Below are 241646 nucleotides of genomic sequence, written 5' to 3'. Positions count from 1 at the left end.
TAAAGAAGTTATCAAGCTGAGCATCCCAGGGAGAACTCTTTTCATGATGAAATGAGTTGCCACATTCTTGTCTGAAACTGTGACCTTTTTGTCCCTTCCGCTGTGACAGATACTTGGCCATGAGAGAGGGCCCCTGAGTAAAGAAAGATGTAGTGTGCCCTTTTTTGCTCATGATGCTCTGTTTGACTACTGTGCAGTGTTTTAGTTGTCAGGTGTGTTCATTTCCTTTTCTCCAGAAAAGTGTTTTAAATAAAAAAATAGCAAGTGTTCACTGCTGGGGAACGAAAGCTGTAGGCTCATGTTGTTTTAGTTGCTGTATTTACATCAGGATTTTTGTTGTGCTTTTGTAGTTGTTCCTAGGCTGAGAACTGGGGTATAGACTCAAGTCAGCTTCCCCTCATCATCTGTGCTTTGAGAAGTACAACAGCATGTAGCAGGAAGGCTCTCCAGGAGAGCAGTCTCACCATGCTGATATGATGTATGTAATTAACTAGCAGACTAAACTAACATGAGGATTAGCCAGATCTGGACACTAGTGACTCATTTTTAACTACTATCTTAATTCCTCCTTTTGAACAGAGATGTAACACTGGCAGCTGACACTGGCTGCTCATATTTGTGTCAAAATCGGTATACACTAGACCTTTCAAGCCTCACATGAGGGAATCACTGAACTGGCTCCCACCTGGGTTTTAATTTCCAAGAAGGGCCGGAAGGAAGACCTTTACGGAGAGGGCAATTTCAGCAGATGGTGGTTGAAAAGCAGAGGTAAGTAAAAAGATAAGCATGTTCTTGACATCCCAGGTCCCAGATTAGTTTTATCCCTCTCACTCCAAAAATGAGTTTAGTGTACTTTGGGATCTGTGTCTAGGATTTCCAAAAGAACCTAGAGGAGAGAGGCACACAGTTCCCCAACTGGTCAGTTTGTTCAAAGAGAATTGCTACTGAAGTAGTGCTCTGGCTGTGTTTCTTTCCTGATTTCAATGTGATTGTCATGCTGTCTAACTCAGTGCAAGTATTAGCCAAACCACTAACTGGCCCTGCCGAGGTAACTGTTCAGAAAGTCATTCATCTGATTGTGTGCTGTTTGCAAGAGAAAAATATTTTCCAAGAGCTTTCAGTCTTATTTTGTCACTTGTATTTATTTGGTTTGTGTTTAGGTGCATCTCAGGTGCACTCATTTCACCCTTAAATCAGGTTGTTTATAACCTGGCATAAATATGTAAAAAAAAAACCCCAGGCTTCCTTATACTACAAACTTCTGCAAAGAGAATTTAATAGTTAGAGTACTTTTTAATTGACTGGTTTTGTTTTGGCAGGTTTCTGCTATACCATTGTGGATAGTTCAGCACAAAATTACCTTTGGTTTTAATACATTAGTTATGTGATGAATCTTCATTACTGTTCATAGAGATTTGAGAAGAAAAATATTACAGATGCAGAAAGAATCATTACCTTAGAACACGCATCACTACTGCTGTGCTTAGGAATAAGGTGGATTGCTGTAAAGTTTGCTATTTAAAAACATGTTCTGAGACCTGAAAGTAGACCAACTCACCCTATTTTTCATTCTGGCACATAGGATGACTTTAAATATCAAAGGCAACTATGACTCAATGGTTAAATTTGCTGCATAGGCATCCTGCTATGGTACACAAGACTTCCTATCTTCTTTTGCATATCTCTTAAATAAAGGGTCAAGATGCTTCCACAATTTTGGACTAAAAAGAACTCATGTTGTGATGGATTGCTGTTCCCAATGGCCTTCAATTGGGTTCTCCTCCGGATTTCTTTTTTTATTGCCCTGGTATTTTGACTTGATGCATAACTTCACATTTTTGTATCTGGTATATATCACAATATGATTTCCATACATTGCATGGTTTCCTTTCTTTGGACATTTAATAAATACTGTATTTAAAATGTAGCACAACACTGTTAAGAGATAAATTATCTGCTCCTCTCTCCAATCAATGGGTAGTAAAAAAACCAGAATAGAATAAAATAGTTCCAGTTCATCAAGTACGACCCAATGTTTTCCTCCTCTTGCTATTAACATACTTTAAAAGCCTTTTCTTGGTGTCTGACACAACACTGGCCAATTTCAACTCCAGCTGAGCTTTGGCCTTTCGTGCTGTGGGGACCTGGGTCTTCCTTTGGGGCCCAGCAGCAGGTCTTGGTGCCAAACCCAGCAGCCACCCTCTGTCCCTCCCCTCACCTTGCATGGCCGGCTTGGCTGCTGAAGGGTCACGGAGCAGTGTGTGAGACGAGGGCGAGGGGCCCTGGGGTGTGTGAGACGAGGGCGAGGGTCCCCGGGGAGCACGGAGAAGTTGCGCTGCCATTTCTGCGGGGCTGACTGGCAGCAGAGAGGAGCTGTGCTGGGGGAAGTGCTGCAAAGAGCAAGCAATGGGGAGGGGTGGTGGGGGTGGTGGGGAGGGGCGCTGGGGAATTGACGGTGCCCGTCTGCCAAAGAGGGTTCCTTTCAGAGCGGAGGAGAAATGCCAGCGACAAGGCTGGATCTGGAAGAGGGGGAAGAAAGCCTGTGCTTCAGGGCAGCAGCATGTCCACCTTTCTTGGGTCACGTCTCTTAGTACTAGAAGAAGGGGAAGAAGGGCCCAGCAACACCAGATAACGGGACTCAATGGCGCTCCGATTAGAGCAAAGGGCCCTTCAGGTCCATAGGGCCAGGCCCCATGGTACTTGAATCAGGGAAAAGGGGCCTGCAAGAGAACAGGGACAGGCACCCTGGCACCTTCCTGAAGGGAAAGGGGCCTTGCAAAAGCAGAGGGCCAAGACCCGAGGCGCTGTGCTCTGGGGAGAGATGCGCTCAGAGAGCACAGGTCCAGCCCCATGGTAGTCAAAGCAGGGCGACGAGGCTGTGCAAGACCAGAGGGAGAAGCCCCATGGCGCTCTGCTAAGGACAACGAGAGGCAACAGTGGGCATAGCCCCAGGAAAAGGGGGAGAAAGCAGCACGGGTGGGGATAGCAATGCCACCTGCACTGTTAGTAACACAGAGACATTTTCTGCAGTTTGCAGACCTTTATTTTATTTGACTTACAAATTATGTCACTTAGAGCACAGGGAGCCATTGAGGGCTGGCGCACACCCCAGCTGCTGGCCCAGCCCTGGTTTCAGCTGCACCTGGGACATTCTTCTAGTGCTGCTGGCGGGGTGGCATCTTCTTGGCTGGAGAAGAGGCCTCGGGGCTACCAGACCTCCTCTTTGGGGCTCGCTGTGGCCCCCCAGGGGAGCATTCCCTGCCCCCACTGGCAGTAGATGGACCTGCCATGGCCTCCTCCGGCTCCTCCTGGGGCGCCTCCTGGGCCTCCTCCTGGGGCTCCTCCTGGGCCTCCTCCTGGAGCTCCTCCTGGGCCTCCTCCTCGGGCTCCTCCTCGGGCTCCTCCTCCTCTGCGATAGGAAAGAGGGCAGGGAAAAGCCTGCTGCGATGCACACGAGGGGCAGCTCGAGTGGTCCTGGGGTGGTCATGCATGTTGGTTCCTTCGGGGCTGTTGGAGGGGGCCGGCCCAGGTGTGGGAGACCCTGGCCGGGATACAGCAGGGCCAGGGGCACCCCCGCGGCTGCCCTCCCGCCCCCCCACAGCATGGCCGACCTCCAGGCCCAGCAGACGGCGGGCCTCCCCGCTGCACCGTTGCACGGCGACGTCAATAAGCTGGTACACAAATATCACCGTGTGATTTTGGAGGGTGGCCCTCAGCATCTCAACCAGTAGGTACCCATCCAGCCCAAAGAGGACCAGGAGGGGCGCAATGAGGCCCTCCACTGTGGCTGCCCGCGAACGTTGGTTCGCAAAGAGCTGACCTAGCTCCTGATGCACCCAGGTCAGGAGGGGCTGGAGGAGAGCTGGGTGGTCCCGGAAAAGGGATGCCCAGGTGTTGGCATGGAGGCCACCTGGAGGACCCGCAAGCAGCTGGATCTCCACCGCCCGTCGTTGTGTTGCTGCAGGGCTGTGGGCAGCTGGACGGCTGAGAGCTCTCTCTGCCTGGTGGCCAATGACTGGTGGTGCTGCAGGTAGTATGACAACATGCTCCTCGAAATCATCGTCTGCCCGCACTGAGTGCCTGATGGAGATGATCAACCCCTTGCAGAGGGGGCACTCAGGCTTGCTCTCAGCCCACCGCACAATGCATGGATAGCAGAATTGGTGGAGGCATGGTATCACAAAGCTGGTCTTTTCCCAGCTGTCCAGGCAGATGGGACAGCGGTTGTCCAGCTCCATGGCCACACTCTCCATGTGCTGCAGTGGGCTGGGGGGAGCTGGGGATGGTGAGCCACTCCCTCTCACTGATACTGCAGCAGCTGGTGTCACACTAGAAAAAGAAGAGCGGCCGGGGTCACTAGCTGGCCCGGGGAGGGATGGAAGAAACACCCAGATCCCTCAAGAAGGAAACCCTCCCAGCTCCCCACCACAGGCAGAATTTCCCCCTCCCAGCTCACCTCTGCTGCTGTGAGCGTCCCTCCTGGGTGCCCCGGCTGCCTGCATCTGGTGGGGCCGGGGAAAATCCTCTAATGGGTCTGGATCTGGACATGGAGAGCTGCAACGAGCAGCTCCCCGACCACCGCAGCAGCACCAGTGGCCTCCCTCAACACTCCAAACCTCGCGAACTCGCTCAGCTGGAGCGTGGGCTGGACCTTGCTGAGATTGGGTGTCTGAATGTAAGCAGTGAAGGCCGCCTGGTCACAATGCAGCACCTGGGGTTGTTTTCTGTTTTTGTAGAGTTAATTTTGACTCTAGTAGCTGGTATAGTGTTATGATTTGGATTCAGCATGAGAATAATACTGATAACACACTGATGTTTTCAGTTCTTGCTAACTGTTTGTACTAATTCAAGGTTTTTTCAGCTTCTCATGCCCAGCCAGCAAGAAGGCTGCAGGGGCACAAGTAGCTGGGAGGGCACACAGCCAGGACAACTGGCCAGAGGAATATTCCATACTATTTAACATAATGTCTAGTATGTAAACAGGGGTGAGTTGGCCAGGGATGGGGACTGGGAATTGCTGCTCAGGAACTAACTGGGCATTGATCAGTAAGTGGTGAGCAATTATATTGTGCATAATTTGTTTTGTATATTCCAATTTCTTTATTACTTTTGTATTATATTATTATATTTATTATTATTAATAATAATAATAATTTTCTACCTTTCTGTCCTATTAAACTGTTCTTGTCTCAATCCACAGGTTTTACTTTTTTTTTCCCCCCCAATTCTTTCTCCCATCCCACTGGAGAAGGGGAGTGAGTGAGTGGCTGCATGATGCTTACCTGCTGGCTGGGGTTAAACCATGACAGGACGTCACAGTCCATTGCTAGATGACATTGCAGTCCACCCGTCGGTGACACCAGAACCCATCACTCAGGGACATCACCGTCCATCACTGGGGGATGTCATGACAGGCCATCCTCAGCCACGGCACTTGCCCCACGTCTGGGGTTACCACGACGATGCTGCCCACTCCATCCTCCCATCTCTCATCTTGTGCTCGGCATCGGTGTCTCATGCCAGTCACTGAGGCCTCGGCCATGTCTTCCCAGGGCCCTGTCAGGTAAGAGGGTGTACTGGATAACACGTCATGCCTCCCCGGGAGGCTGCAGGACAAAGTCCCACAGGCTCTGCCCACACCCCAGCACTTCTGGCCAGCCCTCCGCGCTCCCCTGCTTCCTCCCATGGGGGGCCACAGGCAGCACTTGGCTCACCCTCGTGGGTCATCTCCTGTCTTTATCCCCTAGCCAGAAGGCACAAGGGTGATCTGCCTCTGCTTAGCACCCATCGGCCCTCAACCAGGCCCTATGTCCTCTTTGGGGTCTTGGGCAGGAGGGAGGCTGACAAACCAGAGGGGCTCAGGGCAGGCAAGGAGGGTCTGTGGGGCTGGGACTGGCTCAGCGTGGAGCAGAGAAGGCATCAGGGCACCTCATAGCACACGCCGGTGCCCACGGGGAAGGCATCAAGGGGATGGGGGCAGGCTTTTCCCAGCCCTGCCTGGTGGGAGGGTGAGAGACAGTGGCATCTCCTGAAACTCAAGAGGTTCAGGCTGGAGATAAGGAATCACAACCAAAATCCCCGTGAGGATCATGAAGCCCTGGAGCGGGTTGCCCAGAGAGGAGGTGGGATCCCTGAGCCTGCAGGTCAGCCTGCAAGACCTGAGTGGCCACCACCCAGAGCACAGCTGTCACAAGCCCGTGCAGGGATGCTTGCTGAAGTCCCGCAAGAGAAAGCATTGCCAGTGGGAAAGGTAGCAAAGGATTCCCAAGGTGCAACAGCTTCCATAAGCTGCAATGCCAGAAGACCACTTCCTGGTTCCCTTCAGTTCTGCAGATTTCCCAAGCATTGATTTAGAAGGGAATGGAGTAGAAAGGGGAACGGAACAGAACAACAGAATAGTTCCATTTGGAAGGGACCTAGAGTGACCATCTAGTCTGACTGCCTGATCACTCCAGGGCTGACCCAAAGTTAAAGCCTGTTATCAAGCACATTGTCCAAATGCCTCTTTTTAAGGCACTGACAGGCATGGGGCATCGACCACCTCTCTAGGAAACCTGTTCCAGTGTTTGACCACCCTCTCGGTAAAGAAATGCTTCCTAACGTCAAGTCTGAACCTCCCCAGATGAAGCTTTGAACCATTCCCCACGCGTCCTGTCGCTGGATCCCAGGGAGAAGAGATCAGCAGCTCCCTCTCCACTTCCCCTCCCCAGGAAGCTGTAGAGAGCAATGAGCTCACCCCTCAGCCACCTCCTCTCCTGACTAGACAAGTCAAGAGTCCTTAGCTGTTCCGCACAGGACATTCCTTCCAGCCCTTCTGCCAGCTGTGTTGCACTCCTCTGGACACATTCAAGTTCTTTACCATCCTTAACCTATCGTGGTAGATAAAGCACAGTGAGGGCATTAGCCCTGGCACAGGCACACATACGTTGTGAGGTTATGCAGGGTTAAATTTAGAAGAGCCAAAGCCCAGCTAGAAGTTAGCTTGTCTACCATAGTAAAAGACAATTTAAAATGTTTCTACAAGTACATTAACAGCTAAGGAGAATCTCCACACTTTATTGGATGTGGGGGCAACGTAGTGACAAAAGATGAGGAAAAGGCTGAGGTACTTAATGCCTTCTTTGCCTCCGTCTTTAATTGTAAGACAAATTGTTCTTGGTGTATCCAGTCCGCTGAACTGGAATACAGGGAATGGGAGCAGAACGAAGTCCCCATAATCCAAGGGGGAATGGTTAGCAACCTGCTACACCACTTAGACACACATCAGCCTATGGGGCCCAGATGGGATCCACCCAAAGGTACTGAAAGAGCTGGTGGAAGTGCTCACCAAGCCACTTTGTATCATTTATCAGCAATCCTGGCCAACTGGGGAGGTCACAGTTGACTGGAAGTTAGCAAATGTGATGCTCACCTACAAGAAGAGCCAGAAGGAAGATCTGGGGAACTGCAGGCCTTCAGTCTGACCTCAGTGCCAGGGAAGGTTATGACACAGACCATCCTGAGTGCCATCATGTGGCACATATAGGACAACCAGGTGATCAGGAACAGTCAGAACGGGTTTATGAAAGCCAGGTCCTGTCTGACTAATCTGATTCCCTTCTATGAAGAGATGACCTGCTTAGTGGATGAAGGAAATGTGTGGATGTTGTCTGCCTAGACTTTAGTAAAGCCTTTGATGTGATTTCCCAGAGCATTCATGTGCAGAAACTAGCTGCTCATGGCTTGGATGAGTATACTCTTTGCTAGGTAAAAAACCTGCTGGATGGCCTGGCCTAAAATGTTGTGGTGAATGGAGTTCCATCCAGCTGGCAGCTGGTCACAAGTACTGGGGCTAGTTCTGTTTAATGCCTTTATCAATGATCTGGATGAGGGGACTGAGTGCACCCTCAATAAGTTCGCAGATGACACCAAGTTGGGCAGGATCTTTGATCTGCTTGAGGGTGGGAAGGCTCTACAGAGTGATCTGGACAGGCTGGGTCGATGGGCTGAGGCCAAGTGTATGAGGTTCAACAAGGCAAATTGTTGAGTCCTGCACTTGGGTCACAACAGTCCCCTGAAACACTACAGGCTTGGGGAAGAGTGGCTGGAAAGCTGCCCGGTGGAAAAAGACCTGGGGGTGCTGGCTGACAGCCGGCTGAATATGAGCCAACAGTGTGCCCAGGTGGCCAAAAAGGCCAATAGCATCCTGATTTGTATCAGAAATAGTGTGGCCAGCGGGACTAGGGAATTGTCCCTTTGTACTCGGCATTGGTGGGGGCGCACCTCGAATACTGTGTTCAGTTTTGGACCCCTTACTGCAGGAAAGACATTGAGGTGCTGAAGCACGTCCAAAGAAAAGCAACGAAGCTGGTGAGGTGCCTGGAGCACAAGTCTTATGAGGAGCGGCTGAGGGAACGGGGGTTGCTTAGCCTGGAGAAAAGCAGACTGAGGGCAGACCTTGTTGCTCCCTACAACTACCTGAAAGGAGGTTGTAGCAAGGTGGGTGTCGGTCTCTTTTCCCAGGTAACAAGTGATAAGATGAGAGGTAACATCTTCAAGTTACGCCAGAGAAGGTTTAGACTGGATATTAGGAAAAATTTTTTTCACTGAAAGGCTTATCAAGCACTGGAACGGGCTGCCCAGGGAACAGAATCGGTTTTTATGGGTGAAATGTGAAATCCTGAATGCTCAAGTAATTTAAATATGAAAAAGGTAACAAATTGAAAAAACAATCAGTGTCACAGATTCAATAACTTACATAAGGAGTGGAGGGACATCAGGAAAGTATTTTAGTGAAGTAAATTTGGCCCTAAGACTATAGCAGATTCTTGCAATAAGGTGTAACTGCAAGGAATGGCTCTCGGAGATCTTAGCCCGAGGCAAAGCACCTTGAGGAATATTTTAAAAAACACTGTGTGCTTCTTTAAATGGTAAATGTCAGTTGAAGAGCAATTTAGTTTGCCTAAATGACCTACATAAGTGAAAGTTAGAGGACTGCCTGCCTATGAACTTTCACTGTCTGTTAGCCCAGTGATCATGTGAATATTAGATGTAGTGACACATAAATGATACATTGAGTAATAGTAGCTTGGACAGTATTCTGACTTTATTTTTATATCTAAGAATTTCTATTGGAACATTGCTGTGATGACTGTTATGATATCTGCACTAATATATGTGATATTAGTTTACTGAGCACCAGTAGAGCACTTGGTTGCAGGCTAAGACAGATCCCATTGGAAATCAATGTTAGTCTTTCTCTTCTCTTTAAAAGCTTTGAGTCAGACCATTCCTTTGCATGCAGCACAGAAGATAATTGTAGTATGTTTGTTTTGAGTGCTAAAAAAGAGTTTAATATGGTTGTGTTTAACAGCTTTTTTTAATAGTAACTTTTTCTTTACACAAATTCTAGCTCAGTGGAGAGTATTTGTAGGGAGATGGAAGTTTTTATTAGAGCTAGGATAATCACTAACCTTATATTCAAACAAATGTTAAGGCTACTCTGATAAACAGTGATTATAAATGTCCTACTCCCCTCATCTCCAAGATCATATAGTTGAAAAATAACAGGGCAGTGAAACAATGTATATAATTTTGGTCCATCCATCGTCAGTAAATTATGTCAAGGTCTCAGCAGTCATTTTTCTAACCCAAATTTTCCCATCACATACTATGCCTTTGATTGCACATAAATGGCACGTGAACAAGTAGCAGTTGTTTGGCGTTATAAAGTGAATAACAGACATTTCGTTCTACTCCTGTACATTCACGTCTTTTTCCTAGAAATGTCTTCCTGTATTTTACAAGGCGTGAGAGACTGAAAGAATTAACGTCTCAAACATTATGGTGGGGCAAGTTCTGCTTGGCGACTAACTCTGCATAACAAGGAACTCTGCCTAGCCAGGAACGCCAGGTGAAAAGAAGCCGATCAGAGCCCATCGGCAACAGGAGGGGGAGGGGTGCGCAGCCCCGTGTTCTGATACGCTAAACAGGGCAACTCACGGCGCACGGCCAAAGACCACGTCTGCAGGGAAGGGAAAGCTACTCCCCAAACGACCCCCAAGCCACAAGGCTCACAAACTGATCAGGACACCCAATTAACCTAATGAGTTCGAGTGCCCGCCCAAAGGAGGGGCAAAGGTGCTAAAAGGACATCTTTTTCCGTAATCCCTACACCTCGTCCCTTTAAGACACAAAACCGCTGACCAAGCCTGGGGCTAGGAGCGGATCCAGCCGCCCCCAGGCTCCTCTCTGAGAGGGAGTCTAGAAAGTGGGGGGGTCCGCTCTGAACCTCGTGAGGCAACGGGAGGGATCTCCTTATTTTCCTCCCTGAACTGGTGTATGTGGTTACCACGGGTCACACAGTTTGACTGAGGTAGTTCCGTGGCAGTTCCCGTTGTGAGAAACCCTGCCACCTACTGTTACATCTCCCAAGTTCAGGCTGCTTCTGCCAAGAGTAAAATGTTTAACTGGTCGTTTGGTGTCGTTTCACCTTAATTTAGTCCGAGGGAATTCCGAATTCAACACGACTCCCTGGTCTGTCCAGCCCAGGTCGTGACACACGGAGTCACCTCTTAAGGCAAAAAGAGCCTCTCTTTGTATCATACTGCAATACTTATCCTTTGAAAAAACATTTACGATTTGAAAGAAAATGAGAGAAAAGACTGAATGTGAGGCACTCTCCTGAATCCTTCTCTCAGTATTTGTTTCTCTCTGTTTTGTGTTGATTTATAATTAATTAAAAACTGATCTCAAACTTAAAATTGCAAGGTATAGAGGACCAATGTGGAGTTTAACTCTGATACAGCAAAACGCTCATCCAATGTGTATTACATTTTAATCGTTGGGTGATCCCATTGATTTACATTCACATTTTGTAATAAAAATACTGAGCCATACAAACTGCAGTACTAAGATGCCAAGCAGCTATCATAGGAGCCTCAGGGTCATGATCCTTAGGAGGGAATGGGTATGCTTTCCCTCTTCTATTTAGGCTTGTTGAGACTAAACAAACAAACAAACATCCCCTCCCCATGCCCTTCAACATTTAATTCGCGATTGCATCACTCAGTCTTGCCTGCACCACAGAGCTGTGGCTCAGTGCCAGCCCCACAGATTCTGCCTTCATGTGAGGCTGCTGGGTTGTGGTGATGCCATTAGGCTAAACTGAGCTACTGCAGCAGCTTTAAGTATTTGCACACAACTGTCTATACCATTTTCTTGTTAGCTTACACCCTTCAATTTTTCTGTAGAATGCATCTTCTAGGACTCTTCTGAATAATGCTAGGTATGTGCAGGTGAGCGCATAAGCTAGGGATTGTGCAGGGAGCCACGTTCTCTGGAAAAGAGAACTTGTTCTTTGTTTTCAAATGAAGTAATGGGAACAAACCACATTTATTCATAGCAGATCAACTGCAGAAGGGGATTCCAGGTCTAGGGATGTGACAAACACAATTTTTATGATAAAAGTTTTTCCTTTCAACAGTAAGATGGATAACCAAGAAAGGGAGAGGTGTCCAACTTCAAAATCTCTATAGAGCTTGTGTTCTGTATAGAACTATTCTAAGGCATGAGAATGGTTACATTGTGGATTTACTGTTCTTCTCTTAAGAAGGTACCTAAAAGCATGGAAAAGTGTCTTCATCATTCTCTGCAGGGCCCTTTACCTGGACTTTGCACTGTAAAATCGGGGGGGGTGAGAGGGGGGGTGGGGGGTGGGCAGCAGCTGTTTTAGCGTGCCAGGATCCCAGGGTGATGATACCTGGGCCTTTTCCACAGAAATCTAGGGGACCTTTAATGTATTGTTGTCAGACAGGGGAGGCTAGAAAGGAAGAAACTAGCTTCAAGGTTCATGGAGATGACTGTCTTTTGGGATGTCTGCACAGCAATACTTTCCTTAGCCTGAGGATGCCCAGACAAGCCTTAAACATGCTGTTTGGCTCTTCTAGCAGTTTCCTGTAGCAGACCTAGCATGAGTTCAGCCCATTCCAGTTTACTCTGTTTCTTGACTTTGGTGACAGCCATAAAGATAGACTTATTATTTGTGTGTTTAAAGGAACTGGATTGCCAAGATGAAAAGGCTGTTGCTTTTATGCCCTTCAATATAATGTGATCTAGCTGAAAGTGATGTTACTACGATTTCTTCATAGATGAGGGCCCTGACTTCCTGTGTAAAGCTTGTGTAACCAAAAATGTCTTGAGCTATATGATCTTCATTGTCTAGACATCTCAAGTATTTGATTTGACAGCAGCAAAAATCAGTTATGGTATGCTGCATGGATCAATGAGTGGATTTGATCTCAAACTGTATTCAAAGCTAAACTTTTAATAATGGGTATCTTCCTAGCATGCAGGGCAGTACTGCCCCTGATACTATAGAAAGATACATGATGGGCTAACTCACACCTTGGGTGTTGCTGTAATTATGATCCCATGGCAGAAAAGTGTAAGGTGGCAATGATGGTGACACCTGATTATTGCCACTGATGTAAAACTTCTCATTGTGCTTTATCAGCTGCCCTGGGGTCTTCATAAAATAAATAACCAGAAAGAATGGCAGCTTTATTTCAGCAGCATTGCCCAATTAAAGCAATTCTATGGTAATTTGTGCACTGATGCTATCAAATATGAGCTTTTTGTTCTACTCCTAGTAAATGCAGATATATCAAACGCCCCTATTCTTTCTGTTTGACTTAATTTCACAGTATTTCTGTGACACTGTTCAGTAATTTCTTTGAACTGTTAGGGTATACTGGAGATCCTACAACTTAAGAAGACAGCATGCATATACTCAGAGTAGGCATTTTGCCCTTTCTATCCAAAAGTCAAGATTTTATGCAAAAGTAAGACTCAGGAAAACTATGTGTTTTTCAGTAGGCATAAGGGAAAATGGGAGAAAGAATTTATTGTTTTCTAATGGCTCCTTCAGCACTGGGCTCTTCAACTCCTGATCAGCTTGTGTGTTTGTGCATGTGTGCATGCATTAGCAGGTTGAAAATAGGTAAAGGAGGGAGGGTCCCACAGTATTCACCTCTTTTTTTCTCAACAGCTTGTTTCTCTGCAAGTGATCAATCCTCAAACACAGATTCAGCTACTGTTTTAATTGAAAATTCTTTATTCTAGACCTCTCTCTACTGTCCAACTGAAAATGTAACTGGCTAAGTACTTTTTTTTTTCTTTCCTTTTTGTTTGTTTAGTTGTTAGTTCTGCAGGAGTAAAGCAATATTACTCTCTGGGTTCCCCATTGCCACCTTTTTTTCTCTGTCAGTGTGGAGTATCACCATAGTGTGTGTTACTGAGGCTGAGAACTGGGAAACTCTTCAACTCAGACCTCCCTTTCAGTTGTTTTTTTCTCTGGTCTATCTAGATCTTGTCATACAACATGTCTAATCCATGGCCTTTCCTACTTATTTATGCAGCTAAGATTCTTGTCTGGGATAGCAGTTTAGGACTTGGTTGCTGCAAAAGCCTTTCTTCATCCTTGAGAAGAGGAAAGATGCAGTTTTGCTTCCTATGCAGCTATTCTCAATGTAAATAAAATTTCCTTAGCATGTTATTTTCATCACGTTACTTTTCCAGTTTCATTCAGCTCATGACTCTTGCTCTCTTTCATATCAAATACAAATATTCTCCTGACTTACACAGTCCTCAAAGATTACCTGTCATCTCTGATTTTTAATATAATTTAATATTTTTATATGTAGTCCATCATCACTTTGCTGTGAATGATGGCCTATTCGGTCATGCTAATCGGCCAAGCTTCTCCAACTAACGATATTTATCTCTGGCCTTATGCTTTGGTTAGATCTTTGTAGCAAATATGCTTAAAATGTTGCATCTTTATATATGAATCAGCCTTGACTCTCGATTAGGTCTCCAAAACTGCTACAGTAATGTTAATATGAATAATATTATCTGTTATACACTGACAGCCAACAGAGATCCATGTGTCAACAGTGTAAAGTTCTCACAGCAGTCAGTTTCTCAACTTTGCTCAAGACAATGATGCAGGCCATTAGAAAGACTTTCTACAGAACAGCCTATTTGTGTTGAAGACAGCTATTTTCATTATTTCAGAAAGTAACTGAACACATAACATGTAGTCAATTGGTACCTGTAGTATTCATATGTGTGCCCTCATTTTCTGTGGTTTTCTTCCACTTCCTTCGACTATTGTTTCATATTCAAGAAAAAAAGGACCCTGCTGTCAGGACCCAGCTGTAGCTTCAAGAAAAATTGTGGCTGTCTTCTTGGTACATCTCTGTGATGCTAAGCACAGCTGGAATATGACTGTATACTGCACAGGCATCAAAATAATACAGTAGATATTCAACAAAATTGATTTTTAAGAACAACTGCAGAGCTTCTTGCAGTTATATTATGAGACTTTGTTTCAGTGTAGTGTGTTGCATTGTATTTATTTTTGGTGAGAGAAAGAGAGGGTAAGATATTGTAAGAGTTGTTCTGAACAAGGTAGAAAGATTCCCAAGTAGGGAAGGATAATTAAGTAACTCAGTTTTAGTCCTGCAATGCAAAGGACAACCTAGCTTTATCTGAGCAGTGCAGGCAGAAAGTTTTAAAAGAAAATGCGTAACTCTTAATTTGGCTTCTGTGGGGCTGTGTAGGGATTTGGTGAGTCAGTCTACATAGAAAAGGAGCTTCATCATGAAAAATTCTTTACTTCCTTCATTTATCTAATTTATTAATCTCTCAGACATGCTGCAAAACTTATTCCTTTGGCTGCAATTTTGGGTAAAGTGTGAAGAAATCCAGTCCTATTTTACTATCTTCCTGCTAAGTAGTAGAAAACTAGTATCTTGGGAAAACAGTGTTAACTATGGACAGGATGAGTTCATGCTGCTTTACATATTTCTAATTCACAGCTGTGTGCTAAGGGTAGTGCATGAGTACTTACCTGGTCAATGCAATATTACTGATCAAAGAAATGAAATAACAGATGAAGTAACAAATCTGTATTTATGATGATGATAAACTTGAAGTGCAATATTAGTAATTTGTTGCAGTCATGTCTTTCTTTGCTCTGAAAAATAAAATTAAACTGATGTGAGTGAGATGCAGCATTCAGGGTCTCTTTTTAAAAGTTTTTCTTATGTTTCAAGGAAGCTCAGTTTTGATTTGAAAGTTATGCTGTGATGTCCCTTTGGTTTCAGCTAAGTAGAATGCTTGTCAGGAGGCAAAATCGAGCCTCAAGACTTTGCATATAATCATCTGCTCAGGGATTTCCAGTTTGTTAGAACAGAACAATGCACTATGATTCAAAGGCTCTAACCGGTACAGGTCTAATTCTTTTAAAGTGTGCCTATGATTCTTCAGCCAGGCAGTATAAATGCATCAAAGACTTTGAAACAAGCAATCAGATTTTGCAGGTGTAATATTTCATTTTAATTAATAATTCTTCACTGTAATGAGCTTCCAAATGTTTCTTGTGTTTGTCGAGTTTTCATAAAGCCATATAAAGTTTTAAGTACTTTTAATCTTAGGTTTAATCATAATTACAATGTGCTAGCATGGATGAAGAATGACATCAGACTTGCAGACATTTTCTTTGGTTATAAATCAGCATTGTCTGAAAAACTGGACAATTAAATAGTTGGCAATGAAATAATCTTGAAAGTCTTTGAATCCTCATTTTTAATCCTTAAAATCACAAGTTCAATAGCATCACTGGAAACTGTTATTTAAATTTGTGGAAAATACATGACACAAATTAGAGTCTTTCAAACAAACTCAGATGCAGAGTCTCTGCCCAAAGAGTTCAATCTAAACAACAAAGCAGACCAGTTGACACATTAAAAGAAAATGGGAAGTCTGAACTTTATATAAAAATATCAAATTAATAGCTTTATAAACAGAAATGGCAAGAGTTCTGAAAACTATTTGGTGAAAGAAGATATTCTGTCTGCAAAACTCCAACACTTTGAACAAAGGTTTTTATGCATTATTACTTGTGCCTAAAGTGTCTTTAGCTGTTTGCTGTCTTCTCTTTAGAGCAGCTGAGGCAACTCTGAGTTTTGACTTACTTATTGGTCCCATGAATAACTGCTCTAACACTACATATTAGAGAAGAGATGGTACTGTGTTGCTTTATTCTTCTGCTAACGTTAAACTATTGGCATGAAAGTGTTTGTACAACAAAGTCTTCAAATGGCATCTACAAAAAGATTAAACGTTTTTCCTACTGCAACTTGCAGAACCTACTTACAACAAGTTCAGACTTTGTACAGACCCTTCACAATGTTTTTTCATATGTCAAATCTACTTGCAGGTCATTCTGTGATGCAGATGTTCTGGTGAAAAGTAATTTCACAATACTAGATAAAATAATCTGTTCCTGAGACATAAATAAATTGTACACTTGACTCCACATAGGCAATGTAGCAGAAGTTTGTAGTTGTCTCATAGGTGTTAAACTTTTCATGTTGAGCCTTCTCACTGTGACATTTGATCAGCAAATTTTCATTTGCATTCTTGCCAAAACAGTGTAAAGTATCCTAAGCAGAAGTGAAAGTTTAAATGCATTTGCAAACTCGATGAACTATCCAATGCTTGTTCCTTTTGAAATTGTTATATAGAATGATATGCCTAAAAATTTTTTGACATCGTAAGTCTTTAACATAAATTCAGGACAACATATTAGTGGGTTTTACTTTATTCCCAACTTTCCTGCAATCTTTTCATTCAAACACTTAGTCTTCAGTATTTGCACTGACTGCATTGACCTACCTGATGTTCATGAGGAGCCTGTGGATATCTCATGTTACAATTAATCAATCATCATTCATTACGGAATTTTAAAAAATAAATATTACCCATGAATTTGAAGAAAACTTCCCATCTCACAACAAGGAATTCCTGAATTCTGTGGAGCTACTGGAGATTCCCAAGAGTGATTTCCACAAAACATTCAACAGTTTGTCTGAAAATCAAATCCCTTTAAAACTAGGCCATTCTAGGAACAGTCAGACATTTCTCTTTTTTTAAAAATTTCTTTGCTATATAGCGATAATAGTATACTAAGTTTACATGCACTCTTTACAAATCTGAGAAGGGAGCCTAACAGCTATGAAAGCTTGCTCTTTTAAAGCTGGATGATAAATCTACTGAATATCATACCATATGTACTAAGAAAAAACTAATAAAGAACTTACAGTCCACCCTTTACTAGTGCTATTTTGACATTGTCTGCCAATATAGTAAACATAGTAAGCACTCTAGTTCAGTGGCATAGTATTTTTCCCACTGGCTGATTTTTCCATCCTTGATTACTGTCAATAATGAAATGGTGTGCACATAGAATCTCTAATGAGTTATTATTATTTTTGTTACTATTAACTACTTTTACATAATAGGTTTGGAGGTCTGGATAACTTTATAGAATGATACTGGAAACACTGTATGATGCTGAATGTAATCAAAGCACAGTCTTTCTTAATGAAATGTATGTGTAGTTGTGCAGATAGGTGGGAAGTTTGTAAAGATGATTATATATTTATATAGGGATGAGCACAAGATTAAAATAATTTAATCCATTTATGCTTCAATACTTATTCTAGCGATTACCACCCTTTCATTTTTTATACCAAATTCTACATAGATGGTTTTGGTATATTTTAACCCAGCTAATCTCTCTCTGCTGCACTCCATGACTTCTTCCTAGCAGGTATTTTGGAAATAAATGTTGCAGTGTTCTACCTGTAGTAAAGATAGTTGATATGTAATTTTTTGTTCAGCTTTGCTGTTGGTTTTGCATTGCCATGAGAAGGTGCTGATGACTGGTTTCCATTCATGTTAGAATCTCAGAAAAAGGTATAGGAGGTAAGTTCCAGTTCTTAGCTGAGAACTAAGATGAGAAGTGTAAGCAACAGAAATGAATAAATCAAAAAAATCTAGATCCTACAGTAAGCTGAAGCGGGACAGTCTTCTGTTTGTCCTGTTTCTACAGCAGCTGATGGAGAAGGAATTAAATTCTCCTCGGCAAGGTAGCTACTAAAACCCAAGAGAATCTGTTATTCTTGAGAATTATCACCGCAAGTTATTATAAAGTCAGCATACATTTCAGCAAGCACTTCAGCACTTTGGCGTTACTACAAGAAGCAACTGTGAAGCATTATAATTTCCTTAACAAGGTACTTGCAACTTCCTTACAAAGCAAATGAATCCATAACTTCTATTGATCAGGGAGAGCTAATCTCTGCTAAGGCCATTTCTTTATGGATTTTAAACCAATCAGTGCAGACCAGTTTTTCTTGAAGCAAGCACTGGAAAGAGACATTAACTACTTAACCTCATATATTTCACAGGTACAGAAGGACAAGACTGCCACAAGGCATTTGCAGCTGAAGAATGAGACAGATTTTAACTTAAGGAGAAGTCTGTGCATAATACCGTAACAGGTGGAGCACCATGATCTTGGGACATCAACTCCGAAATGTTAAGAGCTGTCTAAATAGGGTACAAATTACACCATGGCCTTAAGTATCTGATCAGAATTTTGTGTGATGATGGAGTGGAAAGAAACAAAGAGTTGTTTGGAGTTTGTCTGGCTCTATCTCTGCATTGTATTCCCTTCTGTTGTTCTGTTCATGACGAATTTAATTCCTTATTTTAATGGGTTTGATTGCAGTGAAGCAATGTACCTCGTAATTCCTCAAGGAGGGTCATCAGGATGCAAAATCATTCCTCTGCTCTTCTAACTGCATTTCTAGGTATCGTTACAACTTTTCCTGTTGTCCTAAATTCATTGGACAAGTAAAATGCTGAAAAAGTTGGTTGGTTGACAGTGAGAATAGCGGCACCCTGTGGCTTGTGCTTGACTTTGCTTTGCAACGTTTCGATCCTCCAGTAAAATCTCTCTGATTCCCTCTGACCCATGCTCATTATTTTTATAACACATATGAAAATAAGTCATTTATTTTAGTTCATGAAAGATAGTGGATTTTGTTTCAGAAACCTTGTTTCTCTGCATATGAGATAGACTGTATTTGGGCAAGAATATGATTCCATCTTTGAAAAATTATTAAAACCCAATAGCTTTCACCCTCTGCTGTTAACCTTCACTACTTTGTGTCTGCTTTTTTTTCTTTATTCACAGAAAGCTATGAAACCATCTCTGAGTTCATCTATAGGCATGTGTATATCCAACAATATGGATTACAATTAATCAAATTGACCTGGACCTCAAGCAGTGCCTCAGATGGGGCTTTGCCAACCTAGTCTCCTGATTATTTAGAAACCTAATATGTATTATTTCAATAAAGTTCTGAAACAATGGCCCTGCTAGTAATTTCTGGAGGCCCTGTGTATCCCTCTTTCTGCTGGTGCAAAGGACTTTCAATAATGAGACACTATTCTGAGCACATTCCAGTATCACACCTACTGTGCCCCTGTGCATCTGGCCCCTGGGACCAGGGTTGGGGGGAGTGGGTGAGGGGGCTCTGTGACACCTTTGAGTGTCACTTTCACTCATGGCATTTTGACAAAATCCTGCCACACCTGTCACAAAAGTGAGGCAGTGACATAGTAACAAAGGATGGCATTGTTTGCACTTTTACTCTATTGTTTTATTTAATCTTTGTAAACCAATCCTAAATTAATCAATTTGTTTCACAGCCTATGTAATGATATTTCTCTACTAATCAATCACTGCAGAGACTGGTGCTGTACTTGGGAAGAAATTAAAACATTGATGTGGCTCTGTTTTGCTAGCCACCAAATTTTCGGTGCTCAGCAGTGTTCGAACAACAGAGGTCCCAGGTAATGGATTTTGTTCCAGCAGCACAGACCTATAGATCCCGGTCTTGACCATGCAACATAAACAATAAGCAGTGTTTCTTGATGAGTAAGGTATACCTAAAGCACCCAGAGAAGTATAAAGGATGTTAGCTGGACTGAGTTTGGGTGGAATTTTGGTTATAAAGGTGAAAGTAAGGCTTAACTAGGGCATGCTGCCCAAAACCAGACAAGCCTGTGAAACACTTCCAGTAGCATCTGTTGGTTGTTGCATTTACATATTGGTAATGCTGGAGGTGCTTATTTCCTATGCCACATCCCATGCCTGTTAATTTTGCACCCATATTTCAGGAGTTTGCCTTCGATATTGAAATAACAACTGAGTAGCCTTTGCTAGCTGACTTTATTTCTCAGATACATTCAAAAGAAAACTACCATTTCAGAATGAGCATTTGGCAGTCTGATTGTGGCTGGGATGGAGGCAACAGTGCTGAAGCAAGGAACCCCAGAGCAACTTGACAGGCAAATGTAAGAAAACAAGGGGGAAGAAGGCAGAGAAAATGGGTTGGAGGGTGTACATGCGCATGAATGAGAAGAAAGAAGATCCTTTTCTTTTGTTTTTCATTTTTGACAGCCATCTATCAAAATATCCTTCCATGCAGAAAAATGACAGCAACACAGTAGAGATACCTGAGCTTGCTTTAAACTGTCTGCACTGAATACCTAGTAGGTTAGCTACATCATGGTAGAGGTCAGTGGGGAATTTGCCCTAATGAGAAGTTAACTGGCACGTTTATGTACTAATAGCTACCTAGTGTTGTTATCAACAGTACTAACAGGTACATATTATCAATGCTCAATGATGCCAAAAATGTCTTTCAGGTTTGAGTTGTTAGATATTCTTTCAAAGGCTTGGGAACCAACTTCTTTAGAATGATACGGCTATATAACAGGAAATTTAATCAAGAGATCTTGAGAAAATATTGCATTGTCCTGACCTTTTGAGTGAATTTGTGAAAGGAAGGCATGATTTTGGCCTCTGAAATAAACACCAGCTTTCATAAGTACATTTGTAATCATTTACCTGTTTAAGTTCTAATGCAGAACAGAAGTAATAATTTTGACACATTAGAAGAAAATATGACTTAAATCTGTCAGTATGACATTTCTGTAACTGTGCTACATCCTGTCAATAGTCAGTGTTGGATGGAGTTTTTAGCAGTTCAAGACCTTCTATAATTAGGTCCTTTGAACATTAACAAAAGTCTGAAAAAGGTGTAAATTGTATAGAGAGGTTTTTAGGTCAAACCTGCTTGTATTTTATTTAAAATGTACAAAGGTGATAGTTAAATTCAAAAAAAGAATCCAAATATTCAAAATATGGTATGTAGAATATATGGGGTTTTTTGCAAAATAAGTGTTAAGTTTCATTTTAAAATATATTTTACCATTTGCAAATATGTACAGCTTCCTGTGCTGTGCTACATGCAAGGGGTATCTAGCTGAGAGGCTGGCTAGGTTATTGCAAAATTTTTGGAAAGTTAAATTAAGATTCTTAAACTGCCTAACATATACACCTACTTTCTGAAAAAAATTTATAATTTTATGATAATCTTATTTATATATAAGTATATATATATCCATTCCATAAACCTAACATCTGCCTTCTAACCTTCAAATAATTTTTAATAATAGAAAGAATACTTATAAACTTTACTCTGTCTTGGATGTTCTCTCTGAAAATTTCCTGATTAGTAATAAAACTGCCGAAGTATCACTTTTTCTTCCTTCAAAATCTCAGCTATTTTTTTAACATCTTATTCTATGGAAATAAAGATGGAGCTATGTAAAGTACCACCACCTCACCAATATGGCTGTAAAAGTATATACTCATGTAATGTGTTGTATGCATCATAACTGGAAGAAGCCTATATACTTGCACATACTAGTTTGTGGAGAGTAGCTCATTGTTCAAGTCTAGACTTTCAGTTTTAGGAAAGCTAACAATGAACTGAATGAAAGAGATGGAAGTTTCATCAGAAACACTGTTCATGTAAAGCACAGGAACATTTTAGACAGAAGCAGCTTTTCTTTTTAGATATGGTGTTGCACAGGAAACTTCTCTGAAGGAGGAACATAAAACTCCTTAAACTCTGGTATGTTGGAAAGGTCTTGTCTTAACTGAGAAAATCTCTCCACAAGAACTTTACTCAGTAGAAGACTATGCCTCAGAAATTTCAAGAGGAAAAAATTTATTTTGTACAAGTCAAATGTAAATACCTGTTTAACAGAGTATAATTTTATCTATAGGCTCATTCCTGCTTCGCCAGTGGTTTTATAAGCACGAATATATTTCTTTATCAGTAGTAATATTCTGTTCATAAACTCTTGCAGAGAACAGAGACTAAAGTTGTGTAAGTATATTCTTTTGCTGTAGGTATCAAAATGCTGAAGAAATGTCTTTCAGAGTAAGAACTCTTACTCTGAAGTACCTTTTTTTCACCTAGACTTCTACATGAGATGGGAATATCTGCTTCAAATTGTATTTTGGAAGCTATACAGCCCAAAGGACCAGGACATGAGGTAACTTTTAAAATTCATTTTTTTGGTAATCCATCTGGTAACATTATGGAAAAGGCTGTAACAAAATGAGTCTTGGAGTACATGGGCACTCCTGGCATCCTTAACAGGCAAGTGCCATTGCAGGTGCTTGACCCTAGGTTCAGCTCATGCTTGTTGCCTTGCTTGGTCCCCTAGCAAGGGACAGGGATCAAAGGAATGTTTTCCATTGTCAGTTCAGGGCCATGCATACATATCTGTGGTAGCTCTGGGCAGATATTTGCATACTAACAATTTTCATTTTCATCTAATGCTCTGCTTAGACAAACATATCCCATTGCAGATGGTGCCCTTTGCAAAGCTCTATGCTGATGTGCATAGGCTGCTTTACATCTACACAACTCTTAAAGATGTCATTCAGATATACCCTGAGTAGCCTTGTATTAGCCTTGTCTAGACTGTCATTGAGAGTGTGGCCAGGAGAAAGAAAGTATGGAGGCAGTGTTCCTGTGGCATGACTATCTCTGGCTTTCAACCAGTGCACTCCTAACTGTGCACTGCAAAGGCAGAGAAGATCAATTTCAAAGTTTGGCTTTCAGTGCAGGTTACCTGAACCTAAAAATCAACACACAGGTATTCAAGCTGACATTATTACCTCCATTAGATGCTTTTGATTGCAGTGCTGGGTATGAAGTGATATTTTCTCTGGAAGTGGCTAAAACTGCACAATAGCCTTGATTCCTTTTTCCTGGCAAAACCTATAGAAGGAATCTCCTTTGCCCCTAAGACTTGTAGTTTCCATTTACTTTGCATGATATGTGTAATTAAATGCATTATAGGGTCTGGAGTGGCTGCAATCATTCTTGAGACAGTGCAGTGAGCTATAGAATAAAGTACCATGCAAGTGTTCCCCACCTACTGTATTATGTCTTTTCTGGTTATGGATTTATAGCATGATTGATGGACAACACATTAACAGGCACCACATCAGCTTCTGCACCTTTCAAATGCTGAAGTGTAAAAATAATTTGTCATTTCTGCTTTATTATGTGGAAGAAAGCAAAGGTTGTAGCCTAGTTTCCAGTGGGATGTGAGGGCAGACTACATCATAAAAAAAAGAAAAAAAAAATACATAAATAAACCCCAAAGGTAATTAATAATGCTAAAAATGCATACTGAGCTACTGTGTCCAGTCTGAGACACACTGAAGCTTCTGTGCCTGATCTAGTGCCCTCAACAGCATAGGGATTTCTCTAGCAAGAATGCATAGCTGCAAATATAATTGCCTTATTGATTTCTCTCCCCTTACATATCAATGTGTGCAGCAGCAGAGGAGAGCTGTGTTAAACACAGATACATCTGCAGTGTCTTGGAGCTGCAGGTGATGTCTGCATGTTTTCTTTGCAATCCTGTTTCCATACAACCTTTGCAATACAGCAACCCCTCTTATGCTGCATTCAGGGCAGTGGGCCACACTTCCAGGTGTCCACCACGTTAAAAAATTGGAACTGCACAACTCCATAATGAAATGAGCATTCAGGACTTCAGATAAAGCAAAGTGCTGGTAGCAAATAAACAGTGGCATCTAATTGAACTTCAGGCTACTGAATTACATTGGAAGGAATTTGGCAGTATTTCCCCCTTTTGTTTTTCTAGCCTGTCAGCCTTTCTGAATCTTTGAAATTCCCAGCTCTACCAGAACATGTAGCTGCTAACACAGCTTGCAATAACTTTGAAGAACACCCCTTTAGTGAGGAAGACTAGTAAATTGCTTAAGCTCAATTTGCAATTCAAAAGAAGTAATCCCAAAACACAATTTTCTTAAAAAAGTAAATAAGAAAGCACTAAATCTTTAAGGAGGGTTACTTAAACCCTCCACTCTTTTAGATGCTACAGAATCTGTTATGTTTAAACTCTGAGCTAAACAGATGAGGCATCTCTGACGAATCCCAATGCAAGCTAGCAGGGCAGCATTCAGTGCCAGGCAGCATATAGCGCTCCAGAGACTGTGGACCTAATTAAGTGATGCTTTTCTTCTGTTTGCTGCATATATGAGGTGTGATTGATTTAAACTGCACTTAGTTTTATCAGGGTCTGAACATCTTAATGTTCTGCTCCAAGCTCTAAGCATGAATTTGTGTAAAAGGGTATAATTTATTATTTTGGGTTTAGTTTTCTGTAAAACAGATTAGATTACAAAAAAAGAGCATAAACTGAAGAAATTCTTAATAACCAGTTTATATATGGGTTTGACTCATTTATCTCTTTTTGAAGTTCTCTTTAATGTTAAATTAGTCAACATACTAACCTCAGGGTTTTTGTAGCGGAGTTGTGAGTCAAGATTTTTATGTGAATACCTCTGCCACCAAATCTTTTTCCTCTGGTTCCCTATGCAAATGAGATCTACCTTATCAAGAGGTCACAGTGAACTGGAAAACTTAATTTTATGTTCTTAAAAGGTACTAAAACCTGCAAGAGAAACATTGCATCTTCTTGTGGGTTCAAGAAAACCATTTGCCTTTTTGTAGTGCAACAAACATAAAAGTTTAAATGTTACTTACACAAATCAGATCTAACTTCAAATAAGGCTGTTCATTTATGTGATTTGGCCTTTTTTTCCTTACTGTGGGATCTATATGCAAGTATAGCAACACTGACTTCGTATTCTGTATTGAAAACTGTGTTAGAAAGCCACATTAGCGAAATTTTTGAAAATTATAGAGCTTATTTCTGTCACCTCAAACAAATATACTACTTTATACCATTCATACATATAGACTGTAATAGCTGAACAGGAGAAATTATAGTTTTACACTAGACATTGAATAAATAAAAATGTATGCCATGACTGTTTTGACTATAGGCACTTCTCCCAGACCATGTGAGCAAGTACCTAAGGAGTGTTTCTGTAGTACAGTGGTTATCATATTTGCCTCACACGCAAAAAGTCCCTGGTTTGTAACTGGGAAAACAACACTTGATTATTTCTATACAGTCAGACTCCATGGTTTTAAGGGTCTGTTCCAACCTAAATGATTCTATGATTCTAAGTAAAGGGAGCAGAAGTTCATCTCTTGTCACCACATAAATGAGAATTATTGTATGGAGTTGGAGTTGTGTCTTGGTATGCTTTTTACATACATTCTTTTTCATTCATGTGTACTATATTAGGCTGAAAACCTACAATTATTGCTGCAGAAGAACAAGCATTTTCCTAGAAATGAAATTTGAAGACTTTATTAGCAACCTTCAAGAGTTTGAACTGGCAGGATATCAGAGCCTAGAGCAATCAGAGATTTTGGGCTATGTTTTTCAAAGCACCAGAATTTACTTGTAATGGGGGGAAAAACTATTTTTAAGAAGTGATATTGGGAAACTGTGAAATGAAAAAAAAAAGTCTTTTTATTTTCTGCAGTGATGATAATATATTGTATTTATTTCCACTCAGTGGTCTGTTCATTTACATGAAGCTGCTTCAAAGGGCGATTTTAACTAAGAAGTACCCTCAGAGCCATACCTTTAAATGGAGAGGTTCAAAACAGGAGATTACCAAAAAAGTTACTGAAATTTTGGTTGTGTGTTGTTTTCTTTTCTGCATGCGGTAAGATAGTGTTTAAGTAGCTATTTCATCGAAAGTGGTACAGTTCTGTATCTTTTTTCTGTATCAGGACTCTGAATTCAAAAGCATATTTGAAATCCATGGATGCTGCATTGATGGGAGATAAATTTTTTGCAGAAATGTTGTGCACGTATCAATATATAATATAATAAATAATATTTCTATATAATGATGTAGAGAATATTATTTTACATATTATATATATGCATATATATATATATGTGATCTTGGGTTCCTATGACCTAAAATCAAATTCTAGTGTGATATAGAGAACAAACTGCTAATTGCTTAATGATTGTCTCTCTGTAACTTTACATACCAAAGACTGGTGTTTGTCAAGGATTAAGCCTGTCAGAGACTGGTACTTGGGAGTGATGAGCAAGAAGGAACCATGAACCATCACAAAACTTAATTAAATGTTTGATGAATTTACGATCTTGTCGAGAAGGCACAAGTAGAGGCCTTGCTTGAATAGATAGGGCCAGAAAAGATAAGAACTCCTGCCTTTGTTCTCGTCCTTGTAGATAATTAGCTTAAACTAACCATATGGTTCTACATCACTAATGAAAACTTAGATAATAAGAGCACTAACAGACACTGATGTATCAAAACAAGTAAAAGACCATACTGCGCAGAATCACCTGAGGAGGGTCAAACAGCGGACAAGTGAGGAAGACTATGGAAGACCACCAGAGGACTCCTGAAGACCACCAGAGACCTTCAATGCGCCTGCGTAAAGGACATTTGCATATGCTAATAGTTTCCCGGAAAACTAATTAATACGTATAACATTTCTAGGAAATCTAGTGAATATGTATGTAGAACATGTACTTAACCTGCACAATTAGACCCGATGGTGTGCACGATAGGTGGAGTGATCCCCCGTGCATCCAGCGCTGCCAATAAAGAATACCTACTTAATAGTTAATCAAACTATTGAGTTAATTTCTTTGAATCAATTGAATGTTAGGACCTTATAGATAGTGATTTCTATTACACTACAATCATAGTATCCGCTATTAAATGAAGAAGATATGGTAGCTTTACTTTCAACAGTATCTGTAAACAGAGGGTAAAGCACATCTGATTGATTGTGTCAGTGGTTGTGTGCTATTTATGGCCTAATTTCGCAAAAGGGACATAACTGGGTTGGTTGCATAAGCCTGAAATAGCTTCTTTCTTACACTAGCCTTCTGTGCTTATATTGACTCGACTGTTCTACACAACAAAAGCTGGTTTAAAATCTAGCACAGGAAAATAACAAATCAAGTATGTTAAAAGATGATCAGCTTCCAAAATTGATACATGTCTTTTAGTACGTTATATGGGAATACTGAATGTGAATGAAACTGAACTCGTGCTTTTGCATTAAATAGATTTCAGAAACTAAATTGCAAATAAACAGGAAGTCTTACTGACTTCTTTTTTACCTCAGACCTTGCATTAAAAATAGTTTTTGTGCAGGTGAAAATGTTGCTGTAAAACTCTTTCTTAGGCTGTAGCGCTGTTGCGCTACAACAGAACCTTGTCCTTGGCTACTCTGAACACTTTGGGACTGTATCATCATTCAGAGTAGAGAAAGTTTATTACATTGCACATTGCATATTCTTTAATAGTGTTGCTTTGATTTTTAAGTGGAAATGAGTGCTTTTAGTCTGAGACAAAAAAAAGAAACAGAAAAGTTAAACATTTTTGCTAGAGTTGAAAACTGTTCAGATTAGCTGTTCAGATTATTCTATCACTGTCTGCCTCTTACAGGAGATAAATGCAATATTATGTTGATGTATTCATAGTTTGAAAAGCATTGCCATTAGGCTGCTGTAGTGTTTTTTTAAACAGAGTGTATGTCAGTTGATAAGACAGATCAGATGCTGTTACAGCTGTTCTTTTCATCAGTGTGTGAAAATTTCAGGTTTACCAAGAAGCACACAAGTCAACTTATTTCATCCTGAGATTTCAGAGCATGTGACTAACCAGTTCTGAGGAAAAAGTTACATTTGGAGCAGTTTAGAAGTGTCATCTGGTACAGACAAGTAGGGAACCATGATTCAAAACCTCTAAGGTCTGTTTTAAGCTCTGTCAGTCAGCCAGTCTGATCCTCAGTTTACCAATGTATATGAGAAACCTAAGTATCTCAACACTTACTGAGTTAATGCTTGAAAGAAACTGAGAAATTTTAGATAAATGGCATTATAAAAGACTAAAGAGTGATTTTGGAGAACTGTATTTAAGTTATTTTTTTGTCCTTTTATTGGCAGTAAGATAAAGTATCCTGGATTTTCCTATTACATTACCCTAAATGACACAAGCATGGCAACACTATTATTTTTCTGAAGAAGATCATTGCAATGTAAAGGTAATTTTTATACATAGAAAATGCTGTACACCTGCAAAAGCCAATACTGGAAGTTATATCTTATTTCAGTTTAATTTGATTCAGTTTGATGAGATGATCTTACATATTTCATTGTGCCTGGAATGTTAAGTAGTTGTCTGCTGGCCACAGCAGGTATTTTCTTCCACCTGATAGTGTCCCTGATCACTATTGTAAAGTGAAGAAAGATTGTTTTTAAAGGTAAACGTAAAATGTATTTTACCCCTTATACAGCAGAAAACTTACGGATTCCAGTACTGAGTGTCTTTCTTTTACCTATGTCTTCAAATCATAGATAGTTCCATTTTCATACTTAAGTTTTCACCATTTTTTTCACTTACAGATTTATTTGAAAACCTGTCATGATATGTCCCAAATCCACACCAAAAAGAAATGGAGAGTCAGTGATTTTTAAACTGTCTTGTTTCTCTCTGATATCACCTCATTATCACATATCATAGCAGGATTACCACCAGTGCTCATGCCCAGAACTAGGCCCAAAATACTTCTGTTACAAAATGATAAGGAATGGTTAAAAATATTGCCTGTCTTGAAATGCAGGATGGCTGTCTTTGAAGAACCTGACAATTCAAAAAACTTTCTTGCATCATCTCTTTCATATTAATTTGCTTATTCCTTTCTCCTTCCTCATTCTGTTCATTATTTTGGCTTTTTCTCCTTACTATCTTTGTATTTTTTCCCCACATGCTTCCTTTCTTTTTTCACTTTTGTTCTCCACACTCCTGTCTCTACTCTCCAGAACATTTTACTTTCAAGTCTAGGGCCAGCCTACCATCACCCCTTCATTTCACCTTTGCCTTCTGAAGACCAAAGCACAAATAAGAAGAGCCATCCTAATTTCAGTGATCCCCTTTTTACACTTTATCTCTTCCCTGCAATTAGTTTGAAAGCAAATAGCACTCCCTTTATCACTAAAAAACACTGTATGACTGAGGCACTTGGGGAATGCAGCACCGTTACTCTGTTTTCCCCTCCCTTCAAAGTTGAAGAATGATGAAACCACTTGTAACTTGCAGTCACACCACTCCTGTCCTTCATATCTCATTTTCTGAGAAGGAATATCTCATCCTGAAATCCTAACAGTGTGAAACTGTAGACACAGTCTGGACTGTGAGTGCAAATTTTGTGTTCTAATGCGGTTGTGTTTCTGTGTATCAGCTGGATCAGTCATGTGTCATGGTTTCAGCCCAGCCGGTAACAAAGGACCACGCAGCCGCTCGCTCACTCCTCCCACCCCCCTCCGGTGGGATGGGGAGGAGAGGGAGGAGAGAAAAGAAAAAAACCTGGAACCTCGAGGGTTGAGATAGAGGCAGTTTACTGGGACAACACAGAAAAAAAGTTTACAACAACAACAACGGTACTAATGAAAGAATATACAAAACGAGTGATGCACACTGCAACTGCTCACACCTGGAACCCGACGCTCTGCCACTTCCCCACCAAAAGTCGAGAGCACCCCCCAGCCCACTCCCCATTTATATACTGAGCATGATGGCACATGGTATGGAATAGCTCCTTGGCTAGTTCAGGTCAGCTGCCCCGGCTGTGCCCCCCGCCCCCAGGTTCCTGTAAAAAAGTAACTCTATCCCAGCTGAACCCAGGACATTATCCACCCCTTATTCGATACCATCTACATCTTGCCCAGATCTTACATTTTCCAATCAACCACTACCACTTTCCTTGTCTTATATATATATATGGCTCAGTTTCAAAGTCCATCCTTCAGTCATTTGGGTAATTCTTACAGTAATACCCTTAATATGGCATATAGACACTATAGATACAATGACATGCATTGACAGGTTATTTAGCATTTAAATATCATACAGCCTAATTCACTGGCTATTCTCTACCAAAATCAAATCTCCCTGAGGTACACATCGAACTTCCCCATCCTTCTGCATCACCCACCAGGTGTACCCAGGTCCCTGAGCAAAAACAACCCCTTGAATGGGTTTGTCTCTGCTTGAGGGAGGACTAACCCAGACTGTCTTTCCTAACATACTCCTCATGCACATTACAGGGACTTTATCCCCTTCTACAGTATGTGGAAGTCTTGGTTGGGCGGGGCCAGCCCGATTAGTGGATCCTCTAGTATTAACTAACCAGGTGGCTTTTGTTAAATGTGTATCCCAATGTTCAAAAGTTCCACCCCCCATTGCTCTCAATGTAGTTTCAGCAGTCCATTGTATCGTTCGATTTTTCCGGAGCTGGTGCGTGATAAGGGATGTGATATACCCACTCAATGCCATGTTCTTTGGCCCAGGTGTCTATGAGGTTGTTTCGGAAGTGAGTCCCGTTGTCTGACTTGATTCCTTCTGGGGTGCCGTGTCGCCATAAAACTTTCTCTTCAAGGCCCAGGATAGTGTTCTGGGCAGTGGCGTGGGACACAGGATATGTTTCCAGCCATCCAGTGGTTGTTTCCACCATTGCAAGCACATGGCACTTGCCTTGGCGGGTTCATGGGAGTGTGATATAGTCAATCTGCCAGGCCTCCCACTGTTTATATTTCAGCCATTGCCCTCCATACGACAGGGGTTTTAGCTGCTTGGCTTGCTTAACTGCAGCACATGTTTCACAGTCCTGGATAACCTGCGCGATAGTGTCCATGGTCAAGTCCACCCCTCGATCGTGAGCCCATCTATATGTTGCAGCTCACTCTTATGTTGCCAGTCCAGATCCACCTGAGACACTTCAATCTTGGTGGCCTGATCTGCCCACTGGTTGTTTTGATGTTCTTCAGTGGCCCGAGTCTTGCGTACATGAGCATCTACGTGACGTACTTTTACCACTAGCTTCTCTATCCGAACAGCAATATCTTGCCACAGTGCAGCAGCCCAGATGGGTTTACCTCTGCGCTGCCAGTTGCTCTTCTTCCATTGCTGTAACCACCCCCATAGGGCATTTGCCACCATCCATGAGTCAGTATAGAGATAGAGCACTGGCCACTTCTCTCTTTCAGCAATGTCTAACGCTAGCTGGATGGCTTTCACCTCTGCAAACTGACTCGATTCACCTTCTCCTTCAGCAGTTTCTGCAACTAGTCGTGTAGGACTCCATACAGCAGTCTTCCACCTGCGATGTTTTCCCACAAAGCGACAGGACCCATCAGTGAACAGGGCATATTGCCTCTCATTTTCTGGCAGTTTATTATACAGTGGGGTCTCTTCAGCACATGTCACCTCCTCCCCTGGCAACATTCCAAAATCTTTGCCTTCTGGCCAGTCCATGATCACTTCCACAATCCCTGAGTGACTGGGGTTTCCTATGCGAGCTCATTGTGTGATCAGTGCAGCCCACTTACTCCACGGGGCATCAGTTGCATGATGTGTAGAGGAGACCCTCCCTTTGAACATCCAGCCCAGCACTGGCAGTCGGGGTGCTAAGAGGAGCTGTGTTTCAGCACCAACCGCTTCTGAGGCAGCTTGAACTCCTTCATATGCTGCCAATATCTCTTTTTCAGTTGCAGTATAGCAAGCCTCGGATCCTCTGTATCCCCAACTCCAGAACCCCAGGGGTCAGCCTCGGGTCTCCCCAGGTGCTTTCTGCCAAAGGCTCCAGGTAGGGCCATTCTCCCCCTCTGCAGTGTAGAGCACATTTTTAACATCTTGTCCTGTCCGGACTGGCCCAAGAGCTACTGCATGAACAATCTCCCGCTTAATTTGTTCAAAGGCTTGTTGTTGCTAAGGCCCCCATTTAAAATCGTTCTTCTTCTGGGTAACTGGGTAGAGAGGGCTTACAACTTGACTGTAATTCAGAATATGCATTTTCCAAAAGCCCACAACACCTAAGAAAGCCTGTGTTTCCTTTTTATTAGTCGGTGGGGACATAGCTGCTATTTTGTTGATCACATCCATAGGGATCTGACGACGCCTGTCTTGCCATTTTACTCCTAAGAACTGGATCTCCTGTGCAGGTCCCTTGACCTTACTTTCTTTTATGGCAAAACCAGCCTTCAAAAGGATTTGGATTATTTTCTTCCCTTTCTCAAAAACTTCTTCTGCCATGTTGCCCCATACAATGATGTCATCAATGTACTGCAGGTGTTCTGGAGCTTCACTTTTTTCCAGTGCAGCCTGGATGAGTCCATGGCAAATGGTGGGGCTGTGTTTCCACCCCTGGGGCAGTCAATTCCAGGTGTACTGGACACCCCTCCAAGCGAAAGCAAACTGTGGCCTGCACTCCGCTGCCAAAGGAATGGAGAAAAATGCATTAGCGATGTCAATTGTGGCATAGCACTTAGCTGCCTTTGATTCCAGTTCATACTGAAGCTCTAACATATCTGGCACAGCAGCGCTCAGCGGTGGCGTGACTTCATTCATCCCACGATAATCTACTGTCAGTCTCCATTCCTCATTAGATTTCCACATGGGCCATATGGGACTGTTAAAGGGTGAGTGAGTCTTGCTGATCACTCCTTGGCTCTCCAACTGGCAAATCAGCATATGGATGGAGATCAGGGAGTCTCAGTTGGTGCGATATTGCCGCCGGTGCACCGTCGTGGTAACAATTGGCACCTGTTGTTCTTCAACCTTCAGCAACCCCACAACCGAAGGGTCTTGGGAGAGACCAGGCAGGGTAGACAGCTGTTCAATCTCCTCCGACTCCAATGCAGCTATACCAAAGGCCCAACCGTACCCTTCTGGGTCCTTGAAATACCCCCTCCTGAGATAATCTATACCAAGGATGCACGGGGCCTCTGGGCCAGTTGCAATGGGGTGTTTATGCCACTCACTCCCGGTTAGACTCATTTCAGCTTCCAATACGGTTAGCTCTTGGGATCCCCCTGTCACACCAGAGATACAGATGGGTTCTGCCCCTTTATAACTTGATGGCATTAGGGTGCATTGTGCACCAGTGCCTACTAGAGCCTTATATTCCTGTGGATCTGATGTGCCAGACCATCGAATCCACACTGTCCAGTAGACTCGGTTGTCCCTCTCCTCCACCTGGCTGGAGGCAGGGCCCCTCTAATCCTGGTTAGAATATCCGTTACTCACTTTTTGCACATGTGAATCAGAAGTCCCTTCAAGAGGATCAGAAATGAGATCAGCCCATCTACTGTATCTGGGGGACTGTTCACGGGAAACTGGAGCAGCAGTTTTCCAAGAAGAATCCTCTTTTCTGGTGGCTTTTTCTCGCAACTCCCGTACCCGTGCATCCAGGACTGAGGTAGGTTTTCCATCCCACTTCCTCATGTCCTCTCCATGGTCACGCAGGTAAAGCCACAGGTTAGCCCATCGTGTGTACTTTCTCTCTCCTCTCTCTTGGGCGGAGGAATGCTTACTCCCAATAGCTGCGATGCGGGCCTGTACAGGTGAGGAGGAGGACATATCCACTTTGTATTGCTGGAACTTTCGGGACAATTCCTCTACAGCCGAGACACAGGCCTGTAGGGGGGAAGAGAGACTTCCTTCGTATTGCCAGAGTTGGACAGCCAATTAATCCACCGTTTGTCCATAGCCTTCTTTCCAGGACATTACTGCCAATGAGTTGGCATAGGTTGGTGGTGCACTTCGTAGAAACTTCTGCCACATCGGTTGTGTGCATTGGACTTCATCTGGATCTGTGGGTGACTGCGCATTTTCTGGATCATTATAAATCACCTCCAGCATGGCTAATTCCCTCAGGTACTGGATACCTCTCTCCATGGTGGTCCACTTGCCTTGGTGACGTAACTTCATCCTTGAAGGGGTATCTTTCCTTTACACCTAACAGAAGTCGCCTCCAGAGGCTGAGAACTTTTTTTTTTTCCCAATCGCCTTGTTGATGCCCCCTTCCCTAGACAGAGTTCCCAACTGTTTGGCTTCCTTACCCTCTAATTCCACACTACTGGCCCCATTATCCCAGCATCAGAGCAGCCAGGTAACAATGTGCTCACCTGGGTGGCGGCTAAAATCTTTTCACATGTCACGCAACTCACTCAGGGATAGAGATTGGGTAATTATTTCAGGTTCTGCCTCTTCCTCCTGTTCTCGTGATGACTCTGGTTCATTTTCATCTCTCACTAAGTGAACTGATTTCTTTGTGTGTTTCTTTTTCTGTACAGGGGCGACTGATACTGGCACAGGTTGGTTCTCTGGTTTAGCTGCAGTATCTGTCACCAGGGTTGGGGTAGCCACGGTGCCTGTTGTTGGAGTTGGGGTAGCCACGGTGCCTGTTGCCCTGTTTTCCATCTTTTACCCCTTTTCCCCCTGAGGGTGCTGCCTAATATCAAGAAGTGTTTGGTAGATACTGGCCAGGGCCCAGCACAGTGCAGTGAGTTGTGCATCTCTGGAATAGCCACAGCATTTTCCTTTCAAATGTTCTACCACTTCATGAGGGTTCTGTAGTTGTTCAGGAATGAACTTCCAAGCCACTGGAGGTGAGAAGTTCTCTAGATACCTGCCCATATCCTCCCACATGCCGTGCCACCCATGAATATCCAGCTTTGGGGCAGATCTCTGGGTGGTACTCTTAAAGAGTCTTTTTGTAGCCCTAAACAAGACCTGAAACATATTCAGGAGGCATAGCACTAACAGCACACTGGCTTGCACATCCCAAGGATATTCAAAATTCTCAAAAGCTGTTGTAATTAGTTGGAAGGAGAGAAGGGATGCAAACGGACAGGGGGAAGTATCCCCCCCCGACTTCCCCATGGATTGGGTGTAATTACCAATAAAATCTGATAGAAGGTGCCCGAAATATGGAAATGATATCACTGCCTCATACAGATACCAGCTTAACCTCATGACCAGTGATGTAATCATTTCACAAGTCGACATTGCCCAGTACAGCAAAATGATAATCCCAATCACTCTCCCAGAGGTATATACTGAGCATGATGGCACATGGTATGGAATAGCTCCTTGGCTAGTTCACGTCAGCTGCCCCGGCTGTGGGCCCCCCCCCCAAGTTCCTGTAAAAAATTAACTCTATCCCAGCTGAACCCAGGACAGTCATGTTATCTATTTTCACATCTAGTTATTTTCAGATCAAATAATTTGACTGGTAAAGTGGAAAATATTGGATAGGTATAGCTGTAAACAACACTTTCTGTGCCACTTATATACATGCATATTTTATGCTTACATAACTCTTTTTCTCAGTAGACAGTGTTTAATACCTTTCTTCTTCTGGACCTATGCTCTTCCTTTTGAAACTTTACTACTACCCCCTGTCACTTACATGTCTTCATAACCTCTTGTGTACTTGAAGGCCTTGAGATGGTGATATGGTCAGAGACAATCCCCCCTGTGATTTCTGCTCAGTGTCTAGAATCCACATGTTCCACACAATAATTCAGAAGTTTTCCATACTTGGAGAAACCAGATCAAAGACGTAAACATACAATTAATTTTTCTTAGGGAGTCAGAGAGTGAGACTGGCTATTACTTGTTTTAAAGTGTTACTTGTGTGGAGAAATAATCATGCTTACATAGAAATTATGTGGACCATATATGGGCATCATAATATTCGAAAACATTTAGTGTTTTGAAATGAAGACTTATTGGCTGAATTAAAGAGCGTTAGTGGTAACAGAGTGCAGACATAGTAAGTCTCATTCTTTGTCCTGTAGTCCTCAGAATTTTTAAGAGTGTTCAGGCTTCATTAACAAGTCAGGCATTTTTATCATCTCGTGGTATTCAAGATATGTAGCTCTCTCCTGCACTCAGAACAGGAATTACTTCCTGATTGCTGCAATTAATTGTTGAGAATCATGACTTTTTGATAGCAGCTTCTTCATAGAAAGTCTTTGCAGCTCAGTGTGTGCTTCTGGCCAGCAGTCTGGATACACTGTGTAGCACATCCCCGAGGACGTAATATAGGGTGGCTTTCATCTCATGCCACCTATTGCAGTCTAAAAGTTAAGTTATTTGATCTAAGTCACGGCTAGTCAGCAGTGATGGACAAACATCTTTAGAGGCCAGTTCACCCCATCCCAAGACAAGTGTCTTACCACAGGTAAGCTTAATTGCCCTTTGCAATGATGCCTAGCTTAACTTGATGCTCAACTTTTAGGGATGTCTGCATTCTAGTATAATGTTTGATCCTCTGTAGGGTTCATAATTTTTTAGAGAGACATTTGAATTGCATTTGAGATTGCTTTTGAGCACATTCACTGAACAAACCTTTAAACTTTGTCTGATTAAGGAGATCAGTTTAGGATGGTGGAAATGAAAATACGCTTTGTTCTCCGTTTGTTATCAGTGAGAATAATGTTCCAAATAACCAGGGAACAGTGTGGACTTTTAGACTGAGGAGAGACGTGGAAGTTGGCTTCCAAAGCAAATAATTGTGGCTCTGGTCCCGATTTGTTTATCTTGTGCATCTCTAAACTAATTCTTACCCTGATAGTAAGACAGGGTTATTGGCTTCAGACTACTTTGAAGAGTTCAGTTTGAAAACATAACCTCCCCCAAAAGGAACTTCTTATCAAAAGTGATTCAGTTAACTGGTAGAACATCTTCTCTTTGCATCATTTGTTAAGGTTGTTCATTTTCTATGTGGTATGTGTATTTCCATGACAAGTGTACTACCTAGGAAGTTATCCTCAAATGAGCACTTAGGGCCCTAATCTTCTAAAATAGTTCCTTATTCTTCTACAACTTCCCTTAAAGAAAATGAGACAGTTCACAGAAGAATGTGGTTCTCAGTGCAAAAAAGGATAAAAAATATAAATATATTCTCTTACTATTTCACATTTATATGCATACATTACAGATGAACAAATGATTAAAAGAAACAGAGAGGAACTTCTTCAAGTTGTAAGAGATGTCAAAAAGATGTCAATTTGACTAAAATACAATTGGCATAACTTCATTTGACATGTTAACTGGGGATCTGAGAATGAGTGTGTCTTTCTGACACCAAAACTGGAGGAACAGTGACGTGCAACTAAGTTCCAAACTTACTGCTTTGGAGAAACTGTAGTGTTTTAAAACACTAGTAAGTCTTAAGGCACACACATTGAGAAAGAGCAAACAAATAGCGCTCGCATGAAGGGTAATGAAGTTAACCAAATTTAAGCAGCAAGCATACAACTGACACCAGTGATCTTCAGTTGGCTAGATCAACTCCTTTTACAGACAATTACCATTTTGTTCTGTATTGCCTTAAAACATCTGGCTGTAATTAGGATACTTAATTTGAATCAGCTTTGAAAATTTAAATTTTTTTTGTTTGGTATTTACCATCTTAGTGCTATTTAGTGTTTTTTAATCATTTAGGCTTGAAATCAGAGCAAAACTGCCAATAGTTTTGATAGGGTTAGCTACAGGGATTAGCAATAGATGTGACAAGAAAATTTGGGTTATTCCCCCCCCCCCGGTAAATCGAAGATATTATCTACAGACAGTGCCACAACTATTACAGCTGTGTAGCTGCCGGACTGTGCTTGAACGAGTTTCTCGGACGCCGAGGCCCGCAGCGACAGCAGGTGTCTCTGCTTTCCAGCACATCCCGCCGCAGCCCAACCCGCCCCACACCCCCCCGCACGGCCCCCCCGCTCGCCCCAGCTCCCCTCCCGCCCTGCCCAAACCGGGCGCTCCTGTCGCACCCCGGCCGGAGCTGTCAGCAGCAATGAAACCTACTGTGAAGAAAAAGAATAGAGTAAAACCTTTCTGTAAAGAAAAAGATGCTTTAATGGCGCAACTTCCTCGTATGGGAAGCGCGAAGAGCAAAATTCCGTCTACAGGCGAAATAATACTTACCAGTTATGAAGGCAGATTTCCCCTTGCAAAAGCTAATTTGTTAGAAAAACTACTGTCCTCATTATTTATGATGGCTTTGCATGTTCGAAACATACTAACATTTGTTTACCGTGCAGAGGCTGTGTTAAAAGGGCGGGGGCGGGGGGAGGGACGGACGACACATGACACCTGTCAGTCTCTTTTGGGCGCTCTTTTGTATAAAGGCACAAGTAGCGGTTGCTTAGTTTCAGAAAACATTTTCCTTCCCGTGCTCCATGATGCAACAAAGCAGGCTCGCAGGTCTGATTTACCTGAAATATTTGGGGAATTCCAAGTATCTCCACTCACATAAGCAAAAATGTGTAGATGTGGAAAAGTAATGATGTCCTTCCTTTCTCAAGCAGTACCGGAGGGGAGCACATGACGTTTGTTTTGCTGTGGATTTGGGTCTCCTGAAGGAGCCGAGGACCAGCTCCTGCTCATGGGACCTAAGGAGCTTTGACGGTTTTATTTCTCGGTCCCCTGCTGGGTAGGTACCCATCCTTCACCGGGCCGAACGAAATGACCGCTGAGGCCCCGACGCAGCTTTCGGTTTGCCTGCCGGCGACTGGAGGGAGGCTATTTCGGGGCGAGGGGGGGTGAAGGCAGCATCAGCGCCGGGGAGCGCCCAGCGGCCGACACCAGCCCGGAAAGCGTCGAAGTGGTCAAGTGTCTGTCCGTCCGTCCGTCGCGGCTACATGCCGCGGCTCGGTCGCCACCACCCGCCCCGGCGGCGGGGCCGGGGGGCGGGGGCCGGGGGCGGGCCGGGCCGGGCCGGGCGGAGGAGGGGCTGCGCCCCGCCGGCCCCGCCGCACACACCGCCCCTCGCTCGGCGCGGCGGCGGCAGCAGCACCGGGCGGCGGCGGCACCGGCACCGGCACCGGGCGGCGGCTCCCGACGCCCGCTCGGACGGGGAGGGCGCCCGCGGGACAGGTAGGCAGCGCCCCGACCCGCCACGCAGGTGTAGCGCCGGGAAGCCGCGGTGCCGGTCGCGGGTGGGGCGGGGCAGAGCGGCGGCATCCCGGGTGGGTCGGCGGCATCGCCCTCGGAGCGGAGCGTGGGTTGCCCTCGGCAAAGGTGTCCCCGGGGCAGCGGTGGGATACGCCGGCCCCGCTCGTCGGTGCCGCCGCCGTGGCAGACCCCAGGCGCCCGCGCGTGTTTCTCTCCGCGTTGTCGCTGGTGGGTGACCGGGCTGGTGGGGCGGCTCCGGGGCTCCGGGCAGGCTCGCTCCGGGCGCGCTCTCCCCAGCTCGCATCGCCTCCGTCTCCCGCGCTAGCGCTCCGGAGCCGGGACGGGTCGGTTCAGGCTCTCCGTAGAGCAGAGGGTTTGCGCGGAAGATCTTTTTTTAAAGCTCACTGTTCGCTTTCACGGAAAGCTTTTGTGGGTCCTAAAGAGCGACTGGAACGAGGGTACATACCGAGATGGAGAGATGTTTGTGTATGCATGCAAATAAGCATGACCTACACGTGAAAATGCACATCTGTTTAATAACTTCGTTCCAGCGCACGGCTTTCAGCAGAAGCTGCCTAGAGAAATTCTCGGTTGTGTGGTATCCTGTACAGATTTTCTTTTGGCGACAGTCATAGTAGTGTAAATATTTCCTATTTTGTGTTTCAGCCAAGAAGCAGGCTCAATCTGGAAATGTGGGCACAAATCAATTAGCAGAAATAAGCAGCTGCTTTTCCTAGAATGAGCTGGGAATGCAGGGCTTTTCGGTAATCCTACGCATTACTTAAATGTTGCTGCCAGTCATTGAGTACTTACATGTAGTCAAAGCACACATGTATTTCCCAGAATCGTGTACAGCTCTGAAGTTTTTCTCAAGTACTAACTTTTGATTATGGAGTGAGTTTAAAACCTTAGTTGGGAACATGCAGTCAGTACTGATAATGTTTCATGGCACACTTTCTCAGGTTTGTAGCTGAGTTTTGGCAGCGGCAGTTTGGAAAGCAGATTAATATGATGACTCTATTTAGGAAAAATGTTTTTATCCAGCAACTTGGAAGAGCGAAAAAAAAAAAAAAAAAAGAAAGCCAAGTCTGGAGAGTGATATTTGTTTCCCAGCAAATAAACTACAGACCTAAGCTGAAAAGCCTTAGATGCTTTGACCGAGCAGCATGTCAGATGTGAGACTGAAACTGAAAGCTGGCTTCAGTCTTCAGTTTTCTTGTCAACATCTCTAAGTGGCATTTGTGCCCAATAACACAATTCCAGGAGAAAAGCATATGTAATTAGGTATGAGTGTTCTTCTTGAATTGCAGGGGAGTGTGCAACTTTCTGAGCTGGAGACAGAATTTAGGCAAGTAACAGCCTGGGTGGCCAAATTATCTGTCTCGGTTGCTACTCAATGGCCCTGCAGATGAAATGGTATTAGGAAGCCTATTTTATTTTCCATCTCAAGTCAGAAAGGCCAGCTGGGTAGGTGTGCTCCAGATTTTTAATAAGCTGGACAAACAATGTAATTCAGGCCCAAGTTTCTACTTGTTTGCTCATATAACTCGCGCACCTGCACAGCATCAAAACATGGGACCTTATATAGTAAAATTTATTTAATTTTTTTCTTACCCAGACAACTGTAATCACCATGTGGCCTTGTCATACAATCAAATTTAAACGCATATGGCTCCCACAAGAGGCGGATCAGTTGTGTTATGTTAGTATTGATTGTTAATATAGTGTGTAGATGGCATGGCTTTGTGTTTGCCTTCTCAAGATTGTGCAGTTTTAAGTCTGGAGCATTACAAGTCTCTGCTAGAAGATGAGCACTTCACAGGATTTGCAATGAATTTTCTGTGTCTTGCTCACTGATTACAATCCATATCTTGCAAAAAAATTCTCAACTGCTGGCTGCTTAGTGACCTGTGTAAAGTGTATCTGTTTAATTCCCCTGGAAATCACTTACCAGAGTTCCCTTGTTTTGAGTATCAGGTGGTGAAATGGTCCAGAGTCTGCACTGTCCTACATGGGCAGGGCTGTGCATGCCAGTTACCATTCCCCACAGACAGCCCCAGTAGACAGAAACTGTACTGCCTTTGCCTCAATAGCATGGTGCTTTAGCCCTTTGTATACCATTTTTACCATTTAGCTGCTCTAGGTAAAATATGCATAGCTAATGCCAACACTTTAAATGTGACTGGAGGTGGGGGGGTTGTGTCCTCAGAGGGTGGGCACCGGGAGGACCTGTCCAGGGTTTAGAGTATTAAATGAGCTGTTCTGCCCTGCAGGTGAACAGAAGAGTTTGACCGAGTGAACAGTTCTCAGGTGACTCTCAGAACCATGTTTTCCACAAAAGGATGTATTCTGCTGTATGGGGGCATACACCTAGGGAAGCAAATGTGGTTTAACAGAAGCAGTTAATTCATCTATGCAAAGAACACAGGAACCATGCACTAACATACTTAAGTTTGATTAACATCTAACAGAATTTGGAGTGGGCTTTTGACTGCAGCTGGTAAGGATCCCTTGAATTTATATTCAGATTACTTGGCAGGAGTTTTGCACCGTGTCTCTACATACCTTTTTCTTGTCTAGGCATTTTCACTTCTCATTAGGGGAAGTAAGTGGCTTTTGAGGAAGGAAAAAAATAAAACAGGTTCTTTGCATATGTGCTACAATTTTAGTAAAAACAAAGATATGTTGATTCTTGCATAGAGAATACTGTAACATGGATGTGATCCAGTATATTAATTTTTTAAATGGAACACATTGTAGAGCAGTAAAAATCCACTATAAGCCTTCCTTTGGATGTGGAGTGGAATGGTGTACTGGAATTACAGCCAAAGTTCTTACATCCTCATTCCCATTAAGCAGTGTCTTCCTTGGTGAATGATGCCGGTGGCACCAGATTTCACTATATAGTAGTTATGTTACCAACTCACTGTCAGCAATGGAATTTGACCCTGAATTTTAATATTAAGAGATGAGTTTCCCACTAATGGGTACTCATATTCCCCTTTGAAGATTTGAAACAGATGCTAGAATCAGCATATCGTGAACTTAGGTGAAACTGCATTATTTTTTCATGTATGAGAAGAATCTGTGTCTTGATATTCCAAATGTTTTTCTTATGAAAAGAGTATGTATCATCTAAAGCCATCTGTCAGAAAAATAGGAGTAGTATTTTGGGGAGGGATTGGCTTTACTGGAATAGCTTTATTGATTGTGTCAGCATTCTTGGTAATTAACCCATTCAAATTGTCTGGTCTTTAATTGATGTTTTGTTTGTGTAAGGATTTGTGGTTCATGCCTTTGGATGTACACATTAGGTTTATATTAAAATGTAGACAGCCAGCTCTTCATGTTTTATCTCTGTTTTGTATCTGACGATTGTCAGAGAAATTAGCCCATAGTCAGCAATGAGGTACTAATTCTGAGCCCTTTTGATGTGCAAGACAACAAAAGAATATAGATTGGGAAGCAGAAAGCATAATTTTAACTTTGACACTGACTTGCTGTGTGACCTCAGGAAAGAAATTTAATCTTTCTTCTGCTGTGTAAAAGAACACTCTTCTAAGCCTACCAAATTATTTTTGTTGAACACACTGAGATGCAAGTTAACTCTTGCAAAGAAACTTGAATATAAAGACTTCATATTAATGTATCTTCTATTTAAAATAAAAGCACCAGCACTAACAGCTGTAGGTTGCGGCTCTAGTGTCCCGTCCCACCACTCCAGTCACAGGAGCTGTACAACAGCACAAAAACAATAGCAAAAATAATCTTGCCTTTTATAATCCAAAATTTAAGACAAAAGACAATAGGAAATAAGGAAGGACAATGAAATAATGAAAACAGCTGTCAAGCCACAGTCATATTATTATTCATCAAAAATCATGGAACTTAAAATGTTTAAAGGGATTAATGATAATTTTTTTCAGGTGAGAGTCTTCAAATAGGGGACAGTGTAGAACTACTTCTCTGAAACGCCAGTATATTACCAATGAGGGCTGGTACCATGGCCCTGCCAAAGAAGAGGTCAACATCTTCTTAAGTATCAGAAATGTTGGGCATGGGAACAGACGATGGAAGGCAAGGGGAGGTTCAGAGAAGTCATGACGTTAGGGCAAGGAAGAAGGTGGATTTGTCAGGCTGGGCAAGACAAGACCAGCAGGGGTTTGTGGTGTGCATGAAGTTGTCTAGGCATGAGACTGGGGGGCCCTGACCCAGCCCAGTGGTGTCTCTCATGGGCAGTGCTGGTCTGGGAGGGTGTGCTCAAAACAGTGGCGGAGGACATAGAGAAGAAAGGAGGGCTGGTCAAGGCTGCTCAAGAAAGAAAAATGGTCAAGAGAGAGATAATATGTGTTCAGGGTGACCAACACTTCTATAAGCAGTAGCAGGGTGGAATGCCAAACCAGAGTTTAGCAGAAGATATGTTACTTAGATGGACAGCAAAGGAAAGAAAAATCAACTGGACAGAAAACAATAAGCAAGCTGGTAGTTTGTTGTTCCATGCATACCCCCATTTCTTTTGGAAAGAAGCCATTGCTTTGTAAAGTTTTCTGTATATCGCAAGCATTACGCTGTAAGTTTTTGCCACATCGTGCTTATGTCCTTCAAGGGTAGATCCTGTAAGCTCTCTTCAAAGTGAGTAGTGCTGTATTCCATGTAACTGTACGAGACAAACATGTGCAGCACAAAATGATTCAGAGAGACAGTAAGGGCAGAGGATGTCATTCTTAACATACTTTGGTCTTAGCCCTATGAGAATATTTTTCATCAATGAAAACAAAGACATCTGTGCAGGGTTTCAATGAGTTTAGCGTGTTCACAGCATCTTTTGAAGTTTCTCCTATAGAGTAATCTTCTCTAATTTTCAGGACTTTTTTGGGGTGCTTGGTGAATTTAAAGGATTTACACAGCAAGTAATAACGTTGTCACCTGGTAAGTTACTCATATTTGTCTTGTGGACATGTTTTGATTTTATCTTGCAGACATTTTTTTGAAGTACAGGAGAAAAATATTCAAGGTGGAGATAACTTTGACTTGGGATTTTTCCCATCCCCAACTGTTACTTGGGACAAAATACTCTGCTGTCTGAGGCCTTAGGAAAAGTCATGATGAGATCCTTATCCGTGGTTCGCAGAGGCCCTGGCAGTGCCGTGTACCGCCTATACTCTGCAGTCACACTGCAGCTCTGCAGCAGTGCCAGCCCAGGGTGTGGGAGATACCCGAGAGCTCCCCAGCTCCGGCTCTGCCCGTGCGTTGGGGTTTCCCACGGGGAGCCAGCACATGCTGGAGGAAGCTATACGCTGCAATCTCGTTTTGACACACAGATTTGACCGTAATAATTCATATCTAAAGATCAGGGCTACAGGGTGCATCTGCCTGGCATTGTAGATGCAGGCGGGAACAGCGAGATTGTTAGCTGCTGGAACAAAGGGGAGGAATTTGCAACTGTGATGTTGTGCTTGTCTTCTTCTAAACTGGGTTTTAGGGGGATCCCACTACCCTGCTGGAATCCTTCTGACCTCACATACTGCAAAGGTGAACTAAATCAGACTTTTTTCTATGTTTTCACTATTGTTGGCTTCATTCAGATCTTTGGTGCTACGGCAGCCTATTTTTTATTAACTATGTTGCTCAACACTTGAGTTTGGTGTCGATTCATGCATAGTGATTTAGATGATGGCTATTTTATGTTACTTGCCCCTTTCTTTATGTGATCCATAGGGAAGTTTCAGAATCAGTTGATTTGGATGGGAGCTTTTGAATCCTGACTTTTAAAGTTTTGGCATTGCTGAACTGATTAACTAAAGAAGAGCGTAAGAGTTTCAATCACAGGGCTGTGCCAAAAAGAGCCCCCAAAGTGAATATTTTGTGTGAAAGCATGCCTTGCGGTTTAAGCCCGGAGTGACAATGATTGTAACACAACGCTGTTCATGTGACAGCCAGACAAAGAGGCCATTATGCACGGCTGGCTGGCATCAGATCCTCCCAAAGCCAGTAGTCAGACTAAGCTTGGTGGCCCCGAAAATGTGAATACAGTGAAAGCTCTTGCATGTTAAAAAAGAAGAAAAAGATGTATGTGTGTGCGCGCGCACACGCGTGTGTGTGTGTGCCAAGGTCCAGTTAAGTTGTAAGTACAAAATGACATAATTGATTTGTGTATGATTTTTGGAAAGTTGCTGTCAGGAATCAGCAAAAAACATGTAACAGCACTGAGGACAGATATGGTGGGAATAAGACAGAGTGTCAACAGACCAAGTAGATCTTATAGTTCCTTTGCTCCATGCTGCAAGATTGCTTCCTACAGTGCGCTTTTGAGCATGTATAACTGAGTTTTAGTTTCCTCTAAAGTGTTTACAAATTTTGGACTGCGCTGATCTGCCAACACACACATGTTATGATCATTGGAACTTCGGCACAAATAAAGCTTATGTGTGGTTGTGGGAAGCATTTGTTTGGTGACTGACAAACCCTCTTCAAAGGGTTGAAGCCCACCAGCAAGAATCAGAGCACTTGATACTTCAAATGTCCCTGACAACTTGTGAGCTGCAGCAATCTTGGCCCCAAAGGCAGCATACTTGACTTGCGTCAACCATTGTAAATCTACTTAAAAAATAGGATACAGCAGCTGGAGTGGAAAGCTCTTCAATTAGAAATGTATTTGTTTAAAAACAACTGTTTCGCCTTTGCAGCCCTGAGGGCTGGATTGTCTTCTCCAGTGCACAGGAGTTGGCACCTGGTGATGACCGGAGTCACTGGTGATCACACCCGGCAAAGGCGCTTTGGCCTCATTCCCTAGCTACTGCTGTACATTACTTTTTAAAAATATTTTTCCCTTTTTTATCCTTTTTTCCTCCTTTTATTTTTTTTCCTTTTATCTTTTTTCTTTTTCCCTTTTTCTTCCTCTCTCCTCTTTCCCTCTCTTCCTTTTTCTTTTTTCTTGAGGACCTTATTAAACTAGTGTTTGCTTTTGAGTGATATTTGCTCCTAAACACTTCGCTTAAGGGAAGCACATAATTTATGGAGCGGTCTGCCTGTTTGTTGGTATATTGGTACTGGTATAAAAACAAAGCACCAGTTAGTTCAATTTCTGTAATTCCACATAGGTTCAAATATTTTTTTCATTTTGCTCTGTTACACTTCCTGAATACAGAAATTAAAAATATAAAATTACTTCATATTCTGCAGTTGTGTTTTATTTATACTGACACATTTTCCTACTTTGTTTACACTTTGCCAGTGAATATTTTCCTTTAGAGAAGCTTTTGAAGTGCAAAGAGGAACAGAAAGCATTTTTTGCAGCTGGTGACAGAGTATTAAATAATTCATCTTTTCATTTATTTAGTTCTCCATCATTACGCTTGTCTTTGGAGGGTTTTTTGTCTATACTTTTGGGAGACACTATCACCAAAATTACTTATGCCTATATTAAGAATTTTGTGTCATCAAGAATTAATCTGAAGAGGGTCAGACTGTATCTTGTGTTTGGGGTAGAAATTATAAATCATGGAGCAATGGTATATTGGTAGCTCTATTTAAATACACCATACAAATGCCTGAAGAGTTAGTGATTTTGTTACTCCCTCCTGCACCAATGAAGGGCCAAGCTCAGTCCTGCTCCATCCAGCATGTGCTGAGAGTCTGCCCCCAGCAGCCAGCCCTTCCCCTCCCCCTGGGCCAGCCTCACCCCCCACGCTCCAAAAACATAACTCTCAGGAGTTGTTGCAGGCTCTGTATGAACTTGGCAGTTCTGCTCACAAATTCCTTTTTATGCCAAGTTGCTTGTGGTTGAGGATCAAAACTACAGAGCTTAATGCTTTTGTCTGAATTTTACATGCCAGTAAAAATCCCAGCCAATTTTGCCCTGACACTTGTATTTTTTTTGGTGGTTGTTGCTTCATTCTTTTACCTTAGTGTGCTTGAAGAGTCCCACTGCTCCTCAGAAAAAAACAGGTGTTTGGTTTGGGGAGCAAGGTTGGCATAGTTAGACTCCTGACCAGCTTCTTCCTCCAGTGTTTACCTTACATGTTTGAGTAAATCTTTTTAATAGAAAGAAATACTGAGGGTATAGCCCAGCTGGTATCAGAGGGAGACTGAGCTGTCAGTCTAAGAAATTCAGTGATGTCTCTGGGTAGGTCAGGTGAGTAAATGCTTGTTGAGGGTAAAGCTGGGCTAGACGAGCTGTTTTTTTCAAACAGTCCTCAAGAAAAGGATCGGTACTTATTAAATTTTTTAAACTGCATTAGAAGGGTCCCAGATTGCACAGAAGTTAGGATTTCCTTTTCTCATGCAAGAACTATGGAAATGATGCTTGTGATTTCTGTATGTGTTGCCATTAAAGGATGTTTCTAGGTCACAGCACAGCCTTATTGACAGCAGTGGATTTTAATTATCCATATAATTACTCTTTTGTGCATAAGAATCTCTTCAATTGTAATGTCAGTATGAATGTCCTAAAAGTGTGTGTCACGTGAAAAAGCATATTGTCTGTCTCCTGAAGACAGCAAAGCAAACAGCCTCTCCAAATCTGAAATCACATCTCTACATGTGGCCCTTTTACTCAATGAAAGGAAAGTATTACTTCCAAATACTAATGTTTGGATTTGTACAAATGAACTCATGTTGCGGGTGTGCTTTAGTGTTCAAATTGCATCCTCCTGTACCATGTTTGGGTTTGGGACCACAAAAGACAAGGACATTTGAGTATGTATTTTAAAAATTATCGGTAGGGCTTAATGCAGAGATGGTGCTGTATGATTCTTGCCTGCTATGTACGGTTTGGTATAGGTGTTGCTCTCTCTCATGATGTAAGCTGTCACAATCCTGTTCGAAGTTGTCAGGTCCTCTCATCCTTTTGGCGTTTTCTGATGCATTGGAAGTGTCCAAATTACCATATTCAGTGACATTAAAATATGGGAACTTTGAAACTTGTGAAATTTTGTTTTTTATGATGCAACTAGGAGACTTCCAGGAATCTAAACACCTCAGGAAGATTTAATGGAAAGATGGGAAGGAGATTTGTCAGTTGTGTTCAACAAGTCTTAGTTTATGTTCTCTCTAGAGTGGTGTTTAATTTCACAGAAAATCTGGGTAATTGTAGTAGGAATAAACAGGCATTTAAGTGTAAACAGAGTTTTTGTGGATTCCTAAATGGGAGTCCCATTTGCCAATTTGTACCATTGTCCCACTTGCCCCTAATTTTGTGATGCTGCTTCTGGAGCTGTTACTCAGGTGCTTTGTGAGTTCTCACGTGCTTTGTGAGTGAGCAAGTGAATATCCACAAACCCTGGGCAGTTCTTCCTCGGAGACTTCACAGTCTCTTCTCCCAGGTGAAGGCCACGTTCCTCGAAGCAGCAAAGGTGAAGCAGTTAAGTAATTAATACCTATCCACCCTGGTTGTGTGTTGGTTGGAGAGCATGGAAGAGAGGAAGAATAAAATGCCTGGTGCCATTATTCCCGCAGGGTGGTGTTTCTTTGCCCTTTGGTGGGAGTTTCTGATATACTGCAGCTGAGGAGTGTTTCACTGGCTGCAGTGCATTATCATTATTATTATCATATCGTCATAATTATTTTTATTTATTTATTTATTTAAATGGATTCTGTTTAACCACATGATTGCTTTTTATGCATAACAATGCTAATTAAGAAATTTATTTTTTTCCCTGCCATGACAAAGATGTGGGCACCAGTGGCCAGATGGCTGCTGCTGCTGCTTTGCACTGGTGTTGTCTTCCTGGCATGACCCATAGGAAAGAAGAAATACATAACACTCTGGAGTTTCTCAATGTCGTGTTTGTGAAGAGAGGAACTGTAAGTCCAGGAGCAAAAAACCCACCTCCCCGGCCTTGCTGGCTGTTCTGCTTGCCTGCTGAGGTGCAGGAAGGCTGCTTGTCTACTGAGTGTAACAGCCCTGGTAAAAACTGTTTCCTTCCCTTCTTGTGCAGGGGGCGGATGTCTTAAACTTTGGCCAGGGCATGGGCTTCGTGTGGGCTTTGTCGCTCTGGCTGTAGCCCGCCTGGGCGCTGAGGCTTGAGCTCTGCCTTTCCAGGGGGTTGAGGAGGCATCCCTGTACGGGGATGCTCTGCACCATGTACTCAGGTGTTTGACATGGGGACTGCGCCTTCCTCTGGTTTTCAGATTTGACAATGGCATTTCTAAAGAAAATTTCACAATTTGCATAGGCTGCCTGACTCCATTGCTCCATCACCACCGAAATCATAGGCTGCCTCTTCACCATCCTCGTTTTGCCTACAAAAATCTCTCTTAACATACTTGTCTCCTTTCCTCCTACTTCATTCTGCTTAGACAGTGAAAACGTAAAAGCAGAGAAAACCACGTGGGACCGTTTTTCCACCCCGGCTGCGGACCATGCGAGAGCTGCGCGTGGGCTCCTCTGGGCGCTGGGTGAGACCCCTCGGGGCAGAGCGCTGGACGGGGCATTTACCAGCGGCACCGCCGGCTTGTGTGTTTCACTCGCAGCTCTGCCTGCTCTGTAATGGAGCTTTAGTGCTGCTTTAATCCATGCCACATGCGGGTGACCCGAGCAAACCCTGTGGGAAGACAGAAGCCCTGTTGTGTGTTTGTGGAGCAGTTGCTCGGAAGCTGATGTACAGCTGTGGCTGGGCTTGTTTGGAAGTGAAGAGTAACTTGATCTTTTAATCTTTTTTTTCTTTTTTTTTCTTCCTCCCCAGACTGATATTGTAAATAACAACTGTTTCTGAAGGCCAGTGAGATTGAAATGCGTATTTTAAATTGAGGGATAGATTTCATGAAGGTTTTAGCTCTGTGCAAAGAACGTGCTTTATTTTTTTTTATAAATTAATTTTAGCTAGTTTAATTTCTTTTAAAATAAAAGACCTAAGAGAACAGAGGCCCCAATTTTCTTACTTGCATTGAGTAAATCAGGACTAACTCAAGTGAAATGAGTGACTTTCAGAGTAACTGAGGTGAGGTGCATAAACATGGATCTCTTGTGCATTGTAGGACCTGTGAACACACATACATGTCTGTGTTGTCCAGCTATCCCAAACCTGCCTCCACCAAAGTCAGAAAAATTGGCCTCTTTTAATAGATTATTAAATTTTCTTTTAGAAAAAAGCTGAATTGCCAGCTCTGTAATGGACTTAGCTGAGAATGCACAGCAACATTAATGCTTTTTATGCTTTAGGGTTGTTTCAAATTAAAGGCACTACACATTGCAAATATCAATATGCAGGTATGCCACAGGGCTTCATCACTGCAAGACAGAAGATGGTACTGAATGGAAGTGAGTTTCACTAGTTTCAGGGAAGTTGTTTAAACTCTGAAAGCACAAAAAAGTACTTTTTTTAATTACTAAGAAGATCAGGTGAGTAGTTGTTGAAAAATCTCTCACAGCAGGAGAGATCCTTCCCTGCTTTAAGTATCCCCACTGCTGTCAGTACATTTTTCCACCTCCAAAACCTATTTCAGAGAGCTGGGAGACTTAATCTCATCTCTGGAACAATATTGTTCCTCTGCAACTTTAATGCACTTTTAAGATATGTTCCATTCTTTCTTGCTGAACACTAGTTCATGCCAATTTGCATTATGTATGAATAAAGACAGCCAGGATATGCATTCATAGTAAGTGAACCTCAAAGGATGCAGTGATTTGGGGCTCTGGTCTGCACCATTAAAACACAGAAGATTTTCTTCCTGTCTTTGCAGACTGTCAACCTTTCTGTGTGTACCACACCCTTTTACAAGTCGAAAACAGATTTTGGAAAATAGATTTTTGTTTTCTTTGGTTTGGTTTGCTAAAGTAGTGGTGAGATGCATGAAGGAAATGCTCTTTCTCATCTAGCAATGAGAGAAGATGTGAAAAAAGCCTGAGGTTGCTGTCTGTCAGTCTTCAGTATTAAGTTTTTTGGAATTGCGTAGAAATCCATTGCAGTCACTCCAAAAATGTCTAGTGGCATTCAGAAACATCTCTGGAGGCTGCCTCCTAGGATGTACTTTAAGCATCCTCTTCTTCTCCTGTGGGAGTCTCTCACTACAATTCAAAAAATTACCATGCTTTCTGTTGTATTGCCTCTCTCCAGGAAAATAGCAAAGTTTTAGGACATTGAGGTTTTCTCTTAGGCATATAGGTGTGTTTTTCTTCGTTGCAGTTTACAAAAAGAATACCAATGGGAAAATTAAAGAATGAAAAAGCAGATAGACAAGAGGGCATTATTGGCCCCTTCAGAGGTGACCCAAATCTGTTAAAAATTTTCTCAGTCATGGTGTTGTGTGTGGTGATTCCTTTGTAAATGTCTAAGACCCAAAAGTCTGTATTTCATGATTCTGATGCTATACCCACAGTAAGGACTGTAAGCACGATGTGCATGTTATTGCCACTGTGGCAAAATATTGAGCTGGAGGCATGTGTCCTAAGGGTAGGCTGAAAATGGAGACTAGCAGACCTAAATTTTGTTTTCAGCTCTGCTGTTGATTTTTTTTAATGAAATGAGAGAAAATATTTAGACAGGAGTCTAAATACTTTCCATATATAGTGTGGTTATTAAAAGTAGCCTTAAGAACAAAAAGCCTTACAGTGTTAGAAAAAGTGTTGTAGGTCTTGTAGGGAGTTATGTTCATAAAAATACTGTACGTGAGCTTATTACATAACATATACCTGAAAATAAGTGTGCTTAAGTAAGCAAATCCTATCTTTTGCTATATTAAAGAGGCTGAGGGAGATCAGGTATTTGCAAAAGGCTCATGAGAAGAAAGAGACCCCAGAGATAGAACGCCACATGGAAACTTGCTGGAACCTTTTGCAGCATGGAGCAGCCTTGGACTCCTAAGAGCACAACAAAGACCTTCCGATGGTGACAGAGAGCATCTGCCCTGGCTCATCTCACCCATTGGGGGAGACTCTTTCCAAAAAATGGCCACTTGCTCTCCTGGAGGGAGGGAGTTGGGTGTCCCAATCTGCCCTCCAGAGAGAAGAAACTATTCATGGATTAGTTCACCGGGCAGCTGATCGGTTGGGTCAGATGAAACGCCCATTGCTTGCCCCAGGTCTTGGATGACAGCTTTGCTTTAGCTTTCAACACAAGGACATCCTTCTGCCTTTCAGGAGCGGATGGAATGGATATCGGTACGGTTTTTGTTGCTCTTCTACACATTCCTACCTTTCTTCTCACTCTCTTGAGCAGTGCAGAAAATCGGTAAGAAAGGTCAGATAATCCCTTGCTCCTTACTGGATGAAAAGAAGAAATTTTAAGCAATATGGCAGCTGGCCTGTCCATCTTCCTTGCTGACAATAGCAACATACATTTCTGTGCTCTTAGTAGAAAGCCTGTGTGAAATTGGAAAGTAGCAGTTAGTCAAGGGAGAGAGTGCCTGCAAGCTCAGAGTCATTATACTATGTCAGGACTGGTGGATGCTAAGAGCTTGGGTTTTAGAGCCAAAAGAAGATCAGCTGGTAGTAAAAACAATGTAATAGCAGTTATTGGCCAGCCCAAGCCTGGAGTTTTCACCAGGTGTCGTGACAGTGAATCTGAGTCTTTAGTCATCAGAAGTAAGTCAGTTGTCAGCACTACCCCGTGTAAAGCCATGGACAGGAGGAAGGATGCTCTTCCTCCCAGTGTCCTGCGATCCCTCGGGGCAGCTCCTCTGATCTCTCTCTTTTACGTGGGCTTTGCTTTCCCCTACTCGTTTGCATTGTCTGCTCCCAGGGAGCTGCAGTCGGGTTTGTTATCTGTGCATGGAATGTCCTGTGAAGCTGCCTGGAGCATCCCTGCTGCGGCCAGCGAGGTGACCTGGCAGGTGCTGGCAGCGTTGAGCTGTTGGGCTGCTCTGGATTTCAGGGAGAACAAGCAGTTTTGTGGGTGAGTTCATCCCAAATTTCCACGCAGATCAGAAGAGAGTGTCCATTCCATTTTCACTCTTCCCAGAAGCTCCCTCACACTGTGATCATCCAGTCCCTCTGCAAATGCTGTGCTGTTTTTCACTGTCCTCTCAGCTGTTTGCTCGCCTGCTAGCAAAAAAAAGCAGCAGATACACTACTGAATGTGAACTTTCATCCTGTGCAGTTTCCAAACTCTGGATTGCTTATGTCTCTCATCCGTTAAAGAGAGACAACACATTCAGACATTCAGATGACCACTGTGTTTCCTTCTGAAAATAGTGAATGCTTTTAATTTCCCTTTAGAAAAACACCATGCACAATTCGCAATACTTCTTTTTATTTTTATTGAATGACTGAACCAAGGCCAACGTTCCTGTAGTTTTAGCTGAGCAGCAGCAGAAGTTGTAACAGAGATGCTTCTAATGCCAGTTGGGCTATATGTTATAAGTCTACTTACAAAGTTTGCCTTTTTTCTGGCACAGTCTCTGACACATACACTCCAGTCAATCACAGTGAAGTGCCTAATAACAGATGTGGCAATTAAGCTGAAGAATTCTGTCTCTCTCTTTTAATTTTTATTACACAGAATAACAAAGTACCTCATTAAACCCACCATCACAGAGATTTTTTTTTAATTTGGCATACAAATGTCTGCAAAAATTAGATCTCTGAATAGGGTGCCTCGTTACTAAAGGTGCTTTGTCAGACAATGCTATGAATAGACCATTTTTGTAATGACAGATATGTGCTCGTGCTACTGTTGTCCTTTTACAACCCATACTGCAAAGAGGTGCAGGTTTAAAGAAAGCAACATATGTCCTGAAGGATAACATTTTGAGGGATTTAGGGCCTTGTGGTCAAGTTAATAAAAATGTGGTCTTGATTCTTCTGGGTTCAAATTACACTCCCTTCAGCTGGAATTAGCAGCAGATATTTAGGAAGGTTTCAGATAACCAGTAACCAAAGTAAATTAACATATTTTAATATGAGAAATTATCTTGGAAAAAGATATTAATTGCAACCAAAAAAATCTCCTTTTGATTGTTAGAGCTTCTAAGGCATCTGCCTTCATTAGTTTCTTTTAATGATGAACCAGGCACTCTTTGTAAGGGAGAATCTGATTCATCATTAAAAGAAATTAATTTAAGAATTTAATGATTTTAGTTGTCTTAGAAATTATGGTAAGAGAAAAGTGAAACTGATATAAATTAGTACTGGAAACTTTGATACAAAATTATTTTTTTAGTATCAAGGTGGTTTTATGCATAAAATACAAAGTTGTTTACTCGGCCATTGTTGGAAAGAACATGGTTTTTTAACTGCCCATCAGGAGTGTTGGGAGCAGTTTTATTTCTTAGAGGTATTATTTATTCACCAAAGCACAGCATCTTGTCTTACAGCTTCACCTATTTATCTAGGAGTATACTGCATCTGTCTGTGTCTGTGTACATTTACCTGCATGTATATATATGCACCAGCATGCATGTGTCTGTGCGTGCATAGACACACACACAAACTCATGAAAGAGTGAAAATGTGCAGACACCACTGGCACTTGGCAAGCTGAATTTCTCCCTAGGAATATTTTTTTTCTCTGCTGACAGATAGGGAAGCTAAGTACTAAAAAAACCTGCAAAAATGATTTTAAGTTTGTAATATTTTTAAAAAAGAATGTAATGTTGAGTTTGTCTTAAATGTTCAGCTATTCCTTAACCTGTTGTTCATATTATGTCTGTAGGCATTACAGAGCACAGATGGGATAATGAGACCAAATTGTCACCCTGTAATGTCAAGGAGCAGTGCAAATCAAACAAACTAGCAAGTAAAGGTCAGGGAGAAGGCTCATGGATATAAGCATTGTTTCCATAACTGCATATGCTTACAAGCATTATGAAAGGCATAGTTAGAATAAAACATAAGTCTTGCCCCAGTTCTCCTGGGGCAGTAGCAATGATATACAGCTGCCACCAGTATAAATGGACACAGTATGATCACTTGATGGCATCTCGTTAGGGCCTTCAGCAGTAGTAAATTAACTGTGGTGGAGAGAGGCAGGGAGACAGGTGTGAAATGAAATGAGTAGGTGGGAAAATGGGTCTGGTCTTGCACATGTTGGTCTATAGAGCTCCTTCCATTTATACCAGCTAGTAGCAGCTCCGAAAGATGCACTGAAAGTATCTCCCAATGTTGTTGAGCCAGTTTACTGTGAAAATCACAGTCTTACATGTTGCTCACTCTACAGGATGGCCTGATCAGGTTATGATGTAGTGTCACTGAAAGCTGTTTGGGGCAGAATTCCCTTTGACTTTAATGGAAATAGGATTTGTCCCTTTAATTGTGGTTCTAAAAACCTAAAATTAACCAGTCTCTTTTGGTTTTGTGTTATGGTCTTCCATTTTCCCCTTTGAGGAAAGAATGCAGGAGTACTACATCCATTCTAACCTTTGCAAATGCCAAAAGGTGGAAGAAGTGAATGAATGAAGTGTCAAAGGAAACACTTCTGGGTTCCCAATTCTTCTACCAGAATGTTTTGGATTTACTTTGTGGGGGGAGGGTGGGGAGTGTGGGAGGCTTGTGCGATGAATCATAGATGCTTTGAACTTGACTGCTGGAGGTGAAAAAGAAAAGCTGGTAAGTAATGCATTGAAATGTTCAGAAGATGTTAAAATGAGGTGGCATCAGAGTTAATTAACTTTTTTTTTAAAAAAAGCAGATAATTTGAAAATTGAGTGACAACTGGAGTGACAACTTTATTTTCTGTAGAGCGTTATATGCAAAATGGCATTTCCTGGTATGATTTACAAAGGTAAGTGTACTGAAGTGGTATTACCAACAAATTTGTTCACAAATTGTAACAACTGGTTAGCATCTAGAAGATATAAACAAGTGAGGGAGTTCATATGTTTGATTTTCATAATGAAAGGGTCCAGTGAAAGGCTGTGACAAGTGTGGGGAGCTGCAGACTGAAGAATTTTGCCAGTGATAACAGAAGCTGTGTCTGGGAAAGGGAAGAATCTAATGTATGATGGAAATGTATGTGGAAAAAGAGAACATGCATGTAATGGGGAAAGGAAAGAAACAGAGGCAATCTTTGAAGAGGGCTGAAACAAGAAAGCAGAAGATTTTTAAAGGAAGGGGGGCATATTTGAAATGGATCCTATATTGCAGAGGAAGCTAAAGGAATAGTCCAGTCCCAGTCCTGTGATTGTATTCCTTTATACCCCGGAAAAAAACTGGAAGTGACACAGTGTCTGGAAGGCTGGTACTTGAGATAATAGGAAAAGAGGGGTCACAAAACTACAGTTGAGAGAGGGTAAAACCATGAATGAGAATTTCCGCAGCAGTGGAATCAGGGCATTGGTGTATTTAGGAAACCACAGGATTGTCCCAGGCAACTTGTCAGTAACCACAAAGTTTTCACAGTTGCATCCATGAATACAATGTCCTTTCTTATGATTCCCATTAGAAAATGAAATATCAGATGTCTGGTGATGCTGTCTGCTTAAGTGACTATGTTAAAAATTCGATACAGATTTCTTACCACATTATTCTGTAATAAACAGAGCTTTCATACATGTCACTAACATTTAACTTGAGAAGAAACTTTTCTTTAAACACATTCATCCAGCCATTTTTACTCTTAGCCTTGTAGCTTTCACCTGTACTATTAAAATAGCCCTAGCATGAATATACAGGCTGGTAGTTCAGTAAGGAACAGATTATTTGACTGAAAAAAGGAAAGGGGAAGAGGAGGGAAAGGAAGTCTGTCTGTGTGGATATGACTTAGGTATTGAGCCCTATACCGTGCAGCCTCTCTTAAAATATGTGTTATTTGCTTTCACTACTGTTAACTGTCAACATCCACCCAGGGAAAGATGCCCAGGGCTGATAGGTGCCATCTGTGTACAGACTGAAAGCTGCTGATCCCTGCGTCAGTAGCCTCGTCAACATCACCAGCCCCCCCCAGCTTCTGCGTGTCTCTGCATCCCACCACTGTTTTCTTCCAAAACTTGGCCTGTGGCTTCCCTGGGGGCAGCTGGCCAGCCCTGGGGTAATCTGCAGCTGTGGAGAGGGGCTGGAAGTGGAGAGGGAAGACCTTGAAGGTCTGGCTAGAGGGTGCAGGCAACAAACAGCTGCAATAGCTTGCCCAGAAACGGGCAGTAAGCTGGGAAACGGCAACCTCTGAAGATCTCCACATGCTTAAGAGAAAGAGGTGGTGGTTGAGGGTGGCCTTTCTAAAACCAGGCTTCTGCATGCCCTTCCCTATATGTGGAAGGGGGAGCTACTCTTGGTCCCGAATTGTCCCCTGGTGAGAAGCTGCACCTTGCCACTACCCAAAAATAGGACTCTGAGAAAGTGCTACCATCAACAGTACAGACACACTCTGTGAAGATTTTTGGTGGTCTGTGTTTACAAAATTGGTTTATTATAAATTCTTTTTAAAACAACTTCCTTTTCTCAGTCATTCCTCATCTCACATATAGCTTCTCTGTCCATTGCTTACTCGTTTCATTATTTGGCTTGGGATGAAAGAGCATTAAGCATCTTGAGGAATTTTTCCTTTTTTTTGTTTTTTGGTACGAGAGCCTGAAAAAGCAATAAATTATTGCCCAGACTAGAAATAGATAACAAGTATACTTACCTGGCGTAGTTTTATATGGTTCACTTGAAGTGTCTTGTGTAAAAGAAGTATATCGGGGTTTATGTTCTAGTTGCTATTTCATCTTCTGAAAGTGTGCCTTTCAGATACTTTGGTTTATGTTATACTTCAGATACATAAAGATGATTTTCACTGTCTTTACTTGGTAACTCTTCATCTGGGTGGAAAATAACCAGACAGCACATTTAGCCAAACGATGTTTTGTTAACAGTTCATCTTGTGGACTTCCTGTGTGAATAATCTTTAAACATACAGTACTATGTGCTGTAGGCAACCTTAGTGATCACAGGTTTCCATGTTCAAGATGTGTAATTGTTATCTGCCTGAAAAAGAAAATAATCTTTTAATGTGAACAGTGTTCTGATTTAGTGGACAATGACAGCTACAGTGAAGTGACCCCATCCTTGTGATGTTAGGCCGGCTGCCTCTGAGGAAAAATAATGAGACAATCTGCAAAGGATCTGGCATGCTGGTATTTATCTTTACCATCCTTCCTTGCCTCATTCAAACTTGACTTCCACTGAACTTTCTTTTCCTCTCCTTTTAATACTGATTTGAGGGAGAAGAGGACTGATAAATGGATATATCATCCCTGCCAGCTTAGTGGCTACGGAAACTCTCACTGTACAGTGGGAGTGTTGCATGGCAGTAAGTGAAGTTGGTGGACCAAAAAGAGTCCTACTTTTTCAAGAGGGCAGAAGATCCTAGGGAAACTCTCATCTGATCTTTTACAGTAAGAACAAATCTTGTAAAGATACTGCTGAGTGACTTGCCTGGAAATACAAAGTCCTCAAGGACCCAGTTTATGCTGGTGATGGAATAGCACTGTGCTTTTGGGTCTGTACTGCAGCGTGATGCTGGGGCATGCAGTTCTATGGAGGGACCAGCCATCTGGCACTGTGCCATGGCACTGGGTGGCATCGCTAGTATAAGGCTAGAAGTTTGCTGAGAGTTAGAGACTTCTGTTTCCTCTAATGTTTGTAATAAACTTACTTCATTCTGGAAATGGAACTGTCCTTATAATTGCAGTCCAAGAGATTGTTTGACCGTTATAAAACAATGTGCAGTGTGACAGCTCCCAATTTCTCCAGGCTTCCACCTGAAAGTTTTTGTGTTTAAGTAGAAGGTGCCTACTCCAAAATACAGTTTAACAGGTACTTTCTGTTACTTAAGATCAGATCCATGTATTACTGCATTTATATTTAGAAGGAATGGTACAGATATGCAGCCTGTGAAATGATAGCATTACTTAAAGGATCGTGATGCCATAGATTTCAAAACAGGTATTTCCATGACTTATGGGCAAATAAAGCTTGGTTTCCTCCAGACTTGTGGGTTATCAGTGGATTCTCTGGAAATTGATAATTCAAGACTTCCTCAATTCTGTTAACTCCAGTTTAAATGACCAACGGATTTAGAAGTTATTGGGCATGAGACCAGAACACACACACAAACACTGTGATTATATAAACCTCATTTTCCTAGAAATCTCTGATAGTTAAAGAGAGACAGAAAAATAAAAATGATCTAATCTATTAACTGAGGAAAAATGGCAATTCATTAATGATTTCTTTTTCTTAATAACATGGCACTTGAAAAAACACCAGTGCTATGTCTGTCCCCAGAAAGGAGACTTGTTCCAGCACACTCAGCCTCTGATTTGGTTATTCTTCAGGTACCAGACTCAATTAATTATTTTTCCATTTCATGCACTTTGTCTTAAACACCCTTGGACTCTTCAAATGTATCAGTTTGTTTCACTTTGAATCTTAGATACTAATTCAAATTTGAGATTTTGTCTGCGGTGTAACTGTTTTTGAGTGACATAGGGGTACTCACTTTTCCATGTAAGATCTGCTAGCGTATGAGGAGGAATGCAGCTGCCTTGGCTTGTAGGCCTAAATTTGTCTTAATTGGCATAAATGGCTGGGCTGCCAACCCCAGAGAGACCTTGGGAGTGAAAAAGCTTGCAGAAGAATAAACTTGTAAAGAGGAAAACTGGAGGGGCTGTTACTTTTGTGTGCTAGGGTATGAAATAAAGAAATAAATACTGCGTTTTGAGGGAGGCCTTAGTGATTGAGTTAGTACGGTTTATGGCTAGTCATATATTTTGCAAATTCATCCGGCGGAGTCAGTCTGTCTGTGAGTGCATGGCTAAGGCAATACCTGTCAGTTAGCACATATTCAAATGAGAAGTGAGGTTTAAAAGTAAAGAAGCATGAGCTAAGAGGGTCAGATTTGATTAAGCTGCATCAAGAAGGGCTCTTGTTATCTCTGATCATGGGGGGTGTGAAAAGGTCATTCGGTTTAGGGCACTACGGCGTTATCATTTAGCAAACAGTCATATTAGCTGTCCAGATCCCACACATTTTGTGTCAAGCACAGTCTCAGCCTTGCCAGATGGGTTGCATGTTGGTCCCTTCTGAGCTCTGCTAACTGGTGATGTTGCCTTTGGAGTGACATATTTGGAGGATTAGAGAAAAGACCAGTCATTTTATTTACATTTGCTGTGATTATACTTCTTCAGCCAGTCTAGGGTCTGTGTGGTAATGCTCCTATTCAGATGAATTCGTATTTGGTTTATGAGTGAAGTTTCATGTGACACAGCATCAAACTGATTTACTGATTTCCAAAGGAAAAACGCCTTCTGCTCTTCACCAATTAGTTCTCTAATGTAATCAATAAAAGCAATCAGGTTTTTTTTCACAGAAATTAACATGGGACTAATCATTATTGACAAGATTAGGTCAGGTTCGAATTTTGCTTTGCCTGACATTGGTAGTGTAAGAGATTATTTTACAAACAAATTGTGCCCCTGGCAGAGAAGCTGAACCTCAGGAGTGAGGAGAGTATAACATTACAAAAAATGCTACGTAGGAAGTGAAGGACCAAACAATTCTCCATCGGCAAATCTTTAGAAAAAGTCTTTATCTTGTCTGAAGCAGTGATTTCCAGTCGCAGGTAGCAGTCACCAAGTCTTTTATGGGGTGCTGGCTTTGTCATGCTCTGGAGAATGTGAAGGCAGAGGCACCAGCAAGTGACTCTGTAGTAATGACTGTGTGTTTTACTGTTCGGGCTGAAAGTTTAACTATGATGGACAGAATGAAGATTTTTTTTAAAATGGCATTTGCTGTACATGAAGGTTAATGCAATGTAAGTGTAATTACAAACAGCCCATGGGATTACAGCCCAGAGAACAGTTCAACATACCTGTGCTGTATCACTGCAGAAAGGCAGAAGTGAGTGTTGTAAAACTTTAGAGATACCATAACAGAGTACGAAAAGCTCCTACTATTCTAAAGTTTGTCTTCTAACTAAATGGCATGTTCCTGCATCATTTTTTATGTTGCAGTAGTAAAAACGCTTTTGCAACAGTAATGAGAAGGCTACATCAGCAGTTCTCTTGGTCTTGGGTCCATTATGTCATGTTAGCAACTGTATCACACTATTCTCTGTTGCTCATGCAATTCTAATCCTGCTTAATTCATCGGCAGCACTTGATTTTGCTGACCAAAAAATGCTTGTTCACAGCCTTGAGCAACCTTCACTTCTTTTATGTTTGGAATTGTGTTACCTTCCCCTGCTCCCCCCCGTTCCATTCTTATTTATTTATCTCTTGTTATGACAAATCTGAGGGGGAGCTGTGTGCCCTGAGTTTTGCTTGGGGCTCTGCTCTGGGTGGAGAGATTAATCTGTAATCATGTCTCAACTTTCACTACATAGAGGAGAAGCATTTGTTTGCCTTTTTTAGTTACCTATTCTTTCTCTGAATTTGAGTGCGAACTCTATAGGAAAAAAAACCCAACAAACCAAAGCAAAACGTGTGCAAAACTGTCAACACAGTTGGTAGTGGCAAAGAAAGTGCCTACAAATCTCAGATGATGGGTAGTAATGGTTAACTGTCTATGTTTATATGGTGCACATACAGGCTTTTTCACCTGCTTACTAGTGAGATGAATGTAGTTTGTGTAGTTGCTCACATTAAAATGTATTTTAGAGGAGTACCTGTAATTTATGGGAGTATATTTTTGGGATACCTGTACACCTGTTACACCATTTTAAAATGAGCTTGTTAGTGATGGTAATATACCTTGGGAAGATCAGGTTAATTTTTTTAATATGACTATTATTAATGACTATTAATATCTGACTTTGATATAATAAATGTATAATGAGCTAAATTTCCCTAATTAGATTACAGAAACTTAGGGGAGTAGTCTATGGTAGCTTCATGCAGCTGCATTGCTTTCCTGTTAACATTTTTAAACCATGGGCTTGTATTAAAGTCCAGGGAAACAGAGAAGTCTCTGAGCTAAACAGACCTCGTTTTGCACAGCACCTGCCTTAAAGATCCTGCCCAAATGACAGTAAAGATGCATCTTTGTCAACTAAAGTTTTTGCCTTTAATAGTATAAAAAAATGCTAAGGAGCAATAAGATTTTAGTATTCTGTTGAAACATACATGTTCTGTTGTGTACTTTAGCGGAAGAAAGACCTAGCAGTAAAGTGCCATGTACAGGTTAATTTTGTTGTGTGGCATCAGGTTGTGAGACTTCAGCTGCACTGAGAGAGTCATACCTGCTGGTTAACAATCCAAATGATTGGAAAATGTATTTTGCTAACTCCCATATTAAGCTTGAAAAATGTCTTCTTCCCCGCCTCCCTCCATATGCAAACATGTTGCTGGGTATTGGAGAGCATTTTGGGAACAACCATTTGCCTCTCTGAAGATCTTTTTCATGGAGGTCAGTGGTGCTACTCACAGTAGAAAGCTCAATGCCTGGCAGCAAAATTCCTGTTTATAACTCAGGAATGTAAATTATACAATGTGCTGTAGGAGGTCAGAGGAGCTTTCTGTTTTAGCATGAGTTATTTACTCTCTCATACATCTACTAATGGCTAATCTGCATAGAGAAGGTGTTCTCCAACATGAGCATTTTCAGTACTTAAAGCACAGGTACTATGTATATGTAGATAGTTAAGATACTGATGTATTATTGGGTGAGATAATTTAAGTAATGTATAATAAGAAAAGTGAATGTCTGAACAGGGTATCTCAGTGCAAACTGTAGACAGCAAGAGTTAAATGAGTAATCTACATTTTTTATTGCTAATATAAACACTTTAGCAATGCTAATCAGTTGTACTGATTTTCTGTTTTGATTTTCCTTAATAATTAAGCAAAAGATCTGGAATGCAATCAAGTTTTACACTAGGGGGTTCATGCAAATGATTTTTTTTGTTGTTTTTAATTTTAAATTTTGTTAAATGTATCCAGAAGGAAAGTTACTGAAGTGGAGCATAAAAGAAAAAAGGAAATAAAGTTTACAGTCTGCAAAATTGCAGTGACTATTTTCAATGAAGGAAATCACAACTTTGTTGAAATTATTAGCTGAAAATACAGCTGCTTTTACTGCTTTTTAAACAACTGCACATTGACTACTTTGCTATGCAATGTGCATGCAGAGAAACAGTTACAGACCATGAAATATCTTTCAGCAGTCCTGATTTTTCAAGAGGGATTTAGCAAAATGGGATCATGTCTGTATACTCAGATAGTTTAAATATAATAGTTTCTTTTTGTGAGCTTCTTTTATGTTGACTTCTGAAGAAGGTATTGTAAAGTAAGACTATTTAATTTCTTTTTTTTTTTTAATGGTACAAAGTGGACTTTTTTGTCTTAAAATAAAGTTATCGGTGTGGTTTGCTTTATTTTGTTCCATAACATTTAAAATAAGAAATTTCTGTTTCTGAATAATTTATTTTGTTAAAAGTATTTGTATAATTTCAAAACAAACATATCTATCAGGAATTATTTTCTTATTATACTACAGATTAGACTCAATGATTTTATTTTTTTTTTGGTGGTGATCTCTGTAGCCATATAGTGTTAAAATTTGTGTGAAAATGAGGATATAAGGTCAAATGTTGACTGAAAGGGAAATATAGTAGCTTAAATAATTACAAGTTACCTATTACCAGCATTCATTCTGGCATTTGTGGATTAATGGCCGGTTGGATTAAGTGTTTCGGTATGAAAATTAAGATCATTTGCTTGAAAACAAAGATAGACTAGTCAAAGTGTTAGGATAATCTTTTAGATTTTTATGTTATTACAATTACTTTTCCTAAGAGCAGAATGTTTATTCTATTTGGGAATTGTACAGCTGGCAGAGGAGGGGGTATTTTTGCAAACTATATTGGGAATTCAACTTTAAAGAGCACTAACAATGCAGGATAACGTATGAGGCTGTCTGTTAACAATGTAAAACAAAGTCATTTAAACCCTTCCCCTAATTAATTAGTTTGTTTTGCATGAGAATTATAGGTTAGTTAGTAAAAGCACCATGCCATTTTTTACAAGCTCTGAGCTTGCATTGCGCCTTCCAATAGTGTTGTTTAGCATCTTGAAGAACTGATAAGGACTATTCATGCACATATATAATTTCACTTTTATATTTGCATTAAAAAATAAACACTACCACCCCCTGAGTCCTGCAGAACATCTTTATATTGCTTTTTGTTCCTCTGACTTGCATCTCTCCACGTGATGCTGTTGCCTGGGCCCTGTAGGAAGGCAGTTTATGGAGGTGCCCAGGTCGAGGCAGTGCCTGGGTGTTAGGGTGCAGCCTTTCCCAAGCAGACCCTGGGCATCACCCCCCTTGCTGCCCTGGGCCCTGGGTCCTCAGGCATCCTTTGGGAGGCCACGTAATGAAGTCAGTGTGTAATTTGGGGGAGGAGTGTTTTACAAAAGGTGCTGCTTGAGGTGGGGCAGCATCTGGGGTTTTTAAAAGAGGTCAGCGTAGGGTGCAGGAATTGGGGGTGCTCTTGGTAATGAATGGGGTAGCACAAACCCTTCCTGTGAGTAAAAGTGATGTGCAGGATTTCTGACGGTGTGTCATCAGCCGAACCTTTCTACTCTTGTGGTCTTGAGCAAATGCCAGCCTTTCTTTTAAATTGCAGCTCTGTCGTTTGCTGTGGACAAACCATCACTAAAGAGACTGAGCCTGGCTGCCTGCAATTTGATGGAACAGTGGGACCTCTAAAATGTAGTTTGTTCAGCAACTGATGCCCTGCCACTCACGTGAAACTACTCCATTTGGGTTCTTCTTCCAAAATGGGTGTGATATTGCTGCTGCTAGGCAAGCAGTGTGTGTTTCTTGAAGTACCTGTTGCTTTATATTATATATGTTGATTGTATACGGGTCAATAGTTTTAGCTCCTTTGTCCTTTCTGTAATACTGTTAATGTATTGTAAATATTTTTTCTCACAGCCACCTTTTTGGAAAGATGGTTCTTCATTTGAACTCATTTTTTGGCTTCCCTGTCATACTCCTGTACCATTGGATGGGGACAACTTTATCTTTGAATCTGGAAGATCCCAATGTGTGTAGCCACTGGGAAAGGTAATATTTTCTTCTGGAAAATACATGACATGAATTCCGATTGTAATAATTTTGTTTTGTTTTACTTGGCACATTTAAAATTATTTAAAGATTTTAGTTGAGTTGTGAACTGGGAAAAAAATTTTGCATTACTGCGTGGCCAAGGTAAGTTGGCTAAGTAAAAGGCTATTTCACACTGGGCTGAAATGCAGTCATCTTTGCAGTAGGGGTTAGGATGCAAAAAACAGTACTGTGGCACGAGCAATATTACACAACCATCTGGGTACAAGAAGTGAATAAAAATAGCTTTTTTTCAATTTAAGTGAAAAGAAGCTTTTGCATAAGCAAAATACAATTAACCATATTGGAGTCTGGCCAAACTTTATTATGCTGATTCTTTCCTAGTCAACATTCACAGAAACTGAAAAAAGATTTGTTGTTAATTTTTTCTATGAGGTTCAGAAATTTATAAGATACAGAAAGAAATTTATTAATTTAGTTGGTTTGTTTGTTCACCCAGTTTCACATTAATTACAAGGAGAATGCCACAACGGGTAGGAGAGGTTGAGCCACAAGCATTTGCTGTACTTTTCCTGGATAAAGGTTACAGTAGTGAAACCAAGCCTTATGGTGGTATTTTTATTATTATCATTATCATTATTATTATTATTAGTATTATTATTATTATGCCCATGGGTGATCATGTAGTCCCTGAGACAGTCTAACTGTTCACTTGAGGACATCAGTATTTCCTGCATTTAAGGTAAACTGCATTTTATGTTTAATCACTGGGACTGCTGCTAAGCCACTGTACACTTATTTGTGATTGTAGTGGCTGAATCTTTAAAAGAAAATTGAAACTTTTATTCACTTTTTTATAAAGTCTCTCCCTCTAAAAAAAATCATCACCTAAGGACCTTCCCCAGGAATTTATCTGAGCTTCATGTGAAGCATTTGGAGTCTCTGCCCCACCATTGTGTACAATTTGGCTTATACAACAATGTGTATATGAAGTAGTTACCATACTAAGTACCTATTTACAGTATTCAGGCATGTGTTTATGATGTTACTGGATAATGCCCTATATTGTGTATGCTTTGTTTACTGTTTTTATAGATAAAAGTAGTTTTAAGGGAAGCTAGAATGTAGCAAAAGCAAAATGCGAAAAAACCTCCAAATATAACTATTTACATTGCATAAGGTATTTTAAAACAAACTAATCAAAGGCTGCAGAAAGAAAAATATATTTAGCAAGCATGCCCATTCTGTTGCATGAACTTTTTTCCTTCTTCTGCTGAGTCTCAGAAATGGGGAGCAACTCCAAGTAAACTTAACGAAACATTCACACTGTTGCTCAGAGCCGGGCGACAAAGGTACATTAAGGTGTGAATGAGTAAAACCCTAGATACAAGCTCTTTACTGCTGCTGTCACTAGCAGTGCTATATGCTTTAATTAAATCTACCCAGCCAGTAATAAAACAGTCTTTACAAATGAACCGTGATCACAGCAAGAAGGAGTAGAGCATGCCCTGCCTCAAACAAAGATCACAGAGCCTCAGGCATGCATCGGCACCCCACCAACATTTTGTCGGACTAGGTCAGAGCGCTGGATGGATGAAGGTTGCTTGTCTTCATATGGAAATAGGAAAAAGAGGGAGTAAGTTCTGGGCAGTTAGAATAAGTGGGTCTGGATGTGTTTTCCCTCAGTGTAGGTGATGACCGTAGGAAGAGGAGATTGTGGCTGTTATCCTGCAATAGGTGCTGAGAGGTCAAAGGGGATGTGAGTGAAAGTGAATGAAAGCTGGATGGGCTACGTACTTAGTGTTTTGGCTGGTCTTGGGAATTAGTCCTACTGCAAGAACTTGCCATGCATTCCCGTATTTTCTAACCCCCTTGCGCAATCAATGACTGACTGACTGCCAGCACAAACAGCCTGCTGAAGAGTTTTCTAGAATGGTTCAATGTCTTTCCCTTCTGCAACAGGGCTCTGTTACTCTTGCCCCACTGACAGCTCTGGAGGCTCTGGACTCCAGAGCGTAGATTTATTTCTAGGATACTGCGCTTATAATTTGGCAGAAAATAATTATAGGGCTTCAGCACAGTATTTCTGGAAAAAAAAAAAAAGTTCTCTGTTAAAAATTAGCCAGTAAACAAAACAGGTTATGGACTTTAATTTTTATAATTTTTTATGGCTGAATAAACTGTTTGATGGCATAACTGTTATATAATTTTTCAGTAATTATTACAGAGGTGTATTTCTGTGCTAACACCCACTTAGTATCCAAATACATTGCAGACCTTTCCACTACCAAAAAAGATGTTTTCCTGTGGATACAGCTACAGTTTTTAACAGAAATTTCTCAGAAAATCCAGTGAGATTTTTCTGTTTTGTATGATAACAGAAGAAACCTTGTTTTCTGGCACTTAGCTAGTTTTCCAGCTATCTAGTGTTGTTAGTAAAAGTTATGGCCACAGGAGAACACGTACTACACACTACTTCAATTTGCTGCTCATTTGAGACACAGGTGTTTTGTTTTTTCTAAATTTAGGGTTACATTACTTTTCTTTATATGTCTAGTAGTACTATTTCATCAAATGTATTACACAGTAGAGACTTGATGGCTCTCTGCATATATATTTTTCTTTGCTTGGTGGAAGAAAAACCTTTCAATTGATATCTTCTGCTTTATAAAGTTAGCTGATTCATGTTTTACTTAAACTTGAGCTTTCTGTGAGTTTTTGTTGCACATGAATATTTTGTTATATTTATTCCTTTCTATACCAGGACTCTGTAAAAGACTTACTTAAATCAGACTGTACTATAAAAGACTTGCTCAATAATCTGTGTGCTTTCTCTCTCTCTCTCCCAGTTATTCAGTTACAGTGCAAGAGTCATATCCACATCCTTTTGATCAAATTTACTACACCAGTTGTACTGACATCCTAAACTGGTTTAAGTGCACACGACACAGGTGATGTATAATTGTTAATATTGTCAGACTGCTGATATTGTAGATTTGTGAAGATTTTGTGTCTGTCAAAATCAAGCATGATATGTATGTTATTGTAGCTATAGTGACTTCTGTGTCTAACTGCTATGGTCTGTGTCAACTGGAAAATGCTTGTCCAAGCAATGCCACATATGTTTTATTAGTAGGTCAGGCTGTATCATCCCATGAAGTGCTAACAGAAAATGAACACGTTGGGAAAAAGCATGCAATGTACAAAATTGTATTCCTCAGACTCTGTGAGGAGTATTTCTTCAGAAATGTCATGACAGACCCCTTGCTACTTGCAACCTTATGTTCTGGGGAAACTGTATGCTACTTGAAAGGAGAAAAAAAAAGATTTGTTAAATGAAACTCCTTGTGCTTGCAGAAAGTAAGCAAGGGGTGAATGATTAAAAACTGGTGATGGCTGTAAGAAGCGTTTTCCTCAGAGGAATATGCCCATAAGTATGAAACCCAGGGAGAGTCTCCCCAGGGCACAGCAGCTGGAGGAGATGGATCACTACGGATAGTACATAAAAAAGCAGATTCTGAGTTCAAAGAGAGATTACACTTTGTTTACCTAGAACACCATTTATATACGAGCTGTTCTTTGCTGGCAGTCCAGACTGTCTTGGGTGTTGTGGGGATGTGTTTACTGCTTGGTGGAGTCTGTGGTCAGCTTCCAGGAGAGCCAGGGGAACAGTTTTACAGACGTGGCGGGGAGTAGAGAGGAGAGAGAGTGGTGGGAGAGCCTGGTTCTGATAAATACTACTTGCTTGTGTCAGAAGGAAGCTGTATTTTCTGCAGTTCTTGACGGGTTTATGTGCTGATTTCTCCACTGCCCTGCAGGGCTGCGTTCAGCAGAGCGGCAGGAGGTCTGAGCTCTCCCTTGAGCTTTCCTGCCTCTTGCCTTAACCAGAACTTCTCTTTTCATGACATCTCTGCCCCTAGAAGACTGACTCACCCTTGGGAGGGTGATCACTGATAGCTGTAATGACCCAGCAAACTGATTTGTATTGCCAGGATTTAGCCTCCATAGGGGATGCTAATGGCAAAGGCAGCGATGCTCTGGTTTGCCTATTAGTTAAGTAGCCAAAATCCTTAACTTTTTTTCCTGCTGCCCAGCCACCCACGGGCATAAGGCTTGTTGGGGAACCACTAGGACTCTTGAACTCAGCAACAGATAAATCAAGGTCTCTTTGAGCTTTTTTTCTCTTCTCTTACTGATACCTGATTTTTTAAAATGTGTAAGAATATATATTGTTTTGTTTCTGAACCATGAATTGTATGTTACAACCATTCATTCTTTTCTTTAGGATCAGTTACCGTACTGCCTACAGACATGGTGAAAAAACAATGTACAGGCGTAAATCCCAGTGCTGCCCTGGATTTTATGAAAGCAGGGAGATGTGTGTCCGTAAGTTTGCCTTCTTTTTGCTTTGAAGTTCCATATGTTTGTCACAATGCTGGTTTAGACTCCCCTTTGATGGGCAACTTGTGGAAGCTGAGTTAAGGAGGCTCAGTTATTCATCAGTGGTGCACGTGCAGCTCTCGTTGAAGTCAATTGGTGTTGTGCATATGCAAATGACAGGATAATTGGATCTCAGATGTCTAAGTAACCAACCTTGATGTGATTCTAACTAATGATCATATGGAAAATGCACAGCACAAGTGTCAGTGCATTTCCCAACACACTAAATAAATTCAAGGTTCAAAACCAGAAGGGAAATAGAAGATTTTTCTCCTTAGCATGGGCCCCAGCTGATCCCCATGCTTAGCCTCTCCTGCAGATACAGAGATCTGTAACAACCGTTTGAAGATGGCCACACCGCCTTTTCTTGTGGCACGTGCCCCTGCCTCCACATCTTCCTAAGTCTAAAGAGGGAAAAGCTGTGTCCAGAGCCTCGTGGTGGCCTTGGCTCAGCTCTCTTTCTCTCTCTTGTTCGGCCTTGTGCAGACCTAGGAAGGTCTGATTCTTAAAATGGTGTTCATTCAAGAGCATAGTAGAAAGGCAGAATAAAAATAGAGGAGGTGTTAATCCAGAGCCCTGGAAGCATGTGGTTAGGAGTTTAACACAGGGTTGTTCAAAGTCATATAGCTGGTTGGGTAGCTAGATGCTCCTGTTGGCAGGACTGACAGCAGGGAACTTGTGATAGGTAAGCGTATCCTTGCGACTGTGAAGGATGGCGTATCCTTGGAGATGGGCAAATGTGTAGGGCTAAAAATGAAACTAATTCAATAGTTTTTCAAATTATTTGTCCCTGTGAAGGCACTTGGGCAGCACGGGCTACAACGGTAAGTTTTCCAGAAATTAGGGAACCGAATCTCTTCATCTTTTCATCTCCTTGAAAAACTGGACTCTTCAGGGGCACTCTTTTGTCTGTAACATCATTTGTGATGCTGACCTGTGCGTATACTTTCATTAATTTTAGGAAACAGAAAGGGCATGCGTTATAGTGGAAAACAGCTATATCCATTCCTTGGTTTTTCTTCAGCTCCTCTAATAATGAGACTTAAAAAACCTGCAGAACCTTAATGAACAATGTCAGAAGGACTGAGGCAGTATAGCTGAATTTTTTCTGGAAATGTGGGGCCCTGTAAGAGCAGACTGGTGAGACCTGGAGCCTCTGGCCTGCTGGGACTGCCCTTGGGCTTGCCGCCCGGTTTCTGAACAGGCAACCGACTGGCAAGCCTTCTCAAGAGAAAAAAGTGAAAAGCCCAGCTTACTGGGAAGGCCACAGTGTGTGAGCTGTTTTGGCAGCTGCTTTGGCTCCTCTTGCGTGAAGCTCTGCGTCGTGTCCCCGAGTCAAACCCTGAGTCTGCTGATCTGCACGGGGAGCCCGCCAGCACGCTCCCACCGCCCTGGAGCAGGACCTGGACCTAGGCACGTGCAAAAAGCTGGCTCATGTAACAGCAAGTTTTCAGCCTAACCCTGCTTTACCTGGCATTTTTTCCTCAGCTGAGAATGAAAAAAATGGAGATACATTCATTGTTTTATTGTCTGCCTGACAGCTGTAATGGCAGTGGTGAAACATAGCACTCAAGGTATGGAGAAGCTTGTCCAGGAAAAAGTTCTGTGAAATAATGCATAAGAGATTTGTCACTGCCACTGGATTTTGCAACCAAGTTTAGGAATCGGCAGTGCGGTGGATAAGTCTTTGGTCTTTACCGATAAACAAGAGTCTGAAGATCAGTATCAGTATGTACATTAAATTTAATTATTCAATAAAAATGCAAAGGAGTTTCTTAATTTGTGCCTTTCTGTTTGTTGTGAGGTGCAGGCTGGAAGTGACTGACAGGATTTATTTGTATCCCTGGAAGATCATGACCTGCGAATGTCATAACACATCATACTATCCTCATTTGTATTTTTGTTTTACGGCACTTCCTGGAATTTGAAAATGCAGCAGTAAGATCTTTGATTTAAAGTGATTTCTGCACAGGGAAAAGCAAGGTCAAAATGATATTTTTAAAACCCAACTTTTTTAAAAAATGGATCTATCTGAGATCAGGTTGGCAATTTTTTTAACCTTTTTGGTTTTAACATGTATGTATTAGACTTACATGAACCAATTTCTAACTACATTTGGTTATTATACAGCATATATGAATGCTGTATATGAATTATACAGCATATATGAAAGCTGTATAATTAAACTAAAGATGAATTTTTTTTATTAAGTAATGTACTTTTTGAAGTATATAACAGTTTGACTAATCATGAGAAGTGTGATGATGAGTCTCTTATGTGACTACAGCTTTTACATAGCTATGGTATATGTAGTAAATTCATTCTATATTAACATAGTAATACTCAAAACCTAGTAAATTCAGATCATATTGGATGTAATAATTTTTTACTGTTATTACATAAAAAGATGCTAGATGCTGATATTCAGGGCATATCTGCTCTGACTTTCAAAGCTATTTTGGAATGCCTCAGACTTCAAATTATGTAAAAATAATGATCCTCCAGTGGAACTAACTTTGCATTTATTTGCTTCTGTAATGGTTGACCTTGGAAGGCACTGAGATACCTTCAGTCCTCTTGATCTTCAACTAGAGCTGAGGATTCAGGGCAAAGGAGGAGCTCAGTTGTTAATAGAAGGTGGCAAATATTTCATGCTTTCCATTGTTTCAACCAGCTTTCTTCGTAGTGAACTTGTATATACTAGAGTAGATGATGCCTGCATATACTGTGATAATACTAGTTGTCCAGTTTAACTTGGAAAGCAAGTGTGATGCTGTCAGTTGAGATCAAATGGTAAGAGATAGTGATGTGGGGAGGACTCTTCTCCTGTGTCATCATAGGAGATATATCACTAGCAGAAAGCCAACACAAAAGCTGCAAGAAAATGGCGACCACATTGAAAAACACACATGCACCTCCCCCCTTTTTTATATGCAAACATAGAAGAGAATCAAAGCCATTTGAAGTCTTGCGGATATCTTCTTTTATTCTATTCTTGCTCCACAATGTGCACAGCATTTCCATTAGGGTAATTTTATTTACCATGCAGTGTGTATTATTTTTCACTTAGTGGAGGATGTAGGATGCTTCTAAAAGGCTAAAATATTTGTGGTGCTGTTGATGTTTCTTTGTTTGTTTGTTCCTTTATTTGACTTCGCAATTTAGAAAGCTCAATTAGAAAATTATACTGGTAGATGATTTTTATATGACTCAACACTTCAGCGCATACAGTGATGAACTGAAATCTTGTGACTTCCTTTTTAAAATAATAATTAGGAATCTACCGCGTGAATACTCACCAGTCCCTGTTCCCTTAGAGGTAGTACTTACCAGTGGTAATGCCACTTCACTGCCTATAATGGGAAGAGAATTATTTATCACTGCATAAAGAATTGCAAGAATGTGCCAGCCTCGTGTTGCTGAAGTCTGTAAATTTCGTATTCACAAAGGAAGAGAATGACCAATAGCCAGCGAAAAGCACTGGCTGAAATTTAAGTGGGGGTTTTATGAGTCTTTTGGAGTCCAGTCTGAACAGATTAATTTGAATTCATTTTAGGATATAAGATTTCTGTGGAATTGTGACTCTAAGTTCCATACTTCTTCCTGAAAACTTTCAATAGGTGAAACTTGTGTTTTCACTTTTTAATGAAAATTCCTTTTGTGTTTTGTCTTTGGATTCAGTGTATATGTGTATATAGATATATATAGGTGTGGAATATATATATCTGGAAAATATACAACCAGGCCTTTTTTATCACACATATGGAAATTTTTGTTTTGTTTATTCTTCTCTAAATTAAAAATAACTGTGGTACTCTAAACTGTTCAAACTCTGATACAGAATTTTAGCATCCTCTTTGTTTGACTAATGCCATTGATAAGAAGACAGTCACACTAGAAGTAGATATCCGTTAAGAGTTTTATGGAAAAGACCACCCCACTACAGCCATCCATAAGCTTAAAAAATAGTCTGTTAAGCAACTCAGATACCTGTCTTTCCAATGTTTCTGAGCTTGGTGAAATGATTCTGCATTTTCATCACTGTAAGTAAGTGACAAAGTGGCATCAGAAGTCAGTCTCCATCTGCAGCCCTTAGAAGCTTTTCAGGGAACCTCTTAGGGAAGTTTTACATGATGTTAATAAATATTATAATAGACACTTTTTTTTTGGTGTAACTTTTGGCCAGTGTAGATATATTCTCTTGCAGATTGTGTTTATTATGGCAAGCAGCATTCAGTCATGCTGAACAGAAAAATTATCCTGTGTTTTATTAGTTGTGCCATTTGGATTTGTCTTCAGGTGGGTAAAAAAAAATATATTTTAATTTTAATTCCAACATTATGTGGGATCAGTACTTGGACTTTTATAAGCATGCATAGATCTGTTAGTACTTCCAGTATTATCCTGGTGTGTACTCTCCTCATATAAGTCCTGTTTATAAAGGATATGAATAATGTGCAAATTTCTGACTTCTGTCTTCCCTATTGCCAGTATCTCTGCAGAAGAATAGACTAACTGGAGCTCAGGTGATTATTTATTTTTGCTCTTAAAAATTACAGTGCATGTTATTAATGTTTAGATCTGGTGGACTTCCTGAAGTGATCTGAATGCAGTTTATATGCAGATACAAAGATAGAATCATTCTGTTAATTTGTATAAAGGAACTTACTCCTGGCCTTAGAAAGCCCATACCAGGTTGAGAGATTGACTTAGTCTCTTATTTATTCCAAATAATTTACTGTCACTTATCTCCTAATATCAGTGGCAATCCCTAGAAGATTTGGCATATGGATGCTAGGCTAAGCTACAGACTGAGAAGTTTTTACAAAAAGTGCAGTCTTCTGTGGGTTTGTTTTTTGTTGTTGTTGTTTTTACATTTACAAAGTCCATTCAATTTTTAGCATGTTTCTGAAATTAAAGAATTCAAAGACTAAGACCTTTTCTGGTGGATTTCTTGTAGATTGACACACATGCAGAAGGGAGAATGATCCTAGTAGTATTTTGGTAGCTTGGACATTGACTTCATATACAGTTTCTGACAGTGTAGCATTTCTAAGAACATCAAAGGAGAAATGTGCCTGTTGAATTTCCTCTAGACCTGAAATATAAAATAAACCATGTATCTTAATGCATAACTGGATATCACTCCCTTTAATAGGAACTGGTCATCAAGCATAGGAAAAAAGCATTAATCAAAGGATATGTTCAGGTAACCAAATCAGGATAGGGTGGTATTAGTAGAAATGCTAAACATGAAGCACAGTCAGGCATGTAGTATGACTTCTTTTGTTGGAAGTCATTTATCTGAAAGAAATAATATGGAGATCTACTTAGAATCCAAAAGCAGGCCCAGTTCAGACATTGCTCTAGTCTTCCTAATATGAATTCTCTGTAAAGTTGATAGGGATTTTATTTAATAGATTTCAGGTATGAAATCTCATTAAATCAAGTATGATTTCACGTCTTTCCTCATTTGATGATGTGATTAATTTGTTTAAAAGGTGGAAGTCTAATTGTGGAACCATAGTTCATTCTCCTGGTCATTTACTAATGTGCATAATTACAGCCAAAATATGTCAAGCTTTGCTTATGTTAATTTGTTTATGTCTGACTTTTCAAAATGAAAAAGAAACAGATCCTAAAATGCACGCATAAACTTTCATTGAAGATAAAAATATCTTTTTTCAAATTTTGTTACTGGAAATTCTTCTGTATCTTCTTTTAACATCAGATAATGCAATGCACAGCTGTCTAAATGTCGTGTATGGTGACTTATAATGAAATAACTTCATGTCACTTTCTTAATCACAGTGGGCAGATTCATAAAATGCCATTCAGAAGTTTCAAGTCTTACAATGTTTCACTCTTGATATATAGTCTAGTTCGGAAGTGGAATTCATATGAGGCACAGGAGTTACTCCACTCAGCTGTAATACTTTAAGTAGGTATAGCAATGGAGGAGCAATCTGCATTTGCACTGCAGGGGTTATGCCGGAGCCCATCAGCCTACAAGTAGGCATTTGAGTTGCAATCTTCTCTTGAGCTGGACCACCGTCTCCCTCTCTTCATTGATATCAGTGCAAGACACATGGTCAGTGTTGGAAAGTGGTAGCTTGACCTAAAATTGTATTATATGTTCTATGCCTCTAGCATGACTGGCTTAATACCCCTGGTATGAAGCTGTGGTGCTGAGGCATGTCTGTGAGCATGTTGGCCAAGCCCTTGCCTCACATCGCTTTCAGCTTGCTGTAATAGTGGGTGTCGATGGCCTAGGTGGATTACAGATGTCTTTTCACATTGATTCACTTTGCTGAGCTTCCTCAGCAGGGCATGTTCATTTAACTGGTTACAGGAGTACCAGTGCCTGCAACTGAGTTGGGAACAAAGCTCAAGCAGCCTGGTGGGCTTGCGTCCAGGGGACGGGGCAGGTCCTCCTGTGGTGTGGAAAGGGCTGCTGCAGAGAACTGCACACGCAGCAGCAGATATTCTATAGATACCTGAAGCAGCCTGATACTCTGTAGTAGAAAGCAAATCTACCTTTTGTTTTTTAAGAAAATGAAAGAATATGATCTGCTGAAATAGACCTGTAAGTTGGACAAGGCAAGATTTTAGAGAAGATTTTGAAGGAAACAGTAAGACACAGAAGAAAAAGGGAAATAAGGTGTAAAAGGAAATAGGCAAGAGTAAGCTCAGATTGCTTTTCATATGATAATTGATTTTTCCCTTAAAAAAGAAGATATGACTTGTGCAATTTACTGCTGCCACTGAATTTTTGGTGCTTCTTTACACTGCTCAGTATCAAAAAGACTTAATGTTAAGTTTTTCACCTGCTTTTGCACATAAGTATTTTCTTATATCATGTCCACCAATTCCATAGAAAACCAAGAGAAAACAGTTTCTCGGTCCCTGATGTCATTCATGTCTTTTCAGCTTGTTCCAGTGCTTTTCATGTTGTCCTCACCTTACACTTTTTTGTAGGTCATGTAGTAAATTTTGGTTCTCTTATCCCCGTGATCAGTGCAAAATTTTTTTACAGATGCTGTCTCTTAGGGATGCTAACTAGGATTCAGTTGCCAGGAGTCAGTTAGCACATCAGGTGTCTAAAGAATAATTTCTTTTGGTTACAAAATGGGTTTTTATGTATATCCAGAGTGTAGAAAGAAATCATTCTTTGATCAGATATATTTTGGGGCATTAAGAAACTTTTTTAAAAAAAAAGGAAATAGTGGATACTGGATATCTTTAATTCTTTTGTATATCTTGAACATTTTTTGAAACATCCTTGGCTTTAGTTTATTTTCTTCAAACTAAAAAATTACATGTATCCCTTCTTTGAGAAAGAAATTGGTGTATTTGTATGCCATATATATATATATAATTTTAACTGATCTTCATTGAATTTATTTGGAAGCAGCAATATTTCTGTTACACGACTTCCTTCAGTGGTCCTTATCTCATATTTCTTTTTCATTAGAGTCAGCAGAGTTCTGGCTGTCAAATGCCCCGACATTGTTACCTATAGATAACTTCTATAGAGACTTAGTAGTGGTAGCCCATTTTGAAGAGTTGTGTTTGATTTATGTTCTACTACTAGAAAACTGAAACACCACTTCAGTGGCTGAAGAGAAGCAACTGTTGATTTATGTTATTGTGGCTAAGAAAAGAATACAGCTCTAATTTGCGAGATGACTGCATTGTAAACACTCCGACTCGAAGTTTCTTCTGTTGTACATTTGTTCTAAGACAAGTTTGTTTTATTATTGGAAGTAATTGATGATTATTTGCACAGCACCATAGCGTGTGCTGTTACATAGGGGTTGTAGGAAGGACCTATGTGCTCAGCACGTTGTGAGGGGCAGTGCAAGGGGATGTTCAAAGAGCTTCTTCTGTACGTCTTGCTGCATGCAGTTTCTTACAACATTTTCATTTTTGTAATTTTTTGCATCTGTCTCACAGAGTATGCGATCGAATGTTACTTTATTGTATTTAGCCCTAGTGCTTGGGAATTTGGGTTGAGTTTGTTGGTATTCACTAAGTTATTCATACATGTGCACGTGCAGAGACATGTATGTGTACAGCTACCATCTGTTGTCCTGTGGCTTACTGGTAAGATTTTCCACACATTTGGTTTAGGGAGAGCTTCAGTGCCCAAGGCAGCACTTACTAGGCAAGGATCTTCAAAGGTACAAGTAATTCATATCTAGCTACAAGACTAATGGAAAATTCTGATGTATTATTTAAAGCCACTCTATTCATAATAAATAAATAGAGAACAATGAAATAGCTTTGAATTAGTATCTTGTATCATCTAAAATTTAAAAATTCATATTCTCCTTGTTGATTTCTAATGAAGATCATTTTAATGCACATCTGAAAAGTAGCTTATTAGAAATAAATTTGAGAATGAAAATTAAAGGCTGTTAAAATATGCAATTAATGGCTGTGATCCCAGATAACCAAAGATGTCAGCAATAGATATGATTGATCTCTGTGTGGCTTTCCCTTTTCTTGGCCACACAAAATATAAAGATGACCAATGTGCTTCATCGTGTTTAATTAGGAAAAAGACAGGACATTTTTCAAGTATTTTTTCCTAATTATTGTAGAGCATTTTAAATCCATTCAGAACTGAGATGATTCACCTGTAGTCCCATTAAACTTTTTGTAAACACCAGCTTTGTCTTTTTCCCATCAGTCATCTTGTATTCATTGGTATACCGATCAGATTCCTGTCATGGTTTCTCTGGAAATGTTGGTACAAAGAAAATTCTCATCCTGTGCACATTTTTTAAGTTCTATTGTTGTTCAAACCAGAAGGAAAGTATTACAGTATATATATTTTGGAAAGTTAAGGGTATTTGGTGATGAATATGATGCCAGCAAACGGTTGCTGGTTGCAGATTCTTCCTCTTCAGTGTATTGTATTCTAAGTCAGTTACATTGATGTGCTTGGTATTGAAGCCATTTCAAGTTTTTCTTAAAAATTTCAAATAAAATTTCTATTTCAAAGTAAGCCCTAACTGTAGAAACACATGCTTGCAAATCATAAAATAAAAAAAAAAAGTAAAGAAAAATTTCAAGCAGCTCTGCTTAGCACTTAGAATAAAGGTTGCAGTGAATCATAGGGTTTACTTCTCGTGGCTTACCTTAATCATCACTGTTTTGTTGTGCTTCATTTGAACTGTGCAACTATTCAGAAAAATCAATATTAAAATAATGTGTTGCAAATCATATTTTATCCATGCTGTTGCAAGATAACCCCCTTTTTTATGTGTGCAGAAGTTCCCCTCTTTTTCTTGGTGTGAGAGTTTGCTTCAGAGAATCACAGAATGGTTGAGGTCCGAAGGGACCTGTGGAAGTCATTTTGTCCAACTTCCCTGCTCAGGCAGGGCCACCTAGAGCCTTTTGGCCAGGACCATGTTCAGATGGGTTTCCAATCTATATCATACTATGACTCTTTTTTCATTAAATGTGGATGATTTTCTCTTTGTTAAATGCAAAAGTATTTGAGTAGCACCAACGTGGTTTTAGTTGGAGCCTTCAAACTTAGGAGAAATAGAAGAGAGTGAAGTAAGAAAGTTTATTTGAAGAAATGCCATCAAACATTAATTCATGAATGTTTATTTTGCTTTTAAAAGATATTTGAGACATGGAAGATCTGGATTAGGAATAAGTTTAGAATATTTTTCCTAGTGCTAGGAGTTCTTCTTTAATTCTTTTTTTATTTCCTTCTCTGACAGCTCATTGTGCTGATAAATGTGTCCACGGTCGTTGTATTGCTCCGAACACCTGTCAGTGTGAGCCTGGCTGGGGAGGACCCAACTGCTCCAGTGGTGAGTTTTCACCTGCTTCTGCCTGTCTCATGCTCTTTCCGTGGTCTTGTCCTCTCTTTTGGGCAGATTATTATCAATTCTGTGCTTGGACTCCTGCCTTCTGGTCAGGGGACTGTTCTGAGTTATCAGGTTACTCTGTGTGACCTGATTTTTCTTCATTTACTTGCAAACAATGTTGTCCTTTAGCAGCGCTAAATGTCGTGAGCTATTTTGTGCTCAGAAACATGCAGATGATACAGAACTTGGTATCTGTATAATAGATAAAATTCTATTTTAACTATAAGAAAATATTTAATTTTTTATTTTCCTAATTAGTAAAGAATGATGGTGCCAGGTAATGTTTAAAAGCTATGAGCAAAGCCTTCCTTACACCCCTATCCTCCTTTTTCAGTCTGCCACTAACTTGTCCTTTTTTCCCCTCACTGTGTTCCCCTCTTCCATTTTTAGTTGCTCCCTGTCTGCTCACTCTCCTCCCATTTTACTCTCATTTACTAGTCATACTTCCCCAACTTCCTTCTCCTTCCCTTCTGCCATGAGAGTGTGTGCAGGAGATGAGGGGAGCAAGAGCGGTGTATCGAGGACACATACAGCAGGAGGCAGGGGCAGGTTGGCACCTTTTCTGCTTGGCGTGTGGGTGCAGTCACATGCAACCCAGTGAGCAGGTGGTCACGCTTAATAAAGAAATTACAGAGATCAAGGCCATCACACGCTTGATGCAAGAACATAGCAAAATGTCAAAAACAGAGTGAAGAAGTAAAATAGTATCAGTTCGTGACCTTTTTAGTCACTGCTGTTTTCTAGACTCGGAGTGTAAACCCAAGCACTGTAGGCTGCAATAAGGCAGTAAGGTCTGGACAGAGGGCAGAAACCCCTCAGTGGCAGGGCTGATGTGTTTGTGTGCTATCCCTTCCTCTGTCAAAGGTAATTGTTTGTGCAGAACGTGAATTGTTATTTTTTTTCTTCCCTTTGCCTGAAATAGAGCTTCTCAGAGTAATTCTTGATTTTTTTTTTTTTGTTATAATTTGCTATTTATTCCATCTTTCTGTTCCCCTTTTTAAGGTCTTTGGAAATGTAATGGTTGGGCTAACATTACAACCATATACTTTGTTACATTCAAGTTCAAAGTGGGTCACTGCTAGTGACTGTTCACTTGAACATATTTCAGTCAACAACAACAACAAATTTTTATAATTTAAATTTCACAGATCATATAAAGTTCTAATTCATAAATCAGAGCTTGATGTCTTGCAAAGGTATTATGCTGCTAGTTTAGTTAGTATGGGATTCCTATAAAAATAACAACTGTGAAAAACCTAGGTCATCAGCAGGACAAAAATAATATGGTATTTTCACCCTCATTCCTTAACAGAGTAAGGAAAATGTTCTTTTTTTGCAAACAAGGTGCTGTAATGACTCTTCATCTGGAACTGATCTGTTGTTTAGGCAGTGTATTTTGTAAAATTAGAGAGAGAGAGAGAGTGAACAAAACCAATTAATAATAAATTACATGAGGAAGAACTTAACCATTTAAAAATTATTACATTTGTTGTATAGTCTTTGTATATACTTACGTGTGATTTTTTTCATAAACAGCTCTAAAGAAACACCAAGTTTTTCATAAGGCATAAAACTGAGTTAGCCATGAAATGTTACTGTAATACTGATCTTAATCTAGTGTGCTGAATTGTCAAAAGAAGTTGTCAAAAAATGTGATCCTTCTTTCTGAAAGCCTAATGTATCAAGCTCTTCTGTAACTAATCAAAGGTGCAGAAGAAACATGTATCACTAGACACATAGAATGGGGAGATACTATTATTTATTGAGATTTCCAAGTTCAAAACTTGCTGAAAGGGCACTTCAGATGAGAAAGGAGCCTCTAAATCTGTCTTTGGAAATAATCCTTCCTCTCACAGGATTTTCTAGATTCCATTTCCCTTACCTGTCTACTATAATTCATTTTGAATACATGTGCAGCTCTTTTCCTCTGCTTCTTCCTCAGTTGGTTGCCTTTGATTGCTTGTCACAGCAGCCTCAATAGCAAAAATACTTTCTGGTGTGCGTACACAACAGGCTAAAGCTGAAAGAGCCTTTGTTCACGTACCTTTGAACAGTGTGATCTCTGGAGAGATTGGTGATCTTCTAAAGGCTTCTGCGTGACATTAGAGCTAACTGGAACTGCTGAAATTTGTTTCGGATTGCTAATGTAGTCCTAGGAGAAGAGGGGTAGGCTGAGGAAGAAGATATTTTTGTGCATATGCTACAGGGACGTTTGTTTTGGAATTTATCCCTTTCTGTGTGGACAGACTTGAAAAGTTGTTGCTTTCACCAGATTGTCTTTCTGAGTTTCAGTGGTGCTGTTTGCTGCTAGCTGTGCATGATTTTGTTATCCGTGTGTCTGAGGGCTACAGCACAGATCAAACAGAATTGAAGAGCAGTGGATAGTGTTGGAGAGACAGTAAGTAGTTTTGGCTCTCTGGCACTGAGTTTTATTGTTGCTTGCCCTGCGTAGGAGGTTTTCATATTTTGCCTTTCACTGTATTTTCTGCATAATCCCCAATGATTAGTTTTAGTAACAAGAGGTACAATGTGATAAAATAAAGACGTGCCTTTTCTCAATAATAATAATGTTGATATGGCAAATTATTCATTCAAGAAAAATACATGCAAATTTCCATACTATAATAATGTCTGTCATATAAACATTTTAACTCTGTAACTGTTTAACTGAATAATGGAGAAGGAACAATGATTACAACGCAGGCCAGTATTTTTGAAAGGCAGACACTCAGGGGTTTAATAGTTACTGATGACCCAATAAAATACTGTGACAGAAAGGGAGAGATTATTCTCAAAGTGCGAGGTATCAGGCATGGTTCCAGATTTACTAATCTGTTCATTTTCATGAACAAAAATAATGTCAGAGGCAAATGTTCTACCTAAGCACTAAACTTTTTTAAAACTGCAAAACTAAACTTTTTCTACCCAACTTTTTAAATCCTTTCTGTATTAGGATTGATTATTCTCTTTACAAAGGAATTTAATCTGTAAGTATCTAAGAACAGAGTTAGTCCTATTGCAGTATCTGTCCATCTGCCAACCCCCAGCTTGATTTTATCTGTAGTTTCTCAGTTGTATTTGCCCAATGCATTTAAAATAAATTTTCAAACCGTATGCCACAGCTTCTATGTGACAGTGGCTTTCTGGGTGGTAGTTGCAGACAAGTGCTTCCTAAATGCTGTAATGTCCTCTCAAAAAATGACAGTGATTGCATGGACTAAATTTGTGCATTATGCAGTAGAAGCTGAATCAGCAAGCTTCCTCTGCTGTCTTTGCATACCACTGTGTGTTATGGCCTAATGACCTTTCTGGGGACTAAACTTTGGGGGAGACTCCCATTTTCTTTTGTAGCAACCATTACTTCCTTTTTGTGATGAGTCTTATCCAATTCCTAATAGCCATGTCAGTGGCTGCTTTCAATTTAGGGAGAAGAGGGATAAAGATTTGACTGAACTACTGAGGCTGTCCTCTTTCAGTGCTCAGTTCTAGCCCAGCCTAAAAGTCTCGTCTACATCACATCCTCTGCCTTTCTGAAACCTTACATCCCACCTGAAACAAAAATAGGATTGGATGTATTCTTCTGTGAGTAAAACCTGAGCGGTGGTCTCAGAATTTGGCTAATTAAAAAGTATGTCTTTGGGGAACCTTTCGCATGTGAGACATATTTTTTTCTTCAGACCTTTTCTTTTTAGTTAAAAGAAATATACTGTATTAGGCAGTGTTTGCTTGCAGTGAATTTCAATGGGAGTTGATGAAGGAGTTGATGATAACATACGTATATCTGAAAAGAAATGCTACTTGGATTGAGAGATCACTCATTTGCAGAACACTTCTATTCTAGCAGGAGAGATGACAGTCATGTGAAACAAGTTATTCTAATAAAGATTTATTGACCTAACATAGTAGTCAGGTCAATGACAAATGAGTGGACAGAAGTCGTGTTGAACCTATCCCTTGGAGCGAGAGAATCAGCACAACCAGTGTGCTGTCAGCACCCCTTTGAAGAAGTGTTTGTGAGCTTTAGGAGTATAAATTAATCGGTTCTGGGCTGGGGACAAGGATAGAATTTAGAAAAAAGGACACAGTGGTAAAGATAGGTATGTTTGTAAATTAAAAATGTAAACAAATAGTTTTTATTGAAAAACAAACAAACCAACACAACCTTTCCCTCCCAAACTGTATTATTGTTTATATAAAATTTTTAACTGATGTGTCAGATTGGATTGTTACATGGTATAAGAGCATTTTTGACTACAGGTTGTGTATAAAGCCAGTCTTCTGTAAAAGTTGGTACACATTGTGATAGTTGGCTGTCTAGATGTATAGAGATGATCAAACCAGGTTTTACATTTGTAGATTATGTTTTCTGCCTGTTTTCTACTTACACTCTTGCAGCAGTATTTGCTGTAATAAGTAATATACGGACCTCATTCTCAGTTTTGAATGTGCGTGCAAGGTGGATACACATGCAGCCTAACATAGATCCCCACTAAGCAATCAGGACGTTCACTTTGTTTTTCTTCTCATGCCTAGTAGTCCACAAATAATTCCTTCAAAATCAATAGGACACTTTCTGAATAAGCTGGAGCAGAGGCAAAAGGCCAAAATCAATATTACACTGACTTGTCTGCAAAGGTTATAGCCTTCATGATGCCCCAGCTGGCCTGGGTAGTAAAGCAAAAAGGGAATGACATGGTTTTGGTTTATGACAAGTATGTTAGGATTGTTTGTGGAAATGTGAATAGGCATTTTCTATTTTTATTGTATTTAAGTAATCTGAGATTTGTTTGGATTTTAATTTCTAAATTGATTCCATTGGTGATTAATAGTTTCACTGGGGCTATAGTCTGAGGGCATGAGGGTAGAACAAGTGGCCCTAAGGTGTAATTTGCCTCCAGGGTTTTAAAAAGCATGAGAAGAGGACTGGCTTTTTCCTTAATACATTAAGCTGAGCATTTAAAGCTGGCATCAGAGAAACATCTTCTTACCTTTAAATGCACTTACTAGGGAAAATTTTAAGGTACAGTAGCTCTGCCACTGTCAGATTTCCTTTACTGTCATGAGTGTTTGTAAAGTTTGCAAATTCTGTGAAAATCTCACTGTTTTCTTCATGGGACTTGGCAGATGCAGAATATGGCAGAAACAGGATCCCTTGGCATAGCTTGTGTGAGACACTCACGTGAGTTACAAGCACTGCCAGTTTCTCAGTGGAGCTTATAATTTCCATTAACCCTGCAGAGGTGGGTATGTGACTGGTTTCCACAGACACACTTGTACCCCAAGTCTGGTGTGTGTACCATGCAAGGTGCCTGGGAGTATCTTGTACACTCTGACGGCACAGCTTGTGAATCTTGAGTTGAGCTTCTTTGACCAAGGCTGTGCTTTCCTTTTTGTTTATCAAAAGCATTTTGACTAACAGAGCTTGCAAGATATGCTTAGAGAGCTAGCTCATCCTTAAGTTTTCCAAGCCATTCAACAAGCTGTAAAAATAGGTTCTGGTTTTAACCACATGCTTGCATCGGAAAGGCTTGGTTCCCAGAACTGAGAAACTGCTGAACACACAGGTGACACTGCAGAATATCCTGACAGAGAGCTATTTGCTTTTATGGAAAATGTAGAGAAATAGCTCATTAAAGTAATGCAGAACTGTGCCCTGCCCCAGCTCCCAAATGGCTACACGCACAAATGTGTCCTGTTAGCAAAAGTGACAGCAGGTCATAAACAATCTTAAATTTAACCATTTCTTATTACATGTGTCTTCCCATAATCTTTACTACCCCTAATTCTTCTGTAATTATTACTTCTGTAATTCCCCTAACTGACTTGTCCTCAATTTTGCCAGCTGAACTCTTTATTTTCTCCTCTAACAAGGCTGAATATCTTTGGGTTGAGAAGCTAACCCACCAGCAAGTTAGATCAGGTGCACATAAGGAAAACAGGTATTAATGGAAGTTGCCATCACCTTCATTGTTGGCAGAGTCACTACACTGTCACTATGGTAGATGATATTGGAATTCCCAGGGCTACATAGCAACTGTGCTTTTCTAGAGTTCAGTACAACAATGTATTTAAAATTATATTATTCTTATGTTTAATAGAATGCTATAAAGTATTTTGGTTTTGATGTTCTAGGGAAATTAACAGATTTTGTGGACATGCTTCAGCATTTTGCTGAATTACAGTTCCAATCCTTAAGCAAAAGCAGAAACAAAACCATATATTCTACAAAACTGAGTTAGTAAATTTACTTATATTGAGATTTACTGAAGGAAGGCATTGTAGTAAATGGTGATGGTTTTACTGATTTGTAAACATCTTTGGGATCAGAGATGCTTTTCATTTCTGCTTTTCACCATTTTGTAAACTCAGTATATTTGTGGTGTTTACCTAAGTTGATTCCTTGAATAATATCTGTCTACATTTTTTGTTTCTAGTAAAAGTGCGGAGGTACTTTTAGTATTGTTTTAGTTTCAGTCTGCCTTATATATTGGTGCACTTACATATTGTCAGTGGCTCTCTTAGCAGGTTTTCAAGGACGTAAAGGATAACATTTGTTGCTAATTTAAAAATTAAGACGACCTTCAAGTCACTGCAAAAAAAGGAAAAAAGCTAATTTATGGTTCTGCAAGGAGATCTGTGCAAAATCAGGATCATGGACAGCAGTCCATTCTATAGAGTACAGTCAGATTCTTATAATTTTGTAACTTTTCATATGGTAGTGCTTATTTTTAACAGGTTTTATCTCAGTAGCAAGATAAAATGAACACCAAGAGACATCTGTGTGTGTTTTCCTTAGCAATTATCCAACTTTGTGTTCTGATGTCCAAAGCAGTTTAAAGAGTCTTCTGAAATTTATGGCATGTGAAAGGCATATAGTTCCAGTCTTTTACAGGACCTGAAAAACACATTTTCATTGTTCTTCCACTTCATGGATCAAAAGGTTTTTACAAAGAAAAAAAATAATCCTTAAATTCAATTAAAGCTTAGCATTTTGAATAAAAATCCTTTCTTATACACAAAACAAAAAGTAAGAATGAAAAATGTGCCACAGGGTAAAAAGCCTACAGTATAACAAATGAAATCAGATAGAAGCAGAAGATTCAAAGAAAATCCAGATTTAATAGAAAGTGTGTTCTGAAAAAAACCCACTACTATTCATTTCTGTGTCTGGGATATAGGTAAAATAGGTCTTTTACTAAAAGGCATTGGTATTTTATAATTATTATGAGTGATTCTCTAAAGGAAGAAGATTTCTTTTCTGATATGTATGTGCATATATTTTCATAACATCTTGAGGTGACTAGAACAGAGCATAAAAAAATATGGAAATAATATTATGTTTTTATTAAATAAGACTTTGAAGGTTTTCTAAAGGATGTTTTTATTCTACTTTCCAGAATAGCTCACTTTGTTTTCTGGCTTTTTCGACTCATCTCTGAAATTTCTGTTTGCCATTTTTCACATTTACTGTCTTGCAATCCAGGCTGACAAACAGGTTGCTGTCACTAGGGACTTAATGCATCTTGTAGAATTTTGAGTATTTTGAGTATTTATAAGTATTTTATTTTGAGTATTTATAGCTTTCAGAGTCAGTGGGAATTTACTTTTATTTGCTTTAAATTCCAGTTGGGAGAATTATTAGCTGTTACACATCCTGCAGGAATATTCTAAGGGAAACAAATGGTTTAGATCCACAGCTAAAACAAATCATAATAGCACAGAGTAGTTTCAAGAATACAGTCTGAACTTTCCAATAAGGATGATGTGGATTTAGATTAGTGACAACATTCATATTTCTGTCATGGTTTTTGCTTAGTGAATCAATGAATGTTGTTCTGAACACAAACACACTCAGAAATGAAGATCATTAAGAGTAGCATCTACATGGCTATGACTTTTCATGTCCTTATCAGCTAAAAGTAATTGAAGATCCGTAAAGTATTATCCAAGTTTAGTCTTGCATAGACCAAAGGTACATGATGCCTTAATGTAATATATGAGCTATTTGACTGTTGTTATGGTATGTGAAATACCTTCTTTCCAGTCAAGAAGGAGATCAATCCAGTTTTCTGACAAAATTTTAATCTGGAGTGTGGTGCTTGCCATGTCTTTGCAAGCCTTTATATTGCAATTAAGGCACTCTCTGGGAAAAACAGTAAACACATTTTCAGGTATGCAAAATACAAGGCTATGTAACACATGAATTAGAATTAAATTTTCCTTCTATTAACACTTGAAAGTTTGATGGGCATCCATTGTTGATGGAGAAAAGGGAGGACTTATTCTGGGTGTGTTTCCTTACTGAGGTCATCAGAAAAAACTTTGAGGTGAGTGGCTCCTCTTACCTATGAATTTAAATGCTGCCTTCATAAAAAGTTATTCTGTTTTGTTGTGAAATTCTTACTGTGATTCATCAGATTCTACTTACTGCCAGTTAGATATCTAAAGTATTAGTTCCACTAATGTATATTTATGTTAAGACAAGCAAGTTTCTTGCTTCTGGAACAGAAGGAAGAGTCATTCTTCCAAATGCTAAACTCTGGACAGCCTTAGGGCAATTTATGATAACAAGATTGTCAGTGGGCTGCACCTTTGGATAAATCAAAGTTTTCTTAATATTGGCCTATTTTACTTACACTGGCTATGCTTGGCAGTTAGTGGTAGTTATTCTCTAATAATGAAGTCATTTGTGGGTCCTCCTAGAAATGTTACTGTTTTATTGTTTATATCCTCTGCTCCAAAACACTGGAATAGTTTTTAAATATGGCATTTTACAGTTGGTCTACTTTTAGTTGCAGATGATGGTCATTCCTGCTCCTTGGTGGACCTCATGGCTGCCCCTGCTGGGGATTTGTGGACTGGGCAAGTAAAAATACAGAGCAGAAAGTTGCCTCTGCCCCAGAGAACCTGTGGCTGAAGGAAAAGAAAAGAGATAACACAAAGCTGGAAACATGTAGGAGATGAGGAAGGAAGCAAACACTGACAAATGACTGGCAGGTAGTGGTTTTGGCACACTTGCCACATCAGCTATATGCAGACTTCACAGGAAGGAGGAATTATAAGGTAGGGACATGGAGGAGGACATCATGGCAGTTTTAAGGCTTGGGGTATGGAGAGCTGTGCCAAGTTGTAGAGGCAACTTGAGGAGAAACAAGGAAGACGATAGTCTGAAAATGCAACAAAGGGGCTAAGGTCACAGGTGATGTAAATGTGGGGGTTGATACTTGGATACTGGATGACAAATGATAGATGAGGGATAGGCCATAAAGGCCATGAAAGTAAGGACAAGACAAGAGAGATCTGAGAGTCAAAGGAGGGATGCAAAGAAGGCACAAAGATTTAGACTTGTGCTTGATGTGACAACCTAGAAAGGAAGAAAGGTCAGTCAAAGATGATGTTGAAGTTATGGGCAGCTTCAGTTTGTTTTACATGCTGGAGTAAGGAAAATCAACTTTCACTTGCTAAAGGCTGTGGCTCCTTGAACCTATCTGAAGAAATTATGTTGGAGCTTTGAGGAGACAGAGAAATAGGAATTCTGCATATTTGCCACTGTTCGCTTATTTTAAATTTGTACTTCACAATATTGCATTCCAAGTGAGGGAGTGTTCACTCTGTTTCTGCTGTCTGTAGTAGGGAATTTTCTTTTCACTTGTTTTAAAAGACCATAAAAATACATAAGCAGAATGCTGCAGTAAGAATCTCCTCTGTTTTGGTGACAATGGTACATATTTCCAAAACCACACAGCAGTGTGCATTGCAGAAAGATGTGTAAGCCAGAATAAAATCTCATTCTGTTGTCTTGGTGCTACATAAAAGACAGCTACAAAAAATGATAGCAAGAAAAGTAAATTTTAGTTTTGCTGTGATTCTTCACTTTCAACTACCCATTAGGAAAGAAGAAAGACAAAAAGAGAAGAAAAGATCTTAAAAAAAGCATTGCAGTAAACATTGTCTGGCTTGAATATCATGTTAAAAGGAAACTGGCATACTTAAAAGATAGTTGCAAGTCAGAGTTTCTAAGGAGGTGTTTCTTCTGAAATGCTCTTTGATTTGATTTGATAGCCTAATTTTATTCTCATTATAGGCCATTCTTTAGAGAAGTACAGAATTGTAGGTGATCAAGGTGGGTTTGTCAGGAATAAGCTTGGACTCATTTGCACTTTTCTTTTTGTTGTCTTTTAATGAAACCAATGAAAAAAGCAGAAAAAACCCTTACACGTTTGTGACCACATTTAGTTAAAAATGTCTTTGTTTATAAGGAGTAATAAAAGAGTTACCAAATTCTTCAGATGTGCTTCAGATTATTCTAAAAATTCATACCTTGCACTATAAAATATCAGGGCTCTCTCCATCCTAATTTGCAAATCACCAGCCGCTCACAGAAACCATGTGCATAAAACCACATCTAGCCCAGCATAATAACAATGTACATTAAAGTTATTCTACTAGGAAATGCAGAATTTTAAATCTTCGAAGATGCTACAAAAGGCCCACAAATGATAGCAATTTGCATCACAGATTTCAATTTATTCTTGAAGGTGATTTTTTTTACTGTTGAATCCTTGAGCTTTTCTATGTTTCTACAGTCACTGTTCGGCACTCAGTTTCAGAAGGCATTTCTTTATGATGGTAGACCTATATTTTCTTAGAGTTTCATACCACTTGCTCATTTTAAATGAGGGTTTATACAATGCAGTGCCTTTATTCCCAAAGGCAAACTTTTGCTTTGACTGAGTAACCTTTTGAGAAAAAAGTTCTCTGTCCTGTATTTGTAGCATTGTGTGATGTGCACAGCATATACTGCAGTGACAAAAAAGATATTCCCAGATGAACAGAATGTATAAAAAGAAAAATGACAAGATGCAGCATTAATACCATGGTGTTTATTAAACATTTACTTTGATTTTTTTTTTCTGCTACAGCATAAGGTGAAGGCAGAAAGGACCCTGTGAGTCTACTATGAAAGCTGATAAGGAGCAGTACAGCTAGCTGGTTCTTCTGTTTTAAACAGAGTATGTTTATCTGTTTTAAACAGAATATGTCTGAGGGTGAACATAAGATATGTGAAAAGGGGAAGGAGAATGATTTCTGTAAGGAAGGTGCTGTGCATAAAATAGGGCAGCATTAGGCCGGTTCTGTATGATCAATACAGAAAATTAACCCTGGTTTACTAATTGGGTTTTGCATTTCTGCAGGATTTGGGCTGTTTCCAGAAGTTAGTGGGGCCAAGATACCTCATCCTTGTGAACAATTCTGAACCAGAATGCACCATTCTGAACATGGGGCTCTTGTCTCTATACTTTGCTCCACTTTCACATACACCCTGCACTGAGACAGCTGATTTACAGCTCCAAATCTGTTCAGAAGCCAGTAGCTGACACTTCTGCGTGTGTGTGCATGTAGTGTTTGCATATGTGTGTGAGCCTGTGACCTTGGTGCAGTCAGGACAGTCAGAGCAGCTATTCTGATTAAACTCCAGCTGACAGTCTGTAACCTGACGATAGTCATTAACTCAAAGACTATCCCATTCCACCAGATTAGCAGCTGTGTGACTTCCAGCCTAGCTTTCTTAGTGTCTGAATACTAGGAAGCAGCAGAAATGGAAGCAACAGAAATAGTCTGATGTAATAGTCGGTAAATTTAGCCTCCAAAACTTATTAAAAATAAACCAAACTCACCACAGGAAACATTTCTACCCTTTACCCTCTTCTTTTTTAATAGTAAACTCAGCATTATTTCTGACAAATCACTTCAATTTCCTGTAGGAAACATGATTGATTATCGGTCAGGGGACACAGAGGTAAAATACATGATTTGTCCATCTCGTTCTAAATTATTATTTATTCCCATTAATCTTGCAAATTTCTCCACAGTTCTGCCCATAACTCACAGATAGATGCTAGGCTTGTGGTAGACGTTATGTAAAGGACTATTGCGTAGTCATACTATGGTGGGGCCACTGCTGTCCTGGTGGAATGCTTCACCATTGTGCTGTAGTGAAAAATTGCATAGTCAATATTTGTTACCCACATGGCTGTTGCCAGGAGGCTGGTCGTGAAACTGGAAATCCTATTAGCAGCTATATGATGCTTTTTATTTTAATGATTTCTTGCAAACATAATGAGATGATCATGCCAGGAAACTAATAAATTATTATGTACTGTGTGGTACCTGCTCTTACAGTAAAATTGTTGAGAAAGGTTCAAGTTCACAGACACAGGACGTTCACCCTGGACATCAGTATATCTCCAGGAGACAGCAGGTTGCATCCCAGAGAGGCAGACTGGGAATGGGACTGTAGAAGGAGAAGAGGGAGTGCAAGGCCTCTGCTGCTTCACAGGCGAAGCGGTCTCTAGCAAGGTCATCTTGGTGCCTGGATGTTGGATGCAATGGCAGATGCGTAGTAGTAGATGTTTCTGGTCTGTGTGGCTCTTAGACTCATTACACTGGGTCTTCAAGCAGCTACATGAATGTTGTTGCACTGCACCCAATATCCCATCTATTGATGAAAGAACACAAGCTTGCACTTATCAACCAAGCGTAAGTCTTCTCTTGCCTATTGCGTCTATATCTAGAGTGTGTTCAGGCCATGTTTATTCTTGACTGAGCTCTGCACTGGAACAGTCGTGATCTGGTGATCATTCTGAATAGTTCTGTTTATTAGACATGCCAGGACAGGGGTTCTTTTTGTTTGTTTGTTTAGTTTTGGTTTGGTTGGGGTTTTTTATTTATTTATTCCATAAGGAATGGCTGAAATTGAAATTGTCTGTTTTGTCTGGGAGCAGGAGGAAGACTGTTATCTGAAGCCAGAATAATGTGATAAGCAAAAAAAATATGTAGGGGTGTCTGCTCAATCATGACAGAACGTGTGACTGTCTCAGATGTCTCACCACCCATACTTATATATTTTTATATATATATATATATCCCAAAATAGCTAGTTTTCTGACAACAATTTGAGAACTGGTTAAGTATGAGGATTACACTTTCTGTTCCATGCAGACGTGTTGAAAACAAACATATAGCAGTTCTGAATGAATGTGAGTTAGCATGGGGAAAGGCAACCTGGGAGTTGCTGTGTGCTGGAGACAGTAGTATAGTCCAGAACAAAACACACACATCTTCAAAGAGAGAGGCCAATAATAAGGTGGACAGTTGTTTTGTCAGTTTGACAGTATTGCCGGGTGTTTATAATACATACAATACTTTCTGTTGCTTAGCATTTTATTGTGTGTAGGTGCTCACAATATCTCCATTATGGATGCATGTTCTAGTGACCTCTCCTGGAAAAAAAAAATAATCTTAAGGAGTAGATTCTTTACAAGACCCTAATCCCTTTTTATTTGTGTAGCCTGAGTGAACAGCTCCTATAGCTGAATAATTCATACCCTGAGGAGGGTTCTTGAATTACTTTGCATTAGTCTACGAAAGTGTGCCTGTTCTCTGCCTGGCTTTTTTGCCCCAGGAGAAGACTGGGAGAACAATGGCTGTCAGTCTCCAAGAGGAGAGCCCAGGCTTCCAGTTGCTGCAACTGAGGCTTTCCCGTTGTACTGCTGTTATCAACAGAACATAAAAATAAAATCAGATCATTTGACCATATGATTAGCACATTCCTGTTGAACTCTAGGTGACCTTAACCTTCTGGGTCTTTACAGAACTCCTGTCTTTCTCTCTTAAGAAAAATTTCTTCCTTAACAGCAAGGTTTTTCTTTTGATGCTGAAATAACCTCTGAGTGGTTTGCTTATAGGGTTTTAATGGGCTGTATTGGGGCAGACAAGAAAAGATGCATTTGAATGATTGTGAAGACACATTGGATAACCAAATTTGTAACATCCAGATGAAGTTTAACCATGTAATCATTAATTTCTATTGCTTGGTGAAACACTTCTTGTGTTTTCTTTTGCCCTATCAGTATATTGCAAGATTGAAAAGGAAGTATTTGCAATTATGTAAACAAGTAGGAACTTGTGGATTTGAAAAAAATCATAATCTTATGTTGAGTAAGCTTTGCAGCTTCCTTGTGGGATTCAGACAGTTGTTTATGCGTTTAGACCACATTTTTTTACTTTTTTAAGTTAGCAAGATTTCTTTGGGGAAATGGAAGCTTACTGCAACCATAACTGTTATTTGATGGTGGAGAGTTGTAATGAAGAGTTTTGACAATGAAGAGACTAGAACTTGCATTTACTTCATAGCTTCATGTTTTAACATGTTTTCATGTTTGCTTTTATGCCTAAGAAATTAATTTGTGTACATAAATTAAGTTCTGCCTGACTGCCAAGATCCTTGAGGACCAAGAAGAACTGAGGATGTACTACATAACTATTTCCATTTTATAACTTTTTTTTTTTTTTTACCGTTGACTCATAGTATCTTCAGTGCTGTAACATGAGCTATTATAAAACTGCTGTAAATTTTTCCTTCTACCCCTTCAGCATGTGACAGTGACCACTGGGGACCTCACTGCAGCAGCCGCTGCCAGTGCAAAAACGGAGCCTTGTGCAACCCAATTACAGGAGCCTGCCACTGTGCGTCAGGTTTCAAAGGTTGGCGCTGCGAGGAACGCTGCGATCAAGGGACGTATGGAAATGATTGCCATCAAAAATGCCAGTGTCAAAATGGAGCTACCTGCGACCATGTGACGGGAGAGTGCAGGTGTCCTCCTGGATACACTGGTGCCTTGTAAGCAGTGGCCGTATTATTTATGGGGGAGAGGTACAAGTTTTAAATAGTGCTAACAAGAGAAATTAAGTTTAGATTAACTTTTAACACTATGGTGTTGGTCTGGCTGCTGTGTAACGCAGAGAAGCAGGGCTGGCTAAGAAGCAGCTGGGCAAACCATGGTGCAGTGCATGTTCAGATGTTTGACTGAGAAGAAGCCCTCTTGGTCTGGACTGCTAAGTAAAAGCCCCAAAAAGTAGCATCAGGAGCTTCTTCCTGGCCACCATGAAAACTGTTTGGCTACAAGTCTGGAAAACGGCGTTGAAACATGGAGTTATTTGGCTTTGTCATTCCAGAATAGATTTTGAGCTTTGTCAGTGACCACAAATGAGCACCAATCAGTGTAGAAAGAAATATCTTTAAGAAATAAATCCTAGATTGCCTGGTCCATTTCATTAGATTTGTTGCATGGATGCTTTGCAATATTCAGTGTGCATTTCTTTATGTTGGACTGCTTTCTGTTTCGTACTTTTGGCTGGAAAAGTTAACGATAGCATTAAAAATGAAGAGGTGGCTGGAGACAGGAGTCTGTGCCAAAGTAACGGTTGTCTCTGTTGTTTACCACCACCTCCCCAGCTGTGAGGACCTCTGTCCCCCCGGGAAGCATGGGCCGCAGTGCGAGGAGAGATGCCCGTGCCAGAACGGAGGCGTCTGTCACCACGTCACCGGGGAGTGTGCCTGCCCGCCAGGATGGATGGTAAAAACACTTTCTGAAATCAACACAAGCCCATAAAACTTCCATATTTGTAGATTTCGGGCAGTGTCAGAAAAGGTTACCAAATGAGGATAGCAAATGCAGTCTGCCTGTAGCCAAGAGTAATGAGAAACGTATTTTAGCATAAGGGATGGAATAAAATACTTACAAAACCATCTGTTACTGAAAATCCTCCAGTTCTGTGCTGCCTTTTTAACCATATCGGATTCTGGAAAGCAAAATACATGAATTGTACTATGACAAGGCAACATCCTTTGGATCTTGTCTGGAAGTCATTCATTTCTACATATAATTTGATATTATAGGGAAGTGACACCATTATGTATTTTAGCAGTGGATTTTGTGCCTGGTTTTCTATGTACAGTGTGCATGGCAAAACCCCCAAACCGTTAGATACTGTGTTAAATGTTGGTGATGGAAATGGGACATCAGAACTTTGACATTATCTTTAGACTTTCTACCCTTTTGTCAGTGGGTAGGGAAAGAAGAATTGACCTCGGAGCTGCAAGTACCCTCCCCTACTACCAGGCTGCCAACTCTGAGTTGGCAAATAACGGAGTTGGAAGGTGATCAAAAGGTTGGAAGGTGACCCAAGCCCAAATAATTTCTTTAAATACATTTGTAGATAATATTTATCAATAGTATTTATTAATAATGTTTTCTATTTAAGTGTCCATTTTGGGTGAAAATCCATATTTACTGAACTTTCAATTATCTCATGATAATTGAGATATTATATTGAGGTAACCTGTGCCAGAGATCAATTTTTCACCGACTAGAGAACATAGCTATAAATGATCATCTTTGTGTGTTTGAATAGCACCACTCACTTGGCTAATTAATGTGGATTATGGCGATTTTTACTTTTTATTCCACCTCATGTTAGAAGAACAAAATTATTGGTCATAGAATACAAATGTTTGCATAAATTCTTGACTCCATTTATCTGCTTAAATACAGCTAATGAAAAATGAGATAACATATGAAGCAGTGATGGAAATTTTATACTAGTGTGTGTCTTAATTAATAAATTACTCTTTAGCCTTTTGACTAATTTTCCATTCCAAGTAGTTATTTAAGCATAAGTCTTTGTTAGTTTTAGTTCTTTCAATTCTGTGAAACACAATTTTGTCAGCTTAACCTTCTTTACTTTTCATGTAAGGAAGGTTTAAAGTAGCCAGGTATAAATCCTGCAGTATCTTACATTGGCTAAAATACTTGCATGTCTTTTGTCTGATGAAATGCCTGTAAATATGTTTCTCTTGAAATGGCATCTTAAAATTCTTAAGAACTGATGGTCCCTTTACTACATAGGTGTAATTAATTCCAAGGATGTAAATAGCAGTGCAGAAATTCCAAACCCGTTGAAGGGAAGCAGACATCCTACCTAGGCTTTTAAGTTATGCTGCTTTAAATGAAATTACAAACAGCTTTTCATTTCATCAGAAAAAAACCTCCAACTTATCATAAAGTAGTATAATTGGGGCACTACAGCAATTGCCGATTTCTACACCACTACTCACTGGAGGGCATTTCCGGATGTCTTGATATATACTACTCCTGATAAATAAATTGGGAAAAGCTTGACATCAATTAGTCTTAAACGCCTAAGTGTTTTCACTGTTGCTTAGAGATAGTGTTGTTCATTAGCTTGCCTTCCAAAATGGAAATCCTAGAAGATTAGTCCTCCAGTGCTGAAACATACCCCACATTTAAAGCTGGAGAAGAGTCTGGCATTTCCGAGATCAGCACTAGATGAGTGACACAAGATCTCCTTGATCTTCCTTCATTACAAAACTTTATTCCTTGTCCATTTAAGCTGTAATCCCAAATCTAATACTAAGATTTTTTTTCTGCACATGCAGGGTATGGTCTGTGGTCAGCCTTGTCCTGAGGGTCGTTACGGGAAAAACTGTTCCCAGGAGTGCCAGTGCCACAACGGAGGGACCTGTGACTCAGTGACAGGTCAATGCCATTGCAGCCCAGGTTACACCGGGGAACGGTAAGGAAAACTTCCTTTTGCCAGGCTGCTGAACCTGCAAGGGGTCTACTACGACAAAGAAAGTTAAGAAGCTGGTAGAAAGCAGAATGAAAATACATGTGATATGATTAAGAGAGTCTTATGAAATGTCTGCCATGTCACTTAGCTGATGCTGCGTCACAAGTTAAAAGTGTCTATGTGATTACCCTTTTGTGAGGAAGTGCTAGGTTTCAGGATTTTCCTGCTGTGGCCCATGCTCTGGCAGTGTCTTCTGGGTCTTCACTTGAGTGGCTTGCAGAATGACGCCGTTTGGGTTATGGTGAATGGGTGAGAAGGGAAACTCTTGGTTTTGTGCAGATGTTTGGCAGCCATAGTAGCAAGAGAGTCTCATTTGGTTCCTCTTCAAAGCAAGCAAGCTGGAGAGTTGTCTCCTAAAGTATTTCATTCAAATGAAGAAGTGAAGTTTTTTTATTTTCCAACTTGATTGCTAAAAATCATCTTTGGTAGATTGGAAAAATAATATAGCAAGACATAATTTTTGAAGGCAGTGGAAAGTGATGAAGGAAGCATTCTGCATGTATTTTAAACAGCATACAACTCATTTGCTGAGGTCAGCAGCAGCTTAATCACTGGGGTCAGTCCAGGGAATCTCTGCCAACAATAGTAAGTATTATAACCATATGCACTTCCCACGCGAGTGTTCACAGGACATGGGGAGAGCTGTGCCAGACATAAGGGGAAAAAAACTCATAAAGACAAGAAAAAATTAGTCCAGAGCCATTTGGATGCCAAAATTAAATTTGCGTCTGTGAAGAAACTGTACAGAAAGTGGTAGATGCATTTAAAGAGGCACAGACAAGTCAGCAGGGAAATCAAAGGAATATCCATATGAGAGTCTACACACTGCACTACACTGGTGTTTTTAAAAGCGATTAAATTTTTTGTCTTGGAATTCAAATCTGACTTCAATCTGAAATGCCTTACAGGCTGCAGCATTTTGATCACTTTTTGCAAGTCCGAGCTCCCTCTTTTCCTGCAAAATGAGCTGTATTTGCAATTCTTTTGTTTTTCAAGAAACTGCAAGGTCAGGAATGGGTCAGAAGCAATGTTGTAGACCTGGTTCTTATTTCATGTCAGTGGATTGGCAAGGGAGGGAAGTGTGACAAGAAATGTGTGGGCATTGGCTGAGCTAGCATGTACATAACAGCAGCAAAAAGGACATTTTTTAAAGTGCTAAGCTATTCTCCACTTCTTGTGTATAGCTTCAACAGTATTTGACTTAGATTTTGGTGTGGTGGTGACTCCTGGAACTTGGTCATACAGCAAGAAAAAGAGGACTCCTAGAGCATGTAACAGTTTCTGGGTGATGTGAGTTAACACAAGAGAATGTAGTTCAAACTACTTTTATAATTCTTCTGCCTAATACTTTTTGATTGATACCTGTCCTCACCACAAAGTGGAAAAGGGTATTTCAGAAGCTGATGAAGATGCAATTAAAAAAAAAATAAAATTGCAAGGTTAAATTTCCTCTAATTTGGCTGGAATTCCTGATTGTCATTTGGAGAAAATTCATTCTCAGCTTTATTTGTTTAACTTTGTTAGGAAACATTTAAACAGGGTTATTAGCTGTATTACTATGCTACACCTTTGAAGGAAAGGGGATTTCATTGCTGGCTTCAGTCAGGGCAGAGTTACGAATACCTTGAATCTTCTGGATAACACTATCAGATTGAGGCAAATACTGCAGAAGCATGAAATGAACATGTGTATCCATTTTACCTCAGTCAGAGGGCTCTGCTAAATTCTGTTACATTTTGCAGTGCCTCATATCACGTGTCTTTGAAATTTTCCCATAATAAACCACCAATCATACAGTAAAAATACAAAAAAAGCAAATTGTATATGAAAAATGGAAAGAGACCACTGAGGAAATTCTTTTATAGGACTGGGGAAATGAGAAAGTTGTAAGCTGATAAAACCATTAATAATGTGCTGTCTTATCAAGTAATACTTTTGTACAATTTGTAGCTTGCTAAAAGTTGCAGGTGCCCAAATTGCAGAAGATGTTATGTACCCGATACCACCTGTTGAGTTCACAGCACACCTCAAGACTTAAATGTCAGCATGTTCTGGCCTTAAAGCTTTGGGATTTAGCTGTTTTGTCTTTTTGTCTATGTCAGCATAATTCAGAGTTTATAGGATTCTTGTATTGAAAAATAGGGGGATTTTCCCTGACACATAAGCTATGAAATGTTGTCATCCTTGGCTCTGAGGCATGAACCGGTTGAGGTGAGAGGTCTGGTCTCACACATGTAATCAAATGATTTAAGTGCACTTAGCGCTGGAACCTTTAGTAATGCTGTAGCAGTACTGGCATTCCAAATTTTAACAGTTCAGTTATAAAACACAGAGAAGTTAAAGCTGAAAACATCAAACTTGTATTGTATCTCTTAAATACATTGCCAAATGAAACTACTATCCAGAAACTCATTAGTAGATGAGTTGCAAGTTTTAGAAGCAGGATACTGAAAATTGTCTTTTAATAGTCAGGCCGGACAGCTAAACATACAGTCTGATCTTTAGGTTAAATAATGCCTTTCATATGTAAATCATCAAGGAAATAAGACTGTTAGCTAAAGTAGCTATCTTCTAAAAGCTTTGTGAATGAAAGAGGAAAAGTTTGGTGAAGAAGTCTCTTTAATAGGATATATTTTCCTTAAGGAGCAACAAAAATCATAGCTACTCTCCCATATAGGTTAAACTCAAGTCTTTACTAATTTTCAGTTTCATCTGTTAGAAAAATCAGATGAAAAGAAGGGGTTTGGGTTCCTGAAGATTTTCCCATGTCACCCCATGAAATTTTGAAGGGCAAAATGAACAAAAAAAATAGGCTTAGAATGAAATTCTGGAAAGAAGAGTATTCTGGAAACATCATGTGTTTGGAAACACAATTAAAAAATATTCTTATTAGAGACTGCTGAGTGTGATTGATTGCCAGGGAACTTCCTGGCCTGAGTGTCTGCAGGGGTGCGGTTGTCTGCTGGCTATTCACACTATTGTTAAGTGGAGAATCTAGATCACTTTAAGAAATTAGAGATGGATGGCTTTTGAAAGAAAATATTTGAAAATTTACTCCTTCATACTTCAGGTCTGATTTAAGAGGGTTTGGTTTTGCTCTGTCCTGAATGCAAAGGGCAGCGGTCTGTTTGTGCACATTGTCTCCTTTGTTGGAGAGAAGGAAGACCTTTTTCTGAGGAATTTGCAGAACCAACGTTTTTAAGCCTGTCTAGCTGAGCAGCAAAAGAAACCAGAGAGACAGGCTCTTCTGAATATGAAGTTATATAAATTCCTGCTCTACTTAAGAGGTGTTTTAGACCAGTATAAGAGATTCCTCATAAACCATTAAATCTCCAAAAGCTGTAGTTTATGGGAAATAAAACTATTTTTTGTTTGTTCATTGTTCTTACAGATGCCAAGATGAGTGTCCAGTGGGGACTTATGGAGTGCAGTGTGCTGAGACCTGCAAGTGTATGAATGGTGGGAAATGTTACCATATTAGTGGTGCCTGTCTCTGTGAACCAGGATACACCGGAGAGCACTGCGAAACAAGGCTTTGTCCTGAGGGAATTTATGGTCTCAAGTGCGATAAAAAGTGTCCCTGCCACATGCCAAATACCTGGAGGTAGGCTTTACACCCTTTAGCCTGTTTTCTTTTTCTATATAGAATATAGAAATCCAAATATAATCTGAAAATAAGTATTTCCTGATTTTTCTAGTACTTTCATGCAAACTGAAGCAGCTAAAGACTTGTAAGAGTATTTGGTATTTAACCATATCAGGAAAGAAAATATCAGCCCAAAAGAGCTTCTGAATTTTAGTGCTTGCAACTGTATTTGATCTTAATATTGACTGCTGTATTTGGTCTCTGACCCACGAAATAATTTCTAAGACAAAGTGTGGCCTTTGTCTATATTTAGTGCATAAATAAATCATTATATTTTTCACCATACAAAGTCAGTATACATCACACATCCTTTGCATATTCTGGTGTACTGTAGATGAGAAATAACTGAATTGAAATCAATTGAAATAGATGTATAGTCTTACAAGTCGGGCATGAGAGGAGAACCCAATTCTCTCTCTGTGTATACATATATAAGAATTGGTGTAGGTGACATTTGTATTTTAATACAAAATTTCCAAAGCCTTACCAGTTGTAAATCTAGGTTTCAAAAATACATTTTTTGTCATTTAAATTATTTTTCTAGAAAATTTTCTAGGTTGTTTTTTTTTTCCTAGAAAAAAATCTATTTCTCTAGAAAGCAGGTAAAATCTGATCCCTGGAAATCAAATGAAAATGTTTTTCCAATTGGCTTACCTTTTACCATCTCTCCTTATTCAGGCAGTACTGAGTCCTATTTTTTGAGTTTTCTGTGTCTTTGTGGATTTTGCAGTGTTCCAGCATATTGTTATGAAAATTTAAAAACTAGCTATTTGGAGACAAACTTTCAGCCATGAGGGAGGAACGTCAGATGTCAGTTGAGGCAAGCCAACATATTTATAGAATAATTCTGGACAGCTTTGTCTTGTTAAAAACCACAGTTCTTCTGATTAAATAATTTGGTCATTGTACATTCACTTACACTTAATTGCATTACTAATCACAGTACCTTAGATAAGGTTTTTGAGCATAATCTAACTTTTTGCTATTGAAAATAGCTGTGAAAGAAATTTGCAGAAACTGTTGACTGTTGCATAGAATGCTGCAGTATGTTGTATATAAGATGCACATTTCCTCATAGATAAAACAAAAGCCTTTAGTCAGAATTTAGCAGTGATGTTAAAAGCACTCAAGCATATACATGGAAATACCTATTCTGTTAGGTCTCTGTGAAAAATTACTTTGTGGATTGTCTGAGTTGTTCAACGTGCCTTTCATTGGCAAACCATGTGACAGCAAACTGAATTCTTTTCCCTTTCCATTCATATACTTTTACAGTTATGTGCTTGCACTTCTGTTTTTCCCATTTACTTGAAATGTCTTTTGAAAAAATACAGCGTTTTTGACATAAAATCAAGCAATTCATTCTCTGGGCAGTGCATTCAAGAATAAATGGCACTATAATGCTGACCCATCTAGCTCTCAAATTATGCTAGTAGACCAAATACTATTGTATTATGAATTACGGTTAGCTGCTTTCCTGAAAATCTGTCTGAAGACTGTTGTAGCAGCCTTATTTGACAGGAATGCATTACACTGTATAGTATTTCTGATATTACAGGGATTACTTCTGATTCATGTTCAACACAGCTGTTCCTTCATTTATATCGCTGGAAGACAACTTGTGGTCAAATCAGATCACAAATGTTCACATGTAAACACCAGCATATAGCTGGCCTTTTTTTGAACATTTTCCCTTCTGTATGACAAATCAAAAGGCACTTAACAGTCCTGTAGGTGCGGGAGCATATTTGCAAGGGCATAATGATCTGTGAGGAAAACAAAGATTTTCTTGACTTCACAAGTGTTTTTTTCATATATAGGTTCCTTCCCCCTTGGTCAGGAAGTGATTAAGACCACCACGTAACAGAAATCAAAGGGCATCTGTGTAATGGTATAGAAGACAAAGCTCCCTGCAGAGACTTAACGCTTTTGAGAATCTTTTGAGAAGCCAGTTGTGTCTGGCTGTCTTCATCTCTCAGTAAATATCAATCAGCCAGGAGACAACTTTTTAAGCACATCAGGGAATACCTTCATCCCTTACTTGCCTACCACAAGTACTGTTTGGGCTCGCAGTAGCCAGAGGATCTTCTTATAGCACTAACCCATTTAGCAGCAATGTAACAACCAATAATCCCAGGGCACAAGAAAGGGGGTACAATTCCTTCTTGAAATACACTTTGTGTGTCTGTAGGACTAGGATTCTGTTAGGAATTCTGGGGGCCTTGATATCCTAAAAGCTTTTTTCATCTGTCTGTGACCAGTACTTTAGGTATCCTACCTAAAAGCTTTTTTCATCTGTGTGTGACCAGTACTTTAAATATCCTCAAAGAGGAGCTGTTGATAGGCTTAGAGCCCTAGGTTATTACTTACGTTCTTATTATTCATAGATACAGAAATGAACTAGAGGTTAGTTAAAAAAATACTTAGCACCAAAAAATACTGCTGTAAAATATGTGTACATAAGTTGCAGTATTCAAGTATGTGTCTAGCAATTTTCTTCAAATAAAGATATAAAACCATTATGATACACTGTAGTTCAAAAACATATACATATTTCTGTTACTGTTTGATGATTGAGGAAATTGCATCAAAACAGCTTTTGTAATAATTTGTAATTTGCATTTTGGGTAGGCTAAGCTACAGGGATTTTGCTGCTGCTGTTGGTTGATGGCAGCTCCTGGGGATGAAAGGCAAACCCATCTTTGTTCTTGGTTGTATCAGCAGCCTTTATTAGATGCTTCGTAAAGGGTTCGTCGTAGATATACTTAAGAGATTTTATTCTTTCTGAAGGGTCCAGAGGACAGCAGCAGGTAACAGCCCTCTTGTGCCATGGTTATTCTCTATTGCATTTTTTGATAGATATATGAAAGGATTTGAGCAAGAGTGCAAATCAGAAACAGACCTCTGTTCTCTGTGACTAGGTGACACTATTGATTTTTCCGTTTTTACTTAACAGTCAAGAAAAAAAATAGAGTGAGTGCTAGGTGGCTGAGACTAAGACCACATAAAACACGCTTCCTCAGTGGGGTACAACAGCAGCGCTGTGAGCTGGTATGAGCAGACCCATGTGTCCCTGCCACTTCCATCCACAATTTGTGGGGCTTACAGAAACTTGTCATTCTGAAGATCTGGTTTGCAGGAATAAGTGAAAAAGATCTCAGTCTGCCTTCATCAATGTTGTCACTTCGTTTTGTACAGGAATGTTCCTCTAGCCTAAACCACTTTTAGACTGGGTTTTGTCATGCCTTTACCCAGGTGACACCTGATGATCATTCAGAAAACGGAAAAAAGGCAGACTGTAGCTGTGTATTTATCTAGAAGGTTTACAGAAGATATTTGTTACACCTGTGTTACAGCGTATGCACTGGTTTCAGGTTGATCTCCAAGCTAAATTTGAGATGTCCCTGTCTTTTTTTCTTGTAAGCTTTTTCTGGTGATCTTCCACCACTGCTTTACACCTGTAGGTAAGATCAACTGAGGTCATTCTGTATGACCATCTAATTTGGTATAGTTCAGGCTGGAATTAGGTTTTATTCATGACATGAGCTCTAATGGGGTTTCTTTTGTCTCAGCCTTTTTCTGAGATACATATATAGGGTCAAGTGGAATTTTATAGTGTCATACATGCTTAGTTCATAAAGCTTGGGTGTATTTTTAAAGTCAAGATTAGGGCATCTTGCAATTTTGCATTTTTCTAGTGGACTTGTACGTACATGTACAAGAGCTTTTCATGGAAATTTTATATTGCATAGGGTGCTGCAGAATTTAGTTGGGTATTGTAATAGTGAAACACCTATATAAATCATATGAAAATCATTAAGTTCATCTAAGTCCTTCAAATATATAGTATCAACTACCCAGAAGTATTTTTTTTGTCTCTGCACAGAGTAGGGTTGTATTTCCAGAAAGTGTGAACAAAAGACCAGGAATAAAAGCAGATGTACTGGCAGTTATCTTTCAATATCTCTTTATTTCCCTATCTTAATATATAAATCTTATTGCCAATTAAGCTAACTGCATGAGAACCCATCAAAAAGCTTCAGAAGTGCTCCAGCTTCCTACATCTAATTACAAATTATGGAATACTAATTTTGGTGTCAATCAATATATGTGCAAGTATGCCTTAGTAACACTCACTGGGGGGCACAGAATATCAATGCCTCTGCTTCATACCCGTGCTTGCTCATGCGTGTGGTCTCCCCCTCTCCTGAAAGGAAAAAGACCCAACAACAAACAATGCTGGGATTTATGTCTTAAAATGACAGAACTACTAATTTTATGTTGTAAATATATTCTAATTCATATCCTAATGACTGTTCAGTTGTGGATTGAAAAATCTTTTCATATACCCTGCCCTGTATACTCCCACTGATAAGAAACAAGGGAATTGGATCCAAATGCCACTGGCTGCCTACAGGAAGTTAATAGGGGACAAATCTGATTATCTTGCTGCATTATGTATTTTCATGATTTTGCATGTATTTTATATAAGAATAGTTCCATTTCAACTTAGTTCATGGCAGGTATACTTATAACTGAACAAAAACCCAGGACTGTTGACAATGAACACCATGAGTTTTGAAGGATTTCTGCATATATCATTTAGTTGAAAAGACCTTTCCTCTCACTTTGTGTACACCAGCTTAACTGTCCAAGAGATTTTATCTTCAAGAGCCCCAAATCCTTACGATGTTATGGTCTATACCACAATATATGGAGAGCATGATGACATTCCAACCTTTGTAATTCATACTTTCCTTGATCAGCAATAAGCTGTCAGTTGGTTGTATCTGGCAATAAGAAACTCTTAGTTTGACAAGAGTAGTCCTCCAGTCCCGGAGCAGTTGCAACTAATATTGCATTCCCTTGTTATGTTGCAACTTTTTCAAATATTGTTGTTACTTAAGTTACAGCACCTAAAAGTGCAGAAGGTATTTTTTCAAACTTTCAAATGGTCAGAAGAATACTGAGTTTCAAACACACCCCCACACAAGGAGTCAGCAATTCTTGCAAAATCAAGCTCCTGTCATGGGTCATTTAATGTGTCTGGACGAAGGCACATTTTTTTTTCCAGCACACTTAAAGGAACTTCACTTCAATCAGTGGCAGACAAATATGTTTAAACAGTCTTCCCATTGTAAATGTATTGGATTTGGGTATTAGGGCTTTCCTTTGGTGAGAATTAAGCAAGTGCTTTGTCTGCCAGAGTGCCACAGAGTACCCCATTGTGTCCACTTTTCCAGCACATATATTTCTGCACAGCTGATGATGTCCATTTGTTATGAGGCAACAGCTGTCTGACTGGTCCTTCAATGAAACTGCTGTTCCAGGTAGGGACAGCTGGTCAGCCACCAGGTATGGCCAACATACACTTTCCAAAAGGTCACTGCTCTGATGGTGTATCTGACTTCTGCCCAATGCAAAATATTTTGTGTCGTTCCCGAAAAGATGCCAGTTGTCCTCTTTTCAACCAACTATTTAAAGAAAAGAGCATGCTTGCTACTCATTGGGCGCTGTGTTATTATTTTGTGTTGGATGCCATGCTATTTTACTGAAGCATCACGTTTCTCAGATAACGTGCTGCTGAGTTTGGGCAGTGTTATGAAAATGATCCTATTATACTTGGAGTGGAAACCTAACAATACATTTTGGGGAATTTTGTGGTTTCATCACCTTAATATTTGTAACCATGGATATCTATTTTATGGTAAAAACTATGTTTCAGATAGGTTACTTTTCAACTAGCTTTCCATGTCCTCCCAAAATGTCTATATGTTGTATGGTTACATTTCTTAACTGGCATGCATGTATACATACCTATACAGAACCCTTTGCTTTGTGGTTTGGGGAGTAAAACCATTTCTATGCATAGCATGCAAGATCCTTTATGCAACCTATCTATAACAGCATTTTGTTCTCTGGAGAAAAAAAATATCGATGTCATGTTTAGTCCTGAATTATTTATCCTCTCATCCCCTCCTGGCAGCTGTCACCCTATGTCTGGGGAATGCTCCTGCAAGCCTGGCTGGTCTGGGCTCTACTGCAATGAGACATGTTCCCCGGGATTCTACGGCGAGTCATGTCAGCAGATCTGCAGCTGCCAAAATGGTGCTGACTGCGATAGTGTGACTGGAAAATGCACCTGTGCCCCTGGATTTAAGGTAAATAAGTCTCACAGTCCATTTTCGACTCCACTGCCTTTAGTTAAGTGCCAAATTCTTCAAGATGCCAGAGTGTCCTTTCTCCATCACAGTAAAAGAGAGGTAAGGATATTTAGGTACCACTGAGTGTGTTACAAGATAAGACCCTGAAAAGGCAAAATTTGTGATTGGTTCTCAGTACTAAAATGAAGCCAGTTTAAGAAAGAAAAGTTAGTTGCTTTATAAGACATAGATAAGAATGAGGGTGTGCTGTTGAGGTGTAAATAAAGGGAGGAACGATAGGTTTCAGTCATTGTCTTGATGCACCAACTCCTCATGCTCCATCCAGAGAAACTCTAGACAAAGACATTTGTTTTTACAGTTCAGGACAGATTATTCTGCAGCTTTTACATACGTTTGCTGTTACCTGTGCATTGGATGCTAATCTAACACAGAAAACATTTAACAGTATGACTCTTGTTCTAGGAATAATAACTGTGAAAACTTCATCCAAATTAATTCTTAAAAATATTTTACATATCCACATTATTTTCTATTAAACTGCTGTCTTACCATGTTTTGGTTTCATAAAGGGCTTCTTTATTACTGAAAATACTGTCCATTGATCTAACCAAGAGCTGTTAGCTATGTGACCTGAGCTCTCACAGCAACTCATGGGAAACTAATGCTTATTGTAGACTTAAAAACCATGAAGGACTCCCTCTCCCTTAAATTTGGGATAACTTAATGACAGTGTAGGACAGCCATGGGCTGTGTTTTCTGGCTTTTGTAGCACCTGAGTCAGTCTAGGTCATGTATTAGTAGTATTGTCCGAACCTCCTCAAATATTTTTTAGACTCTATTTTTGTGTAATTCAGGGTGCTTCTTGTGGTACTCCTTGTCTTTTGGGGACATACGGCGTAAACTGTTCGTCTGTGTGCAACTGCAAAAACGAAGCCATCTGTTCACCAGTAGATGGTTCTTGTGCCTGCAAAGCAGGTAAGTGTCTCTATAGATTAATTTTCTTTTTTTGTAATCATAAAGTGAAATTGAGTTTTTGAAGTAGAGAAGAAGAAAGAAACTTAATGAAAAGCAGACCACATTGAAGGCCATATCACTAGATACTTTATGCTTCTGCTGCTCTGGGAGGCGAAACTAGGAAAACATCTGCTCAGAGAAGAGTGCGTGTACCTCGTGTTCATGTTTCCTTGATGCAGTTCTCAGTGGGCTGGATACTGTTGCCGGGTGAATTACGAGTGTTTACTCTGAGATGGACCACCACTTGTGTCTGATGGCAGTGCAATGGTCTACTAGAAGGACTACTGTATACCATTTATCTGATGTCAGCTGTCCTAGTCAAAATAGCCTTGTTTCCCCTCAGCCTGGGTGAGCACACCTCTGGCTGCCACCCTTGCTCCTCTCAGCATCACAGAGACACAGGCTTCTTCCTGCCAGTTTAGCACTGACGTTGATACCAACTGGCAGTTTTTTCTATTTGAATACTCTTTTCCTCAGCAATTCTCTGACAAAACCTTGCCTAAACCCCTTCCCAGCCTATGCCCTCTACTGTTCCCTGCTTCCACAAGAAACTTTCTGAATCTCCCAGTATTAGTGTGAGTGGACTCACGCTCCTTGACCCCTCTGCCTGGCTCTCTCTTCCCAACAGTAATTTTGATGGTCTACGTACCTCCACCGGAAGCTGTATGTGCCTGAGCACCTCTCCATCTCCCAGTAGCACATGCCTTTGGCTGGAACAAAGATACCTGAGACATCCTCCAGTGCTGGTTCTGCAGAGATCTTTCCCCATATAAGGGTCTACAGGTCCACATGGTGTTCCTGTTCATTGCAGAATATGCTACTAAACTCCACTTAAAGATCTGCTTTTGCAGTACACCTGTTCTCTTTTTCACTTCTTCTGTGAGGAAGGATTTGAAGTCCAGCATCCCTCAGTTGTGATGCTGGGTTGCTGAGAAGAGAGGGGCTGTTGAATGCTCCCAAGCAAATCGTGTACCCAGTCCATGTTGTAGACACTGCTGTCTAAAAATGTTTTTCTAAAAATAGATGATGGTTGAGACGGGGGAAGTGTTAGAGTTACCTAGAAAAATAGCCACTAAACTTGTCAGGGACTGATACAATTAAATCAGTCGTGTAGCAAATGTCGAGAGTTTCCAACTTCTACTCTCACTAGAGACAGTGGAGCTGATTTAATTCTCTTAAAGTAGCTGAGTAGCTACTGCTAAATAGCTAGGTTGTAAGGAGAAAAACTATTCCTTGAGCCATGTATTATCCTATCTTCTTGTGCATTGTGCAGTTTTAATCATACTATGATGAAAAAGGACAGCAAATTGTGAGGTTAAACTAAACCCAGATACTTGTCGTGTAAATGAAGGAAATTTATAAATCCTGGAAAGTCACTTGAGACAAAGTGTCTCAATTTTCTAGCTAGAATAGTATAACATTTTTTCTTGAAATGACCCCTAAATTCAAAGTTATCAATCCAGGGCACAAGGCAGCTTCATTTCTATACATGTGTTTTGCATAGGCTATTGATTAAGCTTGGTGCAGAATTATTTTTCCCTTCGCTTACTGTAAACAAGGTACAAAATTAGAAACTTGGCTTGTGTCATTGCTGATGATAATGTATGACTAGCTCACGCCGTTTCTCTTGTATCCAATAGGTGATCACATTTTTAAAAATCTATTTACATTTCTGTCTATCCAGTGCACAGTCTACGAATCATTGCTATCAGGCATAATCAGTTGTGAATGCTGCATTTTAGAACCATTTTCCCTTACATTCTTTTTTGTATTTGAAGAGAAGCACAAAAATAATCTAAAAGGTCTTCTGCGTATCCTTGGAGAAATCTGATTTATACACTACTTTTATGTTTTCACTGTTTTTTTCTGTCTAAGATTTCTGTTAAAACCATATTGCAGAACTCTCTGTATTGAACACTGGTGGAAGAATTATGAAAGCAGCAGCTTAAGTCTAGGGAAAATATTCTTTATTTCTTATATTCAGGCTATGCCTTAAAACTTTCGGTATAGTTTAGTCCTTCTCAGTGAAATTTCAAGGTGTCTCTGTTTTCATTTCAGATTTCCCATCAATTGCTTTTGTATGTTAGCATGGCACCCATCTGCAAATGTGTGCTGTGCACAGATGTTACAAGGTGCCCTTGAGCACCTTTGTTCAAACCCCAACAAGTCCTCAGCTGAAATTGCTGATACTAGCCTGTAGTTAACGTTAGCCCGGTATTGTGCATCTCTGAGAGATGCCACATGGTAGGCGGAGGGAAACATGTCCTCAGAGAGGAATGGGGGAAAACCTGATTAATTTGTCACTTTAATTCTTATACTTGGCAGGTTGGCATGGTGTAGATTGCTCAATAAATTGTCCCAGCGGTACCTGGGGACTTGGCTGTAACTTAACTTGCCAGTGTCTTAACGGAGGGGCTTGCAATGCTCTGGATGGAACCTGTACCTGTGCCCCAGGCTGGAGAGGAGAAAAATGCGAACTCCCTTGCCAGGTAGTTTAATAATTTCACTGATTTTTGCACTGTAGGATAATACTGGGCAGGAGGACACTCCTGACATTCTTATGACTTCATGGGGATAAGTCCCTAAGGAACACTGCACCTGATAGCCCATATACGACTGAGTTCAAGATCAGGAACATGCACAAACAATTCTTCTGGAAGAATTCTGCTGTGCAGCACACCAAAGAACACAAAAAATGACTACACAAAATGAAGATACACAGATGAACACTTTTTCTGCTTTCATACTTTAAAGTTGGACCTGAAACTTTTCACCAGCTCCTTTAGAATTTCTTGAAAAACACAGATATATTACAATATAATGGTGAAGGAATCACCTGAACTGAACATAAACCTTGTAGATTCCCCTCCCATATCACATTCAAGCTTCTGTCATTTCGGACTAGCTCTACTGAGCAATAACATGATAGGAATAGCTGAACTACAAAGTAAGACTGGAAACCATGCCTCTGTTTTGAATGAAAATTTGTTCTGTTGAACTGCTCTTGGAATACTCGGAAGTGATTTTTTGGGCGTTGTTTTTGCTTTTAAGATGAGGCATAGCATACACTATATAGTGAGTAAAGTGGCAAACAAGTTCTAAAATTTTCTGGAAAGCTGATTAGAGTACCATCTGTGCACGTTTATGCAGTGCATGTCCATCAGAAGACTAATTTTTCTTTTTTCTAAAGAAGCTTTATTTATCACTTAGTGTCTGATTCTGAAGGATGATGAGATCTCCCAAGCTCCATTAGCTCTTCCAAAACTGACTTATTAAAAAAGATAGGTATTGCTTCATGGCATTTGCTTCACCGTTCCAAATATAGCAAAATAATGCTTAAAAGCATTTCTATATCAGATAATTTAGCATGCCCATGCTCATTGTCTTGCTCTTGCTCTCTCTGTGTCAAATGATGTCCACAAGCATTTACATATTTAAAATGCATGTTCTGCCTCAAAATTCCAGAGCAGGAGAATAAACAGAAAACTAATTCAAATGTGTCCAGTGTTGTCTGATTTTTTTCTTGTTTCAGCAGACAGTTTATTTAAATCAATCTATTTCAATTTGTTTCAATAACTTCAGAAAATTAATATCACTGCCCAGGTTGTTGCTCAATATTTGACTGAAGTTTGGACTCCAGTCCAAAAGGACCACTTTTCAACAACATATTCAAGGACTTCCTTTCTTTCCAAATCTGATTATATGCAAAGGAAATTCTTAATCTTTTCTTTTTTTCCATATAAAAATGTATTGTTGAATTGAGCAAAAGGCTCCTTATAAACAAGTAGTGTAAGATTTTGTTCTACTTTAGACTTGAAAGACTGGGTATTGAATAGCTAAATCCTGTGGAACTCAGTAGAAATGTAGGCATGAACATCAAAGAACAGCAGATGAATTTTCATATAGGTTTTATTCTGATTTTTAGTGTGACTGAGAACAATTTTTTGCCTCAAATTTAAATGATTGGGTTTTAAATCTGACATGCTTTTTCCTTTTTTGCCTTTGGTGTGGGTAACCCCACAGCCAAAACCTGACTTTTTCCATGTTTTTTAATTTGGTTTGTAAAGATTTTGCACTTTTCAGTTCCACAGATTGATTTTTGTATGGAATTACCCCCAAATGTATGTGCCACCTTCTACGGAAGAAGATGAAAAGGCAAATTCAAATGTTTAGAAGTAGCTCCATGAAAATCAGCTGTGCCCTTTTGGCACAGCTGAATACACCAAGAGGAATGTTCAACTTGTAACTTTATTTTCTCTTGTTGGTTCAAAAAATGTTGCATAGTGAAATAATAGTTTTGTTTTGTGTACTGTCTCATAGCCAAAGAGCTTCTCTTTTTAACATAGTATATGCTGTAGTGCAGAGGGAAGGATGTTTAATCAAGAGAGTGATACGGTTTGCATTGTTTATGCAATAAACTTCACACTGAAGATGTATTTTAATATAATGTTTTACTATCCTTTTTTAGAAATTGTGGCTCTGTGTGGTATCCTTTTTGACCAATACATAAAGACCTCAGGATCTGAGACAGAAAGGAGACTGAATTGCTTTCCCATCAAGGGACTCGCAGGTCTTGGAGTAGGAACTCAGCTGTAAGGGAAATTAGAGGGACAGTACAAGAAAGCCTTCACTGCAGCCTCTGATAGTGTAGGTTACTGTGTTCTGAAACACCATCTCCAGCTCCATTAGTCTGGGATTTTTCAAGGGAATGTAATTAATTCTTTATCATCCCCTCTTAAATGAAAGACTGAAAAAGTAGGACCCTAAAATGTTCCAAAAGACAGAAGCTTTTTATATTAAGAAAGCAGATTACGGATTCAGGAGAGATCTGTGGTTGCTTTTTGAGGCAGGACTGACCAGAACTTGTTCTCTTCTAACTACAAGTTGTCATCATCTCTGGGTTGTTTTTTTTTTGTTGCCACAGGACGGCACGTATGGTATGGATTGCGCTGAACGCTGTGACTGCAGCCACGCAGATGGTTGTCATCCCACCACGGGTTACTGTCGCTGTCTGCCGGGATGGTCAGGTACAAAAGAGACTGTTGTGAAGGTCAATGAGAGTTTACATTATGGTGGGACTTGGTCTTGCCTTTCGATTTTGTGGGTAGAGGAGGAGTATGTGGGGTTGGAAGGAGAAAAGGGCCAATTCTGTGGGTGCTGTGTCCCTTCTGTGATTCACAAGTGTGGAAACTTTGTTGAGCGTGGGATCTGCAGAAAACTGGGAATAGAAGGGGAAATCTTAAAACTTGGGTGCCTCCTCAGTATGATTCCTTATGAAACTGGTGAATAGCTGTAAATATTCAAGGCTGTGTTGGCAGCTTTGATAGGTAAAGCATCGCATCCAGGAACTTAAAAAGCTTTGCTCAGGTAGCCAAGAAGAGGATAAATTGTGCAGAAGCTGTGCTGCCATTTCTCAAACTTTTGTGAAAATTACGTTTCTCTGCACATACTTAGTTCTGTGTGAAAATTGTTGCACTTTTTTCAGAGTTTCTCCAGCATTTCCATGGTTTCAAGAACTATATATTTAATTATTTATCAAAATTTGTGTTTGGGACTGTTGTTGTACTCTCTCGTTTGTGGAAAGCAAGATTTTTTGAAAATATGACAAAACTATGCAGAAGGGCAAGCTATCATGAAATGTTCCCTTTTTCTCTAGGAAGTAGTTTTAGTTCTCACATAGATTTTTAAGTTCCAAATTTTGGGAAAACTTGGGAAGACTCTTCCATCTTCAGTAAGGATTAATTGACACTATAAGTTTGCCCCTCTTGGAGTGTTCTGGGCTTTGTGTCTCACTGTGATACTGTAGTTTTGCGAGGGTCAGGCTTCATGTTACCTGCCTATATGGACTCCTTCCATTTAATAATGGGAAGTCAGCATGAAAAACACACCTTAAATGAACAAAGCATGTTTCAGCTGTGAAATGGAGATTTTTTTTTTTGTGATTTCTGGTAGAACCTAGTATTATTTATTATCCACTCATTTATAAGTTAATATTTTTCCTAACTGACTGCCAGGTTCATGATATAACTGTTTTCTTTTTTCTTTGGTGCTTTCAGACATAGTAGATGGAGGTGAGCAGACAGTCTGCAGCAAGTAATTTATTTGACAAGTTTAGCAAATCATTGTGCTCACAAAAGTTTGTATAGCACTTATGACTTCCTCAAATAGAGCCTTTACTGAGTTTTTTCCAAAACTTTGATTTTTATATGCCTTTTTTTGGTAGCTCTGTAGATGGATCACAGGCATTTTGTTCAAAGTACCTAACGCTCTGTGTCTACAGTTCAGGTTGACTAGTTGCAGTTGATTACAGCTTACCTGGTGTTTTTTCTACTCTCTGTTCTGATAAACACGACTTTTATTATTATTGGGGGGGTGGGGAGGTGTAGGAAGTGGAAATCTGTAGTGTATACAGAACCCCTTTAATATTTGTGCAATTTGTCTGTATATTAAGCTTCTGCCAAGTTCTTTGAGAAGGCCTGTCTCACTGTTGTGTCTTCCTGTTGTCGCCCTTTTTGGTGTGAAGGAGAAAGGCTTCCAGAGCCAGCACTCACCTAACTGAGTCAGGAGTTTGTTGGTTTTATTTTCTTGCCACAAACTGCAGTGTGACTTACCATCACCCACTCAGATAACACTGGGAAATGACTACCACAAGAGTGCAAAAATAATTAAAGTTATTTGAGCAAATTATGAAAAAATACTATTAGCCTTATGCCATCTATTGCTGTTTTGTGAGACACTACTTTGTGTTTATTTTGTTATGATGTTAATGGCCTTTGATGACTGTTCTTACTTTCAGGTAGTTTCAAGTAATTTTGTGTGTGTGTTTGGACGCACTTTCTCAAACTTATATTTGGATCTGCTCAAAATATGATTTCTTAAATTAACAAATGTATTAAGCAAAGAATACCCACATTAAAAACATGTGAACAGTTGCTGATCTTGAGCAACCATGGTGTAGGCAGTTAGAGCCGTTCACAAGTTCCAGATGTACTCAAAATACATATTGTGAGTTTTCTAAAACTGAGACAAATCATCAGAGACCAAAAGTATGTTAATGAATGAAGCCAGATTAAAATAGATAGTTTTGAAAGGCCATACTAAAAATCCAGCAACTTTTTGTAACAGGTTATAAAAATTACCTAGCCAGTGTGGTATAACTGACCTGGGATGTGACAAAGGTTTCAAGCGTAGCACAAACCTTGACTGTGCTTGAACCAAGGTATTGAAAAGGAGACAATATTTTTGCTTTAAGTGAAATCTTATTTTGTCTTCATATTTAGAAGGAAAAAGATTTCACTAGAAGGAGACTTCATGTGCAATTATAGATAAAACTGAGTATCCATGCATGGATGATGTTAATGGCATTTACACAACAGCGTGTGTAACAAACTAGTTTCAACATGTTGGTGATGTCTAGACACACAATTTGACATAAACGGCATACTTTGCTTTATACCCAGTGTCTGGAAAAATCCTCCTCCCACACTTCACATGTCAGAGCAATACCCATGAGGAATCTGGTCTTTGTGTAGATACTTATATTTAGAATGATTAAAAAAAGGAGAGAATACTTTAGAAACAGGTTCTCAAATAGCTGTACTGTAATGTTACATTGCAGAGATAGCATTAGATTGTAGGATTAAGAAGGGAGGTTGTATACATATTTATATGCATAATAGGTGGAGAAGCAGATGGAGGATTTGTGAAAATATAGGAAGGTACTAAAATGCAACAAATTATGTTAGAATAGCTTAGATTTTTCCTGTTACATTTGTTAAAGTAACCATCAGACTTACTAGGGTTTGATAGTTAGTGTTACCTACCAAAAAAACCAAAGAGAAAGAGAAACTGATTTTTGGATCAGTCTAATACTTATCTAACCCAAATGAAGGATTTACTTGTTTAAAAACCATTGGGTAGGTAGTGTTGAAAAATAAGTACATTTGAAGAAGCTTAAAAAGTTGAGCTTGTGAGTCTTTTTTCTTTTTCAACAAGAATAAATTGATGAATCCAAGGTGAACTTCCCCAAATGTTTTGATGCCACCAAAATTATATAAAGTTTCTGAAAAGATATTTTAAATGCAATGTTTTTCTCAGCCCTGTGAACAGAGCAGTTGTCTACGCTTTCCCCAGGGAATTTCATCAGAGGGAATAGTTTATATAACTTTGCAGAAATAAATGAAGGGTGGAAGACTTTTCCCTTGCTGGGTAACACAGTTGTACCATAACGCTGGGGAACAGGAAACAGGCTGCATGTTGAGGGGGGGTCACTGGCCCAACGGGTGCTGGGGGAGCTCTGAGCTGCTGAAGGGGGCACAACTGCTGTTCTTGTGTATGAAAGGGCAGCCTAGCTAACATGCTACCCTTTAGTTTAGTCTTAAGATAGAGCTGCAGCTGAGCACTGGGTCAACAACAAGATGCTATATGGTTTAGGTTTTTTAAGTAGTTTTTTCTTTATTTTTTAACATGCCCAATGTATTATCTTTTGCTCCTTACATCCTAGTTATGAACGAAAGTGTGAGTTCAGTTATTGACTATTGCGTTGTCATGAGCCGTTATAAAAGTCAAGAAATAATTAAGATTGGTTTTAATTAGGTTCTGTTTTAATTTAGGGTTTCTGTTTTTAATTTAGGTTCTGTTGCCTATGACGACACTTACATTTTTCATCCTAAACAAAACTGACTTTGTTTATAGGACTCCTGTTAGAAATTGTGCCCTCCCTGTAGTTTACACCAAGTGCTCCCTGTACAGCAGCTTAATTCTGCTTAGAAAAGCAAGAGTTAAGGGTGATGTTTTTGTCCTGGTAATCTGACCATTCCATCATGTTCCAGGAGCCACATGACAGGATGGCACAAATGAGAAACATTTGCCCACACAGAGGATAAAGTCTGCCCAAACACTCTCATCCCTTGACATTTTCACTATATCTTATAAATAACTTTTCTTCCTTCAGAGGGAGCGCAATAGCTAGACAATGGAGAAGAGTAAGAACCATTAAAATAAAAAGTGGAAGAAAGACACAGAAAATGTACTCCCCCAATAGGGAACAATAATTAATTCTCCTAATAATTTATACCAAAACTTTAAGCTAATTTCCATTAAAAAGCCACCTCTACCAATTCTCTCAATGACCACAATCCAGCAAGCACCACCGTTACTGTTAATTTCATCCCTTAATCTTATCTGTTCTGCAAGCAGCTGTCAAAATACAGTTTGTCCAAATTGCCTAAAAGATTAGAGAATTCATATTCTCACAAACTGAGATTTCGCATTAAAGCATTGTAAAAAGGGCAAGGGTTATTCTCCAGACAGTTTATTTATTACTGTATTACAGTGATGTGGGTGTTACTGGTAACACATTACTATTGTGCTTTCTTGGGTGCAGTTCTGCTGGACCTTTCTGTTTGTGAAGAAATGTCATGTCATACCGATACGACATTTGTTATTTTAAAAATCAATTTAAAGGTTGTGCAGTGCCAAGGATTGTGAAATACCACTAGTCTGCTGGCTGTACCAAAACAATAGCATTGGTTTATGGAAAAGACAGATGCAGTAATATCAGCCTACATTTTACCAGCGTGCATAGTATTCATCCATATGTGACAGCAGATAGGGAGCTGGTGACTTTTTGCTGTGCCGGACACCTGCTGACACTAGTCAGATTGCCCATCACCAGATGTATTGTTTCTGTGAGGAAGTGCTGTGTCTTTCCATGTGCTCCTGACGTTATTTCTAAGAGGCACATTTGTTGCTGGATTATAACAGGGAGGACTGTCATCTGACACCCACCCCACTGATGCAAATAACCAGGTCCCCTGGGAAGCATGAACTAGAACTCTCCCTTGCTCCTTAGCTTTTAATGCGTGCATATTTTTTACCCCTCCTACATAGAAGAAAAATACTTTTATAAAAGAGTACTGTCATGGATCTTCCTTACCTTAAGACTGAGAAATGAGCTGCTGCTGGAACAGCATGTGTGATGCTGGTGCCCCACTGCAACCAAGCCAAGAACCTCTTGCAAGAAACATGGGTTTCCCTCAACCTTGGCCGATTTCCTCTGGGCTCCTGAAGCACAAGGTCCCATTGTGATGAATAGCCAGTGAGCCGCAAAGTGAAATTGTATGTGGGCACTGTGTCATGATAAACAGCATATTTACTTTCCAAACTTAGGGAGATGAATCCTTCAATAAGATGTCTGGCCTACCCTATGTCTGGACTTCACTGTGTCTTTATCTCTATTTCCTATGGATTGTGGTGGGTCTTTATGTGGAAGAAATACCACTCTTTTAGAAGAACTTTAAATCAGTAGATTAAATGCATTTATTTTCTACCTATCAAGAAGGTAAGAAAAGGAGAAATATTATTTTCTTATGACTAAAAAAAATGAAAAGAAGAGAACCATTGGAGTGGATAACAGTATGTAGCAACAGTATGGCCTTCAGAAAGATACTGGGGATATCTCAGAAGTGATTCTTCCACTAAAATTTGCAGATACTGATGTTTGCCTTCAAACTCTGGTACAGCACTGGTTTTGTTGACAAGCTTTTGTAGCTGGCTTCCTACCAAAACTTGCGGGTGCAAAATCTCCTGCTGCTGCAGTGAAGAAGCAGCAGCCTGAACTTCTAGAGAAAAATCTTTGATCCTTTCATTAGCTCCTTAATTTGAGACACTTTTATTTAGTCTTCTGGCTATCTTCAACTAGGGAGCAAGGTACTTCTCTTCCCTTAAAGACAGTGAGAGTACTTCTAAATAGTGCCTATGAAGTTTTTCACCACTTCCCTGTGCTGTTTCTCCCCTTTCTTTGGGCTGCTCATCCAGCATTTGATAGAGAAGTAGGGAAGCAATTCTCACCATCAGAAGTCTCAGCTTCCTTGAACAGAAGTGATCTAGTGGTTTTTTTCTCTTAAATATGAAGAGTGAGATCTTGGACCATAATGGATATGTATCATTAGCTTTAATGACATCAAGATTTCCCCAAGTTTTGAGGGCTTCATCATTTTCTTGTTTAGGCTGTTGTATATGCAGTTTAGCTCTGACATATGGGAACTACACCAATATACAAATAGGTTTTAATTCTGAGAGACTATACTGGAAAGTTCCATGTGTTGTGAAGATAAATTGTATAGCAAATACATGTTCTTTAAGAAAAAAAATATTTTTAATGTTTGGATGACTTTGTATCAGACTAATGGAAACATAATAAGCTGGAAAATAGCACTTAATCCAATAATAAATTTGCCTGGGCAGATTGTTAGAAATAATTGATAGATTTTTTTCCCCTTCGAGTGCTAAAAGAAATTAGCTCTCCATTGATCTGACTTGGATGGATCATTGAGTCTCAACTTAAAAATATAGCATAGGGAGTATGTAAACACTCTGCTAGCATGGGCGGAAACACTGGTATCCCTAAAGAAGTATTTACTTCATTCATGCAATTACGAATGCTGGGGGAATGCTGATTTAGATGTGAGGCCCCCAGCATAAAGCACTGGGCATTAAATGCATGAGCATTTCTTCAGAGCAGCTTAGCTGAAGTTTATCATGACCATTCGGCTATTGCCTAGCAACTTGTGAAGGCCATCAAAGAGCTCTTTGTCCCTAGCTCTGGCAAAAACATCTCCTCACAGATATCCTTATCAGTATTAAAATCAACATGAAAACTTATCAGAAACAACTTTATTGCATAAGAGATTAATACTTACTTGAAATTGTGGCAATCATAAGCCAGTACACTGTTGATACCATTGTTGTAAAAGCTGAGTCTAATCTTGCTTTGTAAGTTCTAGTAAAAATGTTTCTTTTTCCTCACTAATTTCTAGCTTTTCTATAAAAGCATAGCTTGCTTTGCTGAAATTTCATATAAAGCATCAGAGTCTGGAAAATTCTTATTTTTCAATCCTTTTAATATTTCTAACCTATTCCTTCTCAAAAATACATGTATTTGATTTATACAGCTGTAAGATGTGAAAATCAGTTTCTCATTTTTAAGTGACTTGTGATCTTATCTAAATAACAGTGAATGAGTGAGATTTAAAGCTTTTTATAAGTAGAGATGCAATATATCACAAAATGAATTCGTATTCTGCTTTACTACATTCATTGTTGACACACACAGGAGTGAAATTGATTTTGCTTATGATCAATGGTGAATATAATAAAATTCCTTTTATAGTGAAACAGAAGTACTATTCAGCACTTTTTCAGTATATTATATTGTCATAATTGTTATTCAGTGATATTTAGGATACACTGTTTCTTTGCTAAGTAGAGGGGTATCATTCTTCACCTGACTACCTCCTCATAGGGGGTGAAAGTGGGAAAGGAAAGGTCATTTTTTCAGTTTCTGTAATGCGTAATTTTCCCTGTTATGTACTGGGGGAACTTTTTCCTTTTTCATTTTTAATGGTAGTTGTTGGCACTTTTAAGTATTGTGGCTCTATGCAGCATGGGGCCCATTATCTTTTCTGTCCCAGTGTGCCCAGTATCACCCTTTGACACTATGCTGTCATAAAGCATCCTCTGTGCACAGATCAAGACGATATAATTGAGCCTGGTGTTATTGTATGTCACTGGTCTGCATAATCTCTGATAATGCACTATGGTAACTCTTGGCAACCACTGACTTGTTAATAGTGACCATTGTATACTGAATACCACTGAAACCCATCAAGACTCTGTGAAAAATGTCTTTTCTTTAGCAGGGTTCACTGAGTGAAGCTATGTATGATATGACAGATAACACTCACGTGAACAGAATGCCAGACTTAATTCTGAAATGCTCTGCATGTGTCTGCTTGTGCTTTCACAGACTTACAAACCCAAGTTTGCAGATTTTGGAACCTCAAGCAGAGCAATCTTATGTGTCTGAAATAAGTGGTCTTGTTTCTAAAAAAATGCTGTGATCTCATCCTGCTCATGTGCATCAGCATCTCTCAAAATCAAACCACTTTCTTTTATCTATTTATCCACAAATCAGGAGTTAATGAAAAAGTTCACCCAGGCTGCTGAGAAGCAAGTCTACACTGCCTCTCAAATGTAGATATGAAGATAGAAGAATGACATTGCCTATGCAGGCAAAAATGGAAAAGTAATGATATAAGAAACCTTTCATTTTCTTTACAATAAATTTGTTTTAGGTCAGTATTAGCTAATGATCATTGTACAGTTAGGGCTTTTAGGTGGCCTGTGTACTGTCTGCTGCTGATTAGCCTCTGGATTCTAAAAGGCAGGTGTTTTAGCTCTTGCTGGTGTTGGTGCAATCCGTTGAGCCACATATTTGATTATTCCATCTGTTGATTGTCTTGCAGAGAAACAAACAATTTGAGAGTATGGAGCTTCACCTTTCCTCTATTTAGAGAGTTAGTCTTTGGATATAGGCAGCTTTACATGGCACATGCTTTGGGGGTTGAGGAATCACCTCTGAGTGTGTTCTATCAGTAAACAGTGTAATTATTCTTCAGTATTGTTATGAACAGTAGGTTTTGCTCTTCAAAGTTAAAAGATCTTTTTCTTGTCACATGTGAAACTGTTTTGCCTTTTTAGGACTCTGGCAGGCAATGAACCTGTGGCATATTTTGCTGGAAATACTTACAAAGCAAGACATGCTTGTGGTTGGATTCAATCCACTTTTTCCCTTAGCGAAGGGCTTCATTCAGTAGAGGCGCTACAATAATACTTAATTGTTAATGCAAAGTACTGTAGACACAATATGGTCTGAGTTCCACAGTGGTGCCTACTGGCATTTAACATGCAGCCTGCTTTTAAAAAGCAGATAGTGGAAGAAACAAACAGGAAAGTTATATTCAATATTGCTGCATTGCAAAGACAAAAACCATCCCATGATTGGATTATTATAATTAATGGTTTGTATTATGATTTATGTATAGGGGTTCAGGTTGTGGCCATTTTATAATCAATTTTATGCCAAAAATAGTTAGACAAAGCACTGACTGACCAGCATCCTTAACACTGTTGCAGCTAAGCATTTTGGAATGCTCACATGGTGTGTTTGGAAACCCTTTGTGTGTGCTACATTTTTCCATTTGGTATGAGGCTGAGCACTAATCAGCTCACCACTAATTAGAAAGCATTCTGTGTCCTGCACCCCATTATTACACAAAATTATGTCAGACCTTAAGAATTTTTACATTCAGAAGGAAAAGTTTCTGCAATACCTTTTGTCATGCATCTCCCTAACATAAAATTTGAAAATAAGCTTTTACTGTTTTGAAACAGCCATTATGGAGGAAGCAAAAGCAATTATTTTGCTGCAGTTGAATTACTTTCTACTTTTGATTCTTTTTATTGATACCAGTGGTGAAAGTGAGAGGAATAAAAGAACTTTTAAAATTTTTATATGTATAAAAGTCTTGGAAAATTATGGAAATCTTTATACTATTGAGAGGTTTGCATTCATCTTTGTAGGTCTTAAAGTATTGGTGGGCAGAAAGCCTGGAGGTAGCATCCCGTGGAGCTCTTATATGGCATGTAAAACTGCAGAAGTGCTTTCCTGTTACACAACTCAGGATCAGCCCTTATATACATCTCATCAAAACTGGAATACGAAAGAAATTCACTGTTCTGGGGGAAGGCAGGAGCGGAGATGCAAATTTACCTTGTTCTTGTTCTATTTTCCTGATATTAGTGATATGTATTCATAAATGGGTTTTGTAAGCTGTGTTTTAAAAATGAGTCCTCTGAGGACCAAAGTTTTAAACTAACTACACATAAGAGTTCTTTACAAAGGCTGACAGTTTCGTTTATTTATGGTTGCAGGCATTCACTGTGACAGTGTGTGTGCTGAGGGACAGTGGGGTCCAAATTGCTCATTGTCTTGTTACTGCAAAAATGGAGCATCCTGCTCTCCAGATGATGGAATCTGTGAGTGTGCACCAGGATACAGAGGCACCACTTGTCAGAGAAGTAAGGACAAAATAAATGCTTTAAAATCTCTGTTTCTCCCTCCCTTACTTGGAGTACATGTCATATAATACTATAATGCTTTGTTAATTATAGTATGAAGTACTATGAAACAGTCCCTGATTGGACATTTTGTCAAAATGTATGAATATACATGAATAAGTGTTATCTGAAATTAACAAATGTTTCCAACTAGTAGTGCTCTTCTTGTTATGGCACAATTTTATTCACTGTCTGTGCCATAATGTCATTATACACATGACTTTCTAAGAAACAAATTTAGTAGGGGATTCCATTCTAAAGGCAAGCATTTCCAAATGTGATTGAATGACGAACATTAATTTTGTAATAGGTATTTTGGTAGGTAAATAAAACATGCATGAGTTTCAGAAGGTAGAAACCTTAGCTTCCTATTGAATTTGGTAGGAATCATTGGCTTAGTTATTGCTTTTTTTAACACTTAGTTTGAAGCAGCAAAGAATGGCCAGTGGGATCAGGCCTCACAGTAAGCAGAAGGTATGATAGGTACCCATAGTTGCATTTGAAAAATTTGTCTCTGTAAAATTTAGATGTTACAAGATGAGAGATACAGATGAACTAAGGCAAATCGTACCAGAAACAGAGAGGCAAAAGTAAGATGATGTGCAAAATATCTACCCTCCCGAGAAGATTTGTCACAGTCTGCCAGCAGACTAGCTGTTTTCAGTTTGAATTGTTGAAACTGTGAGGGAAAGGTGTTCAGAGAAGAGAAACGTGAGTCCTCTGCACTTGGGAGGGTAGCCTTGTTTTCAGAGGAGGTCTCCCAGAAACAGGGTCAAGAAGCAGGTGGGGTAAGGCCAAGCAGAGATGCTACTAGGTCCTCCAAGAGGCTTAAAAGGCAGGAGATGACATGAAATGATTACTAGAAGGTAGAAGGAGAACCAGAGGATGATGCAGTCCTAACAGTCCAGGAATGGCAAGATTTCAAGCTGAAGAATGTGATTGCCTATGGCACTACTAAATCCCACATTAGTGTGGCATTAATATTCCTTAAGCATTTCTAAATAAGTGCAGTAATTATTCTCACTATCTAATCTCTAAAGGCCTTGCAGTTAATCAGTTAATCCAAAGGCAGACTTAAGTGTAACACTACATGTAAAAATGTTCCTTGTGTTTTGGAACTGTGCCTATAACCTGGACAAGAGGCTTCCAGTCCAGTGGCTCTCAGAGCCCCTCTCTGATGCGCAGTCTGGAGGCTGGGAAGACAAAGGTCATATGAATAATTTGGATTCCAGTCAGAAGTGCCTTTTTGGTAAACAGGAAAACCTTTTGGCACTGTTTCACTTGGAAAAGTTAATCTCTCTAGAGAGATCTGGCCACATAACTTGTATCAAGTCTGTAATTAGAAGACTGAATCTTAAATGAAATTAAAGATTCCAAGTTAGTTTTTGTCAGTGCTAATTGCCTCTGTGCAACAGGTATTTCTTTTGATGTATTACCTAATATTGTAATTTATGAGGAATAAATGCCAAAAAGGGTTAGAACAACAAAGGAGATTTTATGCGAGTCTTTTTTTTATTATTATTCCCTTTTGTTTTTCTTTTTTTAAAGAAACTAGTGACTTTAGCATAAGAATCAAGTGGATGACTCTGTATTCCTGGTCTCAGGTTCTCTAAAAGTTAGGTGATGCATAGCTGTCTGTACTGTGTAATGAGTACAGTGAGTATCTAAATTAAAGGATGACTGGAAAACATTTGTATGTTTTTTCTCAGTGAAAGAATGGCTATTTGTATTCCAAGTTACGAAACACATAAGAAGTCAAGATTTAAGATGATCCTACTCATCTACAAATAAAACTATCCACTGTATTTTTTTAAATTACTTTTCTTCAAATATGCTTTAAAAGATGTTCATGTTGTAGAGGACATATAATGTATAGCCAAATATGTATAATATGTAAAGTATATATGTATTTCAAACATAACCCAAGTACAGTGTGGCCTGACAAGTAATAGAATGTCAACTAAGTCATCACTAACTGGAATATAGTAAACCCTTGAGGAAGATGAGCAAATCTCCTTTCATGAGTGTAGAGCATTGAATTCTATGAATAATAACAGCTACCATTGCAACTCTTGTGTATTTAGGAAGCAGAGCTAATTCAAAGTCAGGAACAAGTGCACTGAAGAGTAGTTCATGGCTATATGGAAAGTGCAGGAAGCAATGACTGTTTGTTCTTTCTGATTCCAGTTTGTTCCCCTGGGTTTTATGGCCACCGCTGCAGCCAGACATGCCCCCAGTGTGTACACAGCAGTGGTCCCTGCCACCATATTACTGGCTTATGTGACTGCTTACCTGGATTTACAGGAGCCCTCTGTAATGAAGGTACAGGTTGTAATAAAGATTCTATGGGATGCAGAGACCAAGCACTGTAATAATTTTCATTCCATCTCTTGGAAACTATAAAACCAAAAATCATTTCTGCTGTAGTATGTGCAGTTTATAAATTAGGAATCTTAAGCAGATTTAAGCTGTTTGAACATTTGATCTTGAAGTATGAAACCCACTGTATTTGCATAATGAGTATGTATAATGGGCTTACCAGAATTTATGCCTTACTTAAACATTATACTAAGCAATACATTTTTTGATCCAAATATTAGTTGCTTTCTCCTGAAATAAAGAAAATACAATCTTGTTCTGATTATTAAGGAGCTGTAATTCTAACAACTTTTTCTCAGTGTGTCCTAGTGGCAGATTTGGCAAGAACTGCATTGGAATATGCACCTGCACCAATAATGGAACATGTAATCCTATTGATAGATCCTGTCAGTGTTACCCTGGCTGGATTGGTAGTGACTGCTCTCAGCGTAAGTATCAGCTTTTCTTCCTTTATTTTTAAAACAATGAATCAGGGTTTGGCTATTTAAATTCTCTACTTTTTGATAAAGAAACACTCTCTAAGTCAGAACTGAGGACTTCATGGTATGTAAAGATGAGATCCTAAACTTTTCTGCATTTCATTGGCACTATCAGAAACACATTTATACTATGATTTTTCTAATAAGTGGGCTGGAGCATATGACAAGAGGGAACAATTTTCAGTCTTCCACTGCCCAAAGAGTTGTAGAGAAGCTGGATCAGACTTGTTTCAGAAGTGCACCATTAAAAGACAAGAGGCAATGCTCACAGGTTGCAACAAGGGTGACTTTTACTAGATACAAGAAAAAACATCCTTATGGTGAGAGTGGTCAAGCACAGTAACTGTACAGGGAGGCTCTGAAGTCTCTAGTCTGGAAGAGGTTGTGAAATTACCATCACTGAAGATCCTTTGAGCAGGATGTTGGACTAGTTGATGCTAGAGCATCTAAATCTTGCAACAGGAAAAAGTCTGTGACTTGATGAATCTTGCATTGCAGAGAGGGTTCTTGACCTATTGTTTACTCATCTGTAATTATTTAGTCTTATCACAGAAGTGTTGTGAACATCCCAGGGCTTGTGTAGTCAGGATAGTCTTATGAATAACAGAGGTATTATTTTGCAAATAAGGAGCTGAGGCACTGAAATACAGGGTGTTTTTTCTTATTACTGTTGCATAGAAAGCTACTAGCAAGGCTCAGAACAGAGCCAAGATTTTCTCAGATACAAGTTAGTGCTCTGGCTGCAAGACCATCCTTACTCTTGTTAAACATTTGAGCATTTTGTTAAGAAATTTTTCACTATGACTTGTTTTAAGTGTTTATAACTTTTTGATGGATTTTTCTCTTTCTTTTATAGATGTCTCACAGATATACATTTTTAGTGTGTTTCTACCTCACTCAATAAGTATTGTCTTGGTATGGTAAACTCAGTGCAGACTTTGTTGCTGACTGAGAAAGCAGAAGGGCTAGGCCCTAATTTTATTATGTTTCATTGAGTTATTTTATTAAATAATTAGGGATTCTCCAGATGCCTTGCTGGGTTTATGCAAATTACTGGTGACAGGAAAGAAATATCTGAAGCAAAACTCACGAGAAGCATATCCAATTCCATAAGGTACCAAAATCACAGAATGGTTTGGGTTGGAAGGGACCTAAAAGATCATCTAGTTCCATGCCCCCTGCCATGTGCAGGGACACCTTCCACTAGACCAGGTTGCTCAAAACCCCATCCAACCTGGCCCTGAACACTTCCAGGGATGGGGCATCCACAGCCTCTCTGGGCAACCTGTTCCAGTGCCTCACCACCCTCACAGTCAAGAACTTCTTCCTTACATCTAACCAAATCTACCCTCTTTCAGTTTAAAGTCATTACCTCTTGTCCTATCACTATATGCTCTTGTAAAAAGTCCCCCTCCAGCTTTCTTGTAGGCCCCCTTTAAGGACTGGAATGCTGCTGTAAGGTGTCCCTGGAGCCTTCTCTACTCCAGGCTGAACAACTCCAACTCAATCTGTCCGCATAGATGTGCTTCAGCCCTCTGGTCATCTTCATGGCCCTCCTCTGGACTCGTTCCAACAGGTCCATGTCCTTCTTGGGGGCCCCAGAGCTGAACGCAGTACTCCAGGTGGGGTCTCATGAGAGCAGAGCAGAGGGGGACAGTCACCTCCCTCAAGCTGCTGGTCACGCTTCTTTTGATGCAGCCCAGGATACAGTTGGCTTTCTGGGCTGCAAGCGCACATTGCCGGGTCATGTGGAGCTTCTCATCAACCAACACCCCCAAGTCCTTTTCCGTAGGGCTGCTTTCAATCCACTCATTGCCCAGCCTGTATTTGTGCTTGGGATTGTCCCAACCCATGTGCAAGGCCTTGCACTTGGCCTTGATGAACTTCACGAAGTTCTCATGGGCCCACCTCTCAAGCCTGTTAAGGTCCCTCTGGATGGCATCCATTCCCTCCAGTGTGTCAACTGCACCACACAGCTTGGTGTTGTTGGCAAACTTGCTGAGGGTGCACTCGATCCCACTGTCCATGCTGCCGACAAAGATGTTAAACAGTGCTGGTCCCAATACCAAACCCTGAGGAACGCGCCTCAGTCTGGACATCCAGCCGTTGACAGCAATGCTTTGAGTGCAACCATCCAGCCAATTCTTACACACTGAGTGGTCCATCTGTCAAATCCATGTCTCTCCAATTTAGAGACAAGGGTGTTGTGCAGGACAGTGTCAAATGCTTTGCACAGGTCCGGGTAGATGACGTCTGTTGCTATTCCCTTATCCACCAACACTGTAACCCCATTGTAGAAGGCCACCAAATTTGTCAGGCATGATTTGCCCTTAGTGAAGCCTTGTTGGCTGTCACCAGTCACCTCCTTATTTTCCTTGTGCCTTAGCATAGTTTCCAGGAGGATCTGCTCCGTGATCTTGCCTGGCACAGAGGTGAGACTGACCAGCCTGTAGGTCCCTGGGTCTTCCTTTTTTCCTCATTTTAAGAATGGGGTTTATGTTTCCCCTTTTTCAGTCAGTGGCAACTTCCCTGGACTGCCACAACTTCTCAAATATGATGGATAGTGGCTTAGCCACTTCATCTGCCCATTCCCTCAGGACTCATAGATGGACCCCATCAGGTCCTATGGACTTGCATAATTTCAGGTTCCTTAGATGCTCTCAAACCTGATCTCCTACGGTGGGCGGTTCTTCATTCTCCCAGTCCATACCTTTGTGTTCTGCAACTTGGGTGGTGTGGCTGGAGCACTTGCCAGTGAATACTGAGAAAAAAAGTCATTGAGTACCTCAGCCTTCTCCATATTCCAGGTAACCAGGTCTCCCATTTCCTTCCAGAGAGGGCCCACATTTTCCCTGGTCTTCCTTTTATCACTGACGTACCTATAGAAGCTTTTCTTGTTGCCCTTGACATCCCTGGGCAGATTTAATTCTATCAAGGCTTTAGCTTTCCTAACCTGATCGATCCCTGGCTGCTCAGACAATTTCTCTGTTTATTCCTCCCAGGTTACCTGTCCTTGTTTCCACCCTCTGTGGGCTTCCTTTTTGTGTTTGAGTTTGTCCAGGAGCTCCTCGTTCATCCACGCAGGCCTCCTGGCATTTTTGCCTGACTTCTGCTTTGTTGGGATGCATCACTCCTGAGCTTGGAGGAGGTGATCCTTGAATATTAACCATCTTTCTTGGGCCTCTCTTCCCTCCGGGGCTTTATCCCATGGTACTCTACCAAGCAGATCCCTGAAGAGGCCAAAATCTGGTCTCCTGAAGTCCAGGGTAGTGAGCTTGCTGTGTGCCCTCCTCCCTGCCCTAAGGATCTTGAACTCCAGCATTTCATGGTCAGTGCAGCCAAGGCTGCCTTTGAGCTTCACATTCCCACCAGCCCCTCCTTGTTGGTGAGCACAAGGTCCAGCACAGCACCTCTCCTCATTGGCTACTCCATCACTTGGAGAAGGAAGTTGTCATCAATGCATTCCAGGATTGCTTATGTCCTGCAGTGTTGTCGCTCCAACAGTTATCAGGGTGGTTGAAGTCCCCAGTGAAGACCATGGCTTGTGAACCTGAGGCTGCTTCTATCTGTCTGTAGAGGGCCTCATCCGCTTGGACTTCCTGGTCAGGTGGCCTGTAGCAGACCTGCACTGTAATGTCACCTGTCCCTGCCTTCCCTTTAACCCTGACTCATAAACTCATAAGGTCTTGGTCAGTTCTTCATCCATCCCCAGGCAGACCTCTGTGCACTGCAGCTGGTCATTGACATAGAGGGTGACACCCCCTCCTTGTGTCCTCTGCCTGTCCTTCCTAAAGAGCCTGTATCCTTCCATTCAAGCCATCCCACCATATCTCCATGATGCTGATAAGATCATAGCCCTACAGGCATGTGCATGTCTCTAAGTCCTCTTGTTTATTCCCCATGCTATGTGTATTTGCCCAGAGGCATTTAAGTTGGGCCCCAGTGAAGCTGACTTATTGGCTGGAGTGGCTGGAATTCCTTTGTGCTGCTCCTCAGGTGCCATCCTGCTGACCTGTGATCCCTCTGCACGTTCTGGGCATCTATCGCTGACACTAGCATTAAACTGGTAGGATTGGGATGGATTGGGGTTTCCCTCCCTTAGCAACTTATTTTAAAGCCCTCTTTGCCAGCTTGGCAAGCCTATGACCAAAGATGCTCTTCCCATTCTCTGACAGATGCACCCCATCAGCCCCCAGTAGACCAGGTTTCTCAAAGCAATTCCCATGGTCTAAGTAGCTGAACCCCTGGCTGTGGCACCAGTCCCATAACCATTTGCTGATTCACCAGATTTGACTGGCCCTTTCAAACCCCTTCCCTTTGATGGGGAGGATTGATGAAAAAACTGCCTGTGCTCCAGAGTCCCTTACTGCTGCTCCCAGGGCTCTGTAATCCTTCTTCATATTCCTCAGACTGCGGATAATAGTCGGTGGACTGTATGAGGCTTGGTAGTTTCTTGATGACATCCCCAACACAAGGCCCCAGTAAGGAGTGCAACTCTCTAGAGTGTGTCAGGTAGGCAAATGGGTACCTCTGTACCTCTCAGAAGAGAGTCACCTACTACTATCACCTGTTACCTCTTCATAGTTGCACTGGTTGTTATACAGGGAGCGGATCAGGCTGCCTTACTCAGCTGCAGCATCTCTCCTGATATGACAGGTCTTCCCTCTTTAGTCTGCAGAGTGGTGAAGCGGTTCTGCAAGGGCACCTCAGGCTTCAGGGGAAGTCTCTTCCTCCTGCAGGTCCTTGCTGTTGCAAGCTTCCATTCTTCTGCATTATTGGCTCCCCTCCCTTCTGTGTGTGCCAGTAGGGGAGTATTTGCCTGTTTGGCCCTGGGCAGTGGGTCCACTGCAGACTGCGCTTGGAACCCGCTACCTAACCCATTCTCAGCCTCCCTGACATTACGCAGCCTTCTCACTGCCTCCTGCAGCTCAGCCACCTGCTGCAGGAGGTCCTCCACCTTTTGCAGGCAGGTCTGCTGCCTGTCCCTGCCCCAGGAAAAAGGTCCAGGCACTGCCTGCTGTCTGCGGTCTGCACTGCAGCCTCTCCCTTCAGCAGCTCCGTCTGGGTGGAGGCAATGGCCACCGCTGGGGTAGACAGTGCAGACCCCCCAGCCAGAGCTGCAGCCTTTGCTCTCACGAGTGCCCACAATTGTGCCTTGAGGATCGGGTAGGATGTGTGTCCTTGGCCTGTGCAGATGGTCACAGAACGGTGCTACAGTCCACACAGTCTGAAACGCACGCATGCCAAAATTTCAGTCAACCCATTTTATGAATAAAAGAAGCTGTACCAGACCCTGATATGTCAAAATTCAAAAGACATTGTGCTGGGGTTTCCAGGGAGGTGCATTTCCTAATAACATGCCTCATTGGTTTATATCATTTATGGTTTGACTGGTTCAGGTTAACTGGCTCTGTACCAGTGAGATGTAACATCTGGTCAATTTGGAAAAAAAACCTTTGCTGGCTAAATTCTGTGAAGTGATTAGCATGCACAACTCAATATGATACCAAAATAAATCTTAGGCCTATTCCTGTAGAAGCCAGTATCAACAAAGGTCCCTGTTTTTATGGTAAAATAAGTAGGTAGTTGGGAGAGTAGCAGAATAGGAGTATTTAGGAGGAGGAGGGACTTAGTCACTGAATCAATAACAGGAAAATGGTGCCAACAATATGAATGGAAGCGTCTATTGAGGCTGTGCTCATGGACCGTAACAGAGGAAGTTTATTTGCTTTGTATAAAGGCCTTTCGTTCACATGGAAAATAATGATTCCATTAATTTCTTTTGGAACTAGCGACCTTTTTGAAACTTCTAACCTTTCGTCTGTATGTGATTTACATTCCTTCTTAGTTGACCACTAATTTCAAACACACACACACACACACACACACACACACACACACAAAAAATCATTATAAGGCACAACTGAAGTGGAAACAACAAAAAACAAACTTAGTGTCATGGTTTAAGCCCAGCTGGTAACAAAGCACCACAAAGCCGCTTGCTCACTCCTCCCCCTCTCCCCTGGCTCCTGGTGGGATGAGGAGGAGAAAATATAAAGAAAACCTTGTGGGTCGAGACAAGGACAGGGAGGGATCACTCCCCACTTATGGTCAAGGGCAAAACCCAGACTCAACTTGGGGAAAAAACAAAATAAATTTAATTTACTACCAATCAAATCAAAACAAGGATAATGGCAAGTAAACCCAAATCTTAAAACACCTTTCCCCCACCCCTCCCTCCTTCCTGGCTCAACTCCGCTCCCAGTTTTCTCTACCTCCTCCGCCCCAGCAGCACAGGGGGACAGGGAATGGGGGTTGGTGCCAGCTCATCACAGGTTGTCTCTGCTGCTCCTTCCACCTCAGGGAGAGGACTCCTCACTCTTCCCCTGCTCCAACGTGGGGTCCCTCCCACGGGAGACAGTCATTCACAATCTCCTCCTGCGTAGGTACTTCCCACAGGCTGCAGTCCTTCAGGCACAGGCTGCTCCAGCGCAGGCTTTCCCATGGTGTCACGGCCATCTTTGGGGGCATACCCCTGCTCCGGCCTGGGGTCCTCCCTGGGCTGCAGATGGGCATCTGCTCCCCCACTCCCCTCCATGGGCTGGGGGGACAGCCTGCCGTCTCACCATGGGCTGCAGGGGCATCCCCTCCTCCAGTGTACCTCCTCCCCCTCCTTCCTCACTGACCTCGGTGTCTGCAGAGGGGTTTCTCTCACATTCCAAAACCACTACTCACTGCAGGTTCCCCTTCTTAGATCTGTTATCCTAGAGGCACTACCACCATCGCTGATGGGCTTGGCCTTGGCCAGAGGTGGGTCTGTCTTGGAGCCGGGGAAGGTTCTGGCAGCTTCTCACAGGAGCCACCCCTGCAGCCCCTCCCCTGCTACCAAAACCCCACCACACAAACCCAAAACACTTAGTACTTTTTTTTGTTTCAATGCAATGTAATATATTTCTTAATGAAGTGAAATTTTGGCAAAGGTAACGCGTTGCAAAAATACAGCCCACACATAGATGACTCATTATGCAAACATTTAAAGGATTCAGGAGGTTTTATTGCTCACACACAGGTCTCTGGACAACCAAATCAGTACACAACAATAAGAAGTTATCAGCCTTTTTAAACTTAGACAGGAATAAAGCTAAGGCTTCCATGTCTGACCTGTTTCTTCTCTCCTATGAAATACTCCCGTTGTACTTCAACAGAACTATTTTTAAATTATGTATCTATTTACTAAAGAAACGAAAAACCTCAAGATGTGAATCCTAATCAACAGAAAGGGGCTATTCTTAGACTACCCTCTGCACTTAGTGGTATTCTGACATGAAGAAAATTGTCTTTTGCTGTCTCTGAATAATAATCAGCATTTTGGAACCACTTCACTATTGTAATGGCAGCACGTTGTATCAATTTCATTCACCATGACATTTTCAAAGCAGTCAGTAAAATTCTATCATCTCATAACATGTTGACATGAAGGTGAGTGAAAAAAATCTCCACTTCATAGATAATTACTTGTTTTTTAGAAATACTATATTGATTAATGGACCCAAGGAAGCAACTGACTTAACTTGATGAAGGTACAGTCCTGATTATATGCCTGTATTTAGGCAATTATGTAGAATCTAACAGTGGAAATACAATAAGTAAGCTTAGTATTGGGTCTAAAGCTATAGGCTATAAGATGTGTTTCAACCTTCTCTGTTTATTCTCCTTCACCTCTGAGGCTTAAAAGGTGTATCCCTTTGACTATGCTCAACTGAACTGTTTTCAGATGAAAAAATAAATTAAGAAAGGAGAAAGCTGGTATGAGTATCCTAGTTCCTGAGTATTAAGTATGTATCACTGTTTTCTTTCACACACTCAATCTTTTTCAGCACTTTTTAGCTAGAGTAAAATGATTCCTTAGTTAAAAAAAATAAATCTTTGGCTATTTGATCAGAAGGGAGCAACCCCAAAAATACATTTAAAAGAAAAACAACAAACCCCAAATGAAGCAGTGGTCATATGTGAATGTAAGCAGCTCTATTCATGGGTATCAAGAATCTTTGTCATTTGAGATTAATTAATTGCTCTGGGTTGTTTTAGCTTGCCCACCTTCCCACTGGGGACCAAACTGCATCCACACGTGCAACTGCCATAATGGAGCTTACTGCAGTGCCTATGATGGGGAGTGCAAATGTACCCCAGGATGGACTGGCCTTTACTGTACACAAAGTAAGTGACTTTTGTTATCTGTTCTTAGTCCACAAATCAATGACAGAATTTTCCTTCAGAATTTTCACACTTCATTCATTGATTTCTTCCCATGCTGCTGAACCTTTTTTGATCCAGAAGATGCAATACATTACCTCCATGGTTGCAGGGAGGCTCCTGTAGAAGCAGTGGCAGAGTGCTGGCCGCTACATTCAGGCTTCTCTTTAGCCTTCCTTTGGAGGAAGACAACTTTTGGCCGCAGCCAGGCATCCCTGTGGAAGAGTCTGTCATGTGCACATGCAGAATGAATGACTGACGTTCAGATGCTACCACTGCAGATGCGTGGTTATGGGTGCAGTCTATAGCATGGATGGTGTCAGCTCTGCAGGTGTTCCCCACAGGGTGGGATGACAGTACCATCTAATTCCTTCCCTCTCTGAAATGCCCCCAAAAAGTACTCTAGCAGCAGGGACCCAACAACCAAGATTGTGAGATTACACAGAGCTGACTGAAGCCATGAGAATAGCTTCTGGCTTAGCTGTGGCTGTGGTCTACTGAGGCACAGTCCCTGTTGTCACTGCAAAGTGATCATACAGTACATCTTGTATCTGTAACTGCTACCTCCTGAGGGCAACTGCAACAACAGCTGTAGCTCAGCACCTGTAATTCAAATACTGATATAGAAGCTATTTTATTTGGAACTTAGAAACTTAACTTCACTAGACTGTAATGTTACAAATTTTTTAAAAAATTTTCTTCATGTAATTAATACATTAATACTGATGTTTTCCCCAAGAGATTTTCATTAAAATAAAAATACAAGCTGTTCAGTGACGGGGTGTAGGTATATGGCACCCATTATATGCTGGGTAAGAGTTTATATAAAGTTTGAGAAATAAACATTTGTTAGAGATAGATGTTGATGAAGCTGGCTTCTTATCTTTATCATATTACAGCTTCAATTTGGTTTATCTTCAATCCAAGCACCCCCACTGTCTGTAATCTGGGCACAACCATTATCTTAGAACTCCAGAAAAATAAGACTGCTAACTGTGTTATGCCTTCAGTGTTTAAATACACATTTTTCATAAAATCAGAACTCTCCTTTTCCAACTGAATAATGTCATAATGGCAGGAAATAACAGATATATTACAGGGCCATATGGATGCAGCTCTGGAAGACATTCACTATACTGGTTCAGCTGTCAGCTATCATGGTTATTTTGCTTCCTGCTGGTGAATAATGATCTCTTTGCAGTGATATGTCTTCTTCATACTGAAATGGTATCTTTGTGAGGAGCTGAGATACAATATGTTATTATTTTTAATTTTTTATGCTTCAACATCAACTGTGCAGAAAGTGTGTCCAAAGGTTCATTCATCACTGAACAGACTCCCTGCTCTTGTTCACAAACTGCCCTCTTTCTCCTCTTTCAAATATCTTCTTAAACCCATTTCTCTGAAGAGCCCTTCTTGCTGCCTTCTGAACATCTGCTGTCCACACAGTTTCCCAACCTCATTTTTATGTAGCTTTTGCCTAATGTGTATTTTAAACCACTTAAAATAGGGTAGGTCTTGATCTATTGTGTGTACAGAATGCCATGTTGAGTAGCAGGGCTACAGCAATGACTTCTCAACAACATACTTAACCAGAATATTTGCATTTTATTTCTAGACCGGTTGTTTCACGCCTTTTCCTGTCCCCTTCCTTGTATTGCAGGATGTCCCCTAGGGTTTTACGGGAAGGACTGTGCATTGATATGCCAGTGTCAGAACGGAGCTGACTGCGACCACATCAGTGGGCAGTGCACCTGCCGCACGGGGTTCATGGGGAAGCACTGCGAGCAGAGTGAGTGGGGATGGGAATTGTTTATGCCTGGTAGCAAATACTGAACCCTGAGCCAACCCTCTGTTGTTTTGACCACAGCTGTGATACAACCTCTTGGATTTAGTGGTAATTTTGATGGAGAAGGAGCTTCAGGAGTTGGACCTAGGTTTTTTCCAAACACATAAAAGCCCACAGAATTAGTTATTAAGACTGATTACGATTGTGATGGCCATTTCTTTCAATTTGTAGCTACACGGAAAAGGCATTTGTACTACATTCTAGTTGCTTTGGACATAATGTTAAAAAAACCCCAACAACTCTGTCATGTAAAAGTAACAAATGAATCCAAGTAATTTTCATTAGCATAAACCACAATGAAAACTAATAGTTAGAAAACTAAAGTAGTACCACATCAATCCTAGTGGATAGAATTAATCTTTGCAATGCGGTTTTACAATACAATTGGATTACAAAAGCATAATAGATGGCTAATCACATATGTGTGATTCTTTACCCAAGAAAATCAAGAATAACACCACTGATGTCAGCGGTGGTAAAACATTGTGCAACATTAAAAGACTAATCAGGCTCATAAGCACAGAACCGTTAGTCCGACTTTTGCTAACATTACAGAGTGGTGCTCTCACACTTCATGCATTATATTGCAGTGCAAAGGAATCCATTCAACCTACAATTGTGAAGGTTTAAACCCATCTTTGGCATCAGCATTGTGCACAAAGCATTGCTTTTCATGTGTGGAGGACACTAAGTATTACCTATAACCAGGACTGATTTAGCTGCATCTAGATCTGAAGGGCTGTGCAGTGGCCAAGATAGCGTGTGTCATACCTGTAACAGAAAGGAAGGGAGGTTACTACCATCTCTATAGACACACTTGATTCCCTCAGCAGCTGGTCTAGCCCCTAGGAGTTATTTTTTTAAGGCTAATCAACATTATGGTAGAACCACTAAAAATTTAGAAGTGGATTTTTTTTTTCCTAACAAAAATACAGTTGCAGCAAAATCTGAATGGTTTAGAGGAATATATTTACTTCAGTGAAATAATAGGTGGCAGCATGTAATTATTACATATTTAAATTTTCTTATTTCGCTCTGATGATTTCAGTGTTTCACTTCAAAGAGCATTATTGTTTAGGAAAAGAAAAACTTTCTAAGATCCTCTCCTGATGTCATGATCAAAAGATAATTTTGAATACTTTGGCAAATCTAACTTTATTATTATGTTTTATAGTTTTTATATTTTATCCTATAATTTGGTAATAATGATTAAACAATATTAAACTAAATGTTTTGGTATTTCTGAATTTGAATGTCAGTTTTAAAAATTGACTTTTTATTCCAGTTCAGATTTCAAAATGCCAGAGTATATTATGACATGATGGGTTTTGCCCAGCCATTGACTTCAATAGTTATATTCTTGTTTTACTGAATGTAACCAAGAGAAGGAGAGGGTATATAAGCATGAAATTCCACTTGAGTCTGGATTTATCAAGACTGCAAGAACATTTCTCTAAAATCTATTGCGTTACATTATCATGTAAATTATTCTAAATTAGGAATACAGAAAAGATGAGTTAGATATTTTAAAAAGACAAGAAGAAAAACAAATTAATATAATTACAAAACTCCTGAGAGGTTTCAGAAAATTGAGTCTCAGAAAGGGAAGAAATACCACATTTTCTTAAACCATCAAAACTACAATAATGTAACAAGACACACAGTAACAGAGGTGGCAGTATAAAAGAAATATTTTTTATCAGTGTAGGATAATTCTCTACCATGCTAATTGCCTGATTTAGGAGACACTTTGATCAGTAATTAATTATTGTACTCAAATCAACCTTGGAGAGAAAAAAAAATTTAAAAGTCTTCCAATTAGCTTATTCTTCATAATCTAGCACTTTTCTTCTGTAGGTAGTTTCTCAGTATATCCATTACAGTATCAAAGTATGCTATAAGCAGCCTAGTACCAGTTTTATTTTTATATAAATGCATGGTGTATGTTAGACTTATTCTTACAGCCCTTATTTCTTGCTCTTTTACCACATCAGCATATTTGTCATATGACATGACACCAGACAGATGTCTGGCTTCACTCATATGTTTACGTGATTTTTCAAGCACTGGAATCTGAGTAACCCGAGAGACCTGACATTCTGGTGTAGAACTGGCATTTTGTTCACATTTTGTCCATTTCTTCACTGTCTTGTACCCTTTAATCTATTTTTTTTCCTTCCTCATTTCACTGCCTTAGTGGCAGCAACATTACAGGTGAAGGACAATCACTTCTGAATGCAATTCTCACTCACACACACACACCCCCCCACACACCCACACCCACCCCCCCCACTTAAAGTCTCTACCACTAATAACACATTGCCATCTGCTGGCCATGTACAAAAACGTATGGGGTTAGAAACAAATGGTAGCCTGAATGGTGCTGTAGATCCGTAATACCAAAATATTTGAGAAGTACTGACTATGTATAATTTTTCTTTGCACTTATTTTGTGCAGAATGTCCTCAAGGTACATATGGGTATGGATGCCGGCAGATATGTGACTGTCTGAACAACTCAACCTGTGACCACATCACAGGAACATGTTACTGCAGCCCAGGCTGGAAAGGGGCCAGGTGTGATCAAGGTAAAGCCTACATGCAATAAAATTATTGTAATTATTTTACATAAAACTTGGATTAACCTATTAAATTCCATCTCTGTGTCATTTGTTAAATTAATCTGATAAGGCATATGTGTTTAAATAGCCCACTCTATTAAATTATATATGTTCTGTAGATTTTGTAAGTATTAGATGCCTCAGTGATTGTTTATTGGAGCAAAACACTCAAGTGTAGATTGTATGAGATGTTTTACAGTGCTGTGCTGTCCAAAGCTGCTGATAGAGCATGTGCTTTGCCTGCTCTGTGCTTTTGCCTAGAGAATATTCTTACTTTTTCAACTCCATGAAAATATCTCTTTCTATGAGAAAGATGAATGCTTTTCCTTAAGGCTAGAATTGTCTTCACATTGATTTCTGACATAGTTCTATTTTTGCATTATTGAATACAGTTAAAGTAGCAGAAAGATTTCAAAGTGAAATATTGTCTTCTGCTCCTAACACATAAGCCTCTGAATTTATGCCACATATTTTCATTTCTTCTTCTGTTTCAGCTGGTGTAATTATAGTGGGAAACTTGAACAGTTTAAGCCGTACCAGTACTGCCATGCCTGCTGATTCTTACCAGATAGGGGCTATAGCAGGCATCATCATTCTTGTCCTGGTTGTGCTTTTCCTGCTAGTGCTGTTCATCATTTACAGACATAAGCAGAAAGGAAAAGAAACAAATATGCCCGCAGTGACCTATACCCCTGCTATGAGGGTCATCAATGCAGATTACACCATTTCAGGTAAGTGACATTTAGAACAGTGGGGTTTTTTTTCTCCATCTCTTGACTTTGTGCATTTTTAGCTGAGCTTTGAAGGGGTTCAGATCTGCCCCTACATGGCTTGGGTGTGCACGTTTTCACCTTTTCGCATTAGCAAGGGCTGCTGTGAGCAGGAACATACTCAGTTTTGAGAAGGGTGTCTACAATTCTGCCTTGGAAGCCTTCCTGGAAAGAGAGGCAGGGGAGGGTTTCCCTCTTTAGGAAGAGGAACACTGAGACACTGCTCTCAACTGCCTTTTGCTGGAGAGCAGCCCCTGAGACCACACTGACAGTGGGGCTGCTGAAATGGCACACGAGACCAGTGGGATGCTATGGTATACTTGCGTGCTTACCTTTCAGCTATCAGAGACAGTTCACCCGAGTTCAGAAGAATGCTGCCCCACCATTTATAGCTGCTTAGTTCTGCATCACAGTCTTTTAATCTCTGTTTTTGATACTATGAAGGTGGCTTACTCTGGTAAAATGTGTTAATGGTAAGGAACAGCTGACCTTCAATATACCCTTGCTTTACTGTGTAACATTTTGCACCCTGAAATGTTTTTCTGCATTAAACAGTGGAAGTATGGACATTTCTATTCCTCTGTGCCTATTTTCAAAAGTATGGCAAAATATGGTTTCTACTGAGACTTTAAATTCAATGCCAACAGCTTGAATACAGAAAGACTGCTATAGCTGTGGAAAATGAGGATTTCACACTAGCTGTGGCAAGATTCTGTAGAGAGGCAGATAGCAGAGTGGCTTGAGTTTGAAACAAATGGAGGGAGGGAACAATGTTCCTGAAACAAACCAGGAGTTTTCGACCTATGAAAGTGCATGTGAGCTGGGATGCAGGAGGTACATTAAACTTTAGGCAATGCTGTCTTTTGCACGCAGCTGTTAAGGAAGAAAGCAGGTAAAGAAGCCTGCAGAAACAGTTATCAAAGTCAAGAAAGATGTATCAGCAAAGGTGGTGGTGCTCTTGAAGCAGCAGAAAATGTTGCTGTGAACTTGACGGTAAAAGTGTCTATAATTAGGATAATGCTATGACTACAGAGGCAAAAGAGAGCAAGGGACCACAGCAGAAAAAGAAGTTAGCAAGTAACACTTGGGAATGCTCTGCTGAAAGTGAGGACATGACTAGTCAGTTACAGCTCTGTATCTCTAATTTCTTTAGATGAACGCAAGATTTTTCTATTTTTTTTCAAGAAACTCTAAATCAGATTCTGAAATCTGCAGCACTGTCAAAAACATATCCTAAGAAAGAAATGCCATGTTATTTTTAGTTGTTCATTTTCCTTTCTTTTTCTTTTCAGAAACCATCCCTCACAGTAATGGTGGAAATGCTAACAGTCACTATTTCTCTAACCCTAGTTATCATACTCTAACTCAATGCACCACCCCACCTCATGTCAACAACATGGACAGACTGACCCTGGCAAAGGTAAAGCATAAAAAACTGGATGCTTATGTGTAGGTTAGCCTTGGGTTTACTTTGTTCCCTAATGTTTCGTATTAGGTTTATTTTTGCTTTCCCTGATTATCACCTGGAAATTCAGCAACTTCTCCTCAGTTTCAGTTTTTATTACCTACCTTTCTTTGGAATAGGCAAAAAACAATCAGCTGTTTGTGAACCTTAAAAATGTGGAACCTGGAAAACGAGGCACCATCATGGATTACACAGGAACACTGCCTGCAGACTGGAAACATGGTGGCTACCTCAATGAACTTGGTAAGAAAAAAAAAAAAAGAAAAAAGGAGGATGTTATTCCTTGTGTTTGGGATGGACTGGAAAGCAGAGATGTTTTCCTGGTTCTCCACTCAGGGTAATGCCAGGCTTGTCAGACCATGTGTGAGGTTCAGGGTTCCGGGTTTGACCTTCCTTTAAGGCAGTACCCTTAAAGATAAAAGAGCGACTCCTTGTGAGGAATGGTGAATCAATCCGATGCCCAGTGCAGACATGATATGCAAAATATCTCATCTTATTTTTATAAAAAGATTTGCTTATTAATTATTTTTATAAAATAATGGTTACAATTGTACAGTAAGGGTCTGCTTTGGCAAAATTACATATTTGTATTAAATAAATGAGAGGTTACATATATCCTTTTTTTTTAATCCCCACCAAATGGAATCAATGCTTTAAAAAGTAGTTTCTCATCATCTGAACTGCTTCAGATGTAAATTCTAGAAGCATCTTCCCAGCTAAACCTCCTGTTTGTTAGAAGACAGAGCATTGTCCTTAACAAGAAAAATTCCCAAAAAGTGGTGAGAGTTTCTGTATCTTGCTTTATGCTGTCTTTTGCTGTCTTTTCGTCCTTTCCCAATCTCATGCATTCCAAAATGGCTGGATTGCACTGACCATATCTCTGACTAGTGAAAGCCTTAGAAGGGACTTTCAGTGCCAGTATAGTTTAGATCATTTAATTACCTTAATTTCTGTCCTTATCAGTATCAGATTCTGGGCATCAGGACAACAGCATGCAGCTTTTTTTTTTTCCTGCTCATCCCCAATCTTGGTCTAATCACAGTTCAGGCTTAGATCTGGGTTTTTTTTAGAAAAGGTTTTCAGTCATAATGCTAAATGTTCAACTTTACATTTTCTTAGAGCATTTGTAATAGCACTTAAGACTCCTAAGAGATACTGGCTGTAATTAACCCACTGCAGTAGATCTTGAGTAACAGGGAGATTCTAGACAACTGGGTGAATGCTGATATTATGTCTGTTTTCTAGGAAATCAAATGGAGTTACTTGGGTAGCTCTAGGCTGGTGACCCGGACATTAGTCTTGGTATAAACAACAGAACAGCTGACATGAGATCTAATAAATATGGATGGGGTGGGAATAAAATTAATTGGTTTATGTATCCTCAAATAACATAATTTCATTCTTGCAAACTATGAATTTTGTTTATAGAGATATTGTATAGATAAAATTATTTTAGGCCTTTTGTAAGGCTTCTAGCATAGTACAACAATACAATCTGATTAAAAAATTAGCACTCCATGATATCAATCAAAGCTATTTGAATGGATTATTTACCAGGTAAGTGCCAGGTCTCTGAAGACAGTTGTCAGACATTGCTGATTGCTGTTGTTTATATTGGGATTTATATTGATAGAAATCTGTTACTAACAGATAATTGCAAAGCTGTAGGCTTAGGCTCTAGGTGTTTAGGTCATTCCTGTAGGTCAAGGGGCTGGAACAGATTGACCTTGGACAACACAATGGGATTGATTAATTTTGGAAGCAAAGTACCAAGAATTGGAGAGAACTTTGCATACCCTGAGATTTTCAGGTCAAGATGGGATGCCTTTCTGGTAGATATGGTTTTCCAGACAAAAAATATGCTTTAATCAAACAGCAGTTATTAGGTTCATTCAAGAGTAACTGGGGGAAATGTAATGGCCAGTGACGTATGTGAGGTCAAACTAGATAATTTAATGGTCCCTTACGACCTTAACCACCTTCCCTGTTCAGGAAGCTATTGTTTGAAAGTGTGCAAGCAAACAGTAAAAATGCTTCTGTAACCCAGTATATGCCATATATGCCCAGTATAGACTGGGCAGTTTCACAGTGCTTATAAGAGAATTATTCTGCTAAGGTAGGAATTAGTACCAAAGCGATTTTTAAAGATTTAGAAGCTGTTATGTGATCACTTTTCTTTGATTTTAAAAGTTTTTATTCTGTTTTTATATCATTTTTCTCAGGTGCTTTTGGACTTGATAGAGGATATTTGGGAAAGTCCCTGAAAGGTGAGGTTTTTTTCTGATCCATTTAGATGAAATGACAGGGACAGTCAGTTTACTCTTCTAAATTATCTTTGGTTTCTGTGTGAAGAGAATATAAAATAATTTTGGACAAAATTATTCCTAGACACTGAATCAATGCATGAAGTTTGTTTGCTTTTTTTTGCTTTTTATTTATTTATTTATTTTTAAAAAAAACCAAGCCTTTGTAAGTCTTCTATGTGTCACATCCATCAAATGTTTCTGTAATGCTTGAGTCATGAAATGGCTGTACTTTAGACAGCAGAAGGGGGATGTCCCTTGAATTCAGCCTAGTGAGCCAGGTAAAGATGCATGCTGCCTCTGATGAAAGGCATTAAAAGAGAGCCAATTCCTCTTGCAACTGGCATGGTCAGTATAGGACTGCATGACTACAAGCCTGCAGTGCTTTATCCCATTCACTGCAGGCCTTCAGAAAGGATATCAAAACATGAATTCATAGAGAGGAATGAAAAGCTTCAGAAATTCATAGTAGTGATGATATTCTGAGCTTTTCAATTATGCAGTTTTCTCATAAGACTGGACCATACTGGTGTGTGTCACTATTTTTGTAATATGACTAATGTATGCCAGGGGTAACTAGAATGCCTAAATATCCAAACAATGAAAAAAGTGTGGATAAATCCATATGAATTATGAGTTAAATATGTAGACAAAAGCAGCTGGTTTGTCACCTTGTGTATAATACAGGACAATTAAGCTTAAGGAGTGATTTATTATGTCTGGTATTTCCTGGTTTGGAGGATTAGGGGAAGCCCAGTTTAAAGTGTTTTAAAGGAATCACGAAGTTATGAGCAGCTATCCACTGGCAGGTTCGCCAAGGTCAGTCTCATGATAGATATTCAGGGTCGGGAACAAGTCTCAGCTCTAAAGCTTAGATAACAGCATATCACAAAACAACACAGAGAACAAAGTAACACAGACATAACAAAATCTCTTCCTTCTCTTTCTTAAAGCGTAAGAAAATATGTCTTCTCTTAAACTACAGTTACCTGTCCTTCAGTTAAATCCTGAAATGACAAGCAACTTGATGTTTCCTTTTCAGTTCTCCTGCGTGCACCTTACAGAAACTTAGAAGAAGCTGGTTACTCTTTTAGTGTGGCTGCATACTCAGACTTTGCACCAAAGAGGCCATCCCTAGAACTCACCTTACCATCTGCCCAGACATTGCTATTGGGAACAGTGTTAGATCACTTATTTTAATAGTGTCCTGAGTTCAGCACTTGGGAAGGCAAAAAGTATTCTGAAGTGCCTATTAAAAACTGATTCTGCACATTATCTGTATTTAATGCTAGCTACTGTTTTAACCAGAATTGAAGGTGCTCAAACTTTGCAACACGAATTTGCTGATAACAAGATCAAGCCCATAAAAGAGCTTTCCACTTAAAGATTCATGTATGAGTGACTTTTTAGAACTCAAAATTAAAGAATGCTGTGTTTAGTAGCAATGTCCATAGTATGTAGCATGCTTGAGATTAATATCTTTTTCTTTTTGCAGATCTAGTGAAAAACTCAGAATACAATTTAAGTAATTGTTCATTAAGTAGTTCTGAGAACCCATATGCTACTATAAAAGACCCACCGGCTCTTGTACCAAAAAGTTCAGAATGCGGCTATGTTGAAATGAAGTCACCAGCACGCAGGGACTCCCCATATGCTGAGATTGCTGGCTCTGCTTCAGCAAATAAGAATGTTTATGAAGTTGGTAAGTACAAAATCTGCTTCTAGATGTTGAAGGTTAAGAACAAAGAGCACAGGACTTTTTTTCTTTGAATCAGTTTAATTAAAAGACATGAAAAAATTGCTGATGTGTTCAGATTCTATTTTCTGCTCAAAAGCTATACTAACAATCTCATTCTTTTCAGATAAGTGGTGTTATTCACAGGAACAGAGTTTGAAATACTTTCAGCTCTGTTCTATAGCATAGAGATACCTCTGAATTTCCCTGGTTGAAAGCCTTTCTTTAAACAACAGCATAAGATAAGCTTAGCATTTGATTGCAGTATAATTCAACTGGAGATTAGGCTGTTAAGTACTGAATGCAGCTGGAGTAAGTGTATGGAAGAGATAGAAAAGATCTGTTTCCTCCTCTTGATCAGAAAAAACAGCATCTTCACCCACAGATGTAGTATTTCACTCATATGGGCCCTGTCTAGTTACTGCATTGCTGCAGTTACTGTAGTTACAGAAAACTTTGGGGTCTTGTGGAATGGTAGTTATCCTAATGGTCTCTGGACTGGAATAAAGTGTATGTCACATGTCATAGGATACCATTTTGCTTTTCTGTCCTCAATTAGAGATTTCTCTGAAATCCATCAATATCCCCATTGTGTTTCTAAGGATTTCTATAAAATCTTGACTAAAACCCCCAAATTTATGTTTGGTGTTTTTTTTTTTAGTTTGTCCACACACAAAGAACAGATGCTGGTCCACTTGCTTCTGTCAGTAAATATACTCATGGCAGGGCCCTGTTGCAAGCCCACAGGTGTAACTTAGTGTAAAGCCATAACACCTTAACAGCAATCTTTGTTTCTACACCTGCATTTCAGGACTCAGCATGACAAGGAATCTTTATATTGAAGCAGAAAGGAGAGGATATTTTGTAATGCAAACTGAAGTGAAACACAGTGCTTGCCTTCTGTTTATTCCTTCTAGTGTTGAGTGTATGTGCTGTCTTTTATTACAGAACCTACAGTGAGTGTTGTCCAGGGACCATTCAGCAGCAGCGGACGTTTCAGCCAGGATCCTTATGATCTTCCAAAAAACAGCCATATTCCATGTCATTATGACTTGCTACCAGTTCGAGATAGCCCCACATCCTCTATGAAGGAGGTCAGCAGTGAATGACCCCAAAAGCTGATGTGTAGCACAGTGGGACTCTCAAGGGGCAAAGTGGCATGGTTGTGCTTCTTCCTCTAGTTCACCATCATATTTGGCTCCTAATCTGTCCAGCAGACAATTGCTGTACATTAAACAGAATCTCAACATGAGGTTTGTATTGTGTATGTAAGTGACAGATGGACAAATGTCACACTCTGGGGATCCTGATGTTTCTTTTTCTCATGGCAGTAAATTTTATAGAAACAGGTATGCAACACATTTATACTGTAATATACTAGCTTAAAAATATTAGTTTGCAGATCAGTTGTGATAACATCCGATTTCAGCGACTTTGAATATAGACTTCATGTTTGTTGTGTTTCAGAGTAGAAATACTCCCAGGACAGTGCAATTTACCAAATACCATTTTATACAGGTGATCTGATTCACTAGTTATGTAGAAGAAAACTGCCTTGCCAAATTTTACCCTCCATTCTGACCTTTAGTCAAGACATATTAAGAAACAAGATCTGATGGGGATAAATAAGTACAATACTGCAGTTGTTTGGGAAATCCATCATCAGGCTTTTTTGTCCATTACTGGTGATGGACATAACTTGCTTGAGTAGTTTTGGAGATAAAAGCATTGCATACATCAATATTATATGATGCCTCAAGATCTCTTGGTACTCCAGACCCAGTACCAGTCTCCAACAAATCTTTTGCTACTGTTCAACTCTGTATGTTGCAGTTCTGACCACTATTTCTGCCATACACAACTAATAATCCATAACATATCAGTAATTACTTCATAAAATATGTAAATTTAATCAGGTTTTTTTTTGTCACCGTGGACTGATTATGTAAGGAGTGGACAAAGGTGATGACTGCTGTAAATCTTAACTGCAAGGAAAGGTTTACATTTTATAAACAGGTAGTAATAATGACTGTAATATAGGATAAAAACAGTAAAGTGTTCTGATTTTTTTTTCTTAGAAATAATGAAGCAATCTCTGTGCATACTTGCTAAAAAGGCACCTTTTCTTTTTTATAGTTGATGTAGGGAAATACATGCTTAAGCTGGTCTTTTGCATTGCTAATAATGTGACACATGTACCCCCCATTCTTCATTAACCTGTGTCTCCATTTTTACGCTGTGTGTCTGTTTCTAGTGATCTAGCTTGTAACTGCAAAAATATTCTACTGTGTATCCATTTCTTTTGCATTTTTGCCAACTGGCCTTTATTTTGTCTGGTTAAAGAGATCTCTGGGCACAGGGGAAAGGTTAAAGTAAGAATTCATGTCATACTGATGTCTACCAGAGGTGGTTAGCTAATACATAATAGTTTAACATAATGAATTAATTGGGAAAAAAAATCAAGGTGTCTTTGTCGAGGATAGTAACAAGAATGCAGAAGAAAAGTAAAAAACAGTCCTTCTTTAAAGGTTAGCTTATTCTGTTGACTATATGGATGGAGACCATCTTTCCAAAAGGCTCCTTTCTCTCCCTCCAAAACAGTCTGTTATGAACTGCGCAATTTGGTGGAAATTAAATTTGCCAAGGTATCCACCCGCTGAAGCAAAATTGTCCCCCCAAACAAATCAGCCTAAAAATAAAATGGTTGCTATAGACTGGACATTCTCTTTCAGTAGAAAGTTACCTTTAGAAACCTAAAAATTACGTGGCAGTATTTCTTCCAGCTGCTGCTGCTGTCAGTGATGCTACCTGCTAACATGCTTGTAACATAATCCCAGCAGGCTTTTCCACCCTGCCCTGGCAGTAACTCTGTAGCTTCTTGTGAATAGCTTGTTCTAGGGGTTAGCATATCCCTGATTGATAGGGAAAGGATACAGGTGTTTGCATCATATGGCATATAATAGGAAGCACAAGTCCTCTCTTCTTTCTGTGTTGGGGTCACATTTTGGCACATGAGACCTGTCATATACTATAATGATGTGAAGGGCAGTTGATAGTTCAAGAGTTTGGTGTATGTGCTCTCTGGCTTAGCACAGGGAGTGCCACAACAGATTTTATCTTTACATCTGGACTGCAATACGGTCTGAGACAAAGAATAATCACTGTTGTGACAGCATTGATATATTCCTAAGAAAATCACAACCAGTTGCCTTTGGAACACTAAATGCAACAGAGCATCAGCTGGAAGAAAAACTGAAAAAACTTTTGGAAAATTTTTTAAAAAGGAACCCCAGAGATGAAATGGAAATACAATTTGCTTTTATTTGTTGTCACTGAAGTGGTGACAAATGAGAGATCTGCATCCAAAGACATCATTGCAGATGTGCCCAAGCCTGAGAATGTATATCCCTGTACGAAGTGCTCTGTAACATTCTTGTTTCTTGCTGGCCATGAGCACTGGCTGTTTTGCAATTCCCTGGGCATTTCTTGTATATCCTTGGAATAAATAATTTGATTATCTTTACATTTTGCAAGTACAGAAATTAACTACAAGATTTCAAAAGCCAGTTACCATTTAATCCCTCCATAAGACAAAGTATTGATTGTGTTTGTGTACATATGGATAACATGTAGAGCTACTGGTATATTCATGTGTTTGTACTGTGTGAAACAGACTTTAAAATAAAACTTTTCTTCTCTGAAGCCATGAATAGCAAATGCTGTATTTAGCAACTGTGAGCTGACAAAAATTTATTTTCTTACTCTTTAAAATTTGGAGACCACTAGATAAGTTAACCTTCATAATATAAACAGTTCTTTTTTATATGAAAAAGTGAAGAGCTGAATAAATTATATTTGTTTGAAAATTTCCAGTATGTCACATATCCTCAAGTGATATATTCAGACAAATATTCATGAAAACAGATGAGTTTCTGATAACTTTGCCTCTTCTGTATATTCTAAATATACAGATTACCAAAGTCTGTCTTTCTATACATGGGTGAAACTCCTGCTGTGTAGTTAGCATAAGCAATGTCTGCATATATCTGAGCCAGATTTGCAATACGTATAGGTCAAGTAAATAACTTGTGAATTTACTTCAGTGAATGATCATTGGTAGACACTCAGAAAACAGACTACCTGCAGGGGTAATACATTCTTGTTAAATGATAGCTGTATATCATTCCAGAGGAAAAAAGCACATTGGACTTGCATTAGCAATCCTGCTGTCTCCTGTACAGCTAGGGTGGCTTGCTCTGAAGTACACTCTGCTGTCAGTTTGAGAGACTCCCAACTCAAATCTTCATGACTGTCACATAGCCCTTTTTATAGATCCCAGTATGCTCTTTAGAGAACTTAAATATTTCTGAACATGCTTACTATATTGTGGTGGGAACTTAATGAGTAAGTTGATATAATAATTTTAGCAAACACCATCTATTCAAAGAACTGGCTTTACCACAGACAGGAATGGAAAGAGATGCCTTGCCTCTATATATTCACATTACAATAGTGAGAAACATAGCATTGAAAATGGAGATAGCTATCCCCTAGCAATGTTTTATCAGTTTAACAAAGTGCAAAATGCTGCACAAAGTTAATAGCTGATTTTAAAGTAGGTAGTGAGTATAAACTTTAGGTTTTAGATAATGTAGGCATATTAATTCTGGTCATTTAGAAGCATAATGAAACTCAAGGCTTTTTACTATATCAAAGATTTTTAATCATAACACACTGTTATGCATAAAATTTGTCCTTATCTTGATCTACCCAGAGAACTCCCATTAATTTTAATTGGAGATGTGCATGCAGATTACAAGGGAAAGAAGATTTCATTGTACTCATACTTTCTGCTGAGACAATCTGCAAAGTCAAATTAGAATTGATGGATAAAACAAAATCAAAAGTGGGGAATGTGTTATTTAATGTATATTGGATTTTCCAAGTACTATGACTACAACTGAATTTTTTATTAGGTATGTGTCCAAACAGTAATCCTTATACTGAAGCTCTGAAGTCCAGACTGAAGAATAGAGAGCTAATTTTGACAAAAATGCTTTAAAGATTGCATATATAGTAGTTTACATGACTGAAAACAAATGGGTGCATGTTTATTAATTACTGTACAGAAAATCTTGTCATTCGGTACACTCATACTCGTGCTAGAGCACTGAACCTAACTCTTCTATCTTCAGGTTTTTAGCCCACAAGACTTCACTTTGATATGATTGAACTGCAATATATTTTTAAAGAAAACCTATCAAGTATGCCTGGCCTTTTTTCTTAGCTGTGAAAAAAAAAGTGGTTTGTTGTGAAAATATATCTATTTTCCAAATATGACTGATGTTCATCATTCTGCCCTTCACTACCATTCATTTCATTTCACATACCTGTAGGTTAATGTAATAAAGTTTCTAATGAAAGATGGGAAATGCTTTGAAATTTTTTCCTTTGTTTTTCATTTCCTTAGGGTAGATCTTGAAATAGCATGGGAAATATAAAAAAATGTTATCCTTGCCCATGCTGGACCACCAAGTAATGTATATTATTTTCCCTCTTAGAGAAAGCAAGTAGTTCATGCTTTGTGGAAAATCAAGGCTGATTTTGAACTGCTAAACTTCTGTGATTACTGTCTGGTCCTGCAGGAATTAATTCTATAAACGGGGCAATTCTTTCAAGCCTGTCTCTTGAACGCCTAAAGCTTTAACCTTTAGACAGATGGGGAGCTGAGTTACCAAAACTGAGGCATTGCCTCTTTTTTGTAGGGTAATAGCCTTTGATTAACCATTAAAAAGCCAGTAACCAAAGTACAAACGCAGCATAAAAGGGGTTAACATACTGTAATTTTTCTTTGTAACTCTGACCCCCTAAGATGAACCTAAAACACTGGCAAAAGATAAATGGTGTGGGAAGTTGTTCTTTACTATCAGTTTGATCAAGGATGATAGATTTGCCATTAAGAATCGATCATAGAATCATAGAAACATAGCATGGTTTTGCTGGGAAGGAGAGAAAGACAGGAGATGACCCACGAGGGCGAGCCAAGTGCTGCCTGTGGCCCCCCATGGGAGGAAGCAGGGGAGCGCGGAGGGCTGGCCAGCAGTGCTGGGGTGTGGGCAGAGCCTGTGGGAATTTGTCCTGCAGCCTCCCGGGGAGGCACGAGGTGTTATCCAGTGCACCCTCTTGCCGTATGTGCCTGGAGACGTCTGCCACGGCCAGAGCGACCTGACAGGGCCCTGGGAAGATGTGGCTGAGGCCTCGGTGACTGGCGTGAGACACTGATGCCGAGCACGGGACGAGAGATGGGGGGATGGAGCGGGCAGTGGCGTCGTGGTAACGCCAGACGTGGGGCGAGTGCCGTGGATGAGGATGGCCTGTCGTGACATCCCCCAGCGATGGGCGGTGATGTCCCTGAGCGATGGGTTCTGATGTCACCAAGGCATGGACTGTGATGTTCTGTCATGGTTTAACCCCAGCCAGCAACTAACCACCACGCAGCTGCTCACTCATTCCCTGCCCCAGTGGGACTGGGGAGAGAATTGGAAAAAAAAGTAAAACTTGTGGGTTGAAATAAGAAGTTTAATAGGACAGAAAGGAAAATAATAATAATAATAATAATAAATGACAAGAGTATAAAAGAACTGGAATACACAAAACAAGGGATGCACAGTGCAATTGCTCACCACTTGCTGACTGATGCCATAGCTTCCGAGCAGTGATCCACCCCTCACCCTGGCCAACTCACCCCAGTTTATATACTAGGCATTATGTTAAATGGTATGGAATATTCCTTTGGCCAGTTGTCCCAGCTGTGTCCCCTCCCAACTTCTTATGCCCCTGCAGCCTTCTTGCTGGCTGGGCATGAGAAGCTGAAAAAACCTTGAATTAGTACAAACAGTTAGCAAGAACTGAAAACATCAGCATGTTATCAGTATTATGCTCATGCTGAATCCAAAACATAACACCATACCAGCTACTAGAATCAAAATTAATTCTAGGTCAGCCAAAACCAGAAAACAACCCCAGGTGCCGCATTGTGACCAGGCAGCCTTCACTGCTTACACTCAGACACCCAATCTCAGCAAGGTCCAGCCCACGCTCCAGCTGAGCGAGTTCGCGAGGTTTGGAGTGTTGAGGGAGGCCACTGGTGCTGCTGCGGTGGTCGGGGAGCTGCTCGTTGCAGCTCTCCATGTCCAGCCCCAGAGACGCTGAAGGATTTTCCCCGGCCCTGCCAGATGCAGGCAGCCGGGGCACCCAGGAGGGACACTCGCAGCAGCAGAGGTGAGCTGGGAGGGGAAACCTCAGCCTGGGGTGGGGAGCTGGGAGGGTTTCCTTCTTGAGGGACCTGGGTGTTTCTTCCATCCCTCCCCGGGCCAGCAAATGACCCTGGCCTCTCTTCCTTTTCTAGTGTGACACCGGCTGCTGCAGTGCCGGTGACAAGGAGTGGCTTGACATCCCCAGCTTCCCCCAGCCCACTGCAACATGTGGAAGGCATGGCTGCGGAGCCGGCCAACCGCTGTCCCATCTGCCTGGACAGCTGGGAGGAGGCCAGCTACGTGATGCCGTGCCTCCACCAATTCTGCTACCCATGCATTGTGCGGTGGGCTGAGAGCAAGCCTGAGTGCCCCCTCTGCAAGGGGAGGATCATCTCCATCATGCACTCAGTGGGGGGAGACGATGACTTTGAGGAGCATATCATCACCCGATTTGTAGCACCACCAGTCATCGGCCGCCAGGCAGGGGGAGTTCTCGGCCGTCCAGCTGCCCACAGCCGTGCAGCAACACAACAGGCTGTGGAGATCCAGGTGCCCAGGGCTCCTCCGGGCGGCCTCCAGCCCAACATCTGGGCAACCCTTTTCCGGGACCACCCAGCTCTCCTCCAGCCCCTTCTGACCTGGGTGCGTCAGGAGCTGAGGTGGATCTTTGGGAACTGGTGTTCACGAGCAGCCACAGTGGAGGGCCTCATCATACCCCTGCTTGTCCTCTTTGGGCTGGATGAAAACCAGCTGGTCCAGCTGCTGAGGGCCACCCTCCAAAACAGCGCGGCAACATTTGTGCATGAGCTCATTCATGTTGCTGTGCAACAGTGCAGCGGGGAGGCCCGCCGTCTGCTGGGCGTGGAGGATGGCCATGCTGTGGGGGGGTGGGAGGGCAGCCCCGCAGGTGCCCCTGGCCCCGCTGCCTCCTGGCGAGGGTCTCCCACACCTGGGCTGGCCCCTTCCTACAGCCCTCAAGGAACCAATGTGGATGGCTACCCCAGCACCTCGGCAGCTGTCCTTCGTGGGGGTCCTGGAAGCCCTCCCTCTGTCCTCTTTCCTATCCCTGAGGAGGAAGAGCCTGAGGAGGTCATGGCAGGTCCATCTACATCCAGCCAGGGCAGGGAACGCTCCCCTGGGGGGCCACGGCGAGCCCCAAAGAGGAGGTCTGGTAGCCCCGAGGCCTCTTCTCCAGCCAAGAAGAGGCCACCCCGCCGGCAGCGCTAGAATAATGTCCCAGGCGCTGCTGAAACCAGGGCTGGGCTAGCAGCTGGGGCGTGCACTGGCTCTCAATGGCTCCCTGTGCTCTAAGTGACATAATTTGTAAGTCAAATAAAATAAAGGCCTGTAAACTGCAAGAAGTCTCTGTGTTACTAACAGTGCAGGTTGCATTGCTATCCCCACCCGTGCTGCTTTCTCCCCCTTTTCCTGGGGCTATGCCCACTGTTGCCTCTCGTTGTCCTTAGCAGAGCGCCATGGGGCTTCTCCCTCTGGTCTTGCACAGCCTCGTCGCCCTGCTTTGACTACCATGGGGCTGGACCTGTGCTCTCTGAGCGCATCTCTCCCCAGAGCACAGCGCCTCGGGTCTTGGCCCTCTGCTTTTGCAAGGCCCCTTTCCCTTCAGGAAGGTGCCAGGGTGCCTGTCCCTGTTCTCTTGCAGGCCCCTTTTCCCTGATTCAAGTACCATGGGGCCTGGCCCTATGGACCTGAAGGGCCCTTTGCTCTAATCGGAGCGCCATTGAGTCCCGTTATCTGGTGTTGCTGGGCCCTTCTTCCCCTTCTTCTAGTACTAAGAGACGTGACCCAAGAAAGGTGGACATGCTGCTGCCCTGAAGCACAGGCTTTCTTCCCCCTCTTCCAGATCCAGCCTTGTCGCTGGCATTTCTCCTCCGCTCTGAAAGGAACCCTCTTTGGCAGACGGGCACCGTCAATTCCCCAGCGCCCCTCCCCACCACCCCCACCACCCCTCCTCATTGCTTGCTCTTTGCAGCACTTCCCCCAGCACAGCTCCTCTCTGCTGCCAGTCAGCCCCGCAGAAATGGCAGCGCAACTTCTCCGTGCTCCCCAGGGACCCTCGCCCTCCTCTCACACACCCCAGGGCCCCTCGCCCTCGTCTCACACACTGCTCCGTGACCCTTCTGCAGCCAAGCCGGCCATGCAAGGTGAGGGGAGGGACAGAGGGTGGCTGCTGGGTTTGGCACCAAGACCTGCTGCTGGGCCCCAAAGGAAGACCCAGGTCCCCACAGCACGAAAGCCCAAAGCTCAGCAGCAGTAACTACAATACAAATTCCCACAACTAGAAATGTAGGAAAGGCTGCCTGATGGCTTGTTAAGAGTGTAAAATTTAAGTCCACCGTGTAATTTTTCTCTCACCAGTAACCAGAAAAAGAAGGCAGAGGGGCTGCCTGTATGATATCATACCAGTACAGCTCACGATTTGCGCAGGTGCGAACGTGAGACAACGCGCAATTATGGCGGGGCGGGCAGGACGCGGGGGGGGGTGTTGGGTAGCGAGCCCGCACGCCGCACCAACAGCGCTCCTCCGCGCCGGGCAGGGACTGTTGGCCGCCCTGCCGTTCTCCCCTACCGCGCACCGCGGCCCCTCCCCGCCGCTGGCCGCCGAACGTGGCAAAAGAGGTTCCCGGCTCGCCCGCCGCCGCCATTTTGAAGGCGACAGCTGCGCGTCGGCGGCGCGACGGAAATGGCAGGGGGCGCGCGACGCCACTAGGGAGCGCCGCCGGCGACGTGGCAAGCGCGGCGGCGGGGCGGGGCGGTGGCTGGCGCGGCGCCGCCAGGGCTGCTGGGAGCTGTAGTCGGCGGTGGAGCCGGTCGGTGTCCGCCTTCGTCGCCGGCAGGTCCCGGGGCGCGGGTTTGCCGCGGGGCGAGCGTGGCAGGCCGAGCGTGGCAGGCCGGGCGGGCGAGCGAGCGGCAGCGAGAGGCGGCGGGCTCTGGCGCTTGGGCTGGGTGAGGCCGCGTGTCGTGGCGGGCAGAGGGGACGCGTTGGCACCCGTCGTCCCCGGCGGCGGAGAGGGAGTGGCTGGAGGGCTGCGCTAGGCCGGGCGGCGGCGGCGGCGTCCCGCAGCGGTAACTGTCCCGCTATCCCGGGTGCCGGCTGCGGCGGGCCCGAAGCGGCTGGGGCAGGCCCGGCGGTCACGGCGGCGGGCAGCGCGGGAGGCTGTGGCGTATGGGGCGGGGGGCGGCAGGCGGGGGGGGTGCTGGGGTGTTTCCCGGAGGGGGGAATGCCGGCGGGGTCCGCGCCGCTCCGCCCGGCCTGCCGGCCTACGCCTCCGCGGCCCGTCGGTCAGCGGCGGGGCCCTGCGGGGCGGCCGCCGGCCCGGCCGCGTCTGTGCGTGTTTTTGCGTGTGCGGGGGCCGCCGGCCGAGGTCCGGGAGCCGTCCCGAGGCCTCCCGCCCAGGCCCTTTTCCCCCCTTGGGCGGCACGCCGGGGGGCTGCGCGGTGTCGGCCTCTCAGCGGGCTCGGTCCTGGGGAGCAGCCGGGGGCCTGACCCTGCTGTGGGCACTCTGTCTCGTTCCTCTCGTTCTGCACCATCTCGTCCTTCTAAAGGGCAGCAGCGGCTCCTGTCCTCTCTGCTGAGAGGAGCACGCTTTGAGGCTCGTTGTGAGGTGAGGGTCGTGGGTGGTGAATGCCGATCACAGTCCTTACAGCAGGACTGCTTGCTGCCTCAGTGGCTGGTGGCATTGCAAACACGTGCGTAGACCCGCACTCTCTATAGAATTTCCAGCTGGCTGGTCCTGGTACCTTGCTAGGTCACTTAACATTGTTCTGCTCTTGTGAGTCATCCTCCAAGCGACCAGGCTTCCTCCCCGCACTGGCTTGGATTGTGGGTCTCGGGACTATGTGTTCCAGCCGTGCAGCTGGGGGTGGAAATGCTGGTTCTGGTAAGCCCCCTGTGGTTTCAGCTTGAGTGAGCGTGATTGGCAGTGGAAATCCTCACCCCTGAGGATCTGTTAGTATCTGATAGAAGTGATGCTTCAGGAGCTTTATTAGTTTATAATGTCTCTGGAGGCATTGTTGAAGTGATTTGCCCTTTATTTATATGATTTATTTATTTTTATTGTCACATGAAAAAAGCATTATTTCTTTTGGGGAAAAACCTCTGAAAGTGCCGGAGCTATTGCATCATGTAATATGATATAGCTATTGGTGCAAATTGGTAGAATGTAGGTGGTTTTGTTTAGCTGTTTCTTTGATGGTTTTATGTAGTTGTATGTAACATTGTATACTATTGTATAACATTGGAACTAAGAAGTCCCTGAAGCTACATAAGCTTTGTTGTATTTAAAAATAAGTATTTGATGGTAAGGGTGCTGGTGGTCTGGAGCAAATCCAAAGAGTTGGCAATGGCACTAAGAATGTGGGAAGCAAAATAATTCTCAGATATGAGGAAGCTTTTCTAAAGGTGGAACTTCTTGTTTTTTATGGTATGTGTGGACTATGATAACTCTGTCTGCAGTCTCAAGACAAGGTTAACCCCTTTTGGCACACCTGGTGTTTTGAGCTATTGTGGTACTGCGTTAGGTCTGAGGCATACTGGATTATGCTTGAAAAACAGACTTTTTTTTTTTTAAGTGAAAAACTGGTGCAGATGTTGTGATTCACATTATGCTATTAATATAGAATAGGTATAGGAGAGTCTGGTTTTTTGTTTTTTTTCCGTCTGTCTGTCTTTCCGTCTGTCTCTGTCTCTTTTCTGATTACTTCTCTTTAAGACTTCGGACTTTAGAACAAGTAATTTAACACCAGGTAATTAAACTGATGATCCCTCTATGCCCTTCCTTTGGCTTCAGTGAGACTTTGTATGCCCTCTGGGACCTGCCTGCATTTAATGGACCAGAGTCTGAAGGAAGTTTTATCCCTGATTTTTTGCCCTCCCTTTCTAAAATGGAGTAAACCAATGTGAGGGATTTTTCAGATGAAACTTTAATATACTAACAGTTCAACTCAGTTTTTGGTTTGTTTTGTTTAAGTGTTGGCTTTTTGATTGAAGTCAGTTTCACTCCATCTTTAACAGGTGAAGGTTTTTCTTTTGTCATTTTCTTTCTTGTTTTCTTCTTGGTCACTGTTTTTAATCCCTCTTGTTTGCATCTTTGTGGGTTCTTGGGCTTTTTTTTCCTTTGACTTCTCTCCCATTGAACAGAAGTATGTGCCTGTGACTCTGTCTATCACTTAATGCAACCTAGGATGTAACGTTTTGTCTGAAGAGGTTGTTGCACTGGGAGTAGCTCCAAACAATTGATTTGTTCAAATGAATTAAAAAAATGTCCTTACTCTGGACACTTGTCAGCTTGTGCTTAGCCATTAACCATGTGTGTAACCAGTACTGTTACACATATTTAATTAAAATAGGTATGCCGGTTATGATTAAAGATGAGAAGTTTAATAGCATTTGAATTTAGTGTTCCAGCTGTGGTTTTGTTTCCTTCTAGACTCTTGTTTAGAGGATAGTTTTGCCTCTTCGGGTTCTTAAGTATGTTGTGGGTTTTTTTATTATCAGGAGCATCTACTGAAATACAAGAAGGGGTTAATTAAGGGTGACTGGAAGTATGGCCTCATTATAAACTCTGAAGTATGACTGATTTCTAGACAATGTGTTTTTATCCATGTGAAACTTGCTAATCTCCATTTGTAGGTAATTTTATCATTAACTGTGAATTTCTATACTTTAGAGTAATAACCTGAAGAATGCTTTTGATGTGTGGTTATGTCGTTAAGATTATTACAAAATATTAGGACAAATGTAATTAATTCCTATTATACTTAAATAAAAAGATGAATAATTTGCCAGTTCAGCCTTTTAGTCTCTAAATCAAATTATTTCATTCCTGCTTTTAATATGACCCCTGTTAAAATTTTCAGTCAGAACTTGAGCCTGGTTTTCCCTTCCGACACAGGTCCTGCAATTGAGATTAGGTTAATGGATGAGATTCAGCTGGTGAGAATCAGTAAAATATAGTTACCTGTCAACTGGGGATAAACCTTAAACCTTGTGGGTATACTATATTTTCTTTGTGTAATGTGGGGGTTTAACATTATCCCCATAGTGTCTTCATTAGTACTGACAAGGGTTATTTAATATTTTTTTTTAACCAAATAATCGATGGAAGCCTAACAAAATTCATACTTCTACTTCTTAAAAGGGTTATTTTAAGGACGACTGATCATTGGGAGTGTGTTTTTTCTGTGGTTTTCTGTGTTTCTCTTTTCCATATCCCTTCTTTTTTTACTTTCATAGAAGCATAAGATAAGATTTTCTTCTATCTAAGTGTGGTGAGGTTATCAAATTTGTGAAATCAATTTATGACCACAGATCACTAGATGGCAGTATGGCTGTTATTTTCACCTAATTGCACATGCTTCAATTTGCCAGTCTCAGAGTTTCTCCTTTGTTTTTTCAATTTAATAATACAAAATGTTCTAGTTTGCAAGAAGCAACAAAAGTCACTTCCTTAAGAAGTGAGGCTGAATTTTCAGATGCTACTTCCTTCAAAGTATGTGTTTGTGGCTTGGACTATGGAGAATTATTACTTTTATTTTTTTTAAATCGCTGAAAAGACAGTCCAGTTCCACACCCAGCAGTCATTAAGGATTTGTAGGCTGATCTTACTGGGAAACTTTTTCCCTGCTACTCCCCTAAGGGAAGTTGGAAACCCTCGTTGGCAACTTTGTTGAGGACTGAACACTGTTAAGGTCTGTGGATTGCCTGGGTCCTGTCCCCCCCACCCCCCCACCCCCCCCGGCCCCCCGCCATGTTCTTCTTCCACCCCAATGCTTCCCTATTTTGCACATGTAACTGATTTCAGGTAGGCCATTTAGATTAAAGTGTTAAGCCATATATCCTGTGGGATCAGTTTTAATTGTATGTAGTGATGGATTCTTTCAACATGATGAGCTACTAGCTTCCAGTTACACTTACTGTACTTCTTGCTTTCCTTTCCTTTTGTGTATTCCCTCCTCCTATGTCTTACCTTTCTCCTTAACATTATTTTTTTTTTAATTATTTATGTTATTTCATGCAGCACATGCAAACTACAACTGGTATATGTTGAGAATTCAGTGTATAGAAAGCTGTTATTTGTGGAGGCTTCATGTTAGTCCCTACCAGGTCAGGACTTCACAATGAGATTGATGGTTGTGTGAGGGGATGGGTATGCTAAAGGAAAAAAAGTATAGAAGCATTTAGGTTTCAGGGTTCACTAATAGGCATGGGGGTGGGTAGATGGGAAGGGAAGTGAGTGAAGGAAAAAGTTGAGAGCAAGATGAAAATACTATAGGCTATTGTGCATTATGCAAGGGAATAAAGGAATTTGTCTACCCTTCCAGCAAAAGGTAGGGAGAGGTCATCTTTTCCCCAGCTAGTGGCAAACCCCCAACTGATTATAGTGGACAATACATCAAAGAGTATGGGATGTATTAGGGTCAAAAGATAAAATTTAAGCCAGAACAGAAAGGAGATAGCAGTATGCCTCTGATGGGGCATCACTCTGAGGGTATCCAGCTTACTGGGACACATTGCCTAGGAGTGCACACCTGGACCTGCAAAGTCCAAGGGAGAGGAAATAAGCCCTACAACTGGCAGGATACCCCCCTCAAACTTCCATCTCCTGGCCAGGCTGGATTTGCAGATGGGTGGCTTTCCCAGAGACACTTACATGTGAGAGGAGAAAATCTGAAACTACTCTTTATTCTTTTTTTTTTTTTATATTCAAGTTTTAAGTCACTTATATGGGGTTTTTGAATCACTATATTTCAGCAACTGACTCATAATTTTTGCAAGTTTGGGATTCCTGTTTCTGTTTAATGCTAGCTTCACTTTTCTCATTGTGAAGTTAACTACAGAGTTATTTACATTTCTACTAATTCCTAACTTTCCAGATGTCAGTTAGGTTACATTTTGGGGGGTTGTCCTATTTTTCCCCTGCGTTAGTAGCTCTGTGAAGCTTTGAAAAAGCTGTGTACACAGTTTTTGAAAAGCTGTTCTGTGGAATTTTTTTCAGTCATTCTACATGGCCACAGTATTTATTTTAAGTAGTAAGCACCTCTCAGCAGTTTTAAATCATGGCATCAGGTGAAATCAAGCAGCGAAGAGCCTTGATAAAATAAAATGTTTCTGTGAGGTTTCGGTCAGTGATTACTTTAGTTGCACAATGGAAAGTTCTTTCTTGCTTTGCAGTGTATAATTAATTAGAAGAAGAATGACTTTTGAAATACTTCTATGAAGGGGAGTGTAAACTCCAGTAGCTTGATGACAGGACAAAATCTTATTATTGCAAATTCTTCTGCTTGGTGAAGTTTAACGGAAGACTGTGCAGTTGCTTTCTAAGGGATAATAAGATGTACTCATTCTGCAAAGACAGTCTATTCCCCACCAGGCAATTACTGACCCTTTCATCCCACCTGAAGAGAAGCTTTTAAATTAGTTGAAGATGTACTCAGAATCTAAAATCCCTCTGTCATGAGGGTTTTCATGAAGAGTGCTGCACTTAAACAACATTTACTTGCTTTCTGAGACTGGGCTGAAATGTTTAATCTTGAATCACTTATGCAAAGCATACTGGTTTGTTAGAGAGACTATAATTTCTCCTATGTGATTTTGATGCTTTAATTTGTGTTTGAGACTCTTTGTAAGCCTGTCAAGACTAACATTGACGTCCTACTTTTTGGATTTTTCAATTTGGTAATAACAGTAATTTTTCCTCCATATCAAACTTAGAGTTATGTATCCATTTAAAACAACGAGGGGGTTTTTTTGAAAGAGAGGAAAAAACCCTGTATTTTTGTAAGTAGAGTTCTTTTTATATACACACAAGTATTTTTACTCAACACATTATCTAAGCTTTTCCTCTGTAAACTGTGAAAGGGAATAAGCTGGCAGTCCTCAGCAGCTGCTGATGTAATGGATATGATGGAAAATGTTTGAGTCTGTCTATTTTTCGTACACATAATTACTTTACCTAGGATTTTTATTCATTAAAGTTCCTGTCGTGGTTTCAGCCCAGCCGGTAACAAAGGACCACGCAGCGGACCACCCAGCCGCTCACTCACTTCTCCTGTCCCCCTCCGGTGGGATGGGGAGGAGAATCAGAAAGGAGAAAAGAAAAAAGAAAGAAAGAAAGAAAAAAAAAAATCCAACAAAAAAAAAAAAACAAAAAAAAAAAAAAAAAAAAAAAAAACAAAAACAGAACCTCGAGGGCTGAGATAAGGACAATTTACTGGGACAGCACAAAAAGAGAAGTTACAACAACAACAACGGTACTAATGAAAGAGTATACAAAACGAGTGATGCACAGTGCAACTGCTCACCACCCGGAACCTGACGCTCCACCACTTCCCCCACCGAAAGAAAGTCGAGAGAGCTCCCCCCAGCCCGCTCCCCATTTATATGCTGAGCATGATGGCATATGGTATGGAATAGCTCCTTGGCTAGTTCAGGTCAGCTGCGCAGGCTGTGCCCCCCTCCCAGGTTCCTGTGAAAATTAACTCTATCCCAGCTGAACCCAGGACAGTTCCTTAAGAATTGTTACCTCAGGCAGCAGTACAAATCATTGCTGTCTAGTTTACCAGACTTGGGAGGAGCAGGGGGTTTTGTTAGCTGCCTCTGTACTGACAAACAAAAATCTCCAGGCGTTCATGAAAGTCCCAAATTTTTCCTCTCTCCTTTTCTTCTCCTAAGCCCTTTTACATTAATTTAAGATTTTTAAATAAGCATATAGCTTTACTTTTTCAGAAGTAGTATATTTTAAAGGTTTACTCAAAGGTGTTAAAAGAGACTTCCGACACAATCTGGCGTTCAAAATAAAAGCCAAAGTTTTCAATTACTTTCACTTCCGATAATGTCACCAGAGCAGTATGGTATTTGGATTTTATGGGAGTTGTCTGTACTGGGAAACTTGTTCAGTGTAAATTAATTTCAGTGCAACTTTGTTGATGTTGGAAGTGAATTTCAGCTGTTTTCATCTGGCTTTTCTGGAGGTTTATTTAGCTGACCCCAAAAAGCTTCTGCTTTAAGGTAGACATGGTCATGGTTAGAGCTTAGGTCACAGAGTCAGGACTCCCGGGCCATTGCCAGCTGTGCCACTGGCTGTTTGTGGTGCTGAGCAAGGTGCGTGTGCTCAGGTGTGATGCTCGGGAGCATCTGCTGAAGTGCTGAGGCCCGAGAGGGCTACAACCCTGTGGGCAGTCGTGGTTCTTGGCTGCCAGGAGGGGGAGGCTTCCGTCCTCCGCCTTGCCTCTTGCCACGTTTTGCATCCTGTCATGTGTCAGCTCTGAAAATAGCTGGTCCTTGTTGGAGTTGCTACAGCTCAGTAACGCAGCAAAATACTACCCCATTGTTAAGTTTTTCTTGCAGTGGGGTATGGGTTTTGCAATGTGTAATTACTTCCCTATTATTACTCATATAAGTACCTCCAGTATATATTGGAAGCAGTAGCTGGGCATACATAGTAAGGTTTTTAGAAAGAGGCCTGGAGTTTGAGGTATTATCACAGTGCTAAAAATAAAGAGAAGATACAGGAGAAATGAGACGTAAGTGGATAATTATGTACTTGAGATCAGTCGATTTTTTTCTCTTTTGTCGAGTTGGCATTTGAATTACCTGCTCTGTTCAGGAATGTAAATCACTCTGTTGTGGCCTTTACATTCTAATGTAAAATCTTTTCCCTTGTTTCTCAAGATATGCTTTTTTTTTTTTCCTCACAGCTTTTCATAGGTGAAAGAAAATGATGGAAGAGAGTGGAATAGAGACAACTCCACCTGGCACACCCCCACCAAGCACAGCAGGGGCTGCTGCTGCCACTGCTACACCTGTCTCATTAGGTACAGAAACTTCCTTAGCAACTTGGGCATGTTTATTCATGTCTTTTGAAGCACAGCAATTCATCCAAAAACATTGCAATCAGCATAATTAGTGCTCCTCTCCAGACTAATTGGAAGAATTTAAATTGTTTTTTAATCATGGAATTGTGCTTCTTATCTGACATGCATCTGACATGCAGAGTATTTTCAACATTTTTTTATTCTTGAAACTTTTTTATGAAGTCATGTGGATGCACTTATGTTTTTTAAGGATGTGGGGCCAGGGAAATAATGCCTTCCACTACAGCGCACGGTTAGATGAGCAGCATAGGAGGGAGTTAAAAACAAAACAAATTTACAGTCTTGTAGGGGATAGTGGTAAAGGTGGTAATCAAAGCACTTTTTCTGATTTTTGAAAAATCTGAACACCATATTCTGAATAGCAAATATTTAATTTTCTGACATATCTGGTTTTGTTATCTTGAGTCACACTAGTGCAGTGGACTCCAAAGTGGAGTGCCCTTATCTCAGGGGATATGCAAGGCAATCCATTGGGGTGAGGGAACAAAACATTAGAACTTCCATTAATATTTCTTTTTATCTAAAAAATAAGAAGAAAATTAAGCTTCACTAATATTTAATATACTGCTTGATGCTGATCTCCTCACTCAGTTGGTCCATATGCCAGATATTCACATGTCCTGAGAGAAGAGTGGGTGTTCCATGATGCAAAGGGGTTCACAGTAGCACCCTCACTCTTTTGCTCACTTTCATCATATTGTGATGCCTTGCGGTTTGTGTGCCTGCTTGAGTGGATTTATGGTTATGTTATCTAGTTTTAACTATACTAGCCCTCACAAAATGGGCAAGTGACTTAAAGATTCCTGCAAAGAGACCATGGATTGAAAATACTGCTAATAGTGTGAGCATAATCCAACAACAAGAAAATGGAAGGGCTGACGCTTCTCTGCCTCCTAGTGTGAGCTCTGCACCCTTGTTTTTACCTTGTAATATGGCTAACAATCTAATTGGATCTGACAAACAGTTGACCAAAAAAATTTCAAAATCTTCAAGAGGACTATTTGAAATATAAATTTACATCCACCATTGTTAACGATGAACATTGCCCTAAGTGCATGTTGTGCCTTGAGATATTAGCGAAGGCTACTATGAAGCCACTAAGATTAGCAAGACATCTAAAAACTAAGCAGAATGTACATTGGGGAAACACTTGTTCTTCTTAACACGGTAAAAATGTCTGAAATAATACATGGAAAACAGTATGGTGACAAACTAAAATGCATTCATCAGCAAATACTGTAGGAAGATGCAGAGAAAGCATCACTGAAGAAATAAGTATTAGAACAAATTACACAAATTAGTGTAGGAGGTTTGCTATCCAGCTGCCTGAAAGTACAGATGTTCCTAACATGTCTCAGCTTATGGTTTTTTGCTAAATTCTGTTTCAATAATAAAATACCCAAAGAACTACTTTATTGTCAAATGCTAAGGGAGGGCTGTGCTGGAGAAGGTATATCCTCAACAGTAAATTACTTATTTAATAAAAGCAATGTAATTATTAAAACTGTGTAACTTTAACCACTGATGGAACAGTTGATTTGGCTAGGATAAAAATGGATTCTGGAGTAAGGTTACAGAGATATCACCACACCTGAAATTTATTCACTGCTTCATTCATAGGCAAGCTAGTGCAGCAAAGAAACTGGAGCCAGAAGTGCACAAAGTGCTACAAGATGTCATCAATGTGGTTAATTTTATAAAAATGGTCTTTAAATAGTAGATTTTTTTTATCAATACTTTGTAGGGAGATAGGGAGTGACCATGAAATTTGTATCACACAGAGGTTTGCTGGGTGTCATGTAGCAAGGTGTTTGAAAGAGTTGTTAAACTTAAAGATGACATGAATGTTTTTCTTTTACAAAAAGACAAGTATCCCAGGTTTGCTGGCATTTTCTGTGATGACAAGTGGCTGTCAGCAGTGGGCTACCTAGTAGATATTTTCAAAAAAATATGCACTCATAATTTGTCCCTTCAAGGTAAAGATGATGTTCTAACAAGGAGTGCTACAGTAACAACTTTTTGTAAGAAAGTCATGCTTTCGAGAGAGCATTTTGAAAATTGGTATTTGGAAATGTTTCCATCATTATGCAATCCTGTTGCCAAAAACAATGCAAGTGTACATATAAAACCTGTCAGACCTGTACACATAAACTTGCAAAGATAATTTCCTGACTTGTGTAAAAATCTTCCCAACAAAGAGTTCCAGTGAAGGATTTTGAACCCATTTGTTAAAAATATGGAAGTGTTAACACCTTCTGATTAGTTTGCAAGAACAATTGACCAACATCGGGGAAGATGGAAATTTGCTAGCTGAATTTCAAGAAAAACCTTTGCATAATTGGTGGGTGCGAGTGGAAGACAAATAGCATGATTTAGTAAGCAAGCACAGCCAATAATGTACTACTTCCATTTGGATCTATGTATCTTTGTCAGGTATCTTTTCCAGCTATGACAGCCATTACAGCCAAGTATCCAAATAATGTGAACATAGAACCAGACCTTCAAATTGCAGTATCATGAGGTGTTAAACCAAGATTTAACAAATAATAAGGCTTCTTCAATCACATTGCTTATACTAAAAATTGATTAATAATTGTATAATATAGTATGTTAATCATTATTAACATATTATGTTATTTTATTAATAGTATATTAATAGAACTTTTCAGTGGGAGAAGTTTTTGTACTGCTAATAAATAAAAATTATTTTTATTTTTTTATTCATCTTTATCTCATCCAATTTATATTTCTATTGTGTGTGTTTTCTACTATACATGATATACTAGTACAGTGGTACATGTAAATAAAAAATAAATATACATATGTTGTGGGGGTGCATACTCAAAAATTTTTTATAGGTAGGCGTGTGCAATAAAATTTGGAGTCCACTGCATTAGTGCAACTTAGCATATCATTTGACTGTCATTGATATTTAGGTTGAGGCCAGTGAGATGCTTGAGCTGATCCAGCAGCTTACTGCTATCAAAAATGGTCATTTCTGTTTTTCTGACTTAATTCTCTGCCTAAACTTGGTGTAGAGAGCAATATTAGCTTATCCAAGGATCATCTGAGGGCCACACTGAAACAGAGGAAGCAGACAGATTAGGAGGCTGGGTGCCAAGGAAGAGAGGACTGCCTGGTGTTCAGCCTGTCTTGTAGAACCATACCTCTGAAGTAACTCCTGCCTTCCCAGATGTTATGAGTGTATGTTTTATTCTTAAAGATGGGCACTTCCTGCGTCATCATCATTCCTGTTGATTAAGCAGTTGCTCAGAAAGAACAATACTAGGTAGAAATGTCTGAGGCAGACTTCAGCTGCTATAAATTCAGTAGTAAAACATTGACTTGCCTTTTTAAGCTTATGACAAATAGGGTCATGCAAAAAAGAGAGATGTGGCTTACCAGATGCTATCAGCAAAAATTGAGCACAATTGGTGTTGTATGCAAACTCAAGCAGAATTAAAATTCACTTTGAAGGGAAAAAATCAGACCAGGTCAAAACTTACTTGTAAAATATCTGAACAATTATATAACTGAATCTCTGAGATTAAGGCTCAGCATTTCTAAAATTCCTTTTTTCTCATTTTTTTCTAGCTTTGTCCAGTCCCCTTGCTACGCAAAGCATGTCATCTTCTCCTGCATACTCACCACCCTTGCCAGCTGGAGTGTCTCCACTTCCTCCTCCTATGATGACTTCAGCTTCTCTTCCATTTGTGCCTTCTGCAACAGTTTCTACTATTGCACCATCTCGAACTCCTGCCCCACCTCCTGTTGCCTCTTCAGCTTTTAGTACCTCTGTGTCCCAGTTCTCTACATCTCTTCCATTAAACTCTACTGCTGGCCCTGGTCTTCCTGCACCTCCCATTGGTCCCCCCATTTCAGGATTTTCCGTGTCTTCAACCTATGACATTACCAGAGGTCATGCTGGTCGAGCACCACAGAGCCCACTGATGCCATCATTTTCTGCACCTCCAGTCACAGGTAACTTTTTGTTCATATGCTTTCATGTTTGTGAGACAGGATGAGGGATCTCCTGGGTGGCTTTTTCCACCACTCTGCTAGAGTTCTGCAGGTTCAGCTTCTTTATTATTCCAGGTACACTTAATTAATGTAGCTGCATTCAGAAGAAGGGAGAGTAACCTTTAAAATACAGTCATGGTCTAGGACAGAGAGTCCTCTTTAGTAGAGTTCTCCTAGCATTCAGGCTCACAGAAAAATCTTTGGGAGCTTTATTTTTTGTTAACTTGCACAGGACAGCCCAGCTGAACATATATACATATCTTTTGTTTAGATCAGAGAGTCAACTTCAGCCATGATATTCCACATAATAATGTGATACTTCAGGCTGTAATCTCATAATTTTCAGGTTTTGTTCTGAAAAACTATCTATAACAAGCTGTTCATCACATGACACCAGCTTCTATTTTCTTGTTTCCATCTACTAAATTGCATTAGGACAGCTAAAAATACATACCTTCCATGCAAGCAATTACTGTAGTTGCTGAACTGATGTAATTTTCTGCTAGTGGAATGGAAACTTGGCTTTTCAACCATAATTGGGCCAGACCTTTACTATTACTGGTGATACCTCTTTTAAGTAGTCTGTATTAGGAAAATGTCTAGAAAGACCTATCAATTGTGCAGTGTAAAATAAAAATAACTCTTGATCAAGGCTAGTGTTGGAGAATTGGTTAAAACAGACTTGAGTAATGGGGCAAAGGCTCATGCTTAAATTTTCTGCTGTTTGAGTTTCTTTTGTTTTCCTTTAAAATTTGTAAGGCTATTCATTCGCTTGCTCCTTTTTCTGTTCCTACTAATTTCCAGTACTCAGGGTTAGAAGATTTCCTACCTCTCTCTCTTTTATTATGTGTGATAACATTCCTATCTCTTTGTTTAGAGAGCAACACCCATTCCTCTTTTTCCTCTACTGTGGGCTGCTTATGAAACTTTGAATGCAGTAAAAAGCATGACTGTTAAACTGACCTGCTAAGAAAAAAACATGTTTAATTTTATACATAATGTATGGCAGTCTCGGTTCTATCAGCAGATATTGTTGAACTCATTCACAGTAGTTATATCTGCTGACTTTTAACAAACTGAATTGTTCTGGGGCTTTCAAGAAATGAAGTGAATCAGCCCAGTATTCTTCTATTCTTCCTGCTCATTTTCCTGTTGAACAATTGCATGTTGCTACAGTGTAACAAGTTAAATGCAGTAGAATAAGTGAACACTTGTGTTTTATTTTTGCCTCTTACTAGGTGTTTTGGCAGATCCTATTACTCAACAAGCAACTTTCTCATCACCTTTGGCTCCTGGAACTGGTTCTGCAATCACTTTTCCTGAGGAGCATGAAGACCCCAGAGTATGTACTGCCCAAGGTGGAGCACCTGCTGGAGGACTGTGGGGGTTTATAAAGGTATGGGGTTTTGTCTGTTACCATTTTTTACTGAATATAATAAGACGTATCTTATTTTTTAAATGCATATTGCTATAAATCCTGTCTTTTCTCTGGTCTCATGTGCAAGGTGTCTGGTTTTAGTTGTGGTGTTTGCTGAAACTATGCTTCTGCTCCTTCTCTCTATAGAGGAGGGAGGACTACACAAATGCAGATGTTCTAGGTTAATTTTAGTGCTTGTGAGAGGAAGATATGCATACCTAACAGATCCTGTCACGTTCGTAAATTAGTTGAAGATTTAGAACCTCCTTAAGACCTGAAAGCTAATTTTTACTTAAAGGCAACTGGATGCAGAAAGAGTCTGTTTTATCTCACCAGAATTCTTTGTATATCCCATTTCTTTATCATTTCCTAATGAACTGAGTTTGATTTCTATGGGATGCAAGTACTGCCTGTTCTATAACAAACCAACCTCGTCAAGGAGAGACAAATACATGTTTTTTCCACCAAAGAACAGTTTACCTAAGAAGCGTCTAAGATATTTTGTAGGATTTTTCTATTCAGCTAGAAGGCATGGATTATATAGTGCAGAACAGATACTCCTTGTGGTGCGATCTAATCATACAGAGGAAATAAGCAGCAACATAAACTAGTAGAATACCATTAGCCTGTAACCTTTTTGGAGCTGTGACAAATGCTACATACAAGTAGCATCATGAAGATTGTGGCAAAAAGATCTAAGCATGCATGAATGCTGAACTGTCTTCAAGAGCAACGCCATATTCTGTACTGTCTCATACTAAATGTGAAGGAAGAATCAAGAAGATTGATGTTCCAGTGGGACTGCTGAGCTTTGGAGGGACTTTCAAGCCCTTTTGAACATGAAAAGCTAGGAGAAAAAGTTGTGTGTGATATGGCAGACTGAGCCCTCCCTTACTCCAGGAATATACATCTTGACAGTAATACATTCTTAAAAAGCAAGATTAATCCTCCGTTAGTCCTGTGAGAGCAGAGTTGTCATGCTGCCCTTTTCAAGGAGAGCTGCCTCTCATGATCATAAACCCACATTTTCTTTCTTCTTTTAAATAACATCAGCCTTCTCTCAGTCATCATATTCCTCTTAATGTTTGCAATAGACAGTAATGTTCCAGAAGAGAACATTTTTCTTGTAACATGATTCTGTAGCCCTTTTTAAAGTGCCAGAGCTTGCAGTTGCAAATTAGTTGAAAAGCCAATCTCATCCACATTACTGTTGCCTTTACACCAATAGGATCCAAAAGGTGTCCTGTTTGTATTTATGGAGAAGGTCTTTATCACTGACTTCAATGATAAATTCTAGATTTTGGTTGAAGTATTAAGTGTTCCATGTGCTCTGTATGTTCAGTGACCTCTTTTTGAGAATTTCCTAGGTGGAAGAATGAGGAATCATTAATTATACTGAAGCCATCAAGTTCTTGATATTTGTAAGCACACATCAGACTCTGTGTTTTTTAAAGATCAGCCGGAATCTGGGAGACTAACTGGTAATTATTACAGAAATGCATCCTGGATTCCCTGCTGAAGAACTTACACAGCAGTTGCAGCAGTTACTTTTATTTCTATTCTTGAAGTAGTTTGAACTACCCTTTTTCCTCTAGTTTTCTTAAGAAATCATACACTTTTCTTCCATATTTCCTTCAAGCTAGACTGTGACAATCTAAAATTGACAAAATAATGGTTTAGAATTGAATGAGACTGTTTCAGTTCCTTTGATCTGTCAAAGATGGCTGAGCAGTCTTGTAGCAGTTCCAAGATTGGTTTCTACATAACATATCAGAGGCAAAGTTGGATACTTTTGCTGTCATTGCACCTGACAGCTTGCATATTTGTCTGTCTGAGCAATGAAAACAGCCAGGACCTGAGTATTCAAAAGCTTTGTGCTTGTGCTCTGCTGACGTGGAAGATTCTCCATTTGAGCAATTTGGATTTATGTTGACTTAGAATTGACTCGGTAGAAATTCCAAACTTAACTGCATTATGGTACACAGTGTTGTGGTAACTTCATGTTTTGCACTGGTATAAAACTACAGATTATTTCTCCCTGCTTGTGCTACATTGGTGAACTTAAAGGCATCTTACATAGGCAGAGGAAGCAGCTTTTTCCTACTCGGGAACCTGATTATCTGCAGGAGATGTATAATGACTTTATGTTAGATAAGTAGCCAGGCTGCTGATTGGAGAAGTACTGCTTGGCTTTGCATTACTGGAGAGATACTAAAACTGGAAATTCCAACTTAAAATGTTTCTGAGGAACTCAGTTTTTATTAAAACAACAGACAAACTTCAAATTGTTAGAGAGATGAAGGAGGAGTATAAACTTCCCTGTTCTTGATGGCATCCTGTGGGTACATGAGTAGTCATAAGAGTATGCGTATTAGTCAGTGAATGCAAGTGTTCAGAAAAGTCTTTTGTTATATTCATGAGAAACAAGTGGCTACAGTGGGCTCTGGCTTGAAAAAGCTTAATTGTGCTGGAGTGAGTAATTGTTTTGTTTTCTTTACCAAGTTCTACAGTTAGGCTTAGTGCTTTGCACAGTGGTGAGAAGAGTACCTGAACCCAGTAATGAACTATTTCAGCATGAAGCATAGGATAAAAGAGTAATTCCTAGTAGCTATACAGTATCTCAGTAGTTGTAGAAGTGTGGGGTTTTTTTCTTTGTTAAGCTTGCTACAAAGATAATAGAAAGCATTCTAATGTTGCATGGGGCTTTGAGCAACCTGTTCTAGTAGAAGGTATCCCTACCCATGGCAGGGGGATTGGAACTAGGTGATCTTTAAGGTCCCTTCGAACCCAAACCATTCTGTGATTTATGGGAAAGAAGCTTTGCTGAGCAAAAGTTATTCTCAGGTAATTAAAACTACTCTGATTCTGCAGTTCTCTGAAATACTGTGTTGAGTGTATTAAGCGAGCACTTCCCAGAAAAACGTATGCGCACAGTGCTGTCCTAGGTAAAGCTTGTCATTTAGTGAAACAAATACAAGCATATGCAGTTTTAATATTAGACTGAAAGCAGTCTGTTTACTAAAGAAATTTTATAAAAGGTTTCTGTAAAATAGTTTCCAGTGCTTTATCTCTCAGTAATTCAGCATTGGTATCTTCCGTCTTTCACCCTATGATCTCATCTGAATTTAATTAAACTTTTGACAAGATACAGACATTCATTAAGGCTATTTGCAAGACACAGGACAGTGTTTGTGTTTATATTTAATGAACTTTTAAATCTGTCAACAGCTCCACCTATGATTTGGCTGGAGAATGTAGAACATTTTTCCAGCAGTGCTCAGAATCTATTTATAAATTGAGGACTTTGACCTCAATTGCTCTGGAAATACTTGTTAGTAGTGGGTCATTCAAAAATAGATCCTATCATCTTTATGAAGTTTAGAAAAGAGAGACTCTTCAGCTTGAGTTATCACAGTCTAAATCTAGCTACCTAGTCTGATGATACTATAATTAGCACTGGGAATCTACAACTTTGCTAAATGCTCAAGGCTTCCGGTCCCAGAGTAGGACTATATCAAGTGTGTGGCAGAAGAGTGTGGTAAAGATGATATTTGAACTTTATGTTGTAACTCAGAAGTCATGCACTGATAGTCATACCCTGTAGCGTTTGTGCTGAGGAGTGAGATACAATAGGTATAGTGTAAATGTGGTAAGAAAAGCACAAAGCAGCTTAATATTTGGTTTTTTTGTTTGCTTGGGTTTTAACTGTAACATTTTGAGTTTCTTGGGAAAAAAACAGCAGATAATATGGAAATCTATTTGCTTAAATTTAGGGTGTAGCTGAGAATCCCATGGTGAAGTCTGTTCTTGATAAAACCAAGCATTCAGTGGAGACCATGATCACAACGCTGGATCCTGGCATGGTTCCATACATCAGTAAGTATTTGTGACAAACCATTAAGTAATACATGTATATGTTAAGAGGGGTTGATATAATAGCACACTGCTTTTACACTTGAAGTTTGTATATGTACTGTGTTAATTCAAAGTCACAATTCTGTACTGATTTCTCAAGTGTATTGTCCAATGAAACTCTCACTCTGGAGGCTGACTTTTTATATGTGTCTTGAGGTTCATTTGAATTCTGTATTCTGCTGTAGTTCAGATAGTGGCATAGTAATAACCTTTGATTCAGATTGTGAAAGGTGAGGAAGTTAAAAAGAAAAAAAGTAATGAAGAGATGTTGTCTATAGTCCCTAAAGCATACTGTTTTCTCTTACTGTGTCTCTATTTATGCCTTATGGAGTTGAGTTTAAGATACACTGTATGTTTTCTGTTGGATCACATGCTTAAATACTACTGTGTAAGCTATCACATTAAAGTCAAAACAAGCCAAAAGGGAGGCATACTCAGAGAGGCATAGGACAGAGGTAATTACATAGCTTTTGAGGCTTTCTTCTGACTTTCAGCTGTTTCACCTTTCTAGCCTAATAGTATTTATACTATTTTTAGGAAATTCAGCAAACTTGAAGCAGTTCCTGAGTCAGTTAGTAGGAACATTAAAATTCTAAAATGGTCTAATGAAGTCTGAAGTACTGCTGGATGTTGAGCCTGGAAGGAAAAGCATAGCATTTCAACTGCATCTTGAAAATTAATAGGAAGGAGAAGCACTGTGGTATTCATCATTTCTTGTTTTACTGGAGTACATTGCATGTCACATATAACTGACCTGAGATTTCTACTTCATTAAAATGGGGAAGCAAAAGACGAAATTTATCTAGGGTGGTGGTTTGGTTTTCTGGGTTGTTGTTGGGTTTTTTTTGGTTTGGGGTTTTTTTTTGGTTGGTTGTTTTTTTGTTTTGGTTTGGTTTTGTTTGTTTGTTGTTTTTTGGTTTTGGTTTGTTTTTTTTTTTCTTCCAGCAGTCTGGTAAAGAGTCCTCCTCCTTAGCTGTGCCAGTACTGCCCTTTGTCTGCATGTAGGTGAAGCTGGTCAGGAAACTGATAAGGCTGAGAAGAAACTATTAAAATGTTTTCCCATTTTGTTTTTGTGAGCTGTTTTTCAGCTGGACCTATTCTGTGATCCAGCTAACCATGTTGCTGCACTATTTTACTAATCTAGTGAACAATATGTGGAATAAAAGGGGAAGATGACCTAATTATTGACTAGTAGTTAATTGTCCTACATTTAAGGGAAAATATCCCAGCAACTCACTAGTGAGGAGGTAGTGGGATTTGAAATTGGTGAGAAGGCCAGCCAGCAACTGAGAAAGTACTTGAGAGGACTAGTGGGATGCAATGCAAAGCTACAGTAAATGTTGATCATGCAGAATTTGGCGAACTGTATTTAAGGTTTCTATTGCAGTCATGACCATCCCTTTTTAAAATAGGATCTGTCAGTATCCAATGACAGTTTGGATAGTTTGACACAGTATTCATGGGACAGAACAACATTACCTAGAGGAGAAAGTAATTCTAATAAAATGCTTTGCTTGTAAGATTCAGTTAGTGTAAGCAAATTCAGTGGTTACCTCAAAGTTCTCTGAAGTCATGTTGGAAGGAAAGCATCTGTATACATCTTGGCCATTAATATATTGCATTCTTTCTTCTAGTTGCAGGTTGTGGAAATAGGGCAGAGATTTGTAAATTTAGTATTTACTTGCTTCTTGAAATGTTTTCTGATCAACAAAAGCCATGTCTGCCACAAGTGGCCCCACTTCTCTCTGCTCTCTCCCCACTGCTGCAATTCCAAACAAATTTCAGATTCCTCATGCCAAAGCCTGAAATTACCAAAGCATCTGGATGAGGTTGTTGAATAATTTTTTTTTTTCGTATGACCAAATAGTATTTCTGTAGTCTTTGTTGAAAAGAGCTGAACTGTTTTGGTTGGCACGTTGTGAAGATGTCATCTGAGGCAAGCACCTGGAATCAAAAATTTCTGTCTGCACAGGAAAAGGTCACCTTATAAGCATAAACATCAATGCTTTTATAACAAAAGATGACAGGGAATCTTAAATTGTAAGTGGAACTGTCATTTCATTTTATAATACACAGGGTGTAATCAAATTTCATGTTCAAGTGTTAAAGCCTAACTTAATGTGACAATTCTGTCTCTGAATTTACCAGAGTATGTCAATTCTTATATTTTAGGTTTTAATATTTCCATATTGCCATAGTGTGTGACAGATCTTGTCACAAATTGTTTCTTTTTAATGCAATGTAGTATCTGTGATGAACACAGATATGTTTTTGATAAATGATGATCCTTAATACAAAAGAACATAATCTATATTATGCTGTTGCAATACACAAACATGGGGCACAGCTACCTTTCTTAAGTTACTATGCAGTAATTTACTAGGTACCTTATGGGTTAGTTTTTAGTTGCATTAAAAACTCTTTAACAGTTTTTCTATCCGTGGGCACTCAAACAAGACTTAAGCAAAAGCCTGCTTTCAATTTTAAGAACTTGTTTACTTATGTTGACTTGATTTCTATCAAGAAGTCATCAGTGAAAAAAGATGCTCTCCCTAATTTTTTAGTCCATTGTTAGCCAGTGTTTAGTGTTTAAAACAGTTGCCCAAATTCAATGATGTATATACCCAATTCCATTCAGTAAAGCAATTGATAAGTAAAAGGTTAAAAAATAGCCTAAAAACCAAATAGAATGTTTTACTACTGTTCTGGCATATGTCTGGTGATTCTTTATAAAAAGATAATGTTTCCCATAACTGACATCTGCAAAGTAATACGAGTCAAAGAATAAATTGTTCTTTTCTTTAAAATTTAAGCTTCAGGCTTTTTATCAATGGAGCAGTTTTTCTTATATCAGGATAAATACTGCAGACTTTGGCAGCATGTGTAATTAGGTGGAGTGTTAGTGTTTAGAAGCAAAACCGCCAGACTCTGTTCTTTTTTTCTTTCAAGAGGTAGCTTAACGTGGTTTTGTACAGTCAGTGGGCCTGAAAAATGACAGGTTAAAGGGCTGTTTCTTTACTAGTTTGCTACTGTTGTCATAAGAAATGCCCTGTTGGATCACAGAATCACAAAGTGGTGTAGGTTGGAAGGGATATCTGGAGGTCATCTTGTCCAACCCCCCTCCTTCAGCAGGGCCACCTAGAGCCAGTTGCCCAGGACTGTGTCAAGGCAGCTTTTGGGTATCTCCAAGGATGGAGACTCCACCACCTCTCTGGGGAACCTGTGTCAGTGCTCACAGTCACCCTCACAGTAAAAAAGTTTTTCGGGATGTTCATATGGAACCTCCCGTGTTTCAGTTTGTGCCCATTGTCTCTGGTCTTGTCAGTGGACACCACTGGAAAAAACCTGGCTCCGTCCTCTTTGCAGCCTCCCTTCAAATATGTGTACACATCAAAGATCCCCCTGAGCATCTTCTTCTCCAGGCTGAACATTCCCAGCTCTGTCAGTCTTTCCTCATAGAATAGGTGCTCCAGTCCAGTGGTTCACCTAGCTCAATATTCTGTCTTCAGCAGAAGCAAGAGGAGATGCTGTATGGTAAATGACAGTAGATCTGGTGATTTCTGTAGTCCTTTCTCCTTGTACTCCTCCATCATCCACAGCCATTGGACTAAGGATGACAAGAGACATGACCATGGCTGTTGCTTCTAGTGCCTGCTTGTGGGCATGTTGTCCCGTAATTTGTCCTTTACACTTGCTGATGCAGTTTACTTATGCAGCTTTCTCTGATGTCATATTCCATGTCTGAAAAAGGTTTAAGCTGTTCTTAAGAAAGCTTGTCACAGCAGGGACAAGTTTTATGAAATGGTTTTGCATAAATTGTTTGACAATAAAAATGATCCAGCTGTGATAAAGACAGATGTGAGGTATAATTGAACTCATCAATCTTTTGTAGTAATTTTAGATTTCTTTTAATTCATGAACTGTTTTGTTTTATTCTAAAAAAGCTTAGTGAAAACTCATCCTTCTTTATGGAGATACCACCATATGGAAATCATTCAGAAATACTTACAACTTTTTAGTTCCATAGATATTTAATGTCTAAAAACAGGATAAAGCTGTAGGGACACAGACAGGCAATGAAATGACACTGAAATTCACAGTCCAAGGACAGCTAGAAAGTAATGTGAGCCTTTCTTTTAAAGCTTACATAATTTGACAGCTGTTCACTGGATTTTATGACCTGCATCTGTGTTCTTGGTCCCTTTCATAAGGAAGAGTTTGTGTGGCACACAAACATTTCTTACCACTTCCCAGAACACTAAAACATCCTTAGAAATGGACATCTTGAGTTATTCTCCTAAATCCATGAATTATCATCTTAAATGAGTGATATGCTTTTTTTTCAGGTGCTGAACAACCATCAGTTCCTGTTGTCTGTCTTTCATCCATGAATCACTTAGCTATTCATCTAACTTTTACTTCCTAACTTAAATTACTTCTGCTTCATAAAAAGAACTTTTTTTAGAGTGCATGAGAAGAAGACCAATTGAAGCATACTGTTAAGATGTAGAATGTATTTGAACTAGCTTATAATGGGAATGAAGAAAAATATATGCATATGTATATGTGTATTTTACAGAAACTGGGGGAGAACTGGACATAGTGGTTACTTCTAATAAAGAGGTAAAAGTCGCAGCAATTCGAGATGCCTTTCAAGAAGTCTTTGGAATGGCTGTTGTTACTGGAGAGGCTGCACAGTCTAACATTGCACCCCAACCTGTGGGCTATGCTGCAGGTTTAAAAGTAAGTTGATATATAACAGTACTAAAGTACCTCCAATGCAAAGAGAGACTGTGGAAGCGTTCGCCCAGAAGAATCTGATTTTCCATAAAGAGGAGGTCAATTTGTGGGATAGATAAACATTTCATTTTTTTAGAAAAAAAATTGCTGTCTGGGTCATTAGATGAGTTTAAAGCTGCTTGTTTAAATAGTTTGGGGTTTTTTTTGCAAACACATGCACTGCAAATGAAGAATATTTACGTCAGTTTTCTTGTACTGTCATTGATTGCCATCACATCTAGCATATATTGTGATATTACTGTACTTTTAAAGTATATCAGGCATTTCTTCTTCATCTATTACCAGTACACCATGTTGGGAATGTTAGAAATTAAAAGACAGTCTTTGAGACTGAGTTGTCTCCCCACTAATTCTGTAGATCAAAGAAAGTTTGATCAACACTTGTCAGGCATCTTCCTGAACAGATCTATGCTACATTTAAAAAGTAAGAATTCACCGTGCAGCCTTGCAGACAGCTGTGCCAGCCCAGAGGAAGAGTTAGCAAAGGTTGTTTCACCAGATTTTAAAAATGTACATGTTCGTCTGGTGTATCTATGTGCAACTACCTCCTTGGCCAATAACTAAAACCCCTGAAAACAACTATTTAGTATTCTGTTTCTTAAATGTAAGCAAATAATTTACTCATTAAAAAGGAATTCTTTTCCCCTAACTGCTGTGGCAGTATTCAGAGCTAAGTAAAGCCTATCCTTTTAGCAATATATTAGCTGATAAAATTTTATGTTGAGATAAAGGAGGATAATGTATATGTTCCTTTACCTGTTTAGCTACTACAGTGTAGCAGTAGTAGTATTTCTATTACAACTTCAGAGTGATAACAGGTTTGGAGCAAATGATTCCTATGTCTTAGCTGGATAGGTACCACAACAAAGAGATTCTCTCCCTTGGTCTTACAAAGGTGGTCCAACGCTCTTAAAGGATCTAAACCCAACAAATCTTAAGCTGCAAAAATGTCAGTGTGAGTAACAGAAATATATACTGATGCTTTAACTAATAGTGAAACTTGACACAGTTACAGGTTAGGAATTCTTTGCATGCTAATCTAGGTCTTTTTTCATGGAAAAATAACAAACTAAAAATATTTAATTAGTTTTATTATAGTTTTCATTACTGTTCGGGATTCCATTACAGCTTTTCATGAATTTCATTTTTTGTTTTTCTAACATCCAAATAAGAGTCATTATTCAAAATCTCTCATATTTTCTGTTTAACTTGAAAAGTGTGTTCTAGAGTTCTTTTTGCATTCATCTGTAGGCATTGTGCTATGCTGTGATTCAGCGAGAATGTCTGATGGCTTATGTTACCATTTAGGGAGCCCAAGAAAGGATAGACAGCTTGCGTCGGACAGGAGTAATACATGAAAAACAGCCTGCTGTGTCAGTAGAAAACTTCATTGAGGAATTGCTTCCTGACAAGTGAGAACTTTAAATATATTCCTGGGGGAGGGGGAGGTGGGGAGGAATATTCTTTGTTGACTCGAAGGGGCCTGTAAAGAGTTGCTGACAGTATCACTCTGAGCAGAAGAAAGGAGAGAGTCTGTCTTCAGTATTGCGTTGGCAGACTTGATTTTGGTCATGTTTGGCTTTTTGTCCAGACATCTTGAGACTTTAATATACAAAATCCTTGTCAGGTTTTTCAAGATTCACAATATAAAAATATAATGAAGTTATACTGAAATGACAAAATTAAGGCACTGCAGAAGTTGGAATTTGGCTAGTAGTTTGCTCACTCTTGTGTGCACACTCTTTCTTTTCTTCCTCTGAAATTGTATTTGGTTCAGAAAGTATATTGGGAGATGTTCTGGCATTTGCAGTAATATGACTTTATCAGATAATATATTATCTATTTTCCTTTCACCAAAAAGGTACTTAATATTTTTAATTTGCATTGCACAGACTTAACAATGGTGTTTTCAAATACGTTAAAATTTGATTTTGTAACATGCTTTTTGACAGTCCTTGAAGTAGCTTTATAATTAAATTCCAAAACATTAAGGACAATGTCGTGTTTTTCTTAATGCAAAATTAAATAGTTCTTTTCTAATGTTTGCATTTTTGTGCATGTGATGGGCTTTGATTTATTTTTTTGACACATACACTGCTCTTGCTCCATTTTTGAAGGTACGTTTAGTATCCTTAGTGGAAGATGGATGGTGAATTTTCTGAAGTAAATAGAATTAGGAAGTGCTTTAATTTTTATTGAGCATTTGTTTCCATCTATTCTGATTTAGATGTTTTATTATATTTCCGCAAAGGAGTAACTATGACAATGAGATCTCTGCTTCAAAATAATTGCTGTTCTTGTCCTTTGAATTTACTCATTCCAAAATCTGAAAATGTTGCTTAAAGTACGCGACATGAAAAAGCTCGCTCAGGACTACAGTATTTTTGAAAGGAATGCTAACTCTTCTGTCCACACATTACAGGCCCCAAGAACATCTTGATCTTCAATATTAGTTGCAGTAGAAAGAGAGTAACTGAATGCATGCTTTAATTTTTATTCAGTAGACAACATTGAAAGCTTCCTTGCAAGGTGTCACAAAAAACATTTGAGCTATTTTTGGCCCCTGTTTTTTTCTGCAGTGGAATGATAGGTCATGGTGCTAGTAATTGCTTAATTATTATTCTGAAGTGCGCATTGTGGTGTTACAGTTCTAATACGGGGGATGCAGTCAGTGTTTTGCTGATACTGTTTACCATACTTATTCATGACCGAAGGAGAGGAGTTTCCAAGTAACCACCCACCAAACAGCTAAACTTCTCAGTTGTCCATCAGACAGCTGAAGGACATTACTTCCCCTTCTTGTTGCATGTCCTGAATACTATTTGCAGAAAAGGTTGCAAACTCCTTTATGTGTATTTTACCCTTTAGACTCTAACTACTTTATTAATTGAGAGCAAGTTAACTTCAACCACGAAGCTTTCTCAACAGTCTTTTGTAGTTGCAAGTGAGGTAGTCCTCTATCACAGAGCATTCCAGAGCTCTCTTCCTCCTGACAAAGATGATGCAAGTGAAGTACTTCTTCCTGTCTTGCTCCACTAAACTCTTAGTATGAAGCTTATATGGCCTAGCCAGTCGTTTCTTAAAATTGGAGTCTTGCATTTCTTTTTACAACGTCCTTGCTTCCCGTGCTTTAAAGAATAAAATACAATTTGTATGTGGACACGTGTATACTACATATGAAACCACAACTACAATAATATTTTCCTTTTTAAATCTTTTATGATTCTTGGCCTTGATTTTGTGTTTGTACTTTCCCTGGAGTGTGTTTCTCCAGTAACTGTTACAGGAATTGAATACAGTGATGTAGTGATGATGCATTGCCCTTGGTTTTATTTGGATTATGTCAGTATTGTTAGTTTTGTTGATAGGGAGAAATGACTTTTAAGTTTTTACAAGCTAGATAGGGAACCGTTTTGGGTACTGCTTCAATAGCCTTTACTGTATCTGCTACAGCAGGGACCACCTTTTCTGAAAGGTGCAGAAGTGTTTCTCTGAATAAACCATTGAAATGATTGTTGTAGGATTAGACATAACAAAAAAATCTTCTGAATATAGAACATGAATGATAAATAGATATTTATTTTTTTGTAAATGTTAGGGAAGGTTATCTTAATGAGAAACATTCTTTCAAAGATTCCATGAAAACTGTAGCATAATAAATATGGCCAGAAGAATGTATCTGCACACATGCCCACCCCACTACCTTTCTTTGTTTCTTTGATATGTAAGTTTCATGTATTTTATATGTTTTTATGTGTATTATGTATTTTACATGCATAGACATGCACTATAGTTTTATATCTTTTATAAAAAGTTATATATACAAATTTTACTTGAAAAATACTAGAACACTTTGATTAAACTCATTATTACGTTATAACTACGTTTGTAGTAGTGTTTGTAAAATGGTCATAATTCAGCTGCTAACATGTTTTTCAATTGAGTGATACTTAGTACTCAAAAGTAAAGTAACTTGCATGTCATTGCAGGTGGTTTGATATTGGATGTCTGATTATTGAGGATCCAATTCATGGGATTCATCTGGAAGCTTTTACCCAAGCAACACCAGTGCCTTTGCAATATGTTCAGCAGGTGAGTTTTCAGTTTTGTTACCAATGTTGGATTAACAGTTGAGACATAAGACTTAAGTTTTAATTTCATTTATGATGTCAGTTCTTATGGGCAGGTACTCCACTTGAATGTTTTAATTTATGAAATGAGGATAAAACCTATTTTTGAATCATGTTTATGTATTACCTAAAAATCTTTAGGCATTTGTAGGAAAGCAATTCTTGATCAAGAGTCTCATTCTGCAATACATGGCACTTGGAAGCACTAGTTTTACTTTCCTGTTAATGAAAAGGAAATATTCCAAGAAGAAATTAACCACAAAGAAGTACTCCCTCAAAAAGGAAGTATAGCTTTAATCATTGAAATTTTGTCATCAGTCTGGTTCAGTGACTCAAAATTAATGCTCATGAATCTTTACATAGGTAAAATAAGAATATTTCCTCAGGTGTGGAAGGAGGTCTTTGCAGCTTAAGTGGGTTTCTCTCAGGGGTGTGCAAGAAATATGTTTGTATAAATCCAGTCCAATATCTTTAAGCAAAATCTAGATTACAACAGGAAAAAAATGAGCAGTGATATAGTTGTATTTCAGACTAAGAACAGAGAAAGAAGTATGTGTTGGACAGGCAATGTTATTTGTTACTCACAGTACAAAAGATTTAATAGAGGCAACATTAAAAACAATTATGTTCCTCAGAATTCTTGCTAGCAATGTGTTTTATTGTTCTGTGTAATGGAAGTAGCGGTAAAACTGTGTAGAAGAGATACTCTTTTATTAATGTCTTTACCAATGGCATAGAGTTTTCTGAGCATATGATATGAGAATCATGGTTGTTCATAACTCTAAACATTGCTTGATTTGAGGGCTTGTTTTGAGAACATTTTTCTGTTAAGAAACCAGGTGTCATCTTTTTTGCTGAGCCAGAAATTGCAACCATGATGGGAAACTACTGCAAGGTTGTGGTTTTGGTTTTTTTTATTTGAAGTTTACTGATTTTTAGCAGTAAAAGTATTAAAGAATTAATTTATGAAGGTCTGTGCAATTGTGGATCATAATGGAGATATCATAATCATATATTCAGTCCATACGTGCAGCTAGATGTGCTCTTCTTACTGCCAATATGTTCTGACTAATAAGGAAAATTTCCTGTTCCTTAAGAAATCTGCCTTTTATGTACCTCTTGATAACAAGTTATTTCGATATTGGAGCAGACTGCATACTCTAACAAACTCATATATGCTGTTACGATTGCAAGACAGCAGTTTTAGGAAGGCTGGAACACACTAATAACCTTTGATCTGCTGTATGTGCAAAGGAAACAGACTAACTCAAGTATTTGTCAAAATAAAGTCTGTATGAAGAACTTGGCCCAATGTGCAATGCTATGAAGTAATACTAAGAACAGTCTTACTGAGGCTAAATGTCTTCTACCCTTCATTGTATGCTACAGTGGCCAGAGGTGGCTGCCTAGGATAAGCATCAGACCAGATAAATGCAGTGATACTTCTCCCACTGTTTCCCTTCTGCTTCCAAGTTCAGGGAATCACAGTATTTAATCCCTCTGTGATCTCATGTAAATAGTTCAGTCCTCCATTTCTGCTAGGCTCAGCTTGCTTCTTGTATTTGGCTACTTGCCTGCTTCAGAGGGACATTTTAACCATTTTTAAAACTTTTGGAGGATAAGAGTCATTGTATAAATATGTATCATTATTGATTCCATCTGTTGGCTACTTTAAAAGGCAAAACTTTTCCTGGTAATGGCAGAATGTCTTTACTCTCTTAAGCATCATATTTTAGTTTTATACTGTTCAGATGTCATTTGGATCATGACTCATACAAATCCAAAAAGTATAATTGGCTAGGCAAATTATGGAGCAGTCTGAAATTTGGATTCTGTTACCCTTTAATTTGCCAGGTAGTCCTACTGATATAAGAATGATTACTTCCAAAAGTTGGTAGTGGTGAAGATAGAAACAAAACTACTTATTTCAAACTCTTTCAATAATCACTTCTCAAAATGTTACACAGGCTAAGAGTCTCACTCCTCAGGACTACAATCTGAGATGGTCAGGCCTGTTGGTGACCGTGGGTGAAGTGCTTGAGAAGAGTATACTGAACGTCAACAGGACTGATTGGCACATGGTATTCACTGGCATGTCCCGTCGACAGATGATCTACAGTGCAGCTAAGGCTCTAGCCGGAATGTACAAACAACACTTACCACCCAGGACCCTTTGAAAGAAGGCTGATCCATGACACTAAGGAATACTGGTTTTGATTGTAGAATTGAAGTGAAAGCTGCATGTTCTAATTCTCAGTGGATTCAACACAGATTTGTAATCTAACTGTAAACTGTAGTGTACTGTTTAAGAAGTGAAGGTGGTTTCCAATAGTAGAAATGAGCAATTGCAATTTTTAACTACTATGTGATTTCCAATACAATTCACAAATCAGAAAAAACATATATTTATAACTGGGACAAATAGCATTACAGTTTGTAAAGTGGAATGTGCTTTTATTTGACACCTTACAAGGCATTTGCTGAGATATTTTGGTTAGTATACTTTTTTAAAAAGGGGATCATTGTTTAGCTATTTCTATTATATTAGTAATATAAACATGTTGACAGTGTAATATGTATGCTATATATGCATTTCAATCCAGAGAGACTACCTTCTGTATTAGATGTTTTCTTGGGGCCTGTGCTTAGGTGGTACTTAACACCTCATAGGTTTGGTGTCTGTACAGAAGTTCTCAGGAGTGATACTGAGCAGTTTTTATAACACGTAACATTGAGCTGCTGAAGAAGAGCACAAACCCATGCCCCATTAGTTGAAGTTGTTGCTAAATAATTTTGAAATCTCATTTTCCATGCTGCATCTTTTTTCTTTTTATGTAACAGTAATGAAATTCATGTCCAATTAAAACACTAGACAAATTTCAAGTTGCTTCAGTGGGTTTTAGATCAGGTACCACAAACACATAGAATTGTAGAATCATTTAGGTTGGAAAAGACCTTCAAGATCATCAAGTCCAACCATCATCCATGCCCACTAAACCATGTTCCGGAGTGCCTTGTCTACATGCTTTTTAAATACCTCCAGGGATGGTAACTCAGCCGCTACCCTGGGCAGCCTATTCCAATGTCTGACAACCCTCTCAGTAAAGAAATTTTTCCTAATATCCAACCTACACCTCCCCTGCTGCAACTTGAGGCCATTTCCTCTCTTCCTATCTCCAGTCTCTTCTCTCAAGAAGAGACCAGTACCCACCTCACTACAACCTCCTTTCAGGTAGTTGTAGAGAGCGATAAGGTCTCCCCTCAGCCTCCTCTTCTCCAGGCTAAACTGCCCCAGCTCCCTCAGCCGCTCCTCATAAGACTTCTGCTCCAGCCCCCTCACCAACTTGGTTGCCCTTCTCTGAACACTCTCCAGCACCTCAATGTCTTTTTTGTAGTGAGGGGCCCAAAACTGAACACAGAACTCGAGGTGCGGCCTCACCAGTGCCAAGTACAGGGGAGCAATCACCTCCCTGCTCCTGCTGGCCCCTATCTCAACAATTTCAACATGATTTAGTCCAGTGCTTCCAAACTTCATATTTTATATGGAATTATGTATTTTCTTCTATCAAGTTATCATTGTCAGCAGTTTTATGTGGAAAATGATGAGATGTGTATCACTTGCTTTGCTATCCTGGGTTTTCTAAACATTTTTAAGCCTTAAATGCCTTCTTGATGCATGAGCTCACTCTTTCTCATATAAGTCTTCAGTAGTGTCTGGTTTTTTTCATGGCTATAAATGCCCTCTATCCATGCTCACACAATCTTAAATCTTTATTTAGAAATATGGAAGTAATTGTGAAGAAAATATTTTGGTAATAATACTTTTTTAAGAAACAAAGATTAAACAAATACTTTTTGCTTGCCTTAAAGAAGCAGTTTTTCAGCTTATATTGCTCTGCCTTTACCTTTCTTAGATGCTTTCAAAGGACATTTTTATATACAATATACTGTTAAGCCAGCTCGTACTTGTATCTAGTGAAAGCCTATTTCCAAGTAATATATTTTGCCTTAATTGGCTTGCTCTGTAAATTAGTTTAATAAATGTTTTTCCTAGAGGATTGTATCTATTTTAAAGGTTTATTTTTTAATACAGCTGATAAAGACCTGTTTATTGAAATTATATTTACATGGTTAAGTTACAGATTTGGCACATACTTAAATGCCTGTCTTGTCTGAAAAAAGCCAAAACATAGAACCTGACTCTTGCAGTCTTGAGGTCTGTTGTTGGGAGCACTTCTTTGTATCATAAACTAAAAAGGATGATACAGGGACTTCTGTTTGTCATTGTTCAGTAAAGGTGTCTTTGCTTTTATTTTAATTTCAGTTTGCAGTGTTTAATATGTTGAATGCTGCCCTTTATCCTCTGCTTACAGCATCCTCCATGATGCAAAGGAAGACAACATGAAATCATCAGGTTTATGTGCCCTGGCATGAGTTAAAATTAAAACTGAAGAGGAATTTCCATTTTCTTTCTCCCTTTCCTGGCCCTGGCCTTCACGGTTTTTCAGAGGTGATAAGAGTGGAGGCAGAAGGCAGCTTTTCATTGTGCAGCACCTGGTTCATTGTGGTGACATTGACCCAGCATTCCAGCTATCTTATGAGACTGCTCATGTGGCATACTTCAAGGCAACCCTGGCCTGCCTTAGAGAATTTTTAGGTCTCTATTGTCCTGTAGAAATTTGCTTTCTTTATGCCAAAATGAGAGCGACTGCCTGCTCTTCTTTCTGTGTACTTTGTCCTTGTGGTTGGGTGCTGGGATATGATGTGGTCAAGTGAAACAGTTTTTCTCCATTCTAAATCTCTGGCTCGATGAAGGTCTTTTGATGTAGTTTTGACTGCTCACGCAAGAACTGAAATGTCTCAACCTGATAACTTTTGATTAGTTCCCTCCTTTTACTGAGCATTGCTCATTTATGTATTAAAAAAATAACATCCTCACATAAAAGCTAGGACCTCAACTTCTTCCCTGAGGGGCCAAGGAAAGGAAAAGTATCTGCAATATGCTCTGGAAAGCCAATAAAATTTGAAATTACTTCCTATCTGAGTGAAGGCCCTTTTCAGGGTCTGCGTTGCAGTTGGCATGGATGAATTCTGGAGCAAGTTAAGATAACATTCAGCTTTTTACCATCTGCTGGGTTGTGTTGTGGGCAATAATAGGAGAGGAAGCTCACAGGAAGGCCACTGACATCCTGTGTTAAATTTATATTGAAATCAACTTAGGAAACCAAATACCAGAACACATTTGGACATGTAAAGATAATTCTCAACTGCTAGTCATCACTGTAGATACAGCTGCAGAAGCCATTTCTGCTGCTTTGTGAATAGGTAAGTTTGCTCAAATATGAGTGTCATAAACAAAAGATCAGGAAAGCTCCCACATTTGAAGATGGAGGATATTGAGGACTGCTGAAAATGCTCCAGGGAGTAGGTCCAGAAGGAGGAGAGACCAGCTATATTAATTGCTGTGTTTTATTTCTGCATTTGGAATTGCTGTTCTCATTGTTTTGTTTACTGTAGCTTTTGCAGCAGGAGGTACTGAAAGGAGTTTTTCCATGACCATGGGCTTGTTCAGTACTCTGGTGACATTTTGGAGGTGGTTGCCTCAGCAAGGAAGTACACGTTGATAAATAACATTGTAAAAAGAACATGATTTGGCCTGACCCACTTCTATTGTAGCTCCTGCCTCCCTGCAGTCAAATGTAAAACCACCGTAATTAGCAGGGAGAAGGAGGCCAGACTGCAAGAGATGGTCCACCTCTGTAGGTAAGCCAAAGCATAGCAATAGCTGCTTGCTCCACTATGGTGTTGGTGGCACTGGCTGTTTTTGCTGCACACCTTTATAATGATACTGTAATTTCATTCACTGCTAGCATGTGGTCAGTTCAACTCCCTGGGGCTAGAGTGTGACAGATGATTGCACCAGTGCTTCTCAGCACTGCCTCATTGCTATTTCATGACTCTGACAAAGATGTCCTGATTAAAAACCTTTACATGCTTGCGTGCATGCCGAAATATATACTTGTCCGTTATACTACCATTTTTTAAAAGAGTCTTTCAGATAGGTGCAGCTAAATTCTTCCAGTTTGCATTAAATTGAAGCAGATCTACATGATTTTTAAACTGAGGCAGTCTTTAAAATGTTGGAGAAGGCTCATGAGCTCTGCTATTGCCTGGTACCCTAAGCAGCAACACTTGCTGCTTTTGTGCAGCCCCTCTCATGCTAAGTGTTTAAATGCACTGCTTTGTACACATAAGGTAGTGACTCTTTAAGCCACTTGTGCATTGCACAATGGCAGTATTTTAGTTGTTTGGCAGAGCTGTGATAAAATCAGGTTGAACTTAAGATCTATATAAGCTAATAAGAGATGGATCATTCTTCAAAATCAGCACAAGGATTTTGTATATAGGAAGAGCACTGGATTTTTATTTGGAGGCTGAAAAATAGTTTCAGGTCTTAATGAGGTTGTTGAAAGAAATCAGAGCTAGCATTTGCTGACAAGTGTAGAAGCCTCTGTACTTCCTTTATTATGTATATGTGACGCCAGCTCTAAGAGTCAGTTGAAGAATTTTGTTAGTTTCTGCAAGTGAGATTTTAGTAGATCAGAGAGAAGCTAAAGATATTTTTCCAGCTTTTTTATTCTAATTCGTTTTCTGGAAGGGGAAAAAGCCTGCTATGTCAACAGCCATCCTGTTAAAAAGATTCTGTGTCACACGTACTTTGTGACTAGTGGCTGCTCCTAGTGGCTGCTTATCGAGCTTTCCCATTTGTAGTAGGAGTTTGGGGTAGTTTTTATTATAAATGGGCTCAGGAAATTCTGATTTATTTTTTTTTTTAAATAAATGTACTCTGCCCATTTGGTCCAACAAGTGACCCCCCACAAGAGAATAGTGTTTAAAGAAACTAAAGAGAAAATGCAAAAGGATAGCTCAGCTAAGGAATATCCCCACAAATATTCCCATGCAGTGATGAGGCTGAAAACTTCAGTGGACTGAGAGGTTCCCGGGAGCAGAATGAATGAATTGCCAAAGTTGGACCTGACTGCATGACTGGAAAGCTGAGAGGCCAGAAACTGAGAAAGGAAGATTCTCAGAGGCTTGCTGCAAGCAGTCAGTTTGCCTGCCCATCTGATTCAAAAATGAGTGTTTAGGAGAGAGTGAAATATTTAGACTTGGTTTTATCTCTTTTTCCCAATATTCTGGTCCCATAGTTAGTATATCCATTCCGTAGAAAAAAGGATACTCCATATTTTTTGAAATATCTGTAGCCTGCTTAAAAGTTATCCAGCAGAGGTCCGAGTTGAAAGCTTTGCAAAAAGAAGCCAGATACTTGTCTCTGTAGTAGTATCCTCAAAAGAGGAACGAGTGCCCACCAGTTATAGGTGTACCTGTGAAATAAAGCGTGCATGGGGTAGCAGCACAGATGAGCTTACATGTGCTAATTTTATTCTAGTTGGTCCAGATGACAACAGAAGGAAAAACACAGGCATGTATTTGGGCCCTGGATACTTTTGGACTGGTTGATACTCTGCGATTAAACGCTTGGCACTGCTTTTTCAAAACGCTTGCTAATTGTGTCAAGGTACAGCTGGTAAAAGTGTGGCTATGTGTGCTGCATTTCCACCTTTATCTTGTAATGGTGCCCTGCCCTAAGAATATACAATACAGAATAGCAAAGGTTAAAATTAGACGTATGATGCAAATACATGCCAGGGTCAAATTCAGTCCTGTTGCAATTGATTTGACTTAACTGAAGATACAGCAGCCATGAATAAAAGCAAATAACTATTACTTATTCTTTTCAAATCCTTAATGTGTATAAGTACTTTCTAGAACAAATATACTGGCATGCCACCTCTGTAAGATTAGATAGATGAATTTTAGGCATGATGTCAAAAATGAAGATGTTGGAGGAGATTGTGACTGGGTTATCAGTAGAGAAGGGCTGGAAATTTAAGAGTGCAAAACTGCTTTGCTTGGATGAAACTTTTATTCTGGAGTTCATTTGCACAGTCAGTAGTCTGAATAGCTTTTTACCTTAGAAAGTATATAGTTATCCGCGCTCTTATCCTGTGGCCTTAGACATTGACTTTACAAGCAGCTGTAGTGCCTTAAGGTGTTACAGCCCTGCAGATTTCCTAGCAGAATAAGGTCTTTCTCCTCACCAGCAGCTGAAGGTACTTGGGGCTACTCTTATGCTCTGTTCTGGCTGCAGTTAGGCTAAGTTAAAAAGTTACTGCTCTGGGCCTGGCCTCATTTTTTTTCATCACAGCACCGTTCAGAAAAGCATGTCTCTGTTAGAAAAATCTTGGTTATAAAATTCCCCACACATTTGTTGAAACTAATCTGATAACTTTCACCCAGCTGTCCCTCTCAAAATTTGCCATAAACAGCTGTGAAGAAAGGATGGGGCATGTGGGGCCTGCTGAAACAGCAAATATAGTTTGGTGGAACATCTTGATTCAAAATCAGAAACAAAACAGCCTCAATGACTGCTCATACACTTTCCAGAATGTTCTCTTTTAACAAAAGGTTTTTAGAAATGCCTTCCAATACCAGTCATCTTTTTCAGACACCCGCTCAATTTGGGCAAGATAGTGAGCAATGACAGAAGGCAGCAAAGAAAAGAAAAGTATGAAAGGATGTGAAAGCAATCAGGAGAGTACCAGAGAAGCATGGCTGTCTAGTGAGGCGTGGAGGAGAAGGTACAGCATTGTCTTTTATTCAACGCCCTGGATGCAGGAGATGGTAGAGGGTATGTTTTGGGTTTGTATGGTGGGGTTTTTGGTAGAAGGGGAGGGGCTGCAGGGGTGGATCCTGTGAGAAGCTGGTAGAAGATTCCCCGGCTCCCAGTTGGACCTGCTTCTGGCCAAGGCTGAGCCCATCAGTGAAGGTGGTAGTGCCTCTGGGAGAACAGATTTAAGAAGGGGAACCTGCAGTGGAGAGAGGAGTGGGATGTGAGAGGAACCCCTCTGCAGACACCGAGGTCAGTGAGGAAGGAGGGGAGGAGGTGCTCTGGAGGAGGGGATGCCCCTGCAGCCCCTGGTGAGACGGCAGGCTGTCACCCCAGCCCATGGAGGGGAGCGGGGGAGCAGATGCCCACCTGCAGCCTGGGGAGGACCCCAGGCCGGAGCAGGGGGATGTCCCCAAAGATGGCCGTGACACCATGGGAAAGCCCGTGCTGGAGCAGCCTGTGCCTGAAGGACTGCAGCCCATGGGAACGGACCAACACTGGAGCAGTTCATGAAGAACTGCAGCCCATGGGAAGGACCCATGCTGGAGAAGTTCGTGGAGGACTGTCTCCCGTGGGAGATCTCCATTCCCCATCCCCCTGCACTGCTGGTGGGGAGGAGGTAAAGAAATAGGGAGTGGAGTTGAGCCGGGAAGAAGGGAGGGGTGGGGGGAAGGTGGGGGAAGATTTGGGTTTACTTCTCATTATTGTTGTTTCGATTTGATTGGTAGTAAATTAAATCAATTTTGTTTCTTCCCCAAGTTGAGCCTGTCTTTTGCCTGTGACCGTAAGTCGTGAATGATCCCTCCCTGTCCTTGTCTTGACCCACGAGCTTTTCACTATATTTTCTCCTCCTCATCCCACTGTGGCTGGGGGGGAGGGAGTGAGCGAGCGAGTGGCTTCGTGGTGCTTTGTTACCCACTGGGCTTAAACCATGACAGGGTAGTTGAGATGTCAGATGGGAATATGGAATAACTTGGGTGTGTCTGCTACTGCTGATTTTGGCCCGCTTTAGAAGGGCAGCAACACATACATGCAGGTCTTGCAGTAGAGACATTTAACATAACTGTGATTCAGTATCTGTGTTTAATGAAGTTTACAAGTTGCCTTTGATGTTTACCTGGCATGCACCATAGGGTGGGTTTTTCAGTGAGTGTTTTTCAAGTAGGAAGTTTTTGAAGAACTTCTCTATGTATAAACCTGTGAAAATGAGACTCTTACTAAAAATTCTTAAGGATATTTGTAAAAGTAGCCCTTTTTTTCGTAATACTATGATGTGATCTAAACTTTGCAGATGGAAAATAAGAGTTTATCACTGAACAGTATTCACTCTGAAAGATAGAACTCTGTGGGTCTAGCTTACAATTACATTTAATAATTTTTGACCAAGTAAATTTAAAAAAAAAAAAAAAAAGCCTTTCTTCATTTCCTACTGTTAGCAGACACTGGAATGAGTAGCAAATGAGAACATTCTGTATCCTATCAAAAGTTGTTAACAGACTTGAAAACCATAATAAAATAGCTTCAAACTTGGTTAATTTTCCAATGTGGATTTTAACTTCAAGAATTAAGTCTGTCTGTAATCTATCAAGAACTTAGATTTTGACATCCTGAATCTGGGAGCCATTTGGCTTGGACTTTATGGCTCTGTTCCATCCATAGTTATACAATTAAAGAAAAACTATTTGCATAAAAGTAATGGTGTATAGAGCTACAGTTCTTAAAAGGAAAAAATGCTAATTGGTTTGATTTATTGTCTCATTGTGCAGAATTCTGTCAAAGCTTTAGGTATTCCAGCCAGTTGACTTTGTAAAGCAGCCAGACAACTTTGTCAAGCAGCCAGACTATGACCTGGCAATTAAATTGTGAATACACAGAGCTGCAGAGGAATAACAGATCCAAAAACATTCAGCTGCAGCTTCTGAGCTAACACAGTGATTTTTCATATACTGGAATCAAAGTAGATGTAACTTTAAAAAGTTTGCAGGCAAATTTAAAATATTTTGTGTTGAGAAAGGGTTTTCCAAATGTCTTTGTATTCTACAAGTGCTGAGTGAATGTAGCCATGGACTTCCCTGTAAAATAGGAAAGTACCTCCTATGGTAGAGGAGAGAGCACATGAGTTGGTTTTCCAAGGTTATGTTGGCTTTCTTTAATACAAAATCACATAGAATTCTGTGTTATGTCTGGGTTCTTTGATATTATTTACAAAAACATGCTTTCTGATAAAGTATATGACAGGAGTGAATGTGGATTCTTTTTTTTTTTTTTAAGAGCTGGTGCTAGAAATTATGCATCAAGACATTCAGACTTCTTTTAACCTATTTTTGTCAGATCAATGCAAAGAGCATGTATTTGATAAAGATCAAACTTAAAATTAACTAATGCATTAGCTTTGTTGTGAATAATGCATTGAAACATTGAGTCAAATTCCTCCCTCAATTTTCTCTTTTATTCCATCAAAAATTCTCTGAGTTTTAAGTTTTCACTTGAAAAGGCTTAGTTTGAGTATCATGTTCATGCCTCACATCTTGTGCAGTTGAGTCAATTCTGCTCTGAATTGTATAGGACTATTTCTTAATTGAAGAAAACACTTTTCTCATCTAACAGGATACTAAAGGGAACTTGTTTCTTTTCAGCTCAGTAACAAAAAGAGTGTAGCTGTTGCCCTGCTTGTATGCTAAAAATAGATTATTTCTGTCTTCTGGTGAAAAAAAATGAGTAGATAAGAGATACAGGCTTAATTAAACTCTCTTGACTGGCTATATTTACTAAGTTGGTACAGGCTGTGAAAAGAATGGCATTTAACCGTGGTGAAAAGCACCCGAATTTATTTTTCCCGCAAGTATTGAGAGGGAAAAGAGATGGCAAAAAGAGAACTGTTTTGTCTGCTTTTACAATAGACCACACATGAATGCATAGTACTTAGGGATCATTTTCATGATCTAATTCTTAGAGTTGCAGGAACAACTGTTGCAAATAAGTGGTGATTGTTCCATGAGTTCTTGAAAAAGTGCAGGAACTTCTATTTTGTGTAAGGAAGAGTGTTCTGATGACTAGTGGGATTCTGAAATAGCTATGCCATCCAACAAGAGATGAAAACCACTGTCCTGTGGAGCAACAGGTTTAGAAAGTCTTGCCAGACAGGCCAAATGGTTATCCTGCTATAAGTGGTGTACTTGAGGTGTTGCTATGGAATAAATGCGTGGTTATGCAAGGCAGATACTGCAATTTGGTTTTTGAAACGAAAACAGTGCTACCTTTTCTTAGGTTCATTTCTAGTAATAAAGTTTCTCCTAGTATGAAAGGGTAAGTTTTGTCATTTTGCCCACAAAAGACTTTTTTAATATTTTAAAGTGATATATTTAATTTGGTTTGCTAATCTCAGTTACCTCTCACTGCAGCCTTTTTATATTACCTACAATTTGCTCTCTGTTTTCCTGATGCGGAACCCCACCTCTCTCACCCATTTCTGTTGAATGAAACATGACTGTTTTAGTCAAACTCTCAACCCTTTGCTAGTTTAAATTAGTGTTGTTTTATTAACATAAGTGGAAACATAGCAGCTCATGAAGGTTGATGAGGTAGCCCCATGTTTTCGTGATTTTGGTTTGGTTTCATTTAGAGACAGCAGGTCATAAGATACTTTTCAGAGTTCTGCAGAACTGGATAATACCAAACCACTGCTCCCCTATAATTAATTGAATAAGAAACAATGTTTTCTTTGCAGTTTGTTTTGACTTTTGTGTTATGGCAAAACCAAACCAAACTGGGTTTAAATCCACAGATAAAAAAGTTGAGTGAAACCCACAGAAACCTAAGCTTGCAAATGTCTCATGGGTTTGGGAACTGAAGAGAATTCATATGCTGCCCAGTATTTTGCAGCCTCAGAAATTAATCTGGCTACTCATTGGCTGTGATCAAACCCACCCTTATAGTTAGTGCTAGCTGAACTCATCTGGCATTAAAAAGAAGAGCTGAATAAACACGATTTTGTGAGAGCAGATATCTGCAGTCAGTGTTGACACGTTTTCAGGATGAAGTTGAGCAGACCTGCCTCTGACAATATAGCATCCTTCTAACTGTGGAGTTGCCTAATTACCTTCAAATTTAGTTTTTAAAAGAAAAGCTTATTTCTGCAGAATTTTTTTAAGCCATTCAAAGCACCTACTCAGAAAATTGCTACTTGTAGAGGAAGTTCTAGCAAATTCCTGCTAGACTGGTATGAATAAAACAGTTACAATAATAAGTATCAGTGTATATCTTTTTATTTTCTTAGGTTTGTATAGTGAAGGGGAGATGTTTCTTGGTAAAGAATGTAATTGCGTATTCTACACATCTTCAGTGCAGTAGGCACAGCAGGAAAACAGCTCAGAGGCAGAAAACGTAAGTTGCCTGTAAGTAACCAAAAACACCATACAGTTTTGCACACTACCTAGGTATCTACATAAAATTGACTATGGCTTGCAAAAATATCAGAACAAATAGAAATTGTATCTGTCCATGTATTTATTTAGTCATCCCATTGTGTTTGAGTACCCCAACACATTAAAGATTTTGTTCCTTTACTTTTATTTAGCAGACATAATGTTCATGAGAGGTTACAACTGAAAGAATACAAATATTTCACATTCCTCTAATGAGGTATGGGGCTGTTTGCTGAGCAAGCTAGATCACTGTATACGCAACAGCAACTCCTTTCAGTTGGACTATGCAGGTGTTTTGGTGATGGCAAGTTCCTGTGGAGCAAATGTTTGTGTTTGCTTCCTTCCTTTTTTGCAAACATTTAGCACTATTCGTGTGACAGCCTTAGTGCTGTGTTTCTATATGAGGTTTTTGGATTGCACGTGTCATGTACTGGGCTGAAAGCATCTGGCATTTTAAATTTTGGATGTGTAATCCGTCACTGTGTGTTTTCTTCTGTGTATTCATCTAAAAGGGAGACAAGCTACCTTTGAAAGCTGTCCTGTAATTATCCACTCCAGGGATACCAATGCCAAGAGAGCAAGGGAAAACACAAGAGGCGCCAGACCTCTGTGTCAGGGGTTGCAGCCAGTGCAGCTGCGTGTACTTGGTGCATCTCTGCTGAACATGAATGCTCGCATAAATCTGCCACGTTCCGCTCCAGCCAAAGCCAAGGGCAGTAGGTTTTACAACAGCTTCTTTTGGGTGGATGTTGGTGTTATTTCGCAAGCACAGCTGATTAAAACTTCAAAATAAAGGTAATGTAAGGCATGTGATACATAAGAATATTATGTGAACACAGTCTTTGTGACTTCTAACTTTCTCACACTAGTTACGCTGTCTCAGAATGAAGCACTGCTGGTTTTGTTGTTTTTCTGGGGTGGTTTTGTTGTTGTTTTTTTCTTTTAATCAGGCCACTTCTATGATTCTCAGTTTTATTTACAGTTTCAAACTCTTGTTACTTTTAACAAGCAGCAGAGCACAAAAAAGAAATAATTGTTATGCTTCTGGCAGGGTTGTTCAGCTGTGCTTTTAACTCTCATTTCCTGATCTGTATTATTTCAGCCATCCTAGACTATCTTTCTGTTAATTTCTCCTTAACCTAGTCTGATTCACTGAAGCTCCCTTACCTCACCCTTTCTTCTTTTAATTCTCTTCACCTAGTTTTATTTGCTTTCTTCTATTTTAGGGAAGTCTTCTGCTGTGGTAGGCCTCTCATCCTCTCCTGGATGCTGCTAGGGACCTCTTGATTCCTCCAGCCTTTGACAATGTTTCACTCTACCCTTACTCATTGAAGAACAACCTCACAATTCAGTCAAAGCTTCATGCTCTTTTGGCCCCTCTACCTTTGCCTTCAGCATCTACCACCAGTGAGGAGGGCTAATCTGACAGTCACAGGTAGAGGCTTACAGCTTCAGGTTGTCTTGATGTCGATTTTCTCTGTGATGTTTTTTTGTCATCTACTTGAGGAGGTTTTCATACATAGCAAGGAGCCACTGTCACTTCGTAAGAGTAAGGGCAAGTTATGCAGCTAAGGAGCTGTGATTTCATACAAAGGAGAGCAGTGTTGTTCATGCAGTAACCACCACAGTAGAGTATGCACAGAAGACAGTATGAGGCTCTAGTGTAAGTCATGTCTTTGATTTCAAAGCCTGATTTTTGGAAAGGATTTTTGGAAAGGGTACATTCACCCATTTCCTCCTGGTGTTTGGCTCCTGCATGTCAAGCCTGCCAAGTGAGCAAGAAGATGAAACCTGAGGATTTCCAGAGCAGATGCATGTAGATCTTTATCTAGGTGTTTTCTGAACCATATTCTTTATTTCAATTACTATAAACATAAGCAGAAAAACTGAATTTTGGTGTTTTATGAATGATTCTTGCATCATTCTTGAAAAATAAGGGTGGGAGAAAGGGTCAAATTGTGGTTCTGTTTTGTTGTTGAGTTACAGCTGAACTAAGCAGCCGCAGAACGAACAACTATACATACTGCAGTACATATCAGCTCCAGAGTCAATACAAATACTCTTTTGTAAACTAAATCCTGGTAAATCCAAAAGTATAAATGGGTTCAAAAGAGACTAATGGGAAGTACAAAACGCTATTGATCAGAAAGATGCAGATACAACGGTATCTCTAAACTACATCTGCTAGAAACTGGAAGGCCTTAGCACAAGGAGCATCATTGTGTGCTGAGTGGTTCTTGTGTTATTTTGTTAAGAGTCTGCTGCTGCCCAGTGTCAGAAATAGGATGTGTAGCTAGAGGGATCTTTGACATGACCCAGCATGGCTGTTGTGATCTTATGTTGCAAGAGAACCACTGACAAAATCCTCTAAGACTTTTTAGAGAGGTTGGCTAAGAAAATGGGTTTTCAAGTATTTCTCTGTAATTTTCTTAAAAACTAGAAATCAAATATTCATTCAGCCTATATTCTAGTTCTTATTCATGAGTGACTAAAATCTAGTAAGTGTTTGTTTTCTTGAACTCTACCACACTCTACAGAGCAATATCTGTAACTGCGTGACCATGTACTCTGGTCTATCTATTTCTCTCCTTTCTTCTGAAAACAAATGCCTTCTGGCTTCCTCCTGTTCTTTTCTAATGTTCACCCTTTTGCCTGGTACTATAAAGTTCCCTGCACCTGAAATATTTGGGTTTTACCGCTGTATACCAAATAGCCTGATGCTTTCCATTCATTCCTTTTCTTGCTTGTCTGACAAGATGGTGAGAAAGCAACTAAGTAAAAGAAGAATTCTGCACCCTAGGTTGTGTCTGATTCCCACTGGATCTCACTGGGATCTCATGGGATCTCCTGCAGGGCTGCACTGTGGGTAGAGATTCGGTGGTGGACTGGAAAGCAGCCTTGTTACTGGAGGATCAAATAAAGAAATGGTTCCTGTTTTCAGTGAGATTTTGGAGGATGAACTCCAGGAGGCAATCCTGCTCTACTCATTTTATTGTGGAGAGGAACAGTTTGAACCCATTTGCTGTACAGCAAATCCAGATCTTGATTTTCAGCTGTGCCAGTTCCCTAAACAGACCTAAATTGCAATCATTACAGACCTGTCTTGTACTGTCAGTTACTGGCTCAGTAAGCAGAGGAAAATATTGTCCAGGCCTAGTAAATTATCACTAAAGTAAATGTTTATGGAAATATATCCATCAGACAAGACTGCTAAAGAAAAGATATCGGCAGGCATTCAGGAGGTATAAGAATAAATAAAGCATGGTATAAAATAGAATTAGAATGTATGCAGGGCTGATACTAACCACAGGCAAGCAGTCTGAGTTTGGTGACTTGACAAGAGACTTTGAGGTGGAAGAAAGAAACATGAAAGGGCTGAGGGAAGGCATGAAAAAGGGTCAAGTGACTTTGGATGGGAGAAACCAGCTCAGGGACAGACTAGGAAAAGCAGAAGAAAAGTATGTATTGCCTAATCTCACTGCCACTGATGTTCGGTAACGTACCTCCCCTTTGTGTGTGCAGACTCAAACCCACAGAACAGCTGTTGGAAAGGTGTAGGCATGGGGAGAAGGACAGACAGCAGAAGAACTAGTCAGGGATCCCTGTCTGGAAAGCTGGTGTGATGAGCATTGCCATCATTTTGTTGCAACATAGGACCGTATAGCCTGACGGTGGCATTGCAGCTCTCGGATCCCTTCCTCTGTGGTCACACTGTATAAGCCTGTTCATTTGTCAATCTCAGCCCTAAAATAACATTTCAAGGCTTTTGCTGGCCACAGAGTGGTCACATCGAAACCACTCTTTGTTTTGTCTTTCACATGCTAGATTTAAACTGTGCCAGGCATTATAAGGCAGAGCACAGTATGGCGTAAGCCAGTGGTGCCTTTGAGCGTGCTAGGGGTTAAGCCCACTGCAGGGCTGTGCTTGAGCCTCTTCCTCAATTCTGCTTATTTACTAATACAAGTGTTGCCTAAAGACCAGGTTACTGATGATTCTTTAATAACGAATCCTCCTAATCTACTCATCACTGATGCAACCCTGGGTATCTGGTAGCTACTGGCCTGGTTTAAACTGGCCCACCAAATGAAGAAGCTATAGTTGGCCAACCTATAGAAGCTTGAGCAAAACAGAGCAGAAATTGTATTCTCATCAAGAATTCTGTTTGTTGCTATTACTTCAATCATGTATACACACACACACATATATATACATATATGATCATATATATGCATAATAATTATTAAATATTTTATAGGTTGTTTACAGTATATAAAAATATTTGTATATAAAGAGGGAAAATCAACCTTCTCTGTAGTGTTCTCTGCATATCAAGGTGCCATGATTAGATCACTGATCAACCCCCCAGACCAGGGAAAGAGACAGATAACACACACAGTGTGAGCGCCAACTTCTGCCTTTTATTGCGCAGTTAATTCCTTTTATACTAACAAGGGGAGGTGGGGTTACAGGTACATCACAAGGCTGCGACTAACCCTCTAACTTTCCGTGACATCGCGAGATCTTCCGAACGCCAAACCCTACACTTCTCATTTGAATGCTTTGCCTTTTTTTTCCTCCTAGACTATGACAGCTGTGTAAAAGGTATTGTATTGTAAGCACAGTTCTAAACTGTAACACCCAAGCTTTCATGGCACCTTGGGCTCCAAGAGAAGGAAAGTTTCTGCAGATGGGAAGAAGAGCTGGTTTTGCTGTACTTTTCTTCTGTTAAACCAGACTAGCACAGATGTACAAACAGTGTTTCAGCTGAAAGACTGGTACTTAAAGGGTCACACTGGTTTGATTAAGATGCTACTAAATGGGATGATAGCCTGTTTAAGTGATTACTTCTGACATGAGAGATACTGTTAATGCTTTCATACCTGAAGGAGAGATATAGTAAGACAAATGTAGAATTACTGCTTTTCTTCTTGTTGCTGTGCATGTTCTGCATAGTGGCTGTATGCATTCAGGGGAGCAGAAAGCGTTGCAGCAGGAATTTCAGATTTCATTTTTCCCAACATATGCACTTGACCCTAATTCATCCTCTAATTAATTACAAAAACTCTTGCCAAAGTCATGTGACAAATTGTGGTTATTTTCTGGGCATTTGACACTCGATGAAACATAACCACTCATTTTCTTTGGTTTATGTCTTCAAATTGAATGTTTAAGCCATAGTAGTGAGGCAGACCACAGGCTATTGGCTTGAGTGGAGTTAATGTGCTGTTGCTATTCTCAGTAATGCATTCTGACAGTAAAACCCATTGTAGATCTACTTTAAAGAAATACTGGTATCTTGCTTGTTTGAAGGTCATGTTGATCTCCCTACAAGACTTGCTATGCAAAAGCCAAATGTGTGTGTTCTCTGCCTGGAAATACATGGACCAAAAAGAGTCAGTTCATAGCAGTATCTGACATTTGCTAACAGGACACACAACTGTCACCTGTATTTTCTAGCCCTCCATTCAAAAGTTATAACTTCTGACAGTTTGGAAGTGAGCACAAACTATTTTCTCTTTTATTTCTACTTCTTCACATGGATATGTCTTTAGGCCACCATTCATTCTAGAACACACACAGGCTGAAATCCTGGCTCAGGAAAGTCAAAATGGCTGGTGACCACAAGAAGACCAGCAACTCCCCCAAATTCTGCCTGAAGGTTAAACATTTTTGTGCATGTGTGTTTATGTGTGTGTGCATATGTATACATGTGTGTATATTTATATATGAATGAAAGATAAAACTTTTTTTTTTCTTGAGGAAGGAATCTGTAGTTTTGTCCTTAAAGAAAGCCAATGAAATATGTAGTACCTGGTAAACTCCAGAGGATGATGCTTTCACACCATTTTAGATGGTTAGAGCAAAACGGACTCCATTTTCATTTAAGAAAGGATTGTTGTAATTTAACCTAGGGTAAAGATGTGGCAGCTAGCTGAACAGATCTCTAGTGTTAAGGATGATCTTAATTGCTAAGGAAGATCTTAATTGCCAAGCGTCTTACTAATGTGATTTTTTTTTTTTCAAAGTTGGCTCTATTACTGCAAATACAAGTTTTTAAGTGACTGTACTACTTTTTCCCTATGTCTTGGCTAGTGATAAAGACACATCTGGGAGATCTGTCATACAAAAATATCCTTCCTAGGGATCTCTGTGTCTACAGAATCAAAGCACTGGGCCTTTGGGCAAACACTCCTCGACGCCCTCTGGCATCCAGATGGTAAAAGTTCCATGTCTCCCCACATGATGGCACTGGATGTCAGGGGACCGCAGGGTCTAGCCTGGTGAGGAATAAATGACTTTCATTAACCAGCAGTAGGGAGATAAGCTGTCTGCTGTGTGACAAATGAATGCTAACCATGCTTTAAAAATCTGAGATCTCCTGGTCAGTCATGAATCTGAGCAGAAGATCTCAGTAATGGTAATGAAAAAGTACATATAGCTTCTTTTAATGTTAGCAGTGCCGTAACTTCTGCCTAAGATTTTGATGTGTTTTGCAAATTGTTTCCCACTGGCAGTGTTGCCCCTGAAACAATGCCTTGAAGATAACTCAGGTATCTATGCCCTCTCCTGTAGCTTGGAACCGAGGTCAACTACTTGTAAAAAGTAGTCTTGCAGTTTGAGAATGTAGTAAATTCCTATTGAATGTTTCTCTTAAATTGTTTGGCAATGCTCAGAGAGTAAGTTTTGGTCAAAAGAAACATGAAAATACTGAAAGTATTTGGGCAGATATTTTTAATCTGGCTACGGAGATCTTACAAGTAAAATTAGCTTTTTAGCCAGTTTTGCTTTATAGCTAAACAAACCAAAAAACTCTGAATAAGAAAATCAAAAAGATCATTCCCCAAGATGATATAACTTCCCATCTGCAGGAAATCTCCCAATCTCTTATACTTCCTTCCATGAGGCAATCTTTTTCTGTAGATGTTTCTTTAATTGAAACATTCAGCTATTTTCAAGGCCTCAGAAATGTTTTTGCTTCTTTTTTTAATTCTTGGATTTTTTTTTATTTGGGGGGTTATTTTTTAGCATGTAGTTTCAAAGAAGTAAAAACACACTGGATCAACAGTGATAGGCAGGTATTTTTAAATTAAAGAAAGTCATTAAAACCAAGTGGTTTTAATAGCCCTCTGTATTTCAGTTTTAACCCACTCCAAATTACTACCTGGTAGATCCCTAGGTAGTTTAAATGCATATAAAATTAGGGAAGCATATCTAATCTACACAACTAGCATTTAGACCATTGTTTCAGGCTTCTGGAGAAAAATAATGCTTACTTACTGGAAGGTCTTAAAGAGAGGCTGTAGCAGATAAAATTCATGCCCATTACTTCCACTAGTCATATTTATCAGTATCACCTCTCTCTTTTTCAGCTCTGACTCCAAACTGCTATGACAATGTCAGCCTTGCTACATTGACAATGCTTCTTCTGTAAGTCAAAACTCTTCTTTCTCTCATACAACAGAGACTTTCTTTTCTTAGACTTTGAAATAGGTGGAAAAGAAAATATCATCAGCTTTCAGTATTTTTAAGAAATATGTATGGGAAAAGGCAAGTCTATTTAGTATCTGAGTGTTGTGGCTGTTTGCAAAGACATTTAGATAGATAGTGTGCATTTAGCTTACACATAGCCCGTTCGTTTTGCTTGACTAGATGTATCTGGTAATGATATTCAGAGCTTAGTCATCAGCCTAGGCTAATTATTTCTCTGTTAATCAAAAAGTAAATGTCAGGTTATTTTCTGCTCCTACTAATCCCATGCTTATTCCTGCTCAGGAATGTACACTTTGATACAAAACTTCCACTTCCTTTGGTGTGGACTGGGACTCTTGGGAAACAACACAAAAATGAGCGTTTCAGACACTATCTGTGGCATTTACTCCCATCCTGTCACTGCTGTGGAAATGTAAGTTATAGTTAACAAACAGTCACAATACAGTCATTGAACAAGAGGAAACACCTGGATCCAAGCACAGCCGGCACGGAAACACGTGGCTCTTGTCCATTCCAGACAAACGCTGAGAGGCTGCCTGATCCCACAGTGGTTGTGAGGTAACCCTATTCCTAACAGCATCCTTACAGGAAAAATGTCAGTGATCGGATCTCTCCAGAGGGAGCAACCCATGCCCAATGCACACAATTTAATTACATGCCAAATTAGGGCTTTTTTTTTTTTTGCCTTTTTTTTTTTTTTTTTTTAATCTATTCATGTGTCCTTGGTGGCATGCAGAGGAGGGGAGCTGCAGGGAGGATGGGAGTCACATCCTACCCCAGTGCTTTTTTTCAAGTGTCAGAACTTCATGTTGTCTTGAACAGGCATAAAAACCAAGAGTCTGAAATTCTCCACAGAGGGAAGTTCTGGGAGAAAAATACACTTCACAGCAATCTTCCAAAATAGAAGTAAGCAAAATACATGAAGACAGATGAATTTTGCTATAAATTTTCTGTTCTGACAGAATTTTGTGCCATGAGTTAAGTGATTCACTCTGCTGCTGGTTATGTATCTGTGCTAACAAACCTGTATATGGCCTGTCATGCACACTTTCTTTCAGCAGAAACAATTATACAACTAAGCCATCCTGCTCCCTTTTGGATATTTCTTTACAGTTTGTCGTTAGAAACTGAGTGTCATGGCTTTATATAAGTACTGGTAAGAAACGCTAAATAAGGCAGTAATAGTACTCCAAAACTTTGAAATGGGGAAATATGAAGATGCAATAGTTTTAACAGAATTTTAAAACAAAATGAACCAATATGCAACCCCCAAATATCTATATTTAGCATGCTCACATTGCAGAATTTTTGATCTCTCATTCATTGATTGCAATAATGAGTATAAAATTAGAATGCACTAATCTGCATCTCATCTTAAATTTTATCTTAGCTTACTTTTAACATATTAAAAATATGACAATATAAATTTCAATCAATTTCATAGGTAAAACTGGAAAAATCAGACTAATTAGTTTATTGAGAAGAAGCACCTAGGATAGGCTGTAGGAACTGGAGAGGTTGGTTCTCTCCTAATGCTAAAGTTCTGCTTACATTTCTATATTAAATTAGAACCATGTTCTCCTGCAGTCATGTTGTGTTTTTCCAGAGCTGCATGGACTTTCTGAGGAAGTAGCAAATAATGAAAAATCAATGTAGCAACTGACAAGACTTATTGCATAGCTTTTTCTGATAGTTTGTTTAACATTTTCCCCCACAGATATCAGTAAGGATTTAATTGGTTAATTCTATTTTTCAAGTAAACATCTGAACTATATTTTGATGCTGGGCTCATCCATAACCAACAAGGGCTCATGGGACTCAGAGGCTCATCTGTGGTCTCTAGAGATAGATAGCCATATAAAGGGACACCAAGAACCTAATTTAAGTGCTCTAAGTCATTATCTGGAGTAGTTGTACTCATCCTGTGATCGGATACATACTTCCAGGTCTTTCCTTTCACTTGTTAGTAAATTCTCAGCTTCAAACAGAAGTGTTTTATTTGTCCCCGTGTGCATAGCAGGGGTCTCTATTCTAAAATTGAATCCATTCAGTTACTTGTGTCCTCAAGTTTTCTCACTCCTTGCATGACATCTTGTTCTCTTCACAAATATCTTTGTGTTCTGCCAGTCCTATTAGTTTTATTTCATAAGTATATTTCAGATTTTTGTGTTCTTACTGTCTCTCATATACGGACTGGAGAAGAAATGCAGCTAGTACTAGTGTACTCAGTTATTCCTGGGGCTAATACCCACTTTTATTCTTCACTGAACATTATGCCAGCAAAGGGCCATTGTACTTACACTTGCCTTTGATAAGGACATAAGATGAAAACAAGAAATAACTTTAGATTGTTTCTTAGTTCTTCTTCCAGATCTATCAGCTTAGTTTAAGCAACTTAGGAACTCAGGTAGCATCCATCCATTGAGAAGATAAAGCTTGCCACCAACCATCTCTCAAAGATGCAAACACAGAGCAACCTATTGACCTTTGTCCTGTTGTCCTACTTGTGTTGTTTTTCTCCAAGGAGAGAATGACTACCCTTGGAGATAACCTGAATCTTCTCTTCTTTGTCCATCCTCCACAACACCCTTATGCTTGACACATTCTTCCCTAGCACCGGGGCTTTAACAATGTCATTTGTCAGAAGGCCATTCTGTGTTGCAGTCTCTCTTGAGCCTTTGCCTGCTCAGTTCTTTTCTTGAGCCCTAATCTCTGTTTTGTAAAGATTTGCTTCCTTTCTTTTATCCCTTGATGCATAGTTTTCTGTCAGTTGCTGCTCCTTTCTTAAGGGAGCAGCAAACATGTTTCCCTGCTTTTCTTCTTTTATTTTTCTTTGGCTTTGTGATCAGTTTTCTCTCAAAAGTTATTTTCTCTGTTTATTGCTGTGTACTGAATCAGCAGTTGTCTGGAGATGAAAGGATGCGTGTGTAGCTAAGTTTAATCATTTTCACATCTTCAAGTCCTTATCTAATTTACTATTGTCTCCAACTATATTTGCGGTCACACCTGCACCTGTGAGTTTCAATATGCTTGTGTGGAAAAGTAGTTTTATCAGGTACCTGCTTAAGGTTGGCATATATCCTGCAGGATCTGCATCCAATTAACCTCTTTTTCTTGTGCTGCCTAAGCAGTCCTTACTGAGTTTTTTGTCCCTAACTCCCAAGAAACTGTGACATTTTCTTTAAAGATAGTACTCTTCTGGAATTAAACTTTTAAAATCATATTGGATGTGTCCAAAAGTTATTTTCTTTTTTATTGTTACTGTTGGTCAAAAGGACACTGGGAAAAGAGAGTACCTACCCACAGGTGTCCAGTAAGCATCTTAGCAGAAAAAGCAGAGCTGCCTTCATCAGAGCAGTACAACTGCAGCTTAAAGTCAGTCATAGATTCACTGATTCATCGTAAGTAGTACCCAGCTCTTGTCTAAACATTTGTGTGAAGCTTGCATGTGTAATTTAAAGCACTTCCAAACAAACTTATATCTGAAGAAGCAGTGTAAGACAGTTTCACAATATGGTGTCTGTGTTTCTTGGTGGATAAGAACAGCAATGACAGTGATTTATGGTACTGCTCTTCTGAAAACCTACTTAGCCCCAGGACTGCCAAATTAGATTAAGGTGCAAAGAGAAGCTCTCAAAATATGGTCATGTGGTTTCCCTTTGTGTGAGTCAGAACACCACTTGAAAGCCTCCAGCTATGCAAAAACTTCCCTGCTTTTCTTTCTCAGCAAGCTAAGACAGTGCTGCCAACTCCAGCAATTTAATTATGGCTATTCGATGCTTTACTTAAAGCCCAGTTCCTACTGGTATGTGACCATGTGAGAAATTCAGCTTCCCCTTAGAGAAAAATGAAGATCTTATCCATCAAAATGCAGAAATTAGCAGGCAAGTGGGATCCAAATGCACACAACCAGCTCACAAAATTAAGGAGGAGGAGAAGAGGCATTCTTTGTTGAATGTTAGGCAAACATCTGCCAGAATAATTTTGGTGTAATTTGGTTTACTAATAATCTTAGTGTAGTAGCGTTTGCCTTAAGAAAATCTCATGTTGGCTTCAAATAGTGGGAATGAGAAGACATAAATTTTCAAGTTTTATTTGTAATTACAGGAATAGGCTTTGAATGGGACACTGAGATTTGCATCCCTATTTTTGTGTTTTAAAGAAGACATAATTTTGGTATTTTTAGTGAAAAATAATGAAAGCTTTTTTGAGAATTTTCAGAGAAATGCATTTCACTGAAAAATGCAGTATCTGCAGGATCAAAATTCTCTGCAGGAAAACAAATTGTCCTGAAATAAAAGTAAATTCAGAGACATTTGATTTATTTTTTTACATAGTTTTTGAGTTTCTCATTATAAATAACTGTCAAAATAGAGTCTCCTTCCTTTCTTACTGAAGAGGCCTTCTCTCTCTAACGTTTTTATACGACCATGCGCAGAAAAATAAAATAGTTCAGGTCTACTAAGAAACCTGTGCAGCAGGTTTTTCTGAACTAGAACTGAAAAACAATCAAAGAGAGTGTAATAATATGCCCTCTCAATTGTGATAAAGAATTGAGTGAAACTTGAAGATAATAAATTTAAGGCAAAGAGAAAATATTTATATGAACAGTTAGAATCCACTGAAATGAAACACACTTAGGCAAAAAACATAGCAGGATATACAACAGAAACAGATGATTTTGCAGCTGTTTCTAATATCTACAGTTACTGCAGCCATGGCAAAGCAAGGTTGTATTTTGTGGTGTAAGGGCATTGCCTTGCTAAAAAGGAGAGAGTCCTAGTTCATGTGAAGTGCAACCAGTGCAGTAGCTGTACTAGCTCCCTCAGAGCTTTCCCTGAGAAAGCTCAAGTACCACTGCAAGGTGAACTGCAGCGTCAGTGCTGCAAAGGCACCCTCATTGCCTCACAAATGTGAATGCAGCACCAATGAGCAAACGGCAGATTGATTGTTTTACAGGATTGCTGCTCTCTGTCAAGCTAGAGTAACTTGAAGAAAATTACACAAGTGCAGCTATTTTGCACAGATTCTCTGCTAGAGGTATAGATTAAGAGGATGCTAAGGCGTCTCTGTTGACTAGAAGTAGTTGCAATTGCGAGTGGTAAAGTCCTGCAGAGGATGGCAGCTTTGTCAATGCCTTCTGGTGGGACCTGTGTCAGGCAGCGCTTCTGAGATGGCAGGGCAGGTACGGTAGCCGGGTGAGACAGGGAGTTCTATGCATGCAGATTTTCAGAATGACTGGGCACAGGGAGAAAATGGAAAGCAAGGTTAATAGGTTTGTTGTTTTGAATGAGTAATTGCAAAACCCTTGGAGGGATGATTGCAGAACATGTAGACTGCTCAGAGGAGGGGAAAAGCATTCCCTCTTAATGTAATTTGAATCTAGAAGAGGCTATGATATGTGACCAGGCACAGCTAAGTTAGGCATTGTTCTTGTTCCCCCCTTTAAAAGGAAGTACTTAAAATAATTTCTGTTAGTAGAATAAAGACTGTATTTGTCAAGTAAACTGGCTGACTAGCGTTAACAGCAATATTGGCTTCTGAGAGTTTCATGCTATTAGCTATGCAGTATGTAGCCCAATGAACATTTTGTTTTAAATAAAAAAACAGAGTTCTCTATTTCAAGTCACATGAGGATTTTGTACAGTGTCTCATTTGTCTTACTGTTTGCTGTCAATAAAGGAGTGAATTAGAGTTAATGAATCAATATTAACTTTTTCATCCCCATCGGATGTTACCTTGATAGGCAGCATGGCCAGAGATACTGTCATAACATTGCAGAGCCTTGAGAGACAAAAGCTTGCAGTCTCCAGTTCTGTTAAGCCAGCTTCACAATTGTTTCAATATTATTTTATATCTTATGTTTAAATGCAATTCATGTTAAATGTGGTTTTATCATCTGGAAAGCCTTAAGGGCTACGAAGGTCTAATGTCATCAGAAAGCTTTATTGATAAATGCTTGTGCTCATGAAGGCTGTGCTCATGAAGGCAATGAAACACTCTTTTTTGGAGCATTTTCAGTGTTCATTGCTGCAAGCTGCCGTTAGAAATCACCCTAGTACCTTTCCTGTGCCTGCCTTTAATGAAACTGCTGTCTGCCTTTGATAAGGCTGAAGGTCAAGATGCTGGAAGTTGGCTTTCAAAATACTGTATCATACAGTGGTTGAGATTAATCAGAACAATTTCAGAGTATTGAAAAGATTTAAAAAATATTGTGTACATTTTTGCAGTTTTATGATATGTAATGAGATCTTCCAGAACAAGGTTTGTTGACCCTCTCTTTTTTTTTAAACTTTGACATATCAGATGTATCAAATGAATCATAGAATCACAGAATAGCCCAGGTTGGAAGGGACCTCAAAAGCTCATCTGGTCCAACATTTTGTGGGAAAGGGAGCATCAGTGAGATTGTCCAGCACCCTGTCCAATCACATCTTGAAAACCTCCAGCGATGGGGATTCCACCACATCCCTGGGGAGGTTGTTCCAGTGATTGATTGTTCTCACTGTAAAAAATTTCTTTCCTACTTCAATATGAAATGGTTTCTATTTCTTATTAAAGTAATTTAAGAAGGATAGAGAACATGATGAAGACCTTTAGATATTCCTTTGTTTTTTCTTTGAATGGCTAAAGTAACCTTCTGGGGCTTTAGATTTAGCATATCATATTAAATTTAAAAACACCACAATCCCATTTTTCATTCTGCAGGTATGTGGTAGATCCCCAAATTCTGGCACTGGTGTTTTCCCCTTGGTTTTGTACTTGTGACCTTGCAGTGAGAATATAAGAAAAATGGGGCCTCTGGGAAAAGGTGAGCTTCCGTCTTCCTATTCTTGTGCATGGTAGCAGATGTACAGACAGCGCCACAGGGACCAGGGCGCTTCACAGTTGGCTATGGGATGGCTGGTGCTGACAGGGGGTGTACAAATAGTGTAAGGAAGTGTGAGTATGGATGGCTGGGAGTCTTGCAGTTTGCTGTAATAATTCTACTCCTTTACCAGAAATGTCTTCAGTTTATGGCATGATTACAGTCTGAATACCTTAATATATATTTGTGGTTGCATGTATGCACACATCCTGTTAGCTGGTGTTTTCTTGTGCCTTCTTCCTCAGTATTTTGATACTCAGAAGACTCCTGTGCCTTTAGACTCTCCTCTTGCTCTCATGTGCACTTAACTGAAACCATCGTTTCGCAATTAACTGTCCTTCAAATCTTCTCCCTCTTCAGCCTTCTTTCCTACAGCTTCTCCCTATCTCCTTCTACAGCTGCTTTTCACCTCTCTTCATGCATTCAGCCTAACTGCAAGCTGCTGAAATCACCCAGGTCCATCTGTGGCCAGCTCTCTTTCAACGTTGATCTATTACAGTCCTGCTGTATATCTGCTCCTCGAGGTAACCACAGCTGTCGCACACCCCTGGTTCCTCCCATCTGTTTTAATCTCTTCCTTTGTCTGTCTCTAAGGAGAGGTGACTGCACAGTCGTTTTCCTCCCCAGCTTTGCAGGAAGGCTTAGGATGCAGTTTCAAGCTGCGGCTAAGCCAATCTAATAATAAGCTGCTGCTGAAAGAGGCAGTCCTGCTCCTCTGTCTTCAGGTTCCCTCTCTGTGCCCATCTCTCTTGGGATGCTAACTGATCTGATGAGAACTTTTTTTCTTTTGTTTCGTTTTGTATTCCCCAGATGGATTTTCCATACCTGATTTATGCTGTAATTGCCCAACAGCTGTGTCTGATGCAAAGGGAGTGGTGGCAATCTTTGGGGCTGGAAGGTGGGGTGGGGGCGAGTTTGCCCCTTTTTGGCAGTACATCACACACTGACTTTGCTGCAGTGTGAAAAGTCTCTCTCAAAGCAAGAATTAGGGAGATAAATGGCTAGCTACAGATTTTCCCAGGAGAAAAGGTCATTGGTTCCTTGTGCCTGGTGGCTGCAGTGGAAGAAAGTACCAAGTGATATGGGCAACCTGTGTGAGATTGTAGGAGGGAGTGGAAAGGAGGAGGGTTAACTTCCTTTCACTGCTGCTTGTCCAAAAGCAGTCTACAATAACTTAGATTCTGTTTGTGATTTTGGTAATTTTTCATTACTACTTCAAAGCAAAGGAAAAAGTCTGAAAAAATAGTGTCATCTGAGTTCATTGCTGGTGTTTGAAATATCAGCCTAAACAACATGAAGGCTATATAACCAATGACTTTGCAAAATAGGAATGTAGATGGGCTTTATTGACGTAGTAGCAGTTATAATATGATTCAAGTTAAAGGTTACAAATTTTTAGGTGTATTTCTATTAGTAAATGACAAATTTGTTGACATTAAAAAATGTAGTAGTACATAGGGAAGCTTTCATGCTTTTGAAATATCTTTTTCAATGTACATTTGAGGAGCTGGAATACTTTTGCATTCTTTGTCACAGTTCAAGAGCATGCTACCTTTTGTACAGTATCCTTCAGATTAATTTTAATTAATGTGTTAAGGGCCTTTGTAAGGAAACTCATTACATTTGTTACCACATTTTAAAATAGAATTAAATCAGTTGCCCCAATCACGAAAAATGTGAACATATCTTGAATGTAAATTAACTGCAGTGTTAAATAGCTCTATTATCTGTCTGTGTGTGTCTCTTTATGAGGGCTTACATGACTTTAGCTTTAATTAAGGAGACTAATTTTATTCTCGGAGGATTAAAACTTCTATGAGACAGGACAGTAAGAGGTAGCATTATGATATGCTAGTTTTTATGCTATTTGGAAAAGAGAATTGCATAACTAATTTTTTGTCACGTGAAATCATTATGCTCACATTTGAAATGCATTGTTTGCAGCCTTTGTGCAAGTAATATTCTCTTACCTTAAATAACTGCTTTCATGAACATTTACTTAAATTACCTGATATATTCTGTTGTTTTCTGATGCAACTACATAGCATTTGTGTATAATATTAGATCAATGAGAGCATTTAGCTGTGGGGACACTTTTCAGTTGTGTTAGTGTGACCTGTTGCACTGCTGGGTATGTAAAACATTCATTATGGAACTTCCGTGGTTTTTACTGAAAAAGCACTGTCACCTTTGACATTTCTGTGTTAGCCAGCAGGACAACTTTCATTCCTTTAAGGCCCTAATTTAACCAAAACAGTGGATAAGAATCACTTGGGTGTTACCAGCTTCCTTGGCTGGAATTCTGTAGCACATTGTATAGAAATTTTAACTGTATGGGTTTATTTGAAGGATCCACCTCTTCCTTTCATGACACACTCTCAAAGGATGACATAATTGTGAAAAGGGGCAGCTTTTGTAAAGGAAGCAGGATTCTTGAAAGGGAAACACATACTCATCATCTCAAATTGCTCTAAAGGTCAGCAGTTATATCACTGGTACACTCAAACTCTCTGCTGAGAGAATACTGTATCACTTCTCAGCAGTAGCTCTCAGTTCTGCAAAGTTACTGAAAATCAGAACAAAATCAAACAGCAAAAAAGCCAGCATCCTGCTCATTAAGTTCTCACACATCTCTTCATACTCATTATTCCAAAACTATGTTATTCTGAGATTACTTTTAAGGCAAGCTAGTTAATGTGGGAATGGGAATGTTAGGTAGCATTTGTAATTTCTTAAACAATAAAATCTGTTCAGTCATGTTACTTTGGTTTTTTTTTAATGAGACATAGACATAAAATGTGCCTTGACTGACATTAGTGAACTGCAGTATACCAAATCACGATTCCTATATAATGCAGTGATGTCTTTGGAAGGCATCCTAATTCAATCTCTTAATCTTCAGTATTATAGTAGTAAAATTGCACATTGCTTGTTTAATGACTAATAAGGCTATGGATTAAAGATAGAACTATGTGTACATTTTTATTCTGCTGTGTACATGTAAGGTGTAAGTTTAGTCACAAGATATCTAGTATTCTCTGATGTGCCAATACCACCCAAATTTTACACAGCTGCCTGCATAAATCAACTATAGGAAGAGAAGTAGAAATTTTTACAAAGCTTTATGTTTTAGCAGCAGAAGTGCTGTCTTGCTATGTTAGATGTCACATCTAGGCTGCATTAAGACAAAATTGGGAAGTAGAGAAAAATGTGAAGGAAGTAAATTAACTTTGAAATCTTGGCTCTTATGATGAATTATGTAAATGATGTTAAGGATTTTGCTCTTTTTTTGTATTGCTACAGTGCACACTAAAGAATACAAATGAAGGAAAAATAAATCAGTATTAGTGCGATATAATTTGCAAACACAGTTTCTGAGGTACTAGGGAACAATGACTTAGTGTGCTGAGTGCCACCTCTGGTTTAAGACAATGGCATATGGCACTTTAGAGGTATTATACTGCACTATGCAGTGGCTGATCCTTGTTCCTACCAGCCATCAATGTCAGTCAGAGGTGAATGACTCAATTTGCACTTTCAAGTAGTTTGAAGGAGGACAGGGTTTGTCAGCTTTTGCGGCAAAACCATAATGGAGACCCTTAGGAGGAGCCTGAAATGGGTGCCATGGGGCACAGGTGCATAGAACACACAAATAGGAATGTGAGAGCTTGATTTAAAGCTAGCTATGTCATACTGATGCTTTAGATACCTCCAGAGAAGGTACTGTCACCCCAAACTTCTTGTTCCTTTTTCCCCCTCCCTTGTCCAGATACAACAGCGCTCCCCACCCCAATGTTTGCTATTTTCACTTTGTTCTTAGCCAGATTCTAGAGTTCTCTGTAGATTAGTATCACAGAAACATATGTCAATGTTGATCATCAGAATATGTATCATATTTACACTGAATGCAAAATAAAATCTCTCGCGACTTTCTCTGGGCAAGCCAGGATTCCAGGCTCACTGTTTTGTGTGCTGGTTAGTGCTAAAGATTAGAGCAGTAGATGCAAATGTGAGATAATGACTTATATTAGGGCAGGAGAGAAGGGAAAGTACACAGTCTCCAAAGTAAATCTCAGTTATAATATGACTTTTCTTACAGACATCCGAATATTTTACCCTCCCCAACATTTTATCCTTCACACATTGCCCTAGCAATGGTAGCTAGTTGCTGTCCAGGCTGAGGCAACCTTTAGAAATGCTCCATGTTTTTATTGTTTTCAGTTTTACTTGGTCCCACAAAAATGGTTTTAATGTGCCAAACTGAACATATATAGAAGAGCTCAAGCAATTGCCGTGGAAAATGCTGGCTAATGTTTGGATCACAGAGAATGAAATTCCAGTGTAGAAGTGTGCTAAATAGATAAGGCAGGGAAACAGGTCATGCCATGTCAAGGTCTTGTTCTGAGCTTACCATAGGGGAGACGTGTGCTCCACATAGCTTTACTAATAAGAAGTTAGGAGTCATGTTGCTTGCCTGCTACCCTCAGAAAATGTCTAAACTGCATTGTTATTTTGCATGACCTATGTTAAGGAGGACATTCATGCACCTTCACATGCCTGCCAAAGAAAACTTCCCCAGGCATGCACAGAACAAGAAAAGCCATGGAGTTACCCCGAAAAGACAGGGCAGTTGACTCAGAGGGGGCACGAATATAGCAAGCAGGTTTATTTTGCAAAGTGTCTTTTGTGGTGGAGGTGAAGGAGTGCCAGTGGTAGTGCTGCAGGGCCTGGGAAGAAGAGCGAGGATGGGAACCTCCATGTTCTCTGAGAGATGCCTCGTCTAACTCTGCCTGCAGTCAGGATGTTCACAGCACCTACCAGAATTGCCTTGTACTTCCAGCCAAATCCATGTCACAAGGAAGGATGCCTAGAGATGTTAGTGGCAATTAAAGCCATCTGCAGGGGAAAAAAGGGGTTCAGTGTGTTAAGCAACTTAACTGGTGAAACATGGGGCAAACAGACCTGGCCTACCCCCTTTCCCTGGGCGGAAGAGGAAGGCTGTGCTGGGCTGCGAGTGCTGCCAAATCAGCCAAAATCCTTCTCACTTGCTTTATCTCTACCAGCCTGACACAGAAAGTCAGGTCTTGGCATTGACTTTGAGGGCTAGGGGAGCTCAGTGAAAACATCTGGGAGAGAAACCTCTGCAGAAAAAAGCAAGTTTGCGTGGTCCTTTCCCCTTTGTGTAAGTATGGTGATGGAGGACCTGCAAGTGGGATGTCTGCTACTGAGTATGTGGCACGCCGCTGCATGTACAATGTGTGCGAAGCAGCACTTCAGGGCCCCCGCTTCCACCTTCCAAAATGAAGTAACAGATCTGTGAGTAGACAAAAATAGAAGTACACTAAAAAGCTGGCAGGAGTGTCTCTTCCAATACAGATTTTGGAACTAAAGCACATATAAATATTAAATATAATTATCTTCAAGCCTCCTTTTCCAAAAAGTTGTTAAAAGTAAAACACAACTTTATAGCAAAGCAAGTCAAGGCTATGGAAAATATTTTAATGATATTGGCTGAGAAAAACTTTCTTTGAAGAGCACTAAAGGAACTTTCCTATTAAATACCTGGAGATGCAAATTCATCTCATTACTAGTGCTGTAGTAAATTACCAGAAATACCAATGTATTTCTGATATTTATTTCAGAATTTTACATTATTTCCATTCAAAGGGCTATGTGAAGCATACTATTTTCAAATCAAATAAGAATCTAGGAGTTTGCAGTGACTGGGGTTGGAAGCTAGGATAAGACGCTCTCATTGCAAACCCTATAAGAACTGACCCTATAGTATCTGTTAAACCCAAAAGCTTTAGCTGTCTAAAGCAGCATTAAGGGGGCTGTAGGAACCTAACTCTGAAACTGAGACCAAAACCTGTCCCTGGCTAGTAACTGCTTGAACTCACTAGGCTGTCCTCCTACCCTCCCTCTCTGACCAACTTGGTCAGAGACACTCCAGGGCTTTTCCACTTAATTCCTGGCTCCAGCTTTAACCTTACTGGGACCAGATCCTAGCAAAAGCACTTCATATGCCTCCTCTGGGGTCCAATTCACACAGTGTGGCAGCAGCATCCAGCATTTATATGTTAACCAGGTAGTTCCCAGGATTTTTTTTTTTTTTTTTTTAAATCCAGTGGCTACTAAATATAAAATGCATATAGAGTGATAGATGCAAACCTCCCCTTCCATGGGAGTTCCCTCATTGCTGGGTTATAGATCCATGCTCTTACGACCTGTCCTCCTGTAAGAAATGAATCATTCCTTCTTTTCTTGCAGACTTGCTCAGTTTCTTGGAGCTGAGTGGATGACAACTTGTATCGCAATGAGAATTGTTTAAAGGGAAGTATGTGATGAAGAGTTTCTTCATGACAAAAATGTACACCCCAGAAAGCACACCAGCTTGCCTGGATCACAAAGCAGTGATGCTGCAGTAATATGCTACGGAGTGTGTAAGACTGTGTGATTTTAGAGTACTTAAATGCAAAATACAAAACTTCTGCCTGATATTATGAAATCCCTATGCGAGAAATCTTATGGGAATGTAATCCAGCCTCTTTTGTCAAGTCTTGTCATGAATCTTCCAGACAAGGAGGCGTTACTACACCTTGTCAATTATCCTTCCAGAAGTTGCTTGCTATAGCAATGGGGCGGATGAAATCTAGCTGTGTGGCATTCAGGTTCAGAAAGTGGAAAATCCCTAAAGAATTAAAAAGGGATATTACAAGTTGGCTCTTTAAAGTCACAGAATGAGAGGTGTTGATGGGACCAAGGAAAGCATAGGAAGGGGCCCTAGGACACCAGTGTTGAAGCTCATCTGGAAAAATAGATCCTGAGGGATTTGGAGGGTGCAGAACACAGTGTCAGACCAACCTATGCCCATGTGTGCAAAGGAGAACAAGGAGCTGAAAAATCCTTCCTGAAATGTTTTCCTGCAGACAGGTATACCCCGATGTGACCATAATGCATTTGTATGGCAGACTGCCTCGTGGTTTATACTGAGGTGTGTACTTGTTTAACTACTCTGCAAAGCAATGTGAGGGCAACTGCAATACTCATACTCACATAGAATATTTGTGTGTGCCAAGCCTAGGTCCCTGGATAGCCCTTGTTACCTGCTTACCTTGCAAAGGACAAGGTGCTGAGGAAGCCCTGCAAGGAGGTTTTTATGTGACAGCAGGAGGAAGTGCTTTCCTCTTTGTTTATAGTTGTATGAAGCATGAAAAACCAGATTGTGAATGGGTTTAAGACAGACCACCCACAGGGTGTGTAGATACCACTGGTTGTCTGCATGGGTGTCCGCAAAATGACCATCTCTGCATCGTGGTAATCTGTGTGGCAGCTTTCCATCATCTCTACAAGCATATTTTGTCTTATTACATGCAAAAAATCATGGTCCCACGCTCCACAATGTTGACCCTGCCAACCACAATGCGGTTGGCAGGGTTAATGTTTTAAAATAGAGTATGCTTTCACAGGAAAATCCTCAAGGGGCAGAGAAAGGAAGATAATACTTGTGCACTTCAAGTCTATTGTCCATACCAGAAACCTGAAGGAAATACGACAGGAGAACAATATCCCATATTCTTATTTTGGTCTATGAAATTACGGGATATCTGAAACCTGACATTCCCTGTAAGAGATGAAAACAAATGACATTCTATCACCCTAAAATGATTTGGAGTCTGTGTGTGTATATGTCTGCTTGCTTTTAAGTAGAAATTCTCATTAAAAAAACCAAAACACCTTATATTTTTTAACCAGCCTATCTGAATAACATTCTAAAACTGACTTCATTCTTCTCATGGGAAAGGAAAACAGGAACCTTCTCACTTTAGTTAGATATTTTCCCTCAAAATAAAAAGTAACATCAAGGGCAGCTTTAGTATGTGGAAACAAGTACAACTCCTAGGGCAAAAATCCCTAGATGTAAATTCAAATGTTAAGCAGTAAATGTCACTGACTATATCCTCTCCCATTGCGGGGTCAGTTTATTTTCTGAAGAAAGTATACCACTGGCATTCATATAATTCACTACATTTTAAGAAGTGTAAAGGATCAAGGTACTTGGCTGAAGTTTACAAATTGTAATAAATATTCAGATTGACTGAAAAAAGAAGTGTTAAGTGGTGTTAAAAAGACAGATTACGGACAATAATCAATAAAGAAGAAGAGAGAAGCACTAGCAGATTATAGGTCTGATTTTGCAAAGGTATGGGAATACCCTGTGGGGTTTTTTTGGTTGGGTTTTTTTGGTACACCTTTTGAATGTTAATGTTCTGCTGAAGATGGTTTCAGACAGGCTGCGATGTGACTGCTGTACTCAGCCAAACAGAATCCATTGAAGAGTTGCTAAGGCAGAACTGAAATTATAGCTCACTTTAAAAAAACAACATTATTGTCAGCTAATTACTTCTAACACACAAATAGGATTCTCATTTGACTTTGTGGGTTTTTTCGGTAAAATTCTAAGCTTTCAAAAGGCAGCTTTTGAACTTGGGTATTCAGTGGTTTCTTGGCAGTCCCTGATCCTTTATGCTTAGAAATACAAGAAGCGTGCAGAAGAATGGAAACTAAAGATGCTTGTAACTACCTGTAACTGCTGCAGTGGGAAATGGGTCAAATTCCCTCTCGACTAGATGAAGGTATTTGTTTCACGGAAATTGATTGTCTAATTTTCTTCATTTATTTAATAAAGTTATAACCTTTATATTGCATATGCCTGGCTAGTACTATTATGTTATACATAGCAGGTTAGGAATACTGATATGAGACTTAAAAGTAACAATAATTAAATGAATGTATATTGATTATATTGTTGGGTATTCCCTGTTTACTTTCTGGGAAGTATATTAGAGTTCATCTTATGCTGATGCCAGAAAAGGCAGTATAAAATCCATTTCTTGTCATTTTGAGCTGCAAATATTTTTTTGGTGAAGATTCATGACTGCTAAGACAACAAATTTTCAACTTGCTGATTTATGTAGGATCCAGCCTATAAGGATATTAGCCATGTTACTGGCTTTAAAAACTTTAACATTTTTTGATATCTTATTACTTATTAATGCATTTATGATATTCACAGCTGAGAGGGGCTGCAATACTCATGCCTGTGTATCTGTACACCCTCTTCTTAAAAGAAGAGTGTATACAGAGGAAGGAAAACAGTCTGTTAGGTGCATATTTCAAACCATTGCACAGATTCCTGGATGGTATAAATATACTGATGTTTCACAGATTCATACCTTCAGATCTTCTCAAGTAGTATCTCATAAAGCTAGAAATTTCTTTACCAAAAGCAGTAATTCAAGCTTTTAGAACTACTTTGGCCTTTTTTGGTGTATAAATCATCCTCACACAGCTTATGTAGAGGAATTCAAAATACTATGTGTACACATTAACACGTTAAAGGTGAACTTGCATTTTAAACATTCCATGGTACATTAAATAAAATTGAGGTGCATGGTATTGGAGAGGGTCTACAGAAAAAAGAACAGATCCCTTTCTAGCATTGTTTTACTGCTAAAATTAACCCCATCAACTTTAACAGTATCAACAGCTGAATGGTGCACCAAGGGGCTCTTTTTGCACACAAAGATCTGTCCTTAAAAGCTGTTGAGAGATGATGAAGATAAGTATCTGCAGGAGAAGGGGAAATGTCAGCTTGATATCAAATCTATAAGAAGAAAATTATGAAGAATAGGTGAAAAGGGCATTGTTAATATATCCATTTAGACTGTGCAGCAAACAACAGTACAGGATACACTATGAAAGAATGTTAAGACACATTTGGGTACAAGAGAAGGGCACATGTAATTTAATTTTTTAGCCTGGTACTTTTTGTAATCAAGTTTTGTTTATTTAAGGTAAGCTGAGAATGTCAATCACAGCAACTGAGCTGTGACTGCATGGAAATATCTTTGCTCAAATAGTCTGTGTACTGATGTTTGAGCCTGAAGAAACTTGCCATGTGTTTTTGTAGCCAAGGAAGTGAGTAATCAGTGAAACTAGTATGGGTGGTATAGGAAAATCATGCACATGGTCTTGGCACAGCTGTGTGCTTGCTACATTCCATGAGATATTTCATAATGGAAAACCCAACTGCTCCACTAATATAGGATACCTGCATATCAGGCATACATTGTGAAGCACTGAGTGAAGTCACAGGACCTTACAGATTAAGCCAGTAAATTTCGAGTGAACAAGAAGGGCAAAAGAAAGGCTTTGGTTGTTGACTCGAAAGAGAAAGCAAAATATCCTGTTTACTGTGTTTAAATGTCTTGATGTTTAATGTCTTGATGTGTTTATTGCTTAATTGCTTAATTGTAATTTTAATCAGTCAAATTTTACAGGGCCAAAAATGTAAGTGGGCAAGATGGTAATTAAGTCAGCAGAACTGTATAGCTAACTGCAGTAGCAGGATATTTGGCCTTGTTAGCAAAGCTGCAAGCCCCTGTGTCTCAGATGGTTTTCTGCTGGTCAGATTCCTCCTTTGAACTTGCTTGTTTCAAAGGCTTTTCTATTTGTTTTATGTGATTTACACAGAACATTGTGCAGTGAATGATCTGTCAAGAAATAGCAATAAACAGATGCTGCCACTCTATGGTGTTTCATTGTTAATGGTTTTAATTAAAATATTTGCTTTAAATCCCTGGACACATAGATTGTGTATGTCACACTTCAGTCTGGATGTCTTCAATAGTTTCTTGAGTTACCAGTTCCTCAGTATTTTGAAAGATGAAGGGCCAGCAATGCTAATCTTTGTGTACCTCCGACTATATTGGAACAATTTACAGCAACTGAAGGTCAGCTCCAGAGCTTCTGTGTGTCTCAGAGTATTCGTGCCATATTGCAGCTACATGGATGGGATAATATGCAAGTTTATGAACAGGTAGGATACAGAAATTGGCAAAAGGGGTAGAAGTAAGATTCTACTCAGCAAACTGGGATGTGATTTCCTACAATCTCTTTGGCTGTGACTACTCACCAACATACAAGTCTTTCATGGTAAGAACATAAACATGTGGGTGTTGATACAAAATGCAATTTATATTGTACATGGTAATAGAGAGGGGGCAGTTTAAACAACAGAACAAAGCCAAATTTAATTGTAAATATGTCATTCCTAGAGGTGCAGATCTTAAGGCCTTTGTTTCTGTTAGTCCTATTGTTCCCAAAGTAAGAGGCTTTAAACTGTGAGCCCTAAGGAAATCCTTTTAAGTATAGCAATTTTCAATTAAAGTCAACTTTGAAACAAATGAAATGCTGAAAGACAGAAAGACCAATCAAAGGCACTTTGAACAAGTTTAACTGTTCAGAGTCCTGAGAATTTGTATCTTTCATAAGAATGTGTAGATAGCTCTATCATCTAATTAATCCAATGACATTTTAACTTCAAAAATCTTAGTGGCTTGACCAGAAAAGTTACCCTTTGGTGACATTTGACCAGGCCCTATGCTCATATTTCAGCTACTAGGCTGCAGGTGGGCACTTGAAACTGTATGATGGCTGCTAAGGCTTCAGATGTGCCAAGGACTAACCTGTCAGTTTAATGCCACTAGTGATTTGCTCTGTTTCTTTATTTCTTTATAAACTTAGTATCTGAGACTGTAAGCACCACCTCAGGGAGAGATATAATTGAACTACCTAACGGATGTGTGCACACTGGCACGGAGAAATTATAATAACAACCTGATGTGGATAGAGTGATGTGCAACTGTGTAGTCATTAAACAAAGGATTAGACACATCTGCAGGGGACCTATTACAGAAAGTAATTGAAGGGGGCACCTCTGCCTTAAAAAAAAAAAATCAGGGCTAGTCATTTAAGTGAAGGATAATCTGTTTGTTCTATCAGTTATGATTTTATCTGAGATGTGGGGGAAAAAAAAAGAAGCAGGTCTGCATGTAGAGGAATCTTGGTTATGTCAACAAATTTTTGAACAATCGTGAGGCTTTTCCACCCATGGTATAACCTGACCTAGCTTTTAGTGGTTGGAATAAGATGAAAAGGAACACATTCAGGTTGTGTTGTTATTATTAGTATTATCTGGTTTCTACCACCTTCCTTGTTATGATCTGTATTTTTTATTTATTCGTTTTGGCTGCATGGATACCTTTGTGCTGAAATAGGGATACCTATAGTGTGCATCATACTCATGCTTTCATCTCTTGCCTCTTGGGATCTGCACTAGAGGTGGATCCTTGAGCAGAAATCTCCCTCATGCTATGGGGAAAGGCCTTTTTTGCTCTCTTTCGCGCTCTCTGGCACCTTCTTCCAGGCTCCTGTCCTCCCTATCAGTCTTTGATCAGTACCACTGAGGCAGGATGGAATTCAGGGAGGCTGGAGGAACTCTTGCAAGGAGTGTGGAGGTTCTCATGGAAGAAAATATAGTTCAAAGGTTGCCATGTACAGTCTTTATAGTCTCCTCGATAGGGAATATTTCCAGTTGGAAAGAGTGTCTGGTGCCCAGTCCCCCCAGAGCTCTGCTCGCACAACAGATGGTGACAGGCAGGGAGGAAGATATGGGGCTAGGGAACTCCTTTTCACCAGTTGCTCCAAGTCAATGACCAGAGGCCAGGAGGGTGCAAGCCCACATGGCTGTCACCAAGGTGCTTCTAAGCCTTGTGTCTATAGATACACCCTATTAATGTCTTCAGCTAGTTACCTTCTCCTTCAAGTACCCATGTGCTTGTATCCCTGGGGATACTTAAGCATCATTTTGTCACAAAGGAAATGGTTAAAGATCTCATTTAAGTTTTAGCTTGCAAAATAAGTGGTTCAAAGAGGGCAAAGGATGTGTTTATGCCAGGTATTGATCTTTTCTGTGGAGACAAACTGCTGCCCCAAAAAGTTTGCAATCATTCAGTATAATGAGCACACCCAGAAGGCTGCCTGGAAGCCCAAAACCTTGGAAATACATTCCTTTCAGCTTTGCAATGTAGTCTTAGTATTTTACTGCATATAATCTATAGCATAAAAATTAGGATTCAGAGTGTGAAAAGCTGCAAATTGTAAAATAATCAGACATTTCACCTGTTCCTAAAATCAGTCAATACTGCTCACTGGTATGAAAATAAGTAGCTAACTCTTCTCTGTATTAGCCCACTTAGCTGCCTACTCTGATCCCAAAAGGAAAATAATGAACTGCATTTGCTTATCACAGAGTCAATAATTACATGTATCTTTTTGAAGTCAGGTTTCTTCAAAACTGAAATGATACTGTGCACAGAATCCTTCGTCTATTCTAAGTTTGACATTTAAACCAGCATATCAAAAGTTGATCTTTCCTGACAGTCACAGATTTTCCATCTTCTGCATTTTCTCCCATCGTTGCTAACTGTATTCCAATAATACCTAGAAAAGTGTCAGGAAAACCTTTCCTAAAACATTCTGATCTGTGAGAGCAAGCATAGTTACTGTATTGTGTGATTGCAGTTTTACCAAAGACTGTTAAGTGTGTATAATATGTGAATAGCTGAGGGCGTATGCTTAAATAACATTAAAACCCATGACATAATGTGTGTGCTGAAAAGCTTTCTGAAGTCAGAATACCAGAGGTCTTCTAAAAGGGGACACTGCTACCTTTGGCCTTCACTGTAGCATCACTGCCACAGTGGTACAGCCTGTCTCAGTTTATATGTTTCTTGGTTTTATAACAAGATTATTTTTCACCAGAATTCGTTATTTCCTTCACCAGGTACCACCGCCCCCCCCCCCCCCCCCCCCAAAAATAAAATCTGTCAGCTTTATTAAACCAGTTGTTCCTAAAGTTTTAGCTCTCTCTATTAGGCAGTCCTCTGCATTTTTTTTATCAGCTGGTAGCTGAGACACTCTTGCAAAAGACTGGAAGTTAACATTTTTGATCTTTCTATCCTTTCCATCATAAATGAAAGCAGGCAGTAATAACCATGCAGTTCCAATATTTTTGTTGCTTTAGTATTTTCTCTATTTTGTTTAAGGTACAGTTTTTAGAATAATGCTGGCAATATTCCAGTATGACTATGCTTTCTTAATCCACTTATACCTATTAACTATCGTTACTGACGCATGCTTATAAATCATTACTGACCCCAGTCCAGTGATGGAGTGGTTATAATCATGTGAAAGTTTCATCTGTGCATGTTATACACTGCCTTGTGTTCTTCTATTTCTTTTCCTTCCTATAACCATTAACACAACACGTTCAGCTGAGGCATTGTTGTCCTTCCACCAGTTTTGAAGCCTGCCTTTTGCTGAGAACACTTTACAGGTAATTTCAGTGGTGATGATAACTAGGTCGAAGCTGTGGTGTCCAGCAGTGCTTCCCTCCCGCTGGAAGGAAAACCTGGTGTGCAAGGGAGGAGGAAGTAATGGTAGGCAGACACCCAGACAGACAGTCAAGGGAGCAGACATGCCGGGCAGGCGGTAGCACAGCATATGCTCTGCTGTCTAGAAACAGCCAAGTTCAGTCCCAAATCCTGGTGATTCTCTTGATGTGGCAGAGCTGGTGACATAAAAAACATTTTCTTGTTAACTGTGTTTGTAAGCCTGATTCTGATTTTGAGTAAGAGGAGACATTTGCCCTTGAGCTAAATTACTCCTTGACTTACTTCAGGCTGCCTTCCTAAATATTCTGTCATTTCAAACACAAATTATTTATGCCTTTCCTTCATAAATGCTGCAGTGTTACACGCACTGAATGGTTGCAGCCTTCCATTGTGGGAACACACTCATATTATTGGCCTGCAGTGGATCCTGGTCCATCCCATCTCAAAACATTTTTGGTCATTGTGTGCAAAACCGTAACTACATTTGTTTTTCAAATGCCTCTCCCCCAACTTAGAGAAGCATCAACTGCAGTTTATTTGTCCTGCAGTGAGGCATGCAATTTGCCATTTCTGCGGGCTACCCACTGGAGCAGTGTGATTAAACCTCTCATTGTCCCCCTTGCAGGAAAGAAATGTTCTACCCCAGTCCAAATGATACGGTAGACAGGGAGAGGTTACTGCCAGCTCAGGGTCTAGTGACATTTAGTACTGGTGGCTGGATTCTGCACTGCCAACAGAACAGTAGAGGATTTCTAAAAGGTCTCATATATGATGCAGAGGCAAGCAGACCTGCTGTCAAGTTCTTTTCCATCTCACTTTTCTCCATTAAGAGAAAATTGTATTGAAGTAAACAAACAAAAGAGCTATTCACAGTTAACATTGCTTCCCCCTTGCCCTACAGATAGCAAAGTGCATCTAAATGGCTTCTATTCTGACCTCAGCAAACTGATGATGAAAAGAAGGTGGCTGTGGGATTATTCATTTCATCTTCCCTGGATGATGGATAGAGAGATATTCACTGCCACTTTTGTGCCGTCTGGGAACATGACACCAAATTCTAGCATGACCCTGGAACAGAAAACAACATTTGCCTTTGTGATTTTATTATTTATTTTCTTGGGAATCCTTATTGTTCGCTGCTTCCAAATTCTCCTCGACCCCTACCGCAGTATGCCAACATCAACCTGGGCTGATGGACTTGATGGACTGGAGAAAGGCCAGTTTGACTATGCTTTTGCTTAGAGTCTGAGAAGTGTGGAGGCTTATTTAGCACTCTGATAAAGAAAGAAAAATGATGGAATGTCTATTTTGTTTCTGGTTTACATTTTTTTTCAAATATTGTAGGAGTTGCAACATACAAATATGCACACAATGAATTTGATTTTAATTAAATACCAAAGCAAGTTGGATTTTTGAAAGTAGATCACTGAATCTCCTCATTGGGAAAAAGATAAAGGTTGCATTAGCAGAAATTTTCTTCAGAATGCATTGGAACAATATGTAGTGTATGTGATCTCTTATAACCAGCTAAGAGACACTAGAGCATGTCTTCTCTTGCATAGCTGTTTTATCATTAACAAGAGTCTGTGGAGGAAGGTGTCTTACAAATGAGGTAACAATGTGTTTTTATGATCTGCATGTAGTAGATTAGCTTTTAAAGCTCCACAAGACTCTTCTGACTCTATCTCCCATGCTTTGAAGACAAGTGTGGAAGTTTCCCATACCGTAATATGAGATTGAAAGAGCTAGAAAATTTCAGAAGAAAAGAATTCCTCCATGTTTTCCCAGGTATTCAATAAGATGATCTTTCTTAGTATTAAGCAGTGATTAAGCTACGTAATACTAAAAAAATCACTGACTGTAACCTTTTTTGTGAATAAGGTATATAATGATTTTGGCCTACCTTTGTCTTTTCGTGCCAAAACTGTTTTCTATGAAGATATATTTTTGCATTGCTCTTACAACAGCTTATGCAAATAAATTTCAGTCTTGCATGTATTTCAAAACCTGCATTTCCAGCATTCACTCAGTCTGTATATTGGGATTGGGTGTGTAAGTCACACTGCATTGTTTTTGTTTCCTAATTCGATGACTGAAACATTGGTGCTAAGAATCAATAAATAACCACCATCCTCTTTACCTATAAATTTTTTTGAATGTATTTGTACAAAGAAAACCCATTCCTAGAAATCAATATAAACAAAAAACTATCTGCACGATTGATCAGGGAAAGAAAGATTTGCAAGATCGCATAAAATTTGGTAGAACTACTTTGAGTCCAAGTGGATGTTTGCAAACATTGTTTAGCAGCATTGAAATACTATAGTGGTAACATTTGATGTACTGCCAGGAGGGAAAAGGCCACACTCCTGAAACAGAAGAGTCTTAAAAAAGGTCCTAGTGCTGCCAGGCTTCTTAAACATTTCATGGAGTGGGGAAGGGAAGGCACATGCTGCTTGTTTTCAGAGAAAGCTTTAGATTTAACTATTTTGCTCTTACTATAATAATGACAAGTAGTTGGGAAGTTTTCCTTTGTGCTTTGGCTTGCAGCCTGTAAATGCAGAAACAAAGCCAGTACCGTAGCTGGTACAGCTGGGGCTGTGCTGACTCATCCGAGCTGAGGCTCTGACTCTAGCCGTGGCACTTAGAGCTATTTATTTCCCTTTGCTGCTTGTTGTGTCCATCAGTTAAAGGTTGCAGCTATTTGTAGCAGAGGCAGTGGAAGGAGGGGTGGCTCTGCATGCTGGCAATTGCAGTTCACGGGAGGGCAACCAGACCCCCAAACACAGCTCCCTGACAAGTTCACAGAAAGAATCTGGGCTGTGATCTGTCACTGCTGAAATACAAGCACAGCTTCTTGTAGGGGTGGTAACCTTCTAGATGGAGAGGGCAGAAGGGGACAGGTACACAACTGTGTTCTCCAGAAGCCATGAGGTACTGGCTTTAGCTACATGTCTGTCAGTGCAGGGCACCTAGATCAAAGCAAACTCAAACTTTCTGATCATTTCCCAAAGGTAACGACAGTGTGGCATACAAGAAATGTTCCTGTTGTTGCACCAGTGCTGCCTAAAGCAACATATTGTGAATATTTATGAAGCAGTAACAGCGTTTCTCCCTCTGGCCTGGGATTTCTCTCCTGTGCCAGGGTCTGTTTCTTTGAAGACGCTATATATTTTATTTTCTTTTAAAAGAAAAATACTTTTCCTCATAATCGCACCTAAAAAGGGAGGTGATGACTCTGGTCAAGGGAATGTAGCACGATGTTCAAGTGAGGCAATTTGATTCTTGTGGGGAGTTTGGAAGTTGGTAACTGAGGACTATTTTGGAGACTTAGCTGGCCAGCATCTCTGGTATGTTTGGAAGGATTCCAAAGAGATATTTTTGTAAACCACTGGGATAAGTCAGTCTATTAAGGGGAATTTAATACTGCTAGGCTGTCACTTTAAGTCAGCCTATCTGTGGATATTGCTAAATTGACTGTAGCAAAGATAGGAAATTCACACCAGTTCCCCCACTGCAGCAGAGACTTTTTCCTTTGCACTCAGAAGTCTAACAGAAGTTTTCTGAAGACATGCTGGAGATTCAGTTTCATGATAGATCACTTTTCTTTTGCCTGGAGAAACCAGACCAGACTTTGAATGGAAAGAGTACTATTCCAGTCTATGAAGTAGCCGCTGGCACATCCCTATGCCTCACAAGAGTATGTATTCACTGTGGAATGACCTGAAATATTGATGAGACTGGAAAGGGAGGGTCTGTATACTAATGCATCTGTGCTCAGGGAACTCTGCAGCGCTGCATCACTCTGGTATAGGCTTTTGTTTATTATATCAGTTTCTGTAGAAAATCCTGTGCAATCTTTTGAAACTCTTTTTAGAATGAATATTTCCTGATATAATTTGAGCAAATATACTCTTACATACTGTGGAGAAAGAAGAAATATGGGTAATTTTTTAATAAATACCACATTTATGTTAGTCTGGTCAATCTAACTACAGGGAGTTTAAGTCAAAGGCCTACTGGGGAGACCGAAAGCCAAATAAGGACAGAGATAAAACTCTTTATTGGTAGACACCAGGGAGTAAAGCTGTTTTACTCTAATGAGGATTTCAAGACTTTTATATCTCAGTCATCAGATAAATTTCTTAAATGAAAGCACTGGCCTAACAGCATGGAGTTGAGACAGCAGTCTGTTCTCAGCAATGTCTGGGGTGCATGTGTGTGAGAGCAGCCCTGACGCTGCTTCTCGCTGCAGTCAGGGGTTTGGGTGCAACTTGTGCGGACAGGAACTACCTTGAAAGTAGCTCAGGTGTCAGGAATGATACAGCCACAGAAATCCACAGCTCTGTGCACTCTGCAAGAACCATGTAGGGGTTACTGCTGGATATGTACACGTGTGTTGGTCCTGCAGTGAAAGGCATCTGTCATTGCCATAAGACTAGCAGGATCTGAGCTCTCTTTCAAAGGTAGGTGAAATTGGGATCCAGCAGTACAGCTGTGCTAACTGGGAGAAAAAAAGAACCCATCGACCCACTGAAGCAGTTGGCAGCAGGGAAAACTTCTTCTCTCTCACTGGAGATTGGGTTTATAGAACTGAATGGACCTTAAATGAAAGTTTCCAAAAAGAGGATTTTTTGTAAATAAGAGGAAATATGAATACAAACTTGTCTTATTCTTTTGGTCTGCCTGCTATGTACTTTGAGCAAATGTATAATGCTTGATTTTGACAAAGCAGCCTGTGAAGCACAGCTTAGTCAGCTTTTACCACACATATGCCCAGAGGAAGGCCTGGAGGTACCTGGTGTGTGGCTATGTGGCCCTGTGAGCCTAATGGGATTGGTACACAGGGATTTTGCAGGTTTGGAGCTCTACACAGAGATACTAGAGCTACACATATGAGATGTGGTCTCATGGGAGACTTTCAAGAAGTCTAGCTTAGGAGGTGCAACCTCTGTTCTGGTCTGTAGACTATAGGTAGGAATTTATACTCAATTTGGTGCAAAGATCAACGAACTTTCCCATGTCAATAACCACTGAGAAGCAGCCTGCAGACCCTCAAGAATGGCAGGAAAAAAAGCCAAAACCTTTTCATCTACAGCATGACTGGGACTGTGGCCATGACCTGAATTTTCTCCAACACGAAATCTCTTTTTTTTTCATTCTGGTTTATTGAAATATGCTTAGTCTGTAAAACATGGCAAGTGTCTATTCATACGGATGTAGTTTGCATGAAGATAAAGCTATTGGTTTCCCACATTTCACATCCTGTTTTCAGTGCTTTTGGAGTTCTGCAATAAAGTTTTGGACTTCTTTTTAATACATAGGTTTGGTGTCATTTCCGCAGCATTGGTATGTGAGGCTGCCATGGTTCCTGTTCTTTTGTCAGTGTCACCATAAAAGCAGCTGACACTACAGCAATTTTTCTTTTTTACCTCTTGGCATACTAACTAATCAATCCCCATCATGCCTTTAGACATCCGCACTTTTACCTTCATGGTCTAGAAGCAGCAGTAAGGAGTGAAAGGTCTTTTTCAAGACAGAGACAAAGACAACTTATTATCAGAGCTAAGACAGGATCTGTGAAGCGTAGGCTCCTTTCCCATGTTGAAGTCACTGTGTGCTAGTCAGCAGGGTAGTAGAAAATGCATCCTTCACTTCTGATGTAACTGTAAAGCATGATAAGTCCTATCACAGTTCCTTTTGCTTTGTATGAGCTCTGTTTTTTACTGTGGGAGAACCAGTGGTGCAGAAGCTGTACCCAACCTGCTATTTAGAACAGTGCAAGATCTCCAAGGGAACTGTGGCATTTGGTACAGTTCTGCTATCCCAGCAACTTAATAACCAGTGCCTGAACTAGACTGTACTTCCATCACATGGAGTTGATTCTCAGTAACATTCTCTACTTGTTTCTGCTTTAGTTTAAAATCTTACCTTGCCTCTTAGAATTGGTATTAGAGGTTGAAATACAGAAAAGTAATACTGAGAATTACATCTAAGTAGACAACTACTTTATATACAATGAAGCCATGGCAAAAAAATTCAGATTTTTGACTGTCTGTTCCATATGAGGATAAAAATGACAAAGGCCAGAGTCATAACATCTAGGGATTACATCTTAGAGTAAAGTATGTTCAATAACGCCTGGTCTGAGACAGGAGAAAGACTCACACATAATGCCAGCCCATCTTGTTTATAATTCCATGGCTGAAGCTGGTGATCACTTCAGACTCCAGCATAAATCAAAGCAGACCTAAAGGTCTTTAATCTTGTGACATTAGTCACAGTGTCCTTGTAACAGAAAAAGAAGCATTATTTATGAAGTTTTTGTAGTTGGGGGGTCACATTCTTAAGAGCCGATTCCCCATGGCTTTGGCTTGATGCAATTGACTTCAGCTGCATTACTTTAGATTTACATCAGTGTAACTAAGAATGGTCTCCAAGTTTCTAAACACATACAGCTGCATCAAAGAATTGGTAGTGCTGCACTGATGTTTAATACATGTGCAGGCAATTTTTTTTTTTATCAACTAGTTTTTAGGAGCAGCATCATTAGCTGTTAAGCTTTAACAGGACCTATAAATGCCATAACATTACTGTGGTGACAACATGCTTTCACTGGCTTTCTGATGTGACTGAACATACTTTTACGCATAGTGTTTGACTGCTAATTAAGGAGCCAGTGTCATAAAGCAGGCATTAAATTTACCATTGATAGCACCATTTCTATTCTATCACTCTATTTTTGATTAGGCATTATAACTGGTTGGGATGTTTGTTTGTTTTGCTTTTTTATTTTTTTACACTTTGGACAGGTTTTGGCAGAGACTTAAAAATTGTCCTGTTTCCTATAGAATCTTCATTTGAGGTTACTGGAGAATTTTTACGAGTGCCTGCTAATCAATTTGGATAGATAAAAAAATATTTCACTTCTATAAAGTTTAACCAGCTGTTAAAAAAAAATAAATCTTGCTGATACTTTCTGTATAACCAGAAAGGAGTGGCCATAAAACATTATTGCATATATAACAGTTGTGTAAAATGAGATGTCCCCTTTATTTACTATCTGGATTTCTTTGTGCCAGGAGACTGCATTACACATTGCAGCTTCTCTTTCTTGAAAATGATTGGCACAAGATCATTTTTTCTCTTCCTATCTCATCATTTCAGATTTTTCTGCCTTAGATTTTTTTCCTGTAGTTCTTCCTTCTGTTTGGGATTCCAAGCTCAGATGCCTCTGTCTGCTTGTTGCCAAAGCTTTACTTCTCCCAGAAAGAGTCATTTCCAGGTGTAATTAAGCAAGAAGACATGCTGCAGTGGCTAAGGTAACAAAATATACAATGAAAGAATTGCAGCAATCAATCAGAGCTTTAAAACAATTGAAGAATTGTGATTTTTATCTCTGTCTTCCCTATTGCCATGACCTAGCTTACGGGCTACCTGGTCAAGAGTGTTATTTTTAGTCATTGTAGCTCTTACTATAAACATGGACCGATCATTTCCATTAATTATTGTTAACATCAGAAGATAACGTGACTGGGTTGTGTAAAAAAATGCACCTTTTTCCCCTGAAGTACTGTAATATTTTGGCCTTACATATCTCACTAGCAGTTACCATAACACAGTGTAAAGTTACCTTATGATGCAATGTTTTCAACTTTCCTGGAGCTTCTGTCTAACCCATATAGAAAATGGGTGTTATTAAAGTAGGAGATGCTTATTTATACAACAATTGAAATGAAGTTTTTGAGGTGACTACAATGTATAGTTTTGTGGAATTTGATTGATAGTAAGTGCTCGCTAGTCCATGTGTTGCTGGTTACATAGCAGCAGACACAGAATAATAAACAAAATCACAATTTGCTAAATATATCCTGGAGATTAAGACATAAGGGGAGAAAGTTCTTGCCTAAAACAAATGGATAATGGAGAAACACCACACAGAATGATACATCAAGACTAGAAAGTCTCCAATGTGTTTAGAAAATAATTATTCACAACTGCTAGTTAGTACATTTAAAAAAATTGTTTATTATCTCAGGTATGTAAGTATTCCCTTGACTTCAGCAGGCTGAAATTGGCTTACATGCTATGAAATGCTTCTTGAACTATTCAAATTTATATTTATCAAAAGACTCAAATTTTCTGATTGCATAAATGTGAAAAAGAATCCAATGCATTTACATAAAGACTACGTTCATCATATACAACTAAACATGTGACAGTAGTACCTGAAGCAGTCACTGCTATGACATAATGTATAGAGCATGTGTTTCTAAGAAGATAGTGAACAGCATAAAATCCTAATGTAAACAAGCACAATAGCTGCTATCTCAGTATGTCTACTTGAAATCACTCCTCTACGCTTCATTGTGGAGTTTGTATCTACATCTGCATTACATAGACATATATAGTATGCCTACTGTGCTTGCAGTTGGTGTAGGCAAACACAACTAAACTCTGGAGTAACAAGCTCAAATATTTCTAGTAGCCTAGCCACAGCACTAAAACGCATGTTTTGGCTCACCATTGAACAGATCCTGGATAGGTTCAGCAGCACTTGCTAAGCTCTTTATTGACACTTTGTACTGATAACCAAGATACAGAGTTTACAGTTAAATGGGATAAACCTCACAAGCACCCCCATCCCTCTGGACTGTAGCACTCACTATAGTCTATGTAACTCTCATGGTAAGAAATCCCTGTGCTTCTTCACCACAATAGTTGTGTATCTGGATGGCTGTCATGATGTAAAACCAAAAACTAAACCCTGGAAAAGACCCATTAATTCTCTTTATAGAACAAAACCAGTATCTGAGGAGTATGGAGTTATGCTAACATACAAAGGACACATTAACACCAGAGATCAAGAAAGGATTATTTTTTTTTTTATATGCACATTAGTAGCAACATTAGCAGAAGTTGTTGATAAACACAGAGTCACAGAATCACAAAGGTTAAAAAGGACAAGGGGAGGTCTGTTTAGATCAGGTTGCTCAGGGCTGTGCCCAGCTGGATTTTGAGTATCTCCACAAGTGGAGGTCCCACAGCCTCTCTGGGCAACCTCTTCAAGTATTTGATCATCCTCAGGTTAAAAAAAAAAAAAAAAAAAAATCTTGTTGGAATTTCCCATGCTGAAACTTGTGCACATCGCTTCTCGTCCTTCCACTCTGCACCTGCGTCTTCTCTGCACCCTCCAGTGGGGTCAGCTGTAGGCAGCAGTAAGCTCTCACCTGAGCTTTCCTTCCTCCAGGCTGAACAAACTCTGTGCCTTCAGCTTCTCCTCATGCATCAAGTGCTCCAGCCCTCTGATCAGCTTGGAGTCTGCTGGACTTGCTCCGGCTTAGCCGTGCCTGGGGAGTCCCAAACTGGACATAGTTCACCAGCTGTGATCTCCCTAACACAGAATAGAGAAATATCAGTGCCCTGGACCCGCTGGCTGCACCTTGCTAACACAGCCCAGGATGTGGTTGGCTGCCTTCACCACAAGGGCACACTGCTGGCTTATGTTGTTTCCTTCACAGCAACACTGGTAACTCCAAGTCCCTTTTCTTGGAGTGTAAGGATCACACTGGAAGCTCAGCTGCTGGAAGTCTGCTGTCACAGAGGTTATTTTCTGGGGGTTTTGTTTCACACAAGCAAAATTAAATATTAGGTAAATTTTTCCTTTGAAAATTTAATCTGTAAGTTTTCAAATAAAAAATCCAGGGAGACAATTGTAGGTAATCTACATCTAATTGATGATTCAGTAATGGCAGTAGGAAAATAAATCTATTTTCTTTTTACTTATAGGCCCTTTCAAATCTTCCTTGCAGTACCTACCCATTCAAAAAAACCCAGTATGAAACCCAACAACAGAAAAAAAATCCTTTTCTGCAATCAGTTTCAGTGGCCACTTGGGCATGCAAGGACAGTTCTTGTCTGAGCATTGGTAGCTGAAAAAGGGAGGAGGACTGGTCTGCAGTTTAATTCCTCTTCATAAAGCTATTTGGTAAATGTTTCAAATAACTTGTGTACCTAACCATATTATTTTAGTGTAGCTCATTACATCTTCCTGTAGTCTTCCTAATGTGTTGTGCTGGTTTTGGCTGGGATATTAGTTTTCTTCATAGTAGCTAGTATGGGGCTATGGTTTGGATTTGTGCTGAAAACGTTGTTGATAATGCCAAGATGTTTTCGTTATTGCTGAGCAGTGCTTACACACAGTCAAGCGTTTTCTGCTTCTCACCCCACCCCACCAGTGAGTGGGCTGGGGGTGCACAAGAATTTGGGAGGGGACACAGCTGGGACCGCTGACCCCAACTGACCACAGGGATATTCCAGACCATATGACATCATTGCTCAGCATACAAAGCTGGGGGAAGAAGGCGGGGGGGAGAGGGATGTCCAGAGTTACGGCATTTGTCTTTCCAAGTAACTGCTACACGTGATGGAGCCCTGCTTTCCTGGAGTTGTCTGAACACCTGCATGCTGGTGGGAAGTGGTGAATGAATTCCTTGTTTTGCTTTGCTTGCGTGTGTGCCTCTTGCTTTACCTGTTAAACTGTCTTTATCTCAGCCCACGATTTTTTTCACTTGTACCCTTCTGATTCTCTCCCCCATCCCACTGTGAGGGAGGTGAGTGAGCGGCTGTGTGGTGCTAGAGTTGCTGGCTGGGGTTAAACCACAACACGTGCTTAGACCACTTCATCATAAACAACATTAAAGCTATCAAATGCCAAGGTGTTACATATCAAGTGATGGCAGAACTGATCTTTTCCACAGCAGAATAGGAGAGCCTCCCATATAATGGTTTTATAAGTATTGCCTACATATGTTTTCATTTCAGGACCTAGATTTTGAGAGCAAGGATTAATGACAAATCTTTATTGCTGCTGAAATGCAAATCCACCTAGAAGTAATCATAAAGCTGTTTTCCCCACCCTGTCAAACACATACTTCAAATGCTGGATACACCAGAGATTGTTTGGACAGGTTTTCTGGTTTTATTTTTCTACGTACAGATTTGGCCTTTCAGCGCTTCCACTCTGCTTATACTGTTTAGATTATATGCATCCAGGGAAAATGCCTTTCTATTGTACATGAAGTACAGCTACCATCTATAGTTTGAACAGCAGATTTACTAGAAAGAAAGGTCTGTGCTGAGTAAGGCTATATCCGCATACCTCAGTTTTAAGAGAATTAATTTTTTTTTGCTCTACAGATCTACAGTATTCTTTTTTTTTTTTCAGAGAAAACAAGAAGATATATATATATTTTATGGAAAATTTGTCATTATCTACTATTTTTCTTTCAAAAATTTGGAATAGGAGGGGAAGAGAAAGAAGTGCGTATTTCTCAAATCCTTCCGGAGTTTGAGAATACGGTTGAGGGAGATGTCTCAGTTAGGACCCACCTTCTCCCTCATTAGTTGTGAAAATCCATTATTTCTGCAGGAAGGGAAATTTGAAATCTGTAAGCCCTCCACTGAAAAGAAAATTGCATCTCTGTAGACTCATGACACAGGAAGATCAGTAGCTAAGCAAACACACTGCAAAGCAGAATCTGCCAAGAGAGGGTGGTCTGCTCATGAGCTGTGGACTGTTGATGTAATTTTATTAAGTTTATTTTGTTAATTGCTATTATTGGTCTAGACCAGTGGACATCTTTCATTGATTTCAAGTTCCAAAATCAAGACAAGTTTTTGAGATCTGTATTTTGACCTTGCTTATTCCAGGACTACATCTAATTTTCACTGATACAGTTATATTATGGGTAAAGAAAGTTCACATAAGATCAGTACTGCATGGCTAAGGCTGAGTGTCCTCAGGCTGTATTGCACTGAATGCAGATTATATTTTTAGAGGTTGAACTCCAATCTGGGAAAGCATGTGTGGAGGTGGGAGGGCGTAAAGGACTTACCACAAGATAGTTAGCAAACAAAATGCACCTCCTTCCAGCTGACTCATGCTTGCTATAGACTCAAGAGCAGAGCTGGACATGCTGTGAATTACAGACCTGAAAGTCATAGCATGTACAAAGCTTAAGAAAGAGTCAAAGAGTGTACCATGTTTCTTTCAGATAGGATTGCCTGTCTTCTGTAAAGTGGTCAAGGGTTGCTCTTTGTAGTGACAAAATGTTTATAAAGTTGAAGGGCTTTTGTATGGTAGGGCTGTCAGGGTGTTTATTGTCAGGGTTATTGTTGAGGTGGGAGCACTGATACTCTGTTCTATTTATTCCCACATCTGTTCCTTTGAATTGTGTACAATAAAACAAAATGATACTCCACAAATATCCTTCTGTGCCTGATGATAGAATCGACAGCAGTACAAACTGCTGGCCTACAACAACAGTTGGGAGCTTGATAATTGAAACTAAGGTTTTTGTATAAATTTGAAACAGTTAAGCATTATTGTTATGGCAAAAAAATCTCTTCTTCAACTTTCAATACCACTCAAGCAATCTCTTTCGCACCTTGATAACTGTAAAGAATCTATTATTTGATTGCTTGTTTTTAGCAGCTCTATATAAATAAAATACGAACTTGTACATAGATCTACCAGAGTGTGACAAACTGCCAACTTAAAGGAGAACATAGCAGAAGCAGCATCAATCAGGAAAAAAAATATTCTGGGAGAGAAATGAAAATCTCTTCTGACATATGCATGTATGAATGAGGACAGACACAAATTCTGACTCTTGTGCCCTACACACAATGGACATTACAAAGGTGTGAAGAGTCAGGGAAAAATACAATCTGACAGATCACAGAGAATTATAAACATTGGGTGCAATACTCTAACTTGGAAAAAGTGAACCATTTTGCTCTTAGCTGACCTAAGACTGCACGAACATAGAGTTACCTTTGACGTTTCTTTGCAATGCTAAATTTGATAGAATCTGAAGATAAAGTATAACTTTAAAAAGCAGCTATTTCTATTTTGCTTTAAATTAATGGGTTATTCCACATGCAGTGGAATCCATTCCAGGCTATTCATTGGTACCTTTCAGTTTGCCAGTAAAAATCATGCAGAAAAAAGCTCATCATTTGTGGATATTGTTCCTGTTCTTGTCTAACAAACCACGAGCAATTCAGTTCAGAGTACAGCTTGTTTTTCATAACAGTATTCTGAAATACCACCCTTGTTTATTATATCCGGTTAGCTGTGCTGAAGTGCAGTATACAATTAATTTCAAGCTAAACAACTGCAGTAATTCTGACTGGGAATTGTATGGGGCAGATCAAAAGTATTCTATGGTATCAGCTGTAATACTTCAGGTGGCTCAGATGTGCTAGTCATAGCTTGAATGTGAAGGGTAGTATTCAGCTAGCCCTGGGGTTTGTGCTGATGGACTTACGTGACAGCAGGAGATTCTTTGCATCTTTGCCATAAAGAGGGCATTGCATTAGGTGAATCTATTTGGTGATACAGTTTGTAGAAGAGTTTATAGAAGACTTGTCATAAAACTCAAGCTAAATTGGTCAAAGGCAATTTGGGAGAGAAGGATGCCTAGGTGGATGATAGAGAAAGTGGACCTTTTTTCACACTGTATCAGCAACCTTTAATAACATTCCAAGAGCAGGTAGCTGCACGGTATAAGCAAGGGAATATCTGCCATATTTTGTGAGTACTTGTATGAACATTAATTTGATTTCTGTGTCTGAGGTCTTAAAAACTAAAGTAAAATAGTGGCTATTGAAGTGCTTTTTTCCCCTACTAGAGATGTGACTAATTTTAAGTATTACAAGTAATTACAAGTAACCTGAAAGGGGGTTGTAGTGAGGTGGGTGCTGGTCTCTTCTGTCAGGTGGCTGGAGACAGGATGAGAGGAAATGGCCTCAAGTTGCAGCAAGGGAGGTTTAGGTTGGATATTAGGAAAAATGTCTTTACTGAGAGGGTTGAAAGACATTGGAATAGGCTGCCCAGGGAGGTGGTTAAGTCACCATCCCTGGAAGTATTCAAAAAGCGCGTAGACAAGACACTCCAGAACATGGTTTAGTGGGCATGGATGATGGTTGGACTCGATGATCTTGAAGGTCTTTTCCAACCTAAATGATTCTGTGATTCTATGATTCTATGATAATTTGCAGACATACTGCAGTCCATGATGTCTTTACTATAATTTTCCTTTATTAAACTTTTGCAAATCCCATTATTAATAGCAGTCATGCAGCTACTCTGAGTTATTTTGTATACCCAGTAATTTGCTTTTTCCTACTTCTAAAAAATTACAAATAATACAGTTCTTTTAACATTGGTGATAACTTGGAAAACAAAATGTAAAAATAACAAACCTCCAGTGTATCTGATCCATTTAACTACTTCACATGATGTTGTCAATTAGTGTATGTTTCCCCTCCACATTATAATGATAGTATTTCACATCTGCAACGTATGTACTTTGGTGAGCTAGATATACCCATTATAATTAGATAGTGTAAAATTGAAACTGAAATGGAAATATGTCCAGTGGTTTTTTATGTAATCAACCTCTGTCTTTTATTGTGTAAGAATTGGACAATATAAGCACAAGCCAATAAATTTTGTAAGTTGCCCAACTTTCAATCTTCACAGTGCTGGATTTCAAAATTGGGTGATATTTACAAATTATTCTGATTGTGGGGCTGTATTGGGGATTGGGACAGACTGTGAAAAACTAAATACACACTCATAACAGATGTAAGGCTGCTGCAGCTATACTCTGAGATGTCCCAGTTGACATCTGAGGAGTTGCCCACCTCACTTGCTGTAAATGTCAAGGCTGTTGTGTGACCCTGTTACTTCACGACTGATTCCCTTCTTTCCTTGAGAGTTGCTTCCCCATTCTTGCTAAATATGCAGTAAGGTCTCTGAGTATGGGATTTTTTAGGAACTCCAGATTTGTCCGCTGGAACTAGAAATATTTTAAGACATATAATCTGTGCTAGCTATTCTTTGCTTTTCTACAACAGTATTTAGTTAAGCAACCTCCCAGCCCCCTGTTTTGTGCTTACCACAGTTTGGGCTGGACCCAAGATGGAAAATACCAGTGATTTAAGACTTTCCTTGCATCTTTCTAATAGTGGGACCAACTGGTGTCCCCTTTGGTGCACAGAAGTTCAGCTAGACTGCCTCAGTTTCTCTACAGTTCTCTATAGCCTCAAGGAACTATTTCGTGTGTCAGAAGTAGCTGGAACAGCGTACTCAATACTGCATCAGCTGTGCCTCACTACCAGACACACACGTTCCTCTTGAGGCTATAAGGAAAGTGTCTAGAGCCCATGTGTCAGATTAATTCTCCCATGCCAAGGAAGTGCCACAGTGAAATGGTGAATTGTACATGTTAAGCCTGGGTCAGGTCCAGGAGGCTCACCGTTGCTATTAGAGTAGTGCTCTTCAGCACGCCCACTGCTAGAAGGACAAGCTTGAAAACATGGCATGAAGAGTGGGAAGAAAGACCTGCAGGAACAGGTTAGAATTACTCAGATGACAGGAGAATGGAGCAGTTGGGAGGGCAGAACAGGCACATTGATCCTGCTGCTGACCTCTGGAGAAAGAAGCACACTACTCTGCCATGAAAAATAGCTTCTGTGCATTTATTTCAGCAACTTCTTTGAACATTCATTTCCTGTAATGAGTTCATGCTGGGCTTCTTATTGTCTTTTTAAGCTTAATTGAGGATAAGATAAAAAAAAACCCTTGAAGGGTAGCCTTGGCCTAAAGGACAAGGCAGCAGGCATCTGCTGCCATGGGTGGGTACGTTGTCCAGGATGGATGCATTGCGCGTGTGTTATTATCTGGAGATTTCTCCTCGTGTTCTTGTTTTTCAGCCTCTTCTTACAAAATGTAAAACCAATGAAGATATATCTGGACTGTAAGTATGAGACATTTAATGCTCACATTTAGACAAAATTTCTTTGCCATTGACATTTATGAGGCTCACTAAAGTTCAGTCTTTCCTGAGCAGAAGATTCCATATTCAAACCCAAATAGTTACATCAGCAGTACAGTGATTAAAATAAAAACACTACATTTGGCTCAATTTATCATTCAGTTAAAGGTTGCAATAATGAATTCGACCAAAAAAAAAAAAATTAGACATACCAGTGCAAACTGGTGAAATTACTTGCTAGTGTAACTATGACCTAAATTACTCTTGGCAGTGGGTTAGGTGTGGAAGGCATGTAGGAAAAAGTCTCTGGCTCACGCAGATTGGTTTGGCCACCATTCCTGGCAGTACTACTCGTGCACTGATGGTAAAGGTGGCTGAACTTCATGATTGAATTAAAGTATTCCCTCGCAAACAATGATGATAATCATGTTTGTAACACTTCAGAAACATGCATTTCTATTAAACAATGAGTTGCTGACCAGTTAGGCTCTGGTACAGATGCATGACAGTGTGCAGAACAGCTTTTTGCATGTTGACAGCAGGCTGATTAATTTGAAACCATATATTTGCTGGGTGCAAAAGCTAACGAGGAGCACAATGTTGCCACAGGTCGCTCCCTGACAGGATGGAGTGTACTGGATCTCCCTGGAGAGGGATAGCCTTTTGCTCAGAGTTCCTTTTAGGAAAAGAGGTAATTCTCTGGCATGGTACCTTCTGAGGGCAAGTAAATCTGTCATGCAAGGTAAGTGGAATGAAGCAAAGGAAGAAGGGTTTATTTTCCCACTCATGATCCACAGAGAAGTCCTAGCAATTCCTGCAATTGTACTAGGAACATGAACATGAACAGGATGACACTGTGGGGTGAGTGGGCTGTCTCTAACAAGGAATGACTACTACATCTTAGAAAGTGGTAGGCAGAATCCCCAAAGACCACATCATTATGGTCAGAAAAACAGAGACAGGGAAACAGCCCGATTGAAAGAAAAGGGAAACAATCAATCTTACACATACTTACACAAGTGTGCAACAGGACCAAACCTGACGTGTACACATGCAAAAAAAGAGAAAGCGGAGTAAAAGAATGTATACCTCAACTCAAAGAAACCATAGGAAACCATGTGGTTACACTGAGAGATCATCCCCATCATTGCAAACCTTTTACTTTTCATTAACTGAGATCTGCCAGCACCTGGCCACCATTTTATGCTCCACCCACTCTTGTAAAATGGAAGCTCAGCATCTGTATCAGTACTGGATATTTTTGATCTGTTTGCCAAAAACTGCATGGTGCTGAAGCGACAGAAATCATGCACTGGTTTATGTAAAACTGGCCATTTTAGGAAGGACAAAGATTGCTTCCTATTTCTTTGAATGTATTCTTTCAGAGGAGACACCATTGTTTCCTGGGTTTTTGTAACAGAAGAGTTTTAGTAAACCAAGGACTCTTTAGAGGATATACCAACTATTTAAATGCAAATCAATGGAGCTGCTAGATGTTTCTTAAACCAAAGTTATCTGAACTGGGTGTTGTGAGGGTTGCCTCTATGGCAGCACCTACTGGCACATCCCAGTTTGCAATAGGTGATAAGATCGAGAATGTGTTGGGGGGAGATGCACAAGAGTTCTGATACCTGTTAAACTGTTTAATAAAAGAACTCTTTAATAAAAGAGGCTGTTAAGCATGTTGGAGGACATGAGAGTAATGGGGCTTAACACTGCAGCAAGAGGCCCTGGCTGACTAAAGTCTGACTCACAGCCTTGTTGTTTTTCAGCTGGGGCAACTGCAGATGATTCTGATTCTTAGTAAAGAAGCTTTAGACCTGGTGTAACTTAAGGGTGATGAAGGTCCCAGCAAATGGTGCCTTGTGTTAGAGACTGGTCAAGGTGTAGCTCTTGGAAGAAAGAGACATGGGACTTTTTGTTACAGCAAGGTTTACATGAGGTTAGGGAAATGTGAACACTGAATATATGAGGGTACGTACCAAACTGAATGTATAGTTACTGTGAGATATGTTCCTCTAGGTAGAACACTTTGGGGTTCACCCAGCTGGAGATCATAAATCGTGTCCTATACTCATGTACAGATGCTGGAGTGTGTCTGATTTGATGTATACATCTGTGTGTGCATGCATGTATGTGTGTATGTACATGTGTATATATACACACATACACACTGAGGTCATGCAGTCAAACAAGATTGTAGCCTGAGTTAGAAACTCATACAAAATGTCATGCTTGTCTACAGCTAGGGCTAATAAGCTGACTGCCTGACTGGGACTAGTATTTGGTTGTTCCTTTGCCTAATCATTTCAGGTTTGTTTGCCTCCTACTTCTGTGTGCTTCACACTTAATTTACAAGTGGCCGAAAGCCAGTTTCTCTGAGAACTTAGTCCCTTTGCAGACGTTCTCAATTATTTATGCCTTTCTTCAACAGTGAGTCTATTGTTCTTCTGCCTTGTCTGCAATGAATCCTTGTTTCCTCTATGTGAGAAGTATTCTCTGTTATACAAGGATGCTCCATTTGTTGCAATAGCTGGTCTCAAATTACCAAAAAGCTAGACAGTTTCTGTAGGTGATGATTTAAAGAGATCTTTGTTGGAGCACATAACTATAATGCAGTGGGCAGAGTAATAAACCTCACAGGAAAGAACTTATGTGGGGGAAAAGAATGACTGATTCCCCATTGAGCTGTGAACATTTGCTAACCAGATTATTCAGTGAAAATTAACCTTAAAGTGGAGAGCAGTGCAAATCCCAGTTGTTTTAGGGGTAGAAATGTGATGTGCGTGGGTGGTGCCCCATGCTATTTTCTTCTTCTTTTATGTGTCTGCAGTGTCCAGTTTTGCTTATCCTCATAATTTTCTTCACAAGTGACTAGGTCTTTAGCATTTTTAATTGGTTTTAATTAGCATTTTTCCTTTCTCTTGGCTTGCAACTTTCAAGCTTTGTTCAGAACAAGGCTATTCTGGCCATACTTACTAGCAAGCTATCTTGTTATAGAACATTTATGGTGCTTCTGCTATGACTTTTTCTCAGAAGTGTCTGCTGAGTTTTTTACTCGATCCTGTTCAACACAGATTTCTACATTCTTCTCTGCTTCAGTTTAAATGTAGAACATTTCACTTAGCTGTTGTATTACAACTTATCTAATTTTATTCTTCTCTTTAAATAGTTTTTCTATTCTGACTCCTTTCCTTTAAGCACTGTCTT

General features: G+C 40.1%; 4 protein-coding genes across 12 annotated transcripts; 3 read left to right on the top strand and 1 right to left on the bottom strand.

The window, feature by feature from the left end:
- Window positions 1-3041: 3041 nt before the first annotated feature.
- LOC142027410 (E3 ubiquitin-protein ligase Topors-like) lies at window positions 3042-38116 on the bottom strand. The gene is made up of 4 exons (XM_075021564.1): window positions 37994-38116; window positions 14894-15019; window positions 5283-5556; window positions 3042-4329 (listed from the first exon to the last, which is right to left on the bottom strand). Exon 4 carries the CDS (start codon window positions 4251-4253, stop codon window positions 3156-3158), a length of 1098 nt encoding a protein of 365 aa, XP_074877665.1. The 5' UTR covers window positions 4254-4329; window positions 5283-5556; window positions 14894-15019; window positions 37994-38116; the 3' UTR covers window positions 3042-3155.
- A 122-nt stretch (window positions 38117-38238) lies between these two features.
- On the top strand, window positions 38239-145696 carry MEGF10 (multiple EGF like domains 10). 5 transcript variants are annotated; one of them, XM_075021561.1, is made up of 27 exons: window positions 38869-38944; window positions 41236-41272; window positions 43828-43891; window positions 64748-64879; window positions 67729-67830; window positions 69165-69265; window positions 79060-79152; window positions 93646-93892; window positions 94508-94628; window positions 96512-96648; window positions 100097-100309; window positions 106338-106512; window positions 107370-107490; window positions 109855-110018; window positions 112454-112556; window positions 122305-122451; window positions 124678-124812; window positions 125169-125297; window positions 133437-133565; window positions 135265-135393; window positions 137909-138037; window positions 138565-138801; window positions 140133-140260; window positions 140425-140548; window positions 142528-142572; window positions 144104-144310; window positions 145292-145696. In XM_075021561.1, the coding sequence occupies exons 4-27, from the start codon at window positions 64764-64766 to the stop codon at window positions 145450-145452; spliced, it is 3393 nt and encodes a 1130-aa protein (XP_074877662.1). In that variant the 5' UTR covers window positions 38869-38944; window positions 41236-41272; window positions 43828-43891; window positions 64748-64763; the 3' UTR covers window positions 145453-145696. The 5 variants fall into 5 exon arrangements, with proteins under 5 accessions (XP_074877660.1, XP_074877662.1, XP_074877659.1 ...); XM_075021558.1 differs by having other exon boundaries at window positions 41236-41462; XM_075021563.1 differs by lacking the exon at window positions 38869-38944 and adding an exon at window positions 40613-40664 and having other exon boundaries at window positions 41236-41462.
- An 8595-nt stretch (window positions 145697-154291) lies between these two features.
- Window positions 154292-184837, top strand: PRRC1 (proline rich coiled-coil 1). 5 transcript variants are annotated; one of them, XM_075019587.1, is made up of 9 exons: window positions 154292-154427; window positions 162316-162432; window positions 166087-166473; window positions 167751-167908; window positions 171703-171805; window positions 176424-176587; window positions 177953-178056; window positions 180634-180736; window positions 182742-184837. In XM_075019587.1, exons 2-9 carry the CDS (start codon window positions 162336-162338, stop codon window positions 182949-182951), a joined length of 1326 nt encoding a protein of 441 aa, XP_074875688.1. In that variant the 5' UTR covers window positions 154292-154427; window positions 162316-162335; the 3' UTR covers window positions 182952-184837. The 5 variants fall into 5 exon arrangements, with proteins under 5 accessions (XP_074875688.1, XP_074875685.1, XP_074875686.1 ...); XM_075019584.1 differs by having other exon boundaries at window positions 154423-154563; XM_075019585.1 differs by lacking the exon at window positions 154292-154427 and adding an exon at window positions 154624-154683.
- A 38699-nt stretch (window positions 184838-223536) lies between these two features.
- On the top strand, window positions 223537-223830 carry CTXN3 (cortexin 3). The gene has a single exon (XM_075020983.1). It carries the CDS (start codon window positions 223537-223539, stop codon window positions 223828-223830), a length of 294 nt encoding a protein of 97 aa, XP_074877084.1.
- Window positions 223831-241646: the final 17816 nt, after the last annotated feature.

The sequence above is a fragment of the Buteo buteo genome, chromosome Z (assembly GCF_964188355.1).
Source record: "Buteo buteo chromosome Z, bButBut1.hap1.1, whole genome shotgun sequence".
Lineage (NCBI taxonomy): Eukaryota > Metazoa > Chordata > Aves > Accipitriformes > Accipitridae > Buteo > Buteo buteo.
This window is presented reverse-complemented; position numbering and strand designations above follow the sequence as displayed.

What these genes read in the sequence shown, in the direction of transcription:
- LOC142027410 (XM_075021564.1), bottom strand. Translation starts at nt 4,253, where the DNA reads ATGGAGAGTGTGGCCATGGAGCTGGACAACCGCTGTCCCATCTGCCTG.
- CTXN3 (XM_075020983.1), top strand. Translation starts at nt 223,537, where the DNA reads ATGATGAAAAGAAGGTGGCTGTGGGATTATTCATTTCATCTTCCCTGG.
- MEGF10 (XM_075021559.1), top strand. Translation starts at nt 64,764, where the DNA reads ATGGTTCTTCATTTGAACTCATTTTTTGGCTTCCCTGTCATACTCCTG. An exon ending in TTTAAGTGCACACGACACAG is followed by an intron (nt 67,831 to 69,164) that starts GTGATGTATAAT and finishes TCTTTTCTTTAG; the next exon opens with GATCAGTTACCGTACTGCCT. An exon ending in TTTGGGAAAGTCCCTGAAAG is followed by an intron (nt 142,573 to 144,103) that starts GTGAGGTTTTTT and finishes TTCTTTTTGCAG; the next exon opens with ATCTAGTGAAAAACTCAGAA.
- PRRC1 (XM_075019587.1), top strand. Translation starts at nt 162,336, where the DNA reads ATGATGGAAGAGAGTGGAATAGAGACAACTCCACCTGGCACACCCCCA. An exon ending in TTCTGCACCTCCAGTCACAG is followed by an intron (nt 166,474 to 167,750) that starts GTAACTTTTTGT and finishes GCCTCTTACTAG; the next exon opens with GTGTTTTGGCAGATCCTATT. An exon ending in CTTTGCAATATGTTCAGCAG is followed by an intron (nt 180,737 to 182,741) that starts GTGAGTTTTCAG and finishes AATGTTACACAG; the next exon opens with GCTAAGAGTCTCACTCCTCA.